The following is a 288,358-nucleotide window of genomic DNA, read 5'->3' as shown; positions in this document are numbered from 1 at the left end:
GATAAGCTGCACAAAATGAATCGCAGAATCACAAAACTGGATGAGATCATATGTATTTATCATCCAAATCGTGTTACTGTTTGTTTTGACTTTTTAATTCTTTTTCTTATTTTTTAGCCCAAGGAAGACTATTCCTAAGTACTTCTGCTAATCCAGTGAATTGCAAGAAATATCTTCTACTGATTTTGAAAACATATGTATCACTTGATTACTTAGGGATGCAGAATGAAGTCAGGGCACCAGACCCTATTCCTTACGCTGCTATCACTGAGAGTGTGGCTCAACTCCAGCTTCTTCAGAAGTCAGGCTCTTAGGCTTTGAAATGGGATCACTTGGGTTGCGGGTGAATTTCCCGCCAAAATATAAGATGGCGCGTTAAAATGCCTATATCTTTTGAAGTATGGGTTCGATTGAAATAAAATATTTGGTAATACGCAGTTACAATCGGCCCGAGTTTACACGTTTCCCGCACTCCACCGCAAATCTATATGAACCGAGTTTAAGACGGCTCCCGCGGAGTACGCGCAATTCACGCGAGCCGACTTAACTCGTTTCCCGCAACCCAAGTGGGATGATTGCATAGGCTGATCTCTAAAATCACGTATATTTCTAAAACTTTATGCTTTTATGTACCCACTGAAGTTTAAATAAGTACAATTCAAACTTTGAAAGGTATATATTTTCAAGAGTATATTTTAAAGAAAAACGCAGAAGAGTTAGATATATGTGGTAAAGTTGTTCTGTTATCAAGTTTTAAGACATATCAATAACATTTCTTTGTCCACTACAGCAGGACAGTAGCAACATTTGCCTGATAACATTGCTCCAAATAAAAATTACAAACTGACCAACCCATTCGTTACGTTTCAAATAATTGTCCCAATGAGAATAACTTGATAGCTTCTTTTATCACTTCACAAGATTTATTCCAACTGCCATAATGACCCTCAGTTTCCATTAATAAACTTACATAAAAAGCAGTAACAGTTAAAGCTTAGGAAAGACTTATTCTTTGGAACAATTTAAACATATTTAGATAAATATTTAAAGTTTCCATTCTCTTTTCTGTAAATATTCCAAGATTATTCCAAACTATGAGCTGCAAATTACTGTCCAGAGGGAGAACAGTTTGATAACTTAATAAAAGAAATACAGTAGTTCCCCCTACCCATGGGGGATACAGTCTCAAGACCCCCAATGGATGCCCGAAACTGTGGATTGTGCTGAGCCCTATGTATACAATATTTTTCCCTATGCGTATGTACTTATGATAAAGTTTAATTGATAAAGTAGATATAGTAAGTGCTTAACAATAGCAATAATGAAATAAAAAATACAACAATATACTATAATAACAGTTATGTGAATGTGTGGTCTCTCTCTCTCAAAATATCTTACTGTACTATATTTACCCTTCTTGTGATGATGGGAGATGATACAGTGCCTATGTGATGAGATGAAGTGAGGTGAATGACAGGCATTGTGGCGTACGTAGTTTAGGCCACAGTAACGATTACTTGAACACAAGCACTGTGATATAATAGTCAATCTAATAACCAAGAGGGCTACACTAAGTGACTAGCAGCAGGTGGTGAGTACACTGAACAAAAGGGATGGTTCATGTTCTGGGCAGAATGGAGTGGGATGGTGCAGAATTCCATCATGCTACCCAGAATGGCACAAATTTAAAACATATAAAGTTTTTCTGGACTTTTCCATTTAGTATTTTTGGCATACGACTAACCACAGGTAACTGAAACCTCAAAGAGCAAAATCGTGGATAAGGTAAGACCACTGTATTAGATCATAGAAGAGGTTACTATCATTATGAAAAACATAAGCATACAGCCCAGTACTTGCTAATAAAAATCACTGATATGATTCAATTACCAAGCACACCTTTTGTTATGCGATTAGCACATGATTTAGCTTAAATTAATACAGCTTTAAGAGGGAAAAATGACAATATGTCAGGCACAAATAATTCTTTACACTTTCCATATTCTTTATACTTTTTATTATAGTACAGTTAGTTATTACATTTGTGCAATAAAAAAGATAATAAAAGCTCTACCTCTATATTTGCTTTTTAAAATCTTCATATCACCTTGGTTGTAGAGGACATTTTATGAATTGGACCCCAAAGGCAAGATAAGTAAAAGCAAAAATAAATGAATGGGGCTATAGCAAACTACAAAGTTTCTGCACAGCAAAAGAAACTGACAACAAAACAAAAAGGCTACCAACCGAATGGGAGATGATATTTGCAAACAACAGCTCTGACAAGGGGTTAATATACAAAATATATAAAGAATTCATACAACTCAACACTAAACAAACAAACAATTCAATTTACAAAGTTGGCAGAGGACCCGAACAGACACCTCTCCCAAGAAGACATACAAATTGCTAATAGATATATGGAAAGATGCTCAACTGCACTAGCTATTATGGAAATGCAAACCATAACTAAAATGAGATACTACCTCACACATGTCAAAATGGCTATTAACAACAATACAGGTAATAACAGTGTTGGAGAGGTTGTGGACAAAAAGGAACCATCATTCACTGCTGGTGGGAATGTAAACTGGTACAGCCACTATGGAAAACATTATGGAAGTTCCTAAAAAAATGAAGAACAGAGTTGCCATATGACCCAGCAATCTCTCTTCTGAGTATCTACCGGAAAAAACTCTAAAACATTTATTTGAAAGATATATGCACCTCTATGTTCATTGCAGCATTATTCACAGTGGCCAAGACATGGAGACAACCAGTGTCCTTTGATAGGTGATTGGATAAAGAAGTGGCACATATATAGTATGGAATACTACTCAGCCATCAGAAAAAAATGAAGTACTGCCATTTGCCACAACATGGATGGACCTTGAGAATATCATGCTAAGTGCAATAAGTCAGTTAAAGCTAAGAACCATAAGACTTCACTCATATGTGGGATATAGAACTGAAACTCATAGACACAGACAACAGTATGGTGGTTACCAGAGGGGAAGGGGGTGAAGAGGGAGTAAAGGGTAAAGGGGACCAAATATATGGTGAAGGAAGATGAAAGTGTGTTCATTGATTATTTGGATGATAGTACATCCAACTTGCTAGAGCTCCTGAAAATTAACACAAAACCTTATTGGTGAAACACACCATATAATCTGATACCAATATTTATATTAAACAAAATGAACAACTAAATCTTTCCAAATCAATTTTGCTTTACTGATACAGGAAAAAAAAACAACAACTTTATACTTCATGCTCAATTACAAAATTAGCTATTTGAAGGACAAAATATGTTACAAACATAGAAACATTACAAAATACTGTTTACACAACTGGAATAAATCATCAGGCATTCCCGCAAATGTTGAGATGTAATTTACTCAAGGTGATTGGACAAATACCTTTTGTTATTCGGTCATTCGGAATTATAAAATCTGAGATGAATCTGACAAAGGCAAATAAATATTTTTTACACAGCAATCCTGCTATAGTAGTATATATTGAGGGGGACCAAAGTTTTGCCACCCCAAAATGTGCCTTTTGTGATATAAATTTTTAGCTGGCTTTTAAGAAACGAAGGACTCAGAAAGAACATTTGACCCTCTCCCTTTACCTGCCTACAGGAATTCAGATAGAAAAATGTGCTTAGAGCACCACCTTAGCATCATAATATACACTAAAAGTGTCAGGGAGAAATGTAGCAAAGCCTGTTAGACTTCTCTCTACGACCCACTGTTCCTGGGTGGCCCAACAAGAATTTGTTTTGCACGTGTTTGTTTGCTCTTTTCGTCTACCTGTAAATTGCCTACGTTTTCTTTGGAATCCCAGACTCCTGATCTCTTCTCCTTGGTCCAAAGGGCTGGATAAACCTCAACTGCCCAATGTGTCTTCAGGTTTCCTAGCTCGTGCTACCTCCAAATGCATATCAGCATGAATTCTGGAGATTTTCTCCTGTTGCTCTGCCTCATGTTAACTTATTAGCCCAGTGAGAAGAACTTAGAAGGTAGGAGCAAAATCTTTTTTTTTTTTCTCCTTCACTATAGATCCTTATAGCCACACAGACATTCCATGTTCATAATTTTTGCCTGCTTGGTGTGAAGTGTGGCCTGCGTGCACTTTGAGTGCTCAGAAGAAATCCACCATATTCTGGAAGCTCTTCAGCTCCGAGTGACCTTTAAGTTTCACATGGCAGTAGCAGATTCCTGAATGTCCTAAGAAAAGGCAAGCCTGCATTGCTTTTTTTCGTCTAGTGGATAAAGTTGCTGTTCAGTATTATCATATTTTCCATTCCTAATCTGAAGAGGGAGGATCTCTACAACGTAGTTTCCCACTCAGGATTAACGTCACCTGGGGAGAGGAAGCCTAGCAGCCCCTCACCTTGTGGAAAGGCTGGGTTGCAACGGTGATGGAGGGAGAAGAGCCAATTCCGCCCACAGCACTACCTGTGGCTCCAAAGAAGGGGGTGGGGGGAGACAAGCGAAGGTTGGGATGATACAAGGGCCTTCTTTGTCCGAACCATATTTGGGGAAGTGTTTCAGAATGTGTGAATCCCCTCGCTCTAGTGAGAAGGGGGAATCGCGGGGACCTCTCCCCTCCCTCCTTTCCTCCCTCCTCCCTCCTCCCTCCATCCGGCCCAACGCGCGCAGCCCTCACGCCGGACGGGGGGAGGGAGGGAGGAGAGGAAGGCAGCTGGTCCCCAGGGTCCCCTCCAGCAGCTCCCGATCGCTGCTGCAAGGCCTGGACCATGCCCGCGGCCTCGGGGCACCGACCCGGAGGAGCGCCCGCTGCCCTCCCAGCCGCCCGGAGGGGCTCCGGCCCCGGCCCCGGCCCCGGACTCACCGCTCTCCACCTCGCTGCCTTTCTTGGCGGTCGCCGCGTTCCCCATGCCTGGGGTGAGGGGAAGAAGGGGTCAGGAGGGGAATGGGGGCTGGGGCCGCCCCGCCGCTCCACGGGCAGAGGCGACTCCCACTTCTGCACGGGTCAGAGCGGCGAGCGCTCCTGGCGCGGATGCCCTGAGCACCGGCGGGAAGTCGGGGCCGGTTCCGAGCGCGGGGACCCAGCGAACTCCTCTGCCCGGGCGACGGCAGCGGGAGCGGCGGCGGAGGCCCGGCTGCCACGAGCAGACACTCCCCCTTCCCCGCCCCGCCCTCCCTGCGCGCCTCCGGGCAGCCGCGCGCCCCGGCGGTCCCGGCCCCTCTCCTTTCCGCGGACGGGCGCGCGCCCCGGATGTGACGCACCCGCCCGGGACGCGGCTGCCCGGCCGAGGGGGGTCGGTCCCGCGGAGGTGCACCCGGGTGGCCGGGACTGGCTGGCTCGCGGCCCGCCGAGGCCGGATGTCGTCGTCCGGGCTGGTGTCCCTTCGAGCCGGGCGTCTCCCGTGCCCTGAAGCGGGGCCTGGGAAGCCGCGCAGGGGCTGGGGTTGCTTTGTGTCCCGCATCGCCGGGGCCTGTCACTCCAAGGCCGCCTTCTAGCCGCAGCCCCTGCCGGCGAGAACCGCACTGTCGGGTAGGAGATGCTTGCGAGGGGGCCTCCCTGGTTCTCGCCTCTGGGTCCTTAGGACTGATGGCTTCAGCCGCGGAAACAATCGTGGTTTGGCGCCTCTAGCCTCGCAGATGCAGGTATTTGCTGAGCCCACGTGGTCCTCCGAGTTCTTGGGCATCAGCACAAGCCCTTTGGTGTTTCCAGTGAAGTTTTCACTCCCCGGTTTCGCGGGTCGCTGTCAGACATCCCAGGCGGAGACCAAGGAAAACATTACTGTTTGTGCAGAATGCCTCTTGATGTGCGGCGCGGTCTGCAGCAGCTTTCTGTGTAGATGTCAAAATAAATGCATTTCCAAGTGTAGCTGTGTTTTTATTAATATACACTAGTGCACCAGTGCTCGGATTCATGCACTGGAAAATAATTAGAAGAAATACTTTAATTTTTCTGTAATGGAACTATCAGAGCTGCCACTGGCCGCCCTCTGCGGGGTGATTGGTGGGGGCAATCGTCCCGTTCGCTCTGGCCTTGGCCTTGGCCTGGAGCCACCCGCTCACCTGCTCACCTGTTGCATCATCCGGGGTCCCAGTCTTATCAGGGCCCATCGGAGCCAGCAGCACCTCCATTGCTGCCCGCTGCCAGCACCAGGTCCCCAACGCTTGCCATGTTCCATGCCCCCGGTTGTCAGCGCATGTCATAGCAAGCAAGGAACTCCCAGTTGAGGGGACAATTTACATATTAGGCTTTTATTATATAGGAGCTTAGAGCACTGAAATTTGTGAATAGCTTTACTTAATGGGTGATTTATGTGGCACTATAGTACTTTTTGTTGCATGTTTCTTTGAACTTGGCCCTGTGAGCATTTATTTCATACTTAGTATAGAAAGACTATACTAAGGCAGTAGGTGTTTAGTGGATACCTGTTGATTTGAAAGTAAGCCAGGAATTTTCTCAGCATTTTTTAAAAAATATTTTCATTACTGACAAAAACGCAGTGGTAACTGCTATTTGTTATTACCGAGTCTGTTAAATCAATTTAACAGACATATCACATATACTGTATTTTAAGTACTATACAAATGGCAACTCACTGTATCCTCAAGAGCCCTATGAGATGTGTTGCTTTACTATCATGATTTTCCTTGTGAGCAAACTGAGGCACAGAGAAGTTGAGCAACTTAGCCTAAGTTACATAGCTATTTGGTGGGAGCAGGATTTGAACCTAAGTAGTTGGGCCAAAATCTGACCTTTTATTTATTATGTTGATCAGGAATCTATTGATGATGTAAATTGCTTTCTCTCCATTTGAAATCCCACTGACTTGAAAAGATACATGCACAATGACTTTACTACTTGGGGAAATTTATTACATCTTTTCTAGGTTTCCATTAAACACAAGTAACATAAAATTAATAGAACAAAGGATTTAGACAGGATGTTTTAACATTTTGTCAGCATGCAACAATGTTGCAACAGTATCATATCTTTTCCATCACATTTAGTTTTGTGTTATTGATGTGACATTTTTTCCTACATGCATATACCCAAAAGACAACTTTTTGATATACTTTATTCTGGATAGTATCTTTCTGGACTCCTGTAATTCTCATACTGGCCTCATTGGGGTGAGTTTTAAAATGTATGCCTTTATAGAAACCAGATCTATACTAATAAAAGGGTAATATGCTAATTAGACAGGGTCAACCAGCCACCTTCCAGACATCTGACTTCCTTCTGGACAAAGCTATGGTGGAAGGGGCTGAAGCAGAGAGGGCAGTTGGGGGTGAGATCAGGCCGGCAGGGGAGGGCAGTTGGGGACAACCAGGCAGCAGGGGAGGGCAGTTGGGGGCAATATCAGGCCGGCAGGGGAGGGCAGTTGGGGACAACCAGGAAGCAGAGGAGGGCAATTGGGGGCAAAATCAAGCTGGCAGGGGAGGGCCGTTGGAGGCAAGATCAGGCTGGCAGGGAAGGGCAGTTGAGGGCGGGATCAGACCAGCAGGCAGAGAGGTTAGGGGCAATCAGGCAAGCAGAGGGGTTGGGGCAATCAGGCAGGCATGCAGAGGTAGTTAGGGTTGATCAGACAGGCAGGCAAGTGAGTGGTTAGGAGCCAGCGGTCCCAGTTGCGAGAGGGATGTCCAACTGCCAGTTCAGGGCCTAAACCTGCAGTCGGACATCCCCCACGGGGGTCCCCAATTGGAGAAGGTGCAGGCTGGGCTGAGGGAACACCCACCTGCATGAATTTCGTGCATCGAGCCACTAGTTTAATAATAAAACAGTGAGCAATGCATAATTTGTCCTTTAACATAATTTTGAATTCTAGACCTCTAATAAGAAGGCCATCTGTTTAGTAAATCATTAATTTGCAAAGGAGACAGTTGACAGTGACTACAGAGTTAGATACATCATAACTACATCCTGAAAAATTAATAAGCAAAAAATTCAGATTTACAGAATGTCTCCCTTTCTCTCTCAATTTAACATTATCATTTATTTAAAAAGAAAATTAATTGTTAGAAAAAAATTATGAACAATTGGAAATATTTTTTCCTTATACTATTATTTGTTTCCTATATTAGCTTGCTCTAATCAAGTAAAATTATACTTTAACAGTATAGTTTCATATACAGTTTTTAATTAGTTAACTTTCACAATAATTTAATTGTAGTTATGTACAAGTTGCATTTTCTTTATTAGAAAAGAGTGCTCTGAGAATTGTTTGTGTAGTATATAAAATACTATGTTTCAATAATTTACTTATTTATTTATTTATTTATTTTTACATTCTAGAAGGGGCAGAAATTTCATTAACTGTCTAGTTCTTGAATGATTGGAGACCTGAGCTAGTTTGGGGAAATGCTATTCTTTGCCATGAATGACTTGGCTATAACCTAGACAAGTATAGCTCATTTCCCTAGGAAAGCATACACAGTAATAAGAGAGTCATACAAAGGAAAGACTTTGAGTCCCCTTTCATATAATATTTTACCTAAGAACATTCAGCACTATGTAGCAGGGAAAATTGTACCAGTGGTAGTTACTTTGGACATAATATCCTTATATTTCCTAATACTTTACAAAAGCATTTTCACGTGCCATTTTTAAAATGTGATCTCCACAGTAACCCTACATAAGCAAAACATATTAGTCCCATTTTACAAATGAGTAAAACAAAAGTTTAAAGAATAATGAGGCCAAGGTCATTCAAATAGTAAGTGGCAGAGCATTATATTATACTAGAGGCCCAGTGCACGAATTTGTGCATGGGTGAGGTGCCGTGGGATGTTGGTCGGCCAGCCCCACCCCCTATTGGGGTGGGAGGGTCAGGTGTGGAGTTGGCCTGGGGGGGCAAGGACCACGGGGGGACTTGGCCTGCTGCCCTGCCTTCAATCAGGGTGGGAGAGGCCAATCAGGGGCAGGGCTGGCTGGGGGGAGGGGCTGTGGGAGGTTGGCCAGCCGGCCCCACCCCGTGATCGGGCAGTATCACTGGCCGCATTGGGTGTCATTGCAACTGGTTGTTCCAGTCATTATGACATTCTGGTCTCTGGCTTTTTATATATCTACTAGAGGCCCGGTGCACAAAAATTTGTGCACTTGGCGGGGGGTGGGGGGTGGTTCCCTCAGCCCATCCTGTGCCCTCTCGAAGTCTGGGACCCCTCGGGAGATAATGACCTGCTGGCTTAGGCCTGCTCCCAGGTGGCAGAAGGCAGGCCCAATCCCTAGGTGCAGCCCCTGGTTGGGCTCAGAGCAGGGCTGATTGGGGAGTTGGGGCGCTGCCCCCTGTCATGCACAGAGCAGGGCGGATCGGGAGGTTGCAATGCCACCCCTAGTCAAGCTCAGGGTAGAGCCGATTGGGGGGTTGGGGCACTGCCCTCTGTCACACTCAAGGCAGGGTCCATAGGGAAGTTGTGGCGCCACCCCCTGTCATGCACAGAGCAGGGCCCATCAGGGGGGTTGGGGCTCCGTACCCTGTCACACACAGAGCAGGGCCGATAGGGGAGTTGGAGCACTGCCCCCTGTCACACACAGAGCAGGGTGGATCAGGGGGTTGGGGAGCTCCCCCCTATCAGGCACAGAGCAGGGCTGATCAGGGGGTTGGGGCGCCTTCCCTTGTCACGAACAGAGCAGGGCAGATAGGGAGATTGTGGCCCTGGCCCCTGTCACACACAGAGCCGCAGGGCGATCATGGGGTTTGGGCGCTGCCCCCTGTCACGCTGATCCCGGTGCCGGGAGGCCTCGCGGCTCTGCTGATACAGTGCCGGGAGGCATATTACCCTTTTACTATATAGAATAGAGGCCTGGTGCATGGGTGGGGGCTGGCTGGTTTGCCCTGAAGGGTGTCCCAGATCAGGGTGGGGCCCCGCTTGGGTGCCTGGCCAGCCTGGGTGAGGGGCTGAGGGCCGTTTTCAGGCTGGCGGGTGACTGAAGCTCCCAACCTCTCTTTTTTTCTTTTTTTTTTTTATTCTGGGATTTATTTACCGTCTATGGCTGTCACTGGAGCTGAGAGCTGGCTTTAGCTCTGAGGCTCGGCTCCAGCTCTGAGACCTCGGTTGCTGAAAGCAGGTTTCTGGGCTTTGTTTTCCTTCTGTATTTGAAACTTTGTTGCAACTCCAGCTCTGAGATCCCGGCTGACTGAAAGCAGGTTTCTGGGTTTTGTTTAGCTTCTATATTTGCAACATAGTTTCTTAGAGTGCAAGCTCAGAGGCCGGCAGCAGCAGGCGGAGAACCTTGGCTTCCTCCTTCGCTGGAGCAAGCAAGCCTCCTGTTCGCTTCAGTTGCCTGGCTGCCGGCTGCCATCTTGGTTGGCAGTTAATTTGCATATCTTGTTGTTTAGCCAATGGGAAGGGTAGCGAAGTTATGGTTAATTACCATGTGTATCTATTACTAGATAGGATAGATGCCATTACTGTGTGAAACAAATGTAATCCCAATCCTCATGCAGGTAGATTTTATACCCCTGTTTTGCAGATAAGAAAACCAAGGCTTAGGAACAAAGAACCTAAGGAGCAAGAATGTAGAAAAAAGTTAGTAAATTATTATTCTTATTTCTTTTGCAGTTTTTACTTATATTATCAACTTGATTCCAAGACCTTTTAAAGTAAAGCACCCTCAAAAGCCCTCTGTATATCAGCAATACTTGTTTTTCCTATACAATCATCAGACAGAGAAGCCGAAATTGATCCCTGTTGAAAAATATGATCAAGTTATTTTGTTTTTATGTTGTATTTACATCAAATAAGTGCAAGTGAGAATTTATTTAACCATTATAAGATTATGTTTATTTTTGAATAACTAGTAACCCACATAGTCTAATATGTCATTATTGTCCAGTATCATATGTCCTAGACCAAATGATACCACATTCAAAAATAGGCAGAAGACAAAAAAATTCTTCCACAATGAAGAAGCAATTTCATAGTTAATAAATTATAAATATGATTGCTAATTGTTCAAATCATTCTAGTGCAGTATAAAGTTTTCTTGTTGGGTATAATTCTAATCCCTTTGTTCAGTAACAAATTTATTATCTGAAGTTCAGTGTTCATATTTTTGGGTATTCCTTTGTGGATGAGGAGACTAAAATAGGTTAGAGTGGTTAAGTGACCTGCTCAAAATAAAAAAAAATTACCTTGTATCAGAGTGTAATTGTAGATTATGTCTTGCATAGGGAATTGAAAATATTAATAAAAATATATAAAACACTAGTGGCCCGGAGCATGAAACTCGTGCACACTAAAAGGGAATTAATTAGAGGAAATATTTTAATATTGCTATTTGCCCTTTTTCTATAATAGAAGTGTCAGAGATGAAAGAAAATCAGTAAAATGTATATGAAAATCTTCCTCCTATCAGAGTCTGGGGCGTGCTGCAGGACCCAGAGTCAAGTCCCTGCCTACCTGCATGCACCTTGATATCACGCGAGACCCAGACCCTGCCAAACCCACCTCTGTCAAGACCTGTAGGGCAGGGGGAACAGCCTTAGGTCCCCCATCAAGCCCCGCCGGGGCGGAGGGCACGGCCTCATGTCCCCCAGCCTGGCCTCAGGTCCCCCAGCTCTGGCATGAGAGCGCAAGGGTGTGCCGACCATTTGCATATTAGCTCTTTATTATATAGGATGGGCAATGAACAAAACCACCAACTTTTTTTCTTTCCTAATATGTAATATACTCTATGAGAAAACATGTATGTCTATTTGGATATTCTGATTTTATTAGTGTATTTTATCAAAACTGTGGCTAAATTTTTGCTATTTCAGTCTTGTGTTGTATATTCTTTGACAGTATCTGTAAATTAAAAATATCCAAATTTACAAAACATTTCCTTCTTTATGAAACCACCAAACTGATGTGCCAAGCTTTCATGAAATCTCTGCTTTTATAATTGAGGCCCATCTCTGACCAAGGTGAATCTGGCCCACTGAATTAAAATTATATTCATATTATCTACACTAATAAAAGAGAAACATGGTAATTAGCGTACGACTGCTACCCTTTCCATTGGCTAATCAGCATATCCTTATGCAAATTAACTGTCAGCAAAGATGGCGGCCGGCAGCCATGCACTGAAGCGAACAGGGAGGCTTGCTTGCTCCAGTGATGGCGGACTCCAATGTTCCCCGCCTGACTTGCCGGCCTCTCAGCTGCAACTCTAAGCAACTATGTTGCAAATATAGAAGCTAAACAAAACCCTAGAAACCGGCTTTCAGTCAGCCGGGCTTCAGCCAGCCGGACCACAACATTGTATCAAATACAGAAGGTAAAGGCCAGAAACCTGCTTTCAGCAGCGAGGCCTCAGAGCTAAAGCTGGCCCAGAATAAAAAAAGAAAAAAGAAAAAAAGGAGCGGTTGGGAGCTTCAGTCACCCGCCAGCCTGAAAACAGCCCTCAGCCCCTCACCCAGACTGGCCAGGCACCCCAGTGGGGAACCCCACCCTGATCCAGGACACCCTTCAGGGCAAACCAGCCGGCCCCCACCCGTGCACCAGGCCTCTATCCTATATAGTAAAAGGGTAATATGCCTCCCGGCACTGAGATCAGCGTGACTGTGGGCAGTGCCCAAACCCCCTGATTGGCCCTGTGGCTCTGTGTGTGACGGGGCGGTGCCCCAACTCCCCTATCGGCCCTACTCTGTGAGTGACAGGGGTGAGCTCCTCAACCCCCTGATGGGCCCTGCTCTGTGCGTAACAGGGGTGAGCTCCCCAACCCTCTGATTGGCTCTGTTCTATGAGTGACTGCGGGAAGCACCCCAACCCCCTGATTGGCCCTGCTCTGTGCGTCACAGGGGGTGGTGCTGCAACCTCCCCATCGACCCTGCCTTGAGTGTGACAGGGGGCGGTGCCCCAACCCCCCAATCGGCCCTACCCTGAGCGTGACTGAGGGTGGCATCGCAACCTCCTGATCCACCCTGCTCTGTGCATGACAGGGGGCAGCGCCTCAACTCCCCAATCGGCCCTGCTCTGAGCCCGACCAGGGGCTGCACATAGGGATTGGGCGTGCCCTCTGCCACCCAGGAGCAGGCCTAAGCCAGCAGGTCGTTATCTCCCGAGGGGTCCCAGACTGCGAGAGGGCACAGGCCAGGCTTCGGGACCCCCCCTACCCCCCGAGTGCACAAATTTTTGTGCACCGGGCCTCTAGTCTATATATATAAAAGGCTAATATGCTAAGTGTCTGACTGTCTGACTGGTCACTGTGACGTGCACTAACCACCAGGGGGCAGACGCTCAATGCAGGAGCTGCCATGATGCACATTGAGAAACGGCACCATAGACCTGGTGCCCACAAACCAACACTTGGCTTCCCCCAAGTGGGACACAGGCCCTGCCACCACCCCAGGGCAACAGCCCATCCAATCACAGCCAACGCTGCCGAGACCCCATGGCGCAAAATGCGGCCCACAGCCCAGCCCAGCCTGGAAATGGTCGCTGTGGGCACCCAGTATTGATGTCATGTAGCAACGCCCAGCTTCCTCTCCCTAACAACGACTAACCTCCTTGCAGTTTCTGCAGCCCAGGAACACAACTTGCTTTATAGCCAGGTGCAAACACTTCACACTTTAACCAAATGTCTGTTAAGCATTTTCCCGTGCCTCATCTCATTTGATCCTCACATAAGTTCTGGAGTAGGTAGATAGGAGACTCGGTGGAATCCTATTTTCTTTTCATTAGCCAGAAAATGGAGATTTAAAAAGCTTAGAAACTTGACCCGGCTGAAAAGAAGAAAGAAATGGTGGTCCTTGAAAATGACCTCAGGTTTTCTCACTGCACACAATATAGTCAAACACTGTTGCAGTTAAATATTGTTCTCCCTGCATGATCTACAATAATAATCTGCTTTGTGTTGATATTTACTGCTATGTTGCTGACAATTACCTGAAAGAGAAGTTGGGGTGTTTCACTGGGCTGGAAAAAGTATAGCTAAATCAGAAAGCAGGCCTAGTTAAGCAAGTTTATTCTATACATTAAAAGGCTAAGTTGACTTGCACATGTGTGATACATATAAATCTCTTGCTGGCACCAATAGCATGCGTGTGTTTCAATCTGTCATTGTCTATTGTGAATTTGGTTGACACTTCTATTACAAAGAAAGGGCGAATAGTGATATTAAAATATTTCTTCTAATTAATTTCCTTTCAATGTGCACAAATCCATGCACTGGGCCACTAGTTGATAATGACAAATCATAGTGGTGTGTGATGAAGCTGAAATGGTTCGAGCTTTGTGGTTAGAAATAGCTGGGTTTATGTTATGATATTGCCACTATCTGTGACCTTCACATAAATTACCTAATTTTCTTTTGCCCTAATTTTCCAAAATGTGAAGTTATATGTATTAAATTGAATCATCTATGTAAAGTACCCAGGATAACTTGTTATATAATAAGCACTAAATAAATGTAACCCTGTATTCCACCCCTCCCCCCCAATAATATTCTATGCTCCTGCATTTATGTTTCAACAACAATCATTTAACAAATATGATTCCAATAAATGTAATGAGTTCCTACTATATGCAAAGCATGATGGGAGTACAAAGATGAATAACTCTGTCCTCTGCCCTCAAGAAGTTGTTGTGTAAGGCAAGAGGGATATGTAAGTGTGTAATCCTATAAAATAAAACTAACCTTATAGTATAGTGTAAATATATACAAACCACTAAGGAAGCATCAAGGGAGTGCTGTTGAATCATCAGCCACAGAGAATTTAGTATTGATTTGCTGTTAAGCAGATGGGGAAGAGCATTGAGAACTAAAAATAGCATGACAGTTCTCCCTAGATCATACCAGTTCAGATTGTCAGCTTAAGAAACGTTCAAACCTATAGAGGATTTGTGAGTTTATTTGACCAAATCTGATGACAATTGCCAGGAAGCAAAATCTCAGCGGACTGAGAAAATCCACCAGTTAACAGTCTGCAATTAACTCAGTAACAGTGAGGGGATTCGTGGCCTCCACTCTGGTGCAGGACCTTTGCTTTGAGGAGTCTGGCAAAAGGAAATTACCTTGATAGTCTAAAGGTATATTATATGAGATGCAAAAAGACAATAGACAGGCTCAATTAAGGTAAAGATTGACTTTTGTCAGGGAAGATTCTAGCTTATGACATGACTACTCACCATAAACTGCTTTTAGTTAAAAAGTTTTAATTTCATCCTCTGCTGTTATTTTAGGTCTCTGAGCTTGTCAGACCATCGTGTAGGCCTCCCCTGAGCTTGGCAGGTTTAGTATGTGACGCCTTTTTGTCCACAAGATGATATGGAAGGATTTTGTAGGAGTTGCAACATTCCACTGGGATGTAAGCTATTTTGTCATTCCTGTGTCTACTGTATCCAGAGTGATGCCTGGAAAAATGTGGGTGCTCAATAAGTATCTGTTGAATGAATGACTAAGTAAATGAATGGTAGTTTCAGACTAGATCATGCTCACTTAGAGAAACCTTACGTGCCATTTAAAAAATGTAGGCTGTGTTCACTATGCAATAGAAAACCATTGAAGCTATTTAAAGAAAGGAGTAATACCATCCCACATTTTATTAGTAAGCCAACTTTGATACCAGTGTGATGGATAGATTGGATGCATGTGAGACATTTGACTATAAGATCAATAGGATTTAGTAATTATGAGGGTTCTTTAGCATAATACAAGTGATAGAAGCCCAATTTAAACTAAATTGAAAAAATAAGCAGGATCTATTGGGTTAAAGAACTGGAAAGACTTATGGAACCTGATAGTTTGCATTTTCAGCATTCTAATTCTTTCTTTTTCTTGAGTTTTAATACTCCTTTTCTCAATATTTGATAAATGTTAAATTTTCTTTATTCCCGCACACTATCAGTTATATGTATAATAATAGGAAAATAATGTTCTATGAATTTTTCCTATGATATGAGTTGTGGCTCTCAAAAATAAATGAAATAAATTAATCATGCGCTGTTAAAAAAAAAAAAAAGAACTGGCAAGTCTAGATTGAACATGACATTAGACTTAGATGGACCCAAGAGTTTAAGGCAATGTATCTCCACCTATCCACCCTCATTCTGTTTATACATGGACTATGTTGTGCTAAACAGGCTCTTTCCATATGGGAGATTTACATCCTTCCAGCTTAGCAACTTAAAAAACAATGTTTTCTCTTTCCAAACATTTATATGTTATAAATATATTATACATATTGGTTTCATATGGGTCACATGACCATTCCTGTGGAAGTAGGGTACCGTGCTGGACATGGAATAAGATAAGTACAATTTTCTAGAAGGAATTGTCCTATAGAATAGACAGAATAGATACTTAATACAGTGAAAATAAGAAAGACTTAAAGCTCTCAATCAATTCTTCATTCTGCATGACTGGATAACAAAGGTTAGAAATGAAGGAGAGAAAACTTGTTTGTTTTTCATTAATGGAAGATGTGTGACTTGGTATCTTACAGGATTTGAGTTATTTGAGTTGGTAGTTTAACATCTATATAAGGATGAAGAATAGCAGGCAAATGGAGAGTTAGTTGTGAATACAGTGCACAAATGAGAGTCAAAGCCATAGCTCTGAGTGGAATCTCACAAAGATAAAATGTAAAGAAAAAAGGCAGCTAACAATGGGCAGTTATGGAACAAAAGAAAGGAGTCCTAAAAGTAGCCTGGAGTCCTCAGACAAGTTGAAAAAGAACCAGGAAATACAGTCACAGATGCCAAGAAAGAAAGAAAGAGGGGTATCAGTTTTATTAACTGCCTGCTAGAAATTGACTCTAAATACTGTAAGCAACACAGAAATCTACTGACAGAATATACAGATGCTTGTAGAAAGGAAAAGAGTGCAAAAAACTAGGTTTGGGACACTCAGGAACTATGCAGCTCCAAAGAGTCAAAATAGTGATTGCTGCATGATATTTTCCCTGGAAAGAGCCAATGGAACAACAAGAAAACATATACCGTTTTCAGTCTTGTGCCTTTTCCCACAATTCTGTTTCTAAGGAGAGGATTTAATTGGCCTTGGCTTTTGCTTCTTACCCAGAACAAGGCAACTGATTAGCAATCTCATGAGACTCCTCAATAGGGAAGCAGAAATTTTCCAGTTACACAAAAAGTTGGAATAGAAGTTGAACTCTCAGCAAGATAACATTTATCACTACAGAGCATTTATTTTACAGAATTAGTAAAGGCAGGTAATTTTCCACCATGGAGCTGTAATAGACTACCTTTTCTCCCCTCTAAAAAATGTGGTAGACTTATCATAAAATCACAGATATTTTGGAGGGGAGTTAAATGTGCCAGACATATTTACCTGATATGGTAGACAGAATAATGAGTTTAGCAAGGTTGCATGATACCAGGTCACATTTATAATCACTTGTATTTTCATATTTTAGTAATAAACAATTGGAAATTGAAATTTTAAAAACACAATTTACAATAGCATAAAATACATGAAATACTTATGAATAAGTCTGACAAAAGATATGCATGACCTATAAAGCATTGCTGCAAGAAGTTAAAGAAGAACTAAATAAATGGAGATACATACCATGTTCATGGATCAGAATACTCACTTTTGTTAAGAAGTCAATTCTTCCAAAATTATCTATAGAGTCAATGCAATTCCAAGCAAACTTATGCAAGTTTTTTATAAAATTAACAAGCTGATTCTAAAATTCATATGAAAACACAAAGATCTTGAAATAGCTAAAACAACTTTGAAAAGAAGAACCAAGTTGGGAGACTTTACCTGACTTAAAGATTTGTTATAACACTACAGGATGTTAGGGTTCTCCAGAGAAACAAAACTGTAAGCTTGAGAAACCAGGAAAGCTGGTGGTAGAATTTAATCTGAGTCTGAAGGCCTGAGAACCAATGGAGCCAATGTGTTACAAGTCCCAGAACTCCAAGGCCTGAGAACCAGGAGCTCTGTCACCTGAGGCCAGGAGAAAATGGATATCCCAACTGAAGAAAAGAGAATTCACCCTTCTTCCACTTTTTTGCTTTATTCGGACCTTAACAGATTGGGTGAGAGTGAGTGGATATTCTTTACTCAGTCAATTGCCTCAAATGCTAATCTCTTCTAGAAACACCCTAATAGACACACCCAGAAATAACATTTTACCAGCTATCTGGGCATCCCTTAGCCCAGTAAAGTTGGAGCATAAAATTAATAATCACATACAGTAATCAACATAATGTGCTGTTGGTATAAATATAGACAAGTAGATCAATGAAACAGAAGAGAAAATCCAGAAAGAGAACTATAGAAATATTTTCAATTGATTCTTAACAAAGGCACAAAAAGGTTAAGTTATATACTCAGTGGAGAAAGGTAGTCATTAAACAATTGGTTCCACAATTAGGTATCCATATTTAAAAGTAACTTTGATCCCTGTGTCACACTACATAGAAAAATTAGCTCAAAATGTATCATATACATAAATGTAAAACCTGCAACTATAAGATTTTTTCTAGTTAGATTTCATTATTAGTTTCTAGTATTATTACATTGTTGTCAAAGTACAGTCTCTATATTATTTCACTCTTTCAATTTATTTAGAGGAGTTTATGGCCAGTTATGGTCAAATTTTGTTTATGCCACAATTCTGCATGAAAAGAACTCGTCCACTAATAAGTAGGAAAACAGTTCCATGACAATGTCTCCTACTGGCAGCCCTGAGCTATTGAGCTCCCTCATTCATGGGGATTCCCCACTGCCTTACTGAGTAAAGTATCCTCTGTGCTCTCCCAGGAAATAAAGTCAAGTGGGGTTCTCCGGCATCACAATAAGTATCTATCAAAATTCACATTCCTGGAGCCAGCTGAGCTTTCCTTTATACTATTCCAGTGCATTTCTAGTATTCCAGTCTCATTGATGCAGGCATCGTTATGCCCAGGCTTCAGAATGCCATCTCAAACCATATTAGGACTGACCCTAGAAGTCATTGCCAGAATGTTGAATCACAAAGCATGGGAGAACGTTGCCTCTATCCAGTCATATTTTCCCATCTCCGTTACTACCAATCTACTCCCACAGGTGTTCCCCTAGTTCCTGCAAGTACTTTTTAGCCAGGACCCAAACTTCCTTTTGTGTATACCGTACAGCCAATTCCTGTTATTTGAGACTAGAGGCCCGGTGCACAGATTCCCTTGGCCTGGCCTGCACCTTCTTGCAATCTGGGACCCCTCGGGGGATGTCGGATAGCTGGTTTCGGCCTGATCCTTGCAGGCCCAATCCAGACAGGAGGGAGCCTGATCCTGTGCATTGAGTGTCTGTCCCCTGGTGGTCAGTGCACATCATGGTGACTGGTCATTTGGTTGTTCAGTCACTTAGGCTTTTATATATATAAACAGTTATGTTCTATACAGTCACTGAGCCATTATTCTTAGTTTAAATACAAGGTTAGATTTCTGGTTGCCTTGGTTCACAACATTTTCCTTAACTGACCAATACATAACCTTGTTTTATATGTGTTGCTATTAATAACACCATATATATATATGGTTGATTCATTAATGTTGTATAACTCATGACTGAATGAAGCTAATCTAACACACATATTTTCTCCATAAGGCACATCATATTTTTCTTTCACTTTAGAAACAATAGACAGCATTTCAGAACTACCTTTGTAGGCTATTTTAAGTAGCAAAATCACCAACAAGAAATCAGAAATTGTGAAAAAAAAATGGCATTATATAGACTGGAAAAAGGACATTTGTTTAAAGTGTAAGAGCTGAAACAAGGTAGAGTGTGGCCTTGTTCATCATCTGAGTATCTGCCACAAGCAGCTCAATTTTTTTTGCAATGAATATGACCACAAATGACCACAAAGATGCTGTATTAATTTGGGGGTTACAAATAAATTTTAGTAAGTAGGTAGATTTGCAAATCTGTAGTCCATGAATAACATGATCAACTGTACTTCCTTAAGCTGGGATTACATTTCCCTGTTCAATTCAATGAGGAGTGGAGAAGGCAGATCTTGAAGATGATAAGCATTATCTTTGAGGCATATGTCTCAAGTGGGTTCTTGAAAGATTTTTAGCTAAGGAGATATTACTCTCTTCTCACAAGGGGCAGGGCTGTTCTGCTATTCCGACTATTCTGGTGATTAGTCTCAGGCTTGCCTATGGGTCTTAGGATTCTGCCTGTTAAGGCCATCTTTGACATTGAAGTCCTGGAAAGGCTGGGCATTCCATCTTTATCATATCACTGACACTCTTACAAAAAGATCTTGAGTCTAATATTCATATACCCTACAAGAGATTAGGATCACCTTAAACAATACTATTGGGTTGCAAAAATATAGATTAATAGTTAGATAACTTGAGCTTGTCTTTTTCTTCTTCGAGGCTTCTAAAAGTTAACAACAGCCAGTATCGACACAATCCTTATAATTTCCATTGTTCCCATACCTTTTGAATACCATAGCTATCCTATAATCCAATGTTTATCTTTCATCTTCACCTATCCCAATCCTAATTCATCACACACAGATAAGAGAGAACAGCCAGCAAAATTCTAAAATAAAAAGCAATAACTTTCTTTATCAGATGTTAAAATATATTTTAAACCAAGGTGGAGTGATGTCCCTCTTGCTCCTCCCCCCTTTCAAACACAACAACAAATATTTTGGCATCCATCCACAAATAGAAATGCCACCTGGCCAGTGTGGCTCAGTGATTGCAGGTCAACCCATGAACCAAGAGGTCCGGTTTGATTCTCAGTCAGAGGATATACCTGGTGTAGGGAATGCAGGAGGCAGCCAATCTATGTCTCTCTCATTGATGTTTCTATCTTTCTCTCTCTCCCTTCCTCTCTCTCTCAAATCAATAAAAAATATTTTTAAAAAAATGCCTTTGTGGAAACTCTGTGACCCAGCAGCACTCACCAAATGACCCAGGAAAAGTCTTGCCTGTTTGTGCATCAGGTAATAGGCAGACAGACCTTAGTTAGTCCTGGTTGTGGACACTGCAGTGACCCACGAACCAGCTCTAGCTGTACTTGATCTCACTCAGTTTCGGAGTCCCTGTATACAATTAACTTAGACAATCACTCATGGATAAGAGACCCTTTGCTGAAGTCCTGGTTTCCAGAGAAGAGGACCTAACATTCCACTGAAGCAAGCAAGCAAGGAAGCAAACAAACAAACAAAACTATGAGTTTGAACACATTGGAATGGGCAAGAGGAACAGCTTGACATTATCTGGGTCACTTCTCCTCCAATGCAGCACAGGTTAGGACCAAGAGAGATTGTCCTTGGCCCATTATTTCCTCTGTGGAGGATAAAGAGAGCAGGTAAATGAACACCCAACTTCCTCAGCTATATGGATGGTGACAATGAGGCTCATTTTTTTCTTGCTCCATCCAGAGTACTAAGAGGAAATCTCCACGAGTGGGGAGTGGGAAGTGACTGGGAATGTGGCATGTAGGACTTTTAGGGGGCATTAAACAGACAGAGATCCTACTAACCGCTTGGTGGACTCCATCAAGCAGCCTGCCAGTGAACTGCTGGGAAAGTCCACCTGTGGATCGCCCCAATTGGCCCATGGGCAACTCTAGCACCTCGTGTGCTTCACCTACACACACCCACTCTGTGGCCAGCACTTTGCAATGTGCTGCCGAAAGTGACACAACCTGAGTGAAGATTCACTCACACAACAGGAGCCTTAGAAGATGGCTAGTGGACATATATAGAAAGCATGCGCAACTCTGCAGGACAGAGAGAGACCACACACTTGTGCTGTAGCATCACATTTGGGAAAACAAAAGAGAGGCTGTCAGCACTTAGCCTGGTGCATTGTGGGATAGAGAGAGGGCATACAACCTTAAGAATTCTGCCACAAGAGGGAGCAAGAGTGGGTCCATAGAAAGTCTCAGAATCTAGCAGGGCTCATGGGAGGTATTTTTGCCTTGAAGGCAGTTAGTAAAGACTAGAGGAGATGACTGCTACTTCAAATGCAGAGACAGCCACACAAAACTCCAATGAATGTGAAACATTAAGAAAACATGATACCATCAAAGGATCACAATAATGTTCTAGTAACCAAAGATATGGAGATCTACGATTTATCCAATAAAGAATTCAAAATAGCTCTTTAAAGGAACCTCAATTAGCTACAAGAAAATGCAATAATAAAATTTCACAAAATTGGGGAAACAATATATGAACAAAAGAAGAAGTTTAATAGTATATATTATACAAAAGAACCAAACAGAAATTCTGGAGCTGAAGAGGTCAATGAATGAAATGACAAAATGCAATAGAGAGCAACAACAGTAGACTTGACTAAGCAGAGGAAAGAATTGGTCAGATTGAACACAGGAGCTTAGAATTATCTGGTCAGGAGAGCAAAGAAAAACATTAAAAAAAAACACTACAAGATCTATAAGATACCATTAAAAGAACCAATTTGTGAATCATTTGAATTCCAAAAGGAGCAGAGAAAAAGGGGACAAAAAGCTTATTTAAAGAAAGAATGGCTGAGCACTTCTGAAATCTGATAAAAGATTTGTATAGCCAAGTTCATAAAGTTTATAGGTCACCAAGTAAACCAACATAAAGAAGTCCTCTCCAAGTCACATTATACTAAAACTGTCAAAATAAAAAACAAAGAAAGAATCTTAAAAACACAATGAAATGAGAGGGAGAGAGAGAGAGAGAGAGAGAGAGCGAGCCCAACCAGTGTGACTCAGTGGCTGAGTATTGACCCATGAAGCAGGAGGTCACTGTTCGATTCCCCATCAGGTCATATGCCCAGATTTAGGGCTTGATTCTCAGTCGGGGATGTACAGGAGGTGGCTGATCGATGATTCTCTATCATCATTGATGTTTCTGTCTCTTTCTCCCTCTCCCTTTCTTAAACCAATAAGAATATATATTTTTAAAAAGAGCTTGTATTTACAAGGCAATCCCATAAGATCATCAGCGGATTTCTCAGTAGAAACCTTACATACCAGAAGAGGGTGGGATGATATATTTAAAGTGCTGAAAGAAAGAAATTGCCAACCAAGTACACTTTACCTCACAAAGCTGTCCTTCAGAAATAAAGGAGAGATAAAGACTTTCCCAGACAAACAAAAGCTGAGTGAATTCACTACTACTAGACCTACCTTACATGAAATACTAAAAGGAGTTTTTCAAGCTGAAATGAAAGGATACTAAGTACACATGAAAATAAAAGACACACTGGTAAAAATAAGTGTATAGTCAAATTCAAAATACTTCAATACCATAATAAGGTAGTGTGTTAACTCTAATATCTAGTGGATTCCTGAAACCACTAAACCCTATATATACATACATATTTTTTCATACATACATACCTATGATGTATTAAACTATGATATAGTTTAACTTATAAATCAGGCACAATAACAGATTAACAAGAATAACTAATAATAAAATAGAACAATTATAACAATGTACTGTAATAAAAGGTATGTGAATGTGGTCTCTCTTTCTCTTCCAAAATATCTTATTGTACTGTGCTCACCTTTTCACTTAGAGGAAGCACTTTATGGCTTCTCTTTGTCATATCTAAATTGCCAGCATCACTACTCTTGCATTTCAGCAGCCATTAGTAAGTAAAATAAAGATTACTTAAACAGAAGCACTGTGATACTGTGACAGTAAAGGGATGACTCATTTCCCAGGTGGGATGGTTATTTCATCACATTACTCAGAACAGCATGCAATTTAAAACTTACAAATTGTTTATTTCTGGAATTTTCCATTTAATATTTTTGAACAACAATTAACAGTGAGTTACTGAAAATGCAGAAGGTGAAACCATGGATAAGGGAGAACTACAGCTAGAATGTTAGTGGATATCATATCAAGAAATAATTTGTCATAATAAGAAAATTGGTAATTCAATTAAGTACAAAGTTTACCTTACATTCCAGAAAGATTGATTACGTGACCTTTCCTTATGGTCTAAATCAATGGCTAGACCAAATTCTTATTTATTTACATTAGCTCAGAATTTAAATCACTTTTCTCAAAAATGTCTCCTTGTTCTTGAGCCAGGTCACTATAGTAAAGACAAGAAATTTCTAAGCATATTACTTCACTCATTACTTAATTACCTCTAGTCTTTTCTCACTAGTTATGAAATAAACTCCAAACTCCATGGTCTTCTGTGTAGCTGCACAGAAATGTTAGTCTTGCCCAGCCAGTGTGGTTGAGCACCTATGTATGAATCAGGAGGCACATGCCCGGATTGCAGGTTCAATCATCAATGTGGGGTGTGAAGGAGGCAGCCGATCAATGATTCTCTCTCATCATTGATGTTTCTATCTCTCTCTCCCTTTCCCTTCCTCTCTGAAATCAATAAAAATATATTTTAAAAAAGAAATGTTAGTCTTTTGTGCTGCACAGACAAGAAGATTCAAGAATGGTGTTTTGAAATGGCTGGTGGACATAATTAGGAAAGAGGGGTTGGAAGAGCCCTGCAGTGGGGAGAGCAACCAAATTAAAGATTCATAAGCAGAATTATCTTTCAATGGAGTGCAAAACATGGGCAGAACACAGAAGAAAGTGAGTTGGATGGGGTTAAATTCTAGAGGGCCTTTAGGGCTTTTATTAGGAATTAAAATTGGATTGAATTGATCATTTGGAGACCATTGTATAGCATCTGAAAGGGGAAATGTGATAACAAGTCATTTTTAGGAATATGATTCATACTATAATGTGCAGGTTAGGTTGGCACTGAGGCTGTACTATCTTTTTAAGGCTTCCAATTTAGTAAAGTAAATCGGAAACACAGAAACATTTGTAGTTGATTTAATTGCATATCGCTATTTCTTTTGAATAATACTGCAGTTCTGATAAAAATGAGAAACCTCATTTATATGGTCTCAGTGAGAGAACACACAGAATATGAAAGTGAAAAATCAAAATAATGTGTTTCTAGACCCAGGCCTTTGTGTCTTTTAAAAAAACTTTCTTTGAAGCTTAAAAATAAAAATAAAGTTTGATTTTTCACTCTTGGTGTGTGTGTGTGTGTGTGTGTGTGTGTGTGTGTTACTAGATTTTGAGGACAATTACAGGGGCAAGAAAATTTTTACTTTTTTGGCTTTAGTTAGCCTAGATATGGGTTAAAAGTAGAATAAAATGCATTTGAAGCTCTCATGGTGGTATTATACTAGATGACAACTTGCCTTTTTATAATGTTCTCAAAGGCTTAATATAATAATGAAAATAATTTCTGAATGGAAAGAAAATTGCTATATTCCCTGGGCTTAAGAACATCAAGAGTCCTCTTCGATTAAAGACATTAAATATTTACCAGGAAGAAGACCCAGAAGCAGAGTTTTGTGATTCCTTTTGGAACACTAAGTTAATTTCTGAATTTTAATGTTTTCTTTTTTTGGCTTTAAACAGAGTGAATAAGTAACTTACATAGTTTATCTTGCTCTTCTAAAACTATCAAAAGATTCCATTTTTACCTTCAAAGAATAAAATAGAAAAATCATCTCTGGGCTTCAAATAAGGGAATCTGAATAAATTCAAAATTCATTGTTAACTCTCCTTTCCCTCATCAGTAAAATAGGTGAAATTAGTGCCCACTTTATAATATTTCTGTGAAGAGCAAAATGGGAAAAACTATGCAGAGTACCTATCACAGCATATGATACAAAGTAAGTGCTAAATAACAATGTTAGTTACCTCTTGCCAGCATCGTTGCCACAACTTCTGTGTCAGTCAGGGTTCATTCAGAGAAGAAAAGCCACTCTGAGTTTCATAGAATAAGGAATTTATTATATGTGTTAGACCTCACACAAATGTAGAAACTACTCAAGAAGTCTATGCCAGACCGTGTGGCCTTTGCACCTGGTTTTGTGCCTAAAGCCACTCTACGTGAGCTGGCCAGGCAGCTGTAGAGAGCTGGATGAGAAACGGAGGAGGACAAAGTAGAACTTGCAATGATGAATGGAACCGATGAGAACAAACTGGGTTTCACGAGGACAACTGGAACCTCAATGGTGTGAGGGACCTGCTGGAGAAGTTGGTATTCTTTGCCCAGGATTTTCACATACACTTGGCCCAGGACACTAAGAAGAGATGTCGTGAGAGCTGGGGAAGCTGTGGACCCTGGTGGTATCCCACACCAACAAGGTAAACTACAATATTAGCGATTAGTCACATTGCCTGGTACCCTACACTGAACTTTAGAACACAAAAGAGGCAGCTTCTAAAATTTTTCCACCATGTAAATTTTGAGCAAATTTCTCTTGTGGCTACCATTAACTTGGAACTACAAGTTCCAAGGGGATTATAAGATTTTCCTTTTCTGGACATTTCATATAAAAGAAATCATACAATATGTGATCTTTTGCATCTGGCTTTTTAAAAGCAGCATAATGTTTTCCAGGATCATCCATGCTGTAATATACTACACACACACACACACACACACACACACACACACACACACAAACATACACACACACTGAGTGGCCAGATTATTATGACTGCCCAGATTATTATGACCACCCCATCAGTACTTCTTTGACACTTCCAAAAATACTGAATATTGAAAACTTCCTAAGCAAATACTCTCAAGGTTTTATTATTATTATTAGTAGTAGTAGTATTTGCATAACTAATTCACTTCATTGTACTGATGAGGTGGTCATAATAATCTGGCTGGTCATAATAATCTGGCCACTCAGTATATATATATACTGATAGTTCTTTCCTTTAGCTTTGCTTTTCTATCACAGTACACATTGGTATTATGAGTTATTATGAGTTGCTCTGGGTGATCTCCTGAAGTCCAGATATATTCTTGCTTACCCAATTGTATAGTAATAACACAATGTCCCCTTGATAGGCTCAGTCACCCCAGTAATACATTAATTCTCTTTGTTGATTCACTTGCATAACAAACCATGAGCAGGCAGATAGTAATCTCAACTTCTAGTTTAATGGGACTATTGCTGTGTCCACTGTTGGAAATATGCCACCCTTGGGAACTAAACTCTAGGGCAGCAGAACCCAAAGTCATGGACAAAGGAAGCAATAATTTTTATAAAGGATTACAAAGGGAAGTGCCTGCATAAAAAGGGAACATATGTAACCCTATATACACTTGTCAAAATATCCTCCATATTTCAAGCCACTAGAAAAGGTTAACTAAAGCTCTGCAATTAAAGAAACATGACTATATATGTAGCCAGGTTGCTTAGTCTGTTTGCATGTCATTGTCAACCCTCATCAATCCACCTGGTGGGGTTGTGATAGCCACTCAGGTCCAGGAACACTGAACTGATTGGAAATGACTGTTCCCTTTGCATAATAACATAGAGTCATAAAGTAAGCAAAGATATTTAAATTTTTTGTGTTACTTATGATTTTTGCATTTTCATGTTTAAAATATTACATTAAGATATGATTTCTTGAGTACTAAGTTTTCGACACTGCATTAAATTTTGCACCTGAGATGAGTGCTTCACTCATCTCATCCTAATCCTGGCCCTGATTAGATGTAATATTGGGAGGAAACATTCCTGTTGGACCCAGTTAATTCCAAAACCTGTAAATTCTTAAAAACGAGAGAAAGCATCATGTATTGGTCACAGATTTAGAACATGCATTGTATCCTATAGAACATTACCCCAGCCTTGCAAGATGTCATCTAGCAGATGCTTTCAAGTGAGCCTTCAAAAGGCTATCCCACCATTCTATTCAGCCAGCTACTTCAGGATGATGCAGTATATGGGAAGACCAGTGAATTCCATACAGCTGATTACACACTTCATTTGCTGTAAAATGAACTCCTTAGTGAGAAGCAATGTAGTGTGGAATATGAGGATGGTGAATTATGCATTCTTTGAATTCATAGATGGTGGCTTTGGCAGAAGCATGTAGGCAGAGGAGGCAAATCTACATCCAGAGGATGTGTCCATTACAGTGAAAATAAAGTACCCCGTCTTCTACGACATAAATAGGCAATATAATCAACTAGGAGGTTCTCTGATCCCCCTGAGGAATGGTCTCATATGGGGGCTCAGGGTTAGTCTCTGCTGTTTGTAAGTTCCTTAGCCAGATCAGCCTTGGTGATTTAGAAGTCTTTGTTGTTATGCAAGTATATAACCTCATTCCTGCTGCCTTGGACAGTGTGTCATAATTAAATTGGGCAAGTCTGAGGTGGCTAGGGAAAGAGGTTGACTGATGGCCAATGAATTGGTCATCATGTCCACTTGATTAATAAAAGCTTTTCTGCTAAGCTTGTTCTTTGATGAGTACTTCCCTGGGACGTAAATATCTTCACTTTCAGAGATACAGCTCTTCTCCAGATCTCCTTATCACCAGTTTTCCAATTATGTTCTTATCAATTCTATGACCATCCAGTCAATTCATTAGCCACTGTCAATGATTTATACTGAAAGTATTCCAGGAAAAATGAACAAGCTACTAGAAAAAGTTAACTAAAGGTACACTGGTTAAAGTTCTGTGTACTGGAAGGCATCTTCTTCAAGGCCACCTCAGAGTGGGACTATAGTGTGACAGTAGTCCACTATTATCTACTTTTGTGTAGTATCAGTATATCATGCAGAACCAGATGTAAGTAAAACTCTTTTTCTCCTAAGTCAATAGACTATGGAACACCCCATAAGAGGAAGGAGGAACTGCAGCAGCAATAAGAGCCATGGATATATGGGTTACTTGCTAATGCGACTTATACATTAAAGTCCTTCTCAAGGTCAGTCTCATATATCACTTCTATTTTATAACAGTGCTATTGTGTGTGCCCAACATTATGACTTGGTGGATTAGACAACACTCAGTTCATGATAGGCAGCTGAAGTTGCATGTCACTTTATGGTTTCTGATAAGTTAGTATTCCATCTCTACTAGGGCTCAGTAACAAACCAGATGTGGTTTCTTGGAGGAAGTACACTTAAATGCTGAGAGTGGCAAGAGATTTGCTCCAAATCTTAAAGGTCATTTATAGATACCTGTCAAAACTCTATTCAGCATCCCTGCCTGCTGCATACACTTTAAGCACCATCACATCTGCTGGACCATATAACCCAAATGTCAGAGCAGCTTGCATGGCAGCCTGACCCATTCCAGAGCCTTCAATTCCTCTGCACTCCACTCAAAACTGGCAACTTTCCAATTATGCTAGGTCAGAATAGCATACGAAAATGAGTATATGTATTACCTTCAAAATTCAAAGAAGCCCATTCATTGTAATTTGTTTTCTTAGTAGTGAGGGGGCCTGATACAACTCATTCTTTATCTTAGAAGGAATAGCTTAATATGCCCCAGAACATTGAAACCTTAGAAATTCACTGAACTGTCAGGTCTTTGATTTTTTTATGAATTTATATTCCACCACCTGACATTCATTCATTTTACCAAAATGTCTACAAGAATGGTGCCATGATGCCATCAATGAACTGGACCATGGTAATGTCCTATGCAATGCAGAGGCAATTCAGTTCCTGGGGGCCAAATGTGGGTCTGAGCTGAAGAGTAGGAGAATAAAGAGATATTGTTGGCCCTAGTAGCTGAAAAGAAACTGTTTCTGATAGTTTTGCTGATAGGTTTAGAGAATAAAAGCCTATGCTGGATCAACAACCTGCATACAAAGTATGAGGTATGTTGATTTGTATGAGCAACAAAATTAAAATAAAGTTGACCTCTGATTCAATTTAGAATACTGCACTGCCATTCTCTAAGGTACATCTGACTTCAGCAGTTTTAATTTTCAGTTCAATGGAATTCTTGTCATGTCTCCTGGTGGAAGCATCTCTCCCTTTGGAATTAAGACCTCTAGGCCAGTAGAACATAAGGTCATGGGAACAGGAAGAAAAATTGTACTAAGGTAATAGTGAGTGGTGCCACTCCCATTCCCAGCCCTTGATTTATGGATGTGTAAATTTTAGCTGTAGGAGAAACAGTACCATATATTGGGTGCTAATTCAGAGCATATACAGCTTTGCAGAGAACCTTGTCCCAGCCCTATAAGCTATTGCCACTGAGCTGGTGCCATAACTGAATTTTCCAAAGGCCATTCCACTGTTCTGTCAAACCAGTGGCTTCAGAGGTGGGATCATGGTACACCAGTGAATTCCATGAGCATGGGCTCACTGCTGCACTTCTTTGGCTGTGACATGAGTTCCTAGATCAGAAACAACACTATGTGGAGTACCATGCTGATGGGTAAGGTTTTGCATAAGTCCACAGATGGTAATTTTAGCAACTCAGCAGTGTTGAGGGCAAGGAAGGAGTTTAGCCAGAGTGTAAGTGTCTATTCCTGTAAGAACAAAATGCTGTCCTTCCCATGATGGAAGTGGTCCAATGTAATCAACCCGCCACCAGGCCGCTAGCTGACTGATCACCCTGGGAAATGGTGCCATATTGGGAGCTCAGTGTTAGTCTCTGCTGCTGATAGATCCAGCAGTAGTTGTATCTAGGTGAGCCTTAATGAGTGGAAGTCTGGGTTGCTAAGTCCATGCATTACCATCATCCCTGCCACCATGGCCACTTCGTCCGTGAGCCCATTGGGTGATGACAAGGGTGGCTGGGGAAAGAGGCTGAGTGATAGCTACAGAATGAGTCATCCTATTCACTTGATTATTAAAATCCTTCTCTGTTGATGGCATTCTGTGGTCAGCATTCACGTGGGACACAAATAAACAACTACCTTCATGGTTTATGCCCATTCAGAGAGGTCTATAGATGTAGATAGATACCTCTTCCCCAAATTTCCTTGTCACCAATTTTCCATGTCCCTGCCAGTGGTTCTCAACCTTCCTAATGCCGAGACCCTTTAATACAGTTCCTCATGTTGTGGTGACCCCCAACCATAAAATTATTTTCGTTGCTACTTCATAACTGTAATTTTGCCACTGTTATGAATTGTAATGTAGATATCTGATATGCAGGATGTATTCTCAGGGGTCTCTACCCACAGGTTGAGAACCGCTGATTCAGCCAAACCACTAGCCAGAGCACATGAGTTGGTATGTGATCCCATGTCTGGTCATTTCTCCTAAGCAAAGTGAACAACCAAGTGCACTGCCCAAAGTTCTGCTCACTGGGAGGATTTTCCTTCACCACTGTCCTTCCTCTCTGAAATCAATAAAAATGTATTTAAAAAACATATCCCAGTGATTACATCCTAGGGCTGGAGAGTTTATAAACCCCTGAAGTAGGACAGTGAAAGTGTACTGCTAGTCTTGGCAGCTGAAAACAAACAGCTCCTGGTGGGCCTTATTGACAGGGATGGAGAAAAAGGCATTTTCCTGATCAATAGCTGCATGTCAGGTACCAGGGGATGTGTTAATTTGCTTACACATCTATTGCAGTGGCTGTAATTGGAATCATCACCTGGTTAAGTTTATAATAATCCACTGTCATTCTCCAAGATCCAGGTGTTTCTTCACAGGCCAACTAGGCAAGTTGAATGGGAGTGTGGTGGGAATTACCACCCCTGCATCATTTAACTCCTTCATCTTTGCAGTAATCTCTGTAATCCCTCCAAGAATCTGATACTATTGCTTTTGGTTTACTATTCTAGACAGAAGAAATTCTAGTAGCTTCTATTTGGCCTTCTCCATCATAATAGCCCACATTTCACAGCTCAGGAAACCAAAGTGTTATAATTCTTGACCTGACAAGATTTAGTGTTTTTCTCTGCTGAGCATAAATGGAGCAGTGTGGTCATAAGCAAGTTAAGTTCAGTTACAAAGAAAGAAAGGTGGTTATAGTGCTGCTTGTCTGTATTATGAATATAAATTTCACACCGCTGTACATGGAAACCTCTGGCATGTATCAAGCATTCTATAAATGTTTAAAATTATTAACTCCCTCTGTAAATTTCCATGGTTCTCTACCCAGAAGTCTTCTTCCAAAATTCTAGGTTTTTGCCCCTCTCTTTTCTCCCAGTGGTCTCTCCTGATTCAGGAGTTTTTCAGTGGTGCTATAGTTTCTGATACTGGTTACTTGCCTTTTAAAGCACACCTTTGGCCCTTGCTGCTACCGTTTGCTACTACCTAGATATATTAGTCATCTCAGGTTGCCATAACAAAAAATACCAGAAACTTGGTGGATTAAACAACAGAAATGCATCTTCTCACAGTCTGCAGGCTAGAAGTCCAAGATCAAGATTCCTGCCAATGTGGTTTCTGGTGGAGACCCTCTGTGGCATATAGTAAGCACATATGCACTTGGCTATAATGTATAGTTGTAAAATGCAGGGAATAAAAATTTAAATTTAACACTATTCTTATGAGGATATTTATAGACATAATAACTGAACAACTATGATGAATTGTGGTTAGTGATTTATTAGAAGTATCTAAAAAGGGAGAAGTAAATGTGTAGGGACACTGGGGAATGCTATAAAACTAGATGATTTTTCTTAGCTAGAATTGAGGAGGGAGGGTACTTCTTTAAGTGGAACACATTGATGAAGATTATTTAGACAGAGACGTGCTGAGAGTTAGCTAACACCACTGAAGTGGTTATTTGATGTAATGCAAAAATTCTCATCTATACCCAGGATCACACTCTTATTTATATACTAGAGGCCTGGTGCACAAATTCATGCACGGGTGGGGTCTGGCTGGCCTGCCCCTATCGGGGCCAGGCTGGATTAGGGGGGAGGGGCCGCAGGAGGTTGTTTGGCCTGTTCAGCCCCCGATCTGGCCAATTGCCTGGCTGCAGTGTGCGTCATAGCGACCAGTTGTTGCAGTCATTCTGGCCGTTCCCATCGCTTGGCTGTTATGTATACTAGTATAGATACAACTCAGGTTTTTTATTTTGTTTATTTCTATTTTCTTTTTTTACACATAAATTTTACTTAACACAGACAAGCTGGTCTCCCATAATGCTATGTAGCTGGCAAAAAATGTTTGGTTTGAATGAATAGAAATGCAGAAACAGGGAGATGGTAGCCTCTCTCTCCTCTGCACCAATATCAAAAGGTGCTTTGATTACTGTAGTCTGTACAAGGGATAACAATAACTATAGTGCTTTCAGATGAGAGCAAATACTGTAGTGATGAGAAAATGCAATTAATTAAACAACAAATTAATTTTCTCACAGTTTCAGAGGCTAGAAGTCTGAGATCAGGTGTCACAGGGTTGGCTACTTCCGAGGCCTCGCTCCTTGCTTTGTTGATGGCTGCCTCCCCCTGTTTCTTCACATGGCCTTCTCTGTGTGTCAGTGACGAGGCATTTAAATCACAAGCTATAATCCCAAAATAAGTAGCCTAGAGAAGAGCAGACAAAGGAGAGGAGAGAGAAGCATATGGCCACAGAGTAGAACTAAAACCACTGGCTATACAAAGCTAATGAAAAACACTAAATGTAAGGAAGAATTTTCTGTCACCAGTGCTATAGGCTGCCTAGAAAAGGAGTGAGTTTCTTTTTTTTTTTCATATATTTTATTGATTTTTTACAGAGAGGAAGGGAGAGGGATAGAGAGTTAGAAACATCAATGAGAGAGAAACATTGACCAGCTGCCTCTTGCACACCTCCTACTGGGGATGTGCCTACAACCAAGGTACATGCCCTTGACCGCAATCGAACCTGGAACCTTTCAATCCGCAGGCCAACGCTCTATCCACCAAGCCAAACCGATTTGGCAGGAGTGAGTTTCTAACCTCCAGAGTTGTTCAAGTAGAAGGTTGTCATGGATGTCATATAGAATATTCAAGTGCTATATAGGGAATCAGGCCAGTGACATTAGGATCCCTTGAGAACCAGGGACTTTCGGGAGTCAGTGTCCCACTTTGAATTTGGAAGATATGGACTAAGAGGCCATTATGGTGCATAGAAGCCAACCAAAGATGCTTCAGGGACCATGGATGAGAATGTGTCAATAATCCACATGGTGGAGTATAGAGCAGGGAAATATCAGAGTCCCTTTATGTCAGTCCACTTCTGCTAGATGTGCTGAAGTTATGAACAATCCAAAAATCTTGGTGCCTTGCCACAACAAACTGCTTCTTTCTTACTCTCATTATGTTAACTGAATGACTAAACTTCTGGATAACGTCCTCTTATCTTGAAGTTCAGGCTGAAAAAGATTATCTGTATCTAGACATTGCTGGAATTGTGGAACCTCGTGAAGGTTTTTAAAACTTCGGCTTTCGGTTGGCATCACCATTTCCACTCCACTTCACTGGCCACAGCAAGACATTGAAAGGGCTGGAAGGAAGGCCCTGAAAGGTAGGAAATATTTTGACTATATTTAAACATACTACATCAAGTCTTGTAGTCATGGTTTGAAATTTATCAGTTCCACACAGTGAAATAAATGACATCTAGGGAGTAAGAAAAACCTTTTCATTTAGCATTTATTTTAGAAGTGCATTTTCCTACCAAAAGATAGAATAATCTAAAAACCTGATACCTACCTCACTGGAGAAAGAGAAAATAGAACTCCCAGCCACTCATAGCAGGTATATTTGCAGAGGTGCAAGAAAAAGGCATATTCATATATTTCATCATTGCCTGTGAAGAAGCACGTAGGGATATAAATATCCATGGCTCCCTAAATATAGTTGATAAAGACTTTGTGTTTCAAAAGTAAGATTTTGGATAATTAACAAAAGAGATAAAGAATTCTCTGAAAGTCCATGACCAGAACTGTTTCGATGATGGGAGATATGACCCTGATTCATGTGGGGACTGTGAAGCTGGGTATAGAGGAACTGGTTTTGGAACTGGACCAGAGCAAAAGAGGTAATATGAGGAAATATTTCCAAGGTTCTTTCATTGAAACTAAGAGTATATCAAACTAATAGTCTGAACTTACTTTGAAGGCTATGGAGAGCTAATGAAGACTTTTAAGCAGGGAAGAGACAGGGCTATACTAGTACTTGTACAATTAAAACAAAATCGCTCAGGTAATAGCTTGGATGGATTGGAAATGGGACAAAATTTGAGGCAAGACTATCAGAATTAGAGTAATGTTGGCTAGAAGTGAAAGGCCCTGAAACTAGGGGAGGAGCAGTAGTAACAGAGAGCTAAGAACAAATGGAAAACTGTTGTAGAGATAAGAAGAATAGGACTTGGTGACTGATTGGATGAGAAGTCTGAATGAGGACTCCAAAGATTGCCAAATTTTGAGCTTGGTGCAGCTGGGCTAGTATTATGACATAGTTTAGAAATGCATATTTAAGTACTAGTTGCTACATTCTAGATTTGTGACCTTGAACAAGTTATTTTATCTCGAGCTTCCATTTCTTTGTGCATAAAATTGAGCTGATAATAATACTCCCATAAGAACTACTGTGAGAAGTTACACACTGTTACCTGTGCCAACTTCAAAGACCCTCTAAGGCACTTTAGAGACTTGGGGACACATTAAGACAGATCCGTCTGCCGTCGAGACTGCTGTTTTATTAATATTGTGTTGCAGGAATGCACAAGCCACATGGAAAGCAGAGCATGAATGTCTCCAGTCTTGCTCCTAAATGGATTACTTAAAAATGCTTATTAGACGAGAAAGTTAAAAACCTTTTCTTTCATCTCACCACTGCGTCAATTCAGGTTTACTTCACATATGTTAGTCTTGGATGATTTTTCTTCTCCCCTCCTTATTAGATGTCTTTGAACATGAGCTTTCACCCAACGCAGGCTCAGTAGATGAATTACTCAGAATTAGTATAAATCTTACACATCAATTAGGGAGGAATGATAACACATTTTGGGATTAAGTGATTTGCTTAATTAGAAAAAAAAATTGCATGGAAGGTAGGCAGTCAAATTTTTAAATTTTGCATCAACTATAACGGTAAACCCCAATACATTAGTGGGGAATCAAGCATTGATATCAGTCTACCGACTATCCCCAGGGATCCCACAATTAGTGATGTAGTTCTGAGTAGCACCAGAAATTTCTTCCTTTGCAGGCTAGCAAGCAATCTGTAGTTTTTCTGAGATATCCAAGATGGGGCTTCATAAACCTTACCTGGGCTCTTGCTCCCATTCTTTCACACCAGGTAGGAGGTGGGAAGGAACAAGGAGCAAGACCTTTCTTGGGGAGTTCCAACATATATCCCAGAGCCCAGGATGATGATTTTGGACCAGCCAACCCCCACTTGTCTCGGGATGATGCGGACTTGATTGATATACTTTGAGTGCAATTATAAACCTACTAGAGGCCTGATGCATGAAGATTCGTGCAAAAATAGGCCTTCCTTCCCCTGGTTGCCAGCACCGCCTTCTCTCCGGCCTGGAGCCACCTTTCCGCCTTTGCTCTGGCCTGGAGCTGCCTTCCCCCTTCGCATGCTGCCCAGAGGCCCGGAGCGGCCAGGGCAGGGCGGAATGCTTGTGTCATCACCATGGCGACGACGCAAGCATCCCAGCCGCCACCATCTTTGTTGCATCAATTTGTATATTCCCTCCTTATTGGCTGTGGGTGCTGCCATCTTTGTCGCAAAGTGATGGTCAATTTGCATATTCCATCTTTATTAGATAGGATGGTAAGTCATAACATGCTTAATTTCAGACAGTGATCAAAAGAATATGAGTTAGTAAAACAGAACAAACTTAAGAAGGATTGACAAAAACAATCCCATAAAGGCAAGAGAAAGCTCTTTTGGCTCAGCTACAACTAGGTAAGAGAAGGTTGTATTTCACCCAAGTCAACCAACAGTGCACTCTCCCAGCTGCTCCCATACTTCTGCAGGCAGACATTCTGGTTTGTAAGACAATGAGGTGTCTGCAGCTGAATTTCCATCCTTTTTCATAAGACTTCTAGTCTCCTTGCCACTTATTCTTTATTACTCTGAATCAGGCTCAGTTGCCTAAACTGTGTTTCTATAAACTGTGGCTTATATAGTGTAATAGGATATGATAGGATGGAATATCATAAGACAAGATAATAATACTCATACAGCAGAAGATGATTATGTTTGGGAGGAGCTATGATCCTCTCCAGAATTACTATCTTAACATTTGAAATGACAAACTGGTCCACATCACCTAGACCAGAATCTATACTAATTAGGAATTGACAATAGTTAACATTTTTAATTGAATTTATTAGGGGTGACATTGGTTAATAAAATTATATAGGTTTCATGTATATGATTCTATAATACATAATCTGTATATTGTATTGTATATTGACCACCTCAAGTCAAGTCTCCATTCAACACCATTTATTCCCACCTTAACTCTCTTCTGCCTCCCCCATCCCTCTTTTCCTCTGGTAATCACCATACTGTTGTCTGTCTATTAGGATTTTTTCTTAGTCCCATCACCTTTTTCACCCAGCACCCCCAACCCTCTCCCTTCTGACAGCTGTCAGTCTGTTCTCTGTATCTATGAATCTGTTTTTATTTTGTTTGTTAGTTTTGTTCATTCTGGCTTATTTCACTTAGCACAATACTCGCCAGGTCCATCCATGCCTATCCCAAAAGGTAAGATTTCCTTCTCTTTTACCTCCAAGTAATAATCCATTGTGTAAATATACCACATCTTTTTTATCCTCTCATTTACTGATGGGCATTTGGGCTGCTTCCAAATCTTGGCTATTGTAAATAATGCTGCAATAAACATAGGGGTGCATATATTCTTTTGAATTAGTGTTTTGGAGTTCTCCAGATATATTACCAGAAGTGGAATCACTAGGTCATAAGGCATTTTTATTTTTAATTTTCTGAGGTAACTCCATACTGTTTTCCACAGTGGTTGCACCAATCTGCATTCCCACCAGCAGAGTACAGGGGTTCCCTTTTCTCCACATCACTGCCAGCACTTATTTGTTGATTTATTAATGATAGCCATTCTTTCAGTATATCTTCTTTGCAGAGATGTTTATTCAGGTCCTTTGCCCATTTTTTTTTTTATTGGATTGTCCGTTTGTTTTTGGTGTTGAGGTGTATAAGTTCTTTATACATTTTAGATATTAACCCCTTATCAGATGTGTCATTGGTGAATATATTCTCCCATAGAGTGAATTGTCTTTTAATTTTGCTGATGGTTTCCTCTGCTGTGCAAAATCTTTTTAGTTTGATGTAGTCCCTTTTGTTTATTTTTTCTTTTGCCTGAGGAGATATCCCAGAAATAATATTGCTATGAGAAATGTCTATTTTATTGCCGATGTTTTCTTCTAGGACTTTATGGTTTCAAGTCTAACATTTTAAAGACGTTAATCCATTTTGAATTTATTCTTGTGTACGGTGCAAGAAGGTGGTCTAGTTTCAGTATTTTGCACATACTTGTCTAATTTCCCCCATACCATTTATGGAATAGACTATCTTTACCACATTGTATGTTCTTGCCTCCTTTGTCAAATATTAACTGAACATAAAGGCATGGTTTTATTTCTGTTCTCTCTATTCTGTTCCATTGGTCTATAGCTCTGTTTTTATGCCAGCACCATGCTGTTTTGAAGATAGTTACCATTTCTACACATCACTCTCTTCATTATCATAAAATAAGTAGGTAATTGCAATATAAATTTTCTTAGTGTTTTGCGGATTACCTTGGTAGCATTCTCCCCACGGAAAATCTCAGTAACTTGTCAGAGAACTCTTTAAATTAAAATAATAACGAATATACATTTTTTATAAAGAGTGTTAATAAAAGAAAAAGTAATGTGGTGATGAATTTATTCTTTTTTCTGCTCTGTTTGAACAATAGCATCCCCTCCTTATGTACTTTCAGCCAATCTCTTTCTGAAATGCTAAATGATATTGACATTGGTATTAGTTTTAATATTGCTATTTTTGATCTGTCAAGTTATAAAGTTTGCAACCAAAATCACCTCTAAAACAGTGCAATTTGATGATTCTGATGCTTGGCATGTCATTTCACACGTCAGAGCATGCATGGCATGGCAAGAACACTCAGAGAAATCCTCCATCTGTTGGAGACGCACCACTTGGCTTCGGTGAACCTGAAATGAAAGAGACAGACAAAGGCCCTGAAAGGACCATGAGTGTGACCCTCAGACACAGAAGTCAGTTCTTCTGGGGACTTAGAGCATCTTCTCTCATGATCTTGGTGCAAAGCACTCCAGTGAATGATGCCAGAACAAGCACATGAAAAAATGAATTGCCTGTAAATCCTGTCAGAAGAAACCCACTCACAAAAAATAAATATTCAAACTTCCTGTCATCTCATCTCACCTCATCTCATCTCATCTCATCTCATCTCATCTCATCTCACAAGAGATGAGCAAAGGGTAAATCTCACTATATTCCTTTTCCGGAAGGATAAATCATTAATTTCCCCATTAATGACTTCAATAAAAGGATGTTAAAGGAGCAATTGAATACGAATCAACTTGCATTAATTTGAGATAGACACAGGATGGGTAAAGATTAATTGTTCAGAATTAGAAAAGGAACTTGGAACATACAGAACTGGAGCAAGATCTGAATCATTTCAAGACCTAAATTATGCCCTCAAGCATGTCAAACTCACAGCCAGCTGGCTGCATGCTTCATTTGGCTCAGTGGATAGAGTTTGGCCCATGGGCTGAAGGGTCCTAGGTTCAATTCTGGTCAAGGGTACATATCTCAATTGAATTAGTCAGAATGAGTAGGAACTTCTTTATTTTTATTATTAAAAATTATGTTTTTATTGATTTCAGCGAAAGGAAGGGAGAGGGAGAGCAAGAGATAGAAATATCAATGATGAGAGAGAATCATCAATCGGCTGCTTCCTGTATGCCCCCTACTGGGGATCAAGCTTGCAACCCAGGCATGTGCCCTGACCAGGAATCAAATTGTGACCTCCTGGTGCATAGGTCAATGTTCAACCACTGAGCCACACTGGCTGGGCTGAATAAGGATTTAACTTCTCTCTTTCTTTCATATCCATAATCAATCCATAAGCTAATCCTTCTGGACAGCTCTGTGCAGCTTTTGCCACTCATTTTTTTTTTTTTTTCTGTTGCAAGTATGGGAGCTTGAAGGTTGTTTAAATGTTAAATGGTTAAATGTTGTTTCAGTCAGAGTTCATAGTCCTTTTGACAATATAATTCCTCACTAATACAGATGGGGCTCTTGATCTATTTCTCTGCTGAACAGGTTTTACATGTTCTCCATCTTTTACATTTGATCTTTCAATATGTTATTATAATTATTTTAAAGATTGTGTCTGATAGTTGCATCATCTGGGTAATCTCTGACTCTATTTCTGTTGATTGTTTTGTCTCCTCTCAGAAGGTTGTTTTTTTCTTGCTTTTTAGTCTTATAATTTTTTATTGACTGCTGGACATCATATATAGAACAGCAGAGGCTAAGATAAATTGTATTTATCCCTGGATATGGGAACACCTCTTCTTCTGTCTGACCATTAGTGTGGAGTTGAGTTGATATAATCAGGAGGTGAGCTGGATTTGGGTTTGTTTTGGCTTTTGTTGCCTTCGGTGCATCACAGACTTCAAATGTTTTAGAAGTTGGACTACTACTCCTTGTGCTTGGGATCAAGGCTTCTCTCATTGTTTCTGCTCCCCCCTCAGCTTTCAGTTTCTGCCCATAATCTTTCCCCTCCCCCAACAGTAGAATGCTGGTGTGGGGTAATTCTCTGCTGTCCTATTCTAGCCTCATTCTTTGGCAGCCCTATACAGCTGATCCTTGGAGGAGAAGCTTGTCTACATACCCTGCCAGTGGCAACCAAACTCTCTCTTGTATCTGGGGTTGGCAGCAGAATAATAATTGGTAAGATTCAAGATCTAATATGGTTTTTTTTGCCTCTCCTCCAGAAAGTCCTCCTCCTTCCTTAGTAAATGCAATCTGTCTTTGCCTGTACCCTGTATGCAAGAGGGTTTGCTGCCCTTTCTCACAGTGATTTAAGGCTTTTGCTTCATAGGAGAGAAGAAAACAGGGAACAAGGACTACTTAACTATCTTGTTAAGGTACCTTGACTGGCAGGAATGAATTCCAGCTGTCCTAGGTTCTCAAGATTCAAAGGCTTGGGAGAATTTCTTTTCCTTTTTTTAAAAATTCTCACCTGAGGATATTTTCCCCCATTGATTTCTAGAGAGAGTGGAAGGGGGGAGGAGGAGGAGGAGGAGGAGGAGGAGGAGGAGGAGGAGGAGGAGGAGGAGGAGGAGGAGGAGGAGGAGGAGGAGGAGGAGGAGAGAAACATCCATATGAGTGAGAGAGAGAGATATTGATTGGTTACCTCTTGCAGTGCCCCTACCAGGTCTGGGGAACCTGTAACTGAGGTACATGACTTTGGGAATTGAACCCTAGAGCCCTTCTGTCTGCAGGCTGATGTTCTAATCACTGAGCAAACTGGCCAGGACATTGGGAGAATTTCTGATTGTTCAGTGCACTCCTTATGCCTATCTCTTGATTTTTGAAAACCAAGGTGATACAAATGGAAATTTGTATAAATAGGTTATATAAGTGGAAGATAGGCATGCACCAAAATAGGTGTAATATCACTGGAATAGGATAAATGTATTCTGAGCAGGCAATCTCTACCTCCCCCCCCCCCCCAATTTACCATAGATGTTGCTGATTTACTGATTTTAATTTGTCATAATCAAGATTTCATTCAGTTGTTTGTTCGACAAATATTTATTGGTTATTTGTCATATGCAAGGCAATGCTTCTGTTGTAATTATGGGCAAATAACCACAAAAAATGCTCTATGAATGAAATTATTAATTTTTGTGAGATATTTGACTCTTTTTGCTTTTTTCCTTGTTCTCAGTTGTATTTTTCAATATCTAGATAATAATGAGCTTGTAAAAATGCTAATAAATTTTGTTTTGGCAGTAAGTTATATAGAAGAGTAGACAGTAATACCAGGGAACCTATTTTTACACACTGAAAATGCAAAATCATCATGTGGATTATTACATCACACTTCAAGGAAAATCAGTAGAATAGCTTTTGGAAAATAAATATCTGTCTAGTATCAAAAACACTTAAAATCTTTGTGTAATTAGATTAATTTTAATAACTATTTTCTGTATTCTGAGAATATTATGAGATTTATTCATCTTGGCAGTGACTTAAGGCAAAAGGGCAAGATCAGAGGCAGTACAGAAATACATTTGCTAGAATTATTTATCGTGAGTCAGATTTTTATTCCTGTACTTCTAAGGAAATTACTCTTCTTGAAATCTGAACGTAGGCCAAAAGGTTTGCAAATTTAATTTTGCATTTTTTGCTTGGCAAATGTAATGGATTTTCCTGAGGAATTGGCTTGGAAGTAAAATTTTTATGTCTGTGATACTTGGGTCCACAAATGGGATGAAATATACTAGCTTCTCTTCCTTAATGAAGAGGTGGAGTGGAGCAGTACAAATGGGAACTTAGAAACCAGAAAGACCTAGATTTAGACAAACTTGGATATTAGCCCCACTTTGGCAAGTTCTAGCCTTGTAACACTGGGGAAGTTATTTAATTACTTTAAAATGTCAGTTTCTTCATATAAGATGAGAATAATGTGGTTTCTTCATAGGGTTCAAATAACAATTAGATAAAGTAAATGAAGTACTTAGTATAGTGCATTTCACCTACTGGAAGGTCAATATAAAAATAACTATCATTATTTGATCTCTTACCATAACAATCTACTGGCTCTTTTCCTCTCTGGATGATTTCGGTTCAATTGTTTACAATTTTTTTGGAGGTAAACTTGATATACTGAAATCCTGTTATTAAAACATAGATTTATCATAATTACCAACCAGTATTGTTATAATATCTCTTAAAATAAACAGATGTGCCTAGCCAGTTTGTCTCAGTGGTTGAGCATTGGCCCGAGGACTGAAGGGTCATGGGTTAGAGTCTGGTCAAGGGTCAAGGGCAGGTACCTTGGTTGCAGGTTCCCATCCTTAGCCTCAGTCAGGGCGTGTACAGGAGGCAACCAATTGATGTGTCTCTCTCACATACATGTTTCCCCTCTGTCTCTTCCCCTCCCTTCCACTCTTTCTAAAAGTCACGGAAAAATATCCTGGGGTGAGGATTAACAACAACAACAAAAAAATGGGTTGAATTGGATAAGAAGGACCATGTTCCTTCTTCAAAACATATAACTTCTGTATGGGAACCTTGCACAATAATTACGATCACTCTCTTTGCTTGAGGTCTTGACAGTTTCTAGTCCCTCAAATCCAATTATAAAATCATAGAGCCATAATCGGTAGGACAGATATTTGAGGATTTTTATTTTTTAATCTGCTTTGTGGATGATTACTTTAAATTATTCCTTCCCTAAATGAAAGTGGGATAAAATTATTGGTCATAAGTTAGATGAACTGGACTTTAGTTCTTATACCAGTCTTTGACTTCTTATGTGACTCTGGCAAATGGTTCTGTGACTCAGTTTCCTTTTCTGTCAAACTTTGATTATAAAATTGTGTTTCCTTAAACTCAGAAGCTATGGGGTAAAAATGGAGACACAGTAACTAACAATTAGTGTTCCTTCTTTCTTTCTCCATCTCTACTAGAATCTTTCCCCATCTTTGAGTGAGGTACTTTGGGTTCCATTTAACATGTTCCTCCGTTATTTCAAGGAGAGAAATGGGACTGGTGAAGAGTTGTCTGAGAACTTGGGCTGCCCAGTAATCATAGCACATTTGCCATTTTCCTTCCTCTTTGCTTGAGCTTCCAAGAAATCAGAGGCGGTTGCTGCCTCTGGTGCCACTTCTCTCTAGTTTGTTGCTATTGCTGATGCCTGTGAGAAGTTACTGACCTCAAAAATGGGTCTGGATGAAATTAGGAAAATAAACAAGCAGCAAAACCCCAAAATTAAACCTTTCTTTGTCAAGAAGATCCCAAATATTGCGGTTCTGTGCTTTCAATGTCTTCCTGAGTTTACAGTAAAACAGGTGTTAGTTTTTCTTGCGTCTCTACCTTCCCAGGACTCGAACCTGAGAGCTGGGCTGGAGGACAATATGAGCAAAAGATATCATGCTGCACTCAAATTCTGGCACAGACGCATAGTTTTGGAAACAAGCTTGTGTGCCCAACAGTTTTGTTTTTTTGCCTTGGGATTTCTTTTTTACCAGGAAACTCCTCAGTCCATCATTCAGATAGATTTCTGGCGGACATTAGTCTTCCAGAGAAGCCCTAATTGAGCTTCAAAGCACTAGGACTACTTAGGCCCAGACAGGAACCCTACCTTCATTGTCCTTTATGGATCCTTTTTATAACATGAAGATAGGTGTTAATACATGCAACAGTAGCTAACACAGACAGTCTGGCTCTACACAGGTGGAGCCTGTAAAATGGAGAGATGACTCAGACCAGATGCCCACTTCTCCTTTCCCACCATCTCAGTGCCATGGAAGAACTCCAGAACGATGATCCAGTTCCAGGGAAAATGAGGGATGATCTTGAATTGACTGAGATTAAATCTTTAACACCTGATGAAGTGGAGACTTAAATAGAAGTTAATTTGAATTATAGAAAAACACAGTTAGGCCTAAAGGAGATTCTGGTCATATGGTGACTGAACACAACTCCCTTTTCCTTTATCTTCAGCTCCGGGCTATCTGCCTCTCTAAAGCCTAATGGTTGTTGGTGCCCATGAGCAGCTGGGTAGAAGTGAGGTTCCAGGCTTTGTTGGGGTTCTAGCAGAGGGAAATTAGTTTGATGTTTTTTCCCTTATGGGATGGGCAAAGAACATCATCAGTGAACTAGTGATGACTGAAAGCAGTGGATATTGGGAAATGCTGGGAGGTCAGAGATTTGTGTTCTAGAGTCTAGAATCTAGACAGAAGACAATGTTGGTTTAGATCTTCTCACCCTCACATCTTCATGAAAGAGCTGTGAAGAAAGACTGGATCTCCCTGTTCCTCAGGCTGTGGGAGTACCAGGAGATCTGAGGGCAAAGGGGTTTCCTTCAAGACAGCAACAGGGTCTGCTATAAATTACATGCTCTAAAGGTAGAGATAGCTTCATCTTTTATGGTCTGTGAGATTCCTGTCATTTAGCATCTGAACTGCAAGGAATTGATATAGGAAAACGATCCATCCAATGGAGAAGAGAAAAGCAGTCAACAGAACAAACATACCATTGATCAAGTGCTACTGCACTTGAAGTAGTGACATCTGGAATTAGCATTCAAGACCAGCATTAAAAATTCTTTTTGAAATTGAAATCATGGTTTCTGGAAAAAAATTCAGAAGTAGAATTGAAGGAGAAGATAGTCTGTATTGAAATCTGAATCAGTGGTCTAAAAAATCAGTGCTGAGAAATATCTCAAAGCGTAAAGAGAAAAAGGTGAACCTCAAAAGAAAATGAAAGTCAGGTCCAAGGGACCTAATTTGAATGAAATTTCAAAGAGAGAGAAAAGAACAAATGGAAGTCAGGCAATTTATATATATAAAAGCCTAAGCAACCATTACAACCAGTCGACCAAACGACTGGTCCACTGGTCACTATGACATGCACTGACCACCAGGGGGCAGACACTCAATGCAGGAGCTGCCCCTGGTGGTCAGTGTGCTCCCACAGCCAACCTCCCACAGCAGGCCAACCACCCACAATCCCTCCCCCCAGCTGGTGGCCCTGATCAGCCCTGATAGGAACTGGGTGATACGGCCCCGACTTGCCCCATTGCCAGCCAGGCCAAGGGACCCCACCCATGCACGAATTTGTGCACCAGATCTCTAGTAATTTATAAAATGAGAAAATGAAAAATTTATACTTTAAGACCTAAGTCTGATAAAACTACTGGATGCTAAGGATATAGGGGGGAAATCTCACAAGTTTCCAAGCAGTAATGAACAAATTATAAAGGAAAAAAGAATCAGATTTGTTTTAGACTTATTTTCAACAATGGAAGCTAGAAACAAGAATGAACTAGTAGCCATAGATTACTTCAGAATAGGACCACAACCAAATTATTCAGTACTTGGGCAATATATCATTCACCTCTCAGTATGAAAGATATTTGAAAATATACAAGAAAGAGTTTACTACTTATGTATTTTATCAGAGAAAAGTCCATGAGAAAAGGCTTTAACCAAGTAAGACTTAGACCAGACTAGAAATCTCAAGATGGAAAAAGATGGAGAAGTAAAATAGAAGGGTAGGAGAGAAAGAATGTTGAAATAGGAAAGTGTTTTAAAAGACTTATTCAAGTAAAAGAAGAAAAGAGGGAAATATAGGATTTTGGTAAGGAAAATAATATCTTGTTTTCTTATAGTAGTTCGGTAATAATATTTAATTATGAGAACAAAGGAAGGAAAGATAATCACTTATAAAAAGAAAAAAAATACCCAGTAGAACTTGCAAATAAACATGGGAAAAGGGTAATGAGTGAAACTTGATCAGATGGACAAGCATAAGAAAAAGGGGGAAACAACATGATAACTAAAAAATAAGATAGAAAGAATAAAGTAAGTATATCAGGTATTACACAAAACATGATGCAAATAAAAAACTATTAAAAAAGATTGTTAAATTTACTTTTTAAAAAAAGAGCAGTTTTAGACTCTTTGCAAAAATGCATATTTAAAATATACTAGTAGTAATAAAAGAGATTTGAAACTAAAAGAACTAAAAAACCCCCAACGAAACAAAACAAAGGAAATGCATAGAAAGATATCAAGAGAGACAAGATCAATAGCAAACAGCCCTGGCTCAGTTGGTTGGAGAATTGTTCCATACACCAATGGTTGGAGAGTTAGATTTCTTGTAGGTTTGAGCATACAAGAGGTGATTGACTGATGTTCCTCTCTCTCTCTCTAAAATCAACTTAAAAAAGATTAATAACAAACAATATGGAACACAAGATTAAAAGAACTAAATAGGATAAGAACAAACATTGTGAATTGGTTAAATTCACTGTTTTCAGCAAACAAAATAAGAATCTAAATACACAAACAAAATTTTTAAGACAAGAAGGGGACAAATTATTTCAATTAAAAAAAAAGAAAATGAAAGAACATGATAAAAGTACATTTTTTCAGTATATCTTCCAGAATTAAATAATTTAAAAGAACCCTGCAAAAAAAGCTATAGAGAGGACATAGAAGAAATAAATAATACAATTAATAAACTTGATTTAATATATTAATACTAGAGGCCCGATGCACGAAATTCATGCAAGAGTAGGCCTTCTTTCCCCTGGCTGCTGGCACTGGCTTACCTCTGACACCAGGACCCGGTCTTCCCTCTGGCTACTGGCAGGTATCTGGGACCCGGGCTTCCCTCACAGCTGCAGCTTCATCCAGAAGGTCATCCAGAAGGATGTCTGGTCTAATTAGCATATTATGCTTTTATTATTATAGATAATATTCCCTGAATAGTAATATTTTATTTCTAAAATAAGAGATATATGTATTTATTTACATTAATATCTCTATATATAAAAGCCTAAGGGACCGTCCAACCATCTGACTGTCTGATAACTATGACATGCAATGACCACCAGGGGGCAGATGCTCAATGCACAGGCATGAAAACATAAAACAGACTGATGAATCTCAGAGGGAAGGGGGTAGGGGAGAGGGTAGGAAGAGATGAACCAAAGATCTTATTTGCATACCAGAGGCCTGGCCTGTGGGGATTTGTGTACTGGTTGGGTCCCTTGGCCTGGCTGGCTGTGATTGAGCCAAAATTGGCTCTTTGGTATCCCCTGAGGGGTCTTGGATTGTGAGAGGGAATCTGTGCACCAGACCTCTAGTATTATATATAATAATATATATTTATATATATTTCCATACGACTTTTACAAAAATGAATTATGTTCTTTGCCAAAAAGGAAACCTTAACAAATTCAAAGAAGTAGAGAGCTTACAGATTACATTCTCTCACCATAATCCAATAAAGTTAATTGGAAATTAAGAAACACATGAGATAATTCTTGTGTGAAAGGGAAAATTACAGAAGTGTCTTAACCCTTTGGGGCTGTTATAACAAAATATCACAGATTGAGTAACTTATAAACAACAGAAATTTATTTCTCATAGATCTGGAGGCTAGAAGTCCTAGGTCAAGACACCAATATGGTCACCTCTGGTAAGGGTCCTCTTCCTGGTTCACAACAGGCCCTTCTCATTGTGTCCTTGCCTGGTGGAAGGAGCTAGGGACCTTTCTGGAGCCACTTTTATAAAGTCGCTAATCCCAGTAATGCCAGTTCTACCTCACAACCTAAGCACCTCCCAAAGGCTCCACATTCTAATACCATCATCTCTAGGAAGTTAGGATTTCAACATATGAATTTGGGGAGGAGGGGTGCACAAACAATCAGACCATAGCAAGGAGAAATATGGAAATACCCAGAAGCATTGGAAAAACAAACATTCTATACTAAAACAATGGGGAACAGCAAAATAACTCACAGGAAAATGTGGAAGCAGAAAGATAAAAATAAAGGAATTAAGTGTTTATCTTAATTTTAAAAAAATTAATTCAGTAAGAACAAAAACAAAACAAAAGAAACTTTGAAGGGGTAATTAATATTGATAAAAGTTGAAATTATTAAAATAGATGAAATAGCAGAAAAGAATAAATTCAAAGACTGATTCTTTAAAAAGACCAATAAAAATAGATAAATACCATGTGAGCCTGATTATGAAAAGAGAATGAAATAAAAATTAGATAAGATTAACATTGTAAAAGCAGGAAAAAGATTAAAAGAATTCCAAGTAAATACTAAAGATGACTCTGGAGAGTACATAAACTAATAAGACCTAGAAGAAATAAATACTTCCATAGCAAAACATACATTATCACAAATGGCCCAGAATTAGTGAAAACTTGAATAGACCAATTATTATAGAAGAGACTGGAGAAGTGATAAATGATTTCCTATTGAAAAAGCAGCAGGCAGATGGATTCACAGTTGAATTTTTAATCTAACCATTAAAGAACAGATAATTCCAATATTATTTAAACTACTGTGGGTCTTAGAAAAAGATAGAAAGCTCTTGAGTTAATTTTATGAAACCAGAATACTTCAAATACCAAAGCCAAAGAAGGAATTCAACAACAACAACAATTACAGATGCAGGCCAATTTCACCTATATCTATGAATGCCAAATGTTTACACAATGTATTAGAGGATACAATAGAGAAATGCATCAGAAGAGTAATACACTATGACAAAACAGGCTGTATTAGAGGAATGAAAGGGTAGTTCCTTTCCAGAAAGTCTATCTACATATTGATTACATTAAAAATTAAAGGGAAAACAACCTAACCATTATCAGTGGGGAAGGGGGAAAAGACATCAGATAAAGGTCAAGCAATTCATGCCAAGGAAAACTGGAAGCAAAATAGGAACAGCAGGAAATTACTTACAAAATAAAGAAGAGAGGGTAAGGGGAGGTAGAAGAGGGTGTAGGCAGGATAAATGGTGATGGAAGGAGACTTGATTTGGGGTGGTGAACACATAATACAATATACAGATGATGTATCAGAGAATTGTACACCTGAAACCTATATAATTTTTTTAAACCAGTGACACTCCAATAAATTTGATAAAAAGAAAGATTTTCTGAATTTAAAAAATATAGAAATGCCCACTCTCAACATTATCTTAAATGGCAAAAAATAGAACTTTCACTTAAAACCAGGAATCAGACAGGCGTCACTATAATCACTTGTATTGGAAAAAGAGATATGGTTCCTGCTTCTGGTGATATGTCATGGTTTTTTGTTTGTTTGTTTGTTTTTTAGAAAACCTAAGAGACTCTTGTGAAAAAACAAATAAGAGAATTTGGTGTGTTGGGTGAATACAAAATAATCTATAGAAATAACCAATCCCTCTCTATTCAGGCAAAAGCACCTAGAAAAGGAAATGGAAAGAATATACTGCATTGGGAAGACAAATACAATAAAATAATTTGGTATAAATTTATAAGAAAGATGAAGAACATATATGAACAAAACTATGAGAACATCCTTGGGAAATGCAAGACAAAAGTACAAACAAAGAGAAAAGTCTATTACCATTTGGGTGTAATGACTTAGTGTTGTAAATATGTGAATTTCCTAAAAATTAAGACGTAAGTTTGATGCTGTCCTAATTAGACTCTTAATGTCACTGCTTAAATGATGTTTAACAATCATCTTCAATTTAATATTCATCTCCCCCTACCCAGGCTCCCTCATTATGACAGGAAATCCTCAGCTGCACTCTCAGGTTCTCAGGAACAATCCCACTCATGCTCTATTGCTCCGAGTCAAGTTACTTTGAACCTGGGTTTGTCAGCAGTGTCCTTTATGAGATTACCAGAGGCCCAGTGCATAAAATTCATGCACGGGGGTGGAGGTGTCCCTCAGCCCAGCCTGCACCCTCTCCAATCTGGGACCCCTCGGGGGATGTCCAACTGCCGGTTTAGGTCCGATCTCACAATCCAGGACTGCTGGCTTTTAACCACTCGCCTACCTGCATGCCTGATTGCCCCTAACCACTCTTCCTGCCTGCCTGATAGCCCTTTAACCATTCCCCTGCCAGCATGATTGACACCTAACTGCTCTCGTGCCAGCATGATCATCCCCAACTATCCTCCCCTGCCAGCCCAATCGCCCCAACTGCCTTCCCCTGCAGGGCTGAGGGACTGGGGGACTCCGGCTGGATGAGGTGGGCCTGAGGGGACTGGGGACTGAGGCTGGATGAGGCTGGGCTGATGGGACTGGGGGACTCTGGCTGGATGAGGTGCGGCTGAGGGGACTGGGGGACTCCAGCTGGATGAGGCACATGGCACCTGCCGCCCCCCTGCAGAGCTGAGGTGACTGGGCGCCACCATCTTGTGGCTGTGGGTGCCATCATCTTGTGAGGGCATGATGGTCAATTAGCATATTCCCTCTTTCTTAGATAGGATAGGATGCCTTCATTAAGCATCCTTTCTGTATCAGTGGCAAGGCTGCACAGAAGACTATGGCAGACCCAGTGAGAGAATCCCCTGCTGTGTTATAGTCACCAGGGCCCAAAGTAGTATTTCTTAGACCCTAAATTCCACAGTCATTTGTGAAAATGATTCCTCAGTTTCTGCCCTAATTTCCATCCTCAGGGGGCTCAAAACCATTGGAAGTCTCTATGGGAGAGCAGGGGATGCAGGCTCCACACTAGCCCTTTATTGCTTTTGACAGTTTTTCACAGCTACTGGCACAAAATTTCCCTGTCCTTCACTCAAAAACATGCCCTCTAATAAAGTCAACTTATACACAGAGATGGCTGGAGATGTCACCAGTCTATCAGGGTTAGTTTCTAAATCTCAGCTTGGTCTCAGGTGGACCACCAAGACTTTATCCTCTTTTCTTACATCCCTGTCAACAGACAGAGAATACTAATCCCAACACCATCTTGTCTACCTATTCCAATTCTGTTCCTTTGTTGTCTCCTTTGAAAATGAGAATACTGTGCATGGAGGGACGAATCACACATTTCTGAGGCTGATGCCATTCTGGCGGAGAGTTACAGCTGCACGGCTTCCCTGGGAATTTAGTGCTCCGCTCTTCAACAACATGGAGCCCTGGGGATTTCTGTTGCACTGGTACTAAAGTGCAAACATTTATAATAAAAGTTAACATAATAACAATGGCACAACATAGGGTAACAATTTCATTTAATTTTATATTTTTCAAAAAGCTTCCCTTAAGTCATTAAGGCCCCATTACTTCTCTAAATTCTGGTAAGGCATATGATATTAGGTCCATTTAAAAACTCCGGAACTGGAAGAACAACAGTGTAAAGTATAATATCTAATATGGTAATATTAGTTTAAGTGTAAAGTGCAATGTACTGTAAATGATAGTGAAAATGATTAACAAAAAGGTAATGAGGAATTCCTCCTCACCCTCATGTGACCCTACCAGTGCATTTTTCACTTTGACCTTTGTAGGCTAGCTCTGAGTGAACTCCAGTCTCTTCCTTCTGATCCCTATTTCTGACCTAAGGGTGATGTTCACCTTAGATACTTAAGGGTCCCTGTCTGCACCGTGAAACCTAGTTTCCACAAAGGGAGAATAAACATTCAAGTGCCAATCATGGGCATGATCAGGCTTTTTGTATCAGGTTTTCTGGTGGAAAGGAACTAGTCAAAAATTCCAGATGGCAATGACTGCTCTGCCACTCAAACTGAGATGTAAACCCACAACAGCAAACGCCCTTAGCCTAGTTTCTCTATAAAAAATAGCGACAATATTATCAGTTCCACAGGAGTTTATAGAAGAATGAATAAAGGAATAAAACTGGAAATGCTCTCAGTGCAGTGTTTGGTGTATAGTAAGTGCTCAGTTTCTGTTAACATTATGTTAATTTACTCAAAAGAGGACAAAACCTTTATCCAGAGAAAAATGGCTTTTTAATGTGAAATTTTCTATGGTTTGGGAGAAACCATAGAAAATTTTCTTTGCTCCCTTAAGTTATATTTTATAGGTAGTTGCCAACACTGTTTTCTCCCCCCCCACCCCCCCCACCCCCCATCTATAACAAAAGCTATACATTTGTTTCCATCTGTATCCCGGTATGAGACGAACATGGACAGCCTGGGGCAGGGACCACAAAAGTGCTTTCACAAAAATCCAAGGGATGACAGTGCGGGGACTTGCCTCCAGTTCTATCCAGTTCATTTCCGATAAGGACATCGTTCCATCCCAATTCCCAAGACACTAATACTAAAATGGAGAACAAGGAACCTCAAATATTTTAAAATGTATTTACCCATCTTTTATAGATCTGTATGCTACAATGATTTCCTAAATCTCCATTTCTCCAAACGACTGTGGCTCAGCGTTTTCTGAGCAGTAACTCTGGGATTCACCCCTGTCCCTGACTTCCCAGGCTCTATCTACAAAGGATGGAGCCGCGCTGGCTTTTATTTCCTAACTTTCCAGCTGCCTGGGATAGCCTTGTATTCTTTGCTCCCCGAAGTGCTGGTATAAAAGACGCTAGGAGCCCCTTCAATGACTCCAGATGCTCTGTTTTGCTGTCAGATGAGCGCCCTGAACTGGAGCCACGGGCCCCGCGGATGCATCCTTGGCATCTCTCGGGAGGGCACCGCCCAGGGGCACCGCCCGGGCGCCCGGTTGCTAGGTCCTCTGTTTGCGGGGTTCTAGAGGAGTCCGAGCGGGACCACGGCAACCCAGGAGAGGGGTGCCTTCAGTAAACAGCCCGGAAAAGCAGCTGCTCCTCTGTGGGTCCCCAGGCCCCCAAGTCCTACCGGGGCCGGGGGTGCTGCGGCTTCGTCTCGTCCTGGGTTGCTCCCCACTGTCGCCGCCCCGACACGCCCCGGGTGCCAGCTCCGCTCCGCTAGTCGCGCACCCCCCGCCGCAGCCCGCGAATGGTCTGGCCCGTGGGCAGCCACCTCCCCCTTCGGTGGCGACAGCAGCTCCAGCTGCTGCGGGTCCAGCGCCGGGTCCGCGAGCCGAGCCGTGGCTGCCGCGGGCGGTGGGCGGGCGGAGGCGAGCACTGGACGACCAGCTCAGGTGGCGGCTGGGGCGGCCGCCCGCCGAAACCGGGACCGCAGAGGGACCGCCTGCCGGGGGGAGGCGAGGACCTGGGCTGGGCTTTCCGCACCCTGGTGAGTACCTGGTGTCCCGATCCTCCCCGACCCCTTCCGCGTACCCTGGACCCGGAGGTCTCGGTCCCCACCCGGGGAGGTCACTGCTCTGGGGACCCTGGCCCTCGCGGGAGCCGCAGAACAGGGCGCTGCTGCTGCGGGTGCTAATGATTCAGCACCATCGGTGCCCAGAGGTTCGGGCATAATGGGGGACGATGGGGTTGAGGTCAATTGCTGTTTCTAGGCTCCAGTTGAAAGACTGGGCGGGCAGGGTCGGGTGGGGTGAACCAGGAGGCTCCGGGCTGGCTTGTTCTGAAATTCCATCCTTTCCCCACACCCTGGCACAAACCTCCTTGCGTTTGCCCTGCAGACTTCAAAGTGTGTCAGATTAGTGTCTTTTTCACACAAGCGAGTGAAGTCTAGGGCCATTGTGAAGACCTGTTTCTCTGCTTCTTGCCCCCTTGGATGTCTAATTCATGCCATCATCCACTTCATTTTACAACACATTCCTTCCCCCCGGCCCCCCCCCCCCCCCCCCCCCCCCCCCCCGCTAATGTGTGAGAAAGATGCTGTACCTAATATCTAAATTGTCGCTGTATCTAAGTTATCTTGTATTCAGGGTGGTTTGATTGGCCCTGGCATCATAGGAGGAAAAAATTTAAAGCAGGAAATAATACTTTCAGAGTCTATGCATATATATATATATATATATATATATATATATATATATATATGGTCTCATTAAATCATCACAACAACCCAGAACCAAATGTGGAAAGTGAGGAGCAGGAAAGTTAGATTATGTGCTCAAGGTCACAGAACAGGAATTTGAATACAGATCTTTATGACTCTAAAGCCCATGTGCCTTTCACTGTATTAAGAAGTTGTTTATCCAAGTGTACCTATACTGTACGGTCTATCAAACAGAATTAATTTTCATAGGAGTGACCTCAAACAGTACCAACAACAACCTGTAAACTTCCTATATGTGGAATTATTGTTCTTTTATATGGGGTGGGGAACCTTTTTATCTGCCAAGGGCCATTTGGATATTTATAACGTCATTCTCCGGCCATACAAAATTATCAATTTAAAAGTTAGCCTGCTATATCTGGTCAAACATTTAATTAACTCACTCCTAATGTCTTGGCAGGGCCAGAAAAAATGATTTCTTGGGCCTTATACGGCCTATGGGCTGGATGTTCCCCACCCCTGTTTTATATGAAAGTAAGATATACTTTGAACTATGTTGGAAAAACCCCTATTTTCTTAGGGAGCATATGTCAAAAGGGAGTATGTGATATATTGGTGGACACTCAAGTGTTGGAGAAATCAATCAGGAAAGTAAAAAACAACAACTGAGTATCGTTTTCCTTTTTAAACTTTAGGAAAACATTTGCAGTAAGAACAATTATCTAGTTCTTAGGATGTGTGACTGAATTGTTTTTGTGTGGTGTGTTACCTCATTATAAGGTGACAGATAAACCCAGACTAATAATGTTCTTTGATTCATTACAGTTCTGTGATTTGGTATAACATGATAATTCCATTTTCTAGACCAAGAAACTGAAATATAGAGAAGATTCAAGGTCATAAATGGTGGGATCTGAACAAGCATTGAATTTTACAAAAAAACGTGTTGTAGCAAAATATAATTCTATATAGTGTAATTCATTTGTTTTTGCCTGCCCTTCAGCGTCAACAATTATATAGACCTTGTGCGTTCCTTCTACAAAAATAATGGTGGCTACGTTTTTCTGTGTCCCTTGCTTGGTCATTTGACTTGCTTTCATTTATGATTTATGTGTTTTCTCTTAATATATGCAACTCTGGTTAATGTCTCAGGAGGCAGGTTGCTATAGCACAAATGCTCATTATCTCTAAGTGCTGGAATAGTATTTAATGGCAGTGAGGAACATAGTCATCTTAGCTCATCATTTCTAAAGTATCGAACCATTTGTATTGGATAATTCTTTTTTAAAAAATATATTTTATTGACTTTTTACAGAGAGGAGGGGAGAGGGATAGAGAGTTAGAAACATCAATGAGAGAGAAACATCGATCAGCTGCCTCCTGCACACTACCCACTGGGTATGTGCCCGCAACCAAGGTACATGCCCTTGACCGGAATCGAACCTGGGACCCTTCAGTCCGCAGGCTGATGGCTCTATCCACTGAGCCAAACCAGTTAGGGCGGGGAATTCTTTTTTAACTTAATGGGGGATATTGATAGACTAAAGCCCACTGCCTAAATAAGGCCATAAAATGGAGTCATGAATTTACATTTGTTGTTCACACAAGACTATAAGAGAAGTAGGGTCTTGTGATGAGTCTTAAGTTTGATTTCTAGGAGGTCATTTCTTTTAGTTCTTTACATGGATGTAGACTGTGTCCTGAACCTTGGTGTGAAACATCTTGTAGTCCAATCTGGTTAATCCAAAGAGGGACAGCAGAATTGGTATGAATGAGTAAGCAAAAATAAGTGCTACTGCTATTTTTTTTTTTTAAGGAAGGTGTATGTCCTAGCGGTGGAAGGTCAGCAGGATCCGTTAAAATGGAAGCAACACATTTTATTTATATACCATTACTGAGAGTGTGAATTTAATACCAACTTGGCTTTAGAACTGCTCTCCTTATGTATTTATTTGTCAAATGACTACCTTCTGCAGACCATCTAAATTCTTGGCTTCAAGGAACTTAAGATCTAACTGGGAAGATATTTATTTACATACAAGTAATCAATAAAATAATTAGAATTGCCATAATACTAGAAAAAAGATGGTCAACAAACTTAAGTGCTATATCAACACCTTAAGAAGAAGGAGAAATAGTAGAGGCTGGGATCATCAGAGGTTCACAGAAGTCTCCATGGGTGGAAGTGAATTAAATAACTGAGAGATGGGAAGGATTTTGATAGTCAAAGAAAAAACCAGAGAAGAGGTTCAGCTGAGAAGTACACATATACTGTTTAGACCAGTGGTTCTCAACCTTCCTAATGCTGCGACCCTTTAATACAGTTCCTCATGTTGTGGTGACCCCCAACCATAAAATTATTTTCGTTGCTACTTCATAACTGTAATTTTGCTACTGTTATGAATCGTAATGTAAATATCTGATATGCAGGATATATTTTCATTGTTACAAATTGAACATAATTAAAGCATAGTGATTAATCACAAAAACTATGTAATTATATATGTGTTATCTGATGGTCTTAGGTGACCCCTATGAAAGGGTCTTTCGACCCCCAAAGGGGTCGCGACCCACAGGTTGAGAACCGCTGGTTTAGACACACTGTGATGAGTTATGAAGAACCTTGAATATCAGACAGTGAAATCTGCTCCTTATCTGGTCATCATAGGGCACTAGTGTATGTTTCTAAGCAGGCCAAATTTATCTTTGACTGGTTTTGCTCACATTCTCCATATTCCTTGCTCCAGGTGTCCTTCCAGAAAATGGTATATTTCCTGGAAACTGATAATAAAAGGATTAGTTTTCAATTAAACCAAGAAAAAGTTTTTTATGCAAGTAAAACTTTTCCAAGTAAGTTTGCCTTTTGAAAAGCTTCCCCTCTCTATTATAGAATTATGGACAATTTGGACATTTTAAGAATATACGTAGGAAAAAGATCACTATAATCTTACTAACTAAAGACAACCACTGTTTAATATTTTATGTGCGTTCCATGCATAATTTTGATTGGACAGTGAACATTTAAAATGCCTACATTATTTTCCATGAGGTCGATGTACCATAATTTTCTAATCTTTCCTCATGGTCACTACTAGTATATTATTGATAGTAATAAATGACATTGTGATGAGCACCTTTGTTGATAAGTTCTATATTTTCAAAATAGTTCTTAAGATAAAGTCTCAGAAATTAAAAAAAAGTCTGACTTCTTAATTTGCCTCTTTAAAAATTGAGATATAATGGACACATAACATTATGGTAGTTTAAGGTGTGAAACTGAGTGCGTCTAAAGTATGTCTGTAGCCACCTGTGTGCACAGTAGGTCAATGAGAACTGACACCGGAGAAAGAGTGACTGTCCTATATAATAAAAGCCTAATATGCTAAGTGTCCAACTGTTCGTTCTACCAGTTGCTATGATGTGCACTGACCACTAGGGGGGCAGATGTTCTGACCGGTAGGTTAGCTTGCTGCTGGGGTCCGGCCGATCGGGACTGGGTGAGTTGGGCTGGACATGCCCTGGACGAAGCCATGCACCAGGCCTCTAGTTTTATTATGAATGTTGCCACCCAGGAGAACAGGAAGCTAGTCCTCAAAAACCTGAACTCCTTGAAAGTTTACAGACAAGAGGTTTTATAGAGCAAAATTCATGAGTGATCCAGTGATTGTGAGGAATGGGTCCAGGGTTGAGAGCTATGTTGATTGGTCAGTTCTTATTAAAGCTTCCGCAATCTGATTTATTCAGCACCTGGTGGCATCCTATCCAGGTCTACCTGACTATGGCTAGACGGTTTCTAACAGAAAGAAAGTCTGTGACACATCTTGGGATTGCAAGTTAGTGACATCATTTTAAGAGCAGAAAGAAAAAAAATCTAGAGCTATTTCATGCTTAACAGGCTACATTCTTCTCTTATCTTAAGAGAGTATGCCTTCTAAAAATTTGCTATAAAGGCAGGCCCACAGGCCCTAGGACATGACTACATTCCAGTGCAGCTCTGGCTCTTAAAAGGGCACATTTAGTAATTTTCATTAAAAGCTAAATTCTAATATATCTAGTCTGTTATGATTTGCTGTCTGAGTCAGGCGTACAAAATAATTATTTGATATTTGTATACATTGTGAAATGATCACCACAATACGTCTAGTTAACATTTATCACCACACATAGTTGCAAAATAATTTTTTTTCTTATGATGTTTATTCAAGTTTTGAAACTCTACTGGATTCTGTATGTTCTCTTTGGAACATTTGCATATTAAGTATAGGGTATTTGCATATCCATAATAACTCGAAGTCTTCTCAATGGCTCCTCATATTACACTCTTTCAGGTCACCTCTTTTGACTAGAAAGACAGGTTAAATCCTGGGGACTTGGAAAAAGGCAGGCAGTTGGGGACACTGAGGGAAAAAGATGTAAATAAAGTTGGAGGACAGGTTTGGTGAGAGTGACCAAGAGTTTATAGCTAGAGAAGGGTCAAATGTGATAGACTATTTTTTGGTCCTATTGTTGTATTTGTGGACTTTAATGCCCCTTTCCTGAAATATCTATCTCTTTAAAACTTCAGCTTGTTCTATTCTTCCTCTGTCTCAGATTCCCATGTCTCTAGCTTTAGTATCCTGCCAATGCAAAGCCTATGCATTCACACTTGCACTCTAATTTGGAGAATGCACACAGGTGATTTCCCAGTTATCAGCTGTGAAGCCCTGGTTACAAGGTACAAGAGTGTGGTGGACAATGAAAACACCCCCAACGCCCACCCCTGGCCCTGCCCCTTCCCCATGCACATTGCCAGAGATGGCCTCTAAGAACAGCAGGCCAGTGGCTCAGTGGTTGAGTGTTGACCTATGAACCAGGAAGTCGAGGTTCGATTCCTGGTCAGGACACGTGTGCAGGTTGCTGGCTCAATCCCCAGTAGGGGACCTGCAAATGGCAGCCAATCAATGGTTCTCTCATCATTGATGTTTCTCTTTCTCTCCCCCTCTTCCTTCCTCTCTGAAATCAATAAAGATACATTAAAAAAAAAAAAGAACCGCAGTCCACCTGAGCTTCCTCCTGGTCCCACCCCCACCCTCCCTGAGGCCATTAACTGTGAGGCTAGGTAGAAGGGGAGCCAGGGGATATGAATGTGTCTTGAGGGCATAAGGAGAGAGCAGAGAGGCAGGTTCTTAAAATATTCTATCAGTCCTGGGAAAGCTTAAAGGGAGCAGTGAAAACAAGCATCACAGTATAAACCCAAAAAGAGATCCCCTTTCAGGTGATTTCTGGTAAAAGCAGGATATTGAGGTAAGTAGAGTATTTTGGGCAGAATTTGTCCTGGACTTAGTTGGGACTATTATTTAAAAGAGTTTGCTTAAGCTTATAGAAGTTGGTAAATCTATTTCTATTCCTTTCAGGCATTATCTGTGAGAGTTGAACTGGGCTTCGACAACAGTTTCCCCAGGGTTGAGTGAAAGTTAAAAACTTAAATTTAAATAGGCTTGCCTATTTATTCTCCACCACCCCTTACTTCCTACTTCCCATCTGACATTTCTTTGCTAACGTACTCATATAGCACATAAAACAGTTGGCAAAGCAAAGGTGTTGGGATTGTTTAGCCTCTGGGAATGTGAATGATAATATATTTTTCTCTTTTTTCTTTCATTTTTTATTTGCAAGCAGGTGGTTAGCCTATGTTTCTTTGACTCATTTGAAAGCTTAGAGGTAGGTGGTCATGTGGTCACTGGGTCTCTTTCAGGGCTTCCCTAAAGGTCTCTGCGAACTCCTTCCTTTTCAAATGGATGCTATCCTTGGTCCACTGGGTATGCCGAATTACCCACATTTTTTTATTTTTCTAAATTGGTTGTGGCACCCAAGCTTTCAAACTTCTTATTTTTGTTCCTCTGCTTATCTGTGTTAAATGAAACATTTTTTTTAAAAATATATTTTATTGATTTTCCACAGAGAGGAAGGGAGAGAGACAGAGAGCTAGAAACATCGATGAGAGAGAAACACCGATCAGCTGCCTCCTGCACATCCACCACTGGGGATGTGCCCGCAACCCAGGCACATGCCCTTGACCGGAATCGAACCTGGGACCCCTCAGTCCGCAGGCCGATGCTCCATCCACTGAGCCAAACCGGTTTCGGCTGAAACATTTTTTTGACCAAGGATTATTTTGAACATTTCTCTCTCTATTTTTGAAAGTCTGAACTGATGCCACAACTAATTAACAAGATGATGATTGCTTGCTTTTATAAAAATTCTCCTCTCTCCTCCATTAATGTATTTGCAGTCAAATAGATTTTTTTAAAAAGTAAATTGAGCATTTGTAGATTTGGAAGACGGATCAGCAGTAATTCAGGCAGCAGCTTCAAACTATTGCAACGTTCTCTATTGGCTTAGATTTTTAGAGCTGCTTACGTATACCACTCATTTAAGGTAGTACTATCTTCCTTTAGAATTAGGAAAATTTTCATGTGTAATTTTATCATCATTATTATTTAAAATCTATTTCTTCAAGGTCCTTAATAAATAAAATGTGTAAGGATGTGTGACATTCATAATGATTGCTAAAAAAACCAGGAGAATAATTTTAGGACACGTCTCAATTTATATTTAGAATCAGTCAGTCTGCAGTTACCCAACAAATAAGTGCTAGCTACTCTGTGGAGGGGAAATATAGGAATTGAAAACTTTCCATAATCAGCTTACTGTACATGAAACCAGATGGGGCATTTTCATTTAGCTTTAGGTTTGGTGACATCCAAGATTATAATATTTAATTACTTAGCATCTCTTAATCTAGAATCCTAAAGATTGGCAGATATGATTTCTACCCTCCATCTTAGCAGTGTGAAAAATGAAGCTGGAGGTGAGAGGGGAAAAAGAAAACAGGCAAGATTCACCTGAAGAATCACAGTAGGGTTAGAAATTGGTCTACAGCTGCACCTTTCAGAAACTAATTTTGATACTAGAAGCTAGTATTTACTATTATTTGTAAACAAGAAGATAACCTTTATTAGTTTGTTGGATAGTTTTGAAGGTTTTATTTCTTTAAGGGAATTTGAGAGAAAAATAGCTTGTTGAATTTATTGAATAATTTTTCCTAACCTCTGACACCTACTTTTAGTTCACATCTGCTTCCCCTTAGTCCACACAAACATTTCAACTCATTATTTTTGGAAAATCGAAACAAGGTATTTCTAGTACTTTTCTGCAAAAAACGAAAGGAAAGTAGACTCTTTAAATATTAAGGAAAGTTTGAAGGGAGGGATCAGTTCTTAAACTCAAGCAGACTATATTTATGTGGAAAAGCTTTTTCACTTGTCAAAAATCAGTGCCAAAGGAGCATTTTTGGTAGTAAAAAAGGTTTGCTGCTGCATATGTTAGGAGGGTTGTCATTTTGGAATAGGAGGCATTTTCTCTTTTTAAAAATTTATCTTGGGTACATATGTCAAGAGCTATTTTCATCCTTGACTAAGAATTAAAAATTAAATCTGTTCTTCATTAGATGTAATATGGCATATTTACTTCCATAATGTGCTTGAGAGTGTAATTGTGAATTTTGTTTTTAGAATCCATAAGGAACCAGAATAATAAATATAGCATGGAGTGAAGTTCCTAAACTGTAGCTTCCATTAGGAACAAAATTAATCACATACACTCAGAAATATCTATGAATATAGAGATTTAGATTCCCAAGTAAAATTACCTAATAAAAGTCCAGGAATTTTTCTGTCCTTGATATAACTATATATTCTGGTAATATGAAAATGATTATCATGTTTTATGGAAGAAAAACATGGTGACTTTTTCTTTCAAAGTTGTATAGAAATGTTGTGACTTATTTAATTATTTGGGTAATTTCTGGAATTTTGTAGGCATTCCACAAATGCAACTTTTCCTTCCAGTTAATATTTTGTAAGATTTTTTAATATATAATTTTTTGTGGCCATAAAGAAATATGACATGAAATTTATAATGTTAACCATTTTTAAGCGTAATATTAAATATATTCACATTGTTGTGAAACAGGCCTGTAGAACTTCCAGATTTTGCAAATCAGAAGCTTTTTATCTGTTAAACAATAACTCTCCCTTCCCCAACCCTCAAGTCCCTGGCATGACCATTCTGCTTTCTATCTCTATTAATTTGATTACTTTAGAGAGCTCATATAAATAGAATGATATAGTATTTGTCTTTGTGATCGTTTTTTTTTAAATTATATTTTTATTTATTTGAGAGAGAAAGGAAGAGGGAGAGAAAGATAGAAACATCAATAATGAGAGAGAATCATTGATAGGCTGCTTTCTGCACACCCCCCACTGAGAATCAAGCCTACAACCCGGGCATGTGCCCTTGACTGGAATTGAATCCAGGACCCTTCAGTCCACAGGCCGATGCTCTTATCCACTGAGCCAAATCAGCTAGTGTGTGACTTGTTTATTTCATTTCACTTAATGTCCTAATGGTTCATCCGTATTGTAGCATATAACATGATTTCATTCCTTTTTAAAGCTAAATAATATTGCATTGGGTGTATATAGCATATTTTGTTTTTCCATTCATCTGCTTATACATTTGGGTTGCTTCCACCTCTTCGCTATTGAGGATAGTGCACTCTGAACATAGGTGTGCAAATATCTCTCTGAGACCCTGCTTTCTATTCTTTTGGACATATATACCCCAAAGTGGGATTATTGGATGATATGGTAGTTGTATTTTTAATTATTTGGGAAACCTCCATACTGTTTTCCATAGTGATTGTATGTACCGTTTTACCATTTCACCAGCAATACTCAAGGGTTCCAATTTCTTTGGCCTCACCATCACTTACTGATTGATTGGTTGATTGATAGTTGCCATCCTGATAGATGTGAGGTGATATCTCATTGTGGTTTTGATGTGTATTTCTCTGATGATTGCTAATGCTGAGTATCTTTTCAAGCGCCTATTGGCTGTTTGTATATCATCTTTGGAGAAATGTCTATTCAAGTTCTTTGCCCATTTTTTCATCTGGTTATGTGATTTTTTTTGTTGAATTGTTGGCATTTTTTTATATATTCTGGATATTAACCCCTTATCAGATATATGATTTTCTTCCATTCCATATATTGCCTTTTCATTCTATTGTGTCCTTTGATATACAAAAAATGTTATTTTCCCATTTGTCTATTTTTGCATTTATTGCATATGTAGCATAATTTTTTAGCAGCTAATAAATGTATTCACAGAATTGTTTCAAGTTGTGTTCATTCTCTTTTTTTTTGTTCTTTTCAGTCCACAAGATTATTTTTGAGACTATCTATATATATAAAAGGCTAAGTTTCCATCCGTCCCGATTGGTTGCTATGACGCCCACTGATCACCAGGGGCAGATGCTCAAAGCAGGAGCTGCCATGATGCGCACTGGTCATTTAAAAATAAACGGCACCGTGGATCTGGCACCGACAAACCAACACTCAGCTTCCCCCAAGTGGGACACAGAACTTGCCACCACCTTGGAGTGACACCCACCAAATCGCAGCCAATGCTGCCAAGACCCCATGGCGCAAAATGCAGCCCACAGTCCAGCCCAGCCCAGAAACGGTCACTGTGGGCACTGGGTAATGATGTCACATAGCAACACTCAGCTTTCTCTGTAGAGACTAGCCTCTTTGGAGATTCTTCAGCCCAGGAACCGACTTGCTTTGCAGCCAGGTGCAAACATTTTATAGTTTAACCAAATGTTTGTGAAGCGTTTTCCTTTGCCTCATCTCATTTGATCTTCACAGAAGTCCTGGAGTAGGTAGATAGGAGAATAGGTAGAATCAGATTTTCTTTTCATTAGCGAGAAAATGGAGATTTAGAAAGTTTAGAAACTTGACCTGACTGAAAAGAAGAAATGCTGGAACTTGAAAATGACCAGCTTTTCTCACTGTGCAGAATATAGTCAAACACTGCTACAGTTAAATATTTTACCCTTTGTTCTCCCTGCGTGATCTACAATAATAATCTGCTTTGAGTTGATATTTACTACTGTGTTGCTGACAATTACCTGAAAGAGAAGTTGGGGTGCTTCACTGGGCTGGAAAAAGTTTAGCTAAATCAGAAAGTAGGTCTAATTAAGCAAATTTATCTATATACCAGAGTCCCAGTGCACGAAAATTAATGCACTGGAGAGGGGATCCCTCAGCCCGGCCTGCCCCCTTTCACAGTCTGGGAGCCCTCAGGAGATGTCCTAAAGATGGCTTAGGCCCGCTTCCCTAAGCCACAGTCTGGCCTCCCTCTTCAGGAGGCAACCGGGCCAATCAGTGGAAGGCTCCGCCCCCATCACCCTGCCACTGCTGCTGCTGCCGCTGCCGGCCACCACGGCTGCCTGCCCTCAGCCCTTGCAGGTGCCGTGCCATGGCTTTGTTTGGAAGGACGTCTGGAAGGATGTCAGCTGTCTGGTCTAATTAGCATATTATCCTTTTATTGTAATAGATATAAAAGGCTAAGTTGACTCGCACATGCATGATACATATAAAGCTCTTGCTGGCACCAATCACATGCGTGTGTTTCGATCTGTCATTGTCATTGTCGATTGTGAAGTTGGTTGACACTTCTATTATAGAGAAAGGGTGAGTAGCGATATTAAAATATTTCTTCTAATTTCCTTTCAATGTGTACAAATCTGTGCACCAGGACACTAGTGTAATTATAATGAACTAGAGGCCCAATGCACGAAATTCATGCAAGGAGCTAGGCCCTTATAACTGCGGCTGCCACAGCCCAGCCCTTGCAGCCCCAGCTGCCTCAACCCTTGCAGCCCCGGCTTCATCCGGAAGGTCGTCCAGATGGCTGTACTTCTGTTCAGTCTAATTAGCATATAACCTCTTTATTATATAGGATGCTGTAATTACTTTAACAAATTCAACTTAATTTTGATTGACTTATTTTTTTGGGCAAGGCCTATTTTTTAAAATTTTCACTGTAGAATTTTGTTACTATAATTTAACTTTGTGTTAATAGGGATTATTTTAAACCTACTTATCAATTTAGAGAGACTTAACTTCTTTGCTATGTTGATTCTTCCAATCTGTGAAGATGGTATATTTCTCCAGGTATTTAGGTCTTCCTTGATTTCTTTTATCATCATTTTTATAATTTTCATTATAGGTATCTTATATTTCATTTTCTTTTGAGCAACTGTAAATGATATTGCATTTTAAATTTATGTTTCCATTTCTTTGTTATCATTATATAGACGTACAATTAGTTTTTGTGTGTTGATGTTGTATCCTGAAACCTTACCGAACTCACATTTTGGATCAAAGATTATAGATACTTTTAGCTTTTCTAAAGTCTGTGTTTTTCTAAAAAACACAGACAATAATGTCATCTGAAAATTTTCTTTAATTTTTCTTGCCTTATAGCAATAGCTAGAACTTATAGTATTGTGCCAAACAAGAATGGTGAGAGTGGACATCCTTGCCTTGTTTACAGTCTTAGAAGAAGAAAATTATTCTGTGTTTTACTGTTAAGTATGATGCTAGCTGCAGGTTTTTTGTAGATATTCTTTGTTAGGTTGATGAGGTTTTCCCTCTCTTCCTACTGCACTGATACTTTTTATCTTGAATGGATGGCAAATTACATTAAATGCTTTTTATGCATTAGTTGATATGGTTAGGTGATTTTTTATTAGCACATTGTGCATTGATACATTTTTTAATAGGGAATCAGCCTTGCACACATGGAATAAATCCCATCTGATCATCCTATATAATAAAAGGCTAATATGCAAATTGACCAAACAGTGGAATGACCAGTTGCTATGATGCACACTGACCACCAGGGGGCAGATGTTCAACACAGAAGTTGCCCCCTGGTGGTCACTGTGCTCCCACAGGGGCAGCACTGCTCAGTCGGAAGCTGGACACATGGCTGGTGAGCGCAGCAGTGGTGGCGGGAGCCTCTCCCGCCTCCGTGGCAGCACTAAGGATGTCCTACTGACATCCACCAAGGGCTCCCGGACTGTGAGACCTGGCTGAGGGACACCCCTGAGTGCACGAATTTTGTGCACTGGGCCTCTAGTGTGTGTGTGTGTGTGTGTGTGTGTGTGTGTGTGTGTGTGTATGATCACATACATTGTTGCATTTAATTTGCTAAAGATTTTTGCATTTATATTCATGAGAGTTATTGGTTTTTAGTATCTTTTTTGTTATGTTTTTACATTTGGTTTTGGTTGTTAGAGTACTACTGGCATCATGTTGTTCCAAGAAACTATCATTGTTGAGTTTTGGTGTTGTATCAAATTCAGATATCTATAATTACCAGAGAAAGCTATCAAAATATTCATTTTTTACAACTACATATATCTGTGAGGCCAAATTTTAAAAATATACTTCAGTCAAAAATAATTTATCAGAATGAATGAAGAAGCAGATCTGAGAACCTTTCTAAGGCAAGATATTAAGGAAATTTGATAAAGTACAAAACAATGCCACTCATTCCTTTTTAAAAATATGTAGTTATTTTTAATAAAGTATGTTTTTGTTAACATAATGTTTTTATTATTTTTAATCTTTTAAAAGTATATTTTATTGATTTCACAGAGGAAGAGAGAGGGAGAGAGAGAGATAGAAACATCAATAACCAGAAAGAATCATGGATCAGCTGCCTCCTGCATGCCCCTCACTGAGAATGGAGCCCACAATCCAGGTATGTGCCCTTGACCTGAATCTACCTGGGACCCTTCAGTCCTCAGGGTGATGCTCTATCCACTGAGCCAAACCAGCTAGAGCTATTATTTTTATTTTAAAATGAACCAATAAGGATCTTAAATATTTATCAGTTTTAGATTCTAATAGGGTAAATATTGATAGGTATAACCCATAAAGCCAAAACTGAACAAAATTTAAAAACCACAAAGAGTTCTAACACCAAAAAGTTTGAGAATCACTACTAAGACAACCATGGCAAGGAGAAAAGTGACGTCAAAGGCAAGGGCATGTGCATCTCACACTTGACATTGGATTAACTAAGTTGCTCCATGTGCTCCTTTCCTTTCTCCAACAATACTTCCTCCATATTGGCTCACTGATATGTTCTTTCTGTCTTAGAATAAGTATGGTAAATATACCAATAGAACTTCACAATGTAATCTTTACCTAATAAAATCCCTCAAATTATTCCCATTCTAACAAATGCCATATATGGACATATAACTATATTTTAAGTTATAAATTATAATAAAAAGAATAACAATATTAACTCAGTGATGACTTATGCAAGGATGAAGTAATTTAGAATGTTTTATTAAGGTTTGACTCTAAGATAGTTCAAGAAATACTTGAATTACTGTCCTTTTATTTTGATTATTGTAAGTGGCTTTTCTTTTATACTTTTCCTCAGCACTTAGTAGTTTGTAATAGTATGAACGTGCAAATTGAGATGGAAAAGAATCTGATTATATCAGTGAGAAAAAAAGATGAAGTGAGATAGGGAAAACATTGACATTAACTTACAACCCCTACCTCCTGAAATTGTCTATCTTTATTAGAACTAGTCCCACATTCAATACTGAGTTTTCTATCTTCCAGGCAAAGAGGGAAACACAAAAAGCTTAATGATTAATGGAAAAGCTCATGAGAAAAAACAAACCAATTGCCTAAGAGGAACAAAGTTGTTCCTATATAGAATTCAGAGTGAAATTTCTGCTATTGTTTTTTTTAAAGTGGATTCCTTATAGCGTGATGCAAAATGTCCTCAACTTTGTTACTGTGAAATTCAACAGGATTTGTTGGGATAATTTTTATAATGTCCTTCAATATAGGCCTATGGTGTAGCTCTGTGTCTTTGGAGGAAATAACCTCTCAAGATCTGATTCTTTTCTTTCCTAACATAAGCAGAATATTTACCTTGAGAGCATTGAGATGTAGGTAAAGAACACACTATGTTCTCAATAAATAACTATTCATCTTCTTAAGTCAGTTCTGCAGGGTGGCTGTGACCAGCAATGTGGTGTGGCCCAGGTATACAGCTCTCTGATGAGCTTGGCTTAATCCAGGAATGGATGTTACAGTGTCTCAAAGAAGGAGGGTTCTACATACCTTTTCAATTCCTTCATACATATAGTTTTCTTACCTAAGATTTTAAGGGGCACTACATGGTTTTATTCCCTGAAAACAGAATATGGTCTCCTCTCTGTTTTGAGTGCTCACAAGAAAAAGAAGGGTCCAGATATTTCCTGTCCAAACTGTCAGTGCAATGTTCATGGTCTTAGGTTTGGAGTCAGTTGGGTACTTTTAATATGTGTTCAAATAATGATTGAATTAGAGTCAAGTTTATATCCTAGCCCCCATAACTGTTTTGAAATTATATGCAACTAATTTGATAATAACATAGCTAAATATCTTTCATATCAGAAATTTCTATTTTCATCTCTGCCAGATTAGAGTTTCCAGATTTAAATCAATGCTCATTTATTTATAATATATAAAAATAACATAGTATATTATTATAATTATTAGTCAATAATTACTAATATATAGTATTAAATGCTATAATAATAATATAACGATAATTCATGTTTACATCTCCTTCTCTAAATACCAAAACACCTTTTGCTTTATTGGAATGCCTTCTGGTATAATTTTGACTTAAACTGATTCTTTAAAAATGAGTTACAAAAATCAGTTATAAAGATATTTAAATATTAGATTTTTGTTGCTAATTTATTAGTCTTACTGTCATGGTTGAGATGAGTAGTTTACAACAGGAAAACTAGATGAATGTTTGATTTTTGGCCAAGAGTATTTCTTCTCTATAATATGTAAGGTCTTCAGTATGCCATTCTAGAGGGTGATTAAGAATCCTCCCTCCCTCCCTCCTTCCCTCCCTCCCTCCCTGCCTCCCTTTCTTCCTGCCTTCCTTCTTTTCTCCTTTCCTCCTTCCTTTATAAGATTACTAGGGGCCCAGTGCACGAATTCGTGCACCTTGAAAGGAATTGTGGCTGCAAGGCTGTGGTGGGCACAGGGGCGGGTCTCGGCCCATCCTCCATGCCCTGCCTGGCCCCTCCCACTGTGGCCCCAGACCCCTGTCTGCTGGCAGCCCTGCTCCTGCCACCGCTCCCATGCACTGACGGCGCTGGCCCCGTTCGCACCCGCTGACGGCGTGGAGTGATTGGGGTTGTCGCCAGCAGCGGGTGTGAGTGTGGCCGGCATCGTCAGCAGCTGTGAGTGGTGGCTGCTGCCCTGATCGCCCCTCAGGAGCAGTGGGAAGTGGAGAAACCCTGAGGGGTGATCAGGGCCGGTAGCTGCTGCTCGCACCCATTGATGGCACCGAGCGATTGGAGCCGGCGCTGGGTGTCGGCAGCAGGTGTGAACACCAGGTGGGACTGTGGTGCGTGGGAGCAAAAAATTTTCAGTAACCACCAGAGGCTCACCCCAATGACAGTGACCGGCACCCCACCTTGGTCTGGCACCCCCACTCACCTGCTCCACCATCCTGCCGCAGCTGATGCCCACCATGTCCCGCGCTCTGCTGCCTGCTGCCTATGCCCGCCATGTTTCTCACGCACCCCCTGGTGGTCAGCACACATCATAGCGACTGGTTGTTTGGTTGTTCGGTTGTTTGGTTGTTCCACTGTTCAGTCTATTTGCATATTAGCCTTTTATTATATAGAACTAGAGGCCCGGTGCACAAAAATTTGTGCACTCGGGGAGAGGAGGGGGTCCCCTAGCCCGGCCTGTGCCCTCTTACAGTCTGGGACCCTTCGGGAGGTAACGACCTGCTGGCTTAGGCCTGCTCCCGGGTGGCAGAGGGCAGGCCCAATCCCTAAGTGCAGCCCCTGGTCATGCTCAGAGCAGGGCCGATTGGGGAGTTGGGGCACCACCCCGTCATGCACAGAGCAGGGCGGATCGGGAGGTTGCAATGCCACCCTCAGTCACTTTCAGGGTAGACTGATTGGGGGGTTGGGGCACCGCCCCTTGTTACACTCAAGGCAGGGTCAATGGGGAGGTTGCGGCGCCACCCCCTGTCACGCACAGAGCAGGGCCAATCAGGGGGTTGGGACGCTGCCCCCTGTCACTCACAGAGCAGGGCCGATCAGCGGGTTGGGGCGCTGCTCCCTGTCACTCACAGAGCAGGGCTGATCAGGGGGTTGGGGCGCTGCCCCCTGTCACTCACAGAGCAGGGCCAATCAGGGGGTTGGGGCGCTGCTCCCTGTCACTCACAGAGCAGGGCCAATCAGGGGTTTGGGGCACTGCCCCCTGTCACACACAGATTAGGGAAGATCAGGGTGTTGGGGCACTGCACCCTGTCACACTCGGGGCAGGGCCAATGGGGAGGTTATGGCTCTACCCTGTCACACACAGAGCAAGGCCCGTGGAGGGGGGTTGGGGCGCCACCCTCTATCACCCACAGAGCAGGGCCGATCAGGGGGTTGGGGCACCACCACTGTCACACTCAGGGCAGGGCCGATGGAGAGGTTATGGCTCTACCCTGTCACACACAGAGCAGGGCCCGTGGGGGCAGGGGGTTGGGGCACCGCACCCTGTCACACACAGAGCAGGGCCGATCAGGGGGTTGGTGCGCTGCACCCTGTCAAACCCAGAGCCGCAGGGCAATCGGGGTATTGGGGAGCTCCCCCCTATCAGGCACAGAGCAGGGCTGATCAGGGGGTTTGGGCGCTGCCCCCTGTCACGCTGATCCCGGTGCAGGGAGGCATATTACCCTTTTACTATATAGGATAGAGGCCTGGTGCACGGGTGGGGGCCGGCTGGTTTGCCCTGAAGGGTGTCCCGGATCAGGGTGGGGGTCCCCACTGGGGTGCCTGGCCAGGCTGGGTGAGGGGCTGAGGGCTGTTTTCCGGCTGGCAGTTGACTAAAAGCTTCCAACCGCTCCTTGTTTTCTTTTTTTTTTTTTTTTATTCTGGGCCAGCTTTAGCTCTGAGGCCTCGCTGCTGAAAACATCAATACAATGTTGCGGTCCGGGGCTGACTGACAGCCAGTTTTGTTTAGCTTCTTATTTGCAACATAGTAATAGTTGCTTAGAGTTGCAGTTGAGAGTCCGGCAAGTGAGGCGGGGAACGTTGGAGCCTGCAGTTCCTGGAGGAAGCAAGCCTCCCTGCTCGCTTCAGTGCATGGCTGCCGGCCGCCATCTTGGCTGACAGTTAATTTGCATAAGGATACGCTGATTAGCCAATGGGAAGGGTAGCGGTCGTACGCCAATTACCATGTTTCTCTTTTATTAGTGAAATAATTTATCTGTCTCATTTGAGTTTTGGGTAGGGTTTAGGTTTAGGGTCCCTTTGTTAGGCTGTGTCCTCTAATTTGTGGGTTCTTGTTTGTGAGGAACCCGCTAAATGGACTGGGAAGAGGAGAAAGAAAAGCTTTTCTGGTTCATGTAGTCCCCTGGGCACAGTTGTAATTTGATCTCCCTTTCTGACTGGTGTCTGTAGCATTTTTATCCTGATGGTCTACTTAAGCAGCTGCCTCCAATGAATAGATGATAAATAGTAATAGATGATGGTTTATTATTTTAACTCTGTGAAGTTTAATTATGTATTTGGTAGGTAAGAGAGATGTTATATAAAATTAAATGGACTAAAATGAGGAAAATAGGAAATTCATTGTTTGGTTATAGGCTACCTGAGGGAGTTATATTCAGAGTACAAACTAAATATTTAGCATAGTATCGGTGAAATAATCATATAAATATTATTAATGGAATTAAGTGAATAAGGAAAACATTGCTGTAAACTTACCTAAATTGTCTGGTCTTGGGACCACAGAAAGTAAGACTGCAAATTGTTACTTGTACCATCCCCCATTGGCTCTTTTTCTGGCCTGAAAGAATCACATTTAAATTGAAATCCAAATGCAGCAAACTCTGAGCTTTGCCTATGTCCAGTCCTGCTGTCTGTGCTTGGAGAGGAAATACTTGGCTTATGACCAGTTCTTTACCCTCTTTGGACATCATCAGAACTGTAGATGCTGCAGCCTGTTTTTTCCAGAGATGAATCAGCGCTGCTGTCTGCCAGTCTGCTCCAGCACGGTTGGCTGTTGACTAATAGCTGGGCCCGTAGTGTTACGTGAAGCTGCACAAATTACAAGATCACAAAGTCATTTGATTTGAGCCAAAACTTGAAGCAAAAATATGGTATGTGATTTCCTTTTTCACATTTAAGATTGTGTAAGTTTGTAACTAGGAATATTAAAGCTTAACTTTGCAGAAAGACTGGCAAAGGCATGGATTCCTGAAATAGATTTTTTATGGAGCATGATCTCTGGAATACTTCCAGTTATAGTTCTCATTTTTAGCTGATTAAAACTTAAAATTGCTTTCTTTGAATTTTAAACTTATATAGTTTCCATACCAGCTGGTACTTAATATATATAGTGAATGAAATGTGTTAAATCTTTTAATTAGTCAGATCACTGTGATAATATTGCACTTTTGTCTGATCAGGGATATAAAATTAAAACCATACATTTGTTTATATACATATATATCTCTCTATATAATATATATTTTTAAAAGGCTTTTATGAATAATCAAATAGTCCCAATATTTCAATAAAGTTAAGAAATTGGAAAGTTATGATAAAATGCCTTATTTAGATGAACATAGATGATGAAAAGAGTTGGATGGTGTTAAGAAGTTAAGATCAAGCCATAGTAAATGGTTGTTTCTTTCCTTTTGATTGATGTTTTAGTAGAAATGCTTCCCCCCCTCCATTACCATTCATAAACTGGAAACAAAGCACAACTTATTTAGTGTATTTTATTTGGTAAGTGTTCAATAAATATGTTTAGTGAAAAGCAAATATGGAAACAGGAATTGAAAAAGTCAATTTAATATTAAAATAGATAAGAGAGTAGGTTGTTATAAACATTGTAAGCTAATCCAGTAGAGCTACTTTTAAACTTTGTCTTCCTTCTTCTTTGATGTAATCTTTGGCAGAGCAAGAGTATCGTCTAGACTAGCTGTGGATAAGCCAGATATTAAAGTGACTCTAGTGGTAATTTGTGATTATTCAGAAAAATGGAAGATGTGTTTCATTCTTAACTTATAATTTGTATCACCAAAGTCTCATGAGTAAAATAATGGAGAGCTGCTATACCTATTAAAAAATTATGCTGCACTGTGTATTAAGCTCTGTCTTGTTCCATTGCTCGGAGAGGCACTGTCCTTTCCCATGAAGAACTTTAAAAGAAGTGCTTTAAAAATGCAGTTAAGTGTGGTTGATGTAACACTGGTGATGCATCGAAGGACAGTTAATTCTGCCTAGGGACAGAAGGAAACAGGAGACAGATAAGCTGTGCTTGAATGGTGGGTAGAGAAGAAAAACATCCCAGGAGCAGAGGCAAACACAAATAAATATATGCAAATTAGAAAATGAATAACATTTTCAGGGCTGTCTTTGTAATCTCATACTTTTATCTCTAGCTAGAATATCTTTCAAACATATTTGGCTACTTTTCATGTTAGTTAATATGATTTACTTCACACACACACACACAATTAAGTTTCAAAACTCAGTACTTATAATTAACACTTTTATACTATATGCAATGCAGTCTGGCACTGTTATGTTTTCCTCTAGTCTATTGTAATTGTAAAAAAAAACATTTATTGAGTTGCACTAAATTGTTTTCATTCCTCTCTATGAGTTATGGTCTGTATTTAAAAATAAAACAAACAAACAAACAAACAAACCCTATACTAGAGCTCAGGATTCATAGGGAGGCCCCTTTCAAATCCAATGGGCATATTTGCAAAGGAACTAACACTGCTCTTTCTCAGCAGTGTTTCGAGACTGTAATAAACATACTGGTGGCTTTAGCATATTTGTAGTTCAGAAGGTAACATGGTATAGTACACAGGTTTTGAGAGTTGAGCAGACTCGTCTAAGTTGCTAAATCTCTCTGAATCTCAGTTTTCCCATCTGTAAAATGGAATTAATAAAACAATCTATTAGGACTAAATAACACATCTGTTTTAAGATGGCTCTCAAACTTGACTATACATTTAAAGCATAGGGGAGCTTAACAAATTTCTATACTCAGGCTGCTTCCCAGACCAATTAAATTGGCTGTTTGGGGCTGGGACCCAGGCATCAGTATTTTTTTTTTTTTTTTGTAACTTTATATTCCTTGAATAGCTACTCTCTGTATCTACCTGACTCCAGCCCCTGGCAACCACTATTCCTCTCTGTTTCTACTTGTTTGACTATTTTAGCTTCATTATAAAAAGGGTATCATGAGATATTTTACTTCTATGACTGGCTTATTTCACTTATCATAATGTCCTTCAGGTTCACCCATATTGTTACATATGGCAGGATTTCCTCTTTTAAAGCGGATTAGTATTCTATTGCATGTACACATCACAGTTTCCTCATCCATCAGTGGACATTTTGGTTGTTTATACATCTTGATTATTGTGAATAATGCTGCAAAGTATGTGGGAATGCAAATATCTCTTTGTAGTCCTGATTTCAATTATCCTATATAAAGAGGTAATATGCTAATTGACCATCATGCCCTCACAAGATGGCGGTGCCCACAGCCAAAAGATGGTGGCATCCAGTCCCCTCAGCCCCGCTGAAAGGGTGGCAGGCATGTGGCACAGCTGGGCCCGCCCCCAGGCATGTCTGGCTGCACTGCACACCTGCCACCGGAGTCCCCCAGTCCCCTCAGCCCCACTGGGGGTGGGGGGTGGCAGGAGTCCCCCAGTCTCCTCAGCCCTGCCGGCAGTGAATTTTCATGTGACCGTTACCTTTTAAAAAAATCCTTACCCAAGGATATGATTATTTCTTTTAGATCATCTGTTCTCAGGCAGCAGGCCTAAGCCAGCAGGTGGGTATCCCCCAAGGGCCCCAGACTGTGAGAAGGTGCAGGCTGGGCTGAGGGACCCCCCATGTGCATGAATTTTCATGCACTGAGCCTCTAGTATTGGATAAATATCCAGAAGTGGTATTGCTGGATCATGTGGTAGTTTTGTTTCAAATTTTTTCAGGAACCTCCATACTGTTTTTCACAGTGGCTATACCATTTTACATTCCCATCAATAGTGTGCAAGGGTTTCAGTTTCTTCTCATTCTTATAACACTTGTCAACTTTTGGTTTCAGCCATTCTCACAAGTGTGATGTGATACTGTGTTTTTTGTTTGTTTTGTTTTTTTATCTTTATTGTTGAAAGTATTACAGATTTACCCCTCTTCCCCCTCCTTACCCTCCCCCTCCCCCATTCCTGCCCTTGCCTCAGGCCTTCACCATCCTACTGTCTGTGTTCATGGCAATGCCTATATGCATATAAGTTATTTGGTTAATCTCTCCCCCCAACCCTGGCCCCCTTCCCTCTGAAATTCATCAGTCTGTTCCATGTTTCCATGCCTCTGGTTTTATTCATCATTTTATTGTGTTCGTTAGATTCCACATATAAGTGAGATCATGTGATATTTGTCTTTCTCTGATTGGCTTATATCACTTAGCATAATCATCTCTAGGTCCCTCCATGATGTCTCAAAGGGTAATAGAATAGATTCCTGTTTTTTACAATTGCATGTTCCATTATGTAAATGTGCCACACTTTTTTTTTTTGTCCATTCATCTACTGATGGGCACTTGGGCTGTTTCCAGATCTTAGCTATTGTAAATAACAATGCTATGAACATAGGGGTGCATCTGTTCTTTCTGATTGATGTTTCAGGTTTCTTAGGCTATATTGTGTCTTTGATTTGCGTTTCTCTGACAAATAGTGATTTTTGAGCACCTTTTCATATACCTTTTGGACATTTGCCTGTCTCTTTGGGAGAAATGTCTATTCAAGTCCCCCCATCCCCCCATTTTTAAATTGGTTTGTATGTTTTTTTGCTATGGAGTTGAAGGAGTTCTTATATATATTTGGGTATTAACTCCTTGCTAGATATATGGTTTGCAAATATTTTCTCCCACTCTGTAGGTTGTCTTTTTACTCCTGTTTCATTAGCTATGCAGAAGCTTTTTAGTTTGTCACAGTCTCACTTGTCTATCTTTGCTTTTGTTACCTTTGCTTTTTGTGCTCTTGGTGTCCTATCTAAGACATCGGTGCTGAGACCACTGTTATGGAACATTCCTCCTATGTTTTCTTCTAGGAGTTTTACAGTTTCAGGTTTTATGTTTAAGTCTTTAATCCATTTTGAGTTGATTTTTTTTTTTTATTTTATTTTTTTTTTATATTTTATTGCTTTTTTACAGAGAGGAAGGGAGAGAGATAGAGAGTTAGAAACATCGATGAGAGAGAAACATCGACCAGCCGCCTCCTGCACATCTCCTACTGGGGATGTGCCCGCAACCCAGGTATATGCCCTTGACCGGAATCGAACCCGGGACCTTTCAGTCTGCAGGCCGACGCTCTATCCACTGAGCCAAACCGGTTTTGGCAATTTTGAGTTGATTTTTTGCATGTGGTGTAAGATAAGGGTTCAATTTCATTCATTTACATGCAAATATCCAGTTTTCCCAACACCATTTGTTGAAGAGATTATCTTTTCCCCATTGCTTATTGACCATTTTTACACGGGTTTATTTCTGGGCTCTCTTATTGTTCCATTGGCTCATATGTCTATCCTTACACCAGAATTATACTGTTTTAATTACAATAACTTAGTAATATATTTTGAAACCACGAAGTGTGATTACTTCAGCTTTATTCTTTCTCAAAATTGTTTTGGCTTTTTGTAGTCCTTTGTAGTTCCATATGAATTTTAGGATTGCTTTTTCTATTTTTGTAAAAAATGCCTTTGGAATTTCTTTCAAATATGTTTTTATTGATTTTTTAGAGAGAGAGGAAGGGAGAGGGAGAGAGATATAGAAATATCCATCAGCTATCTCCTGCATGCCCCCTACTGTGGATTGAGCCTGCAACCTGGGCATGTACCCAGACTGGGAATCAAACCGTTGACTTTTTGGTGCATAGGATGACACTCAGTCCACTGAGCCATACCAGGTGGGCAGTGCCTTTGGGGTTTTGATAGGTGCATTGAATATATAAATCACTTTGGGTAGTATGGATAGTTTAACAATTTTAAGTATTCCAGTCTTCTTTCATTTCATCAAGGTTTAATATTTTTTAATGTGTAAGTCTCATATCTTAGTTACACTTATTCCTAGGTATTTTATAGGGATGTGCAAATTATTTTAATGGTCCTCTAGTGCAGACTATGTTGAAATGCTTGACTGTGAAGCCTGTAGCACAATGTGTGGAACTTGACAGGTATTTGATACATGTATGGTTCCCTTGATAAATACTATCAACACTAATATATAGTTAACTCTTCTGTGGTGGTTACTACGTTTTGGGCACTGTGCTAAGTACTTTTCACACCGTGTAGGCAATGCTATGCTTTTTAAAATTATTATTCTGTCAAACAATACAATTAAATGGCTGAGATAAAAAGGGAGAACACTGTTTACTAGAGAGGAAAATGGCTACTTTTATCATTAGGAATTCAGTTACCCATGTAATTATTTTAGTGAATCAGAGGATCTGGCTTTTATTGAACAGCCTCAAGAATATAGAGTAAAAACTTTAAAAATATTTTAGATTCTAGTTTAAACCTTACACCATGACTTACCTAGCAGGTGTAACAGATCAATTTGATAAAAACCGCAAACACATAACAATTCTAATTTTAGCAGAATTGTATTGATATTATGGGGTAGATTGTGACTAGTATGTATATTCCAGATACTACAAAGAGTGAGTATTAGCCTATGAATACTTCTTCCATATTATCATTACTGGACATCAAAATGTGTTAGGTTTAATGTCATGATGACAAGACTATTTTTATTAACAAGGTCAATATTTTTCTGTTAAATTAATTAGAAATGTTTAGTAGTCTGCTGGTTTGCTTTTTGATATTGTTTGATTTTGGTCTTAGAAAGCTTATATATTAATATTTGGTTTTAGGCAGCTTACTTATTAACTATTTTTCAATATGAGTTTTCTATAGTAACTGCTTTAAAAAAGAACATCTAAATGAAGATTTATTTCAATTTATAACTTATTAGTTTTTTGCATTTAGATAAGAATTTACTCATTTTTGTTACAATCTTTAGTTTGTTTCTTAGTTTCAATAAAATATTCTATAACGGTTACTGAGAAAGCATTATTATTTTTTTAATGGATATATGCGTTCCTTACACTTAGTACATATTTAAAACAAATACTTTTCCCATGTCAAGGAAGTGGATTTATGAATTGCTCACTCAACTTTGCTTAGATGAAATGCATGCTTATCTTACATTTTTCTTTGTGAATTTTTTCAACCTATTCAATTATTAAAACATTTGTAAGATACCTATATTTCTAAATTCAAATGAGTTAATAGAGGTAAGGCTCTTAGAATGGGTGCTGGTGGTTAGTAAACATTTAATACATGTTATCATTATCCACTCTCCAGTGACTTACAAAAACGCACGATGCAAAAGCTCCTTATGGTAGAGTCAGATATTTGCAAAAGAAGCAAAAGAATTTTGGGTTTTGTGGCTGGGTAAAAATTTGTATTCCTGCCTGTCAGTGCACCTGAAAATGAAATGCATGATATGCGAAGTGGCATCACATATCACATATTTAAAGTTGTAATTAGGTATTTAACTTTGAAGTATCTGGTTCTAGGAGGGGAAATTAGCTTTTTGGCGGTTTTACAGATAATTTAGTTTAAACATCTTTGCTCTTAAGGACATTAAGAAAAATTGAAGAATTGTAATCCTCAAGAATGCTTAACCCTTTACTTGTTAGTCTTTGTAGACTAACAGGATTACATTCACTCTGTGACAACAGAACAATTTTGAGAAGTATTAGTAGAGAATGGAGAAACATTTTCTGAATGTAGGTTTTGAATGAAGGATCGTTTCCAGAGCACTCCAGTCTGATAAAACCCAAGCTAGTTATAACCCACGGGATTGGATTCTAGAGTTTGTGACAAGTATCTAAGCCACTGATTCGAACCTTATGATTATTTGCCAGGTGGCCTCATTCCCTTGTCATCATTATCAAATTATCTCCTGTTACATTGTGGGACTATAAGAGTCTCTTGTGACTGAAAATTAAATCTAGAATGTATTACACATAGTTTTAGGAGAGCATTGTCAGAGACTATGTGATTCACTTAGATTAATGAGTAATCATATTTTGTAGAAGCTAATGAAATTGTACATTCCTGTGTGCCTGAAAAAACTAGCTTGATTTAATAGGCACAAAAAATTAACTTTCAACTGCTCCCTCCCATCTTCTTCCTTTTGTTTTTCTCCTTTACTTTATTTATTTCTTCTTTTAAAATTAACTGCATCTTTCTGAAAACTTTTCCATATAAATATGCTGCGCTAACTTTTTCTATTTTAGATTTCCTTTTATTAAAGGGCTTGAGATTTTAAAATGGTGCTAATGAAAAACAAGCCATGGCACTGTTGATCACTGGCATACAACTGTGTGGTTCAAGGTGCTGTGCTATGTCTTCCCATCAACTTTATTGGTTTTTGAAGAGAGGATAGTGCTCGTAGGGAGTTTACTGTAGAGATCAGCCATAGTAGGAGAGAATTGGTGAATCTGAATATTGACAGCAGTACGGGGGTGAATTTGAGGTTTGGCTGCACAGCGGCAGAGGGATCAAGTTTTTAAGAAAACAATGAAATTGATGATGGAACTAGATTCTAGCTTTAACTGGTACCTAGCATGGCCTTAGGCAAGTCAACTAACTTTTTAAATTTTAGCTTCCTCGTTTGTGAAATGAAAAAACAAATCTATTAAAATGACCTTATGGTACTATGAAGGGCAACATGATTTAGAGTGTTAATGCCAAAGTAAAACTGTTCTTTGCACCAGTAGGAGGATGCCAGTCTCACCACTTATGACAGTGTAGTGGGTCAGCTGGCTGGCAATCAGAAAGGACAACTGGACATGAACTAGAACCCACAGGAACAAACTGAGCCTATATCTGACTCTTGCCCCCTCCAGTCTTGGAAATGTGGGTGGCTTCCAGGAAGAGCTGGTGTTCTTTTTAAAAAAAATATATTTTATTGATTTTTTTACAGAGAGGAAGGGAGAGGGTTAGAGAGTGAGAAACATCGATGAGAGAGAAACGTTGATCAGCTGCCTCCTGCACACCCCCCACTAGGGATGTGCCCGCAACCAAGGTACATGCCCTTGACTGGAATCGAACCTGGGACCCTTGAGTCCGCAGGCCGACACTCTATCCACTGAGCCAAACTGGTCAGGGCGAGCTGGTGTTCTTTACCATGGGGATGCACATGTTTCTGGCCCAGGGAGGCTAGAAGTGCCAGGATTTGGAGAGGCTGAAGGTCATCCAGAAGGTCCTGGAGGAGCTTCAGGTTCAGATGCTGCCCTGTGCCTACAAGAGAGCCAGCAGAATAGCGTCAACATGTATACACTACATACAACTGTGTGGTTCAAGGTGCTGTGCTATGTCTTCCCATCAACTTTGTGCCTGATGCTCTAAAATGACCTTCAGAGCCTAATAGCTGTTTTAATTCTGCCTTCAAAATTGCATGCAGATTTCTCTTGTAGCTAGCTCTAACTTCAAACCATTCAAGGGAGGGATTTCTAGGAAATTTTGTTAGCTTAGCTAAATTGACTTGTGTCACAGGTCTTTTTTTAGCAAGGTTGTTTTTGACCACAAGTGGCCTTTTGGATTTCATCAGATGAGCATTTAAAAGCCATCAAAGGGGTTAAGCCAGCTAGAGTGAAGGGGGGAAGGCAATTGGGAGAGTAACATGAAAACATTTGTGATCAGATTTGCATTTCTGAATCTGCATTGTAGAAATTGGAGTGAGGGTGACTAAGGGTAGATATCAGTGTATTTATTAGGAGCTGAGAGTAGTGGTCCAAAGGAGAGCTTTGTGGTAGCTAGGCTATATGTGGAGGTGAAGGTGATGGAAACAAGTAGATGGGTTTCGGAGATATTAGAGGATAAAGGATATAGGCCTAGGGGCTGGAATTGCTAGTGGTTGAAGGAGATGAAGATGCCAAGATTTTGAGTTTGGTTTGGATATTTTGAGTTGTGGTTGCATTGAGAATATCCAGATGGAAATGTTCAGTAGCAGTGTGATGTTAATATGAGTCATTGCTATAGTAGTAGAAGCACCTGTAGTAGTTGTTAATAATATTATCATTGTCTTACTTTCTGGAGGCCTGAAACCATTTCTGATTTATTTATGGGTATTTAGTACATTGCTCATTCCCTGGCATAGACTAGGATTACTTTTTTAAAATATATTTTTATTGGTTTCATAGAGGAAGGGAGAAGAGATAGAAACATCGATGATGAGAGAGAATCATTGATCGGCTACCTTCTGCACGGCCCACACTAGGGATCGAGCCCACAACCCTGCATATGCCCTGACTGGAAATTGAACCTTGACTACTGAGCCATGCTGGCTAGGCTAGGATTAATTTTTCATATCTCTCTCTCTCTCTCTCTCTCTCTCCCTCTCTCTCTCTCTCGGTTGTCATAATCACACACTTTCCACTCTTTTCCCAGGGCTAACCTTTCTACTTCTGTTATTCCTATTTCCTTCTAGTTCCTAGAGGACCCTCATTCAGGGGTCATTAAACTTTTCTGTATAAGGTTAGATGGTTTTTATTGCAACTCTTCAGTCTTGCCTTTTTAAGACAAAAGCAGCCTGAGGTGAAACATAAACAAACAGGCAGTGGGCTGGATTTAGCCTGTGGGCTATAGGACCCTTGCGCCTAGTCCACTAGGTGTTCGACTTATTTTATTTTTAATCTACTGGCTCTCAAACATATTTGTTTTTTCTATCATATTCCCTCCCTGCCCACCCCCCAAAAAACTCCCTTTAGACCTTTCTCCCCTAAACTACATACCATCTTACTTTCCCATTACTTCTTTTTAAAAACTTTAATTAAATGTATGGGGTGATATTGGTTACTAAAACTATATAGGCTTCTAGTGTACAACTGTATAATACATCATCTGCATGTGTATTGATTGCATTGTGTATTTACCATCTGAAGTCAAACCTCCTATTACGTGTTATTTTATTTTTTTCCCGATTGAAGGTCATCTTTTACTACTTCTGTCTAGTAAACTCTTAGTAATCTGACTTTCCTGTTGCTGTCTCAAAAATAATTAGGGCTTCTACTCTTCTAAGTAAGATGACTACTTCTTGATCTTCTTTCTTTCTGATCTTTCTTTCTGTAGTATTTATATGGTTGTTTTATACGATACCCTTTGAAATACTATACCATGTTCTCCCTCTGACTTTTATGACTCATTCTCCTCCTATCTCTGATGGCTATATTTCACTACCTTTTAAAAAATTGCAGTAACACACAGAGACACACATACACTAATGTACATAACATAAGCAGTGTGCCTTAAGGGTACAACTTGATGGACTTTTAATCATGCATTCATTTGTGTAGCTATCACCCAGATCAAGATGTAGAATATTTCCAGCTTCCCAGAAGGTTCCCTCGTGACTCTTCTCAATCAAGTACTCCTGATTCTGCCAAGAGGTAGCCTTTATTATGACTTCTATAAATTTAGATTTAGTTTTTCCTGTTCTTGAACCTCATAAATGAAATAATGCAGACTATATGGGCATACTCTTTTGTGTCCAGCTTCCTCCACTCGTCATTATGCTGTGATAGTAATCCATGTTGTTGTGGTAGTTGTAGTTCATTCTTTTTTAAAAATTGCTGTGTAGTTTTCCATTGTATGACTATATCACAATTTATTGACTCTTAGTTGGTAATAGGGTTGTTTCTGGTTTGGGCTATTATTGCTAATGCTGTTATGAACATTCTTATACAGGTCTTTTGGTAGACCTGTGCCCTTATTGAAAATGTTGAAGTTCTCAGATAGAAAATACCACTAAGTTTGAAATGTCTAAAGGAAAAGCTTTGATTATATGGATCTGGCGCTTTCTGGAGAGTTAAGAACTAGAGGTAAATGGTCTAGACTCCCTTTTCCCATCATTCTTCTTCTTGTGTCTGCCTCCTACCTTTATTTTTAGGATTTCTAGGACTGTTTATGGATTTTGATAGGGCAGCGGGGACTGGAATGGAGAGTTTATTAATAGAGATAACAGAAGCGTCAAAACCTTAACAACAAGGACTTCACCAAGGCCTCTGTGCCAACACCTTGAAGGGAAGTCTGAACGGACTGTAAAACTGCAGGGTCCAGACAGAGCTTTGGAGGATGGGGTATAGAACCAAGAACCCAGCAAGCTCCAGCAAGTGAGGTGGAGTTGACACAAAATGAAAGGTTTCAGCAGCGCGGCACTGAGGGCATCCTGGAGATGTGAACCACATGTGACCATTCGCTATCAACTCTATTAAAGTCACTTAAAAACACACACACAATCCTACCAAACAACAGCCTAACCATAGAATACCTGCTATACAAATACAACAGATAAACAGTAAATAAACAATGAGCAACTGCCGTGTACTTGCTGTGTCAAATCAAATCTCCTGGTACCATCCATCCAAAACAGAATGTCATTTCTAAATCCTTCATATAGAAACTGGGTTCCAGGCCTTGTGAATAGTCAGTGCAGTTATTTTAACTGTTTTTTGTATGATAGCTGGGCCATAGTAGGTGATCTTGTTGGGTGAATTTAAATGCATGTCTGGAGTGGAGCCATCTTCAGCTTAGTGATAACTGAAATCTTGGAGACAGATAACATAATTTAGGAATGCGAGAGCTGCTGAGTAGATGCCCTCCGGGCCCTCCCCATATTCTTGGCATCTTATCCACTTCTTTGTGCTCTCCCTACTTCCAAATGCCTGCCAATATCTGCTTTTCTTTCCCCAACGGCTTTTGAGGACTCTCTGAAAGCCATGGGACTAGAAGTCCCTTGCCTTTCTAGACTTCTTCCCCCCTCCCCCACTCTCACCCCTACCCTCAGGAGGTCTGGAAGTGCCATGGAATTAATACCCAACCCATACCACAGCAGCCCTCAACCAATGATTGACCCTGGGTTGGTTAACTCTGAGCTGTTGTGTTTTATACTGGTTCCCAGAGTTTTCTAGTAGATTATGCTCCAGCTACCCAAAATGTAGCTGGCTTTATAACATAGCCTTTTATTGGCTGCCTTCCCTTCCCTGTTTCACTTCCCTGCTCCCCTATCTGTGTTCTCTGCATTTCCCCAAATAAATTACTTGCATTAGGGCTTGTTTCTGGGAATCCAAACTAAGACAGATCTCTTGGATAATACCTGCAAGTAAAAAGCATACAGGGGAAGAGAGGAAGACCTGTTTGTTTGTTTGTTTGTTTATTTTTTGATTAGCAATTATTTTAATTTTCAACTACTTCTTGAAATTTCTACTTGGATGTGCAGTTGATAATCTGAAACCTGACATGACCATTCTGAAATCAAAACTTAAAAAAGACTGTTCCTATATTGATTAGGAAAAGAAGATATTTAGGATTTTGTCTGTGTGCTTTCTTTCCATTCATATCTAAAGTGGAAACATTTTAAATGAATTCAGTATGTACTGTGTGTTCCTCATTTTCTGTGATTTGGGTGTGAATAACACTTTAACTTTTACTGTAACTTTACCACTAGCCGTTTTTATTTGATGATCTGAGTCTTGGCTTGAATTTCTGGAATCTGGGATTGGTTAGTTTACATGTTGATTTTACTCTAGAAGTGTTGCCCTCAGAGCTAGTTTAGTAAATATTCCCAGCGCCACAATAAACACAACATGTTGTAATTCACAATAAAACTCCTGTGTGTAATACTTAGAAATCAATCTCTTTCAGAAATAGCCAATTTTATAGATTATTTTAAGAGGTTTTATTAATATTGTATAGTGGAGTTTCTCCTCGTATATGTATGATTCATAATTGATGACTTTCATAGTTTTGCTTTAAAACATTATGAACTTTCAAAAAACAAATGCAGTGTGACATGCAAAGCAAATAGTTGGTGAATATAATGACCCCATGGAATTATATTTGTTTAGGTTTAATAAATTAAAGCAAGTCTTCTACAATTTTATCATTAATTTGTTCATCGTAAAAAAAATGATATGATTTAATTTACTACAAGTCATTCATGTCCTTGCTGAAATGATTATGTGTCTCCCACCGCAGTAAGTTCTTCAGAGTCAGTTTTAATGATCACCATCATTTGGCTGTACCATAATTTACTTCATATTTAGGTTGTTTTCAGTTACAGGTATAAATGGTGGTTTGATGTACATTCCTGTCCACAAATATGCCTCAACATTTTGAATGACTTTATTAGGATTGATTCCTAGAATTGGAGTTACCAAGTCAAGAGCATAAACATATTACATATTTTAGGCATTTGCTATACTTTCTGTGATCTCGGCCCTCCCTGGTTATTTGCCACCAAGTTTGCTATTCTTTTTGACAGTGAATACAGTTTGTTCCAAACAAGTTATTTCCCCCCCGGGCAGTAAAGCTGCTGCTTTTCATGCCTTGCCCAGCCCTGGCAGAACTACTGCACTGAAGAAGCTGGACGGTGGTGGTGTACGGGGATGGCTTCAGGCTACTCCCACTGCTCTTACGCCAAGTATAGCAGCTTTTTTTTGAATGAAAGCTTCTCCATTTCTTGTACGCCTTTGGTCATTTTCCAGAGTTCTGAAATAGTTGTTCTTGACAATTTTATGCAGTTTTATCATTTTTTTTAAAAGGAGAATTGCTGAACTCTTCACTATTTTGGAAATTCCGCTTTCTGGGTCCAGTTTTAATTGGAGTGTTGAAAGCTATATTTTGAGTGAGCCTTGAGTAGAAAACCTGTCCACATCATTAATGACTTACATTATACTTTTTTTTCTTTCCTGGGGCCAAAGATCTTATAATTTTAGAGCTAGAAGGAATCTTAGTTCCCCCCCTTTTTTTCCTTCAGGTTAACAATTGGAAACATTAGCGCCTTGTGCAGTTATTGCACAGATCTTTGGTGTTAAAATTGGATTTTGAAATGGCTCACTCATGTATCAGTCATTGCTTTGCCTCTCCCTGTGCAGCTGTAGGTCCTGATTCTGTTTCTCTGCAGTTTCAGGCCTTTGCCACTGAGCTAATCCAGCCCAGGTCAAAGACGGCATGAGGAGTCTCAGCCTTGCCCAAGAGTGAGGTCTGACATGTGTTGTGCTACCTTGAACTAGAAGCTCAGGGATGGGGCCTAGCAATCTTATTTAAGTCCTCCAGGAGATTCTGATGCACGTTCAAGTGTGAGAATGGCTGTCACCGAACAAAGGCTCAAAAATTTCAAATGGTTGACATTGCCATTAGTTCTGTACACTAGAAATTTGGATAGTCAGCCTGCTGCTATTTTTCATCACAGTTAAGATCACATTTATTGTGAGACACACCATTGTTTTATTTACTTGGGGGAAAGCCCTCTGCAATTTAACTATAAAATAATGCTTTGTTTTTCAAATACTGCAACTTTATTTTATGTATGTTGGAAGAGCCTTTAAAAGGTAATATTTAAAATATCACTTTATGCATACAAAAAAGGAAAATTTAAGTAAAATAGACTGATCAAGGCATTGCTTAAACGTCTTCACATTCAAAGACAGATACATCAGTCTCTCCTTCACTCAGAGTTCTCATTGTCCATGTTTTCCCATACAACATGATCATCTGTGTCATCAAGAGTTAGTGAAACAACATTTCTTTTTTTCTAAATCTTTATTGTTGAAAGTACTACATATGTCCCCTTTTTCCTCCCCTTGATCCCTTATAACCTGCCCTTGTCCCAGGGCCCCACCTTACCACCTTATCATCTGTGTCCATATGTGCATACACGTTCTTTGATTGATCACTTCCCACCCACCTCCGCCTTCCCTCTAAAGATAAAACTTTTCTTAATGAGTGTTTTATGATCATTTCTGGCTTTTTCTCTCAGCCTCTGATACTGATTCTGTAAACTTTGATGTTTATGCACAGACAATATAACTAAGTCAGGGCTGTCACCTGGCTGACAGTGATTATAAGATGCATCACAGTATATATATATATATATATATATATATATATATATATATATATATATTAGAGGCCCAGTGCACAAAAATTTGTGCACTTGCGGGGGGGGGTCCCCTCAGCTCGGCCTGTGCCCTCTCACAGTCTGGGACCCCTTGGGGGATGACCATCTGCTGGCTGAGGCCTGCTCCCCAGGGGATTGGGCCTAAGCTGGCAATCAGACATTCCTCTGGCAGCCCGGCAGCCCTAGGGGGATGTCCACTTGCCAGCGGGGAGCAGACCTAAGCTGCAGTCGGACATCCTTAGCGCTGTTGAGGAGGCAGGAGAGGCTCCCACTGCCACCGCTGTACTGGCAACCATCAGCCTGGCTTGTGGCTGAGCAGAGCTTCTTCATGTGGGAGCTCACTGACCACCAGAGGGCAGCTCCTGCATTGAGCATCTGCCCCCTGGTGGTCAGTGTGTGTCATAGTGACCAGTCCTTCCCAGTCGTTCTGCTGTTAGGGTCAGTTTGCATATTACCCTTTTACTATATAGGATAGAGGCCTGGTGCACGAGTGGGGGTCGGCTGGTTTGCCCTGAAGGGTGTCCCAGATCAGGGTGGGGGTCCCTCTTGGGTGCCTGGCCAGCCTGGATGAGGGGCTGATGGCTGTTTTCAGGCTGTCCTCACCCCCTTCAGGGTGGGGGTTCCCACTGGGGTGCCTGGCCAAACTGGATGAGGGGCTGAGGGCTGTTTTTAGGCTGCCCGCACCCGCTTCAGGGTGGGCATCCCCACTGGGGTGCCTGGCCAGCCTGGATGAGGGGCTGAGGGCTGTTTTCAGGCGGGCCAAGCCTGCAACTGAAGCTCCCAGTCTCTCCTTTTTTCCTTTTTCTTTTTTATTCTGGGATTTATTTACCTTCTGTAATTGAAACTTTGTTGCAGCTCCAGCTCTGAGGCCGGCTGGCTGAAAGCAGGTTTCTGGGGTTTGTTTAGCTTCTATAATTGAAATATAGTTGCATTTCAGAGCTGTTGCTTTCAGGCTCAGAGCCGGGAACCTTAGCTTCCTCCATTGCCGGGGCAACCAAGCCTCATGTTTGCTTCAGCTGTGTGGCTGCCGGCCCCCATCTTTGTTGGCAGTTAATTTCTATATCACCCTGATTAGCCAATGGGAAGCGTAGCGGAGGTATGGTTAATTACCATGTTTGTCTATTATTAGATAGGATATATATATATATATATATATATATATATTGTATAGAAACTTATATTCTAGTTGTTTAAGGAAGACACTCAAGTTACTATTTAATTGAATAATCAAATAACAGCAGAAAACAATAATGTAGGTAGAGACTATTTAAAATTGCACAGAGTGTATATTGTTGTAAGATTCACCTTTTCCCTATTCTTATTGTTTTTTTTAATATGTTTTTATTGATTATATATAGAGAGGAAGGCAAAGGGATAGAGAGAGAGAAACATTGATGAGAGAGACATTGATTGGCTGCCTCCTGCATGCCCTCCACTGGGTATCAAGTCCACAAGCCAGGCATGTGCCCTGATGGGGAATCAAACTGGGGACCTTTTGGTTCATGGGTCAACACTCAGCCACTCTGGCTGGGTTCCATGTTCTTAATGAAAGCAAACCTTTTTCTTTAATAGGTTGACTGGCAAGATACAAATGAAACTTTTTAAAAACAATCTGTTGGTGCAACTTCCATCAAATACCAGCAATGTGGTATTATCACCAAAGCTAGCCTAGGACAGAAATAGATGACAATTTTGCAGTACATGGATTAAAATTATTCTAAACACTGCACACTGTTTTCTAGTCAGGCTTGTGTATATGGATAATTTTGAATACTAGGTAGGATTAAAATATAGTAAATCCAAATCCCATGAGGCAAAACCAACAATCAGCTTTGTTGATTTAGTATACTCCTTAATTTGTAAAACTCAGATGCATTTGAATATATGGTTGCATATCATTTTTTTTCTACATATTTAAGGTTAACTTTCATTCGTGAATATAATTTGTAGTTGATGCAATCAGTATGCCAGTATGTTTTGGATGAATTGTTGTCTTTTAGGTGGTTTTGGATCTGCCAAGTCTCTTCTCTGAAATAAAAATATATAGGTTGAAGGCAAGACACATTTTTTTTTCTCAATGGAGCACCTGACAAAATGATGAGCATTAAAAATATTTTTTGCTTTTATTAGATATGTAATGAAATATTGAAGGGATTACAAAACTTTTAAACAGATTTGTGATACATATTTATAATATTTATTAACTCTGTGTGAAAAGAGAGGTCAAGAGAAGAAAGACAATTAAAAGCCCCTATTTGTATCACTTGAGAATACAGCATCTGTGGATCTCATATGACTGCGCACTGGGCAACTTCAGGCGCCAACTCTGTTCTGCATTCCAATATTGCTTGTCAGAATTAAAGACAAAAATAGTTCTTTTCTTCTGCATTGCTATAAAAGGACTGTCTCACAGCAAAGCATGTGGTGCCAGGTAGGCACAGTGTTTTTAAAGGTCTGGAATGACTTTTTGGGGGATGGTTCTTATTTTAAAATGAGCTAAACTTATTAAAATATAGTTAATTCGTTTTTTAAATAGTGGGCCAGTTAGATAAAGGCTATTCTCCCCCCCCAAAGTTGATCTTATAAATTCACTTTGCATCTAGTTTAATGATTTAGAAACAAAATAGCCTTATGATTCTTTTTTTCCCTGTTGAAGGTCTTATGGTCATACACTTAGCTTAGCTTAGCTGATGGAGGAATGCAGAGCATGATCCAAACTGAGCCTCTACATTTTCCTTTTTCCACATGGATTTTCTCATCTTTGACTGTATGACTCTCAGACTGTGGCTCAATTTTTACTAGGATTTAATTTAATTTAGAGAAATTTGAAAACTGTGACAAATTTACCTAGATTCTAGAAATTAATATAACTGACAATTTCTTATTTCAAGTTCAAAACCTCCTACAGAAATGTAACCTTCTGGTATGGTAGCTCAGAAGTTTAGTTTCCATATTCCAGGCTCTCTTTCAGGCTCTGTGTTTGAGATTGAAGGATTTGTAAACGAAAAGACATTTCAAAGTTGCTGCCTGGGAGTCAATAGACTGAGGGAGGCGACATGCAAGGAAGCCTCCTCACTTCACGTGACCTGTGGCCTTAAAATGCAATGACATTTTGAAGTAATTTTCTTTGCTTAAAAAAAAAATTGAAAATGGAACCCAAGTTCATTTTCATTTGTATTGGTTAGGAGCCTGGTTTAGGCAAAACAAAATAAAAAACCCAAACAAAACCCCGAAAACCAATTATTTGGTTTATGTTACTAATAGAGAATCTGTTATCTATCTTCCTGCCTCCTTCATGTTGACTCACCCTCAGACTGTGTAGAGGCAAGATGAGGACCAGCAATGCAGGTCTGTATCTGCAAATTCAGCTCAAAAGAGAACCTCTGTTCTCTAAGAGTCTGAATGGAGTTCTGGACTTGAGTCTCACTGGTTCTAGTTGGGTCCCAGGTTCATCCCTGAACCAATTCCATGGTCAAGTGGATGGGATTCTACCATCATCGGAGATGGAAGTTGTTTGCCCACCTTGGCACTGGGATCAGCATCAACCCCACCTGAAGTGTGTGGAGGGAGGGCAGGGAGTAGTGCCTCTCCAGAGGAAATTCAGGTTATTGTTCACAGAATCGAGTGAATGTGGCTCTGATAAAAACGGTAAATGTCCGAAGTCATCGTGCCAGTGACTTTGAACTTAAGCTGGCATATCTTTCTCAGAAACTAAAACAGTCAGTTCTATTGAGTAGCGTATCCATTGAAGGCACATTTAACTGATGGTAACAGAGACTCCAAATAACAGGGGCTTAACACTGCGGAGGCTTATTTTCTCTGGAGTTTGCAGTCCAGATGTAGCAGATGTAGCATCGCCACGACAAGACCAATGTCACTTCGAATTGCTGCGGCTCCCGCAATCACATTTGTGGTGTCTGCCAGTTGTCTACCTCGCTTTTAAGGTGTTTTACTAGGAAGTTCTGTTCAACAACTTTCACTTGTATACCATTGGCCATAACTTGGTAACATGGCCATATATACCTGTAAGGAGGTCTGGAAATGTAGATATGTAGATAGGCACGATGCTAGCTCTAATAATGAACCCATAGGTGTTTTATTAGTAAGGAAGAACTAGTGAATGACTATTAGGTATGTAACTAGTAGTCTTCAACATGTGTTAATTTATTAACTGATCTGAATGACATGGGAGGTTTACTTAACAACCCAATGAATTTATATATTTAAGATTTAAAACTCATTCTAGAAGTAGATGATAACATAAATAAGGAAACTAATATATACCCTAAAATTGATAACAAAGTGTGCATTAAATGAATATCAGACAAGGTCATCAATGGAAGAGTTAGAGATGATGCTGGTTTTTCCGTCTCTAGGAGATTTGGCTAAGTACAATGCCCTTTACCAAGGTAGGGACATGGAGGAGTGCCAGGTTTTCAGCAGAAGTCAGAGTTAAGTTTTGGACATTTAAAACTAGATATGCTGGCATCAGATGACACTCGGGTGATGTCATTTGTTCACCAGCTGCACATCTTGATATCTATTGTGCATTTTCTGGCAGAGAACAGAGAACTGGATATTTTAGAAATTCTCTGCTCTCTTCAGTTTCTCTCTTTCACCTGTGATCTAGGTTACTAGGAGTTATGGAGAGTTGGGTCCAAAGGACCTTAAATTCCAACTTTATTCCCTAGAACAAGAGAAGTCTTGTGTAGTCAAGCATAGATTGGGTGTGTTGAGGATGTGAGATTCAGCTGTCTTAGATTTGGCAGTTCTTTGTGGGGTGAAGGATTGAGGGGAGGTACATGGACCTACCAAAGAGAGTGATATATACCATAGTTAATTGAGAATTTGTTATACTATTCCTAAGCTACCGGAGATTTATATAGAACTGCAATATTATATTCTAGGAGACATTTACTCAAAGGGGCTTTTATCTCTACTTACTGATAAATACCAGGCATTTGGTGGCTACACTGAACTCACTTGTCTTTTATCACTTTAATAACTGAATTATAGCTATTGTTTGCTTTGAACTTTATTTAGTTCAACATTTATTAAGGGAACTTTTTGCCTTTTTCCATTATTCTAAATGCTGAAAACATAATTATTAATATGGGAAAATGTTTTCAAGGTATGATGTGATATCATTACCTATTTACTAATCTCTACTTTTTCATGTCATACGAGGCTGAATTCCAAAGAAAAGGCATTCCCCAGAGCTTAGTGAACATTTTGTAGGATGCTATAATTTAACCATAAACATTGAACAAATACTAATCAGGCTAAGATAGTTTGAAAAACAAATAAGCAGTACATTAGTGGGGACGACTGTTGTTTAAGGTCAATATTAATTGTTACTGCAATTAATAGAGTTCTGTTTATTTTTATATAATGTCATACTTGGCTCCCTGTCACATTTTTAGAAGTGGTTGATCAAGTGTGTGTGTGTGTGTGTGTGTGTGTGTGTGTGTGTGTTTGTGTTTCAAGGTCTAGAACACACTACAGATCTAACTTTTGAGAATATACCCCGTTTGAGAAAGGGAGACAAAAGTTTTTATGTTCAGAGTAAGTAGCTTCTCCAAAAGCCCTTTTAATTTGTACACACAATGAGTGGTGCTGCCCTTTTCTTGTTACGACAGTTGTTTGGATGATGTCACTTGTTCACAAGTCAGGCAGCTGGGCATTTTGAAACTCTATTGTCATTTTTTGGCAGAGAGCATAGAACTAGGAGCAGTCATGCTTTCTGAAGGACCTTTTTGTATTTAAAAGCATTTTTTTTATACAAGTAGAAGTTTTCTTTCTTTGCAGTCAATCACTAATTCTATTGTCTTATTTTCTGTATCTCCCCACCCCCCATCTATCCTTTTCTGCAAATGTAAAACTCTAATCATCTTACCCCCCCCAAATATCTCTACTTTCTTTAGCCTTCTTTTGATGAATGCTGCCACCTTCTACTCCAGGGTTGGGGAACCTTTTTTTCTGCCCCCAGCCATTTGGATATTTATCATTTGCAGGCCGTACAAAATTAACAACTTAAAAATTAGCCTGTTGTATTTGGTCAAACATTTAGTTAACTCACTCCCAATGTATGATCAGGGCCAGACCAAATGATTTCATGTGCCTTATGCAGCCTGGAGGCCCGACGTTCCCCACCCCTGTTCTGTCCAGTTCTCCTAAGGCGAAATCTGCAAGTCATCCGAGATTACTTTTTCTATCTTGATCAATAAGTTCTGGTGCTGTTCTGTAGTAGCAGCATTCCTTCTCCTACGTCTATTCCTTCTACCCACAATTAAACACTTACCACTTCTCCGGGACGTTTGCCAACACCCTCCTAGACTCCCTGTCTCCACGCCTGCCCCTCTCCCATGAGGCTGCGCAATAATTGCCGGTGTCATCTATCAAAAAGAAATTTGGATTACGTCACTCCTCTTTATGTCCTTCAGTGACCTCACATTGCCTATCACTTGGATTCGGCCTAAGTTTCTAACAGTGTGACTTAGAACATGATACTTCCAAGGAGACATACAATGGTTCAAGCAAAAGTATTCTGGCTATTTCTTTTCTACCTATTACAATATTTCAGAAGGCTAAAACATGATAAAGGTATATTTATACTTTATATTAAGAATTACATCTTCAGTATGTATAGAACATGGGTGGTTATTGGATTTGGCATTTATCATTCCCATGAATGTAGTTCTTTATATGTTTTTTTCCATATGTATTAATTCCTGAGCTCTATATCTCAATATATATAATAAAATTTATATTATTTAAAATTTTATGTAAATGATATACTATCATATATATGCCTCAGTACATTTTGATCTGATAGTGGGTGATTATCATATAGCTCTAGTTCATTTATTTTCACCACTGTGTGAGTGTACCATAATGTGTTCACCTTTCTATTGATGTTCATTTGCATTCTCTCTCCCCCATTTCTCAGCCACCCACAACCTTTTCAGATTAAGCTCCCATGCTCCTGGCCCAATACTTTGGAGAAGAGGGTATATTATTATTTGTGGCTGCTGTTAATTCTTACAGTTTTGGCAGATTGCATATTTTAAAAATGAATGTCTTGGTTGCTCAGCATTGGTAGCTGGTTTGGGCTCAAGCAAGGAGTACCACTGTCTTTCTAGATTAGCAAAACCTCACCTCACTTAGCAGGGCTGTCACCAGCAGTAACTGAAGCAAATTTCCTCTTTTCCAGCTGCTCAGAGCCCTCCCTGGCAAATGCTTTCTCCTCCTCTTGTTGCTTGGCCAGGTGATTTCTGTCATCCACATGGCTACGCTGCAGAAGACCCGTGAGGAAGGGATGGACGCCTGGAGTGGTGTCCCCCTCAGCCCTCCAGTCCAGTGGTCCTCAAACTTTAGCCTGCTTCATAACCACACACAGGCCTGGCCTCACTCCCGGATTCCTAATTCAGAAGATCTGGGATCGGGCCCAAGGATATTCATTTCTAATAAGTTTGCAGGTGATGCTGACGCTGCTATTCCTGGGGCCATACTTTGAGCATCACTGCTTTAGGCCAGCATTTTCCAACCTATTTTACTTTTTTTGACTCATGGGCCCTTTTAATATTAAGATGTCATTTCACATCACCCACATGAATTTTAAAATTGTTTTATAATTTGACATGTTATAAAGAAGGGCTTTAGATTTAAAAAATTGTATCAGCATAATATTAAACATTGTGGTGGTCTAGAACTTCAATACCAAAGTGTGATCTGTGGACCCAGAATACCTGGGAATTGGTAGGAATGTAGGCCTGAGAGTCTATGTAGACCTAATGAACCAGAATCTGAGGTTTATTAATATCCCCAGGTGATTAGTATGCATATTAAAGTTTAAGAAGCTGCTTGTATAGGGCTCACATTAAATCAAATCCTAGTAATATTCAAAACAAGAACACGTCAGATTTTAATGTTTAAAAAGTGGCACATGTTTTATTTACTTTCATGGAAGGAAAAGCATCATTTCTTTGAAAATAAAAAGAATATATCAAATTTGGTTTTGGTACCAAGTAGTGAAATTAATGATGCATTATAGAACAAAAATGGAAAAAAAATGTATTCATGTTTGGAACTATTATTAATTGTACATAAAATATCAACTGCCTTATTTTAATAATTTCCATGAAGTAATAGGTTTCTGATTGCTACTTGCAATAACCTCTCTGTAAATAACATATTATGTGTATGGAGAGTAGTTTACCTATAAAGTAAAAGCCTAATTGAATAAATTTTTGCTATATTTATTATTATGATGATTTTTTTGAAGTTGTAGTAGGAACATTTTCGTTTGACCTGTCGTTACCCTGTTCAGTTGATTTGCATATTAGCCTTTTATTATCTACTAGAGGCCCGGTGCACAAAAATTTGTGCACTCGGGGGGAGGGGGTCCCCCAGCCCGGCCTGTGCCCTCTCGCAGTCTGAGACCCCTCGGGAGATAACGACCTGCTGGCTTAGGCCTGCTCCTGGGTGGCAGAGGGCACGCCCAATCCCTAGGTGCAGCCCCTGGTCGGGCTCAGAGCAGGGCTGATTGGGGAGTTAGGGCGCCGCCCTGTCATGCACAGAGCAGGGCGGATCGGGAGGTTGCGATGCCACCCTCAGTCACACTCAGGGTAGGGCCAATTGGGGGGTTGGGGCACTGCCCCCTGTCACGCACAGAGCAGGGCTGATCAGGGGAGTTGGGGCACCGCCCCCTGTCACACACAGAGCAGGGCGGATCAGGGGGTTGGGGCGCTGCACCCTGTCACACTCAGGGCAGGGCCAATGGGGAGGTTATGGCTCTACCCTGTCACTCACAGAGCAGGGCCCATGGAGGGGGGTTGGGGCACCGCACCCTGTCACACGCAGAGCAGGGCCAATTAGGGGGTTGGTGCACTGCCCCCTGTCACGCACAGAGCAGGGCTGATCAGGGGAGTTGGGGCACCGCCCCCTGTCACACACAGAGCAGGGCGGATCAGGGGGTTGGGGCGCTGCACCCTGTCACACTCAGGGCAGGGCTAATGGGGAGGTTATGGCTCTACCCTGTCACTCACAGAGCAGGGCCCATGGAGGGGGGTTGGGGCACCGCACCCTGTCACACACAGAGCAGGGCCGATCAGGGGGTTGGTGCGCTGCACCCTGTCACACACAGAGCAGGGCCGATCAGGAGGTTGGTGCGCTGCACCCTGTCAAACACAGAGCCACCGGGCAATCAGGGGATTGGGGAGCTCCCCCCTGTCAAACACAGAGCAGGGCTGATCAGGGGGTTGGGGCGCCTTCCCCTGTCACGAACAGAGCAGGGCGGATAGGGAGGTTGTGGCCCCGCCCCCTGTCACACACAGAGCCGCAGGGCGATCAGGGGGTTTGGGCGCTGCCCCCTGTCATGCTAATCCCGGTGCCGGGAGGCATATTACCCTTTTACTATATAGGATAGAGGCCTGGTGCATGGGTGGGGGCTGGCTGGTTTGCCCTGAAAGGTGTCCTGGATCAGGGTGGGGGTCCCCACTGGGGTGCCTGGCCAGTCTGGGTGAGGGGCTGAGGGCTGTTTTCCGGAAGCGAGTGATTGAAGCTTCCAACCGCTCCTTGTTTTCTTTTTTTTTTTAATTCTGGGCCAGCTTTAGCTCTGAGGCCTAGCCGCTGAAAACATCGATACAATGTTGCTAAAGCCCGGCTGAATGAAAGCCGGTTTCTGGGGTTTTGTTTAGCTTCTTATTTGCAACATAGTACATAGTTGCTTAGAGTTGCAGCTGAGAGGCCGGCAAGTGAGGCGGGGAACTTTGGAGTCCGCAGTCACTGAAGCAAGCAAGCCTCCCTGCTCGCTTCAGTGCATGGCTGCCGGCCACCATCTTGGCTGACAGTTAATTTGCATATACTCACTGATTAGCCGATGAAAAGGGTAGCGGTTGTATGCTAATTACCATGTTTCTCTTTTATTAGTGTAGATATAATAAAAGCCTAAGTGACCGTTATGGTGGAACGACCAGCATGACTAGTTGCTATGATGTGCACTGACAACCAGGGGGCAGATGCTTGATGCAGGAGCTGCCCCCTGGTGGTTAGTGGGCTCCCACAGGGGGAGCACTGCTCAGCCAGAAGCCAGGCTCATAGCTGGCAAGCACAGCGGCGATGGCGGGAGCCTCTCCCAAGTTAAGCAGTGAAGGGTTCGGACTGCAAGAGCCCCGGACTGCTGGCTTAGGCTGATCCCCAGGACCTCTAGTCTTGTTATAAAAAGGAGAAAGGAAAGAGCTGTGGATGCTTCTACATGAGATAAATTGAACTGTGAAAGAGTGATTACATTTAATCTCCATTGCTTCAGGGAGGAATGGGTGGGTACATGTATAGGATATAAAGCTTAAGTGACCATTACGGAATGACCAGAACGACTGGAACAACTGGTCGCTATGATGCACACTGACCACCAGGGGGCAGATGCTCAATGCAGGAGCTGCCTCCAGCCTGCCAGCCAACCTCCCGGTCCCTCCCCCCAACTGGGCCCCAGGCTGGGACGGGGAACCAGGGGTGGGTGGTGGTAGATGCGGGCAGTGAGGGAAAGAGCAGAGGGAGGTGGGAAGGGGGTTGGGAGGTGGGGAACCACATGGTGGCTGCATGTGAGCAGCGAGGGAAGGAGGACGTGGGGAGGCGGGGAGGCGGGGAACCTGGTTGGCTCTGATTGCTGGCCAGGCCTAGGGACCCCACCAGTGCATGAATTTCGTGCACCAGGCCTCTAGTCCACTGTATAAAGCCAAGGGGTGGACTGAATACAGTACAGAATCTCAGCTATTTTTTTCCAGGCAGCGGAGAGTATAACACATGAGTACTAGAAAATAGTGTCTAGGGGTGGACAGCTAGGTTCAAATAGGGAGTAATCAAGATTGGAGTTTGTGGTGGTTGTTAGTGTTACTGGCTTTTTTTAAAAAAATGTGATTGGTCCTTTTATATGATTGCACTTTCTAACTCCTGTTGGCTGGGGTCATTTGTAACTGCTTCAGGCCATTGAATTAGGAGCAGAAATTTTGAGTGTCATGAGTTGCCTGTGTGAGGTCCTCCAAAACTTTTTCTTTACCTCTGGAACAGTGATTGGTCATTGTTAAGATGATGACTGCTCTGACAGCTTGGGTTCCTGTGTGACTGTACTATGTGGAGCACCTCTTCTAGTGTTCGGTTGTTATATAGCATGATCAAGAAGTAGCCCTTAGTTGTTTTAAGCTCCTGAGATTTGAGGGTTGTTTATTATTGCAGCAATATGCGATCTGTATTGACTAATACAGATTTTTTTTGCTGGGTTTTGAGAACGACAAAGCCATACATAGGATAGCATGTGTGGAAGTGTGTGTGTGGGGGGGTGAACTAGATTCCCCAAACCAAGGAGCCAGAAGCTTACCAAGGAGAGTCATTAGGAGTGTGAGCAAATCTAATGTCATTCTTGGGACACAGGTGGAGAGAGGGATTGAGATCTTCCTGCCTCCTCTTCCCATGCAGAGAACTGACACACTCACACAAGCACACACATACAATGTGGAGTATGTTTGGTCTACCCTTTGTCCGTGTGAAAACAGTAACTTAAAAATCAATGTAGAAAATAAAGACAGTGTATAGAAAACCAGGATTTAGGAAAAATAACTATGTTGGAGGGTTTAAAGACTTTTTTTAGTACCACAGAAAGTAATATGCTTCCAATCCTCTCTCCATCATACATGTTTACATTCACATGTTCTTACATCCCATGTGTACATAATCACATAATATTTTAATCAACCCTACTTGTGATAACAAGGCATTACCTATCTATATACAATATTTAAAACCCTCTTCTTCCTCTCCTCTCACACTCCTGATCTAACTAGTTCTTCCCACCCCTCCATCCCTGCAGTGCTTAGCATTTTCTTGATTTAGTTAATATGTTTTACTATTATTGTTTTCCTCTATTCTCACCGGAATGCAAATGCTAACAGAGAAAGGACATTTTTATCCATTTTGTTGACTGACAACAGAGCCTGATACATAATAGTGTTTGTGGAGTTGCATGCACCACCTTCGTGAAGGAGAAACAGGAACAAACAGGATACAGATCTGCCAGGTGTTCCAAGCGGAGATTCAATCTGAGGCAACGTTGTGACCTGACCACATTTAAACCACAGTTTGAGTCCCTCACTCTCATTCTGTATCTTATAAATAGCTCCAGTCAAGCAGATAAACTTCTTTGTGAAATCTTCCATATGTTGTGTGTAAAGACTGAATTTTGAAGGTAGTACACAAAGTGGGAAGGAACATGGGCTTTAGAAACAAACCACTTTATTGTTACCTATTCGGTGTGACTTGGGCAAGTTACTTAAACACGGAGTCTAAATTTTCCTTTCTGTAAAACTGGAATAAAATGTAGTGGGGCACCTATTGGGTGGACTTAATCCACAGTTATGTGAAAATGCTTAGCACATGGTAGGTACTGGTTTATACTAGTTCTCTTTACCCCCCCCCCCCCCCACCTCTCCATAGAAACAGCTTTCATTACATTTTTTATTTAATATTATTTAAAATATTTTCAACTTAGTCAATTTCCAATTGACTTTTTTGTGAGATTATTTTAGTAATCTATATACACAGAATTTCCCAAATATTTACAAAGAGCCCATACACAGCTTTCGCCAGGGTGTGGATTTCTTCAGATATGATGGAAAAAGCAGATTATCTGGATTTTAAGTGATGGGTAGAAATTTAATGGGAAGAACTGGGAAGAAGGGTAAAATTCCAGGATAAATGGATTGGAATTCTTTTGCTGCTACTGTTGTTGTTCAGTCTTGTGCATCTATTTTTTGCATGTTAGCACTTGAAGTTCTACAGTCAAGGTTACCATTTGCCTGAAATTTTGAATAATTGATTCCTTTTGGAAGTGGTTTCTTTATTTGCAAACTAAAATTGTTTCTTAGTCTTGAAGTTGATCTCTGTTGATCACCCAATTTTTCCCCCCAATTTGTTTAGTTGAACTAGACATGAAGATTTATATAGGCGATTTCAACTTATTTGACCTTTTTCTATTATTGATTTTTTTTTTTTTGAGAGGAAGGAAGAGGGATAGAGAGATAGAAACAATAATTAGAGAGAGACATTGATCAGCTGCCTCCTGCATGCCCCCTACTGGGGATAGAGCCTGCAGCCCAGGCATGTGCCCTGACTGGTGATTGAGCCAGGGACCTCTTGGTTCATGGTTTGATGCTCAACCACTGAGCTAATCTGGTTGGGCTTGACTTTTTTTTTTTTTTTGTAAATATAGTTACAACAGTTTTCTTTAGCTTTTAAAAATAATTTCATTTGTGTATATTATAATGAACTATTATTGCTTCAGTGCCATTATGTGCTTACCGCAGAGGTTGTCAACCTCGGCTGTACACTGGAATCATTTGGAGAGCTTTGAAAATACCGATGCCTGGGCTCGACCTGCATCTGAGGTTTGGCCTTGGAACCAGATTTTTAAAAGCTCCTCAGGTGATTCAACTCTGAAGCCAAGTGTAAGAAACCATTGGCTTAAAGGATTTCGGACGTAACTGAAACATGCTTTCCTCTGGGGAAAGTAGGTAGCCGTGGCTTATCTGAGTGGTGTGATCAATCTGCCTTCTCAATCTCTTACTTAGAATATGGTGAACTGATTAGAATTGGGGTGGTAGAATGAAGTCCTTGACTTTGTTAAGCACTTTTATTGTTAGTCACCAAACCATAAATGGAATTAAAGCATATGAATGGATAGAATACTTTTAAGGCCTTTAAATTCCTGTGTGGACAGGGATAGAATAATAGTTCTTGTTTTGAGCTCTATGCAAATTCAAGTCCTTTGGCTCATGGTTTAAGTCAGAAATGAACAAATACGTTTTTAGAACCTGTAATAAATACTAATTTATTGTTAGTACAGTTAGGCAAACATTTTTCTTAAACTCTTGTTGACTTTGTCACCTACTTTCAATGTAATAAGTACTCTGTTACCATAAGAAGGTCTTTGTTTACTCCAGTAACAAGATGTTGGACAAGGACTTGTAAACTCAAGTAGCTACCTCCCTGAGGTATCAGAGAGCTTCCAGAAGTAAATCAATCTGAACTTTAGAGTATTCCTAGCTTTTATTCTGAAAAGTAATCTAGCCTACTTCCAGCTTGGAATTTGGAGCTGAGGTCAGGTTAGGGATATTTACTGTAATTTCACTGTTTGGTTTGAAGTATTGTGAAGTTCCAGAACACACAATATTTGTAGTATGTACAGCAATAGGGCTGCAAATTTCTTTTACTTCTATGTGACTGACCATATTAGTATGGTGTCTGAATACAGTGGAACTTAGTGAATTGGTGAATAGGATAGTCAGAATTGTGTCCAAATCCTAGGTTTTCTATTTATTAGCTCTTACTTGATTTATTTAACTTATTTAGCTTTAGTTTCCATATCTGGAAAATTGGGAGAAATAATACCTAAGTTATTGAGTGTATATTATAATGAAATGTTTTAGATTTTTAATACAGTACCTGCCCAATGTTGGTCTGTAATAAATAATCTTTCTGTAGTTTTGAATTTGAATTATTCTAGAGAATTATTCTAGTAAAAGTGATACCTGAGAACAAATTAAGTTCTAAATTTTCTTTAATAATGAATCTTATGAACAATGACTATTTGGGGTGATGTATATAAATCATATTTTATGTAGAAAATTTCTGAATATTTCTGAATTTTTAATAAACCATGGAATCTCCTGATAAAGATATTAATACCTTTGTTTATCATGATAGGTTTTATACATTTTCATTATGCTTAGAGACATTTTACAAGAACTCATGATTCTTACAATATGAAGGGAGAAATTGGAAGGTGGATAGTATAGATTAGGCAGTATAATATAGTAAGGGCATAGATACCTAGATGCATATAGACACAATGAAAATGTAAGTGAAGCATAATATAGGTCACGTTAAAGTGTAGCCAAATTAAATGAATTCTTTCATTAAAAAATGGTTATTTTATTGCTTTGTGTGCCCAGATAAGATGATCATAGTAATGACTCCTCCTGTTTTCTGCCTTTCAAAATTGCTCTCATTTTTAAAGGCACAATTCAAATGTTGTCTATTTTATAAAGCTTACTTGCTCTCTTCCCCATCACATACCCCTTACAAAGGAATCACTTTTCTCTGCATTCTGTCAGCATGTGATTGCTGCCTGGCACTGTTTCATTGTAAACGCAGTTAAGTTTATGGCATTAGGTTGAAGGTTGCATGAGGTCCCACCAGCTTTGACATCAGAGAGATGTTAATTTTAATCTTCACTTGGTCACTTTCTTTGTAAGGATTTCGCCTTTCTGTGCTCAATTTTCTTACTGTCAGACAGACGGGGATAAAAGCTTCTACCTCATAGTGCTGTTGAAAGATTCAGTAGTGTCAGTGGCCTGAGATAGTAATTGTTCAGTAAATGGTAGTGAACATTGTTATTGTTGCCATAGTCTGTGTATGGCATGTTATTTATTGTATGTAAATATGATATGTGACTTAAATAAAACCTCCTTCTCTAGACTGCACTTTTTAGGACAGGGAACCATCACTTAGCATTTTACATAAGGTTTAATAAATTAACAAATACGTGTTGATTGAGTACATTAACTTTCACTTTTCTTGGATTTTAAAAATAGTATTGGTAGATAACACAAAATGTCATAAAAGTTGTTTTCTAAATGGCTTTGTTTTAAAATCCCTGCAGGTATCTTCTTTTCCCATAACTTCAGTGCCCTGAAACCCGAGTATTCCACCAAGATAATATGATAGGCACTTTCCGTGGTTTGGAGCCATATCCTACTTAGACGAATGCGGGCCTTCCAGAGGTCCTGAGAGCCTGGTACAGAGCACACACTGCTTGCTAGTTGGCGCGGCAATAATGCCATCGCTGCCTCAAGAAAGAGGTAAGCTGACTGATTTCATCACATCACAGAATACAGATTATAGATCATCACTGCTGGCTATTCATAACAATTAAAAATTGGGGATTCTTAAAGAACCAGAACTTAAAATTTTACATTTTTCGGGAGGGCATTTGTGTTCTCTGGTATGGAATTTTTATCATTTCAGTGATATTTGGTTGGTTTATGTTTCTCTTAAAGTTATTCAGGGGCCTTCTGCCTTGGATCTGAGTACAGAGCTGCCTTTTCAAAGCACACTGAAAAGGAGAGTCAGAAAGAAGAAAAAGAAGGGAACAATTACAGCCAATGTTGCTGGGACAAAGTTTGAAATTGGTAGGTCTTCTCAAAATCATGAGATTGTCATACCTGTTGGAAAGCCTAATTTGATGTTGAAAAAAAATGTAGAAATTCAGAGATACTCTTTTTTATGTAAGGATTTTTAAATGCTTTTTATAAAATTTTATTTTTTAATGAGATATTTATCATGTTGATAATAAAATAGAGCATCAGTGTAAATGAAAAATTTTGGTTATTAATTGAATGATTTTGATTAAACTCAATGTTAAAATCAAGCATAAAATGATAAGAACATTAAACAGATTAAAATGTTAAATAGAAGCCAAGACCGGTTTGGCTCAGTGGATAGAGCGTCGGCCTGCGGACTGGAGGGTCCCAGGTTCGATTCCGGTCGGGGGCATGTACCTTGGTTGCGGGCACATCCCCAGTGGGAGGTGTGCAGGGGGCAGCTGGTCGATGTTTCTCTCTCATCGATGTTTCTGACTCTCTGTCCCTCTCCCTTCCTCTCTGTAGAAAATCAATGAAAATGTATTTAAAAAAAAAAAAAAAGTTAAATAGAAATTGAACAGTTTAAAATTTGAGATTTTTATTAAACAACGAGAACCTGAGAAAGAATAGAGTAAAAACATTTCTCTCATTTTTAAATAAATCTTTTAAAGATACTGTTGCTTTTTATTAATGAAATTCCCGTATTTCTGTCTAAAAAGTATCTGCAGTGTAGAGAGCAGATAAGAATTAATTGCTTGAAATTAAGATACTTTTGCCCAGCACTGCAAAACTCATTATGAATAACAAGCACTCAAATAATATTCCTCTTTTCTTAGTTATTTTGCATTAAAAGAATTGAGGAAAATCATATGAACCTCAAGGATATTAAATTTTTTACCCTTTATTAATATTTGAGAATCTCGTTTTCATTTACATTAATTCATCAAAGCTCAGCAACAATCAGTGAAATATTTCAGTGGGATTGAGGTCCCCCAACACTCTGTTCCAACAGGTGTTCCTCAGAGGGAACCACGCTGAGCATGTTGGTGTGAGAGGATGAGATGTGACAGGTTCAGGGCTTATCTGCAGCGATTTTTCAGAAGGAAAAAACGAGAGTAAGGTGGCCTTCATAAAAATGATTGATAGCCCCACTGGTGTGGCTCAGTGGTTGAACGTTGACCTACGAAGCAAGACTTTGCGGTTGGATTTCGGGGTCAGGGCACATGCCCGGGTTGTGGGCTCGATCCCCAGTGTGGGGCGTGTAGGAGGCAGCTGATTGATGATTCTCTCTCATCATTGATGTTTCTCTCTCTCTCTCTCCCTCTCCCTTCTTCTCTGAAATCAATAAAAGTATATTTTTTAAAAGTGATAGCTGGGTGGTGTTAACTCATCCTCTCACTTTGAAGGTCCTCATGGGGTTTATAAGGAACCTTGATTTAAAGGAGAGTGTTTAAATGAAGTTCCCTCTCACTTTCCTAGGAAGTGTTCAGAGGGCTGACGTTGTGTTAGTGGTCTCTATACTGATTCTGGTTCCATTTCTCTCATCAAAGTCTTCCTAGTCATTTCTGAGAGGCGCACACAAAGCGTCTCATGTACTCAGGAACAGGTCTGCTCCTGAGCTGCTGATCTGACCTCATTGTCTTCTGCCTGTGAGCCAGTTAAAGGGGTCTCCCAGGCTATGTCGCTATTGCCCTGGCCCTCCTTATGGCCTCTAGGGGGCACAGCAGCTCCTGAGCCCCCAGGACGCCACAGCTGCCTGGTGGTCTATGGCAGATGAGAGAGGAACAGCCCTTTCCCTGACTTACATTGTCACCTGGCCTTCAGACAGCCTGAGTTTCTCCAGGCATCTCATGTCAAACAGCATCTTCAGCTCACAATCCCCTCCCCAACCTCATCCACCGAGTCACTGTCCTCTTTTATGCCTGTGTACTAGGCACTGTTGCATAAATAGTTCTTTCTTTTTCCTCAGCTGCGAAACAAACAAGAGTCCCCAGGATTTGAGACCAACAAGTGTTTGCTCATCAGTATCATACTTGAGCCAAATACATTCAGACAATTGATTGCTTTGTACCATTTCTCCTCATATTTGATACCAGTAAAAGTAAAACTTTTACAAATAAGTATTTTGCTTACCTGTATTGTAAGCAAGAAGGAACTTGAAATTTATTGGAAGAAAAATGTCAATATGTTAATTATAATATCTAAATTAGAGAAGAGTCCATAACTAGTTTGTACTAACAAACAAGCTTTCCTGAGCACAAATCTCTTTTTCCGGAAGATTAGAGGGTTTGCAGATAGGAGAGAGTCAGTTTCTGTATCTGTGCAGTGAATTCTGCTTTTTTATTTTGCATCCTGAGTCAACATGCTGACTTGGTTTTAATTGCTAAAAATAATGGGAACTAGGGGAGGTGGAAAGTAGGTCTAATGATCTAATGACCAGGGGCTATTTTTCCCTTTTGTACCCAGCCCAAGGTCATGAAAAAGCCAGGAAAATACTTTTTGCTGATAGAGGTGTTGTCTCAGCTGTGCATATGTTCTCCTTGTGCTGTGAATAATCACTGAACTCTTTAACAGTGTTGTGTCCCTGTTAAATCTCTGAGGATTTTGGGTGCAACCTAAAAACAGTCCTCAGTTACTGCTGAGTATAATTTGGCCCTAGATAGATTGATGTAACTCAAAACAAGGTTATGCTATAACTAATGGAGATTTTGCCAACAAAACACCTTGAGCTAAAATTTATACATATCAAAATATGTTTTTTCCATTGGATATATTTCAGAAGTATTTTAATTTTGGTTTAACTTAACCTTTTACTTGCAGTTCGTTTAGTAATAGATGAAATGGGATTTATGAAAACTTCAGACGAGGATGAAACGAGTAACCTGATATGGTGTGACGCCGCAGTTCAGCAGGAGAAGATTGCAGAGCTGCAAAACTACCAGGTGGGGAGTTAGTCATGGCCCATCAGTGGCCATTAGGAAAGTTACATACATTCCCTCATAGCTTTCTTTAGATAGGGTTCTTGCTATGTTGACAATCTCACCTGAATAGCCTGTTGTGTTGCTGTGCAGTACTGACTTTGCATGAAGTCTGCATCCTTTCAGATGTAACTTTTAACCTCTTTGCATCTTTAAGTAAGAATTGATAGAAGAAAACCTTTACTAAACTGGTGCTTTGCATTATGCTTAAAGATGAGTCCTGTGGAATGGCCTAGCGAGATCATGACGTGGCAGTTCCATGTCCGTTATATATCTGGCTTCATTCTTTTATTTTCAGGATGTGATACAAACATATTAAAAAAGTCAAATGCATGGAATTTTAGACAGTTCACATTTTATGCAGTTCTTCTTCCATTAGTATAGAGGGTAACACAGAATTTACTGCAGGGGAAAAAAAAATAAGTCCATTTTCACTAGTTTTTCTATAATGCTTATCTGTATGAATATAGTAAATTTAGAATGTAAAAGTTAATTACCAGTTTTTCAACACCAACAATTGTAACTTTAATGTCATTATAAACACCCTTTTTTGATTTCTTTAAAATTGTGCAATTTTTATTCTCTATATAATCAATTACTATAGATTCTTTAATTCATTATAGGTCATTTAACTTAAATATTTTACATTAATAATTGTCAGTTTATTAAAACATGAAAACTTAAAAGATGGTGGTAACTGTATGATAGTATAAATGACTATATTCATTAAGTCAATGAGGATATTAATATTTACCTTTTTATTTTCCAGAGGATCAACCATTTTCCAGGAATGGGGGAGATCTGTAGGAAAGATTTCTTAGCAAGAAATATGACCAAGTAATCTTCATTTTCTTATAATAGAATAAACCTGTTACAAATTTACATTTTGAATATTAGAGTGCTATCTTTTACAAAGGTACATTGATTTGAAATGATATTTTGATGGAAGAGAGAGAATTTTAGATCTAGGAGGGTCTGGAAAGTTCTCTGGTCCCATTCCTGCACTTTGCCGAGGAGGTAACTGAGGGTCAGAAATACCTTGCACAAAGTCAACACATAGTTGGTAGCAGAGCTAGAGCAGAATCTTGGGTTCTAGAATCTCAGGGTTCTTTTTACTGTTTATTCAATATGTTCTACTTATTTTCAGTTAAACCTTGCAGGATCTAATATGTTGTATTATGGTGTGTGTGCATCTGTGTATTCATATACTGGTTACTGAGCATCTAATATGTGCCAGGCACTGTAGTTGGTGCATGTGTGCACGCACATACACGTAGACCACATATACACAGGGTGGGGCAAACATAAGTTTACAGTTGTGAGTTTGTGAAACACCGTTCATTCTTGCATTGTTATTTATTGTATTTTTCCATATGAACAATTATAAACCTCAATTGTAACCTACTTTTGCCCCACACCGTACATGCCCACCCAGGGATATACATGCACATACATTCATTTCTGAGGCCACTGTTAGAGGAACAATATGCTTTCATGGGAAAAACAGTTCACAGGTACTCAAGTACTGAATGAATTGTAGAATTTTTATGCAGTTTATATCTCTACTGATTACATTATTTTAGCTTAAGGAACTTGAGTGATAAATTGAGAAAAATTTTTAAAAGATATCTTTCACAGAGAAAGGTTAGTAAAATTATGTGTAAAATTAACAAAATATCTGTTTGTATCCAAGTGAAAGTTTATACATCCATTTACTCAACAGATATTTTTGAATGTCTATCTTTCCCCCTAGAGACTGTTATCTGTGAGGTAAACAAGATAAATAAGGCCTAGTCCTTCCCTTGAACTCACATTTTAGTAAGAGAGGGAGACTGACACATACAGTACAGTTGTGTTAGAGGTAGAGTCAAAGTCTGGTGGTGACCAAGATAGGGGGAGAGATAATTTTTGAGCGGGCAGGGAAGGCTTTCAGGAGGAATGAAATTGAGATGGATATTGAAAAGTGTATAGGAATTAAATATTTATCTTGAATATTTGTGTGCTTTAATTTTTTCCAAGTATATATGTGAAAAAATGTTATTCATAAATACTACATGGTTAATTTAAAACTATATTATTCTAATCAAAGCTTTAACTTGATCTGATTTTATATCATTATTAAAAATATAATAAATAGCTTGGCTGCTGTTGCTCAGTGGTTGAGCATCAACTCATGAATGTTAAAGTCATGGTTCGATTCCCAGTGAGGGCACATGCCCAGATTGTGAGCTCTACATTCAGTGGGAGGGGTGTGTGTGTGCAGGAGGAAGCTGATCAATGATTCTCACCCATCATTGATGTTTCTCTCTCTCTCTCCCTCTCCTTCCCCCTATCTGAAATCAATAAATAATGTACCAAGATTATTTAGCTTGTTGGCTTATTCTGGGCTTGACACATGGAGTTGGTAATTATATCCTTTTTGCATAATAGAAACAACTTTCTTACAGGGTTCTCTTGAAAGAACACTTGAAATATGGTAACTGTATGACCCTCCAATTGTGGAGGCCAACTGGCTTATGTATTTAGGTCCTGCCTCTCTGCATACTATAAACTATGGTTTCATTTTAGTTTCTACTAATTTTATTTGGGGACAATATCTGCTACATTATTTGTTCACCTATTAAAAGACTTGCATATATTTATTAAAAAGACATTTTTGAAACAATAGATTTTCTTTAATATATAATATTTTAAAATAGTTCTCTTAATTTATTTGTATTGGGAATCATTATATACAAAATGGTTAACATTTGGGATTCATCAAAAGTAAACCTTTAGCTCTGTACGGTGTTTCACAGTGGTTAGAGCATCAGCCTATGCACCCAAGAGTTGTGGGTTTGATTCCCAGTCAAGGGCATGTACCTGGGTTGCAAGTTCAATCCATGGCCCTGTTGGGGTGCGTGCAGGAGGCAACCAATCAATGTGTTTCTCTCACATCAATGTTTCTCTCTCTCTACTTTCCTCCTTCCCCTCTTCTCTTCCTCCCTTCCACACTCTCTAAAAGTAAAATCAATGGAAAGAGTATCCTTAGGTGAGGATTAAAAACAACAAAAAAGTAAACATTTGATATTGAGTATTATCTTTAAGTTATGTATCAAATAGGCAGCCTGATCTGTAGCAAATACAAAAATACTAGGACACACACTGTGGCCATGAAACCACATGAATAAGCACATATAGTTCATATAAAAACACCCTCTACTGACTAAAGGCTTCACATAGTTTTCTCAGAAAAGGAATTAAACTCCAAAACCCAACAGAATAAAAGGCAATCAAAACTGCTCCCTATAGGTGACCCAGAGAACTCAAAATCATCTTTAAAGAAGCAATATAAGTGGCACCTGGCCAGGAGCCATTTCCTACTGCCAATCCCCATTCTTGAGGAATAGTTAGTGACTTTTTCCATGTTATCTTGCTTTATATGCCTTTATTACCTCTATTACATTGCATTTAATTAATATCCTATATGTAAATTTCTTAGAAAAGAAACCATATTAACTTATATCCTCAGTGCCTGGCACATAGTATGTACTCAAATATATGTTTGATTTACTAATAAGTAAATTAGTACGTAGGACAGAGAACTGTGTCTATTTTTCTTTACTGATGTATCACCAGTGTCTAGAATAGTGCCTAGCACATGGTAGATGCTTAATAGACATCTGCTGAATGAATCAATAGATGAATAGAGAGATTTAAATCCTTGTAGTAAATGTCAGGATCACAGGAAGAAAATTTAGAAAAGTTTGAATAGAAATTACTTTTTATACTATCTCTAATTAACAGAATGATCAAGTCCCGGCCTCTGGATTATACCTTTATTCCTCGAACATGGATCTTCCCTGCTGAATATACTCAATTTCAGAACTACATGAAAGAATTGAAGAAAAAAAGGAAGCAGAAAACTTTTATAGTAAAACCAGCTAATGGTGCAATGGGTCATGGGTAGGTATTTTTCACCTGTAAATTATATATATCTATATATATATAAGCCAAGTGACCAGAATGACCGGAAAAACTGGTTGCTATGATGCACACTGTGGCCAGCCAACCTCCCGTGGCCCCTGCCCCCAATCTTCCCCACCCCCCAATCAGGGGTAGGGGCAGTCGGCCAACCTCCTGGTCCCCTCCCCCCAGCCAGCAAGACCCCACCTGTGCACGAATTTGTGCACTGGGCCTCCAGTGTGTGTGTGTGTGTGTGTGTGTATGTAGTTGGAGTGTCAGAGAATAAATGTGAGTATTCACTCATGGTTGAGTACAAATATGAAAAATATGATAAAATAGGATTCTACCCATTGCTGTTTTTGGAACTAAATATTTAATGAGTCCTTTCATTCTATCCTACAGGCTTCAGTAATTAAATTTAAAAATCGAATAAACAGATTGGAAGACTTTAATAGGAGACAACCAAATAGGGAAAAAAGATATTTTCTATTTTTTAAACAAAATTTGCATTTATAATAATTTTAGAGTAATCTTGAATACCACAGAGCTAAATTGACTTGGAGAAAGAAGTGAGAAGGGAGTTACTCTTACATGTGTCTTCTTTGCTTTACAAATACATTTTTTCCTTTTATTCAATTTATTGGGGTGACACCGATTAACAAAATTATACAGGTCTCAGGTGCAAAATTCAACAGCTCATTATCTGTACACTGTATTGTGTGTTCACCACTTTAGGCTAAGTCCCTGTCCATCACCATTTATCCCCTCTATACCTTTCTCCATCTTTCCCAACTCTCCTCTCCCCTGCAATCACCACACTGTTATCCATGTCCATGAGTTTTTTCTCTTTTATGTTCAATCCCTCCACTCTTTCAGCCTCCCAAAACCCCCTTCCCAGCTGTCAGCCTGCTCTCCAGCTATGAGTCTGTCTCTGTTTTGCTCATTTTTATCTCTGTACCCATGGTGATTGGATTGAAAATAAGTAGAACACATTAAGCTAAAATACCAAAAAGTAGACATGCTAGCTGAGAATAGATTATATAACTTATATTTCTTTCCTTTTGATTTCTTATGTCAGTTTTCTGCAATGTACTTTTAAAAAATGTAACTGAGTCTGCTTTTAATAAAAACTCATGAGTCATTTTAATCTTTTGTTTTAAATGCTTTGGGGAAAAGGTTTTTGGAATTGTAGCTATTCAACACATTTCCCTTTAATTTTCAATCACAGTCTAATCAGACATTATTTTTAACTGTGGTTTACTAGTTCAAAAAGTAAACATGTAATATTAGTGGGAATTTTATGTTGATTGTTTAATGTAAAGTTGGTCCTCTATGTTAGTCTCAAAGAAAAAAATTTGGGGGTATAATTGAAGTTCACATTTTTTCTCAATTTTAATGTTAAAAATAATGTTAAAATTTATATATATATATTTAATGGTAAAACATTATACAGAAATATTAATCAGATTTGACAACAGTATAAAAAATAGCTGAAGAAGCACACTGTAATGCAGTGAGTAGGTAAAGGACACCTCTGCCATCTGTGGAGGATAACCATTTCCTTGCTGATCTATTGTTTGATTGTCCTCTCCATTGCTGAAAGTGGGGTGTTGAAGACTCCAGTTGTTATTGTTGAACTATCTATATCTTCTTTGAGTTCTATCAGTTTTTGCTTCATATATTTTGGAGCTCTGCTGGTAGGTGCATATATGTTTATGATTAGTATGTCTTCTTGATGCATTGCCTTTTAAAAAAATCACTGTGTACTGTTTTCTTTGTCTTTTGTAATAACGTTTATCTGAAAGTCTATTTTGGTTATTGTTTGCATGAAATATCTTTTCCATTTATTTACTTTCAACCTATTTGAGACTTTGAATCTAAAATGAATCTCTTGTAGACAAAATATAGTTGGACCATGTTTTTTTTTTAAATTCATTTTGCCAAATCTTGTTTTTTAATAAGAGAGTTAATCTATTTGTGCTTAAATCATTATTGATAAAGAAAGATTTACTTCTACCATTTTGCTATGTGTTTTCTATGTCTTATATATAATTTTCATTCCTTAATTCTTCCATTTCTGCCCTCTTGTATATTAAATAATTTTCTAGTGTGCCAATTAACTTTCCTTGTCATTTATTTAACTATATTTATTTTTAATTTTTTAATGGTTACTTTGGGATTACAATTAACATCTCAATTTATAGCAGTCTTGTTTAGATTAATATCATCTTTCTTTCAATAGTAAAAAACAACAACAACAAAACACAAAAAACCCTGATCCTATATAGCTCTGCTCCCTTTTATTGTCACAAAATACATCCTGCTCATTGTGTGTCCAATAACGTAGATTTGTAATTATTGTTTTATGCAGTTGTGTTTGAAATAATATAGGAAAAATGAGGAGTCACAAACTTAAACTATACTAAATAGTGACTTTTATATTTACCATGAATCACCTTTAGTGGTGATCTTTATTTCTTTGTGTGTATTTGAGTTACTGTCTAGTGTCCTTTTGTTTTGCCTGAAGGATTCGCTTTAGCATTTCTTGTAGGCCAGGTGTACGAGCAAAAAACTCCCTCAGCTTCTGTTTATCTGGGAGTGTCTTAATTTCTTCTTTAATTTTGAATAGTTTTGCCAGCTATAGAATTCTTGGTTAAAAGTTCTTTTTTTTCTTTTTCTGTCAGGTCTTTGAATATGTCATTTCACTGTATTTTGGCCTCCAATGTTTCTGATAAGAAATAAGCTTTTTATGTTATTGAGGATTCCTCAGATATGACGAGTAGCTTTAGTCTTTTAATTTTTACTTATTTCTTAGTAGCTACTTTCAAGACTTTTTGCCTTAGCTTTTGACAGTTTGATTATGTGTCTCAGTGTGAATTTCTTTGAGTTTGTCCTACTTGGAGTTCATTGATCTTCTTGGAATTAAGATATCTTCAGCTATTAATTCTTCAAATATTCTTCTTACCCCTCTTTCTCTCTCCTCTTTATTTGAGACTCCCAGAATATGTATGCTAATATTCTTGATGGTGAACTTTTAAGCTCTGATTTTTCTTCATTTTTTTTTTCTTTTTGTTCCTTAGACGAGTTAATCTTAACCGATCATCTTCAAGTTTTGCTTTTTTTTTTTGCATTCCTAAATTTTTTGTTTAACACCTTAAATGATTTTTTTTATTGTTTTTTATTGTACTTTTCAACTTCAGAATTTCTGTTTGAATTCTCTTCCTTACCCTTTAAAAATAATTTCTATCTCTATTGATATTCTCAAGTTGGTGAGATAGCATTTTCATGATTTCCTTTAACTCTTTGAATAAATTTAAAATAGTTGATTTCAACAGTTGATTGTTCAGTAAGCTCAATGTCTGGGTTTCCTCAGAGACTTTATATTAATTGATAATATTCCTGTGTATGTGTCATACTTTCTTTTTTCCTTTGCATGACTTATAATCTTTTTGTTAAAAATTTGACATTTTTAATACTCTAATGTAGAAACTCAGAAAATCAGCCTCTCCCCTCTTTGTAGGTTTGTTGTTGTTATTGTTCATGCTTGTTGTAGTTGCTGCTTATTTGCACAGTGGGTTTCTGAAATAATTTTGTAAAGTGTGTATTCTTTGTTGTGTGTGGCTACTCTAATTCTTGTTGTGTTAGGTCAGTGGTCAGCTGCTAATTGGACAGAGATTTTTCTTAAACATTTGGAAACCAGCCCCCCTCCAAAATATTTTGCCCAGTCTTTTCAGATGGATTATATGTGTGTTTAAGTTTGAGCAAGCCTTCTGTGTCCAACTAGGCAATTATATCTCTGCTCAGCCTTTACTTCTTACTTGTATAGAGCCCCCTGATTAGCCAGAGCTAAGAGCTTAGGATCTTAGGATCCTGAGCAGGCACCTACCTTTGGGCATGGACATGGCCTTCTGGAGTCCTAGAAATATGTCCGAGCTTTCAAAACCTTATTAATCAAAGATTCTCATTCCTCAGTCCTTCCCCCCAATCTTTTTAGTAGGTCTGTTGTTTCCTCCAATGGTTAGGCAGCAGGGACTAGTACATATGTCTTTAAATCTTCTCCATAATTGCCTCCCTAAGTAGCTGCCTCAGCCTGGGGAGAGTTCCCACTTAGGCAAGATAAAAGCAACCCCTTTGAGGTCCTCCAGGGAGCCACTACACAGGTTAAAAAAACAAGGCCACCAACAGAATATGACCTATTCTGCTCCCTCTAGAATCAGTATCAGTACTGGAAACATGGGCTGTTGTTCAAGCCCACTGGTGAGCTGAGGGTAAAGTGTTGGTACCAGAGTAAGTTAAAATGCCACAAAGCTGTTTTACATAGATTCAGCTGTGGTGATTTTTAAAAAATTTTATTTTTACTTATTTTTTGATTAAATGATCCCTGGTTGTTACAAGCTTTTGGTTAGTTTCCAGAATTCCAGAAAAGTTGATTCTGACAACTTTCTTATTTTTATTGTTTTTCAATTCACTGCTTTTGTGAAGGCACAGACTTTGGAGTTATCCATTCCTCCATATTCTTCTTGAGTATTAGCTATAACTTTGTAAACATCTTGACTCCATATAAAATTGTTCTTTTGATTCTTTTTCTAAACTTAGGATTTCTTTGATAAGAAATGGTGACAAACTTCCATCTCAGGATCATTTGATTGTTCAAGAATACATCGACAAGCCTTTCCTAATGGAAGGCTACAAGTTTGATTTACGAATTTACATTCTGGTAACATCATGTGACCCACTAAAAATATTTCTCTACCACGATGGACTTGTGCGAATGGGAACAGAGAAGTACATTCCACCTAATGAGTCCAATTTGGTAAGTGATACCAAACAGAAGCTATGATTTGATTCATAGATTCAACATGTACTTTTTAAAGAACCCATTGTGTCTAAAGATTATATGAATGAAAGCTCCTCCTCTCAGGTTCTTATAGTCTAGAACAGGGGTGGGGAACCTTTTTACTGCCAAGGGCCATTTGGATATTTATAACATCATTCATGGGACATACAAAATTATCAACTTAAAAATTAGCCTGCTATATTTAGTCAAGCACTTAATTAGCTCACCCCTAATGCCTTGGCAGGGCCAGACCAAATGATTTCACGAGCCCTTATACGGCCCGCGGGCTGGACGTTCCTCACCACTGATCTAGAACAACCATTTTCAACTGATGTGCTGCAAACATTTTTAAAACATTCAATACCTGACTGACTAATCAGGGGCACTGTCCTTTTTGCCCTTAGATTATCAGATGAAAAAATGACAACAGGCAGCACAACAATAGCTTGTCCAGTTGTGAATGAATCAAAATTATACTTATTTTTTTGTCAGATTGGCAAGAAACGATATTTTTGTTGTGCTGCAGAATCTTAGTAATTAGTTTATATGTGCCATGAGATGAGAACGGTTGAAATCGCTGGTCTAGAATGACTGCATGTATAAACAGGACTACTTCCGATCTGTAGACAGCTTTGGGAAAAATCGAATATAAAAAGGTGTCCGCTCCAGGAAGGCTAATCAGGAAAAGTCTTCCCCTCTGGGTGCTGCGGACACAAGGATGGATTTCTAAGCACATGTGTGTATGCAGTAGCCCTGGATAGAAATGATTTTTCTTTAACTATAAATAAAAAAGTAAGATGCCATTAGGAAGTATAGATAGAATGTTTATGTAGTTGAGTACAAAATGGCTAGTTTGTCTTCAGCTCCTCAAGGAGGAGGCTGTACTTGAACAGTGTTTATACCTTTGTATAAGAGGTTCGGTTTAAACATATAGAATGTGGGAGAAAGTATATGAAACAGGAAGCAAAAGATATCAGAAAATAGAGTAATTTATTTTTGTTGGACTAAAAGAGAAGATTGTAAATTTACATTGACCAAATGTGAAGAAGAGACATAAATGGTCTGTTTCAGTGTGATTTTTAAGTCTATTAAACTGTAATTTCTTATCATATTTTTTCATAAAGTAATAAACTATAACTTATAGTTTATATAAAACAAACTTTAATTTATTTTTTGTATGTATTGATTTATTATTAACTAAAAGTAAAAGTTTAGTTAACTAAAAAACCATTTTTTAGAATTGTTTCCCCTTTTGTCAAAGGTCTGGTTATTGTTTTCTTTCAATATTATGCACACAATTAACTCTATTAAAAATGGTCATGTTTCTGCCCTAGCTAGGGTTTGATTCCTGGTCAGGGCACATATAAGAATCAACCAATGAATGCATAAATAAGTGGAACAACAAATCGATCTCTTTCTCTCCCCCCTCCCTTTATCTCTCCCTTTCCTTTTCTCTCTCTCTCTCTCTCTCTCTCTCTCTCAAAAAAAAAAAAAAAGAATGGTTATATTTTCAAAATTCAATACTAAGGGCTGATCATAAATGTTACTATGTTCAATGAATTAAAAATTTTTGTAAACCTGGCAGAAGAAGAATAAGGGAACTGGTAGAGGGGCTCCTTAAATATTGTTTAATAAATGAAAAAATAAATTCTTAATTAGTGATGAGCACATATAATTCAAATGAGGAGTTCTGCATATTTGCTTCAAAGATTTTAAGACTGTAGACCTAAGTAATGGCAGTGAAAAAAATGTGACATGAATATACTTAGTTATTAACAAGCCAAAATACTAATCATGTTCATGAAGCATATATTCATTGTGATGCAACAATGTTACCTGAAGTCACCTCTAGGAGATGAATCATGAGGGTGGGATTTATAGACTTGATGAATGTTCATGGGAGATTGGTAAGGAGCCAATCTTTTTCAAGTTTATTTGAGAAAAACACTATCAGCAAACATAAGGATATAAAGAGGCAAAGACAAAACAGCTCTAATATGGAGCATCATAAATGTGCTGTTGATCATTCAGACACTACAGCACTGCATGGGGAGCAGCATTGTCTGCTGAGTGCACTCTGTCTTGTTAACAAGTTACAGTGGCCTCCGCATAAGAATGGGGCAGAGGCTGTGTTTGCTAGTCCTGTCTTTTGGTTTATGCTACTTACTTGAGCTTTCATTTTTTAATATTTCTTTGCAAAGACTTAGAATGTTCTCTCAGAAAATTCCTAAACACAAATTTGAGTAAAAACTGTAAGTGACCTCCCTAACCGGTTTGGCTCAGTGGATGGAGCATTATCCTGTGGACTGAAGGGTCCCGGGTTTGATTCTGGTCAGGGGCATGTACCTTGGTTGCGGGAACATCCCCAGTGGGAGGTGTGCAGGAGGCAGCTGATCAATGTTTCTCTCTCATCGATGTTTCTGGCTCTCTATCCCTCACCCTTCCTCTCTGTAAAAAATCAATAAAATTAAAAAAACACCCCCAAACTGTAAGTGACCAAAAAAGCGAACAAAAAAATGAACAAAAAAGCATTTTTCTTACTAAGCAATATACAATTTTACATTTTCATTTAATTACTCTATAGAATCTTATTATTTTAATGCTCTCTGTGGAAGATATAGATTACTACATTCATGTTAAGGGAAACGTGCCATTCCATTTAATTTGGAAATTATCGAAGTAATTGTGAAATTGTCAATCTGTATATTTTAAACTTTAAAATCATCTTTCACCTTTGGATGCTTTTCTTTTCTGTGAAATCTCACGGTTCTAGAGTCCCATAGGTGATACCTTTGGTTCTTACTTGTTACAGACCCAGTTATACATGCACCTGACAAACTACTCTGTGAACAAGCACAATGAGCGTTTTGAAAGGGACGAGACGGAAAACAAGGGCAGCAAACGCTCCATCAAATGGTTTACGGAATTCCTGCAAGCAAATCAACATGATGTTGCCAAGTTTTGGAGTGACATTTCAGTAAGAGAATACTATTCCACAATTATGACTGTCTTTCTTCAGATTAAATTAAAGGATCACCAAGAATTTTAAATAAAGCGCAGATTACATTAGATTGGGCAGATAAGGCATGTTTTCATGAAGGAAGTAGAATTTGGGATGGACCTTGATACATGAGTAGGGATGGGAGAGGGAATTCTAGGTGGAGGTGAAAACATAAGTAAAAGTGTGGAGAGGTATGAGAGTACTGTTACGTGGTCCAGGTTGGTACATTTGGTATTTGTGGGAGATGCGTGGGGACTTATGGCTGAAAAGATATGTAGAGGCTAAATTTTAGGTCTGAAAATCAAGGCTTAATGTCCAGGCTTAATCAAAGCTTAAGGGAGGAGAATAATAAGGTCAAGGACTATGAACTAAAAAGGTACATCTGAAAAAGGGTGTGGGATGGGTTAGAGTGAAGACCAAGAGTAGGTAGAAGAGGGCCCTTGGGAGAACTTTTAGTGAAAAGAAAGGCCTAAATTGAACACAATAAAGGGGTGGCAATGAGGTAAATATTGGGATTTATTGAATGTTCAGAATGGGAGAGAAGTACTCAGTGATTCTTCTAGTTTTAAGGAGTAATTATAGGGAGAATGGAGGTGGCATTATCTGAAATAGAGTAGGAAGGAATTTATTTTTGAGAAGATTTAGAACTTAGTTTTACAGATGAGGGGAAAAAGTTTTACTTATTTGTTTATTCACTCATTTATCTAGTAAACATTTATTGAACCCATAATATAAGCCTAACTTTGGCTGATAATTTGAAGATTTATAAGTTACACCTCCAGTTCTTGAAAAACATAGAGTTTGGCCGGAAAAACCAGCACAAAAATTGTTATTGAAATTCAGTGTAGCAAGCACAACAGAGGAGGCAGCAGTGGATTCTGTGGGAAGTGGAGGAAACCACATACAGTAGCTTTGGGTGGGTGGTGAGAGAGGACTTCTTGGAGGCATTGACTTCCGAACTAAGCTTTTAAAAGTCCGTGAGGCTATGATGATGAATTTTACTTTAGATGTGTTGAACCTGAAATGCTGTCTCAGGTAGAAAGATCAAGCAGTCAGGAATGTGTTTGTGGTACAATTGATATGTAACACCCTGGCAATGGATGAAATTCCAAAAGGTAAAGGTAAAGAGAAACAAGGAAACAGATAAGAGAAGATAACTTTGGTGAAACAGACCCTTTATTAATCCTAGCAGAAGTATTAAATAAAATGGTATTCCAAGTTAGAAGACTGTGCCTACTGAAAATAATGTGATTAAGGGCTATATAATTTGATTTGGCCTTTCTTTGGGGACAAATAATATATAATTTAAGTAAATCTGTAATGGCAATGGACATGAAAGTTCATAGGTAGTTGAACTTGGTTCAGTTGAGAAAATCAGAGAGAAAAATAAGCATCATTATATTTATCTTTGGTTGATTGTTGGTTGATGTTTGTTACTCCTTATATTTTATGTCACAGGACATAAATCCAAAGATTCTTAGATGTCAGACAAGTGAAAAAGAGTGACGTTTGAAAAGAATGAATTAGGGTGTGCTGGGAACTGTGCTAATTTGAAGAGCATAAGAAAGAGGTCTGAAGGACATAGATAACCACTCAGCACTATTCTATTGGTGCACATGATATTTTGGGCCCAGGGTGGTTCATCTCCTAATTTGTCAATAGAAGCTGTAAATCCCCAGATTTGTAAACATTGACAATCCATTCAAAAGTTTTAAAAATGTAGGACTCATGAAAAATGTTTGTCATCTGGATTTGGTTAGATGCCTACCAACTTGTTTACTTTCTATTATATCTTCCTGAGAAACTACATACCTCCAAACAAAAATTTGATTACAATAATTCTATGTTTTTTACTTATTTATTTTAGCAAGGCCAATTCTGTGGAAATTCCAAAAAATGTTCTAATGATAGATTTACTATCATAGTGGATTAGAAGACTCAGAGTTGAGAAATTTATGTTGGGGCAGTTGCTTTTTGATGGAAGATCATATGGTACATGATATTGCCTGGACGATTTAATGAGTAGGTTAGTTGATGATTAGCACAGTGAGACCAAGGACATGTTATATACTCTCCAATATTCTTTTTTCTTTACCAAATATTTCATGTCCATATGGGAATGTCTTTGTCAAAAGGTGGTACCTGTTGGGCTGCCTTGGTGAAGTATGTATAGAGAGAATCAGAGAAAAGTGAGTATCATGAGCTTATAAGTGGTACTTTTTCCACATGATTAAATTGGGAGAAGGTATAGAAGTAAGACTAATATTCATAGGTTAGGCAATTAACTTTTCTGTTATAGCCTAAAGTACAACTTTCAGATATGACCTAAACATGACCAATGTGAGTCTATTAAGGTCTGACACATTCATGATCTCTTCCATGAATGGCTAAATTTTGCATCACTTTTGCCTACCTTAGTTAGAATGTATATTAATAATCTATAAGTAATCAATTACTTAATAAATTAATAAATTTATATAATAATTTAAATAAATTAATAACTTATTAAATTATTAACTTTTCCAAGTACATTTCTTACATTTATCTTGTTAGATTGTCTGCATTTATTTAGTTATTTAAAATTTTGTCTTTATTCAGAATTACATATAATTTGTAAAGATCTCTCTGTTTAAGGTGAATCAACAAAATACTATATTGTAAAAAGAGAATGATAGGAGGAGATAGAAAAGGCAAATGTAGTAGATTTTTATCATAATGTTAATAGTTTACAAATTTTATGAATTTAACTTAGGAGGCTTTTTTAAATGATCTCTTTTTTGGGGGTAATTTTTTTAAAAAGTAACTGCCTATATCTAAAAACTAGCAATACCTTCCATGAAGCACAGAGATGTGTGTTTTTGTGCTTAACAAGAATGAATAGAAAATCAACAGAAAATCAGGCCATAGAGATTAAAAATGATTGTAATCATTTATAAAACCATTTTTACTGAATGCCTTTTTGTATATTTTGTGTACAAATCTACAAATCATATTTCAAAGCAATGATACTTGGAAAAGAATTGGTGAAATTTGATTTTTGCTTGATTATATCACTCCTGGTTTCACATATACTTGCAAGCTTGCCTTTATATTTCTAAAAATGTGTTGTTTTTTATGTAGAAAAAAACAGAGATCGGTAATCAGGGTCTATTAATTCCCCTCACTGTCTTGTTCTACACAGACACTTACTAGCCAAGGTTTTAACTTTTTTTGGTACTCTCCAGTTGTTTTAGTAATATCTCCAAAGATTTATATGGAGTGCTTTTTGTCTTTCATCTTTAAATTCTTTGGTGTTACCTTTAATTTGTTATTTTGAATAAAATTTTCTGAGAACAACCTCATGGCTTCTCTGACCCTTACTTCCAGATAGATAGCATCGGGGTTGAGATTCTGGGTATCAGTGAGGTTAATTTCTGCCTTCCATTTTTCTCCCATATGGTTAAATATTGCGCCCAGCAGGTAGTGGGATTTTGTGTCTGACCTGACATATGAGATGGACTTCTAGTGGAATAATAGAATAATTGTAACAGTAGGTGAGTTAAGTTGCTAACACTTAGTTCAGGTTCAATGTGCTCTGGTCGCTACACTGCGAGTTTCACGTGGAGTCTCATCTTGTCCCTTCGTCAGTCTTTTTGCAGCAGGTGTTACTACTATTGCCAGTTTACATTTGGCAGCAGTACCTGTAGAGAGGCAGTTCCAAAGGCAATATATTCTGAGCAAAAACCAGTGGGGCAGCTTTTCAACAATCCATAGCTTGTTCTCCAACTTCAGTTAAAACAACTTTTTGCTTTATTGGCATCAGTAACTCAGCCCCGTCATATTCTGTGTCCTCACAGAAAATGATGACAGCCAGCTCACCTAGTGGCAGTATTGCCTCGCTGCACGAAGAAACCCAGCTCTCTGGGATTCTCCCCTCGCTCTTTCCAGCCGATGTCCAAGTGGACATTCTATAATGTCGTTTGTGAATTAGTTTACTCATTTGTTCACAGATGTTTTTGAGCATCTCCTATATGTGAGGTACTATGGTAGGCACTGGAATGGGGTAGTAAATCAGACACACAAGGACCCTGCTCTAACAAAACAAGGAAAAGATCGGCTGGTTCCGTGCTGCAAAGTTATGCAGTAAGGGCTGATGGGTGGCGGTTTTGACCCCAGGGTCAGGGACGGCCTCTCTGGATATCAAGGATGCAGACATAGGCATAGGGGGAGAAGAGTGTCCCAAGAAGAGGGAACGGTTACTGAGATGATCCCAGAGGAGACAAGCATGGCGGGAGCTTAGCGGGTCCGGGAACAGTTGGATGGAGGGAAGTCAGGGCAGTGGCGGGGCTGGATGCCCCAGGGCTAGTTTGTAAGTCCAGGCCTTATCGCCACGTGTGTAAATGGGAACGAAATAAGGCATTTTCACCTTTTGAAAATCTGTCCTTGTAGGAGCTGGTGGTTAAGACTCTGATTGTGGCAGAGCCTCATGTCCTGCATGCCTATCGGATGTGCAGACCTGGGCAGCCTCCGGGCAGTGAAAGTGTCTGCTTCGAAGTCCTGGGATTTGATATTTTGTTGGACAGAAAGCTAAAGCCGTGGCTCCTGGAGGTAAGGCGTTTTTAAGAAGACATGTTATCACTGTGCATTAACACAAATGTTTTTAAATGTGTACTTGGCACCGTCGTCTCATTGACTGAGCAGAAAGAGGCCTGAATGGAGTGTGTGGGAGGAAGAGAATGAAAATTCATGGAACAGAACAGTTCTTAGAAGGATCAATATGTGTTTGATATTACTTTTCCCAAATTAGTGTCACATTTCTAGGCCAGGAATTTTGAATATATGTGTGGATCTACTTTTACTGATTTTTTATCTATTTCCTCCAATATTTTCTCAGCCTCAGGGCTCCTACCACTTCATGACATGTGGGTGCTGTCTTTCCTCTCTCTATGTGGGCGCCTGGGCCTCGGGACCACAGCCTCTCTGTCTCAGTGTGTCTCCCTTCACGCTCTCGAAGAGGGACACTCCAGTGGGTTCATTAACCCTGACACCCAGGTGGCTTGAATGTGCCTTTCTGGCCACATCACATGCCTGGGCCTCCCCTCAAGTCCAGCCCCTCAGCTGCGTGCCTTTGGATTTGCTGCCCGTCCCTGCTATGGGCAGCGTTGTCATTCCTTTTATTTACAAAAGGTCACTTAACATCTGGAAAATACAGAGTAATATACAGGAAAAAGTAAAAATGATCTCTTTTAAAGATTTTTTTGTACCTTTCCTTCCAGTCTTAATTAATTTATAATATATCCAGAAGAAACCTTAGGTCGCAGAGTGTATGGTCACAAAGTACCGTATGTAGGAAACTTTATCAAGAAAACAGCACATTTCCAAACACTTAGTGCTTACAAGATTAGTTATATTTTTGAGGAATATATTCCTATAGAAGATATCAGCAGCAATTACCTTTCATTTTAAGTTGGATTATCTCTCTTTTTTATTAATGATTTAGAAGTTTGCAATTACATCTTTAATATCAAGGCTTGCAAAAGTAAATTGAATGAGTGATAGGTGAGATCAAAACATTCAAAATACATTCTTCGGGAAGAATACTTTTCCAAACCACAGGGCCGATGGTTTCCTGTGTGTATTGAATGTACTATGAGTAAATAATATGTATATTTCCAATTACAGTTTGTCAGGTGTTCACATTTTGCTCCTGCTCGGGCCCTAGAAATAAGATGGATATGAGGAATGTTGCTTATCCTTTAGCTCCCTCCATTGGATATCAAAGCACTTGGCTGCACCACGTCTAGTGTGCTGAGACCTGACGTTGTCTAGGGTTATTGTTTTGTCTGCAGTCACCCTTTCCTGCTCTCAGCTGTATTTTTTTCTACCCCTGATACTTGTCTTTTATCCTTGCTGGGTGGGGAAGAAGTGAAGGCACATGCAGGAGGTAGAACTGCAAGAAGAGCAGGGACGAATGACTTTACAGACATTTACAGTTTTTAAAAGCAGTGGCCTAATTGGAACTTAGCTGGGTAAACCAGAATTGACTGAATGGTTGAATTCTGTCTTGTTTTGTTTTTAAGGCTCAAAATACAGTTGTTTGCATTAATGTTTCTTCTACTTTATTTTGTCCTTCATTTTCAGGAAAATAAGAACCATTACAAAATTCCACAATAACCAATGGCTAAATACTATTGTTTGCATTAACATAGTTTCATTTTCTATTCATTTTTTTCATCATTTCTGGATCAATCAGAACCATTAAAAAACTCGAAGAAAAAAACACACAACTAAAAGCTGTGGAGAATGAACATTTAATTATATTAAAACAGTGAAAAGAACCTTATGTAATGATTTTGTTTCTTTGTATTTTCAGCTGCAATGGTAGTGGTTCTAATACGAGGTTAAAAACCTTTTGGCGCCATCCAGTGGAGCAATGGAGAAGGTGCTTCTGAGAATGCGATAACTTTTAGTTCACTGGAATAATTTCCAGTAATGATTTGTAGAGGCAAATTGCAGAAATTTTCAAGCAGAGAAAACATTTTTAGGGAAAATCATGGAATTTGGAAGGATATGAATACTCATACTTTAAGTATCCTTGAATTAATTTCTCTTTTTAAAAAATATTTTTAATTGATTTTAAAGAAGAAGGGAGAGGGAGAGAGAGAGAAAAATATCAATGTTTCGGCTGCCTCCTGCACGCCCCACACTGGGGATCGAGCCTGTAACCCAGGCATGTGCCCTGATGGGAATTAAACCGTGACTTCCTGGTTCATAGGTCGATGCTCAACCTCTGAGTCATGCCAAGAGGGCCTTGAATTAATTTCAATAAGTCATTGTGCCAGGTGGTAGAGATACAAGAAGAATAAGACAAAACACTTGCGGGGACTCAGATGAGTGTTTTATGGTAATGGTTGTAGGTATAAGTAGGAAGCAGGGTGCCAGCACAAACAATAAACTGACTAACCTCTCTGTGTTCATGTGTGTATTTGAGAGTTAAAACAATCTTTGCAGAAGAGGGAGCACCTGAGCAAGGTATTTAGAAGGTGGGATAGGGGTTGGGGTTTGGAGAAATGGGGGTGGGGTAGGGAGAAGTTACTGGACAGAGGGAAGAGCACTAATTTAGGAGCACAGAATCTATTCTGGATACTTTTATATGTGCATGAAATGATTGTGTTTGTTTTGATAATACAGCTGTCATTTGGACAGTTAATAAATAATACTAATTTAATTTGCTTTCTAATAATTTTCATTTTTGCATCCTTTTACAAGCTGCTGAGTTTTAAGCCTATAACATTGGCTAGGTTTTGTCTGTTTTAGAATTTAGGCAGTGAAAACTGGAGAAGCCATCAACATTAAAGAGTGGAATTTTGGCTGTATGAAACCCAATTTTCAGAGTTTCTTCTGTGAGCCATTGTGGTTCTCATATTTTTTTGTACCACTCTCATAAAATTTTTAAAAATCCAAGACATTAATTGAAAAAAAGGTGTTTTTTTTTTAAACTTTTTCATGTATTAGTTTAAAAATTGGTTACATTTCTTCATCAACCAGTTTCTTTTATGTGATAGCAGGAGGAAGACTTTGAAATAGATATGAGAGAGGGGTTTGAGATTGTATTGTCCCAGATTACCATTCTGCAGAAGGGATATGCCTGGCAGAATTCCAGACTGCAGTTTTAGAATGGAGCACCTAAGAGATTCTATACAGATAACATTTCAGTGAACCAATTAATAATCGTCAGTTCCTAAATATTTGGTTAATTTTATAATTTGTTACTTACATGTAATAGCAGAACTATCATTGTATTACAAATTCTAGAGATTTGAGTCACTATGGAATGGTTGAAACATTTTTCATTATAAAGACATTATCCTTTCTCTGCACTTTTAAGAGATAACACTTGAACAACACTTGAGTAAATGGATGTTCTTGCAATTACCAACCTACTCCCTTCCCTAAGAGCACAGCACACAGGTGGGAATATGTTAATCACCTTCTGAATCAGAAATTATCAAAGGAAAAATACAGTTTGGCATATATAATAATAAAAGCATAATATGCTAATTAGACCGGACATCCTTCCAGATGTCCTTCTGGACGACCTTCTGGACGAAGCTGGGGCTGCGAGGGAAGCCCAGGTCCCAAGTGCCTACTGGCACCGAGAGGGAAGCCTGGGTCCCAAGTGCCAGAGGGAAGCCGGTGCCGGCAGCCAGGGAAAGGAAGGCCTACTCTTGAACGAATTTTGTGCATTGGGCCTCTGGTATTTCTATAAAAAGACTATCATGCATCTGTCAAAATGTTGACATGGAAGATTTTCATGATACATTGTTAAAAGGAAAACTTGGATTGTAAAATAGTTAATTAAATATAGACAGTTATTGGGAAGGTAAAATGAATATTATAAATATGCATAGCAAATATCTGGGATACCATTTATTAAATGATTAACAATACACTAGATAGTCAGGCTACAGGTGATCTTTCTGTCTTTTATTTAGCTTCTATTTACTAATTTTTCTGCAGTGATCCCATACTACATTCCTAATTAGAGGCATTTGTACTTCTGAATGATTTCTTAAGTTTAATGTGTTTTTTTGTTCAGCTGCCAATTGTAAAATGCATGTCATCAACTACCTTATCTTTTGTGGTGATGAATTCGTATCAGACAGCCCTTGTCTATGACCCGTAGCATATGTTTTTAGATAGCCTGTGGGGTTATCTGGTGGTCATGAAGCTAAGCTACAGTTGTGAACACAGCAGTGTTTAATTTTCTTAAACACCTGCTGTTCCAGTTACATTTTCATAACAAAATAACAACAAAAACAAAACTCCAGCTGCCGAAGTGGTAGTATATTGTCTAATGGATTTCTGGGTACATAGAGTTATTTTTTGCTGTTTGTCTAATGAAATCCTGGCAATGATGTCGGAAATGACATCACAACCACACATGGCTCATTTATTCCCATGAGTCCTTGTATACTTAGAAAGTTCATGGAGGTTAGTCTGCAGTTGCCCTTAATGGTATCTTCTGAGTAATATGTAGTCAGTGTCTTTGGAAATGAAAATTGATGAATCTTGTCTGATTCAAGTAGGAAGAAGCAAAATTTATTTTTTAGTTAGCAATGGAAGGATGAGTCACTTTTACTTCTCTGAAGTTAAAACTCAGAGTGCTTGGGGTAATTTGGTTGAAGAGAGTAGAAAAGAGGGGGAGGGCAGATATGCTGACCGAAGATCCTGAGCCAAGACAGCAGGGGGAAAGGGGGTGGCGATAATCAATTCCTTATGCCCTGGCTTAGGGTGATGGGGAAGGGAGGCTTGGCAATAGTAACCGGTCCATTGCCAAGCAGAGCTTTGAGGTTTATTGTAGAGTCCTTCTACTGGTTGGGGATCCCACATTAGATTAACAAATATGTATTGAATACAGGACATCCCAATATATACACACACTTTAAATAATTATAAAGGCAGTGTTTATTAAAATTCACTTCATTTTCAAAATTGAGCTATCAGCTTTTAAAGTGTGTATACAATTTTTGGGGAACACCTTGTATTTTTTGGCCTACCCACATTTGCTTACTCTCATTGTTTTCTTTGTAAATTTTAGATCAACAGAGCTCCGAGCTTTGGGACTGATCAGAAAATAGACTATGATGTAAAAAGGGGAGTGCTGCTAAATGCACTGAAGCTCCTCAACATCAGGTAAAGTATTTCCTCCATTTTTTGGAAAATTTTTGCCACATCTGACATAGAACATTCATTTGTACATGGAATTGGCTTGAATTTTTTTGTGTTTTATATTTTGAATTACTCAATTCCATTTATTTTCTTCGAATGTCTTTTCCTCTCCTCTAACACACAGTTTTTCCTTCTCCTCATTTAAGGCTCTGAACCTACAGTAAAAAATATGGTTAAGTTAGAGTATTGCTATACTTATCCTATATAATAAAAGCCCAATATGCAAATTGACCAAACAGTGGAATGACCAGTTGCTATGATGTGCACTGATCACCAGGGGGCAGACGCTCAACTCAGGAGCTGCCCCCTGGTGGTCAGTGCACTCACTAAGGAGCAGCTAAGGAGCAGCAAGCCAAGCAGTAAGGAGCAGCGAGCAGGCAGGCAGTAAGAAGCGAGGGGTCCTGGACTGTGAGAGGGATGTCCACCGAGGCATCCCGAACTGCGAGAGGGCGCAGGCCGTGCTGAGGGAATGCCCCCCGCCCCCCCCCACACACAAAATTTTGTGCACCGGACCTCTAGTTTAGTGATATAGAATATGAGGTTGAATTGGAGATTGCCTTAGGAAACTTTCTAGATTATCTCGTCACCTTAGAAGAAACTAAAACAGAGAGGTCATTCAGAAAGTAAAAAATCTCAAACATGAAATTTCTGCCTTTCTCTCTAGAGGTCTTCTCAATATATCTTGTTACCTGGGTAAACAGAAAAGAGAGGCAGTTGTTAAGTGAGGCTTAACCTTCCCATTGAAAAGCATCAGTGCGATCCCCCCCCCTTTTTTTTAAGGATGAATAATACTCTGTTTTATTATACACCATATTTTCATTATGCATTCATCCACTGGTGGGCATTTAGGTTGCTTTTGTCTTGGCTATTGTGACTAATGCTGCAATATATACAGGAGTGCAGATATTTATATGAATTCTAATTTCAACTCCTTTGGATATATACCCAGAAGAAGGGTTGCTGATTGCAGTTTATATGATCATGGATGTCAAATATTCGTAACACTATTATATGGGAAAGCTTTTGGCTCATAATGAAATAAATATTTTAGAAGTTTAACTGAACTTCTCAAAGAAGTAATGAAATGTTTGCAATTATAAGTGTGGAAACAGCATTTAGAGTGTTGGGTTAAAGGACCTCTAAGGTTTTTTGATCTTAGAGATTTTATGATTTCAATTGATTCCACTTGTCATTTAAAGAGCTCTAAAGAAGCTGTGGGATGTTTCCATGCCATTTGTTTATGTTAAATGTTTCCAAGCATTTAGCAGATGCCTGATTGAAAAGTACCTTTCGTGGAAAGCATCATTAGAAAAAGAGATAAACATATAAATTTGTTCAAAAATGTTCATATGATTCCTTTTGCCAGATTAAAGAATGATTTGCCTAAATTCTACTGATATCTCAATTATGTTAAAAGAAATGAAAAGAAAAAATAAATTTTTATTTATTTAGCTTACACAGTGTATCATTATTTTGGATTACTTAAGCAATATGCCTATACTTTTTTTTTTTTTGCATTTACTATTACTGTATAAGTAGGCCTTGAATTTTCTTTTTCTTTCTGGCATGTCTTTTGACTTGCCACCCATGGGTGTTTTCGGTCTTCTTAAAAGTGAGATATATACATTGAAACAGTGAGACATTTCTAGGCTTAAAACGAAGGGAGAATTGGACTTCATCTTTCTTAATTTTCTTAGTGTTGTTCCACTAAGAGAATTAGCACAATTCATACCATTTAGAGCTTATGCTAATGAAGCTTAGGTTGCAGCTGTGCCTTTTCTCTCAGCCAGATGGAGGGCTCCATGGGCATATGTGTTAGACTTGTATTTCACTGTGGCAAGGTATGTGATGGGCACATCATGGAAACATAAGCAGGAGCTGAGAACACTAGGAAAATTCTTGCCTATTTATTAAATATTATTGGATTAATTTTTATATGGAGTATTTTACTTTTGGATAGAATAAATTGTTCTGTGATTCCCTATTTATATTTATTTTAATCAGACTATCACGATGATCTTTTTTATTGTGTTATGTTTCTGCTCAAGAACCTAATTGGATTTCTATTGCCAACACTTAATCTAAGTTCCTTTCATAATATAACTTAATCTTAGCTTTTTCATCTTACTTCCTATTTCTCTCCAACCAAAACTGTTTTAGTTAGGCTGATTATCACATTACTAGAGGCCTGGTGCATGACATTTGTGCACTTGGCTGGAAGGGGTCCCTCAGCCCGGCCTGCTCCCTCTCGCAGTCTGGGACCCCTCGGGGGATGTCCGCTGAGGGGTCTTTAGCGCTGCCTTGTATGCGGGAGAGGCTGCCACCACTGCTGCTGTGCTCACCAGCCGCATGGCTTCTAGCTGTGTGGTGCTCCCCTTATGGGAGTGCACTGACCACCAGGGGGCAGTTCCGGCATTGAGCGCCTGCCCCTAGTGGTCAGTGCGTGTCATAGCAACCGGTCATTCCGTCGTTCGGTTGATTTGCATATTAGGGTTTTATTATATAGGGTTTTTCTCACATGTGTAGCCTATTCTCATTGATGATTTATTCTGTTCTGAATGCCTTTCCTTACTGCCTATGACTCAAATTCTATCTTTTATTATGGTGTATTAGCACAAGTTAATCTTTTGTTTCTTTGAACTTCAGGAGGAATTAGAGTCTACATAGAACAGGTCTTATTGCTTTGTTTACTCTTTTATCCTCTGTGCTCTTTTACTTGGGCATGGCAGATTTTTACTTTCAATTTGATATAAGCTCCTTGAAGTCAAGGAGCATATACTTTGCTATTCTACACAATTCTTTTAATATATATATATATATATATATATATAATTTATTTCAGCTAGGAACAGAGAGGGGGAGAGAGATAGAAACATCAATGATGAGAGAGAATCATTGATTGGCTGCCTCCTGCACACCCCACACTGGGGATCAGGCCATAACCCCGGCATGTGCCCTGACTGGGCATTGAACCGTGACCTCCGGGTTCATAGGTTGATGCTCAGCCACTGAGCCCATGCCTGCCAGAACACAATTCTTAGTATGATGCTTTACTTATAGTATGGCTCCATGTGTACCCCAAAATTCATAGTGTAAATGTATACTTTCAGTCTCAAGAGAATCGAAAAGCGTGTACTGGTATATAGCTCAGAGTATATATCACAGCCCCTGAGAATACCGAACCTCATATTGAGGGGTCAGAATTGATCCCCTTTGTACTTGGATGGCACAATGTAATTTAAGTTCAGATTCAGATAATTTTCTGAAACATTTGGCGTGGGGTCTTCAGAGACAAGAGGGTACAAAAGGGGCTATATGCAGAACAAGAGAAAGAATAATAAGTAAAGGTAAAAATTAAATAGTAATAAGTTAAAAAGGTGCTTTTTCAGAAATAAAAGGAAAAGGCAATCTTGTATAGCGGGTATGCTGGTGTGTTGATAAGAAGAATCATTTTTCCTCCATAACTATTGTAATAGAATCATTAAAATTGAGTCTACAAAAGATAGTTATAGTCTCATGAGTTCTGTGAGTCTGAAATACTGTACTGTTTATTAGTTTAGTTCAGATTAGACTAGGTTACATTAGATTATCTGACCCTTAGTTATGACATGACTAGTTCACAGGCTACATGTATATGGTGTATGCAGCAATTCATGCTACCCTGCCCTTGAAAATTGATTCTCACTGGCCTCTTTGACACTCTATTTTCTGAATTCACTTAACTTTGAGCATTTATCTGTCTTCTATTATTTCACTTCCCCCTACTTTTCATTTTTTCACTACATTCTTGCCTCAGCCCTCTTTTCCTCTGTGTCAGTCTCATTCATTTTTGTGGCATCTTTTGTGAGTCAGACACTGGAGTCCCAGGTCTACACCTGTATTGAGGTACAGATTAGGGCTCCTCTCGACAGCTCTGTCCACTCTTGGGCTTTGGTCTTGCATTTGAAGATCTCTGCTGAGCATTTACACTTGATGTTTCTGTTCTAATAGGGGCTCAGTTAATTTGTAATGAGTGAGTGAACTAGTAAGTAAGGATGTAAATGAATGAATGGGTGAGTGATCTGATGACACTTTAAATTCAATATGACCAGAAGTTGAATTATCTTCTCCTTTCTTGCTGGGTTTCTCTCTTTTCTTCTGCTAATAATGTCAATTACCTCCAATCCACAAAAGAAAAACCTTTTCATATATTTAATGTACATTCTTAGCTTATATTGTACTAGAAGATGGAGATAGAAAAATGAGTAAAATTTTCTCTCCTTAAGTGGCTCAGTTATTAAAAGGGAAACCATATGCTCATAGAAAAGTACTTACAATGATAATCACTCAAACCTAGTTTTGTGTCTTGCTTTGCTTTGCTAGTTAATTGTAAAACCATCCATATAAATGTTCAGGCTTCAAAGCTGGGAGTTATCATTAGTTCCTTCCTTTATTATGAATCAACTGAATCCTGTACAATGTATGACTACCATTTAATTTTGTAATCTCACTAAGTTTAATGACTTCTCATTTCTCTCCTGGATTATTTTACTGGCTTTCTTCCTTCTTCCAGTGCTAACCCCCACATCATCTTCCAGCCTCCACTCTGTTGCTCTGCAGATCATTTGACAAGCGTTAAAACTACTTACTGCAGTAGGGACTAGGAATTCAGTGTGTCCCGTGATTCCTGGGTTTCTGGCTTGGACAACTTGTTTGACAATACAGTATTGATTTAGATAAAAATTTTAGGTGAGAAACAGATTTAGAGGAGTGATGGGGGAAGGTAGAGAGAGATAGTTCAGTTTTAAACATGCTAATTTTGAGGTTCTCTGTGACCCCAGGCAGAATTGTTAACTGGGAAATCTGATATACAGTGCCCCGGGAGATAGAGACGTCTATTTGACAGCCATGTACAGATTGCTGTCTAATGGATGAAAGCACATAGAGTGTACATTTTGAGAAGTAAAGGGGGGCTTGGCAGAGTCCTGAGGAATGCCAACATTAAAAAAATGTCTTTAGAGAGAGAGGGAGGGAGAGGGAGAGAGATAGACACATCAATGAAAGAGAAACATCAATGCCTCCTGCTGGGGATCCAGCCCACAATCATGGGCATGTGTCCTGACCGGAAATAGAACCGGTGACCTCTTGGTGCATGAGTTGACACTCAACCACTGAGCCACAGCAGGCCGATGAGGAATGCCAACATTTGAAAAGATATTTATAAACTCTGATATTCTGATCACGTTGTTTCTACTCTATCAGATGAGGTTTAAACATTGCATCAAAGCAGTTTTGATCTTTAGATTGTATACAAAACAGTGTTTGATCTGGTCTTTGCATCTCTCATCAAGATGATCACTTTTTGTTCTTTTCCTCTGCCTTGGAATTAATTTTTCTAAGAACGCATGTGTGGTGCTATTCCACATGTTCATGGTTTTTGCACATATCCTCATTTAAATGTACATTTATCTTTGTTCCTCTGGTGAATACCAACTCATTAAATTTTTTGGGGGGGTGGGTAAAATATACTTAACATAAAAATTACTATCTTAACCATTTTTAAGTGTGCAGTTCAGTGGCATTAAGTACGCGCACAGTGTGGTGCAACCATCACCAACATCCATCTCCAGGACTTTTTCGTTGTGCAAAACTGAAAGTCTGTACTCAAACAGGTACTCTCCATGGATTGCACCTGCTACGTGGGAGGGAAGAGAGAGGAACGAGATTCAGAGGAAAGCAGTCTCCCAACAGGACTTTTTCTATAGAAATCAGACAGCTGTAACTAAATTTGCATGATTGGGCAAAAATGAGAAGGACTATGCAGAAGTCTTCAAAGAAATAGTGATTGTTAGGCTAGGATTTCAGTCAGAATTGAAAATAAACTAAGGAGTGGTTAGTGTAAATGAGGGAATACTTAAATATAAATGGAATTGTTGAAGGAAGAGAAAAGATCCAATATTCATTAAGGACCTATTATTAATACCACAAGTTGATCTTTATAAGAACTGTAGGAGGGAAACATTATTGTTAGTATTTAATAGATGGGGAAATAGACTCAGCAGGTAATTAACCTGAGATTGTACAGCTAGTACATCGTTATACTGTTTTCATTTTATTTTGTTACCTTCAGAGCTTCTATTTACAATAGGGAGACCTTTATTTGATGCTGATTAGATGAATATAACGTATGTAAATATGTAATTTAATAAACCTTGATTCCTATTGTCACTGTGTCTCCTTTTCTGCTCCTTCTCCTCACTGGGATAAAATCAGAATTGGAATTCTAGAATAGGATCTTGTGTTTTATGTTTTAGGACCAGCGATAAAAGAAGAAACTTGGCCAAACAAAAAGCTGAGGCTCAAAGGAGGCTTTATGGTCAGAATTCAATCAAAAGGCTCTTGCCAGGTTCCTCAGACTGGGAGCAGCAGAGGCATCAGCTGGAGAGGCGGAAAGAGGAGTTGGTATGACTATTTTAACACACCCATGTTTTGAATTGCATAATTCATTTGCCAGGTTTTATTTGTCAAATTTTTGTATTTCTAGAAAGAGAGACTTGTTCAAGTGCGAAAGCAGGTCTCTAAAGAACAACATGAAAATCGACATATGGGGAATTATAGGTAAGCGTGCTTCCTTTTTATACAGATTGTACAAGTGAAGTGTCAAAAACAATGAGTGTACATTTTTTAACGTTTTAGGCTTGTTTTAAGCACTGTTCATTTTACTTTGAGATAGTGCTTTTGTTTGATATTTTTCTAGAATGACAAGGTAGACAGCAGGTAGATGGTTCAGACTTGGGAGACTCCTGCTAGCCAGCCTCGAGGGTGGTTAAATCTGATATTATCTTTTAAATCAGATATTATCCTGTGACCTTATCTATAATATAAAGCCTAGCAACTGAATGGCGGATGACCAGAATGACTGGTCGACCAGTTGTTCAACGCAGGAGCTGCCCCCTGGTGGTCAGTGTGCTCCCACAGCGGGAGCAGCTGCTCAGAGGGCGGGTCCACAGCCACTTGGCTGACTGGGATGAACTGCACTCCCACAGCAGGCCCCAGTGCACAAATCTGTGCACCGAACCTCTAGTTTGGTTATAATGTGGTGTTTTGAGAAAGGTATCAGTCTTGTATTCTTTCTGCCAACTCCAAGGGGGTGACTATATTTTGTTTTAAACTCTAATGTATCAGGGACTAGGCAAATAATGAAGATGTTTGAAGGAGGCAGGTATGAGACAATAGAAAGGGTGTGGACGCTGCTAAATAAAACCCCTTCCATGGTATCAGCTTTGACAGGATAAAAGGAAACTCCCTAAGCTCCTTGTGTTCTTAAAGAGACTGTCCTTCCTCCCAAGCTTTGACATGGCCTCAGCAGAATTAGGAGAATTGGGGGCCATACATCATAGTAGGCCATTCTTCCCTAGCCTTAACACCATCAGCAGGAGTGGTGACATCACATTTCCTGTCACCCTACCTTTACCAAATTCTCTCCACTATCCCAAGAGATCATCAGGTTAATCTCTGCATTCTTCAGTAACCACACTAAATCCAGCACTCCCAAGTTATCCCTCATCACCTAAACATTCCCCCATGATGTTTTGGATTTCTTCAGTATACCCAACTGCAATGATTTCAACTACTACCTCCAACTAAACCCTTATACTGTATCATCTGGAGTTGCATTGTTTAAGATAATTCTCTAGATAAACTTTAATTTGTGTGCATGACAATGCACATTTATGGATTTTTCATAACTGTATTCATCTTTATTTGTGGCACCCAGTAAAGGCAGAATAGGAGGTTAAGGATGAGCTATGTAGTTAACATTAACTCTTACACTATAATAGCTTCTTTTTTAAAAAAAATTGAATTTACTGGGAGTGACACTGGTTTACAAAATTATACAGGTTTCAAGTGTGCAACTCAACAAAACATCATCTGCACACTTTATCATGCACCCGTCGCCCCAAGCAGTCTCTTTTCATCCCTATTTCTCCCTCTTTGCCCACCTCCACCTAGCCCTACCCCCTTTCCCTCTGGCTATCACCACACTGTTTTCTGTGTGTATGTGTTATGTATATATTTTTGTTTTTTGCCAATCCTTTTACCTTCTTTCACCCAGCTACCCAACCCCCCACCCCTGACCATTGTCAGTCTGTTTTTTTAAACACGTTGGTTTATCTGATTTTATTGTAGACGAATTTATCCTCCTGATGATAAAACTCTACTTGAAAAGTATGAAAATTTGTTGGCTGCTGCCTTTCAGACCTTTCTTTCAGGAAGAGCAGCTTCATTCCAGCGTGAGCTGAACAATCCTTTGAAAAGGATGAAGGTAAAGGGATACGTGTTTATAAAGAGAAAAAAGAATTATGCCAAATAATATGCTTTTAAAAACAACCTACCTCAGTCCCACATATAGAAACATTTTACGTTGAAGATGCACTTGCTTCCATTTTCACAGTTGGTAACATTTCATAACCAACCAGGTGGTTTCAAAAATAAGAAGTTGTCTAACAGGACAAATTATGCAGTAGAGAATGTTGATATTATATGTTGCAATACTGATCTATTGTAATAAACATGTGTTATAACAACTGTGTATATGTACCTGAATTAAAAAATCCATTGTATTTACCAAGCGGTTTGTAATGTTCTCATTATTTGTATCGTATCTAACATTATTCAGTATTTTTCCCTGATGCTGCCTAGACCTGATAAAGGAGAAGTAATAAATACACATGCAAATCCCCAAACATTCCCCCACTCCCCACTTAGTAATCTGTTTACCTTACTGACGGTCTATCAGTTATCTATTGAAGCATAATAAACCATTTCATTTATTTGCTCATTATTCTGCACACTTGGCTGGGCTCACTTGAGTAGTTCTTTCTGCTTGTCTTGCTTGGAGTGAATAAAGTATGATTCACTGCATTTATCTGAAAGGATATGCAAGATGGCTTCACTGACATGTCTAGAGCCTCAGGTGAGAGAGCTGGAACATCTGGGGAGCTGACTGGGTGTCTCTTTTTCTCTGCATGGTCTCTCAGCAGGGTAGCCAGATCCCTCACTGTGGTAGTCTGAGGTTCCAAAAGGGAGAATTTAAAGACAGGCCCAGTGTGTAAGTGCTAATCAAGCCTCGCTTGCATGACATTTACTAATGTTCCATTGGGCAACTAACTTTATATGGACCTATTAATACTGTTTGGACTTTATATTACTTGACATATCCCTACAGTAATATATTCCCCATATCATGGATACACTGTTGTATTGAGTAATTACAAAATCATGATAAATATGATCTTTTCACTCAGATTCCACAACAGAAAGTTTCAAAGCCATTTTCAAGCTGGCTAGACCTAAGAGATAGAAGCAGAAGGAACATTGTATAGCCCAAGTGTTATTTTCCTCCAAATTTCCCTCTTTTGAGGTATGCAAATGTTTTAACATTAGAATTATGTTCTGTGGCCTTTTTGTTTTTATTTTTAAATATATTTGTATTGATTTCAGAGAGGAAGGAGGGGGAGAGAGAGATGGAAACATCAATGATGAGAGAGAATCATCGATTGGCTGCCTCCTGCATACCCTACACTGGGATTGAGCCTGCAACCTGGAGATGTGTCCTGACCAGGAATCAAACTGTGACCTCTTGGTTCATAGGTCAATGTTCAACCACTGAGCCAAGCCAGCCTGACCTTTTTTTTTTTTTAACCCAGTATGAGACCTTTCTTCATTTTTCTTCACCTGTTCTATAATGTTATTTCCCTCTCCTGTGGCTAAATAATCTTTTCCTTTTTCTCATTACACTGATCCTCCATCCTTATTTTTTCTAGTAGAAAACCTAGGGGTACAGATACATCTAGATTCAAATTCTAGTTCCCCACATGTTAATTTTATAACCTTAGGCTAAACTATTTGATCAATGGTTCCTTGTCACCAAAATAGTAGTATTAAAACTACTTGTCAGGTTGGTTATGAAAATAAAATTGAGGTTAACTAAAATAGTCTATTAAAGTACTTGACACTTAAGAAATAGGCTTCAAACCTTAATTCCCTATTTCTATTCCTCAAAATGTAGTTTAAATGTCACCACTTAGCCCTGTTCCCTGGGCCTGTGAGCCTATTCTTATGCAAATTTTACACTTTTTTTTTTTACTATTGTTTCTTTTTAGTAAGTGTTGAGATTAGGTAGTGCATGCCCTCAATTTGTTCTTTTTCAAACTCTTTTGGGCTTCTAGGTCCTTTTACATTTTCATATACATTTTAGAATCATCTTGAGAATATTTTTTAACAGGCTGCTGGGATTTTAATTGGGACTGTGAGGAAACCGTAAAACAATTTCTCGGGAATTAACAATACTGAGTCTCTGATCCATTAATATGGCATATCTCCATTTATTTGAGTCTTTTATTACTCAGTTCTGTTTGTTGTTTTTGCTATATAGTTTTTGCACATCTTTCATTAAATTTATTAAGTATTTGTTTTTGTTTTTTGCTCCTATTGCCAATAAATAGTTTTTCATTTATTTTTCACTTTTTGGTTTGTTGCCTGGATATAACTATCTGATTATTTTTACATATTGCTCTTTTACATAGCAATTTGTATATATTATATTTTTATTAAATTCTGATTTTTATTTTGGTTATTTAGAAGTTTGTTGATTAATTTCCATACATTAAAATTTTGTAGTTTTATTTTTTCAGGAATTTCTGGTACAGTTGATCGGTGTTAGAAAAGCATTTCAGCTTGTAAAATGAATTGAGACTTGCTTTATGTCTTAATACAGTACATATTTTAGCAAATGTACCAAGTCTACTTGGTAATGTGTATACTGCAGGTGTTGGTTGTAGAGATTTATAGATGTCATTTAAGTAAATTTGGCTATTAATGTTGTTTAAATACTCTATATCCTTTTATATATTTCTTTGGCCTATGTAGTGTAGCAATTGCTGAGAGAGATTTGTGGATTTAGTTCTGTCAATTTTTGTTTCAGATTCTTTGAAGTTATGAAGATGTCTTCCTAATTCACCTTTCCTATTTTATCATTATTATGCAGTGTTTATCTTTCTTTTGGGTAACATTCTTTGTCTTAAATTTTACTTTGTGTGATTAATAGTTTATTTCTTGTGGTTACTGTTTAAATGGCATATCTTTTCTATCCAGCCACTTTTACTAGTAACTCATGTTAAAAGTAACAATATTTACAATACCTCTGGTAAATAGCATAAAGTTAAGTCATACTTGTTTTTAAATCTTGTCTGACTATGTGTCTTTAAATAATTTTACAAAATTATTGGTATAGTTGGGTTTATGTCTGCCTTTTGCTCTTTTTTTCCCTTCTATTTATACCATCTGTTTAGTATTTCTTTTTTGCTTTTCTTTATTCTTGGAAAAGTTAATTTTTAAATTATTTTATCGTCATTATTGGCTTTTAGTTATAGTTGCAGCATAATATGGGGTTTTGAAAAGAAATTACAATATGCATCCTTAAATCATAAAGTCTACCTTGAATTAGTATTTTATCACTTCACAAGAATCCTAGCGGTTTAATTTTATTTGGTGCCTCTCTCTAGACTTTGTGCTGTTATCACATATATTACTTTTACATATGTTAAAGTCTTTAAAATACCTTGTTATTATTTTCAAAGCTCTAATTGGTCTTTAATAGTTTTCTAAATACCACTTCATATTTACCTACATATTTATCCTTTCTTGTGTTCTTCATTTCATGCTTCTGACATGATCATTTCTCCTAGTTTGAAGAAACTTTCTCTAGTATTTCATATTCATTTTAGTATGAATTCCCTCAGTTTTTTTTTTAAAAAACTGAAATTGTCTTTTACTTTCATCTTTATTTCAAACTAGTGGCTCGGTGCACAAATTTGTACACATTGAAAGTGAATTAATTAGAAGAAATATTTTAATATTGCTATTTACCTGCCCCCTGATCGCCATTCCCTCCCTCTGCCTGCTGGCATCTGCCTTGGCTGGCCTGGCACTGCCCACTCCCTAACCCTGCCCTCTGCTGACTGGTCGTTCTGCTCTTCAGTCAATTTGCATATTACCCTTTTATTATATAGGATAGTTTAACTGAGCATAGAATTTTATCTTGGCAGGCTTTTTTTTTTCTTTCAGCACTTTTAAAGATGTTATTTCTTTGTCTTCTCATTTCTATTCAGAATTCAGCCATTATTTTTTTTTTTATTTTCCTCTGAATATAATATGTCTTTTGTCTTGACTGCTTTTTCTTGTATTTTCAGCATTTTGTCTTTGATGTGTCTATGTGTGAGTTCCTTTGTATTTACCCTGCTTGTGGTCTTGTCAACTTCTTGAAGATGGGTTTTAATGTCTTTCATTGGTTTTATTAACTGCCATTTAAAATTGTTTTCTGAATTTTATTTTGGTTATTTAGAAGTTTGTTGCCTAATTTCCATACATTTAAATTTGCTTTCATTATTTCATCAGATATTTTTGCAGCCTTTTGTATATTGTCTCTTTTATGGGACTCTAGTTTCACATATTAATTAGATCATTGGACAGCATCCCATTTATCTTTGATGCCCCATTCTGTTTTACTTCTCTCTCTCTCTTTCACTTTGAATAATTTTCATTGACATATACTTGCTGTGTGTAGACTGCCCTTGAGCCTACCCAATCACTTCTTAATTTTAGATTATATTAGTCAATTCAAGAATATCTATTTGGTATTTTAAAATTTCATTTCTCTGGTAAAATTTTGCATCCTTCATTCATTTTGTTCTCCTTTTCATTGTTTCCTGTAACATGTATATAATAATTTTTGAAAAATCTTTGTTAATTTTAGTATCTGGATTATTTATTGACCTGCTTTTATTGACATCCTTTATTTTGATTATAGGTCACATTTTTTAATTGTTATTTTGTATGTCCTATAATTTTTATTTGTTTGATAGATGCTTATAAAAGAATCATAAAGTTGAACTGATATTTTCTCCAAAAGAAGGCAAATATTTCTTAGTACAGAGTGTTAGAGTGAGGGGCTAATTACTTCAAGCCAAAGAAAAGTTAAAGAAAAGCAAAAGTCAGCAAGTGGCACTACATCAAAATTAAAAGCTTCAATATAGCAAAAGAAACAAACAAACAAAAAATGTAACCTACAGAATGAGAGAATATTTTTGCAAACTATATTGAGGATAAGGAGTTATTAGCCAAATATATAAAGAATTCATATAACTCAATAACAAAAAAACCCATCAGATTAAAAAATGGGCAGAAGAACCCAATAGACATTTTTCCAAAGAAGACATCCAAATGGCCAACAGAGATACGAAAGATGCTCCACATCACTAATCATCAAGGAAATATAAATCAAAACTACAGTGATATATCACTTTACACCTGTTCGAATGGTTATTATTAAAAAAAGACAGAGTTAACAAGCATTGGAAGGATGTGGGAAAAGGAATGCTTGCACACTCATGGTAGGAGTATAAATTGGTTTAGCAGCTGTGGAAAACAACCTAAGTGCCTGTTAGTGGATTAGTGGATATAGATGATGTGGTGTAGACTACAATGAACTATTCTTCTGTGATGAGAAGGAAGAAAACCCTGCCATTTGAGGCAACCTGGATGGACCTTGAGGACATTATGCTAAGTGATATATGTCAGACAGAGAGATGAACACTGTATGATATCCCTTACATGTGAAATTTTTAAAAATCCAATTAAAAACAGTAAAATTGTGGTTATCACAGGCTGGGTGGTGGGGTGGGAGAAAGGTGTATATAGACAATTATATTTTACTATAATAGTTAAACTTGCTAAGAGATTAGATTTAATTATTCTAACCACACACAATGGCAGTATTACAATATATAAATGTATCATAACCAATATGTTGTAAACCCTAATTTTATACAATGTTATATGTCAAACATGTTTTAATTAAAATTAAAAGGTTGCCCTAACCAGTTTGGCTCAGTGGGTAGAGCACTGGCCTGTGGACTGAAGGGTCCCTGGTTCGATTCTGGTCAAGGGCACATGCCTGGTTGCGGGCTTGATCCCTAGTAGGGGGCATGCAGGAGGTAGCAATCTTCTCTCATCATTGATGTTTCTATCTCTTTCTCTCCTTTCCTCTCTGAAATATAAATAAATAAATAAATAATCCTTTGGGATTTTTGTCATAGCAGAATCTCTCTGTCTGTTCTGGGCCTGATCTTTGTTGATCTGTGTCCAGATATGCAAATGACCACAATGTACAAAGAGGTCACTAATCTCTTCAAACCTAGGAAGAACTTTTCCCTCTCTGGTATTTAGTTCCTTTATACTACTTTTTAATCCACAGCTTTCCAAAGTCTTAAAAATATGATTATTTAGTTTATCTGTCATTCTCTAGCTTTTACGATGAAAGTATTGCCTATTTACATTCTTTCTCCTAAACAGAGGTCGAACTCCATACATTTCACTTTAATGATCTTGTGCTTTGGAATTCATTGTAGGATTATTATTTAATCAAACTGTATAGCAAGAATGTTTTGGTATTTTAATCGCTAAACTTTCTTTGGTATGAAGAGTAACTTATAAATTTCCATTGCACAGTGAGATTTCTAGTTTCTTCAGAAACCTTTTTTTAAAGGAGGTACTGAAATATAAATCATATAAGTAAAGATGTGATATTTTTGTAGGTTGAATAAATAGTTCAAAGAAGCATCAATTATTCTTTCAATATAGCTATTATGCTCCCATTGCTCTGGTTTGCTCAGTATTCACTTGGGTGTTATGTTTTTATAACTTTTCCCTTTGACTTCAAGATGATTTTAGAAGAGGATTAGAGAAGGTATTAAGCCTATAAAATGAAAACATTTTATAAAGTTCTAAAGATACTATTGTTCAATAATTGAAGTTTTGAAAATTCCATTTAATTGTGCCCATTGAACAAATACTAACATTAGATTACTAACTACTAGGCCAGTCATCAGTTTTCTGTCTGAAATTGTAATATTGTTTTGCAATAATCAATATAGAAATGATTGATAAGATTGTGGTCTGGAAAATTAGAGTGATTTTTAGAAAACTTAAAGTGTCTAATAGGCTATTTTATTATTGTAATCAGATTTTAATAGTGTTCTAAAACATAAAAATACATTTGTTTATAATCTATAATAATAAAAGCATAATATGCAAATCTATTGAACAACCAAACAGCAGAACGACCATCCGGATGACACGCACTGGATGACACGCACTGGTGCCAGGCCAGCCAAGGCGGGTGCTATGTGATTGGTCAAGGGGCCCCGCCATCACCCCATGATTGTCCTGTAGAGGGAGGTCTGGGCCACCCACTGTGTGGCGATTGATGGGAGGCTCTGTGGAACCAGGGAACCAGGGGTGTGTGAGGGCGGATGTGTGCAGTGCCAGGCGAGGGCCCCAACAGCCGGGGCCGGGGCTGGGGCTGGGAGGCAGCCAGGGCTGTGAAGGCCTATCGTTGCACGAATTTCGTGCATCAGGCCTCTAGTAATATATAATAGATTTTCAGCAATGTATTATTTATATTGTCAGATTTTAGTGAACGACATTTTTTAAAGAGTTTTTCATGGCCTTTATTATTCATTTGATCTGAGTAGTCTTCATTAAATAGTTTTAGGAACTGTGTTGTACATTATTTTATGGAGATTAATAAATTTAGAAAAATTCTAGAATCTATTGGTGATCATAGTTTTAATTAATATCTTTTTAAGGAGGAAGAAATTTTGGATCTTCTGGAACAATGTGAAATCGATGACGAAAAGTTGATGGGCAAAACTTCCATGCCTCGAGGACCAAAGGTACAGTACTCCTATCTTTCTTAGTATCAAAGTAGATGAGACTAAGTACAGTTGTTTCCCCTTTGTATTTGTCACTAGAGTAATGACTGACGCCACTTTCAAGGAACTGCATGGACCATGTGTGCAGTACAGAGAGAGTTGGTTATCTCACACATAGAAGTTCTATTTTGTTTTGTTTTGTTAGTTTTCCTCTTTTTGGATTCTTTTTGTAATACTAGTGAAATCCTGATGAGTCAGGACCAAGAGGGACCTAGAACTAATAGCCTTGTTTTATACTCAGTATTAATTTTTCTTCATTTCTCTAGACATATAATTACCAGAGACGTATAGTGATATAGAGAAGGCAAATCGTGACTCTAGAAAACCTTATCACAAGCCCCATATTTTGCTGACTTAGCAACATTGAAATTGTGTTAATTGACATAGGCAGCTTCTAGGAATAAAGAGAAAGCAGTCATGCGTAGAAAAATGAGCAGGTGTTTGCTTTACCTTTATCTGCACTGTGGTGATGACATGAATATGGTCTTTGGTTATATGTCAAAAAGTTCTTGCTAATAGAGCAGGGAAGAGATGAATTTGTTAAGTGTTGGGAACTTTTTCATTGTGCTCTTATTACTTTACGTTTCAGCAATACTAAGCTATGTCCTTACACTCATCTTTCTCTGTTGTCCTTTCATGCTTTTTCTATGCCTCTGTGCTTGACTGATTAGAGCCCCCCTTCCTAATCCAGCTGAATCGGTGCTACCTTTGTAGAATCCTCTTCACTCCCCTAATTAGACTTAGCTCTTCCTTCCCCTCCTCCTGCTGTATCACAAATAATGCTTCTGTAGAGCAGTTGTGACAAATAATTACTTGCATCTTTGCCTTAATGAAAGGTTGTAAGTTCCTTGAGGATAGGATGTTTTTATCTTTGCATCTCTCACACTGAGCACAGCATCTGGAACTTGGTACGTTCTCAAATACTACTAGTTAGGCCCTGGCTGGTGTAGCACCAAAAGATTGCCGGTATGATTCCCTGTCAGAGCACATGCTAGAGTTTGATTCCCGGTCAGGGCACATGCCCGAGTTGCAGCTCCATCTCCAGTAGGGGGCATGCAGGAGGCAGCTGATCATGTTCCGAGCTCACATCATTGTTTCTCTCTCCCTCTTCCTCTCTCTAAAATTCAATAAAAATATTTTTAAACCCCCACTATTAGTTACATTTGTTGAATGTGTCTGTAAGGACCTCAGTGGCGGAATGAGCAGATAGGCGAACCAAAAACCAGATTGTGGCAAATACTGTAATAAAGCGAGTGGAAAGTGTTACAGTGAGAGAAGAAAGGGATTGGTAGACTATGGATGGCTTCATAAATGCCATTTGAACTGGGTCTTTAAAAATGAGTAATGCTGTAAACATTTAAGATGGGTGAAGAATGTTTGGGTTAAAGGGAACATTCAAGGCAATGACATGGAGTTGTGACATTGCCTAGCTTGTTAGAGAAATATGAAGAATTTGGTATGACTCCAATGGAAGATTCTTGGAGAGTACAATGGTACGTGATGAACCTGGTGAAAGATACGGATCTGGTGAAGACTGGAGGTCTTGGATGTCAGGCGCTGCTCTTCTGAATTATATTCTCTCTATTGAGGCATTGTGGAAGATGCCATTGCCAATGCCTTTGGAACAATTATATTTATAGCGTATCTGTAAAAGTGAATACCTTAATGAGTCATTGCTTCACTTTGGAAAACACTGGGAAGTTTCTGAGCTTTGTATATTAATTATTGCAATTCACTTATGACCCACTTAAAAATAAAATTGGACATAAAAGTAAGTACTATGGTTTGTGCGATAACTCAATACCAGTTTGCAAATAATTCCATTTTGCAGTTAAGGCATTGTTTAGCGCAGTGATTCCCAAAGTGGGCGCTACCGCCCCCTGGTGGGCGCTGCAGCGATCCAGGGGGAGGCGGTGATGGCCACAGGTGCATTTGGGGGCATATATCTTTCTGTTTAATTGCTATTAAAATTTTTTAAAAAATTAATTTCCAGGGGGCGCTGAGTAATATTTTTTTCTGGAAAGGGAGCGGTAGGCCAAATAAGTTTGGGAACCACTGGTTTAGCGTTTATGCCACTATGACGTCTTATTAGTTATTGCTTGAACAGTGTGTTGGTCAAAATGCACATATGACACAGCTTTTAGTTTCCTCTTGTGATTCTTTAAAAGGTCAAATAGCTCACTATGTAGTCAAGCTCCCTTACAAAACCTGAAATCTGTTTGCCTCCACGAAGGAAGGCACTGTCAGTGAGACTGATTGTGCCACTGTTTCTTCTGGGTCTGCTAGACTTCCGAAGAAACGCCCTTCCTCCAGAATTCTTATTCCCCAAGGCGGTCAAGATATTTGGTGATTGTATTACTGGTAAATGACTGGTTTTTATGCATAGCACAATGAACATTGCTAGTGCTCAGTAAATATTGGACTATCAAAAGGAGAACATACTTTTAAACACAAGTTGGTACCGTCGTATATTAAATTACTTTCCTCTGGTGATTTTTCATCCTTTGCAAAGCCAATAACTGTAAGAAGATCATACTCTGGCTTACTGTGTATTCCGGGCACTTCATGCAATGCTCTTCCTTTCTGTACCTTTCATCTCACATGTTACATGAGAGGAGATGCCTTATTCCAGTGAAATCCCATGGTAGCCAAGGATTTCATTATTTATGTATGCTGACGTCAAACATTTGTGTTTGAACAGAGAACAAGAAACTTATATACAACTATGGGAACTTTCCCCAGCAGGAATAAGAGGCATATGGTATGTGTGATAAATAGTCTCTTAACATGACTGAGTTCCCAAACTGTCTTGACCTTGTTGGTTCATACTCTTTGTGAAGTAAAACTGTCCCACTTCCCTGATCTCATTCTTTCAGCGGCACTGGAAACATGATGGGGAGGTTTGAAGACAAGAGATTCTAACGGAGATATTGGAACACAGTAGTCTGGCATTTTGAATCTTTACAGTTTTACCCTCTGCATGGCACCAATCCTCCAAAAATTTATGATGTATTGATTTACATTATATCACTTTTGTTTTTCTTAAATGTAGCACAGGCAGTAAAAAGCAATGTGGTCCCATTATGGCCAGACCCTTTGTGTCATAGTTAGGAATCTTTTGAGAAAGAACCTAAGTTGTTCATAACCAATTTGGAAAGTGGACAATTAACTACAATTTTTTATTTGTAAAAATGTCCATAACAAGTTAGATATATGAGAAATACCTTAGTCCTTTTGCACATTATCTGAGTGAATTGGTTCATTGGCTTCTGTTTTAGATGTGACCTTTGTGGACGTATAGTGGTTTATCTTACTTTACTTTCTGTGGTTTATTTGGCCTCTGCTTTCCTTTTCTTTTTGTCTCTCTGCCCCTCTTGTCCTTCCTCTCTCCTCCTCCTCTCTTTCTCACAAGCATGTGCACACATATCCACAAACACATACACACACTTTGATTGAATGACTGAACATTAATGATACAACAGAGGTACATACCTGAGTCTTGATGAGTAATGGGTAACCTCTCTGTATGGAATGAAGAAAATTTGATTATGTTTCTAATTTTTATAATTTTATCTGTTTGTGATAACCTTGTCTTTTTTTAAATCATGGAGAAAAAGCATTTTCCTCATTGTGACTGAACTATGTTATTTAAGGAAGAATATTTGGCAGAAATAGAAAAATTAGTGAATTGCATTGGAGGCTAATAACAGCACTGTAGCAGTAGCACTTTGGAGGATTTTCAGGTGTCAGTGAGAAGCAACATGCATAGTGGGAAATTAAAAATAGTAATTAATCATGTTAATGTGCCTTCTTAAGAAACGTTCTGACAGTAACACCTTTTCTGTGTTTTAGCCTCTCTTTTCCATGCCTGAGAGTACAGAGGTGATGAGAAGACAGAAGTACTACAGCAGTGATAGCAGTTACGATAGTAGTGACAGCTCTTCAGAATCAGATGAAAATGAAGAGTACCAAAGTAAAAGAAGAGAAAAGCAAGTTACTTATGATCTTAAACAGCCCAACCACTGCAAAATATTCCAAACATCCAGTAAGTTAATTTCTTCTAATTTAGTGATTATCTGAAGAATTATGGAATTGAATTACAAAACTCAATAAAAGGATCTTGGGCCAAATGGATGCTTGTCCTGTGTGAGGAGACCTGAATTCTCTCCCACGCCCTTCCCTAACCAGACGTGGGTGCATCCCACAATCCCCTTCAGGGTCTGCAAGTAGAAGATGAAAGTTTAGTTGACCTAAGAATCTTTATAGTCCATTCTTCTATATTTCATAGTTTTTGTTAAGCCCTAGACATCTGCATGGGTTTATAAAATGTGATGCGTGACTGATCTGCTGATTGCCTTCTCTCTTAAGCCAATATATTCTTTCACACCCTTTCTTGCTTTTTCTACCTCCCTGCCACCCCTTTTGTTGTGTATCCTTGCCTACTTTTTAAAATATATATCTCTCTAGGTATTTGACTTGGATGTATCTGTGAGCCACACAATTGTGCAATAGTTTTTGTTTCCTCTCGTTTTCATCATGGGTAAGCGCTAAAGCTGGAGCTTTTGGTAGACTGGGGGAGTGAACAACCAGCTTCTCGGTCTCCTTCCCTTTTAGTTTTAGTCTTCTTTCTTCCTTTATTTCTTTTTACATTTTCTCTTCCATTCTCCTGTCTTTTATTGTTTTTTTGATCCCCAATGTCCACTATTGTGTCCATAATTCTTCTTTCATCCCCAAATGTCCAGTGTAGCATCCCTGTTTGCCCCGGCTCCCTTAGGTATCCCTTCCTGACACTGCAGGGCTTATTCTTATCTCTTGTTTCTCTCTTTGCCTTGACCTTCATTATCCCAGGACTTCATTAAAGGGACTGCTTCGATCATGCAATAAACACAATGTAAGCCTTTGTTCATCTCCGACAATGGTTTAATGTGTTCGCTTCCCTGATAATAGAATTTTGCCTTCAACACTTATGGCAAAATGCATGAGGAATGCATAACTAATAGATGAAGATCTTAATGGTCTTTCATTTGCTTCTAAGTTATTTCATAAAGATACCTGCTAATGTTCCTGTCTTTGAAGGTTTATATTTTTGGAGGGGAAATAATGTTGTATTATGTTCCATTGCATTTGTTTATTTATTTTCTCAATTAAGGCATCTTTATGGAGCACCTGTTCCAGAGTTTATAGTTATTTTATCAGTTTCTTCCTTTTTTTTTAAAGCTCTCTTAAGTACTTTCAGTATGTCTCTGTGTATGACTCTGTTCCTCTCAGAAGCTGGCCTTGTTTTGCCCAGATTTCACCCATTTCTAACCCCTCTTGGCTAATGTGTGCATCCCTCATAGCAATGAATTAGCAGAGAAAAGGGTAGGATTAAGAAAAATTATTCAGGTTCTCATAGCTTTGAGATTGTTCTTTGTTCTTAGACCAATAGGTTAATAAATCGATATTGGACAAATAATGCACTAAAATCTTTTTAAGTGTGAATTCTCCTTTTAAAATTAATTTAATTCAATTGCATATCTTTTAACTAAGTATTAGATTTTATTTTTATAGTCATTGGAAATTGCAATAAGGGTTTCTCTTTGTTTTATATTTTCTCTTACCCTAAGTAATATAGCCACAGACCCTTCTTGAGTTTTCTGTCCAAAGTGATGCTGATGAACAAGGACAAAGTCCAGATTATTTGTAACACTTTCTGTTGCAGATGGTTAACTTAGGAAACTCAAACCTGTTATAGTTTTGAAATATATATTTTGGGTTGATATAAGTTAGTCATATACAAAACTATATTAAATATTTTTTTCACATAATTTATTTAAATTATAACCATTTTTTTGTTAACCGACCTAAATGGCATTGGCATATCTAGCTACTTAGTTACTGTGTCTGAATTTTCAGTGTATGCATGGGAAAAATGGGAATCTTTGGCCATTCAAGAGAAAGGATAGTTTCCTTCTACATCTATGGTCAGATTATACATGTCCAAACCTCTGCCTCAACCCGCGTGGCTAGAGAGAATAAGAGACCTGAGTAGGGGTGATGGGAGATTAAGAAAAAGTAAGAAAGACACAGAGCCATTATACAAGTAAAGCTGGGACCAGCTGGGACACTGTTCTCAGATGGAGAGACAGCTACTCAGAGCTAGTGCAGCACATTTATTATATACAGCATGATACCATGAAGTTTTACTAGAGTTTAAGAAAAAGGAAATTATGTTAAATCATGCTTAAAGATTAAGCTGCATTCTTCATTTTTGTGGCTTCTCATAATTGTCAGACCTGGATGAATCTGGATAATAGCATCCACCCCTGGCGCCTGAGCTAAAGGTCAGGACTGACAACATTCCTCACCTTTGGCAAGGTATGTTTCCAGGGAATGGCTGTGTGGACACAGCAGGATTCAGCTGACAACTTTTGCTCAGGTGCTCTCCCAGGCGTGCTCCTCACAAACCACCATGTGAAGCCTTACAGGAGAGCAGGGCCCAGGTGCAGGTTGAAGAACATGCATTGGATACTTTCTTAGTAGAAGATTGATCTGGGGTATGTTCCCCACACAGCCCTTCTCTAGCAGCACTGTCCTTTCAAAATGGTGTGACTTTTTAAAAAATATATATTTTATTGATTTTTTTACAGAGAGGAAGGGAGAGAGATAGAGAGCCAGAAACATCGATGAGAGAGAAACATCGACCAGCTGCCTCCTGCACATCTCCCACTGGAGATGTGCCGGCAACCCAGGTACATGCCCTTGACCGGAATCGAACCCGAGACCCTTCAGTCCGCAGGCCGATGCTCTATCCACTGAGCCAAACCAGTTTCGGCAATGGTGTGACTTTTAAACTTAGATGGAAGTTACTAGTTTAAAGAAATGGAGGTGGTGAAAGTGTTTTTTTTTTTTTAAACATCTTTTATAGCTTGAATGAATATACTTCTTTTTACTCTTTTGAACCAAATGAGGAGTATTAGGCTTCATATCTATTCAAAAAATCATTTATAAATACACCCTTAAATATAAGGTTTATATATCCACTGCCTTTTAAAAGGTTTACATTTTTTCAACAGCTAATGAAGAGAAATATTTGGCTATCCAACTTGCCTTTATGTGAGTTTTATTAAATTATTTAACCAATAAAGATTCCTAAACAAAAGAGAATATAATATAGCACAGAAGGTATATAAAATGTATGAACTAAAAAAAGATATAAATGTTGATAATATTGAGTGATATTGTATTTTCCTATGTCAGGAATCAAATTTACCTGGAATAGTGGATTCTCTCTTTTAAATTTCCTCAATGTATAATGGGGAAGATATTCTATGGTTTTCCTACTTGTTTGTTCTGATTACAACCCTTTAGTTCCATATACTTTTTTTCATAATCTATTGCTATGGTAAATTAATCTATTTTTAAAAAATTCTTCTCACATGTGAATAAGAAGACTGTCTAGCATCACTCTTGTAATAATTATATATTTAAATTCCATTAAGATAATCTTTATATTTTTCTTTTGTGGTTTTTTTTTCCTCATGGGCCCAAAATTCTATAACTCTCTAGACTCCTGTCCATTCCTTCCTATAAATATTACCGTAAAATATTTTTCTTATAACCTACATACAGATTCTAATGATTGACCAATCTAATCCAAGGGTAAAGGATAGTAATTTCATGGTCTCATAGGAAGAGTGAGACACTGGCATTAGGTCAAGATTTAAACCTGAGCTTGGCACACTCTATTGTTGTGTGACCTTGAGAAAGTTCTTTTCCTGACCCTCCTAGTGACAGGGATTCCTGCTTCAGAGGGTTTCTGTGAGGATTAGAAAAAAAGTGTATGTAACACAATGCCTGGCTTATAAAAGGTTAGTTTTCCTTTCCATAAATGTTAGTTTACCTTTTTTCTGGTTCTTCTATGTCATATTTTGAGAACAGAAAATTAAGGGTACTATTTAAATATTCTCATGATAGCCATTCTACATACATGACATGTGTTCTGCACCAAGTTCACCATTTAAACTGAAGAATTATGCTTTGACATTTATCACCATGCCACTACCCTGTGGTCTAATTATTAGTTTCTATGGTGGGAAATTCTATTAATTACTCCTCTTCTCCATCATTGATAGGTTCCATAAGGCGTTCATTCAGTTGCCCTCGGTCTATCTCTTCTCAATCACCTTGTAGTGCAGACATCCGCCCTCTTTCTGCTCAACAAATGATGTCAGCATCCCGGACAACTTCATCGTGTCGGTCACATTCCTTAAACCGTGCTTCCTCCTACGTGAGGCATCTGCGTCATAGTAATGATGCCAACTCTAATTTTCAGGTACAGGTAAGTCGTCTACTTTGCTCCTTTTGAGATTACAGGAAGCATTGTTCTGAGATTTAGGTGGCAAAGGGATAAGTTGGGAGGAGGATAGATTGAACCTCATCATTCAGTTCATGGTATCATGGAGTTTGGATTGCTTAATCTCTCTTAGCCTATCACTTAGTATGAACTCTTATAAGGCAGACCAGAATATCACAGAACTTTAGAATGAACACTGTGAATAGCATTTTATTTTCCACTTGCTTATCTACTTATATAAAAACCCTGGGTGGTGTTCATCACGACCACCAGAACCACAACCAAATGGAAGGAAGTCAGTCCTGCAAGGGTAGTCTTGGCAACATCTGTGCCCTCCCATGAGCTGTTTCCTGGAGCTATTTCCTGTAAGGGAAGGGTTTGAGGCAGGAACCCGCCCTGGGAGCATGGAGGCATATCTTTAGAAAGTGTGCTGTGCCAGCATGGCCAAGGGTGAACCTCATTAGGGGCAGCTGAAAGGCTTAGAAAAGACAGACAAGAGAATGAAAGCCAGGTCTCTGTGGGATGCTGCTTCTCTGAGAGATAGCGACCATGCCCACAGCCATGCCATTATTTTATAGCAGATGCTACGAGGCAAAGTAAGGGCGTGAGCAAGATGTTTACAACATTCTCCTGGGTTTCAATCCTACTAAACTACATGCACCTGAACTCTATCAAGCCTACATCACTGAGGCATGTGGGGCCACGTGTTCAGACCATAGGTTCAAGCTTACAACTACAGCTGTTGGCTATAATTGTGCTGGGAGGGCCCTGCCCTCCGAGCTGGGACTTGCACGTGGCAATGAGAGGACTGTGCCCTCTCATTAGTCCAAGGCTTGAACCTGTCCAAAACATTGTAGCGGCTCCCCATAATAAAGTTTTAATTCTGTTTCTTTGTTACTAATGTTGTGGCCCCACCCCATAACAAGGAAACAATTTCCAGAGGATGAGGCCCAGGAGTCAGGATTTTATTTTATTTTATTTTTTAAAATATATTTTTATTGATTTTTCACAGAGAGGAAGGGAGAGAGATAGAGAGTTACATAGAGAGTTAGAAACATCGATGAGAGAGAAACATCAACCAGCTGCCTCCTGGACATCTCCTACTGGGGATGTGCCCGCAACCCAGGTACATGCCCTTGATCGGAATCGAACCTGGGACCTCCCAGTCTGCAGGCCGACGCTCCATCCACTGAGCCAAACCGGTCTCGGCGGGAGTCAGGATTTTAAAAAGATTCCCAGGTGATTCTAATGTGCAGCCAAGGTTGAGAACCACTGCTATAGATAATATTAAAAATATATCTAAACGTGCAATTCTTTGTCCAAAAAATGAGCATGTTCAAAAATTAAATGAAAAAAATTTGGATATACTCGATGGAGATTTTCACACATAATTGAGTGATAATTCCATTGATTCCACAGATGATGCTGAAAAGAAAAATTTTGCCATCAAATTTCTTAATAGTATTACTCCTTTGGGAATGCCCTGTCATAAATTAAAATTGAAAGTGGGTGCAATTATCATGCTATTGAGAAGTCTCAATAGTAAATGGGGTCTTTGTAATGGTACCAGATTTATTATCAAAAGATTATGACCTAACATTATTGAAGCTGAAGTATTAACAGGATCTGCAGAGGGAGAGGCTATTCTGATTCCAAGAATTAATTTGTCCCCATCTGACACTGGCCTCTCATTTAAATTGATTTGACGACGGTTTCCCATGATGCCAGCATTTGTGATGACTATTAATAAATCACAAGGGCAAACTCTAGACAAAGTAGGCATATTCCTACCTGGACTTGTTTTTGCACATGGTCAGTTATATGTTGCTTTCTCTCCAGTTTGAAGAGCATGTGATGTTACAGTTAAAGTTCTAAGTACTTCATCACAAGGGAAATTAGTCAAGCACTCTGAAAGTGTTTTCACTCTTAATGTGGTGTACAGGGAGATATTAGAATAAATTTAATCACTTTATCAGTCATTGTTTGCATCACTGTTGTTTTCGTCATTTTTATATCATGCCTCTGTTGTTATATCCTTTTGTTACTGTTTATTTATTAATAAATTTATATATTATTTTCATATACATTTTACTAATTTCCTTTCATCTCTCACACTTCTATTATAGAGAAAGGGCAAATAGCAATATTAAAATATCTCTGCTAATTAATTCCCTTTTTAAAAAAATATATTTTATTGATTTTTTATAGAGAGGAAGGGAGAAGGATAGAGAGTTAGAAACATCGATGAGAGAGAAACATCAATTAGCTGCCTCCTGCACACTCCCCACTGGGGATGTGCCCACAACCAAGGTACATGCCCTTGACCGGAATCGAACCTGGGACTCTTGAGTCTGCAGGATGATGCTCTATCCACTGAGCCAAACTGGTTAGGGCAGTTAATTCCCTTTTAATGTGCACAAATTTTGTGCACTGGGCTACTAGTGTAGTTGATAATTTTGTTGAAAATCATCTGAGGAAATATATGATTTTATAGTGTATTATGCAGTATATTTGAAAATTTGGAGAAATATGTTGTGTGGAAAAATTTTTAATGGGACTGTTGATTAATAGGTGAAAAAATAAACCATTGATAAATTATCCTTAGAGTACTGAAATACAACATTGTTTATGTTTTCTGTATATTAAATTAACATATATTATTCCTTCCTTAGCATGAGTCCCAGAGAGTCAGTATTGAATAAGTCAGTGAATTTATTTGGCTATCAGACTTGTAGATGCTGAAATAGATAATGCCAAGTACGTTCACAAAAACCAGACATTTATTTAATTTGTTTGTTTACTGTGGATGATGTTTCTAAATGGAAGAATCTGGAAAATATAAGTGAATGAGTTTCACTTGTTAACAATGAATGATTTTTTTCTTTTTTCCTAATTAAGAATCGCCAAAGGTATATGTAGTAAGTGAAACTTTTGACCAGGAAGTCCTTTTTAACTATTCATATTTATATTTTAGTATTTTGAGATAAATAAAATGCAACTGTGTGGAAGTATAAAAGATATTATTGGGAAATCATACCCACTTAATCCTAAGAATTTAATTCTAAGAATAAATGTAAAAAATTTTTCTTTTGCCTTTTTTATTGTTTTGATTTTTTTAATTAAAAGTGCATTGTTTTCACCTAGAAATATCTTTTAGACTAGAGTGGCACAATGAAATAAGACCCCCTCCAAATATCTGTATTCTTTCAAATTTAAGAGTGAGTCTTTGCGGCAACCAAGAACAAAAGAACAAGAAGAGGATCTAACAAGTCAGACCTTACTTGTTCTCCAGGACATGAAGATCCGTTTTCCAGGGAAATCAGATGCAGAAACACAACTACTGGTAGAAGATGTGAGTATTTAACATGTATAAAATTCCAAGGAGCTCATTCCTTTTATTCATCTTAGGATATTAACATTTATTTACCCATGGAGGCATTCTCAATGACATAGTAAACTTAACTGATGTTCTCTTCAACCTCCTCAAGCTGCAGAAAATACAGTGGTTATTTGAATTATTATGATTCATGAGCAGTGAGATTACCTTTATAATTAGTAATGCAAAATACCTTTTAGTGTATTGTCCCATTTTAATGATGCAATCAAGTGAAAATGATTCATGTTATTCAATTATTGCTCTTAATAATGAAAGAACTATCAAGTTAAAGTTGCTTCTATAAAGATTTAGAAAGATCTAATATCGAATTGATATGTAATTAAAAAAGTGGGCTTTGGGCATGAAATATCGAGAATGTGACACCCTGAATGATTTTGGTCAAATTTTGAAATGGCTTATGCTCTGTTTTTCTTGTTACACACACATTTGCACCACCCAGTGGAATATTCTAAAATGGCAGAGTCCTAAAATTCACATTAAATTCAATGACTTTTCCTAATTAGAAAGGTCCAAGTTATTTAAATATTTTTGGTGAAAGAACATTTCTTAATTTAAGTTCTGTCTCTTTATTCAAACATTCTTTTCAAATTGCTGTTGGTAGATTCCTTAGTAATAGAACTTTGTTTTCTGGTTTCCCTAACATTATTATCTTTCCAGTGGAGAGGACACCATCTAGTGGCCAGTTGTAGGATAAAAACCAGAGCTTGCACTTGGTCTTTTTTCACTTTTTGGCATTGCTTTTGTCTAAAGCAACTATCTAGAAACAAATAATAAAAAATGACTTTATTTGTTTAAAAAATCAGTCATGAATATTTCTATTTTGAAATCATGACATAGTTGTAACCAAAACCCCCAAATATTTTGCATTGTGTTGTTATATATTTTTAAAAAAGTAAAAATAGCACCTTGCCTGCAAATGAGCTGTTATTTGTCCCAAAAAGGGAAAAGAAACACAAATTGATATTATTTGTAAGTCACTATGCTAAATATGGTTTTATTTATATGTTATCTTATTTAATCAAGTTCTTTTCTAAGTATAGCCAATGACTTTGTACCAGACATTTTGCTTCTATTTCTTAGCTGTATTAGTGAGATGCTACCGTTTTGAATCACGTAGAAGAAAAATTAAAAATCAGAGAGTAGAACTAATATTTGTGGCTAATGTGATTGTTTTATCAAAAAACATGGGCTTACATAATTAATAACTAATAATTAGATCATTAGATTATTAGTCATTAGATTATTTACTATATGTTCACTATATGCAGCAAATATTTTAATCTGTTTGTAACAGTATATATTACTAGAATATATATTCAGAAATTTTGCAGATTTGACAAAAACAAAGGGATAATATAATCCTAATTATGTATGGGCTATCTTCTAATGTATTATTCAATATTCTGTTATTATGGGTGATATGGTAAATACAGGTTTTGAAATTAAAATGGAAAATCTACATTTTGGGCTTCTTTCCAAACCTAATATGCCCTAAAGACATTTTACTTCCACTGATTAGAGACTGTGTGCTTTTTACAGCAAGAAGCAAAACAATCTGGATTCAGATGGCTTCTTAACCTTTGTTAGAAATCCTTGCACATGTCTTTTTTATTAAAGTAGACATTCTTCATTGCAAGTAATATCATAGTGCTTTCATTTCACAAATTCAGTACTAAATACAGTTTCAACCCATTTATTTACTTTTTACTTGTTACTTTTGAGGAAAATTCTAGATTAAATTTCTTGATGTTTCTCCCCCATGACAGATCCTTGAAAACTGGAAGTTTCATAAAACAAAAGTGGCTTCATATTGGCTCATAAAATTGGACTCTGTAAAACAACGAAAAGTGAGTAATGATTCAAAACAAGAATGCCCTTTTAGATCGTCTTAAACTAGAATGATTAGGCCACATTCATAGTCAAACTATATACATATTTATTTGTTTACTCATTTCTTCAACAAATATGAAATGCATACCTGCTATGTTATAGGCAATGCCCTAGATTCTGAGGATAAAAAAGTGAATTAAAAAAACCTATGGTCTCAAAGAGCTTACAAACTTGAGTAGAACAGGTTCAAGAGTAAAAAAGATAGAGAGGAAGGAAACAGCTAGTACTGGCATTCTTTGCAAGCAATTTTGCTGTTGAAGGGAAAAGAGATGGGGGTTAATGACAAGTTTCCTTTAAAATTGAAGAGATTTAGCCCTGGCCGGCGTAGCTCAGTTGGTTGAGTGTTATTCTTTGCACCACAGGGTCACAGGTTTGTTTCTCATCAGGGCACATACCTAGGTTGTGGGTTTCATCCCTGGGGCTCAGGCAGGAGGCAACTGATTGATGTTTCTCTCTCTCTCTCTCTCTCATCTCTCTCTCTCTTTCATCCTCTCTCTCTCTCTCTCTCTTCCCCTATATCTAAAAAAGAAATCAATAAGCATGTACTTGGGTGAGGACTAATAATAATAAGATGAAGAGATTTACAGTTTGTGTGCTGATGAGAATGATCTAGAAGAGAGGAAAGAGAGGTGACAGAAAGTCCTTAAGTAAGTAATTGCGGGAGGTTTGTCCTAACAGGAGCATTAATTCTAATTATCTAATAGGAGGGAAGGCAGAGGCCATGGCATGTTGTGAGAAGATGTGAGGGCTTTAGAGATTTGAGCAGGCAGGGGAAGGTATGTAACAGTTATCTTGGAGAGTAGGAGACGGGTGTGGCCAGCAGTCTGAGGGGCCCATCAAATGCATTGCAACATTATTTTGGGGGAGAGATACAGTTTTATTAGCTTTAGTGATGATGTTGTATTCCTTTAGTAATGCAAGCTATTATTTCCCCTTTCTAAGATTTATTGCAATAAGCTGAAAGTTGACACTAATTAAGTGATTACCTAACTTACGTACTCTCATCCGAGTAAACTGAACTCATTATATTAACACATTCAACAAATACTTGCTTGGTGTTCTGGCATGTGCCAAATATTGTGCTACTGTTGAGGAGGGTGTGACAAAGCTGGTAACAGAGGTAGATTGCAAAACACATTACAAACCCTGAATAGATTATTGCCAAATCACTGACTATGGCCTTGCTTGATTAAAATAAAGACCTTTTATTAGAATAAGTGTCCTGAGTTTTCTCAAGTCCATGTACTTTTTGTAATCTAGAAGTTAGAATAGTGTAGGTAAGTTGCTGATTAAAATAAAACAATCTAGAAACAGATTAAAGAATTTATAAGATATTAACACATGATAAATGTGACATTTCAAATCAGTGGAGAAAAGATAATTGTTCCCCTAAATGATACGGAAACAATTGAGTACCTATTTATAAGAAAATTAAGTTGTAGCCTTATCTCTTACCATATACAAAAATGAATTTCAGGTTACAATTTTATGTGTAAAAAAGAAAGTATTAAAAGTTTAAAAGAAAACATAGAAGGATCTCTCTATATAAAAGCCTAAGTGACCATTACGACTGAATGACAGGAACAACCAGAGTGACTGGTCGCTATGACATGCACTGACCACCAGAGACAGATGCTCAATGCAGGAGCTGTCCCCTGATGGTCTGTGTGCTCCCACATTGGGAGCGCTGCTCAGTTGACAGACCCGTCCTGGTGGCCTACCAGCCCAGCTACAGCTACTCACTCCCTCAGTAGTCCTGCAGGTCCAATCTCTGGAGAATGGGCCAGGCACCGATGGACCAGTGGTGCTGGCAGTATCCCGACAGCACCGCCGGCCTCCTGGAAGTCAGCCTCAGGCACTGTGTCTACTTCCTCTCCCTAGACGCTCTGCAAGGAAGAAAGGATATAAAAGTGGCTGCCAGGTGGCTCCCGACAACTGGTGCAAATGTCAGTGGGATGGATCTGGATCCTGGGCAGGCGAGGGCGTCCCACCGCCTGCCCGGAAGGCCGAAACATAAAAGAAAACATAGAAGGATCTCTCTATATAAAAGCCTAAGTGACCATTATTGCCAAATCACTGACTATGGCCTTGATTTGGCCCCCTACCCCCTACCCCCTGGGGACCCCACCTGTGCATGAATTCGTGGACTGGGTCTTTAGTATATTTATAATCTTAGAATGGGAAACAATGTGTTAAGAAAGACCTAAAACTCAAAAATATTAAAAAAGTTTGACCTATTTGGTTACATAAAAACTTACCAATGGCAAAAAACTCCTTAAACCAAGCTGAAAGGCAGAAGCAGTGAGGGAGATGGGGGTATTTGCAGCACATAAAACACAAGCACCAATAAACCAACACCTCCTATGAATCAACCAGCAAAATAATCTATTCTATAAATATTAATAAATAAAATGGCAAGTGTAAAAAGGCTATGAAAAGACAATTTATGGATCTTTAAATGGCCAATTCATGTATAAATAGATCCTTGGCCTCACTAATGATGAAGGAAAAGCAAGTAAAAACCATCATATTGGCAAAAATTAATAAGACAGATGATATCCAGTCAAGGAAATAATGTGAATAAAAGGGCCTTTATCACACAATTAGAGGGAGAATACATTGGTACAACCCTTTAAAAAGATAATTTGCACAACCTATTAAAATGATAGGTGTCCATAACCTAATGACTCAGCAAAACCACTTGCCGAACTCTATCCTACAAAATAATTGCTGAGTGAGAGACTTTGAATAGGCAGAAAGAGCCGTTAGCCTGCAATGTAGGTCTGACACCTGGGAGTGAAAGGCAAAAGGGTGGAGTATGAAGACCCTTAGACTTTAGTGAAGTTCTGAGAAAGCCCTGGCCAGCTCATGGGGAGCCCAGAACAAAGATTGCTTTTCTGGGGATCAAACTGGGCAGAAGTAGTCCCTCTCTGGTAATCAACCCTGTTGGATCCTCGGCCAGGAGCAGTCTGGGGAGAGCATAAGCGTGGCTTGAGTGTTGCAGTGATGCTGAATGGAGACACTGTCAGCTAACTTCACTCTTGGAAACAAGTTAATTCAAATGGCATGTCTCCATGGCTGCCACAAAGGCTGGGTGGGGTGTGATTTAAGTCGACAAACATTTATTGGTTGCCAATTTTGTGCATGAACGATAGTACTGGGGATTTGCCGAGTTGTTTCTTCATTTATTTATTTGCATATTCAACCATGCATTGAACAAGAGTAATTGAAGGACTACCACGTCCTGAGCACCATGCTAGGTGTGGAATGCACAAGATTCGTAAAAGTCTCTTCATTCCATTTAGAGACCGTTGTTGAAATATGTGTCTCACTGTTTCTGTTCCAGGATCTGAGCTTTTGCTGGTTGCTCATTAGAATGTTGTAAAACTCTTAGATAAGCATGCCATACACATGAGCTCTTCCACATGCCTTATTTCAAAGTCTCCTTAATGGGTGTAAGATGTAAAGGTCAAGGATGTAGGGATTAAATACTGAAAACACTCCTCACCAGGTGAAAATGGAAACAGCTAATCTTACTAAATGCCATGTTGTGGTAATTTCACACTTGCATAATTTAGCTTTCTGCCAATAACGCAGTTGCTTTATATAGTTTGTAAGGAATATATGAAGTATGAAAATATTGCAGTGTTGTGTTTTGTGAAAAATGCCAAATTTGCTGAAAAGTTTCGTTTTTAGGCATAAACTAAGATTGGAGGATGAAGAGAGATAAGTACTGATGTTAACATGGTTCTGTATTTGCATTTATTTTAGGTTTCTAAGAGATCTTTGTTTATCAAGTACTTTTTTCTCTAAATAACCATTTTTCTTTAATATCTACTGTAGTTGCTTCTGCATGCATTTTGATGTTATTATTTTCCATCTCTTTTTTATTTGGGCAAACATAGATGCTATACAGAGCTGTTGGTTTTGCATCAGCAAAGATGCCTTTACCCTATGGCCATGGCTGTTGAATGCATTCTTTATACAGCATGTAGTAATGTTAATGTTACTTCTAATCCTCCTCACCTCATGCCATTATTTTAATTTAGGACCAACTGTTCAGCCATATGGAGCAATTTGTCATTCAATATCTGTATGTTCTTATAAAAATATGAATTTGTCTCTATGCTTTATGCCTTCAAATGTGCTGTATTTCGTATGGAAAAGACACATCTTTTCATTTTATTAATTCTTTCATTGACTGAATCTTCCATTTACTTTTTCCCTTGGAGAACTTAATGTCGGACTGGAATGTTTTTAAAAGTCACAATGTCCGAAACAGATGCCCATGTTCTGTATGTTTGCTTCACTTGAATCCACAGGTAACACAAAGGGCACCTTGCTGATCATTTGTTTTTGTGTTTCAAAAATTTTTTATTTTCCATCCACTTTCTTTTAACGCCAAAGCACCCAGAGGTCTAAAAGAGCATTACAAAAAGAACCTACACTGATTTACCTCACCCTGCCGGCCTTTCTAAACTTAGTTAGTGGGTGTTTTACTAACGGGGCAGACATTGTCTTCCCATCTGTATGATCTTTTAAACAAACTAGTCCTTACACCAAGGCCCCGATGGAGGGAGTGCCTAGGCAGCCTTGTTTATACACAGCGATCCCACCCATCTTCCCAAGTATTACTTAACTGGAGGTGATTTTGAATCTTAGAAGAGACCATTTGATTCTCTCCTAGGGTAGTATTCCATTGTGTAAATGTACCACAGCTTTTGTATCCACTCATCGACTGATGGGCACTAGAGCTGCTTCCAAATCTTGGCTATTGTAAATAGCACTGCAATGAACATAGGGGTGGATATACTTTTGAATCAGTGTTTTGGATTTCGTTGGATAAATTCCTAGAAGTGGAACTACTGGGTCATAAGGCAGGTCCATTTTTAATTTTTTTTAACCCAAAACATTTTAATAATTATAAAGTGTGCAGAATGTTTACAGAAGCTGGTTTAAGCATTTCCCTTCAGTTAAAACTAAGGCACCAGGAGTGAGCCCCGAGAGCTGGCCAGCCCCTCGGGCGCCTGGGAAGGGGCCTGGGACTCAGCAGATGATCTTCAGGCTCGGCTTGTCCTCTACAGCCCACAGGAGGTCCTCTGTCTCCTCCCTCCAGTAGATGTCGTACAGGGCCAGCTTCTCCAGGGGGCAGCTGGGCTGCTGGGCTGCTGGGCGCTCTCCGCCAGCTTCATGGCGCCCACCTCGCTCATGCAGTTGTTGCTGAGGTCCAGCTCGAGCAGGCTGTGGTTGGCCAGCAGGAGGCCGGCCAGGCTAGTGCAGCCCTGGTCGGTCACCTCGCAGTCCCCCAGCGAGAGCATCCGCAGAGTCTTGCCCGGCTGGCCCAGGCCCTGGCACAGCACCGCCATGCCCGCGTCCCCCAGCTGCGTGTTGCTCATCTGCAGCTCCTGGAGGCTCCAGTTCTGGGCCAGCATCGCACTGACGTGCGGGCAGCAGACGGCCGTGAGGCTGCAGGACTTCATCCACAAGGATTCCAGCTGGCAGCTGGGCTCCTGCAGGCTCTCACACAGCAGCCGTCTGCCCCTGTCTCCCACCTCGTTGCCAGCCACACTGAGCTCCTTCAGGCCCTCCTTGGCTCTGAGCATCCCGCAGAGGTCCTTGCAGACACTGGCCATGAAGTCACACTCCCAGAGCCACAGGGTCTTGAGCCTGGAGCTGGGGCTCAGCAGCCCAGGGCACAGCTCCACGATGCCTGGGTTCCCCAGCTGCAGCTCGCTCAGTGAGGCCTTGGCGGCCACGATGCCACACAGGTCCTGACAGTTGGCCGCGGTGAGGCCACAGCCCTCCAGCCTGAGTGACTCCAGTGGGCAGGTGGAGTTGGCCAGGCCCTGGCACAGCATCCGGGCACCAGCCTCGCCGATGTCATTGTTGCTCACCCCCAGCTCCTTCAACTCCCGCTTGGCCCTGAGCACCGAGGCCAAGGCCCTTGCAGCTGGCGGCCGTCAGGTTGCTGTACTCCAGCTGCAGCCTCTCGATGTGGCACTGGGGGTCCAGGAGCCCCTTGCAGAGCAGTTGCAGGCCCGCGTCCCTCAGCTGGTTGTAGCTGAGGTCCAGCTCCTGGAGGGAGGGCAGGGAGCGCAGCACGTTGGACAGGGTCCCACAGCCCACCGCCACAGGTTGCAGTTCTGGAGGCTGAGCTTCTGGATCTTGCAGGTGGGCTGCAGGCCCTGGAGCACCAGGTGTGTGCCGGCATCGCCCAGCTCGTTGGAGGAAAGGCTGAGCTCGGTCAGGGCGGGGTTGTCCCAGAGCGCGGAGCTCACGTCCTTGCAGCGCCCCTCCGTGATGCCACAGTCTACCAGCCTGACCACCTGGTACTGCTGCATGAGAGGCAGGAGCTCTGTCCACCGGGCATTGCTCAGCTGCTGGTAGTGGAGGTCGAGACTCATGGTGAGAGGCAAGTGTGCTCTGGTGCCGCCGGTGCCGCCTCAGACTCTACCAGCTGTTTCCGGGTGGGACCGGGGATAAAGGCAGGGCCATTTTTAATTTTTTGAGGAAACTCCATATTGCTTTCAACAGTGGCTGCACCAGTCTGCATTCCCACCAGCAGTGCACGAGGGTTTTCTTTGCTCCACATCCTCGCCAACACTTGTTGTTTATTGATTTATTGGTGATAGCTATTCTGACAGGTGTGAGGTGGTATTTCCTTGTGGTTTTCATTTTCATTTTTCTGATGATTAGTGATGTTGAGCATCTTTTCATGTGCCTACTGGCCGTTTGTATGTCCTCTTTGGAGAAGTGTCTCTTCAGGTCCTTTGCCCATTTTTTAAATTGGATTGTTTGTTTTTTTGGTGTTGAGTTGTATAAGTTCATTATAAATTTTGAATATTAACTCCTTATCAGCTGTATCTCTGGAGAATATGTTCTCCCTTTCAGTGGATTGTCTTTTCAAAGGATTTGTCTGTGCAAAATCTTTTTTATTTTAATGTAGTCCCATTTGTTTACTTTTTATTTTGCTTCCCTTGCCCGAGGTGATAGATCAGAAAAAAATATTGCTATGAGAGATGTACTGCCTCTGTTTCCTTCTGGGATATTTATGGTTTGTAGTCTTAACATTTAAGTCCTTAATCCATTTTGAGTTTATTCTTAGGTATGGTGTAAGAAGGTGGCCTGTTTCCATTTTTTTTTTTTTTTTGCACTTATCTGTCAATTTTTCGAACCTATTTATTGAATAGACTTTGTTTACCCCATTATGTTTTTGGCTCCTTTGTCAAATATTAATTGACCATAAAGACATGAATTGATTTATGGGCTCTCTATTCTGTTCCATTACTCTGTATGTCTGTTTTTCCAGTAGCATGCTGTTTTGATTACTATAGCCTTGTAGTATAGTTTGGTATTAGGTAGCATGATTCCTGCAACTTTGTTCTTTCTCAAGGTTGCTGTGGCTATTCAGAGTATGTTGTGGTTTTATATAAATTTTTAGAATATTTGTTCTAGATTGCTTTGGGTAGTACGGACTTTTTAATGGTGTTAACTCTTCCTACCCATTAACATGATATATGCTTCCACTTATTTGTATCTTCTTCAATTTTTTTCTTCAGGGCCTTATAATTTTCTTAGTACAGATCCCTTGGTTAAATTTATTCTTAGTATTTTTTTGAAGCAATTGTGAATGGGATTCTTTTCTTAGTTTTCCTTTCTGATAGTTCATTGGTAGTGTATTAAAATGCAACAGATTTCTGGATATTTAATTTGTATCCTGCTGCTTTACTGTGTTCATTGATCAGTTCTAGTAATTTTTTTGGTGAAATCTTCAGGGTTCTCTATATTCTGTATTATGTCATCTGCAAATAATGACAGTTTTACTTCTTTTCCAACTTGGATGCCTTTTATTTCTTCTTCTTGTCTGATTGTTATGGCTAGGTCTACTAGTACTAAGTTGAATAAAAGTGATAAAAGTGGGCATCCCTGTCTTGTTCCTGATCTTAAGGAAAACACTTTTAGTTTTTGCCCAGTGAGTGTGATGTTGGCTGTGATTACATGTATCGCCTTGATTACATTGAGGTATGTTCCCTCTATTCCCACTTTGCTGAGAGTTTTTATCATAAAAGTGTGCTGAATTTTATCATACGCTTTTCCTTCATCTATTGATATGATGGTGTGGTTTTTATCTTTCAATTTGTTTATGTGGTGTATCACGTTTATTGACTTGTGAATATTGTACCAACCTTGCATCCCTGGAATAAATCCCACTTGATTATGATGTATGTTCTTTTTGATATATTGCTGGATCCAGTTTGCTAATATTTTGTTGAGGATTTTAGCATCTATCTTTATCAGGGATATTAGCCTATAATTTTCTTTCTTTGTAGTGTCTTTGTCTGGTTTTGGAATTAGGCCAATGTTGGCCTCATAAAAGGAGCTTGGGAGTCTTCCCTCCACTTGGATTTCTTGAAATAGTTTGAAAAGAATAGGTGTTAGTTCTTCTTCGAATGTTTGGTAAAATTAACTAGTGAAGCCATCCAGTCAAGGACTTTTGTTTGTTGGGAGTTTTTTAATTACTGCTTTAATTTCACTATTGTAATCTGTCTGTCCTCTGTCCAGATTCTCTGATTCCTCCTGAGTCAGTTTTGGAAGATTGTAGGTTTCTAGGAATTTATCTATTTGGTCCAGACTGTCCAATTTGTTGTCATATAATTGTGATGATATTTTTTTACAAACCTTTGCATTTCTTTGGTGTCCGTTGTTACTTCTCCCCTTTCATTTCTGATTTTATTTATTTGGGTCCTCTCACTTTTTTTCTTGATGAGTCTGGTTAAAGGTTTGCGAATCTTGTTTATCTTTTCAAAGAACCAGATTTTGATTTCACTAAACTTTTGTATTGTTTTTTTAGACTTTATCTTGTTTATTTCTGCTCTGATCTTTATTATTTCCTTCCTTCTTTTTCAAGTTCCTCTAAGTGAAAAGTTAGATTATTTATTTAAGATTTTTCTTGTTTATTGAGATAGGACTGTTATGCTATGAATTTCCCTCTTAGGACCACTTTCACTGTATCACATAGATTTTGGGTTGTTGTGTTCTCATTTGTATTTGTTTCATGGTATCTTTTGATTTTCCCCTTGATATGATTGCTAACCTATTCATTGTTTAGTAACATGTTGTTTAGCCTCCATGTATTGTATTTCTTCAGATTTTTTTCTTGTGATTGATTTCTAGTTTCATACCATTATGGTTAGAGACGATGCTTGATGTGATTTAATCTTCTTAAATTTATTGAGACCTATTTTTGTGTCCTAATATGTGGTCTATCCTAGAAAATGTTCCATGTGCATTTGAAAAGAATGTATATCTGCTGCTTTTGGGTGAAAGGCTCTGAATATATCAATTAAATCTATCTGATCAAGTGTGTCATTTAAGGCCACCAATTCCTTATTGATTTTCTGTCTGGAAGATCTATTCATTGATGTCAATGGCATATTGTAATTGCTTACTGTGACTGTATTACTGTCAATCTCTCCCTTTATGTCCATCAAGATTTGCTTTACATAGTTAGGTGTTCCTATGTTGGGTGTATAAATGTTTACAAGGGTTATGTTCTCTTGTTGGATTAAATTTAATCTTCTTAACTACAGTGGTCTGGCTTGCCATCTGTGTCATATACTGAAATTTCATGAATGCATTGATGTATTTGTGGACGTTTTATTTATTTATTTATTTTGGTCTTTTTAAAAAAATTGTGGACTTTTTAACCTGTGCTTTTGTTCAGTTATGAGTGATTGTGTGTGTAATCATTAAATATTTCACAAGATTCCATATGTTGAAAGCATTTTTCCATATTACATTTATTTTCCAAATAAAATTAAAATAAATAAATAAATATTTATTTTTATCTTTGACTTTGAAACACACACAAATATACCAGATTTTGCAATATTTTGTGGTTTTTTCCCCCATTAGGTTTTGGACATTGTAAAAACAAATATTCGCACAATTCTTCCACGCATCTGGAAGGTGACTGATGTCGATGAACTACATTTATATCGGATTTTTAACCGGGTTTTTAATCGCTTACTCTGGAGTCATGGCCAAGGACTATGGAACTGTTTCTGTGATTCAGGGTAAGTTTTAAGTTATTTTTTATTGTTGTCATTTAAAATAGTTTATGGTTAGTTATAAAATTAGGTTAATAAAAAGATTGAATTTCTTTTTTTAGATAGAAATTTTTTAGATAGAGAGATAGAAATATCAATGATGAGAGAGAACATTGATTGGCTGCCTATTGCATGCTCCCTACTGGGGATTGTGTCCACAACCTAGACATATGCCTTGACTGGGAATCAAACTATGACCTCTTGGTCCATAGGTTGACACTCAACCACTGAGCCATACTAGCTGGGAAAAGATTGAATTTCTTTTTTTGTTTGTTGTTTGTTTTATTGCTTAAAATATTACAAAGAGTAGTACATATGTCTCCTTTTTTTCCCCACTTGACCTTCCCCTGGTCACCCCTAACCTCCACTGTCTTGTGTCTATTGCATGCATACAAGTCCTTTGGTTGATCTCTTACCCCCGCCCCGCCCCAACCCTCCACGGTCTTCCCGTTGTAGTTTGACAGTCTCTTTGATGCTGTCCTGCCTCTGTATCTATTTTTATTCCTTAGTTTATAATGGTCTTTATTATCCATAAATGAGTGAGGTCATGTGGTATTTTTCTTTCATTGACTAGCTTATTTCACTTAGCATTATGCTCTCCAGTTCCATCCATACTGTTGCAAATGGTAAGAATTCCTTCTTTTTTACAGCAGCATAGTATTCCGTCATGTAGATGTACCACAGTTTTCTAATCCATTCATCTACTGATGGGCACTTAGTCTGTTTCCAATCTTAGCTATGGTAAATTGTGCTGCTATGAACATAGGGATGCATATATCCTTTCTGATTGGTGTTTCTGGTTTCTTGGGATATATTCCTAGCAGTGGGATCACTGGGTCAAATGGGAGTTCCATTTTTAACTTTTTGAGGAAACTTCATACTGTATTCCATAGTGGCTGCACCAGTCTGAATTCCCACCCGCAGTGCACAAGTGTTCCTTTTTCTCCACATCCTCTCCAGCACTTGTCGTTTGTTGATTTGTTGATGATAGCCATTCTGACAGGTATGAGATGGTACCTCATTGTTGTTTTGATTTGCATCTCTCAGATGATTAGTGACTTTGAGCATGTTTTCATATGTCTCTTGGCTTTCTGAATGTCCTCTTTTGAAAAGTGTCTATTTAGGTCCTTTGTCCATTTTTTGATTGGATTGTTTATCGTCCCTTTGTTAAGTTGTATGAGTTCTCTGTAAATGTTGGAGATTAAACCCTTATCGGTGATAACATTGGCAAATATGTTCTCCCATGCAGTGGGCTTTTTTTTTTTGTTTTATTGATGGTTTCTTTTGCTGCGCAGAAGCTTTTTATTTTTATGCTTTCCCATCTTACATTTAAGTCCTTTATTCATTTTGAGTTTATTTTTGTGTATGGTATAAGTTGGTGGTCTAGTTTCATTTTTTTGCATGCCCAATTTTCCCAACACCATTTATTGAAGAGACTGTCTTGACTCCATTGTATGTGCTTGCCTCCTTTGTTAAATATTAATTGAGCATATTGTTTCTGGTCGATTTCTGGGTTCTCTATTCTATTCCATTGATCTATATGTCTGTTCTTGAGCCAGTACCAGGCAGTGTTGAGAACAGTGGCTTTGTAATACAGCTTGATATCTGGTATTGAGATCCCACCTACTTTGTTCTTCTTTCTCAGGATCACTGCAGCTATTCGGGGTCTTTTTTTATTCCAGATGAATTTTTGGAGAGTTCCTTCTAGGTCTGTGAAATATGCTGTTGGTATTTTAATGGGGAGTGCATTGAATTTATAGATTGCTTTGGGTAGCATGGACATTTTAATGATGTTGATTCTACCAATCCATGAACATGGTATGTTCTTCCATCTGTTTATGTCTTCCTCTATCTCTTTTTTTCAACGTCCTGTAGTTTTCTGAGTAGAGGTCTTTTACCTCTTTAGTTAAGTTTATTCCTAGGTATCTTAATTTTTTTGGTGTGATGGTAAATGGGATTGCTTTTTTAGTCTCTCTTTCTGTAAGTTCACTATTGGTGTATAGAAATGCCATAGATTTCTTGGCATTAATTTTGTATCCTGCTACATTGCCGAATTCATTTATCAAGTCTAATAGTTTTTTGATGGAGTCTTTAGGGTTTTTTATGTACAATATCATGTCATCTGCCAATAAGGACAGTTTTACTTCTTCTTTTACAATTTGGATACCTTTTATTTCTTCTTCTTCTTGTCTAATCGCAATGGCTAATACTTCGAGTACTATGTCGAACAGGAGTGGTGAGAGTGGGCATTCCTGTCTTGTTCCTGTTCTTAGGGGAAATGGTTTTAGTTTTTGCCCATTGAATATGATGTTGGCTGTGGGTTTGTCATATATAGCTTTTATTATGTTGAGGTATGATCCTTCTATTCCCACCTTGCTGAGAGTTTTTATCAAAAATGGGTGTTGGATTTTGTCAAATGCTTTTTCTGCATCAATGATATGACTATAGTGGGGCCTTGACTTACGAGTGTCACGACTAACGAGTTTTTTGAGATACCAGCTGTCTCTCGGCTGATTTTCTGCATTGAATTGACAGAGTAATTTGAGTTAATGAGCTCCTTAACGAGCTCCTTAACGAGCTCGGTTTCAGAACGAATTAAACTCATAAGTCAAGGCCCCACTGTATGTGGTTTTTATCTCTCAATTTGTTTATGTGATTTATCATGTTTATTGAATTACGGATATTGTACCATCCTTGCATCCCTGGGGTAAATCCTACTTGGTCATGGTGTATGATATTTCTGATGTACTGCTGGATCCAATTTGCTAGGATTTTGTTGAGGATTTTGGCATCTATGTTCATGGGGGATATTGGCCTTTAATTCTCTTTCATTGTGTTGTCTTTATCTGGTTTTGGTATTAGGGTGATGCTGGCTTCATAGAATGATCTTGGAAGTATTTCTTCCTCTTGAATTTTTTTCGGAATAGTCTGAGGAGGATAGATTTTAGTTCTTCCTTGAATGTTTGGTAAAACTCCCCTGTGAAGCTGCCTGTCCCCGGGCTTTTGTTTGCTGGAAGCTTTTTGATTACTGCTTCATTTTCTTCCATAGTTATTGGCTTATTGAGATTTTTAGATTCTTCCTGATTGAATTTTGGAAGGTTGTATTTTTCTAGGACTATATATCCATTTCCTCCAGGTTTGTTGGAATAAAGTTGTTCATAGTATTTTTTAACAATCCTTTGTATTTCTGTGGGGTCTGTTGTTATTTCTCCTCTTTCATTTCTGATTTTGTTCATTTGGGCCCTCTCTCTTTGCTTTTTGGTGAGCCTGGCTAGAGGTTCATCAATCTTGTTTATCCTTTCAAAGAACCAGCTCTTGGTTTTGTTGATCTTTTGTATTGTTTTTTTGTTTGTTTGTTTCTATGTCCTTTATCTCAGCTCTTATCTTTATTATTTCCTTGCTTCTGCTTACACTGGGCTTTTCTTGTTGCTCTCTTTCTAACTCTTTGAGTTGTAGGGTTAGGTAATTTATTACCATTGTTTCTTGTTTTTTGCAGTAGGCTTGTAGTGCTATGAACTTCCCTTTCAAGACTGCTTTTGCTGTGTCCCATAGGTTTTGGATTGTTCTGTTTTCATTGTCATTTGTTGCCATGATGTTTTTTACTTCTTCTTTGATCTCTCTGATAACCCAGTCATTGTTTAATAGCATGCTATTTAGTCTCCATGTGTTTGATTTTTTTGGGTTGTTTTTATTGTAGTTGATTTCCAGTTGTATGCCATTGTGACCTGAGAAGATGCTTGATATGATTTTGATCTTTTTGAATTTGAAGAGACTTTGCCTGTGACCCAATATATGGTCTATTTTTGAGAATAAACCATGTGCACTTGAGAAGAATGTATATTCTGTGGCTTTGGGGTGAAATGTTCTGAAAATGTCAATTAATTCCATCTGATCTAGTGAGTCATTTAGGATTGATATTTCTTTGCTGATTTTTTGTTTAGAGGATTTGTCCAATGGTGATAGTGGGGTATTAAAGTCCCCTACTATGATTTTATTGCTGTCAATCTATCCCTAGATATCCTCCAGAAGTTCTTTTTTATGTATTTGGGTGCTTCTGTATTGGGTGCATATATGTTTACCAGAGATATTTCTTCTTGTTGGATTGCTCCCTTTAGTATTAAGAAGTGGCCTTCCTTATCTCTTTTTATGTCCTTCACTTTGAGATCTAATTTGTCAGATATAAATATTGCTACCCCAGCTTTTTTTTTCATTTCCATTTGTCGGAAAAACCTTTTTCCAACCCTTAACCATCCGTGTGTGTGCGTCTTTTTTTCTGAGGTGGGTTTCCTGTAGACAGCATATATATGGGTCATGTTTTCTTATCCACTCAGTTACCCTATATCTTTTGATTGGGGCATTTAATCCATTTACACTTAAAGTTATTATTGAAAGGTATTTGTTTGTCACCATTTTTATTCTTTACGCTTGTGTTCCTTCTTTGTTTCCTCTTTTTTCTTTTTACAGCAGACCCTTTAGCATTTCTTGCATTGCTAGTTTGGTGGTAATAAACTCCCTTAGTCCTCTTTTGTCTGTGAAGCTCCTGATTTCACCCTCATTTTTTATTAATAGCCTTGTTGGGTACTGTATTCCTGGATTCAGACCCTTGCTTTGCATGACTTTGTATATTTCATTCCATTCCCTTCTGGCCTGATGTGTTTCTGTTGAGAAATCAGTCACTAGTCTGATGGGGGATCCTTTGTAGGTAACTTTCTGTCTCTCTCTGGCTGCTTTTAAGATTCTTACTTTGTCGTTGGTCTTTGCCAGTTTAATTATAATGTGCCTTGGCATCGGTCTTTTGGGGTTCATTTTGTTTGGGACTCTGAGCTTCTTGGATTTTTGTGAGTTTTTTCTTCCCTATATCAAGGAAGTTTTCTGTCATTATTTCTTCAAACAGGTTTTCTATTCTTTGCTCAGTTTCCTCTCCTTCTGGCACCCCTATTATGCAGATGTTGTTTCCTTTCGTGTTGTCCCAAAGTTCTCTTAGGCTCTCCTACTACTTTTTAATTTTTTTTCTAGAAGCTGCTCTGCTTGGATATTTTTTCCTACCTTGTCTTCTAGCTCAGAGATGTGGTCCTCTGCTTCTTCTAGTCTACTGTTGATGCTTTCTATTGAGTTCTTTATAGCAGTGATGTCATTTTTCATTTCTTCTTGGTTCTTCATTTCCTCTTGGTTCTTACACATATTGTTGAATTTGTCTTCCATTCTTATCATCCACCTTATGAGCATTTCTCTGAATTCTTTCCCTGACAGGTTGCTTGCCTCCATTTCATTTACTTCCTTTTCTGGTGATGCCTGTTTTTCTTTCATATGCGGGCTGTTTCTTTGTCTCCCCATGATCTCTCTTCCCCGGGTGTCTGGTTATGTTGTTCTCTCTCTACTGCATTGATTTAAAGGCACAAAATACAATACAACATGGCACAAAGCACAAGGCACTGAACACAAATATATTCATGATATTAATAACCCCAAATAAAGGTGACCACCAGAGGAAAGAGAATTTGGGGATAAGAAAAAAGAAGAAAAGAAAAAGAGAAAAAAAAAGGAGTGCAAAAATGAAATTGGGAAAAGGAAAAAAAGTAAGAGAGAAAAGAAAGAGAATTAAATAGAAGAGGGGAAAAACTACTTATATGGGGAGAAAAACTCCAATAGAACAGCCACTAATCCCAACAAATGTCAGCAACAGATACCTAGAGATGAATGCAAACCATAAACAACAACTAATATCAAGTGAGGCAAGGGAAAACAGAAGCAAAAAATAACCAGAAACAAAACAAAAAGAAAAAGTGAAACAATCTCACAAACAAGCATAAAAAAACCAATATAATCAACAATCAAGCAAATAACAACAAAACGACAGAGAGAAAAAAATGGATAGTGAAGAAAGAGAAGAGAGGTGTGTATGGACTTAGAGCAGGGGATTGGAAATTAGATATATAAGTAGGGTGAAATTTTAACAGGGGGTAAAAAGAAGGAATAGGGAAAATTTAAAGCAGGAATAGGGTAAGGAAAACAGGACAACAAAAGGGGAAAAGTGAGGAAGAGAGTGTTGGCATAAAGGTAAAGTTGAGATAGAGTAAAATGATGCTAAAGGAAAGTTGAAAATAGAATGTAAAACAATAATACCAAAATAAAATAAAGAGAAAATAAAATGACACTTAAAAAAAAGGTAAAATAGTAGTAGTAATAATACTGATTAAAAATAAAAATGTAATAATTAAAAAGGTAAAATCAAGTGAGGAAAAAAAGAAAGAAAAAAAATTTAGTTTCTTAAGTAAAAGGTAAAAAAAAATAAAAATGTGCAGAGTAGTGAAGGTCATTCGCTTCCTCTCCTCTTCTGTTTGGCACACCTTTGTCCTGTCAGGTATTCAGGAGAGTATTGAAGTTCCCTGCGATACACTACTCCTCTGTGTTGTAAACCACAGTCCTGATTTCAAAACAGGCAGTATTTCTTTGTTTCCCAGACTGCCTTTATTTGTGTTTACAGAGACTCAATTTGTGATTCAACTGCCGTGTTTCTGGATTGACCTCTGGGGCTATAAGTCCTCTCTAGCCAGTATTTAGGTTTTGTTTTCCCTATTGCACTTAATACAGGTTTGGGAGCTGGTTCCTTGATCGTTACTCCCCACTCTGATTCCCAGGTTCCACAAAAACAACTTTCCCCTGCAGTCTCTGTGAGAGTCCCCAATTGGGCGATCCTATGTATTGGGTTTAGTAATCAAAAGCAAGGATTTAAAGAGAGAGAAAAAAAAGGCTAGAGTAAGTGCGCGAGCTTGCAACCTCCACCGTCCAGCTCTTCGCAAATTCTTCCAATGTCTCTTGCGCACATCCTCTCTCCTCTGGCACTAACCAGCTAGCACACTGGCAAAATCTGAGGATGCCTTTTTGCACCCAGTCCAGCTATGGGCTGATTTTTATAGTTCCCTTTTGCCAGCAGCCCTAGGGATCCCCTTCCACACTCGCGGATCACGCTGGCCACAATGGCCTCGGACTTTGTGGGGCGCAGACTTCCCCTGCGCGTTCCTCTCTCCAACCTGGATTACAAACCACAGCTTTATCTAGGTGAAATCTAACCTTTTGGTGAGGAGGAGAGGGCTTGTCTGAGTCCACATATTCGCGCTGCTTGAGATCCAGTGTTCCTGGATTCGTAGCTGGTCCCTGGGTTCAGTGGTTGCAGGGTCCTTGGATGTATATGTTTCCGATAACAGCCACTCAAGATGACGCGGTCTCCGGGGCAGAGCTGGCCGCTTTGGGAGAGATTTCAGCAGCAATGGAGGCTGCCTGGTTAGGGGAGTCCGATCCAGCAGTCTCCAACAGTCCCCTGGGAGTATAGCTATTGCTCACCCACAAATTTACACTCTTGGTACGTCCACACGCTCTCCTTTCATTCTCTCACTCACACACTATCTTGCAGTCTGCCTTCCCGTCAGCAGCCATCTTTTCTCTCTGAATTTCTTTAATAATCTCTTAAAATAGGAATTTTTATTACTTATAATTTTTAGTATTCAACTATAATTTATAACAGTTAAACTGACTTATTTGAGATGATTAATATGACAACACCACCTAACTAATCTGGATCCAGGATTCAGGGAAGAGAAGTAGTCTTAATGAAAATCTCAATATCTGTAAGGTTCTTCTACTGTTGCCTCTATGTAGCAAACTTCGAAAATCATGGCTCTATTTCTGCTCCTCTTCAGAATTTCAGTCCTGCCATATTTGTTATGACTCATTATCATTTTAGCCTTGTGATGATATCTAAAACCAAACATTTCATATCACTCTTTTATTAATAAATGACTTCCCTTTTGGACCTCTCTTAATTCTATCATATGCTCCCAAAAGTGCAGGTTAAATATCTCAGGAACTCCTGCATCTTCCTTTTCCTTCACTGTCTTTATTCAATCATCTGCTAAATCCTATTAGTTTTTCTGTCACATTCCCACTATGGCTACTCTAGATTGTTTTTCATTGTTCTTAACAATTATCAAGTACTTTCTACTGTGTTAAATACTTTTGGAGATACAAAGTTGAATCTAACATGGATTTGGTCCTCAAGAAACTTTTTAAAAATGGTAATAGCTAACACCATACAACTTACTACGTGCCAGGCACTGTTCTAAACACTTTACATGTATTGAGTGATTAAATCCTCATAACTTGACTTTGAAGCAGATTCTTTGATTATCTCTTTTATAAACAAGGAAACTGAGTCACAGTTAGTTGATAAGGACCTAGTAAACTGGGATTCAAACTCAGGGAGTCTGGCCCCAGAGTTCATGCTCTTAACCAGTAATCTCTGCTGTCTGTAATAGACAAAATAAGAGATATACAAAAGTAATTATTAGAAAAGAGAAAGAGATAAAGGATTTCAGAGAAGAGGAGCCTTTTGGTAGAAGGTGGAATTAATAAATTTCTAGGCATTTTTTTTTCTCCAATGTTTTGTCTCTTCTTTTTTTTTAAATACATTTTATTGATTTTTTACAGAGAGGAAGGGAGAGAGATAGAGAGTTAGAAACATCAATCAGCTGCCTCCCGCACACCTCCTACTGGGGATGTGCCCGCAACCCAGGTACATGCCCTTGACCGGAATCGAACCCGGGACCCTTCAGTCCGCAGGCCGATGCTCTATCCACTGAGCCAAACCGGTTTCGGCTGTTTTGTCTCTTTTATCCATCTTGATCTCAGGGTCATTTCTTAAAATCTGTAGTGATTTCCCTCATTTATCATTAAAGTCTAGACTTCTTCTCTAGAGATTCAAGACTCTCTAATATGCTGCTTCTTTCTTATTTCTCCAGTGTTCTCTCTCGTTACTCTCCTACTTGAACTCTGTTGTAGAAAAACAAACTCACTATTTTTCAAATATCTTAAAAATGTGTCCTTTTCTTCTTTCTAGCTGTTGGTATCATTGAGTATCTGACTGGGATGCTTTCTATAACTCTGTTTCTCCAGTTCCTACATAATTTAAACCCTATGTAAACACTCAGACTATATACTTCCTTTGTAAAACTTTAACTATTGTAGTTTGAAATGATCTCTGAATGTCCTCCATTTAAATATTCTAGTCATCTATTACTGAATTATTTATAGCATTTACAGACTTATTCTCACCACCATAATTATCCTCAACTGCCATTCACCAACATGGAGAATGCATAAGGTGCTCTGCAATCTGAGAATAATCATAGCTATACATTATTTCTACAGAGACTTAAGTGAGACATTGGAACTGTACATTATAGCTCCTTCAAAGTTCTGTCAATGTGAATTCATAATTGGAATTTTTGTTTGTTTGTTGATCCATTGTTTGGAATGCCACATATGAATCCAAGCTACTCTCCACCATGGAAGGCAGTGAGACAGTCTGCTACTGATATTGGAGTTGAAAGCTTTAAGTCCATGACATAATATCCAATGCCAGACACTAAAGATGCTCATAAAGTGGTGGTTCTTTGCTACTAGAGCTTCTTTTCCCTGAACTATTTTGGTAATACACTCTAACTTAACTCAGAATTCTTTTCTCTTGTTTCAGGCACAGTATTATTCCCAGTTTTCTCTGGTGGCATATATTACTGCTAGAAATGATAATGAGATGAACATTTACTGAAGGCTTACTAAATGCCTAATATTGTTTTACATATTAAATATTCTTATAATCACCACAGCAATATTTTGAATAAGATATTATTATTGTACAGATAAGGAGATTGAAGCATAAAGAGAATATATAACTTGTCCAAGTTCTCATAGTAACTAGATGAGCCTGGACTTAAATCCAAGTTGTCTGAGTCAAGCACTCAAGCTCTAAACTCTGTGCTTCATTAACTTCCCTCAAAGTAGCACTGCCAGTGGTTGCCAAGCACCAGGGCAGGTGGAGTGGGAGTAGCTTTGAATCCATTTCTTTATAAACTTGGTGGTTTATAGAGGTGAGTTTAATACTAGATTTAATTGTGCAGCTTTACAAATGAGTTTCTTAGGCTTCCTCAATTTTATGAAACCACGTGGTGGGGTGTGTGTCTGATTTTCATTTTCGACCCAGAATAGTTCTACTTATCTTTAGATCATGTCTAGTCAACATATACTCCTTTAACTTTGGCCTAACAGCCTACTAGTCAGGGTAACACTGTACTCTTAGTTCAGTTCTGAAGGAAAGATTTTAATAAAGCGTGCAGCTATCTTTCACAGTTAGGTGTAAAATGTTGGAAAAATATCCTAATAACTGTGTCAACTTGATTACTGCCTCCATCTGTCAACACCTTAATAATGAAATAATAAATAAAGCATTCCTTTTCCACATCCAGAAATATTAAAGAATATGGTGGGTCTTTGTGGGGGGGTCTCTCTAGAATTGGCCTAGAGGTTTTACTGATTCATCAAATAGAGAACATACTCATCCCTCTCTCTTGTTCTAGCAGGCTGCTGCAGCCCATGCTTAGTGACTTTTTTTTCCCACATGCAACGCCTGGGAATGTTATATTGCTCCACATTCTGCATGTGTTCTCTCCAAGGAGAAAGCTCTTGGAATAGCTCACCATGTTTTACTGGGATAGTGGAAGTTTAGGTTTTGTTGAGACTCCAACAAGGCCTGAGTACTTAGGAAGGCTGGCCAATTGAAGTAACATTTCAGGTGAGATTTGCAGGAAGAGGAAGAAAGGAGCTTGCCGGGTAGAGCAAAGAGGGGAATGCAGGGGCTAGTCTGGTTAACGCTTTGTTTGGAAAAGCTCTCTCTCTTCTCAAAACCCTGATATGTAAACGTCAAAAAAGAGAGTCTGGTTTGGATCTGTTAGCCAAAGGCATTTTCCTGTGGAAGTTTTTCTTGGAGAAGCTTCCCTTTTAGCATCTTAAGGCAAGAAGAAATTGTAAGGAATATTCTAAGGTAGTCTACTTCTAGGTTGAGTTATATGACTCACTTGAAAATGTACCCATAACATGTAGACTCTTAAAGTTATATGACTCTTACTATTCTCTTATCACTTTCATCTCGATGTGTTGTTGGTAGTACTTTTTAGCTCATTACTCTTTCTGTTGCTGATTATCTAATTGGTATAGTTCAGATTTTTTTTTTACCTTCCCTTTTCCCTTTTTGTACTTAACTATGGGCCACTCATTCATCCATCAGAGAAGGTAGAAGTCAATTTCACTTTTTAAATAACTGCTTTATTAAATATTTTGATGAGAAAGGACATGAAAATTATTGCATTACTGGATTATAGGAAATTTTTTCCACTCTCTGACTCTCATTAATAACCCCCCTTTGTTGCCAGAGATGTTCAGTATTCTGTATATTATTGATATATTACTAACAAAAGTCATTTTATTTCGTATTTCTCCGAGGGTGAGGGTGTGCCAGAAAGAACTTTTTAACCATTTAATTTTTCTTTTTAAACTCATGAATTTTGGGTCTCCCATTTCCTTGGAATTTAGATTCAGAAAGCAGGTAGATAAAACCCTGGGTTACTGGTATTTTTGTTTATTTCTACAACTTTCACCTTCTTAAAAATTTTGTGTTGGCATTGAAAGCTGAGATCCTGCAGTGTTATAGGAGCATTTCACATTTCCTCAGCGCTGCCAGGAGGTGGGTAGGAGGTGGGGCCTCAGTTTGAAGGATTGGTTTCCTTTGTGCAGAAGGGGCACCATTAGCCTAGTACCAAATGAAGCATGTCTGTTCATTTTCTCTTTTTCTTTATGAGGGGTTTGGGCGTGCTGACACTTAAATATAAACAATAGAGTAGAATGTGGTCTTTGGCCAGTGGGGGTGAACATACACACCAAAAAATAGGTAAAGGACCTTGATTCATATGTTTATTTTAAATATTTAAGGAAGCATGAGAGAATGAGAAGCCAAAGCTGCTCATATTATAACTAACGTATTATTCAGAATGTTACATCAAATTAGAATGTTATAGAAGAAGCTCTTTTTAACTTTCTTCCATTTTATTTGTTCTTACCTTGCCTATATATACTCCAAGTCAGGAAGAGAAAAATTACTCTGATGTGAGTGACCTAATAGTGAATCTAATCAACTTGCTCCAAAAGATCAACATATAAGTATATCCAAATGGACAGGGACATTGGTGGGGGAGGTTGACTTTTGTAGAAATAACCAGAATCCCAATGGAGAGGAAAGTGCTAGGCAGACTGTGAGAACACAGGATACTTTCTGTGTGTATTTATATTTACATGCAATTCTTATTTCTCTGGGCTCAGACATGTAGGGCCTGCTAGATTGACTTATTAATTATAAATATACTAGAGGCCCAGGGAGTGAAATTGTGTGGCCCCGCCCACCTGCATGTACATCACTGTGCCTGCCCTGCCGTTCCCCACCTGCCTGCCACCCCGCCCACCCGCCAACTGCCAGCCTTGCTGTGATTGGAGCCTGTGGGCCACAGGGGAGGGACCGGGAGGTGCTCCATGCACTTCATGGTGCCCGGTCGTTTTGGTCATGATGCCTCTTGGCCTTATATTATTATGATTCCCTAATTATATGATGTTGTCCAATATTTTCAAATCAAATTAGGTAAATTGGATATATATGTATATACACATAAACATACATAAACATATCTAGTTTTTCATATATTTATTAATAAATTAAATTTTATTTTTAGAGTTAATTTAACTAGCCTATTAGCATCTTATTGTTGAGTCTGGAACATCTCAGAACATGGCAGAAAATTTATTTTCTCTAATCTACTCATTTGTAAGAAATCCTGCCATTCACTGATGACATGCTGCTTTTTTGTGACCACATTTCTCCTGAAAAACAATAACAAAAAACACACAGTAACCTTTCTAATAAAAAATACCTTTCTGAGTTTCTAAAGCATTTTTAAACATTCCAAAGATAATCAAATATCCATAGAAGATTGAAAATGGAGTCTTTGAATTTCCCATTGGGAAATACATTTTTTCAGAAAAATATTTTCCTAAACATATTTTTCCCTTTTGAAAATCTACTCTTTTCTCTCTCAGATGGTTAAGTGAAGTAGTTTATGTAAAATGAGACGTGAACCATTAACCAGTCTCAAACTGAACTTTGCCCTTGAGTCTTGGAAAGAGTTTCATTTATACTAAGGAAAAAAGTTCTCTCTCTTTTTCTTCCTCCCTGGTGGTGGTGATGGTGGTGGTGGGGTGATGAATGATGAGGTATATTCTTATTTGGGCCATGGCAGTAAACTTAGAAATTATAAGTACACACACACACACACACACACACACACACACACACACACACTTGAAGTTTACCAAGAATGTGAGCACTCACTACTGCCTGCTTTGGTATAAGCTGAGTGAGCTAAAGGAGCAAGGTTCCCTACCTTTGGAATTGCAGTATGGCAGTACTTGTTGGGATAACATTACTTCTAACGTACAGAAAGTGTACTCTAGGAATATCATGGACATAATTACATCTGAAAGTGTTTTGATTAGCTTAAGCAATTAACCTAAATTCTCCGACTGCAAAGAAGTCACAAATATCTTTTTAACTCTTTTTGTGGAATTATTATTAACTAAAGGCCCAGTGTGTGGATTTGTGCATGGATGGGGTCCCTCAGCCTGTCCTGCACCCTCTCCCAATCTGGGACCCTCGGGGGATGTAGCCGTGCCAAAGTGGCAGGCGGCTAGGGAGGAGCCCCAGCCAGGGCCGGGTGCAGCTCTCCTGCGGCTCATCCGGGCCCAGCTGTGCCTGTCACCGCCACCTGTGAGCCCAGCTTCGGGCTGAGCAGCGCTCCTGCTGTGGAAGCGCACCGACCACCAGGGGGCAGCTCCTGCGTTGAGCATCTGCCCCCTGGTAGTCAGTGTGCATCATAACGACCAGTCAACTAGTCATTATGGTCATTTGGTCGTAATGGTAGCTTAGGCATATATCTATATCTATATCTATATCTATAGCTATATCTATATCTATAACTATATCTATATATCTATATCTATAACTATATCTATATCTATATCTATATCTATATCTATATCTATCTATATGTAAATATAGCTTCCTAGAAAACCTAAATTCCTGGAATATCTAATTTTTGAGAAATTAGCTCAGTATTTTACAAACACTTGACTTGTAGAGTAACTCAAGTTTTTAGGTAGTGTTGGAAAACCATCCTTTTACTTACCCATTGTTGGCAATAATAAAGTCTTAAAAGACACAAAGTCTATGGATTCCATATTGCTTTTTAATATCATGATTAATTTACAAATATATATGTATTTTATACCTTTCAACTGTCTGCAGTCACTTCACATGTGTGAGTTTCTATTGTTTCTTATTGCTTTGTTGCTAGGTAAGTGACATAGCTGGTTGCCATTTTTAGCAGCGTCATGAGGTCATGTCTGTTTCCATGCCAACAGATCCTCTTGGGAGAGTATTTTCAGTAAAAGCCCGGAGGTGGTGACTTCTTTGCAGCTCCAGTGTTGCCAGCGCCTAGTTGAACTATGTAAACAGTGCCTGCTTCTGGTTTACAAATATTCAACGGAGACAAGAGGATCATTCTCAGGCATTGGCACTGACTGGGGTAATTCCAGGTACTTGTATATGTTTCATAGACTCTATACGTTTTATACAAAGTAAAGTCACAAGGCAGTTTGAAATTGAAAGTCTTTTTGTTTATATGGCTAGGGAAAAAGCTAAAGACTGAAAATTCATGCACACTCTAGTCTACAACATACTTTTAATTTGCACAATCTTTACCTTTAAAGGACCAAACAAACCTAAAGGGGTTAGAAATAAACTACATGGAAATGATATTATTTGGTTTACATGGCTTTGCTTTCAAAAGCTAAGTAAGAACAAGGAAAAATGCTAATAAAATGAACTCCCCCTCCAATAGGGATACTTTACCATTTAAACTTAAGCCTAACAGTTGAGAAATGCCTTTAGTTTTTAGTTTAATTTTTACTGTCCAGTATGCCTCTACTACTCCCTTCATCACAAAAATAAATAAATAAATAAATAAGTGGGACTTCTAGGAATATATCCTAAGAAACCCAAAACACCAATCAGAAAGAATATATGCACCACTATGTTCATAGCAGCACAATTTTACAATAGCTAAGATCTGGAAACAGACCAAGTGCCCATCGGTAGATGGGTGGATAAAAAAACTGTGGTACAGCCCTAACTGGTTTGGCTCAGTGGATAGAGTGTCGGCCTGAGGACTCAAGGGTCCCAGGTTCAATTCCAGTCAAGGGCATGTACCTTGGTTACGTGCACATCCCCAGTAGGGAGTGTGCAGAAGACAGCTGGTCGATGTTTCTCTCTCGTCATTGTTTCTAACTCTCTATCCCTTTCCCTTCCTCTCTGTAAAAAAAAAAATCAATAAAATATATTTTTTAAAAAAAGCTGTGGTACATTTTATACCATGAATACTATGTAGCAATAAAAAGGAAGAATCTCTAACCATTTGAGACAGTATGGAGGGACCTGGAGAGTATCATGCTAAGTGAAATAAGTCAGTCAGAGAAATACAAGTATCATATGATTTCACTACATGTGGAATCTAATTAACAAAATAAACTGATGAATGGAGTGGATTTAGAGACATGGAAGCATGGCACAGAGTGCAGAATCTCAAAGGGAAGGCAGGGGAGGGTGAGTGGGGGGGAGGTAATCAACCAGAAACCTTATATGATTATATATAACCCATGGACGCAGACAGTGGGGTGGTGAGGACTTGGGGTAAGAGACAGGGTTGGGCTGGAGGGGGTCTATGGGGGAAAAGGGGACATATGTGATATTCAACACTAAAGATTTAAAAAATAAATAAAAGCTGCAGAAAAAACACACAAAAAAACAGAAAAGCATACAAATCAGTGGGATATATGTTTGGTAAGTCCTATTTAAAACTTGAATTTTTATAAATATTATCCTGTTAAAATAGGTAGTTTCCAAAAGCATAAAAATAATATTGTTATTAAGCTGCAAAACACACAGAGTAAATAAGAAATACATTTTTGCACCACAAGACAATCATAGTTCCCATTAGAATTAAAGAAGAATATGACTTTATTTTTAGTACTAGAGACCCGGTACACGGATTCTTGCACCAGTGGGGTCCCTCAGCCTGGCCTTCGGGATTGAGCTGAAACCAGCTCTCTGACATCCCCTGAGGGGTTCCGGGTTGTGAGAGGGTGCAGGCCAGGCTGAGGAGGCTGGGGAGGAACGCAGGAGGTTGGCCAGTCAGGGAGGGACTACGGGAGGGCTCCAGGGCATGTCTGGCCCATCTTGTTCAGTCCCGATTGGTGGGACCCCAGTAGCAAGCTAACCTACCAGTCGGAGTGTCTTCCCCCTGATGGTCAGTGCACATCAGAGTGAGCGGTTGAGTGGCCTTAGGGTATCATTAACATATTACACTTTGATTGGTTGAACGGCTGACCAGACGACTGGGAACTTAGCATATAAGGCTTTTATTATATAGGATATGTAAGTTGTAATCCTATTCAGGATAGAAAAGAGTAAACTAAGTGATTTTTTAATTGATTTTTAGAGAGAGAGGAAGGGGGAGAGAGAGAGAGGTGAGAGCAATATCAATTGGCTGTCTCTTGCACACCCCTTACCAGGGATGGAGCCTACAACCCAGGTATGGGCCCTGAGTGGGAATTGAACTGGCAACCCTTCAGTGCACAGAACGATGCCCAACTAACTGAGCCACACCGGTCAGGGCTATATTTGCCTTATTTAATCTATAAAATTAAAAGAGAAGAAAATAGAGCTAACATAATTAAGGTTTATGACTATGTTTTTCTTGACCACAGATCTGTAGGATATTTCTGAATAATCTTTAAAGAGTATGTGACACCCATTCTATGGAAGAGTGGCCTTCAGCCTTCGTCTCAGTAAAGCAATAATTGAATAGACACATCAAGAGAAAGCCATTTCTCAGAGTTGGACTCATAACTAACCAGACAGAACTGATATATAAATCCACAATGCTCTTATATGGCAGAGGTGGGACTTGAAACTAGGACTTCCCTCTAAAAATCAAAGTTAAAACTACAGGACAATGCATGCCCACTAGGATGGCTATTATAAAAAATGCAAAATTGTAAGTGTTGGTGAGGATATTGAGAAGTTAGAACCCTGATGCATTGCTGGTTCACAATGGTGTGGCAGCTATGGAAAATAATTATGCATTCCTAAAAAAGTTAACTATAGAATTACCATGTGCCCTAGCAATTCTACTCCTAAGTATATACCTCAAGGAATTGAAAACAAGGACTTAAACAGATATTCATAGCAACATTATTCATAATAGCCAAAAGGTGAAACAAGCCAAGTGCCCATCAATAGATGAATGGATAAATGAAATGTAGTAGGTACATACAATGGAATATTATTCAGCCTTTATAAGAAGGAATGGAATTCTGATACATGCTACAATTGGGATGAACCTCGAAAGCATGCTAAGTAAGGTAAGCCATAAAGGAACAAATATAGTGTGATTCTACCTATATGATATATGTAGACAAATTCATAGAGACAGAAAGCAGAGGAGATGTTACCAGAACCTGGAAGGAAGAGGAAATGGGGATTTTGTGTTTAATGGGTACAGTTTCTGTTTGGGATAATGAAAAAGTTCTGAACTGAATAGTAGTGATGATTACACAACCATTGTGAATGCGCTTAATGCACTGAATTGTAGACTTAGTAAAAATAGTGTTTCATCTTATATATGTTTTACCACATTAAAACACTTAAACAAAAAACGCAGGGTAAATATTGTGATGAACTTTACCTTGTGTTCCCAAACCAGGAAGCTGAGTTTATTCTGGGGGTATCATGGATCCTGGTCTTATTCCAGGAAAATATCAGAAAGGTGGTGTAGTTTAAATATTCAAGGCTACCAGTCTTAAAATGCTTCATGTTCTTGCCCTGACCAGGTGCTCAGTTGGTTAGAGCACCATCCTCATACACCAAGGTTGCGGGTTTGATCTCTGGTCAGGGCACACACAAGAAGCAACCAATGAATGCAATAATTTGGAACAACAAATTATTGTTTATATCTCCCTCCTTTCCTTTCTCTCTCTAAAATCAATTTTTAAAAAAGAAGAAATGCTTTGTGTTCTAGAGATTGTCCGTGGTCAGCAATAAGTTGGTACATGACAGACTGACCAATTCTACATCAAGGAAGAATTAGATAAATGTATATTTTATGTCTACATGCTGGATTGGTGAAGGTGTGCAGACATAGCCTCAGAGATGAGTTAGGTTATGTATGTGAAGCAAGTAGGGTAGCATAAGGTATTTCTCCTTGGTACAAATTAGCTACAAGTTAGTTATTTTTGTACATCAAGAATACATTAGAATAAAAATAAAGCTATAAACCTTTCATATTTTTGCTGCGTTAACACTGACTTTTTAGATATAATCTATAAATCTACTTCATAGCATTATTCTTTCTTTTAAAAAATAAATTTTATTATTTAACTTCATTACAAAGAATATTTAAATATAATCTTTGATGTTCGGTTAGCATGGGATCTCCCAAGAGATATTAATGGTGATATTAAGGCAAATAATCCAGTGTTTCCCTGTAATGCTTTAAAATATTCCACAGCATTTGCTTTAGGGAAGCAAAGTTTCTTCCAGTGTGATTTCATATGCCTTTTTGAGTTCATACTGAACCTCTTTTTTTCTTAAAAAGTTTATTTTAGCTTCTTTTTGTTTCAGTTAAAAAGCTTAGTACGACTGGTGTGGCTCAGTGGTTGAGCGTTGACCTATGAGCCAGGAGATCACGATTCGATTCCCTATGAGGGCACATGCCTGGGTTGCAGCTCAATCACCAATAGGGGGTGTGCAGGAGGCAACTCATCAATGATTCTCTCTCATCGTTGATGTTTATATCTCTACCTTTCCCTTCCTCTCTGAAATCAATAAAAAAATATTTTTTAAAAAAGTTTAGGTTTGTGGATGTGTAATAGTTTTCTATTTTCTAGATTATATTTCATATTTCTGGGGAAAAAAGAGCATAATCATTGTAGTCATTAGATTTAAAATTGGGATTCCTAGAGAGAAATCACAATATAATATAGTTGCTAGGAACACTGATTCTAGAGCTCGCCCACATGGATTTTAATCCTGGCTACACCACTTACTAGCTGTGTGACTGTGGGCAAGCCATTTGACCCCTGAGTGCTTTAGTATATTATCTATAAAATAGGAACTACAATAATATCTACTATATAGAATTGTGATGAGAACTGGGTTAACATTGTAAAACAATTTTGATAGTACTGGGCACATAGAAAACGCTATTTCAGTATTAAATAGTGTTAAATAAAATAGTATAAGTTAGTTGTAACCAGGATTTTGTATTTTTGTTTTTCATCTGTGAAATGGAGAGATCTTTAACTCAAAAGGATATGTGAATGTTATTGTAATGTCAATATTACCTATTACTTGGAAATTCTTCAAAAGAAGGTTGGTAGAAGTTACTGTTTACTCTGATAATTATCAATGTAATCAGAATGCATTTTGAATAGAAGATAAAATAACTCTCAACTAATACATATAGTAGATTTTGATCAAACACTTTTTTCACCTTTGTCTTAGATAGAAAGTTTACCTTTTTCATGAAAGAAAATATCAGATTAATCATTGTGACTTCACTAGCTCTTGACATAATAATTAATCCATATAAATTACCCATGTGATATTAAGAAAATAATTTGTATAATCTGTGATGTGAGAAATCAGTTGTTTTATTATTTATCACCCATTGTGCAATTTTGATTTAATTTGGTATGTTGTATATTATTTTACTGCTCTATTCACTTAATGATTTGAGCAATTATTTATAGTTTTTGATATTAGGTAGTAGATTTAGGGGATATTATTAGATAATTCATACAAAAATAATGTTTGTGAATATTATGGAGAATTCTTCCATTTTAATCTATAATAATAAAAGTGTAATATGCTAATTAGACCGGACAGCCGAACAACCTTCCGGACAAAGCTGGGGCTGCAAGGGCTGAGCTCCTTGCATGAATTTTGTGCATTGGGCCTCTAGTGCAGTGTTCTCAACCTTCTGGCCCTTTAAATACAGTTCATGTTGTAACCCAACCATAAAATTATTTTCATTGCTACTTCATAACTGTAATGTTGCTACTGTTATGAATCATAATGTAAATATCTGATATGCAGGAGGGTCTTAGGCGATCCCTGTGAAAGGGTCATTCGACTGCCAAAGGGGTCACGACCCACAGGTTGAGAACCACTGCTCTAGTGAGTTTATATTCTTCTATAAAATTCATATCACACAGCTATGAATGTAATTTTCCATTGATATACAGGTATAGTGGTTACCAACATTATTTAATATAGAATAGGTAATTGATAGTACTCTTAGCCCTCAATTTCTTTATATATCTATGGAAGTTTTAGACTGTTGCTGGAAGGTTCTAATGTCAAGTGAAGAAAATAAAATAAATGATTGGATGCTCTACCATTGTTTATTTTCTCAAGACCACTGCTAATTAAAAATCTATGGCTACTTTTGCTCTTAAAAATTCCTCATAGATGTCTTTGTCCAGAATTTATAGCAAGGGTGGGGAAACATTTTTCTGCCAATGGTCATTTGGATATTTATAACATCATTCTTGGACCAGACAAAATTATCAACTTAAAAATTAGCTGGCAATATTTGGTCAAACATTTCACTAACTCTCCTCTAATGCCTTGGCAGGGCCAGACCAAATGATTTTGTGGGCCTTACATGGCCCACAGGCCGGATGTTCCCCAACCCCGCTTTATAACATGTCCTTCTCATCACCAGGACTTACACTTTCAGTAGTGATGTTGATTTGCATTTGCTCATGTGGATTTCCTAGTTCATTTCTCTCCAGACATATAGATTGAGCTGGCCTAATGCTAATCAGAGTTTCTCCAGAGAAAAACATATTATACAGGTGCATACTCTTATTTGTAATTCCTAATCCCAAGTCTCTAAAAACAAACAAAAAAGTAACCTATTTATTGGCAAATCTGAGCTGAAATGGCATGAAATTATTTGTAGTATTCCTTTGATTTATTGTGAATATTTACACATTTCATAGTGGCTTGTTTACAGGATGCTGCCACAAAGCTCTGTTGGAGATGGTATACAGGGTGGGGCAAAAGTAGCTTTAGAGTTGTGAGTATGTGAAACACAATTTATTCCTGTATTATTATTAATTATTGTATTATTTTCCATATGAACAACTGTAAAACTACTTTTGCCACACCCTGTATATAGTATCTACACTAATAAAAGACAAACATGGTAATTGACCGTACCTTCGCTACATTTCCCATTGGCTAATCAGGGCGATATACAAATTAACTGGCAACAAAGATGGCGGTTCATTTGCATACGTAGGCGCAATGCTAAGAAGTGAAAAGGGAAGGATGGAAGAAGCCGTCTGCTGCTGACGGTGATCGGAAACCCAGGTGGCAGCCAAGAGCCGGGTGGCAGGGCAAAGGCGGCCCTGAGGGCCGCCTTTGCCCTGCCCCCTGGCCTGTGATTGGAGAACTGGGCCGCCTTTGGCCGCCCCTTGGCCAGTGATCAGAGAAGCCGGGCAGGGCAGGGAAGAGGTGGATGCCAGTAGCTGCCTCTTCCCTGCCCCGCCCAGCTTCTTCAATGATCGGTGATTGGTGATTGGAGAAGACCCAGAAGCCGGGCTGTGTTGCTGCCCGGGGACCCGATCTGGTCCCCAGGCGGCAACGCTGCCTGGCCCCAGAAGGCTAGAAGCCGGGCAGCTTCGCCGCCTGGGGACCCGATCTGGCCCTGCATCGGGAAGCAGGAGGCAGCTCTTCACCTGGAGGCTTAAGGCCAAGGTGGGAGGCACCATTTTCTATATGGAAAGGCAGGGGGGGTGGCTAAGCACAAGGTGGCGCCATGTTTGCATATGGAGAGAAGAGGAGGGTGTGGCTCAGAGTGGGGCGGTCCCACGTAGGGAGAGGCGGGGGTGTGGCTCAGAGCAGGGGGCGCTACGTCCCGAGAGACTGGTGCTGAGGCCGGGTGTTCACCTCAGGATGTGAGCTGCGGTAAAGGAGCATGAGGTGCAGGAGGTGCAGCTTCAGGCAAGTGAAGGAAAAGGGCAGGTCGCCCAGCCACGATGTCGTTCCAAGCTACCTGGCCCAGGTTTTCAAATGTAAATATTACTTCAGATGTTGTAGCTGCACATAGTTTATTCCCTTCCCCTCATCTTGGCTGTTAAAGTCATGCCCACCCTCTGGGCAGCCAGGCACAGAGGAGGTTTGGTTCTGGGCTCACCCCTTAGATTTTAAGCAGCTGCTACACTTGGTCGATAGGAAGAGTGAGACTTTAGCCCTGAAAAGATGGAAGGCTTGGGGCAGATGGTTCCCTCGAGGGTTCAGCCCGCTTTCAGGCCGTAGGCACAGGGAACGTCCAGGACAGCCCCAGGAGCAGGCGTCCATCTGAGCTCGGACGAGGCCGTTTTGCAGCCTCCCCTTCCTCTGTCCCAGGTGGTGGGGGCTGTGACTGTCTCGAGGCTGCACCCTGGAAGCCATTCTCCCCTCAGCCTGTAGCTGTAAAACAGCGCATACGAAGAGAATCTTTTTTTGTGCCTCATGTTAAAAAGTTTTAAAAAAAAAAGGTGCGTGTCTCCTCACAGTGTTCATTTGTAAAAAAAAAAATGCTCTTAAGACCCCAGGCAGCAAGGCAGCCCGGCCCCAAAGAAAATATATGCACAACCCATGGACACAGACAACAGTGTGGTGATGGCCAGAGAGAAGTGGGGGGCAAGAGCTGGGTAGAGGGGGCAAAAGGGGGTAAATAGGGACATCCTATATAATAATAATAAAAGGGTAATATGCACATTGACTGAACAGCAGAATGGCAGGTTGCTATGATGCACACTGGCCACCAGGGGGCAGACACAAAATGCAGGAGCAGCCCCCTGGTGGTCAGTGCACTTCCATATGGGGAATGCCACTCAGCCAGAACCTGGATCATGGCTGGCCAGTACAGTGGTGGTGGCAGGAGCCTCTCCCACCTCCGTAGCAGCACTAAGAATGTCCAACTATCAGTTTAGACCTGATCCCTTGGGGGCCTAAGCCTTTAGTTGGACATCCCCCGAGGGCTCCCTGGCTGCCAGAAGGATGTCTGACTGCAAGCTTAGGCCCACTCCACCAGGGAGTGGGCCTAAGTCAACAGGCAGATATCCCCCAAGGGGTCCTGTATTGTGAATGGGCGCAGGCCAGGCTGAGGGACCCCCTCCCCGAGTGCACAAATTTTTGTGCACTGGGCCTCTAGTATACACTATATTGTCCTAAAATTCTGCAAAATTCATGTATTCTGAAATACATTTGGCTGCAAAGGTTGCATGTGATTTGTAATGATTATTTTTGATATTCTGTAATTGTAAACACTTTGCAGTTAGAAATATAAGATTTATAATCTAGTTATGAATGTTAATCTTAAATTTTTAGTTATAGATTACCTATAGTCATAATACATCAATGAAATATTATTAAATTATAATCAACCAGAGGCCCAGTGCACAAAAATTTGTGTACTCGGGCGGGGGGTGGGGGGGTGGGGTTCCATTAGCCCAGCCTATGCCCTCTCGCAGTCTGGGACCCCTCGGGGGATGACCACGTGCAGGCTTAGGCCCGCTCCCAAGGGGGTTGGGCATAAGATGGCAGTCAGAAATCCCTCTGGCAGACTGGAAGCCCTGAGGGATGTCCACTTGCCAGCGGGAAGCAGGCCTAAGCTGCAGTCGGACATCCTTAATGCTGCTTAGGAGGTGGGAGAGGCTCCCACTACCACCGCTGTACTGGCAGATGTCAGCCTAGCTTGTGGCTTAGCAGAGCTCCCCCTGTGGGAGTGCACTGACCACCAGGGGGCAGCTCCTGCATTGAGTGTCTGCCCCCTGGTGGTCAGTGTGTGTCATAGTGACCAGTCATTCCCAGTCGTTCAGCTGTTAGGGTCAACTTGCATATTACCCTTTTATTATATAGGATAGAGACCTGGTGCATGGTTGGGGTCCGGCTGGTTTGCCCTGAAGGATGTCCCGGATCAGGGTGTGGGTGCTGCAGGGATGCCTGGCCAGCCTGGGTGAGGGGCTGACGGGTGTTTGCAGGCTTGCCACACCCCCTTCAGTGTGGGGGTCCCCACTGGGGTGCCTGGCTAGCCTGCGTGAGGGGCTGAGGGCCATTTTCAGGCTGGCCACACCCCCTTCAGGGAGGGGAGTCCTGCTGTGGTGCCTGGCCAGTCTGGTTGAGGGGTTGATGGCTGTTTTCAGGCTGGCCAAGCCCCCCTGCAGGGACCCTCACACCATGGGAGTGTGGCCAGCCTCGGTGAGGGGCTGAAGACTGTTTGTAGGCTTGCTACAGCCCCTTCAGGATGGGGTTCCCCACTGGGGTGCCTGGCCAGCCTGGGTGAGGGTCTGAGGGCCGTTTTCAGGCTTGCCACACCCCCTTCAGGGTGGGAGGTCCCTGCTGGGGTGCCTGGCCAGCCTGGGAGAGGGGCTGATGGCTGTTTTCAGGCTGGCCAGGCCCCCCGGCCACCCAAGCTCCCAGTGGAGGCTGGCTGGAAGCAGGTATCTGGGATTTATTTAGCTTCTATAATTGAAACTTTGTGCCCTTCAGCGAAGGCCATAGCTGGCCAGGGCAGGCGGGAAGCTTGGCTTCCTCCATCACTGGGGCAACCAAGCCTCCTGCTTGCTCCAGCTCCATGGCTTCCGGCCGCCATCTTGGTTGGGCTAATTTGAATATAGTCACTCTCATTGGCTGGTGGGCGTGGCTTGGGGCATAGCAGAGGTGCAGTCAATTTGCATGTTTCTCTTTTATTAGATTAGATGGTTCCAATATCCTTGAAACAAATAATTTTTGGTATTATGGCTAGCAAGATTCTCATATAACATTTTCTTTTTTTTTTAAATCCTCACCTGAGGATATTTTTCCATCGATTTTTAGAGAGTAGAAGAGAAAGGGAAAGACCAAGAGAAATATTGATGTGAGAGAAACACATTGATTGGTTGCCTCTTGCACAAACCCTGACCAGGGCTATGGCCAGGGAGGAGCCTGTAACCGAGGTATGTGCCCTTGACCAGAATCAAACCCATGACCTTTCAGTCCACAGGCCAATGCTCTATACACTGAGCCAAACCGGATATGGTTCATATCACATGTTTTTAAGAAATAGTTGACTGGCTCCACACATTATTTACAAAGATTAAGAATGAATTTCAAATTAACATGAGCCACATACATAGTTTTCTCGCATGTGAGTGCATGGCTCTTTATGGGATGTCTTGGGATGCTAAGATCATATGTTGCTGCTATATTCAGCCTTTTGGGTGAAGCTTTATGACTCTCTCCCCATGTCTCCTCTTCAATATGGGAGAATAAATCTTTTTATGTGGAATGCATAGTTTTTATAGTATAATTTCTCATGTAGGATATATAAATTAAGAGCCACCTAACACGTCAGTGAGAGATGTTAATACTAATTTGCTTGTAGAAGTCTAATTTTTAACTATTATTTTTAGGTATTTACTACCAGGATGTACACAATTCTTCATGAGATCACCAGTCTACAACTTGAAATACTGTTCACCTGGAATGACTCGCTCCAATGTTTTGTTTACATCCAGATATGGCCATTTGTGAAACAGAAGGGAAATTTCCATGGGTTATGCATTATAGCAATTCATTGCCCCCCTAATGTAAACATGCAAAGAAAGCAACCGTTAAGTGCTGTTTTATGTATATATGACATATATATGTGTGAAATATATGCACACATCTCTCAAATAATATATTTATTATATAAAAGAATTAGAACACTTGGATAGAAGACTTAACCTTTCTGTAAATGTAATAAACCATGTTAATATTGTTTACACAATATGTGAATGTCTAGAATTTGCTAGGTTTATAATTAATACCTTCCTACTAGAAATGGTATTTTTGCTGCAGAGAATATGAAACAGAACTGATCTTGGAGATCTCACTACAGTGTTAAATTATTTTCTAGATAACATGTCTTTAACTTGAATAAGCTCTAGTAGTGTAATACCTTATTCTTTTACATATATAGTAGCCATATAAAATGAAAAAAAATTAGAAGCCTGGTATTGCTTTGATGATAGGATTAAGTATAAAATGGGTTTATCATGACTATAGCACACTGTAAAATACTATAAAAATTCCAACTTGATTCTTCAACATTTTGATTCCTCTATGTGAAAATTTAGCTACTTATGATAATGTAAATTTTCAGTAAGGATCTAGTGAGACCATTTAAATGAAAGACAATCCAGTGGATTAAGAAAAACAAAACATAAACTAGCTTTTATTTTGACTTTTTATCAGGAGTTACTAGTACATAAAGGAATAGAAAATGATGATGATGACAAAAATCTTTTCAGATAATTTCTGTTATACCACTCATTTTTATTTGGAACATATATCTCCAATGTGTATACACAGTCAAAAACATTTTCTTCTGTTCTTCAGCAGTAGAAGAGTTGACCTTTGAAACTCATTTCAATGTTAATGTGTCACTTATTTTATACGTCTTTCAATGTTGAGACCAAATTACATTGCAAAGTCTAATACAGTTTCACACTGCACCATAGAAAATAATCTAAAATGTTGCAAATGGAGGATTTTGATTACTGGATATTAGTTGTGGTGTACCCTTAAGGATTTTTAAAAATCAAAATAAAGTATGAAGTTTCTTCTAGTTCAAAGTTATCCTACCTAATAAAGAGGTGATATGCAAATTGACCATCACTCCAATACACAAGATGGCCACCCCATGTGGTCAAAGATGGCTGGCAGGGGAGGGCAGTGTGAACAATCAGGCCAGCAAAGGAGGGCATTTGGGAGGGACCAGGCCTGCAGGGGAGGGCAGTTGGGGGGAACCAGGCAATCGGGCTGGCAGGAGAGCAGTTAGGCATTGATCAGGCTGGCAGGGGAGTGGTTAGGGGGTGATCAGGCTGGCAGGCAGAAGCAGTTAGGGGCAATCGGGCAGACAGGCGAGCGGTTGGGAGCCAGCAGTCCTGGATTGTGAGAAGGATGTCTGACTGCCCGTTTAGGCCCGATCCCACTGGAATCAGGCCTAAACAGGCAGTCAGACATCCCTTGAGGGGTCCCAGATTGGAAAGGGTGCAGGCTGGGCTGAGGGACAAACCCCTCCCTGTACACGAATTTTGTGCATCAGGCCTCTAGTTATGCATAAGTTTCATAGCAGCTTCCGTTTCTTGCTTAGAGTTTCAAAAACAATGAGTGAGCTTTCAGTTTTCCATGAAAATATAAACACTGTCATTGACATGTAAATCCTTAGAAATTGCAATATTCCCCTTTTAGAAGTTTGTTTAAACTTCTCCCCAAAGTTTTATTTTCTCACAGACTAATTATTTACAAAATTCATGAGTGTTTTACCTTTTTTTTATTATCCTAAAAGCTAATTCCAGTAAATCAAGAAATGGCCCAAAGCAGAAGGACAACTGAGAGAGGCAAACTAGCCTGTTTTAATTCACAAGCTGGATAATTGGCAACCCCAAGGTGTAAGTTAGATATACTTTGCTTTTAAAGCCATATTTTATGACTGGGTTAGACTAAAGTAGTCTGTTCTTGGAATTATTGCTAGCTACTTCATTACTTATGACTACCTAACATCCATATTCCAATAGATACTTTTTCTTGCTAGATGTATCCCAAAGAATAATTTTTTAATTATCTTTATGTAAAAAGAGAATAAAGATGTCAGGATGAAGGAAATTACTGTGTAACCTAAAGTGTTTATGACTCAATTTTGTAAGTTCTTAAACATGTGTTACAGATTTCTTAGAATAAATAATGCAAAAAATAGGGATATTACAAAATCATTATAAGAATAATCACCAAGTAGCTGTTTTCAAGGAGTATTTTTAGTCATTTCTCTTTTAAATTCATGATGTGTCAATGAATGAGACACAATTTCAGGTGTCTGGTATATAATATCAACACAGTTTGTTGGCCACTCACTTGCATTGGTTTAAATAAAAATTGTTAATTTGCTAGAGCGAGTGCTTTGGAACTTTTGTCCTCAGTTGCACAGGAGTGCAATTTTTATTTAAGACAAAAAAAGAATGTCCAACATGGAGATGTACCCTCTCCCCCTAGGAAACACACACACACTTAGAATTTTTAAAACTAAGAGTAAATTTAATACATGAAATGATCCAACTAACTGATGAACACATTTCATTTCGATAACTACTTAAGTCCTTTTTTGAGCACTAGAATTTCATTGCCCACATTTACCTATTTATATTGATCTAGTTTGATATAATGAAGTTGTGAAAAAAGCCATGCACTCATTATTTATATATACCACCTGGTATGCAGTGGTCTATGATCACTGTCCTTTTTATTCCCTTTTGCGAAACTAAGAAGATATGGTAATGAGCCACGGAAGTCTCTAGAGGCCATATAAATGTTTTAGAGGTAAAACATATTTTATAGTGGTTATTATAATTTTTTGTTAATGGGGTTAAACATATCAGTATAAATGATAGTATGGGTCTGACGCTCTCTCCTAGGAGAGAAAAATCCAGAAGCTATTCAATTTTACCAAGAGTTTCTATTAGTGAATTTTATTTACTTATGATGAAAGCATATTGTTATTTTGTTATTAAGAAAATATCCATGATTGTTCTGTAAATCTAGGGTTGGAATGCTTTCCAGAAATGTATATGATTGGAATGATTTCCAGAATTGTATAAAAAGCAATCATTTTATTTTAAATCATTTATATTTTAAATCAGTTTTATATTCAGATTAGTTTTCATTTGTATACTCCAGCATTGTAGATTAGTTGCCATTTGCAATCTGTTGGAGGAAATCATTATGATTATTTTTACTAGTAAAACAAATTTTATTTTACTAGCATTTATTTATTTACCTTGTATGTATAAAAATGAAGTTATAACAGAATCAAATACGGTAATGGCAGCAGTAGCCTCAGATTATAACATGGCTGAATAACACTGGTTAAAAGATGCAAAGATCTTTACACATTTTTGTAGATTTAAATACACAAGCGTTTCTATTAATTCCTCTTCCCTAAAACTAAAGTGAACCAAACTCAAGTGACCCCAACCTTCTGTATAGCTAGATGACAGTGGGTTCCAGACATTAAGAAAAATATTTCATCCTCATTTGTTTTAATTTGAAAAGTGCATGATTATAGAATTTTGTTATCCCAATGGAAATTTCAGATGCTTTCATGTAAATTAACCCAAATGTTTTCTTCTTTAGCCTGTCAAAGCCATTTTGTTTAAAAATTCTCTTGAAATCTAAACATACACATTACATGACCTTTTAAAAAGTACCAAAAATTAATAGTTGCATAAATGGTATTATTTCTAGTTTTCCGTAAAGCAGTGATTCATTCAAAATGTATATTCTTTAAAATATAATAGTAGATACTTTGAGAAGAATGACAAAATACTTTTCTGTTCTATTCCCTACTGCTGCTTTACATTTTGAATCTTAGTTAATTTGATTATAAGGGTTAAACAATAAAAAGTGTGACCACAATTAATGTATTTCTTTGACTTGAAAATTTGCTTTCCTCTTTAAATTGAGAGTTTACATTTTTCAATAACTGAATTAGTTATCTACATATTTGGGGCTAATATTACTTTTGAATAGATTTAAAATTTAGAAATATATGATCAATATTTTATTCCTTATATTGTCCTCCTTCCCTCCCTCCCTCCTTTCCTTTATTTCCTTTTCTTTTTTTTCTTAAACTTTAAGTTCTCTTTAAGGTTTTGAGGTATGGATAAAGTCAAGAAAAGAAAAATCCTCAGTGACAATAAAAGATAATGTGTCACTGGATCTTGTTCAGTTTGCTGAGATTTTTAGGAATCAGGTTGAAGTCTCTAGGCCTAAAAAGCATTAATTGTCTGGACCCATGTGAACCAAGGTTATTAGCTATAGTCTTGAAACCAAAAATTGCTATATTAAAACTTATTTCACACTTTGAGATTGCTATCGTGTGTGTGTGTGCGTGTGTGTGTGTGTGTGTGTGTTTGCTTTGTCATAAATGAGTATATGGCATATTGAAGGAAACTATTCAGGTAACACATTCTGCATCAACTGGGCTGTATTATCCAATAATTGCAAAATAAATCTTTAATTTCCCCCACCAACTAACTCTAAATCTGCTGGTAAAGTCATCATTCAATAGACCAATATTTTCTAAATTAGTAAGAAAACTTACCTTACAAAAGTAATCAGATAATGCTGATATTTCTCTTTCAAAGGCTAACGACAGGACAGTTCTTGGTCTTGAGTTGGTCAGTTCATATAGGAACTAATGCACTTTCTACAGCATCGAATATTCATAGCTTTGCTGAAGATTCTGGGCTTGAAGATTAACTTGAAAGCTATCCATTTGCTACCATGAATCATGGCTCAAATTATCCTCATGTGCTTTACTACCTGTATATAAATGCAAATGCTGTTACAGAAAATATGCTTGAAATGTCTACACAATGTGCAATTAGTGTGGCCTTGCCATGCTTCAGCATGTGCTATCTGTATGGTGAACTTATTTCAATTACTCAGATATGTTACCATAATAAAAAATGTTTAACCTAAGAAAGCTATGTCATCAAATGGTTATTTCTGTTTTACACACACACACACACACACACACACACACACACACACTTTTTAGAAGTAAAAGGCTCTCAATGAAGCATTCAAGATGATGGAATGCATTTTCACAGTAATTTTCTTCTGCTGTACAGACAGCAATAGCACTATGGGGATAGCTTTACCTGCTATTAAAGTCAGGTCGAGTAAACAAAATTGGTATCAATTCCTTACTTTGCTGGAAGATACACGTTTCTAAAATTTAGAAATGACACTTTTATATCTTTCTAGTATCATTGATTACAAAAGTATTACTAATCTGAATAGATTTATGTCAGCATCTCAGCTATCAAGTTCATTTTGGGATGAATTTGTAATTTTAATTTTGTTAAAACATCATATAAGAATCATATCCTAATCTTATTGCTATTTATACCATTGCTCTTTAAGATGCTTATATATGAAGAAATTAGAATATTTTTACTTTAAAGAAAGAAAGCACTTTGCATAAAAATTCTATCATGGTAGGAACTTTAAAGCATGTATTTTTAAAACTGTTGCTATTTTTATACAGTAAAAATATTGTATGAAAGATCAAAGTTGAATTTGTGATTTTTCAGTGACATATAAAGGTGAGGCCAATGTGAGCGTATCTGTTTATTTTACTAATTAATTTGTAATTTAAAACATATATAAAATTTTGTTCATTAAATGACTGAAAATCTTTAAACTATAAAATAAATCATCCCAAAATAATTCAAGTGTTAGAAAATTTTATGTAGTGCCTTAAAACAAAATTAATATTTAGCTTTTTTGTAGAAATATCATAGATCTTTAATTTGGAGAGTTGTTTTTTGTGTGTGCATGTGTTAATCCTCACTGGAGGATATTTTTTCCATTGATTCTTGAGAGTGTGGAAGGAAAAGAGAGAGAGAGCAGAGAAAGAAAGAAACATCAATGTGAGAGGGCCACATCAATTGGTTGCCTCCCACAGACACCCTGACCAGGGAGGGGAACCTGCAACCCAGATATGTGCCCTTGACCAGGAATTAACTTTTGATCCTTTGGTGGGCAGGCTGACGCTCTAACCATTGAGAAACGCCAGCCAGGGCTGGAGAGAGCTATCTCTTAATGATTATTCATGTATATGTAGAATACTAGTGGCCCAGTGCACAAAATTTGTGCATGGGGGTGTGTGTCCCTCAGCCCAGCCTGCACCCTCTCCAATCTGGGACCTCTCGGGAGATGTCCAACTGCCAGATTAAGCCTTATCCCTGGATCGGGTCTAAACTGGCAGTTGGACATCCCTCTTACAATCTGGGACCACTGGCTCCTAACTACTCACCTGCCTGCCTGCCTGATCTCCCCCAACTGCCCCCCCCTGCCAGCCTGCCCCCCCTCAACTGCCCCCCCCCCCCCCAGCTGGCCTGCTTATCCCTAACTACCTCCCCTTCCGGTCTGCTCACCCCCAACTGCCCCCCCCCACTAGCCTGATCGCCATCAATTGCCCTCCCCTGCCAGCCTTATTGCCCTTAACCGCCTCTGCCTCGGCCCCACCACCATGGCTTTGTCCGGAAGGTCTCCCAGAAGGTCTCCCGGTCTAATTAGTATATTACCCTTTTATTAGTATAGATGGTGACAACAGTGCCCATCCCCATGGTCAGGTAAATTTTGAAAACATTGGGTGTAAAGTTAAAATGTGTTTCTCTATTTTCTGTATCTCAGAGTCTTTAGTATTTTAAGATGTAAAGGACTAGAATGTGCATCAGTTCCTAAACTGATTTTGCTCTTTATTGAAATGCATCTTCCAGGGCTAGTCTTTCATTGACCAAACTTTGGAAAATGCCAAACTAACACCAATTCACTCACTGATAAAGTGATCAAGGCATTTCTTCAGTCATTTATTTACACACTGGTGGTATAATTATAAACAATGACAAATCCAGTGCAAGAATTTACTTGCCTTGTAATTGAGAATTTGGTCATTTCCAGAGGAATATTTGAACCAGGGTTTCAACAGGGAATGGCTTGACCCAGGAGGGAGGACTATAGATAAATAACCTTAATGGTACAAATGAGTTACATTAGACATTTGCAACATAGCTGTGGTGTGCAAAATAATGTAAAGCATGTAAGAGTGTGGTCAGAATGTGGTCCTAGCCTTTATGAAAGTATATTAATGATTTATTAGGTCTAACATGATAAAAAGCTATCTTTAATTAAAGTCTAACATCATCTATCAGCATATGATAAAAACTTTGTATACACACAAGATATCTAGAAGCACTTGTTGGCCATTTGAAAGTGTCTTCTCATACAAACAAAAAAGCCTGTTACTCTCTGAAAAATCCTTCAAAGCTGGAATTTATTAAAAATTTGTTGTATTTTTTGTGAGAGACAAAATTTATTAAGTCAAACTTTTCTTGTATCTAAATTTTTCTTAAGCAATGTTAGATACAGAAGAAAGAAGTTTCATCATACTAAGTTCTGTTTTGTTCCAAGTGAAATATTGCCAAATAAATCCCCCTTTTTAAAAATATACTAATCAGTATATTTAGGCAGTTATTTACTAAACGAGAGGCCTGTGTACGAAATTCATGCATAAAGGGTGTGTGTCCCTCAGCCCAGCCTTCAGGGATTGGGCCTAACCCAGCAGTTGGACATCCCTCTCACAATCCAGGACTGCTGGTTCCTAATCACTCACTTGCCTGTCTGCCTGATTGCCCCTAACCACTCTGCCTGCCAGCCTGATAGCCCCCTAACCACTCCCCTGCTGGACTGATTGACTCCTAACTGCTCCCCTGCTGGAATGATCATTCCCAACTGTTCTTCCCTGCCAGCCCAATTGCCCCCAGCTGCCTTCCCCTGTGGAGCTGAGGGAACTGGGGGACTCCGGCTGGATGAGGTGGACCTGAGGGGACTAAGGGACTGAGACTGGATGAGGCAGGGCTGAGGGAACAAGGTGACTTCAGCTGGATGAGGCGCATGGTGCCTGCTGCCTCCTGGCAGGGCTGAGGGGACTGAGGGACTCCGGCTGGATGAAGTGGGGCTGAGGGGACTGGGCGCTGCCATCTTGTGGCTGTGGGCACTGCCATCTTGTGAGGGTGTGGTGGTCAATTAGCATATTCCCTCTTTATTAGATAGGATGGTACTATAGTGGCCTAAACAAAACTATTGCATCTGGTTATAAAAAATACTGAAATTTTGGCTTAGAAAGCAGTATCTTTACTGTTGTACAGAAATGATATCATTTTGATAACTTTATAGCAAGGCAGCCTTTAATATTTTACGTAGTAATATAACATGGTTAGAATAAGCAAATTCCATATCTTGTACTGAGAACCAGATGAGCAAGTGGAGATAAACCCTTTAAACTAAATTGACAACGTCATGATGTAAACTTTCAAGGTTAACAACAAAACCATATAAGTGTAGACAAGGTCTGTTCTATGATGCTGTTGCTGGTGTTAAAATAAAATAACTTTTAAAAGGTCAAGAAACATAATAGAATTTACTTTTTAAACCTACAGTATGCTGTTAGCAGTAAATGAATGAATACATCTGCATGTTTGTAATATATATGATTCACAGGAAAATATATGACATAGTGCAAATGAAAAATCTAGAATATGTAAACCTTAATACAATCTAAGAAAATACCATTTCAGCATATTGCCTCAATTTCATTAAAATGATGAAAATGTGAATGCAGAAAATTACTTAGTCCTTAGGCTGAAAATAGGTAAATCATCAATACCTAATATCATTTTAGCTCAAATTGGTGTTTGCTCAGTAAATGTTCTACATCATAATGGGAAAAGTACAAAGGAAAACTCAAATTTGAGGAAGAAATTGTAGGTGGTTTTTTTTAAATAAGCAAATTTAGCTAATTACATTATGTTTTTAACTCTTCCTAAACTGAAGCAATAGACTTGTTGCTATTAACATTTACTATAAATACAGAATAAGTAGTTTCCTCAGAAATGAGCTTGATTATATATTTTAGCCTTAGGTCTCTGAGCCAATGAGTTCTTCTATTGGCTTTCTAATTTTTTTCCTGACCATTTCTAAGTTTCTACATTGATCTCATTCATTGCACTTTTCCCACATTGCCTATTTTGATTGTGTTAATGAAAACATTGAGTTCTTATCATAGATTTATAGAAAGAGCAAAGGCAGATTCTACTTTTGCATTATTATTTACACTTTTGGACTAACATTGTATTTTATGGTTTTAGGCTGATAGTCATGGTGTCCTATTTCTCTGAGAAGCAGGTGATTAGCAGGTTACGACTTCTCTAAGTTCTGTGGCTACTCAGAATCTCGTATACATGTATACCTTAGTTAACCACGAGAAACCGACTTCCAGACTAAAAATGTCTTAATATTGATCTTGCTTCTTTCTAGATATGGTTAAAATTCCCACAGCAGTTTGTAGACCTGACCGAGGTACTTCATTATTATATGGGAATTAAATATTTGTTTTTAAAGACTCCATAGTACACAACACTTTGCCAAGTAATCCCAAGGCTTTGGGTAAATAAAATAAAGCTTTGTACAAAGATTGAGTCTCTATTATTTTCCTTAACTTGTTACCTTTCATTTACTTTACTGTTTACTTTTCTTATGTAATAGAAAATACTGTGTAATAGGAAGCAGAGGATGTGAATTCTGCTATGCTCTACCTGGGAGGGATAGGGTGTTCGTTTCCTAAAAATAAATAGCAACATTGTCTACATGAGAGTTTTGTTGTGAGGAAAATAGGAATCACTAGTCTCTGTAGTAAAGCATTGTCATTTCCTCACACATAAAGATATTTCATGGATGACCAGAAGACTCTACTTTGAGATTCTAAGTCTGGTGGGTATCATTGGGTTTCAGGTTCTGTAAAATTGGGACTAAGAAAACTTGTTACAGGTGTTCATCTCTTTCAATAAAAGCCTTCTGTGTACCCACTAAAATCAGTCTCAAGATCATGAAGTTAAAATTTATTCACACAGCCAGGAATTTTAGATAAAAATCAAACAACATGCCTACATCTTGTTATTCCCAATAAAGATGATGGTTAAAAGAATGGCCTCTGATGCCATATTACCTGGGTTTCAATCCCCTGGGGAAAGTGACTCTGAGACTCAGATTCCTGCATGTTGTAATGGAATTCATTGGGGTAGCCTATATGAAGTTCTGAGCCTGAGAAGTGCCTCCCAATAAATGTTTATTATTCTAATTTTTATTTCCACACAATGCCTTTCTCTACCAACCCCACAGAAACACAACTCTGTTGATACATTTTAAGATTAAGCACTTCCAAGCCGATATGGTGTTCTGAGCATGCTCCAGGTTCTTCCATCACACATTTACTGGCCTTGCTATCTCTCTCATTCCACTTGTAATGTCATTTCTGGACAAGGGGTCAATGTAGTGGTTGGATTCCAAAAAAGTTCTTGAATATACATTGAATAGAAAGGGCAATGGAACAGTCTGTAAGGAACAATCCTTTAGGTACTTGTTCTTAGGAAATGCCAAATATAAACATCATGGAATTGCCATGCACATGCCTTTTCTGAAACCAGAAGGTGTAGGGAAAAATTCTAATAAATGCAATCTTTTAATTGGCTATTCCTGGTTTTGCTCAACAGATCTTGATGAATATTGGTAGCCACCACAAACCACACAAGGCCTGCCAAGGACTGCTAAATTGTGTTCTGGGGTATAAAAAGCTCATGTTGTAGGCAGAGAGATACATAAACGCTACTAGGTAATACTAATGCAGAAAAGTGGTGCAATGGAATGGCAAGAAGATTATGGGAGTATAGTAGAAATCATGAGTATCCTGTGTAGAAATACTGGGGAGAGTTGTCACAAGAGAGCAGTTGAGTTGGGTCTTGATATGTGGGCAAGATTTCCACAGCAAAAAAGAGCATTCCAGACACAGGGCATATCAGAGGTGAGAGGGCCGGACCTAGGAAACAGAGAAGCTCAGCATGGCTCACCGTGGGTTTGGAGGTTGAGTGGATGAAGAGGTAGGTTAGTGTCAAATTGCCAAATCCTTAGATGCCATGCTTAAGAGTTTGGATTTTACCTTTTACACTGTGGAATCAATTAACATTTTTAATATCAGGTAATGAGGAGATGGGATCTGCATTTTGTGGAGTTGGTTGTGTTGGCTCTATGGAAAGGGAAGGGCTTGGGAGTGGTTGGTGGCCATAAAGTATTCAGTGAAACCAGGCAACCAATGGATCTGGGCTGCCTGTTATTGCTTGAGCCAATTAAGCAGAGAAAGAGTTGAATCATATATAAGCATTTATTCCAATAATATCAGCAGTATGGAAGAGAAGCAGGTCATCCATGACAATCTGCTTTGCAAACCTCCTTTCGACCCCCCCATAGGCCAGCTGTTTATATGGGGTAGAAGGACAAAAATTACATGTGAAGGAAGGAATTATAGGCATAGGGAAGTAGGCAAGGTATAATAGTTGCAGATTACAGGCAATGTGGGCTGGGGTTGCAAAAGGTGGGCAAAGGGCAGGCACCTCTGGGACCAAATTGTTTCAGTAACAAGATTGTTAATCTTTCCATAGTTGTAGGGAGTTCTCGGAAAAGGAGGATGGACTGCATTTTGATGTTAACTCCTATGTCTTGGGGTGTACAACTCTCAGGTTACAATGTGTTTTTGCTGTTCAGAATGGAACAATCATAGTTAACAAAGCATGGTTAATATTTTATACTATAGGCCTGGTGCACGAAATTCATGCACTCAGGGGGATCCCTCAACCTGGCCTACACCCTCTCCTAGTCCAGGAAGCCAGCAGTCAGACATCCTTAGCACTGAGAGGCTCCCGCCACCGCCACTGTGCTCGCCAGCTGTGAGCCTGGCTTCTGGCTGAGCAGCGCTCCCCACCAGGGGGCAGCTCCTGCATTGAGTATCTTCCCCCTGGTGATCACTGCGCATCATAGGGACCGGTCATTCCACCATCTGGCTCAAACTGGCTCTCCGACATCCCCCAAGGGGTCCCGGATTTCGAGAGAGCACAGGCCAGGCCAAGGGACAGTGCACAATTGGGGCTGAGGAGGGATGCAGGAGGTTGGCCAGCGGGGGAGGGACCGCGGGAGGGCTCCAGGGCATGTCTGGCCAGTCTTGCTCAGTCTCAATTGGCTGGACCCCAGCAGCAAGCTAACCTACAGGTTGAAGCATCTGTCCCCTGGTGGTCAGTGCATATCATAGCAAGCTGTTGAGCAGCCTTAGCATATCGTTAGTATATTATGCTTTGATTGGTTGAACAGCCAACTGTACGGCCAGACACTTAGCATATTAGGCTTTTATTTTATGGGATAACTATAGCTAGTCCCTGCTATTCTATTTCTGCCCCTAACATTAGGACACTGTGACTGGAGTGCAGGCAGGTTAGGATGGGGCCTACATTTAGGTGGGGTGCAGACAATTCAGATTCAAGAGACATATCTGAGGGAGAACCCTTCAGACTTTTTGACCTATTTTTTATGAGGAATGAAGGAGATAATTTGAGATTCTCTGAAATTTTTTTCATTGTCATGAAAAATGTTATTTAGTATAGAAATGTGTTTTCTGTACTTGCTTTGCTATAGCATGAACTTTCATGTTGACAAACATGTACTGGGTACTGGCTCTGTAAGAACTATGCTAGATACCAGAGAGACCCATTATATTAATAGAATAACATCCTCATTTTTGATGAGCTCAATTCTAACACAGGATAATATCATCTAAACAAATAATTATAATGAAATGTACTAAGGATATATAACAGAGGTATACGTAAGTAATTCTACAAAATGTTCTATTACTGTTAGCATGGAACACCTCTATATAATGTGAGGGCCTACCTCTGGAATGGTCCTTATGGGCTTCAGGTATAAGGGATAATTTGCTCTACAGAAAGCAGAATTGCATGTTTAATATTGTAGACTATAAATAGGAGCATAGAGAAGATAGAGGCAAAAAAAAAAAAAGTTCAAGATAAATGTTCTCTTCAGGAAGAACTCCTGGATTGTCATTTAATCCAAATCTTGAGAGGTGTGCAATGTAGTTGTTAAGATCCTGGACTCAGGAGCTAAGCTATTGGTCTTTGAATCCCAGGTTCATCTCTTCTCACTGGTCTGACCTTGGATAAATTCCTTGCTATCTTTTTCCCACTTCCCTTATCTATAAAATGGAGATAATAATGATAGTAGTGATAGGATGAATATGAAGATTGATTTGTGCATTTCTGTAGCTGTCAATGAGATGAAGTCTCATTTTCATTCCCTAAAATAGAGAAACTTCAAAATCATTGTATCGGAGGTCAAGTTCTTATTCTATTAAATAAATACCCTTTTGACTTAGTATTGTTTTTAAAATAATATTTTTATGTGGTTTTGCAATAGGTTCTGATTGTATGTTGTATTTAAAAGTGATTCTCATATACAACTTAAAGACTTGTAACATTGAAAATTGCATTCTCATTGATTGTTTTTTGCAGTGTGATAATTCTTTCTGTTACTGATATAATGATCTTTCTGTCCTGTCAATAATATTAGAAACAATCTTACATCACCAGATATCTTTCTATTCTGAGGTTTTAATGATGAAGAGACACAGCTCTTGCTGCTTTAATAATTATCTCTCCTCGAACATCTATTCATTTAAAATGTACTTTTGTTATTAGTTTTCATAATGAGGAAAGGCATGGAAAGGTGAATTTAAAAGGTTCATTTTTTTGCGCTTGATGTCTGGTACTGTTTATCAATTGCTCAGCTGTGTTGTCACTGTCAGTGACATTGTTGGAGCTATTCAACTGAACTATCACTCAATTAGTCTCTTTCCACTATTTATATGTGATCATTAATTAATTCATTAATGTTATATCCTTTTCAATAAAATAGTACCTTGAGATATAACATCTTCAATGGGTCCTGGGGGCATAGGCAGAACTGGAATAATAATCAATCAAACTTTCCCTTGATAATCTTCCCCACACATTGTACCTAATGCAAACGCAAGCTACCAGATCATGTATTATGAGTTCATTTCAGTGCCTTTGACATATGTGAGCTTGACAAACTGTGACACTTCAGAAGTTAAATTTTCATGTCTTCTGGATGGGCGGTCCTGCTCTAAGGTTTCAGACTCCATAAAGATTGTTTCCTGGGGTTATTTCTCTAAACTTATGAAAGGAAAAGCTCAGAAAAGTCCCTGAGTCTTGGCATCCAAAGGTGAGTGTAATCCAATGAACACAAGCAGGGCTTGACCAATGAAACATCCTTTTCAAGTCTTTGTCAGATGTTTGCTTATATCTTTTATGTCTTCATTCATGCCACTAAGCATCTCACTTTACTCAGTCTCATATTTAAAATACAAAGCAAAATATTCTTTCATTTTGATTGAGTGTGGTATTCTAATGAGTTAAAAATTTCCCAAAGATTTACTGAGCTCTATTTGACAACTGTAGAGAACTGGTTAAAACTATGACTGGAGTGCCTCTCTGAAAAGACTCTTGATTTGGCGAGAGGAAATGAGGAAGTGGTAATTGTGAATAGTTTTCATTCTACTATAAAATACTATATGCTTGATTTGTAAGTGGATTAAATAGATGGGGATGATGCCCCTTTGTTTCAAGACACTACACTAAATTTAGTAGTATTTTTACTTATAAAAGTTTAGTATGTAATGACTTCTCTTGAGTTCTTTATTCAGTATATTTATCACAATTTTTAGTGGTGTGCTGGTAAATATTTAGCAACCAGTCCCCCAAACACACACACACACACACACACACACAAAAACAACAACAACACACACACCCTGATTTATATTGCTTGCCAATTTATGAAAGTGTAAATACTCCCACCATAACAGATTTCAACTATCAAAATTATGTCACTGAATCAGGAGCTGGGAAAGTTAGGTGCCCAGTCAACTCTTGCAAGTTGGTACTAGTTAGCTCCAGCAAACTCCTGGTCCTGATTTTAAAATTTGTAATCACACATGTTTTTGTTTTCATGTTTGGACTTCTGCGACCACTTATGTCTACTCAGTAAATGTTCTTTTCAGATGGATCATAATTTGTTTCTGCAAATATGTAAATGGAGAGAGTACTTAGGAGACTGCAAATATTTTTACCTTCTTTCAGTGAATCAGGTTTCAAAACTGAATTTCTTAGTACCCTCCTAATCCTTCTCTTTGGTACTTTGTTTATTACAAGATGAAATTTCCTGGGAGTCTATAAATGAAAACATTTGAATGTGTGCTCTAACTGGCTTTTAATTCGCATCAATTTAGAAACTCAGAATTATTTAAAGCAGTTCTGGCTGTTCTAAGGTTAGCAATTAGCATTTTAATTTGTGCAAATGGCACTGGAAATGCTGTATCAAAATACTTTCTTTTAACAAATAAAACCTTTAAAAAAGTTTTAAAAATCAGTAGCAATCAGTTTGAACAGTACTATGTTTTCACCAAGAGAGAGCAACCTAAGCACACTTTATAGAAGTACATTTACGTGGCCATTTTATATTGAAAGTGGTAGCAACGTGTTCATGCTTTATTTAGGGACCTATTACTTTACCTGCCTCTGAACCTGATGAAGAAAGTGCAGTGATTAGTGAGGGTTATGGCAGTTGATGCAATCTATAGAGATAATATTTTTGTCTTCAGATATTTCCTATACACTGTATGTTTCTCCATTATGATTTCACTTACCATCCATGTTCATGAGTCTCTGCATAAACATTATTTTTCCTGTCAGAAATGGCTTTCAACAGGATACATTTTTCTCCATCTGGTATTATGGGGTTAAGTAAAACTGCAAGGATCTTAAATGTGTGAGTAGTAGAATTTTAATTTTTCTATTGTTTAAAAATAATCAAGGTGCATAATATGCACCTTTAAGATAACGTGTGTCTGGAAATTTTCTTTTGGAAGATTCTAGTACTATTAAATGTGATAGAAACTTTGAAAATAAACAACTGATAACCATAAAATGGAAGTGTGAAGATTTCACCAATAAATTTTGAACTTTTAAAGAATTAATTATGATTAACTTTAATTAGAAACTTTGCTAGATTTTATAGCTTAATGTCTTGCCTTAATGATTTTAGGGACATTATTTCTTTCAAGGTTCTCATACTTCAGTAAAACATAGTGTCTTTAGTTTGCAGTAACTAAATATTAAACTTATATTGCTTCCATATAACAGCAGGAGTACCTGCAAAACATATCAGTTAAAACTCAATAAGGCCAAATCTTTAAAATGCCAGTGACAAATGATTTATTATACTTCTTAAACTCATGTTTTATGGATCTTTAGATACTTGTCAATCTCTGGGGGAGCATTTACCAGGGCGAGAAAAGAAAAAAAAAAAGATCATGGATACAAATAAATGTATTAATTCTGTGTTTTTAGGAAAGTTATTTTTATATGATTTTAAATTTAGTAAAATTCAGAAAAAAATCATCTAAAGCATTATTTTAAAAATTATTTTTAGAAGTCTTTACAGAAAGAAGTTTGTGGATTAAAAAATTTCTGTGTAAATATTTGTATGGTTTCTGTAGCTTGTTGTTAGGAATGTTGACAGGCATGTGTTAGGAATGTTAACGCCACAAGGAGGCGTTGCTCTGTGTCACTGTACCCTTGAGGTCTGATTCTACTCTTGTCCTAGTTTTTAGAAAACAGTAATTATATTTAAAACCCTGGGTCTAATTCTATACTTGATAGAGTCACCTCAGAATATAGCAACTAGCTACCTAATTTATTTAAAAAAACACACCACACATCCCTAGATCAGGTATGTGTACTTATAAATGCAAAATTAAAAAAAATGCATCTTAGAAATTATTCTACACATTTTAAAATATTTCACTTTAAGGTTTTGTTGGTTTTGTTGGTTTTGTTTTGTTTACACAGAAAGCTCCCCTAAAGAATTTAAACTGTAAATGAAATGAATTAAATCTTGACTTATAGTCTTCAAAGACCCACCAATCAATCAATTGATCGAACAATCGAACAGGTATTTGCTGAGCACATACTGTGATCTAAGTACTCCTGTGAGCACTAGAGATCAAGGGGTAAAACATCTCTGCCAGTGTAAGAACATCCCACTGAAGCTCTAAGGTTCTGGAATTGTACAAGGCGGTGTGTGTAAGGAACACAGAAAGGCCAGTATGGCTGAACTCTAATGAGTCAGGGAGTGTGACACACACATCTGGATTTTAGGTTTTGTATAAAGACACTAGAAGGTTTTAAGAAGAGGAGTGATGTGCAGTCATGCCTTTTAAGAAAGATAATTCCTACTCCTAAGTGGGAAATAGATTGTAGGATGGCAAGAATGAGTATAATAAGGTCATCTAGAAGGCTACTAATATTGTCCAAGTAAGAGATGATGATTGTAGCTTTGATTCCAGTGGGAAAGAAAATGAAGGTAGACATTTAGAATATATGTGGAAGGTAGGACAGATGAGACTTGTTGGTGTTGGGGATCAGTAAAGGGGAAGAACCAAGGATTTTTTAGATTTTTTTTTTTACTTGACAGTCTGAGTGTAAGATGGTGCCATTTTATTGACATGGGGAGGAATAGGTTATGAAGGGGAATACAGAATTCAGGTTTGGACATGTTGAACTTGATATCGGATCGTTATATATTAAAAATCATCTTCATATTCAAATGAGAGAAGTGAGGCACCGAGAGGTGAAGCACTAGCCAAGATCACTTAGCCTAATGTAGCCCGTGAAGCTGGTTTTAGAATCCAGGAAGCCTGGCTCCAGATTCTACACGTTTAGCCGCTCCTCTGTCAATTTGACCGGTAGGGTTGAAGCTACTTAAAACAGTTTTGAAGGGATGAGTTCAGTTTGGAAGAGAAGATAGAGAGTAGAAAGGCACACAGTCATACCTGGGTACTCTGGCATTAGAGCTGGTGAAGGAGGTGAGAAGGTAGCAAGGCAGTCGCTTAGTAAAAGACTGAAAAAGAGCAGCCACTGAGATCAGAGGAAAACCAGGAGGGTCATAGGAGGCAAGAGGAGAAATGATTTGAAGGAGTTGAAAGCTGCAGAGATGCTGAGCAAGATGAGAGGAGACTGACCTTCACGGGACAGTTTCAGTGGAGTGGTGGGGAAGGAAGCCAGTTTAAATCAGGTTGAACATATCGTGGCAGCACAAATACTGACAGGGGATTCAGAAGGCACCCCATGTTTTTACGTGTGTGCAATATGGACAGTGAATTGCATTCTGTTCTGAGGCAGTTGTGTGGACTCCGGAGTCAGACCTGAGTATTAATTTTAACTCTAATACTAGTGTTGTCATGGGAAGCCTTTTTATAACCTCTCAGAGCCTGTTTGCTTCTCTATAAGCATTTGCTTCACCCGATTCTCAGAGGAAGCTCTGCTGCTTACCTCCTTGCCCTTCCTTTCGTAAAATGTTATTTTCCTTATGATATCTTTCAGAATCTCCACCTGTCCCCAACATCCTTATGAATAATTGTCTCAGTCCTTTATGCTAAGGTTTACATATATTTCTAAAGTTGCATTAAAACTTTTTTTTGTGATTACTCACATTTTCCTCCTATTAAATTGTGTGCTAATGAATGAAAACTAGTTTCCTGTCTTTTCATTTTTGTGTGTCTAAATGACTATCAGATTAGGAAACACAGAATATGTATTCCAAAAATGTCGACGGAATGTGATTACTTTAGTCCCCCTGTGTGAGGTGAGCACGAAGTGAGTCAGGACTATTGTGGGGGTGAGGGGTAAGGAGAGGGCAGGGAACATTTGAGCCACACAGATGTTCTAGGTAGCAGTGCAATCAACGTTCAGTTTAAAGTCCAAATGCAGACATGTGACAAAGAGCTTTAAAACTTCTCCCATCACAGGACGTAGACAGAAGGCAGCTGTCAGAACAAAGGACGGAAGGTCTCCACAGAGAGAGCTCAGACATGTGTGCAGCGGCAGAGAGACAGGGCAGGGTAGGAATCTACAGCCCTGGCCGGGACTTCATAGAGCTGATTGGAGGGAGGCAAAGTTTCAGAAGAAGTCAGTTGATAATGTGTTCATTCAGTACTTTGAGTTAAGACTAAGGCTAAGATAATAATAAAGAGTTCCAGAATCAGAATGAATAAAGTGAATAATCTGGCTGATTTTAGTTTATTGAAGTTTCACAAAATAGGGTACCCCTAACGGACTTGTAAAACTTGGTTTCATTGTACTGGGGAGTTAACTATTAGAGGCATGAAATAAAGTCAAATGGAGATTGAGCCAGGCTTATTCCAGATGTTATTGTCTAGGTACATAGATTTTTTTTTCTTCATGCTAGTAATGTGTCCATTTCCTGATTTCCTTGAAGGGTATTTTTTTTTATTGCTCTCAAATTAAATAGCTTTATCCCTGCCTATGTACTATGATATAAAAGAAATCGGGTCAAGCTTAATGAAAATCATAGTGAGACTTTTGCTATCAGACAATGAAAATAAATATAATCATCCCTCTATTATTTATGTTTTTTTTTATTTATTATCATTGTACTAGAGACCTGGTGCACAAAATTTGTGCACTCAGGGGGTCCCTCAGCCTGGCCTGTGCCCTCTCACAGTCCAGGAGCCCTTGGGGGATGTCCGACTGCTGGTTTAGGCCCAGTGGGCAGTCTGACATCCTTAGTGCTGCCAAGGAGGCAGGAGAGGCTCCCGCCACTGCCGCTGTGCTCGCCAGCCATAAGCCTGGCTCAGGGCTTCTGGCTGAGCGGTGCTCCCACTGTGGGAGTGCACTGACCACTAGGGGGCAGCTCCTGTGTTGAGTGTCTGCCCCCTGGTGGTCAGTGCACATCATAGCAACCAGTTGCTCCACCATTCAGTTGATTTACATATTAACCTTTTATTATATCGGATTTCTTAGGGACCTATTTTGGAACAAAAATCTAAGCATATATCTCATATTCATATCTATATATAGATATAGATGAAAACCTCAAAATTATACATAATATATAATATATATATAGTCTAAGCTATATATGTGAAATCTAAGGACCTATATCTCTATCTATCTATCTATCTATCTATCTATCTATCTATCTATCTAAATCTCAGAAGCTACAGGATTTGTTTTTCTGTCAAGTTCTATTGACATATAAAGGAATAAAATCACATAAGGGCTACATAAGTAATAAAGAAAAAAAATAAGTGTGTATAAAAATAAGATTTAAGATCAGGGAACACAAAAATCTAGGAAATACAATGAATAAAATGTACTTTCACTTAACTCAATCAGGAAGAGAAAGGAGTATGAAGAAATTTGAAGTGGAGAGAGGGACAGAATCAGAAAAAGAAATAGACCTCTGGTACTCATATGAAGAGCTACAAAGAGAAGGAGGGAGAATAAGATTTCCCCTCAAACACAGCAACACAACTATGAATGCAAAGTTTAACATGCACACCCCATTTGTCAGTTAAACAGAATAGCAAAAAAGAGAACACCATATAAATACACTAAATAAAGGAGATTATGAACTCCCTAAAGGCAAGGCTTGTTTCTCATTTATCTTTGTGTCTTCAGCTCCTAGCACGCCAATGTTGGTTCTTAGTAAATGTTTGTTAAAATGTTGAAAAAACAGAGAAAACAAGTTTTTATTGAGTACTATCTCTTCTTTTATTCTACAAAGGTCTTGACAACTATAGGCATGAATAGAATATATCAACTATAGTCACTCCTCAAGGACTGTAAGTGATTAACTGAATATTGAAGGTTTTCCACCTATGCTTTAGCCTATTGATATGGACAGCAATGCAAGAAAGGAGTTGTGACTTGGAATTGTCAAGGTCAGCATTGATAGCTTCTGCAATAATCAATACAAATACATTTCAGAAAACCTGGAAAACCTCTCTAAAGTTGAATGAAATACTTGCCTACGAATATCTAGAGAAGTGAAGAATGCACAATGATATTTTCTATGATCTGGTCAATTTTAGGTATTTAAATTTGAAAACTGAATGTTTCCAAATTCAATACATAGGGTCCCTAAATTCTTTTGTGGATTTAACTTTGGAATTCTTCATAGCCTACCATTTCTACATATTTTCCTTTTTCTTGTTTTTGTTTTGTTTTGATTTTTTGATAAGGCCAGGAACCTATTTGATATAACCTAGTTTCTAGTAAAGAATAAAGTAAGCGCACCCACTTTTCCAGATGTTCAAGTTGAGAAAGGGGGTTTGATAGACGGTATGGCTAACTTGTGATAAATGGGCTGTAAAATTATTTTGGCTTATTCTGCCTTTCCAAAATTGTCATGTTTTATTTTTGCTATTAGTATGATTTTTATCCTAGGTAAGCTGTACTAAAGAGAAATAACATATGCGTGGTGTTTTGGCATGGGGACTGGTAAGGGTATTGGGTGAGGTGAATCACTCAGTACAAGCCAAGTATCTGGAGTCTGGTGGCTTTTCCTTCCACAATGATACCACCCCAACACTCCAGGGCACTGTGTGGGGGATTTGCAAGTGTCTTGAGCTGCCAGAGGGTCAGTTAGAAGGAGTGGATTGTCCTTCCAGTGGAAAGAATGATTTAGATGAGGTTGAATTGTAAGCACGATCACCAGGTGATGAGTAGTCTTCAGTGGCTAGTACATTCCCCCTGGATAGTAATAGAACACCTGATGGAATTTCTCAGCACAAGAGATGTGCAGTGATCCATTGGAAGCACTTAGAATGCCCATGGAACAATGTGATGGTTCTTTATGCCTCCATGGTACTAGTAACAAGTGGCCTATGCTCTGGCAAAGGCTGGGCAATTTCTGGGTGCACTATGTTCTTCCTCCAGACTCAGATCCCCAACCTGGGCCTCACTGACCTCTCTCCTAGCCAGATTCTCCTTCATTATCATCTTCCCTCTCCCAGCCCTTGGAATCTTTATCTCCCCTGGAGTGCAGTAGCCCGGCTCTCTTGTGCTCATTCTAATTAGTGTTTATGGCATAAACTTTATGTCCTGAGCTCCTCCAGGGCTTTGCCTTTTTTATTCCTTGTCCAATTCCTAAAATCATGCATTTAAAATTTTAAAATGTCTTTCTTTCTTGCAAAATAACCTGGTTCTTGCAAGGAAAAGTGTTAGCTTTCACACTCTGTCTCTGCTATCCGTTTCACAAATCTACTTTGAAAATAAGAAACTGAGCATGGACTGCTTGTTTCTTTTCTCTCTCTTTTTATTTATCATAACCAGGGTGATCTCCCAGAGACAAAGAAGGCTATTTATTATTGAGTGATGGGTTCATCAATATTTTGGGGGGCTATGGAGCCACCTGTGTAGGAAGAAGGAGCGGCATTAAGGCAAGCTTCTGCTCCCATCACTTGGTGTCATGCAAATATGAATTTTCTATACAGCAAGTGCTGGTAGTAGTCAGGCTCTAGGCACTTTGGTGAAACCCCAGTGTGTGTGTGTGTGTGTGTGTGTGTATGTGTGTGTGTGTGTGTATGTGTTTGTATGTGTATCATACGAAGTTAAGTGGAGAGTGCCAACATCGGTGAGATAGGGGGCTCTGAGATACACACCAATAGACCCTGCAGGAAAGCTAACCTGTGAACATACAGATGACATGTAAATAATCAGGAACAGCCAGTACAGCACTACAAGCAGCACCACCTAAGTGAGAATATTTGTCCCTTTCGCTCCACACTCCTTCTATTGCATTGACTCTAGAAAAGCCAGGGGCAGGTGGTGAAGAAGAGAGAGGGAGAGAGAACAGACCATACTCAGCTTTTCCTCTACAGGAGCCCAGAGACAGATTGAGCCTGAGCCTGTGTTGGGGGAGGGAAAAAGAGCTTTGGATGGGATGTGAGAATAAAGTTTCAAATTTAACAGAACCTTTTACTCTCTGCAAGTGAGTCATAATTACTGACATAAGACTGAATCTTTTGGTTGTTGTTGAAAATGACTGGAAAGTTATAAATGCTGCCTGAAATGCCATGAAGGTATGAGGAAAGGGGAATCTGACATGCCGAAAGGCAGTCGTAGGAGGAAAATACAGCTGCTTCCTGTTTGTAGTCATTACACTCAGCCCTTTCAGTACACTGGGTACATATCTATTGATCCTCATGTAGTCAAACAGTGACTAATAGCAACCCACACTGCATCTCAACAGCTTAAGAGTTATATGACGAGAATCGCAGGCAGAGTATGGAAAGGTTCAGGTTTCCCAATCTACAGAGAGCGATGACTGAGCTGATCCGTATGTCTACTGCATCTATGCCAGGAACCCAGAACTCTCCCTTTCCTTCTCCTCAAGCTCCAGGCCAAATTTTTCAACATCCCCCTTCTAATCTCTCTCTCTCATTCTCTGTTTCCAAATTTTTTGTGGCAAGATCATCATCACCATCATGTAGGCTTGAACTTGTCTTTGACACCTCTCTTAGCTTTCCCATTCCCATTCAAAAGCCAACAAACCAATGAATCTATCTCTGCAACAACTCTCAAAACACCCTTGGTTTAAGCTTTTGTTACTTCTCATTAAGCCATTTATTAATTTATTCTCACATGTGGAGGGCTCAATGCTAAGGATAAAGCACACAGTTAGGTAAGAAATGCTTCTTGTTCTCTGGGCCCTTCTGGTTTGGAGAGTGACAAACTTTCAAGCCGTTGTAATGCAACGTGATGAGTGAGACAGCAGAGATAGTGGTTAAGGTGCTCAGAAAGTCTGGTGAAGGGAACAGCTAATTTTTTAGCAAAATGGAGACCTGCCAGGGGAAGAACATTTGAGCGGATGCTTTAAGAATGAAACACAGAGAAGTGAAAATCGAGGTAGGGGGAGTCAGCCAGCAGGAAACCACTGGCAAGGGGAGACCATTTGCAAAGGCAGAGAGACAAGAGAACTACTAGTAGTTCCTTACAGCTGGAGCTACGGAGTGAGGCGGGAATTTGTAGGAGATGGGGCTCAAAAGAGACCTTTTAGCATTTCAGGTTATTTCTGTAAAATAAATTCATAGGCACAAAATGCTGAATGTTATATTTCTGCTGGGAGAGGCAAGGAACACAGAACATTCCAACAGATGCCTTAGGAATTGCTGGCAGGGCTTGGTGCGCATTTGTGCTGGAAGCAGATAGAGCAGGAGAGGTAGGTTAGGCCAGCTTCTCCTAACCTAGTATATCATGTCCTTTTACAATGGGCAATATGGGACCATAAATGGTTTTGAAGTTGGGCAATGAGGAGCATACATGCCTTTTAGAAACATGATTCTAGCAGCAATGAGGAGGTGAGGCAGGCCACTATTGCAATCCTCTAGATGCGAGGTCACTTGGACCTCGAGTAGGACAGTGGGAGTGAGTATGAAATGAAGACACAAGATGAATGAGAGATGAGTGAAAATAGCCAATGGCTCCACTAGCCTCTGGCTAACTTTCTGAAGCAACTGTGGGGAATTCTAGCTATTTAGATTCAAAGGCTGTATCCCAGAGTGCCTGTGCGAATCTCCTAAGCCAGATGATTAAACACATTGGTGAGCCATGGCGCTGATGGGCTTGCCTATGCCTCTCTCCTACTTCCTTGTAGCCATTTAGGCTGCCTATGCCTCTCTCCTACTTCCTTGTAGCTATTTAGGAACAAAGAACTCCTACCACCTACCATCAGTGCTTCTTAGCCTTTGTACATGTGCCCGGACCTTCTCCTATAATGCTTCATTTCCTACTTCCCTGTTTGCCAGTTCCTGATGTCCTTGGAGGAGGACCACTTCATTGAAATGATGTAAAACTTTCCCACATTCCTCCTCATTCCTCACAGGAAGGACCCTGTCCTGCCTCCTCCAAAGAATGAGATGATAATTTCATCCAGTGCTGGATCTTCTCTCAAAATTCCAGAATAATTTACCTGTAACTCATGTGTGGAACCATCACCTCTACCCTGGAATATAGTTATATGGAAATATCTCTTCTTGCTTCTATCAGGCTGTGGACTTCTTAGAAAAGAGATGATTATCTGGCATTTAGAAGGTGCCCAGTAGATAACAAATAAGTGAATATTGGTAATCTTTGCCAACTTATGATTAAAGAATAGTATGTTTTTTCTCTTTTAATGGAGGGAAGATACAAGAACTTTAAAAAGTACAAAAATAGTCTTTTGATTAAGTCTTCCTGTTTGATCAGTATATTTGCACAATTTTGCACAACTGAGGAAGATATTTTCTGACAATAAGGTCTAAATATATCAGTATTATTCATTCCTTTATTTTAAACTAGTAGTCCTGCGCATGAATCCGTGTGCCAGTAGCGTGCCAATAGCTCGCCAGTAGCTCGCTGCCACACTCCAGTAGCTCTCTGCCAGCTGCCCCGCCCCCCTGTAGCTCCCCCTGCCCCCCTCGGCCCCCCATAGCTTGCTGCCCTGCTCCTCCTGTAGATTTCCACTGCCCATTTATAGCTCGATGCCCCACCCTCCTGCTGATCCGTGATCTGGTCGTTACATGGTTGGTCATTATGCTTCACGGCATAATGACCATTTCCATATTACATCTTTATTATATAGGACAGGGATTCATTCTTTCAAAAGATATCTTTAATCTTTCAATAGTAAAATTCACAGAAATGAGTTTCCTAATTCTGTTCTAAATAGGAGGGGAAATTTCAGAAAAAGAAATGTTATCAGGTAACAGCACCCCTTATTTCTGTGTCCTGTGAAGCTCTCCGGGGAGCCCATGTTAGATAGCATGGCTATTTATCAAGTGGGCACCCTGGCCCCCATACTAAGTTGTTTGCTTAGGTTTTAATGGAGTGCTAAATTATTTCTAACAAGTTACAAGCAATATGGATGGAAGAACATGTAGTATTTCATTTTGCCTCATTATGCTTTAGATTTGGGATCTCTAGTTTTGTAAATGATAGCTACGATATATCAGTCCATCTTTACACATGCTCATGCTTGAATGCATCCCGCGTCTCCTCCCAGATGGAACAGTGTCAATCATGATGTACAGCTGTTGTTAAGCTACATCCTGTGTCTATAGAAAATAATCCACAAGTATTTGTTATGGAATAATGTATAAGATTGCAGGAAAACACAGGAGAATTGGTCTTGGCTTTTAAAATAAGCAAACAAACAAACAAACATGTTTTTGGGTAAAAGGAGGTAGGAGGTACCCCCTTTTCTCAAGGCTCCAAGTTTCTCTTATAGCTTCTGCTACCCCCTGGGTGACCGGGGTGTTTACCTTCATCTTCCTGTACCTCATTTCTTTATTTGTAAATAATTCTTTGAGTTGACATCATTTTGTGAGGAGGAACAAGTAAAAATGCTTTGAAAGGGCTTTGCAAGGCTCAAGCACTCTGTAAATGCTTAATGATAATAATATACAGTAGGGCATTTTCTCTTGAAAACAGCAGGAGCATTTCCTTACATAATGACCTGACAGATGGGTTATGGTGTCTAATCCCCTTAAACCCCCAAAGCTCTTTGATAGTAGATGTTGTAAAAGGCCAGATTAGAGCACATGCTGCTCTTTTATTGAGCCCTTTCTTTGGGTATCTATGCCATATTCAATTGCTTCCATCTCTAAGTGCATTACATGTTAACCTACTACCTGCAGGAACAATTAGGAGCAAAAAATAAGGACTAAAGGACAGTGCACTCCAGTAGGACAAACTAGTTAACGCTCGTTGTCCCCAATATTAAAATCCACTTTGGCCTTTACATGTGGTTTTCATCGAAGGTTCCTGCCCTCCTAATTCCTTGCTATTAATCTCAAGCTGTGGGTATTTGTCGATGTTGCTCACAGGCTGTGTGTGTGTGTGTGTGTGTGTGTGTGTGTGTGTGTGTGTGACAGTCCTGTATGTGGAGAGAAGGGAGCTTTAGTGATATTAATTCTAAACCAGTGAGGCTTAGAGAAATCACAGGCAATTTAGGGTATTTGTAACATTTGTGGAAGAGTTGGAGCTTTCAATTAGTTCAAAATGAGGAAAGGATGATTAGCAGTTATTGTACTGTAACCTTAATTCAGCTCTTGAACCTGGATTGGACCAAGTCATTTTGACATTCCCTCTTTATGCTGTGCTTGTCTTTTGAGAATAGTTATTAAAGTTATCAGTTTCTAAAACCTTTTGTCACAATCCCTTAACCCAAATGCATCATCCTTTCTTAGTTGCAAAGTTTGCTTTCTTTGCCTGCTGGAAGAAGTATAAATTGTTGTGAAATCAGCCATGATGTGTAATCTGTGTTATAAAGAAAAAGGAACTGCAGCCAATAGTAGGGTTTTTCCCCTCTCTGGTCCTTTTGTTTTGACAACTGAGTATATGCCAGCACTGCAATAAACATTTTAAGTGTATTATCTCTTTTAATTTGTGGTGTTTAAAGAAACTGGATTGTTTCAAAGGTTTGTTCAAAGACCTTTCTGAAGACCCCTTCCACTTATATGCTGAATCCTTCTCATTCTACCTTCTTGAGCACCCCATTTAATACATTTGTGTCCTCTTCTCTGTATTTTCATATACTCCCTTTTATTTTTATGAATAATGGTACAAATATGTTGAAATATCACCTGACTTTAAAAAAAAACAACCTTACCTTGACCTCACCTTCCCCTTATGCACCATTTTTCTGAATCATTTTATAGCAGAACTTTCCCAAAGAGTTATCCTTACTTTCTATCTCCACTTAGCTATTTAAGAAAATAAATCTCAATTAGGTCAACATTATTATTCAAATCTTCAATATTCTGACAGATATTTTTATCTAGTTGCTTCATCACTTACTGAGATAACTATTTTAAAAGAATGAATTATGAACATGGATTTGTCTATCTTTTTAGTATGGTTAGTATTTGCTTTATGTATTTTGAAGATTCTTATATATGCATCAAAGACAATATCAATAGAGTAAAAAGGCAACCAATGTAATGGGATAAACTATCTGAAACTAAGATATCTAATAAGGAATTAATATTCAGAATATATAAAGAATTTATACATCTCATCAACATAAAAACAAACAACCCAATTTTAAAATGGGCAAAATAATTGAATAAACATTTCTCCAAAAAAGATACACAGATGGACAATGAGCACATGAAAAGATGTTCAATATCACTAATCTTTAGAGAAAAGTAAATCAAATCTCTATAATGTACTATGTCACACCCATGGAGTTAGTTATTATTAACAAAATAAAACAGAAAATAACAAGTGTAGATGAGAAGGTGGAGAAATCACAACACTTGCATATTGCTAGTGGGAATGTATCATGATGCAGCTACTATGAAAAACAGTATGGCTGTTGCTCAAAAAATTAAACATAGATTTACCATATAATCCAGTAATTTTACTTCTGGGTATGTACCCAAAAGAATTGAAAGCAAGGAATTGAAAAGGTATTTGTATATTCATGTTCATAGCAACATTACTCACAATAGCTAAAAATTGAAAACAACCTAAATACTCATTAACAGATGAATGAATAAAAAATATGGTATATATATAAAATTAAATACACCTTACTTACCTTTAAAAAGGAATACAATTCTGACACATGCTACAATATGAATAAACCTTGAAGACATTTTGCTAAGTGAAATAAACCAGACACAAAAGGACAAATATTTCATCATCCCACTTAATGTGGTACCTAGCATAGTCAATTCCGTAGAGAGAGAAATTCAATGGTGGTTGGTAGGGAGTTGAGCCAGGGGGAAATGGGAAATTATTTTTTAACTAGAGGCCTGGTGCATGAATTCATGCCCCAGTGGTGTCCCTTGGCCTGGCCTCTGGCATTGGGCCTAAACCAGCTCTACGACTTTCCCCGAAGGGTCACAGATTGCGAGAGGGTGCAGGCCAGGCTGAAGGACCCCACTGGTGCACGATTGGGGCCCAGGAAGAGACATGGAAGGTTGGCCAGTCTGGGAGGGACTGTAGGAGGGCTCCAAGGCATGTCTGGCCCATTGCTCAATCCTGACTGGCCGGACCCCAGCAGCAAACTAACCTACTGGTCAGAGTGTCTGCCCCCTGATGGTCAGTGCACATCATAGCTAGTGGTTGAGTGGCCTTAGCATATCATTAGCATATTACACTTTGATTGGTTGACTAGACGCTTAGCATATTAGGCTTTTATTATGTAGGATGTGTTTAGACTTTTAGTTTGGAAGATAAAAGAGTTCTGGAGATGGGTGGTTGTCATGGTTGCAAAATAATGTTAATGTACTTCATGCCATTGAACTGTACACCTGCAAGTGGTTAAATGGTGCATTTTATGTTATACATCTTTTACCACAATAAAAAATTTCTAATGGCTTTCTAATGAGTTAACCCTTTTAATATTATAAAACGTCCCTTTCTGCATCTTGTAATACTCCTTGTCTTAAAGTCTCTATGTCTAACATTAATATAGCCATACTAGGTTTCTGATGGTTAGTGATTATATGATATATATCTTGACAATCTATTACTTCCAATCTTTCTGAAGCTTATATTTAAAGATTTGTGTAGACAGCTGTTTCTTATATATAGTGTATAATTGAGTCTTGCTTTTTAAACCAAACTGACAAGTTCTGCTTTTTAATTGGTTTAGACCTTATGTATTTAATGACTTATTGATATGGTTGGTTTACATTTTCTACTTTGCTATTTGTTTCCTACTTTCCCCATCTGTGTATTTGTTCTCTTTTTTTCCTGTATTCCTTTTCTGTTTTATAGTGTTCCATTATTTCACTCACCACCCATTTCACTCATTCTACTTCACCCACTGTAGTGAACAAGCCAAACACAGTCCTTCCTCAAGGTTTTGCCTTTATTATTCCCTCTGTCTATTAAATTTCCCCCCAAGATATTCTTATAACTCACTCCCTCACTTCCTCTCTGCTCTACCATGACCTTGAGAGGCCTTCATTCATCACCCTTATTCATTATCCCTCTGACCTTGCCTTATTTTTTATTAGCACATTTCACCAGCTGACATTATATTTATACATGTTTACTGGTTTTCTTTCTCCTCAGACTAGAATGTATGCTCCAAAAATAAGCCTTTTGTCCTTTGTTTTGTTCATGAATGAATCATTAGCACTTAGAATATGACCTAGCAAACAGAAGGCTCCCAGAAACAGTTTTGGAATGAATTAAAAAGACATGCTCAAAAAATTAAAACAAGGACATATAGTCACAGTGCTTAAAAGAGAGTGTATGGACCTATAATAATAGTTGTCAGCCAGGTTAAAACAAAATATTGAGTTTTAATTTAATTGTTAAGGACTGATGGTATGATATTGAAAGAAAAGAGAAAACCCTAAGAACTCCTCAATTGTTTTTGTTTGTTTCTGTGTTATCTGTCAAGGGAACTGATCTGCAAACTAAATATGATAGAACAGAAATTACACAGGGAAGATAAAATCAAGGAGACAAAGAGATTTTAGGAAAACCCAGGTATCCTAAATGATGATGAGTCCCCTGGAACAGATAGCTTGTACTCTATATGCCATTGTTTCCATAGTGTTGGAACATGCTAGGAAACCAGAGACTGGCTGAATGGGAGCTAAGGAAACTAAGCAGAATATATAAGAACTTACAGAGCAGTTACTACTATCCATGGTGAAGCCAAACAAACATCCAAGTTCTCTAAATATAAGAGAAGGCAGCACATTTTAATTGTAGCCAACACTCTGTTGATGCAAGAAGGTACTCTGAGGTGGCAGACCAGGGCATGGCAACAGTACATAACTGGTAGGTCATATTGCTGTTTAAAGTCAGTAGCAGAAATATCAGAAGCTGAATCCAGTCTTTGGCTGACAATAAGGAAGAGTTCAGTACCCCAAGTCTAATGATTAGTGCCGGGCCTCCATTTTAGTTAGAAATTGAATACAAGGAAAGTCAGGAGTAGTTTAAGCTTTATAGCCCAACACATGCAGTTGGTGTTAGATTAAGGGACTAGAGGTCAGAGCTCTTCAATACTCGGTATTCAGGGCATAGAGTTTATTTATTGTAGGATCACAAAGGGTGAGAGCTACAGAGACAATTCACTGGTTGGGAGAGATAGGACTCTGATGTTATCAACTCAGTGCCAATTCAAGACTAATACTATCTGTAACTGGATGTTATTTCTGGCACATCTGGGCAGAGAACTTCCTAAGAAATTGTGGAAGAATAAGAAGACTAGAAACAGATGGATGCCATTTTGATTTTTCAAAAACGGGAAAGGGTTTGCTAAACACAGAGCATGTTCCCTGTCCAGACTGCCCAGCTCGAAGACCATCTTAATAGTCTGACGTCTGACCGACCTCTGGAACTATTTTGGCTCCTTTCTGTACCTAAGACTGGACTCTCTAGTCTTCCAATTATTTGTCCTTCTAATAAATTATTTTATTTATCACATTAGCCAAAGTTATTTTATTGCTTTTATACAAAGAGCCCTAAATGACACAAGACTGATATATAAAACCTAAAAATTTAATCTATTAACTTACATAAATGCTGGACATATGAAGTCTTTTCCTATAGGAAAGTTCCATAAGAAATTAGGATATCAGAATATTTCTTGATGAGCATAGAATCATAAAAGTTATGTTTGATTAAGATATTTAATTATATAATCTTATGGTTGCACTATTTTCCTTAATATAGCTAGATGCGTCAAAATTACTACATGTATGTTGGCCTGGCAGGGCATCCCCTCATTGGCTGCACATTCCTTCTGTGACTCTTCTTTTTCTTTGCTTTGAAAGGACAGATCCACTTTGAATATGCTAATTCTGTCGATTAGATTAATGTCAATTGTATGTTATTCATGCCTCAAATCCCAACCATTTAAGTAAACTTTGTATTCACTCCTCTGCTTTGACAAGGGTAACTTTATTTCCATCTTTGAGAACTACCAGAGAATCCTTGACTCCTCTTTTTATTTCACCTCTATACCTTAACTTCCAAGGTCACCTAAGATCAGGGATTTTTGACTCAATTTTGGCATGAAATGGCAAACTATAACCTCACTATTTCAGCGCCTTTCACTACCACATGATCCTTAAAGTTAGCCAATAGCAGAAGATTTTGTTAATGGAGGCAGGACTTTTTTGGGGTACATCCAGTTGGCATTTGACTTTTAACTGAAGAATATTCAGGACAAAATTAAATGTTGGTGAAGACAATGATAAGAAAAGCCACAGACTAGGAAAATATTTTCAAGAGACACATCTGATAAAGGACTGTAATTCAGAATATACAAATAACTCTTAAAAGTTGACAATTAGAAAACAAGCAACTCGATTAAAACATGGGCCAAAGACTTTAAAAGACACTTCACCAAAGAAGCTATACATATTGCCAATAAGCATATGAAAAGATGGTCCATACCACATGTCATCAGAGAAATGCAAATTAAAACAAGATACTACTACACACCTATTAGAATGCCCCAAATCTGGAACACTGACACCACCAAATGGAAGGACTTGGCGCAACACGAACTGAACTTTCATTAATTGCTGAGAGGAATGCAAAATGGTTCAGCACTTTAGAACAGTTCGGCAGAATTATAAAACTAAATATCCTCTTACCATATGACCCAGCAATCACTCTCTTTGGTATTTACCCGATGATGAAAACTTATGTCCACACACAAAAACCTGTACGTGGGTATTTACAGCAGCTTTATTCATAATTGCCCAAACTTGGAAGCAACCAAGATGTCCTCCAGTAGGTGAATGGATAAATAAACTGTTCCATCTAGACAATGGAATATTACTCAGTGTAAAAAGAAGAAAGCTTCAAGCATGAAAAGACATGGGTGGAACTTAAATGCCAATCTAAAATTTCAAAAGTAAAAAAAGCCAATCTGAAAGGCTACATACTGTGTGATCCCAAATGTATGACATTCTGAAAATGCAATGCTATGGAGACAGTGGAAAGATCAGTGGTTGACTGAGGTTGGGCTGGGGAGAGGGATGATTAGGTGGAGCACAGAGGATTCTTAGGGCAGTATCTGTGTAATACTATAATAGTGGATACATGTCATTATACACAGGGTATGGCAAAAGTAGGCTTACCATTGTGAGTACACAGAACAGTTCATTCTTGTATTATTAATTTTTGTATTATGAACCTACTTTTTAAAAACATATTTTATTGATTTTTTACAGAGAGGAAGTGAGGAGAATAGAGAGTTAGAAACATTAATGAGAGAGAAACATCAATTCAGCTGCCTCCTGCACACTCCCTACTGGGGATGTGCCCGCAACCAAGGTACATGCCCTTGACCGGAATCAAACCAGGGACCCTTTAGTCCACAGGCTGACGCTCTATCCACTGAGCCAAACCGGTTAGGGCATGAACCTACTTTTTGCCCCACCCTGTATTTGCTCAAACTCATAAGATGTACAACACCCTACACCAGAAGTTCTCAACCTGTGGGTCGTGACCCCTTTGGTGGTCGAACGACCCTTTCACAGGGGTCGCCTAAGACCATCAGAAAACACATATATAATTACATATTGTTTTTGTGATTAATCACTATGCTTTAATTATGTTCAATTTGTAACAATGAAAATACATCCTGCATATCAGATATTTACTTTAAGATTCATAACAGTAGCAAAATTACAGTTATGAAGTAGCAATGAAAATAATTTTATGGTTGGGGGTCACCACAACATGAGGAACTGTATTAAAGGGTCGTTGCATTAGGAAGGTGGAGAACCACTGCCCTACACCAAATTAAATGAGGGGAGATCTCAGAGAGGTTTTTAATCTGTAAGGCTGACTGAAAAATGGGGAGACTGACCTCTTCTCTACTAGTGGACGTCTGTGTGTGAAGTGGACTTGCTGATTGGGTAAAAGAAAAAGGAATGGGTGAAAGATGGCAATGAAGTATTCCCATGAAGAGAGGGAATGGGTATATTGCCTACAGTCACACCACTGTAATTTTCTCTGAGTTTCTTTTAACCCTTGGGACTCTGTTAGAGCCAGTTGGATTTGGGTCATCTGACCAGGACACTGACCAAGTGCTGGATGTTGTAACACCAGCAGCAGAGACCTGAGGGTGGGGGAGGGAATCGGGCCAGGGGCAGATAAAGAAAGAATGTTGGAAGAAATCCAGAGAGCAGAGAGCATCTCTCTTATAAGAAAGTGTGGAGCTAGGACCAAGCCTTGAGTGTTCTGATTCTTCAGTATACCACCTGTACTTGCTTTCTTTGGGATTTTTATCTGCAACCGTAACAAGATCACAATAACGGTGAAAAGCAACAATCTCTGCACCTAACAGTGAAATCACTGGAACCCTAGTTCCCCCCAATTCTTCCTATCAATTAAAGAAGTATCCTTGTTTTGTCAAGTCCTTTACACAGCTGCTCTCCATATGTCTCACCTTGCTAATTTTGCTCTGACACTCTCAGCAAAGGCCCTGATGCTCAGAGATATCTGTGGTATTAACTTTTGCTATTTTTGTGTGGCTTAGTTCCAGTTGTTCTTCAGTCTTGCTTCAGTGGTCTCCACATGGAAATGGGGAAATATTCTCTTCTTCTCTATCTTGTTTTGTTCCTTTCTCACCTCTAGTGGCTTGACTCTTCCAAATGATTAAATATTTATTACAATCATTTTCTTTTGAAGGTAATATGAGTGTCACCAAACTGAACTCAAAGTCATTCATCCTCTGAGACTGCCCACTCACCCCCAACCATGTTCGGGGTAAGTGCTGGCTTCCACCTTCTCTTCTTAGGATGGTGTGTTTCCCCCATTAGACCATCAGCATCATCTTCTTCTTTCCTTTATAGTGTCTACCTGGGTGCTCTGCTTGGAGTCTCTTGAAAGCCATTCCTGGACATTTCAGAATCTTAGCCTTGGTAGTCATGTGTTAGTCTCAGTATGTCTAAGGCTTTCCCTACTCCTTCAGTCTTATTGCAAATATAACTCAAAGGACAAAATCATTGGATTTTGCAGCATACATTCAGTTTAAAACTTGGGTTTGATACCCAAATAATTCTTTGGTGACACTAATGAGGACCAAGAACTGAAGAAGGCAGGGGGAAGGGTGTTCATAGCATTAAAAAAATTCCCTCTGTTTATTTTATCTGATGAATCATGCCTTCATAATCCAGCTTTACCATGGTGGTCAATCCCAATGCCTTGCTTTCAAACTGCTTTGAAGAGTGCCGCTAGCTACAGGTGATGGCTACTGACCATTCATGTTATTTTGCATTATGATAAATATGTACAGAATTTAATAAGAGGGAAAGGGCCACGTAAATTTTTTTGACAAGAATAGGGAAATGGAGCACTTAACAGGATTTGTTTCCAAGCTGTTATTTGGGAGATTGCAATAAACTTTCTAAGTACTCTAATTTTTGAGCCCTAAGTGTGCCTTAGCTAGTTTTAATAATAATAGTTACTATTTTTTAGCCTGGATAAATAGGAATGTACGGAAAGACTCTCCCAGTTGCTGGGTGTGATGAAGTCTTTCTCTAAGGTTCATGGAAGGTTATGCCATGAAATCTGTGAAAGATGTTTTCACACTAATTATACGAGTTAAATTATAAGTTCTTGCAGCTTTTAAAGACAATGACAGTATTTTTAGGATTTAACCATTTTGAGATCAAAGTCCACATGCTGGATCATTTTAATTTGGGCAGATATTTTAGTGCTTAGCAAACAAAGATGCACTCCTCAACTGTACATTTCAGTTTCCTGTCATAGAAACCCCAAGAGTATATCTGCCAAAAATGGAATATTAGAGTAATTGGGGCTTTGTGATGGTATCTGACCCAGAAGGACCTAGACACCCCTGGTAGGTATGGCTTGTCCTTTGGAAGACTTCCAGGCATAGAGTTTCCATGACCTTCTTCAGTTATGCTCATCATCTCAATGTCCCCTGCATTTGAGGGCTTACTTTCCCAATTTAATTTTTTCCTTCTTAGTGAAGGACACAGCTTTTATTCAGTTGGTCCATATCTGTAAAAAAAACTTATTTATTCATGATAGCCTTATCCCTCCATTACTCTGATTATAAAAAGAAATCTTCATTCCCTTACTTAAAATACTCCTTAATTAATAAAAAATGAAATTAATCGAAAAATAAATTACATATATTTTTAGTAAAAATTGATACTTACTGAAACCATAGGGAACACATTGTTTTAAATGTCATTTAAAAAAATGTCATTTGCCAGTAAACAAAGTTTCAAGTCTCTTTATCATTAAAATTTACTGAGCAGAGCAGTTTTCTTACAAGGAGACTCTCTTCTCGGACTTAGGTAGGTGGATGTAAGCCATGTGGTGGTTTTTGAGGAACCTGTCTTCCTAAGGTGGCCTCAGACATCTTATTTACCTTTATTTATTTTTAAATATATTTTTATTGATTTTAGAGAGGAAGGGAGATGGAGAGAGAGAGAGGGAGAAACATCAATGATGAGAGAGAATCATTGATCAGTTGCCTCCTGCTCACCCTCTACTAGGGATTGAGTCCACAACCCAGGCATGTTCCCTGTCCAGGAATCGAACTGTGACCTCCTGGTTCATAGGTCGACACTCAACTACTGAGCCATGCCAGCTGGGCTAACCTCAGACATCTTAGATGACACTGATCCATACAACCATCCCCAGGTTCCCAAGTTTACCTAACAATACACAAAGCATGACCATGATCATTTCATTAATGCTTTGAACTGCTCAATCCCAATGTGTGGGGCTAAATTTAAATCACAGTGGAGTACTGAATGACTAATTAGGAGAAAAGTAAAATCATGCCTAAGTTTCCAAACATCACCAATTTTTGATAATTTTGTCATTACTTCATATTTGGATGAAGTTTTTAAAAGTTGAATTTTGGTTTTCAATAACTAGATGTTCACAGCTGTGCAAGCTGGCTTTTCTCATGTTTTTCAATTGATGACCATTCCATGAGAAGAATGTTATTTCATATCTAGAGACATTTTAATAAAATCCTCAGCATTCATGTCCTGTCTTCAAATGTTTAACAGATGACAGTGTTTCATTCTTGATTCTTAAAGAGAAAACTTGCTTTAAGCAGTATGAAAAACACAAACTTAATGTAAAAACTATAATGTATGTTTCTTGGCCAGAGGCTAAACAGAGAAAAATTGCTATCATGTAAATGGTGGACTCCTGTCCTTTTATCGAACTTTTATGAACTTTCTTATATCTAACAAAGCAGTGAAAGCTACAGTATAACTTATTGAGTGGTTCTTATGTGTTGATCATGCTGCTAAGCTCTTTATGATACTTTACAACCCTGAGAGATAGTTATTACCTTCCCTGCTTACAGCTCTAGTGAATAACTGAACTTCGAGGATATGTGATTTGTCCAAGGTCATTCATTTAATAAGTAGCTGAGCTAAGACTTGAACCCAAGCTATCAGACTCCAAAAGTCATACTTTTAAGCCATCTGATGGCACTTCATTTTCCACTAGAAAACCATATCAGTTATTCACTCCTTGAGGTCTTTCAAATCTCAAAGCTTTTCCATTTTAAAACCACAAAGTCATGTGCAAGCAGTTTTAAAGGATGTTGAGCTCAGCCATCCTGAATGTCAAGACCTTGTCTTCCCTGGGAGATTTACTCTGGTCACCAGTACTGCAGAGACATACATTAGTTGCAGCAATTATATTTCTCCATTAAAAGAACTCATAGAACAATACCTTATTCTAAAGCTCTATTTTCTTTTTTAATTGCTTGGAAGGAGACTGACTTTTCCACTTATTAAAAAAAATGTTAGGCCTTTACCTAATTTACGTGGAATTGCCCAGGCTATCTCAGGGTGACCTTTGTTCACTAATTTCATTTCTCTTATCCCATAAGGACTGCTCCTTGATTGAACAACTTGAATGGGCATGATGAATATGGGCACTTCATAGCACTCAAATCTGTTAGATGACTTGTGGACAGGGGTGCTTTGAATATGTTGCCTGCCTAAAATTTTTCACCATTTCTCTCTTTCTTTTCATATTTGAATTTTTTGGTCACTAAAAAGCACTGAAGTCCTATGATTCACACCAAATGTAACTTGGGACTAGAACCATCTTTAGCTTATCATATGTATGCTTTGGTACCCAGAAAGTTCTGGCTCTTTATAATTAGTGTAATCAAAACAAAAATAGATCATGAGCTGTTATTTTATAATATGCATTTGTCCTATTACTAGAGACTGTAGATTAGAAACATCTCTCATGACTTATAAAATTTTAGAACTTCAAAATCCAGTATATTATACAATCAGGATTACCTATAATTTAAATTAGTATTCATTTTTTGAAATTTAAATCCCCTAATTTTTCCTAAATCTTGAAGTTCAATTTATAAATATTACTGTTATTGTTGTTAATAATGTAAATTTAGAAATAACAGTCATTACTTTGAGAAGGAATTAAGTATTTGATCAATTTAGCAAACTAATTTCTCATTAAGCAATCAGTCTCATTTACAGACTTGGGCATTTTAAACTGCACCTATAAATGTAATATATTCTGTTTTCTTTTTAAGCACTTTAGGTACTTGACCAGGTAAGTTTTTGTCTCTAATGAGCAAAATTATCTTGAGAATTTAAAGAAGTCATTTCAAAGATTGAAAAAGATGGCGGCTGGCAGGACGGAGGTGAGGGATAGGAAGTGAGTGAGTGAGAGGATGAAAAGGGAGTGTGTGGTGTGTGTGTGAGTGAGTGAGGGACCGTTAAATCCGGCAAGAGCAGCAGAGGCTGGCAGACCAGGGACAGGGAGAGACTACCACCGCTGCGGACACTCCCCAGACTGCGGGACTCAGGCACGGAGCCGACGCCATCCTCAAGGGGAGAGCAGCCTCTTCTAGGAACTCATCAGCACCACCACCCAGACAGGCCTGGGAGACTGCCCGAGACCCAGGAGCCACTCCAGCCAAAATCCTGCTGCCCACCCGCAGACTCGCAGACCCTGGGATCTCCACCTCCAAAGGAGCATCGTGCCGGCAGCAGTAAGTGCCTCCCCCTCCACAGCGGCAGACCTCCGACATCGCATTTGCACATCTCCAGGTCTCCAGCGCACAGGTCTCCGAGGCACACCACTCTATAGACTTCTCTTCGGAGTCACTGTGAGCCCCAGCTGGGTGTGATTTTGTGCAGACACAGGCGCACTGCCCCCCAGTAGAAATTCTGAATTCCTACTGCCTGAATAACTGCCCACACACACTCAGCTGCGCAACTGAAGCACCAGGGGCCTTCAGCGCCAGGGCTCCTCAGAGTGCATCAGAGCTCAGCACCTGGCTGCTTATTCCCCCTGAGCCCATCTATCCACAGGGCACTTTGGGAAGCCACAGTGAGCCTCCGCTGGGTCTGATCTTGGACAAATAGGAACGCACTCCCCTGAGCAGTAGAAATTCTGAATTCACCCATCCTGGATACCTGCCCAAAGATGCCTCGATTAAGCGTGCCAGGACCCTTCAGAGTGCTTCAGTGCGCCTGCACTAGCAAACTCACTGTGAGTGCTCCTGTGTGCCACCACCATCTGGAATGCGCCTATCCACCACAGGTGCATCAGCAAAAACTGAGTTTCCCCACACCACAGCTGCAGAACTCTGGACACTACAGTTGCATGCTTTTCCAGCATGCTGGTCTCCCAAGACCACCGCTCCACAGGCATCCCTGGGGCCCCACTGTGAGCCCCGCTGGACACACACTTAAACAAACAGGGGTGCACTGCTGGGCTGTAGAAACACTGAATTCCCTCTTCTGGGATACCTGCAATCCAGTGGCTTCAGTGCCAGGGCCCTTCAGAGTGTGTCAGTACACCCTGCTGGCAAACACAACACAGGTGCCCCTGTGAACTGCCGCTGGGATCTCGTGTATCCAGCCACTGAGGCAGCAGCAAAAGTTGAGTCTGCCTACCCCACAACTTCAGAACTCTGGACAGCACAGTCATGCCTTTCCAGAATGCAGGCCTCCTGAGCCCCACCACCCCAGCAGATGGTTCCTGGGTGCCACTGTGAGTCCCCGCTAGGCATGCGTGATTTCAACCAAGGGCACAAGACAGCAAAAATTGGGACATCCCCTCCATGGCTGCTGACTTCTAGACACCTCAGTTGCGCCTTTCCAGCTCGCAGGTCTACATCAAGAGAACCTATAGTTCAAGTAGGGAGCTATACTAGACTACCAAGCCCAGGAGACCTGAGCGGTCACACCAGTAGCACCGTACCCAAAAGAAACTGGCTAGCAAAGCAATCGGAGCTACAATTAAAACATTATAGCAAAACATGGGAAGACAAAAAAACAATCCACAAAGGAAAGAAAAAGAGAAATCTCCAGAAAGGGAGTTAAATGAAATTGAGGTTACTAACTCATCAGAGAAAGAATTCAGAGTAATGGTTATAAGGATGCTCAAATGGCTGGATGACAAGTACATACAACTCAATGAGAATTATAAGGAGCTGAATGAGAATGTCACCAACATGAAAAGGAACCAAGAGAAAATGAAGAACAACATAGCTGCAATAAAGAACACAATGGAAGGCTTAAACAGCAGACTATAAGAGGCTGAGGACCACATCAGCGAATTAGAAGACAGGGTAGGAAAAAACACACAAACACAGGAGCAACTGGAAAAAAAACTTAAAAACAAGAGAAGAGCCTAAGGGAGCTTTGAGACAATGCAAAATGAAATAACATTCGCTTAATAGGGGTACCAGAAGGACAGGAGGAGAAGCAAGGATAGAAAACCTGTTTGAAGAAATAATGACAGAAAACTTGCCTCATACTGGCAAGAAAAAAAGTACACAGTCCAAGAAGCACATGGAGTGCCAAACAAGATGAACCCCAAAAGACCAACACCAAGATACATCATAATTAAATTGACAAACACCAATGACAAAGTAAGAATCTTAAAGGCTGCCAGAGAGAGAGACAGAAAGTTACCTACAACGGATCTCCTATTAGAATATCAGCTGACTTCTCAACAGAAACATACCAGGCAAGAAGAGAATGGAATGAAATATACAAAAGTGATGCAAAACAAGGGAATGAATCCAGAATCCAAGAATACTATACCCAGCAAGGCTATCATTCAAAATTGAAGGTAGAATCAGGAGCTTCACAGACAAAAAGGGCTAAGAGAGTTTATTGCCACCAAGTCAGCAATGCAAGAAATGCTAAAGGGACTGCTGTAAAAAGAAGAAACAGAAAGACAAGAAGAAACACAAACATTAAGAATAAAAATGACCACAAACAAGTACTTTTCAATAATAACATTAAATGTAAATTGACTAAATGCTCCAATCAAAAGACACAGGGTAGCTGAATGGATAAGAAAAGATGACACATATATTTGCTGTCTGCAAGAGACCCACCTCAGAACAAAGGATTCACACAGACTGAGAGTGAAGGGATAAAAAAAAAAAATTCAGGCAAATGGAAATGAAAAAAAGCTGGGGTTGTGATACTTATATCTGACAAAATAGACCTCAAAGTAAAGGCCATAGCAAGAGATAAGGAAGACCACTACATAATACTAAAGGGAGCAATTCAACAAGAAGATATAGCTCTGGTAAACATATATGCACCCAATACAGGAACACCCAAATACATAAAACAACTTCTGGAAGATATCAAGGGAGAGATCAATAGCAATACAGTCATAGTAGGGAACTTTAATACCCCACTGACACCACTGGAAAAATCCTCTAAACAAAAAATCAGCAAAGAAACAGCAATCCTAAATGACTCACTAGATAAGATGGACTTAATTGACATCTTCAGAATATTTCACCCCAAAGCTACAGAATGTGCATTCTTTTCAAGTGCACATGGGACATTTTCAAAGACAGACCATATCATATATTAGGACACAGGCAAAGCTTCTTCAAATTCAAGAGAATAGAAATCATAACAAGCATCTTCTCAGATCACAATGGCATAAAACTAGGAATCAATTACAATAAAAACATTGAAAAAAAATATCAAACACTTGGAGGCTAAATAGCATGCTACTAAGCAATGACTGGGTTACCAGAGAGATCAAAGAAGAAATAAAAAGCATCCTGGAAACAAATGACAATGAAAACACAACAATCCAAAATCTATGGGAAACAATGAAAGAAGTCCTGAGTGGGAAGTTCATAGCTCTATAGGCCTACCTCAAAAAAACAAGAAAAACTAGTAATAAATGATCTAACCCTACAACTCAAAGAATTAGAAAGAGAGCAACAAGAAAAGCCCACAGTATCCAGAAAGAAGGAAATAATAAATATCAGAGCAGAAATAAACAACATAGAGACCAAAAAAATATATATATATACAAAAGATCAATGAAACCAAGAGCTGGTTCTGTGAAAGGATTAACAAGATTGATGAACCTCTCGCCAGGTTCACCAAGAAACAAAGAGAAAGAACCCAAATAAACAAAATCATAAATGAAAGAGGTGAAGTAACAATTGACCCTACTGATATACAAAGGATTGTCAAAAAATACTATGAACAACTCTACTCCAACAAATTGGACAACCTTGATGAAATGGACACATTTCTAGAAAAATTCAAGCTTCCAAAATTCAATCAGAAAGAATCAAAAAACCTGAATAGGCCAATAACTACTGATGAAATTGAAACAGTAATCAAAAAGCTTCCAGCAAGCAAAAGCCCTGGACCAGATGGCTTCACAGGGGAGTTTTACCGAACATTCAAAGAAGAACTAAAGCCAATCCTTCTCAGACTATTCCAAAAACTTCAAGAGTAAGGCACACTTCCAAGGTCTTTCTATGAAGCCAGCATTACCCTAATCCCAAAATCAGATAAAGACACCACAAAGAAAGAGAATTACAGGCCAATATCCATGATGAACATAGGTGCTAAAATCCTCAACAAAATTCTAGCAAACTGGATCCAGCACTACATTAGAAAGACATACACCATGACCAAGTGGGATTTATTCCAGGAATGCAAGGCTGGTACAATATCTGCAAATCAATAAACGAGATACATCATATAAACAAGTTGAGAGACAAAAATCACATAATCATATTGATTGATGCAGAAAAGGCATTTGACAAAGTCCAACACCCTTTCTTGATAAAAACTCTCAGCAAAGTGGGAATAGAGGGATCATACCTCAACATAATAAAAGCCTTATATGACAAACCTACAGCCAACATCATACTCAATGGGCAAAAACTAAAACCATTTCCCTTAAGAATAAGAACAAGGCAGAGATGCCCACTCTTACCACTCCTGTTCGACATAGTACTGGAAGTGCTAGCCAAAGCGATCAGACAAGAAGAAATAAAAGGCATCCAAATTAGAAAAGAAGTAAAATTGTCATTATTCGCAGATGACATGATACTGTACTTAGAAAACCCTAAACACTCCATCAAAAAATTATTAGACCTAATAAATGAATTTGACAATGTAGCAGGATACAAAATTAATACCAAGAAATCTATGGCATTTTTATACGCCAATAGTGAACTTATAGAATGAGAAATTAAAAAAACAATCCAATTTACCATTGCACCAAAAAAATTAATATACCCAGGAATAAACTTAACTAAGGAGCTAAAAGACCTGTACTCAGAAAACTACAGTACACTAAAGAAGAGATAGAGGAAGACATAAACAGATGGAAGAACATACCGTGTTCATGGATTGATAGAATCAACATCATCAAAATGTCCATAATACCCAAAGCAATCTATAGATTCAATGCACTCCCCATTAAAATACCAACAGCATATTTCACAGATCTAGAAAGAACTCTCCAAAAATTTATCTGGAATAAAAAAAAAACCCAAATAGCTGCTGCAATCCTGAGAAAGAAGAACAAAGTAGGAGGGATCTCAATACCAGATATCAAGCTGTATTACAAAGCCACTGTTCTCAACACTGCCTGGTACTGGCACAAGAACAGACATGTAGATCAATGGAATAGAACAGAGAACACAGAAATCAACCCAAACCACTATGCTCAGTTAATATTTTACAAAGGATGCAAGAACATACAATGGAGTCAAGACAGTTTCTTCAATAAATGGTGCTGGAAATTTGGTCAGACACATGCAAAAAAAATGAAACTAGACCACCAACTTACACCATACACAAAAATAAACTCAAAATGGATAAAGGACTTAAACATAAGATGGAAAACCATAAAAATATTAGAGGAATCCACAGGTAGCAAAATCTCAGAGATATGCCGAAGAAATTTCTTCACTGACACAGCTCCTAGGGCAATAGAAACTAAAGGGAAAATAAACAAATGGAACTATATCAAAATAAAAAGCTTCTGCACAGCAAAAGAAGCCATCAACAAAACAACAAGAAAACCCACTGCATGGGCAAACATATTTGCCAATGATATCTCTGATAAAGGTTTAATCTCCAACATTTACAGGTAACTCATACAACTTAACAAAAGGAAGATAAACAACCCAATCAAAAAATGTGCAATGGACCTAAATAGACACTTTTTGAAAGAGGACATACATAAGACTGAGAGACATATGAAAATATGCTCAAAGTCACTAATCATCTGAGAGATGCAAATCAAAATGACAATGAGGTACCATCTCACACCTGTCAGAATGGCTATCATCAACAAATCTACAAATGACAAATGCTGGCGAGGATGTGGAGAAAAAGGAACCCTCATTCATTGCCAGTGGGAATGCAGACTGATGCAGCCACTGTGAAGAACAGTATGGAGTTTCCTCAAAAAACTAAAAATGGAACTTCCATTTGACCCAGTGATCCCACTTCTAGGAATATATCCCAAGAAACCAGAAACACCAATCAGAAAGGATATATGCATCCCTATGTTCATAGCAGCACAATTTACAATAGCCAAGATTTGGAATCAGCCTATGTGCCCATCAGCAGATGAATGGATTAAAAAACTTTGGCACATCTACACAATGGAATACTATACTGCTGTAAAAAGAAAGGAACTCCTACCATTTGCAACAGCATGGGTGGAATTGGAGAGCATTATGCTAAGTGAAATAAGTCAGTCAGAGAAAGATAAGTATCACATGCTCTCACTCATTTGTGGATTATAATGAACAACATAAACCGATGAACAAAAACAGATGTAGAGACAGAGAAGCATTGATCAGATGCTCAAAACTCAGAGGGAAGATAGGGGAGGGTGGGGATGAGGGGGAGAGATCAACCAAAGGACTTGTATGCATTCATATAATCATAATCAATGGATATGGACAACAGAGGTGAGGGTGAGGGCAGGATTGGGGGAATGAGAGGATATTGGGGGGATAAGGACACATTTGTAATATCTTAATCAATAAAGGGAAAATAAATTAAAAAAAGAAGTCACTTCAGCCTAATAAATTATTAAACCTATAGACATAGTAAATCTATTTCTCATAAACATTCTAATTCTGTTTACAAAGTTGATAAGAAATCTTGCACCTTCAACTTGAAATCACAAGTTAATTACAAGTTTAAAATTGAAATCACAAGGCCAATCTGTCCATTTAGGTAATTTGCCAATTCCAAGTCATTACAAAATCTTTAAATACTGAATAGACAGATTGTCCCAAATATTAAACATCTATTTTTTGAATTTGACACAAAAGTATTGATACTTTATCATCTTTGTCATTAATATTAACCCATCTGGATTTAGAAAGACAATGACTAAGGGAATAGTGGTGTTTTATTTTTTTTTAAATCTGAGGCTTTTCATGTTTAGAGTTATTCTTTCTATCTCAAATATGGACACCTGGAGTCCTTTTTAGTTTCATATCAACTACTATGATGAGGTTTGTTTTGCAACCCTTATCCCCTAGGTTCAAGATATATTTTTGTCTAATTGCTTTGGCTGATTTGGTTCAGTGCCAATCTATATCCAGCTCAAGCAGAATATCACTAACTGCCAAGACTTTGCTCTTTATTTTCTAAATTTCCTGATTAAATTCTGGATCCTTTTCATGTTTTTTTCTACCTCTCTGGGTCACAACACACGGATATTTTAATGACATCTTATTGAAATTTGCATATTTCTCATACTTACCTGATTCTACACATAACCATAAAGATAATAACAAATGCATTTTTGGGAAAATACAAATTGGAAATTAATTTTAGTAAATTCTTGATTAAAGATGAGTGGAGATTACAAAAGACCCCTTTAATCTTTCTGTGTCTTGATTAATAAATTTGTTTTTTCTTTTCAATTAGTTTGTGAGTCAAATTTTTTTTTAAAAATAGATCTTTTCCAGGACACTTTTTCAGATATGCCAAAAGTGCAAGCACAAAGAAAAAGTAGATAAAGTAGACTCCATAAAAATAAAAAACTTTTGTGAATCAGAGGATACCACCAAGAAACTGAAAATACAACCTACAGAACAGAAGAAAATACTTGCAAATCATCCTATCTAATAATAGAGAAACATGGTAATTAGCTGTACCTCCGCTACCCTTCCCATTGGCTAATCAGGGTGATATGCAAATTAACTGCCAACCAAGATGGCGGCTGGCAGCCAGGCAGCTTAAAGTGAAGAGGAGGCTTGCTTGCTTCAGTGACGGAGGAAGCCAACTTTCCCCGCCTGCCGCTGCCAGCCTCTGAGCTTGCAGTTTGAAACATTGTTACAAATATAGAAGCTAAACAAAACCCCAGAAACCTGCTTTCAGCCAGCCAGGATCTCAGAGCTGGAGTTGAAACAGTGTTTCGATTATAGAACCCAAACAAACCAGATACCTGCTTTCAGCAGCCGAGGCCTCAGAGCTGGAGCCAAGCCTCAGAGCTAAAGCTAGCCCAGAATTTAAAAAAAAGAAAAAAAGGACAGGTTGGGAGCTTCAGTCACCTGCCAGCCTGAAAACAGCCCTCAGTCCCTCACCCAGACTGGCCAGGCACCCCATTGGAGACCCCCACCCTGAAGGGGGTGTGACCAGATGCAAACAGCCATCAGCCCCTCACCCAGGCTGGCCAGGCACCCCAGTGGGGATCCCCACCCTGATCCAGGACACCCTTCAGGGCAAACCAGCCGGCCCCCACCCGTGCACCAAGCCTCTATCCTATATAGTAAAAGGGTAATATGCCTCCCAGCACCAGGATCAGCGGAGCTGCGAGGCCTCCCGGCACTGGGATCAGAGTGACAGGGGGCAGCAACCAAACCCCGTGATCGCCCTGCGGCTCTGTGTGTGACAGGGGGCGGGGCCACAACCTCCCTATCTGCCCTGCTCTGTTTGTGCCAGGGGAAGGCGCCCCAACCCCCTGATCAGCCCTGCTCTGTGCCTGATAGGGGAGAGCTCCCCAACTCCCGGATTGCCCTGCGGCTCTGTGTGTGACAGGGTGCAGCACCCTAACCCCCTGATTGGCCCTGCTCTGTGTGTGACAGGGTGCAGCGCCCCAACCCCTCCCACGGGCCCTGCTCTGTGTGTGACAGGGTAGAGCCATAACCTCCCTATTGGCCCTGCCCTGAGTGTGACAGTGGCGGCGCCCCAACCCCCTGATCGGCCCTGCTCTGTGGGTGATAGAAGGCAGTGCCCCACCCCCTGATGGGCCCTGCTCTGTGTGTGACAGGGGGCAGAGCCCCAACTCCCCTATGGGCCCTACTCTGTCCATGACAGGGAGGAGCTTCTCAACCCCCTGATGGGTCCTGCTCTGTGTGTGACAGGGGGGAGCTCCCCAACTCCCTGATCGAACCTGCTCTGTGTGTGACAGGGTAGGGAGCCCCAACTCCCCTGATGGGCCCTGCTCTGTGCCTGACAGGGGGTGGCGCCACAACCTCCCCATCGGCCCTGCCTTGAGTGTGACAGAGGATGGTGCCCCAACCCCCCATCGGCTCTACCCTGAGTGTGACTAGGGGTGGCATCGCAACCTCCCAATCCGCCCTGCTCTGTGTATGACAGGGGGTGGCGCCCCAACTTTCCAACCGGCCCTGCTCTGATCCCGACCAGGGGCTGCACCTAGGGATTGGGCCTGCCCTCTGCCACCCGAGAGCAGGCCTAAGCCAGCAGGTCATTATCTTCTGAGGGGTCCGATACTGTGAGAGGGCACAGGCCATGCTGAGCACCCCCCCCCCCCCCGCGAGTGCACAAATTTTTGTGCACTGGGCCTCTAGTCCTATCTAATAAAAGAGTAATATGCAAATTGACCATCACTCCAACACACAAGATGGCCACCCCCATGTGGTCAAAGATGGCCACCACAAGATGGTCAGAAGGGGAGGGCAGTTGGGGGAGACCAGGCCAGCAGGGGTGGGCAGCAAGAGAGGGCCAGGCCAGCAGGGGAGGGGTTGGGGGGACCAGGCCAGTAGGGGAGGGCAGTTGGGGGGGACCAGGCCAGCAGGGGAGGGCAGTTCGGGGTAATTGGGCCAGCAGGGGGAGGGCAGTTGGGGGGGGACCGGGCCAGTAGGGGAGGGCAGTTGGGGGGGACCAGGCCAGCAGGGGAGGGCAGTTGGGGGTAATTGGGCCAGCAGGGGGAGGGCAGTTGGGGGGGACCAGGCCATCAGGGGAGGGCAGTTGGGGGCAATTGGGCCAGCAGGGGAGCAGTTAGGTGTCGATCAGGCTGGCAGGGGAGTGGTTAGGGACAATCAGGCAGGCAGGCAGGCGAGCAACTGGGAGCCAGCAGTCCTGAATTGTGAAAGGGATGTCTGACTGCCCATTTAGGCCCAATCCCACACCGGGCAGTCGGACATCCCTAAATGGGCAGTAGGACATCCCTCGAGGGGTCCCAGATTGAAGAAGGTGCAGGCTGGGCTGAGGGACATACCTTCCCTGACCCCCCCCCCCCCCCCCCCCCCCCGTGCACAAACGTCATGCACCTGGCCTCTAGTCTATAATAATAAAAGCATAATATGCAAATCTACCAAATGACCAAAGAGCAGAACCACCATCCCGATGACCTTCTGGACAACCACGCTATGACACCCACTGGCACCAGGCCAGCCAAAGCAGGTGTGATGCGATTAGTCGGGCGTCCCGCCATTGCCCCATGATTGCCCTGCAGAGGGAGGCCCAGGCCACTGGCCTGCAGGATGATCGATCAATCGGGGGGGCTCCACAGTTGCTCCAAATAGGGAGGCCAAGGCCACCGTCTGGTAGGCTGTGGCGGGTGGGCAGGGCCTCCCTGTGCATCGAATGCATAATTGCCCTGCAGAGGCAGGCCCAGGACACTGGCCGGCAGGGCAACCAATCGGGGGCTCCCTGATCACTCCAAAGAGGGAGGCCCAAGCTACTCCACAGCAGCACTATAGTGGGTGGGCGGGGCCTCCCTCTGCAGGGGTGATCCATCGCAGAGCCCCAGCTGGGTAGAAAGGGCCTACCTCTTTAGGGTGATTGATTTCAGGGCTCCCAGGCTGTGAGAGGGCACAGGCAGGACTGAGGGACACTCCCCCCCTAGTGCACAAATTTCATGCACTGGGCCTCTAGTATATCTGATAAGGGTTTAGTATCTGGAATATTAGAACTTCTTATAACTTCACATCAAAAAGACAAAACCCAATTAAAAGTGGGCAAAGGAGTTGAATAGACATTTCTACAAAGATGATATACAAATGTCCAAAAAGCACATGAAAAGACACTCCACATCATTAACATTAGGGAAATGCAAATCAAAACCATAATGAGTTACAACTTCACACCCACTAGAATGGCTACAATTTAAAAAAACAACATGGAAAATACAAATATTGACAAGGATGTAGAAAAATTTGAATACTTGTATTTTGACAGTGGGAATGTAAAATGGTGCAGTCACTGTGGAAAACAGTTTGGAAGTTCCTTATAAAGATAGATATAGAATTTAAAAAATAGATATTCTCCAAGAGGCTTTGTCAGATATGCCAATAGTGTAAGCATGAAGAAAAATTAGATAGAGTAGATGAACAATTCCACCTCTGGATCTATACCGAAAATAAAAAAAGAAAACAGATATTCAAACAAAAACTTGTACATGAATGTTTATGGCAGCACTATTCACAATCACCAAAAGATGGAAAGAACATCAAAGGCCATCTACTGATGAATGGATAAACAAAATGTGGTAAATCCATATAATGGAGTATCATCCTTCTATCTATCTATCTAAAAGCCTAATATGCTTGGTGACCCTCTGACCATTTGACCATTTGACCAGTGGCTATGATGCGCACTGACCACCAGGAGGAAGATGTTCCGATTGGTAGGTTAGCTTACTGCTGGGGTCTGGCTGATTGGGACTGGGCAAGTTGGGCCAGACATGCCCTGGAGCCCTCCCACAGTCCCTCCCCAGCCCTGATCATGCACCAGTGGGGCCCCTCAGCCTGGCCTGCACCCTCTCACAATCCAGGACCCCTCAGGGATGTTGGAGAGCTGGTTTTGACCTGATCTCTGCAGGCTAGGCTGAGGAATCCCACTGGTGCATGAATCCATGCACCAGGCCTCTAGTTTATTCATAAAAGGAATAGATTACTGACCCATGCTACAACATGGGTGAACTTTGAAAACATTATTCCAAGTCAAAGAAGCAGACACAGAGGTCACATGTGGTATAATCTCTCTATATAAAACCCTAATATGAAAATAGACCAAATGGCGGAACAACTGAGCAACTGAACAACCGGTTGCTATGATGTGCGCTGACCACGAGGGGGCTTGTGTGGAACATAGCAGGCTTTGGCAGTAGGCGGCAGAGCATGGAACATGGTGGGCCTTGGCTGCGGCGGGATGGTGGAGCAGGTGACTGGGGACACCAGACCAAGGCGGGGCACTGGTCACTGTCATCTGGGCGAGCCTCTGGTGGTTACTGAAAATTCTTTACTCCAGTGCACCACAGTCCCACCTGGCGCTCACACCTGCTGCCGGCGCCGGCCCCGCTCTCATCCGCTGCTGGTGCCTGGTGCCAAACCCGATGGCTTGGCTCCATCAGCGGATGCGAGTGGAGGCTGCTGGCTCTGATTGCCCCTCAGGGCTTCTCCACCTCCCCCTGCTCCTGGGGGGCATTCAGGGCCGGCAGCTGCCTCTCACACCTGCTGCCGGCACTGGCTCTGCTCGTACACTCTGCTGGTGCCCGATCACCTCTGAAGGCTTTTCCACCTCCCCCTGCTCCTGAGGGGCAATCAGGGCAGCAGCCACCACTTGCACCCGCTGATGGCGCCAGCCCCGCTTGTACCCATTGCTGGCACTGGCCCCAATCGCTCCGTGCCATCAGTGGGTGCGAGCGGGGCAGGTGCCATCAGTCCTGAGTAATGTGTCTTGATGCTTAGTAAATTTTATATTAAAGATTAGAGGAAGTTGGCTGCTTGGTAGCTCAAATGACACACAAAAAAAATCATATTCAATGTCATCATTGTAAATCATCTCATTTATTAAAGGAAGTCAGGCCCCTGCATGTAAGTGGAATGGCAGTTGTAATGCAATCAGACCCTGCCGGCTGACCAGCATGCAGCATTGCCCAGTTGCTGCTGTGATTCTCTGCTAAGTTGGCTATGAACTCCCACCAGCCTGTTAAGAATCCTTAGGACACTGGATAAAACTGCTCAAGTGAAGTAATAATTTCTTTGTTTTAAAAGAAAACCCCTTTGTAAACAAACATGAAAATGATCACAAGCTGAAAAAAATGTTCAAACAGTGATAGAAAGTGTATTACAAATACATAGTATGGACAGAACTTGAGGCCACGCATGACAATTTGAAGGTCTGAAATTGAAATTTCTCACTAATAAATTCTTTACCCTGTGAGAAAGGGCAGCCTCAAATGGAAGAGCTGACTAACCCCTGGAGCTTGTTCCGACACTGATAGCAAACTCAATCTTCCTAGGCCAGGCAGAGGTCGAGCCCAAAATGAATCCTCTTTCTTTCTGCCTGTGAATTCGAGCTACTCCCCTGCCTCTCTGAGCTACTCTCTCTGAATCGTAAGTGGGGTACCTGAGGGTGGGTAGGAAAGAAACATGCCTCCCTTGTGTTGGTGACCTGAGCTCACAAAAGAAAGAAACTATCTCAATTTCCAACCATAGAAAGGAAATACTCTAGTACAAACAGCATCCTTATAACAGGTCCATACAATACAAGCCAAACCCTGACATATAGCTGTGGACCACAAAACTGCTCGAAGAACAGTTCTTTTTTGTCCAAACAAGCACTATAAAGGTGGTTAATAAATCGCCCTAAGTAACTCCAACTGATGTGCCTTGAATTTGAACTGAGCAATCCAGGTCTGTGTGCAATTTACAATCTTTATTATTTTTCTCTCACATAACTTGAGTAGAAGCAGATTAACCACTAGGAATCATGGTTAGTCCTGCTACTTATTTATTCAGATGGTTTGTGTTCCCTAAACATTTGCTTTACCTGCCTACCCCTTAGGTTCCTTGGTTATGCCTTTCTTCACATGCCCTCCAGCAAGGTTTGTTTAGGAAAAGTTGTAAATAAGTGAGATATTGATTGCCAGGGGGATATTGCAAACCAACAGACAGTTCCTGCAGGGACTGGCAGGGAGCATAATGAGCCACAGTTGTTGGCTGGGATCTAAGGGAAAGGGACTCATTTGAACAGGACTTCAGCTCCCACTTGCAGGAGTACTAGGCTGCCATGCCTGTTTCCCCACTGTGTGCTTTTTTGGCTAAAAGGGGAAAATATGAGAAATGGAACCAATTTCCTCTAGGTCTCCCAACTCAGGAAATGTCTGTGAAAGCAGAAATCCTTACCCTGTGATCAATCAACAACCACTTAATTAGTGCATCTGTTCAATTCAATTCAGGTGTTTGTTGAGTGCCCATTACGTGCAAAGCAGTGATAGAAGCTATATAAATCTGTATATATAAAAGCCTAAGCAACCGTCCGACCGGTTGACTGTCTGACCGGTAGCTATGACACGCAATGACCACCAGGGAGCATACACTCTGACCTGTAGCTATGATGCGCACTGACCACCAGGGGGCAGATGCTCAATGCAGGAGCTGCTGAGCTGCAGTGACTTGGCAGCTGTGGTTCTCAGGTGACACACCTGGAACCAGAGAGGAGGGAGCCAGATTCCGGGGTGCGTCACCCAAGAACTGCCCTCTTGCAATCCAGAACCCCTCAGGGGATGTCGGAGAGCTGGTTTCAGCCCGATCCCTGCAGGCTAGGCCGAGGGACACCACCGGTGCACGAATCCGTGCACTGGGCCTTTAGTATAAAAATAAAAGAGTCTTGACCTCCCAAAGTTCGTAAGGTCACATTGATATTCAGTGTATTCATGCAAGGCATATTGTGATGAGTGTCCTAACACAATACAATTTTTTTTCAAAAGAATTTTTGGAACTTGAAAAATTATTCTACTATTTCTCTGGAAGAATCAACAAGAGAAAATGGCTATCAAAATGTAGGAAAAGAAGAGTACAGGAGGTACAAGCCCATAAGACATGATCACATTCTATAAAGCAACAGTAATCAACTCAGTTAACAAGATTAACTGAGTGCAAGATTAAACAAAGTAATCAACTCAGTTAACTGGTGCAAGATTAAACAAAGTTAGACTAATAGCTGATCCTAGAAATGTCATGTAGTAGAGTAGTTAACAAGCATGGGGTTGAATTCTCATTCTGCTACCTCTTGGTCATATGAACTAAATTCAATTTCATTAAATAAATATGAAAGGAGCAAGGAAATACAGTCAAAGTAAGACATTTCTGGCTAACTTATTTGGGTGGACCACATGGAAGAGGGGGTTTGTTAGTAGGACCTCACGGATTGGTTTTTGGCTGATCCACATGGGCATTCCAAGGTGGAAAGGGTGAGTAAAAAGGTGGGTAAGATGGACACAGGATGTGGAAGGAGTGATGAGGGGGTGGGGAGGATGGAATCCAGGGTGCATGTGATAAGGAGGGTTATGAGGAGTATATCTAGCCATGGGGCATATTCTGGAGGAGATTTCAAAGAGTGATACAGCAGGTCCTGGAATAACATTGTTTCTTTCAGCTTCATTTTGTTATCAAAACATTGGTGAGATGCCTAGGAACTTAACTCTTATTTATATCAATTAGCCTACAGTAAAATTGGTTTTGTTATACATCATTTCTCTTAAAGGAGCAGAACCTATTGATGACGTTAAGTGAGGAATTGCTGTATACATATATCTCTGCTCTGGAAGAGTACCCTACCATTTACATAATTTGTGAGGACTTCTTTAAGAAAAAGAGTAAAAAATTATGAATGTAAAATTACATATATAAATAATACAATTATTTAGAATGAGAAACAAAATCTCACCAAATTATTAGAGCCTTGAAGAGGTCTCTATTCTCTGAGATCTCTAAGCAATTTGCCAGAAATGCATAGAAATGCTCATGATTGTAACCTGGCTTCATTCCTTCTCCAAAACACTACGACTCCCAGCATGCCCTTCACTCCCAGGAGCCTGTCCCCATAAAGGACCCTGAAGTTTAAACCTCTGTGACTTTACAGTAAACCCACCTGTTCAGAAGTCTCCCTTTTGCTGATTCTTTTTCAGTAAAATGTTTGAGCATGTACTCTGGCTGGTCAGGGGAATGGGGTGCCATGATTAGTCTTCTTTAGGTCAGCATCTTCACCTCACCCTGCAGCACAGTTAGAGAAACAACAGTTCCATAAAAGAGTGTGAGTGCATGGAAGTTTGTGCTACCCAAATAGTATGTAAGGAAATATCTAGTGTAAGGTTCTAAGAGGAGACTGGAAATGGGGGGAGCCTTTAGGTAGGAGGCCCAGCGAGGAGACTGTAGCTCAAGTCTGAAACGATAATGTTTAGGACAAGGCTGGTAGGACCAGGGGAATCGGAATGAAGGATCGGCCGTGAGGACTGTCATGAAGAAGGGATTAAGAAAACTTGGACCTCACAGCTTTCACCACCATTAGTATCCAGAACAGTTCAACAAATAGCCAAATGCCAGCAGCTCTTCCAGGATAGATCCAGCGGTTTGAGTGGGTTTTGTTTCATACCCACTCAGTGCCCTCAAAGTGAACCATGGATGCTAGCCGTGACTTGTCTCCAACCCCATATGCATATGCCCACTCCCCAATCCCCAGGGTAGAGATTCTTTCCTTCTCTTTCTTTCAACGGGATCACCACACATAATGTCCCTGAATACTGAGGTCACAGAAAAGCAGTGCCTTGATTACTCAAAATGATCTCCTAGGACAATCCCAGCCTCTCTTCACAATGGCAACATTATTATTTCTTGAATAGCAGCCTCTGGCCTCCTTCTAAGTAACAGTCAGGTCAGCTTCCGTATGTGATGGCTCCCACGCAGGCCATAAAGCTTTGATATACTTAAACTAGCCTTTCCCCAAAAGTTTGCAGTAAACAACTGGCCTATAAAGCTTTCCAAGAGGCGAGAAAACACCCGCCCTGTTGCTATAATTATTATTTCTCGCCTCATGATGCCCCATGAGGAGTATAGTTAAAAAGCAGAGATACCACCTTCCTCTTTTTCTCCATCTGTTTATTCTGCACCGTAAATTGCCAGCTCTGCCTTTGACGCAGGAGTAAAACACTGCTGTGCCTTCTAATCTGTAGCTCTTGAGAGTGCAGCAAAGCATATACCCTTTACCTCCAAGATAATCAAGAATTTACTTCCCACAGACTACATTTCATCTTTTTCCCCTCTCACATGGCTGTTGGTGTTTGGAGTAGTTTCTAGTTGTTTGAGAATGTGCTTGCATCAACAAAATCCGCAATTTATTTTTGCACACAGTGTAAAGGCAGAGAAATGGAAATTCTGGTGGGGTTAATGGGAAACCTACCTGTGGCAGACTTGTTCTCCTGGCCTGTGACACTATCATTCAGGGTATGTTTAATTAGTCAACATATTCATAACAATAGGTGGCATGACCCTAAATGTGGAAGGCCAAGTGGCTAGGATTCTAGCACCATTTGTAAACCTCAACCTTCTCAGCTCAGAAAAATAGAATTTTTTCTCATTACTTGAGAGCCAGTTTGGCGATATCAATGAAGCAATTGTGCCTCTAAATAACATTAAGTGGGCAAGCTTCTTCCCCCTCAGAGGAATTTAGGAAATGGAATAATGGATTATGGTGTGAGTAGTTATGCACTCAGCGATTGTTGAGAGGCTAATGAATTCACACAGGTGCAACCATCAGTTCAGTTTTACTTAACAAATACTTATTTAGATTTTCAGCCTCTGTACCAGATACCACTTTATGGGCTGAGTACCCAAAGCTGAATAAAATCTGGTCTTATTCTTCTTTTAGTGCAGATTCTGTTGGAGGAGGAAAAAATGTTCATAGGTTATTGTAATGCAGTGTTGTAAACTGAGTGATAGCAAAGTGTGTTGCTCAGGGTAGCATGGCTCAGGGGGACCTGACCTAGCCTGTAGCAGGTAGGGAGGAAGTCAGGCAGAGTTTCCTGGGGGAGGGGCTACTCAAACTGAGTCTTTGAAAGGCAGTAGGAGGTAGGGGAACAAGGAAGACAAAGGTGGCAAGAAACAGCATGGAGTGTGGGGGTGACAAGGAGCAGCTTGAATTTGTAGTAAATAAAAAACAAGATAGGGAGTGGAGAGATGAGGGTAGAAGAGTAGGCAGAGACCAATCCTGGAGATGCTTGTACTCCATCCTGAAGAGAAGGAGCTTGATCCTATAGGTGGTGGTGGTGGTGGTGGGGGGGATGGAGGATTAAAAGTCCTAAAGTGAGTAACTAGTATGGTTTATCAGGCTGGGAGGCATGGATTTGAGAAAGGCAAGACTGGAAGCAGAGGACACGAGATGCTGCACTCTTCCTGATGAGGACCTGGGGAAGGACAGCAGGAGAGAGGAGAGAGGGAATGGCGGAAGTAGGGAATGTTCTGGAGTTGAAGCTCAGGGGACAGTCCTGGCTGACGATGGAGACATGGGAATCATTACCAAGGAGGCTATGGTGAAAGCCAGATTAAGCATCATTAGCATGTTCACGTGGGATGTGAGCAGTAAGAAGAATAGAAGCTAAGTTCAGTCCTCTGGGGGATACAGCCTCTTTGAGTGAACAGAGGGAGAGAATGTCAATGAAGGAGACTGGGTAGAGAGGAAAAATGAGAATCAGCAAAGTGTGGTGTGACAGAAGCCAGGTGAGCAGAGTTGGAGACCTTTAGCAATGATGCTGAATCTTCACATCTGGCAGGTGCTGCTGAAGCTAGAATTCATTAATTAATTCAACAAATATTTACCGAGTACCAATTATGTATCATGTACCTGATAACATACAGCCTTTTTAACATATAAATTTCCCAAGATCGACTTGCAAAAGACTAGCAAAATGCGAGAGACAAAAAAAAAAAAAAAAAAGGTTTGTCAGAGTGCATTCTGTCAAGTATTTCTCTGCTTTTTTGTTTTGGTACCGTTGTTGTTTGCAGCTTTTTTCCACTTCTAACTTCAAGATTTTTTTATACAGTACAAAAAAGACAAAGACTTCCATCTGAGCATGGCATTCAGAAGGGCAGTGGCAGAGCTGTTGACTGCTGGTGAAATAAACACAATAGAATGAGAAAAGCAGTCGTTCTTTTCATTCCTTAAAGTAAGCAAGCCAGACCGAGTGGGAAGAGACTGAGAGCTCCTCACTATTCAGCAGCAAAGATTGCTCTTCCTTCGAGAGTTCTCCTCTCTCTGTGCTTCTAGTTTCCATAATGGGCAGCGCAAATGTGTCATGTTCTTTCCACACTGTCATGTGCAAACACCTACCAAGTCCACAGTGTGAGAGACTGTACACAAAACCCAACTAACTTAGGCCACTCTTCATGTTAGACTAGCTTTTAAAATCATCTAATATGGCAGGAAAGACCTGGGCTACAGCTAGATAGTAAGGGATGTTTTATGATCTATATAATTGTGTTTTCTCCTGTGGCATGTACAAGCCACATCTTAAACTGAAAAAAAAATGCAAATCTGTTGATCCATAAGACCAATCATTTAGTCTCATTTAGTCAACAGATGTTTGCCGAGCAACCTGTTAGGCTCCACATTGGGAGCTGGGGTAAGAAAGATGGATTAGCTTTAGACACAGCCTTTGAATGATTCATAGTCTGGGAAGATAACTCATATATGTCAGAGTTCTTTGTGAACTCTTAAGTTCTTTCCCTTGACCTCCTGGCACTTTAGATGTCGCACATCCCAGTACGCAGATAAGAGCAAGGAGAGACGACTCCCACAAAACGCCCAACATCTGCTGTAGGTGGTTGTTGGTCTCTGCCATTGCATCCTTGTTTGGCAGCTGATTTCAGCTCCCTTCAGATTCCCGTCTCTCCCACAGTCTCTGGCTCTGCCCTCGGAGTTGGAGGGCCATAAAATGGCCACAGATGACTTCCTCTGCTTCTGTCTTGGCCTCGCAGGACCCTGCACTGGGAGACATGAGTGGGAAGACTCATATTTCTTTATAAACATTAACATCCGTGATTGTGCATCAAATCCTAATATAATTACTGTGTTTGAGCACTTGTAATTTCATGATGACCAGTATCTTATTAATTAGTAAAAGAGATGTTTAATGCACTATTCCCAGCAATATGCCCTATTCTTCTTCTAGCTAAGTGTTTATGTGCATGGATTTGTTTTTATGATTAAAAATCTTATAATTACATTCTCTTCATGCTCTCAAAATACCATTTGGCTTAAAGAACTGATGTTTTCTCTGGTAACTTCCACATGGCATCTGCTCAAACTACCCTTCAAACTACTGCATTAATTTGCTAAATGTTTATCTCTTTGTACTTGCCTCGTGGAAAGCCATCGTTGCTAGTTCCCTTTTCCCTAAATTAGCAAAAACTCAGCCTGTTCCATCTGGCAATATCATAGCTTTCCACTTGGCAATATGGTGCCGTGGTTATGAGCACGGGCTTTCAAGGCTGTCAAGTATGAGTCTGAATCCCAGTTGTAGAACTTTCTAGACATGTGATCTTGAACAATTTACTTCAACTCTCTGGGCTAGGTTTCTTATCTGTAAAATGGGTAAACGAATGTTAACCATCTTATAGACTTATTGCAAGGAGAGTAGCACAGTGTCTGGTCCAGAATAAATGCTTAAGAAAATCTTCTTTTTCCTGTTACTGTTTGAATTTTCTTGGCATAGTGGGAAGCACACAGGCATCAACATCAGATAGAGTTGTTCAAACTATGTCACAGGGCAAGTCAGTTGCATTTCTGAATCTCAGTTTACTCATCTGTTAAATGGAAATAGTGATACCTTCGAGTGCTAATGTGCTATTACAAAGACTAATTACAATAAAATATGTTTTAAAAATCTGTCATGGTGCCTGGTCTGACCAAGTTATAAATATTGTTTAGCAAACCTTGTCATGGGCTCTGTCATGATATGATTCCACAACTACAGCACCCTTCCTATAATCAATCTTGCTCACTCTACAAGTATATTTAGTACCATACAAAGTTTTTTGTGTTTTAAAAAATATATATTTTATTGATTTCAGAGAGGAAGGAAGAGGGAGAGAGAGAAACATCAATGATGAGAGAGAATCATCAATTGGCTGCCTCTTGAGCACCCACGTCCCTTATTGGGGATTGAGCCTACAACCAGGGTATGTGCCCTAACTGGGAATTGAATCATGAATTTCTGGTTCATAGGTTGATGCTCAACCACTGCACCACATCGGTTGGACAATAGAAGAATTTAGTACATGTAAAAAATATGTACTAAATATGTAAATATGTACCAGTCACCTGGACTGGTGTTATATGCTGCTTACAAATCATGAAACCCTTTTATTCTTTTTCTCTTTAAAAAAATTAAATTTATTGGGGTTACATTGGTTAGTAAAATTACATTTGTTTAAGATGTGCAATTCTATAGTACATCATCTGTATATTGTATTGTGTGTTCACCACCCCAAGTCATGTCTCTTTCTATCACCATTTATCCCCCCTTTACCCTCTCCTGCCTCCCCCCATCCCCATTTCCCTCTGGTAATCACCATACTGTTGTCTGTATGTGAGGTTTTTGTTTGTTTGTTTGCTTGCTTTATCCCTTCACCTTTAAGTTACATGTATAGGTATTTTAATAGAGAATATTTTCTCTCTAAGTACCCTCTAGTGTACGCTATGTCATTTGTCTACCTTGAAGCACTGCTGGGCATGTGCCGATGCATGTGTGTGCTTCCAGTGGTTCTCAACTTTCCTAATGCCGCGACCCTTTAATACAGTTCCTCATGTTGAGGTGACCCCCAACCATAAAATTATTTTCGTCGCTACTTCATAACTGTAATTTTGCTACTGTTATGAATCATAATGTAAATATCTGATATGCAGGATGTATTTTCAGGGGTCGCAACCCACAGGTTGAGAACCGCTGAATTTGTTGTACATCTACTATGTCTTAGGCAGTGAGGTATTTGGGATAATCAATGAACAAACTAAACAAAGTTGTCTCTCCTTATGAAGCTCATATTCCAGTGGGGGAAGACAGACAATCAACAATACATAATCATAAATGTAAATGATATAGAATGTTAGTGGTTATACTAATAGTTTTTATGGAGGAAAGAAAGAGTAAAGAGAATGAAGGGGAACAGGAGTCTGGGGTGGAGTTGCACTTTTAAATAGGCTATTTACAAGTTATCTAACTTTTCAGATAAAAGTAACTCAGAAACAATTTGAAGACTATTACATTCTTTCTAACTTAGTACAACATCAATATTTCTGACTTGATTACCTCATCTTTCCATAGACCGTGTTCTGCCTTTGTCTCACTGGGGTGTAATTATATCACTCTTGCCTCCTTTTTGTCCCTTTATCCCTAGCCCTTGTTCTCTGTAATTGAAAGTCCCACGTTGCCACAGAATGATATTGCAAAACTCTACTCCTCCTTGGCAGAGCCATCATGGCCCTGCAATGCTCCTCCAGCCTTCTCTGTGCCCTATCCCTCTTTGGAGTATTCCACCCACTCTGAGCTTCCTGCACTTTACATCTCCTTGCCTTTGTCATCATTCCCACCAGATATACCCTTTCACGTATGATATGCTTATTAGAAATCACACTCATCTTTCGTGTCCCAGTTACAATGCTGTCTTCTTCCAAGTGCAGTTAATTTTTCCACTCACTCCTCCATAGCCTATGCCCCAGATGCTACATGGTTAGAGGACTGGATGAGCGGCCTCTCTTGCAATTGTCAATTCTTTACCTACTGAAAATGGTTCTTATTTACCATGAAATCTCAGCACTACTTGGCCAACAAGAGACAACTCTGCTTAGTTGAATTAACCTAATTGGGCAACTTACTCTCAAATGGTTTGAGTTCTGTGGACTGTATGCACAACTTTCATACAAATTTGAGTTTATTAAAAAAAAAAGTTAGGGGAGAAAAGCACCTATGGAGAGGCCTAAACATGCTATCAGCTAACACATTAGTGGTCCATTGAGAACACAGCTCTGGAAAATACACCACCAGGGAGTCTGCCTACCATGGCTCTACATGCACACCTGGGGCTGGGGTTCTAGGAGCATGAAGTCCAGGTCTGACTTTGCCTTTTTGCCATGGAATGTCTTTAGAGAAAGCACCTACTTTCTCTGGATGGCTATCTCCTCATCAGTAAAAGGCAAGGTTGATGTACCTCCCTCCCAGCTCTAAAATTCCATACGGTGATTTCATCATTTAATATGTTAGAGCTCCTGCCAGCTCTGTGGTGGTCCTTGGTGCAAAGTTCTCAGCTCTGCATATCTGGTGCCCCAGGGAAGTCTCTGACTAATGTGGGGCTGCCTAGTTTGGCAGTCTGGTCAGCTTGGCCTGACTGAAATCTCCTCCGGCACGAGGATTAGTGTCTCTGACACGTAGAGCCCGGGGGAGGGAGCACACCCTGGCCTAACAACACAGTGATGGCCTTCGAGAAAAATCCATGCTCTCCCTGGCCTATATAATTCCAGCAGCGTGACTGGAGGCTCAATTGAGTACTGACCACAGCGATTGTTTCCTTGGAGGGCCTCCAAATGTTAATTCTGGAGATGATGTTGGAGCCAGATGGGCAACACCAGTCCATGATGAGGTCCTCGTCTCTCCACACCCAGCCCCATCTTAGTTTCAGAACACAAGAGGAGATTTAGCAACCTCCATACGCATACATGCCAACCACACATAGAAAACAGTTATTCTAGTTGACACTTTGCCAGTGGAAATTAATATGCTGTAGTGTGTTGAGAATGCTCTCTACTTAATAATAACCAGACTTCAGAGAATGAGAACAAGATGCAAGACTACTGAGAAATGAAGGGCAATAATCTGTATGTCCTATTTTTTTCCTATAGTATAAATTTTTAGGTTCCAAAGGCAGTAGATTTTCTATATAATTTAACTGGGGACTTTTCTGTCAGGTATTTGTTATTAAGAATCAGTGATGTGTCAGGAGGACTTGGTTGCTTCAGAAAGAATACCAGCAGGATTTAGGAATTTCTTTGCCAAATTACCCTAGTGCCTGGCACATAACTGATGCTCAATAAACATTCATTGAATGAAAATATGAAAGAATATATTCACCTGTGAGGATGGTATTTATGGAGGCAGACTGGGCAGCAAATCATATTTTTAAAACATTTTGCAATTTGGGTTCTCTGTAGAATTCCAAACCAGTTAGAGACTTAATAAAAATTAGTTAAAACTAATGATAAATGTTTTCTGAACGCAACAGAGGCTCAACCTGAGCTTTTTTTCTTTTCCTTTTTTTTTTTTTTGCTAGCTAGAATTCTGTTTCCCTTTTTGTTTTTTCAGCCTTAAGTAAAACTTAACTAAAACTTTGGGGATACTTCCTCCCCCACACTCCACTGTTCCAACCCTACAGGTAAAGCCACCATAAACCAGAATGATGCTCCCTTATATGAGCAGGAGATTTCTCTGGTGCTGCTCAATCGTGCCACAGGGATGATGGCTTGCTTATAGAGCTTGTGTAATGAATAGCCCAAGATTTATTTTCACATTTATTTAGGACAGTCTTCTCGCTGTCACTGTGCCAACACCATCAGCACAACTAGACATTGCATGAAAAATCACAAGCTTTGGAGGGGGAAAAAGCCCAGCGTAAATGCCTGCTCTGTCACTCATCAGTTACATGACCTTGGGATGGTTATTAAACATATTTGAGTCTCCTTTTCCTCACAGTGTTGCTGTTCCACTTGAACAGGATCACATCTGTACAGAGGCAGGCCTGCAGTGGTAATTTCTAGGGGCCCACTTTGCCTCCCATCACCTGGGCTTTCTTGTTTTTTGCCTGCCCTCCCTCTCCCCCTTCTCTCCTGATTAACCTGAGGCAAACAAATGCTCACTAGCTCACCTACTGTTGGTCTATTCCTGTGATGCTGTTACTTGGTCAGCATCTCCTTGTCCATCTCATTGGGAAGGTGAGGGTTTGGGATGCTTGGAGATGCCCTAGGGTGCCTTCTGACAGAAGTCTGACTTTGTACCATGGTGGCTTCAATAAAAACGTATAATTTTAAGTTCACATTCATGATTTAAGTTCACATTTCTGGTCAATTCATATAGCTCATCTTAAGATTTTCCATGGGGGCAAGTTTGAATTACATTGCCTCAGTTTTTGGGGTCAAGATACTAGAAACTGCTATAATTGACCTTCAGTACCATGGTCACCTCTAAACCAGAGAGTGGCTGTCACCTAACATTAGTAGCATGAGGTATTATGGTCTATTTTTGACACAGCATCCAGATGATTCTTTATAACATGACAGAAAATACATAGCACTCTCCTGTTCAGTGCCTTCCAGTGGCTTCCCATGTTACCTAGAGTAACAGTCAGGGTCTCACATCCCACGGGCGAGGACGTCGGGAAATCCATGAGACCTAGTTTGCCTACTCTGCCATCTCATCTCTTTGTCTCTCCCTTACTTACTGTGTCCCAAGCCCTTGGGCCTCTTCGCTGTGTCCCACCATGCAGAAGTAAGGGTCCCTCAGAACTTTCCCGCCTGTTCCCATGCCTGGATGCTCATTTTATATAGCTATGTTATTCCAGTCTCTGTTCAAGTGCCACCTGTTCAGGGAGGTCTTTTCTGAGTACCTCATCTAAATTAGAGCCTGTGACCACCACATTCTGTCTCTTGACCAGATTTATTTTCTGTATACACAAACACATTTATATTTTTAAAGCCTGTCCCTCCCTCTAGAACATAGACTCTCTAGAATGTAGGAACTTCATTTCAGTCCCTGCAGTACCTGCAGAGTCCAGAATAGTGGGCCTACAGCAAGCCCAGAGAAGTTTCTCAGTAAATGGTTGGTGAGGAAATGAAGAAATAGATTGACTGAGGGCTAGCCCTGAGGCTGTTCTGTGGTTTGGAAAGAAAGGGGCTGTGAAACCACTTTTTTGCTAAAGACATCGAGATGCTTTGTCTCCGTAATAAGAACAAGAACAACAGCGGTATAATAGCTTCAAGTTATTGAACATCAGGATGCCTGGCTGAGTGGGAATCTGTGAGTTGTTTGTGATCATTCATGAGTTTATCATTTTATCACTTTGGTCTGTGAAAATAGTTCATTATAAGGTTATTGCAAAGAAAGTGTGCAGATTTTAACTAGATTGAGGTAGTGCATCATGAAACTTATACTCTCATCTATTGGTTATACAGCACAGGTGTTGTGTCACAAGAGGTCCTCTTACAAGGTTAGAGCTTTCCCTAAAAGATCCCTCAGCACTCTGGCCTGACACCCCCACTCCATTTCCTGCCAAACAAATCTAGACAAACATCTGAGAACATAAGTTTGAGATTCCAAAACTTGGATGCTAATATGCGACAATTCTGGTTCAAATGAATACGGCCTTGGATAAGTTACTTAAAGTCTCAGTTTCCTCATTCCTTCAATGAGGAATAATTAAGTAATTACATCATAGGTATGTACTATTTGAGAAGTAAATGAATAATACATAACGTGATTAGCATAAAGTCAATAATCATTAACATTAAAAAAGGGGGGACCCTAAGAATTTGGAACTTAAGAATTGCAGTTCTTCCTCCCCCCCCCAAAAATGCTATTTTCTAATATGGGACAGAGAAATACTTTTCTGGAGGATATATATTTCACATTACACCAGTCTGCAAAGGTTCATACAAATGTGCCCATATGTAAATTTAAAATGCTGGCAGATTGCTGCTACTTTACAAAAGGCATTTTGAATATCAGTTCTAATTGTCCTCATAGCTTTCACTGTGATCAACTACACAACTTCACACTTTCAGGCCTCAACCTAAGGTAGAGTGAGTGAACCTTTAGAATTGTTTTGTTTTGTCCACACTCCTCCTTTTTTTAGTACAGCTTGCACCAATTGCCTTCCAGAACTCCCTTGTGAATGGGGTAAGAGGAGTAGTTCCAGGAACAGGCCTACAGAATGACTGGCTTGTCTGTACATGGGGTCAGATGCGAGAGAGTTCCACTGGGGGTAGAGTCAGACCGGGGCCTTTTTGTGTCACTCAAAGGAAGATGTTAAGAGCTCACATCTGTCTTTTAAACTACAGCCAATTCTCTTAAAGCACATGCAAAAGCACACATTACAGACCTCAGCTGGGTAGTAGGGCAATTTTATTAGAGTTCCTTTTGTTGAGTATCAGCTTTTATTTAGAGGAAGAAAAATATATTATTTCAGATGATGACCTCCCCTCCTCCCTCCAACACACACTTGCACATGTGAAGCTGGGGGAAATGCAAAGAGACCCCCCTCCCCCCAAAAAAAGTAATATAATCCAAGGACATATCCCTGAAATGATCTTGGGTTAACTTTTGGAGGCAAAAAATGCCCAATAACAGCTCTTTGTCTCTCCAGGGTAAAATGTATAGTCATGTAGAAAATGTCAGTGCAGAGAACTGCAGAAGCCCAGGTGTGTATGTGTGTGTGGTGGGAGGTGGGGCAGGGGCAACAGGATAAGGGGGAGAAGTAGGAACAGTTATTACTCCAACAGAAATCATTTTCTCTGTCTTGCATATCCTCCCACTTACCATAAAGTAGACTTTTCCAAATTACACATCAGCTGTTTGCAGTGTCTGGGACAGAACAGAATGCCTGGGCTGTGATTTTTCCCCCCCAAGCAGGAAACTAAGAAATGAGTCATAAAACATTAATACTGCCTTAAAATAACTTAGGGTAGGGTAATCTCAAGATGAACTCGAGTTGAGCGGCAGAGGAAAACTGCACCTCCAGAGGAAAAATTTCATTAAAGAGGACTTGCCCTTTCCCACAGGGAGTTCTGGGGCTGACTTCTTGAAGCTGGTAGGGCTGTGTCATGCTGAGTGGGAATCCTGGCTGCTTCTCACATCTGTGGCACACTCCCCTTCTCAGAAACAGAAATAACTGCAGAAGTGAACCAAATTCTCTATTTTAAACAAAGGGATTCTAACACACCAGCGAGCACATTACACGTGTTTTGAAGTTTCCACAAGTTCGAGTAAATTCAGGATGGCACTAATTCGGATATGTGGTAACACGTGATAGGCTGAGATGTAGAGTAGTGGCTAAGAGCACAGGTTCAGGAGTCAGACAGATCTAGGTCAGAATCCTAGCTTTGCCTCTTATTAGCTGTGACCTTGAATAATTTATTTACTTTCCCTCAGTCTGTTTTCTCATCTGTAGAACTGGGACAATAATATCTAATTATAAAGTAGTTTTGAGGGTTAAACAAGATGATGAATGCACAGGAGGCCATGACTGAAAAATAAAATCACGTTGCCTTTCATATTTACATGACCCTGAACCTTCATGTTACTGGTTCTAGGAAGTCCGTTTTTCCACTGGATCCCCCTTCTTTGAATTATTTCTGGGAATAGCAGAGAAAAGACTTATACATTCTACCAATTAACCCTAGTAGTTGTCATTCCTCTGAAAGATTTCTGTTCCAGGTACCTCCTGTAACCTCATGTCATTGTATAACTCACTCCTCTGGACTAGAACTAGTTAGAATGAAGCCACAGCTCACCCATGTAGTTAGTGCCTTTGTGTGAACCAGCATAGGATGCCTCCACCAGACAGGGACACAGCTTCATGAGCAGATGATACCTTTGGATGGGGTGGAAGACAATGTCCTCTTTATTCAAGTGGACTCAGCCCAATATCAGGATCCAGGGTTTGCAGAGGGGACCTTAGGCTGTATTTCAGCCATTCCTCAGCCAGAAGCTTTTGGGCAGTAAAAAAACAATACAACCATGAGCGACAGCCTTGGGCAGTGTCTGACTACATCTAATAGAAAGTCCCAAAGCAACACTGGCTTCAGTAACATAAAAAGTCTATTTTCTGCTCATGTAAAAGGAAGTAGGCCTTCCAGGTTTGGTCTTACCACTTCATAGTGACATTAGAGAGCTAATTCTTTTTTTTTTCCTGCTCTATTATCCTAAGTAGATGGCTTTCATGGACAAGGCCTTGTAATGGTCCTTGATAGCTCCAGAGCTTACGCCGACCTATCCAAGTTCTAAGCAGCAGGAAGGGGGGAGGGATGGAGATGGGCATGCCCTGTGCATAAAAGGATTTTTTGCTTAAATCTTATTCACCAAAAAGTGATCAAATGACCATATCTGCCTGCAAAAGAAACTGAGGCATGTTATATTTTTAGCTGGGCACTGGGTAATATGGTGATTTTATTATTGAGGAAGAGGGGAAAATGGATGTTGGGTTTAAGCGATTGACACTTTCTCATAAGGCTTTTTCCACTCCCAGTTTTAGTTTGTTCTAAATCTGAGTCCAGGCACTTTCTTACCATTACCAACATTACCAACCCCTTCCCCCAGCTCAAAACTGCTAAGACTCAACTTTAATAAAATTTAATTGAATGCAAGGAAGAATAAAAAAAAATATTGCAGGAACTGAAGGCAATTAAGCTCATGGGTTCTAGAGTTAGATTGTCTGGGTCCAAACACTGGTTAATTTCTTAGCTGTAAAACCTTGGGCAGCTTTTACCTTAACCTTTCTGGGCTTCTGATTTTCTCATTTGCAAAATAATAGGGTTGTTATGAGTATTAAATGAGATAGTGTGCATGTAGCCCATTTAGTGCCGAGTGGAGGTATTCTTACAAATTAGCACTTTACAGAGGGTGAGAGCAGATGGGCTATGACATATCTCTTACCATAGTTTCTGGACAATTGCAAGATTTTCCGCCCATCCTTCCATTCTGTGGTGATGTTAATGAAGTCTTTCCTAATGTCCAAGGACCCACTGATCCCTAACTGCTTGCTGATCTTTACCCTTGGTTTGCTCCACTGTATCCTTGAATAGCCCCAAAACTTGCATTTGAACAGCTAGTATAATTCTCCTTCTTTGTGGCAAATGAACACTTCACTTGGCTTACCTTTTCAGCCATTATCATCACAACTATTTGCCAGAAATAAGTGGCAGAAAGAGAAGCCACAGAGCAGCAAAGATTACAGAATGCATTCAACTCTGAGAATGTGTGCAGCATCCAACGCCTGTGTTCCTTGGCCACAAGTGATCAGTATGACGTGCTCCGCCAGCTCTCAGATAGTATCCACGTGGCAGTATGGGGACTATATTAGATGGCCATATATAGATGCCCACCTTCTTAATTGTTTCATTTTGAGGGAAATGTTTTTAGAGACCAACAGAAATATAATGACTCAGTATGGTGGACAGTCATGTTAAATGGGTTAGAAGTATATATGAATATCACACCACTTAACTGAAAGTCCTCAATAAATGTTCAGTGAAGAAATAAAAATGATGATTTACACTACTGAGAACAGAGATCACTTCTGGGGCTTATAGACTCTGACCCCCATTGGAAGGTCTTTAATTTGCTCCCCACAGACTCCCAGGCAGCAGAAGCCTCACTGCTCCTCAAAATCTCTAGATCTCACAGTGACCCTCACTTTTAACCCTCCTATAGGTCTCAGTACTCAGCATGTGAGACTGGTGGGAGCCCACCCCTCCCCAGTCCAAGGCCTGCTATTTCCTATCTGAGTATAGCTGAAAGAGGAAACTTTCATTTCCTTCAGGGGAAACTCCCATCCTCCCGCCTCCCACAGCATTATGGTCTGACCTCCATTGTCCGGACAAGACAATCATGAAAGTTGAGAGTATGTTGCTCAAAAAAGTAGGTTTTGTTCTAATGTAAGTAATTCCAAATCAAGTAATGTGTGGGCTCTAAAAGCCAGTCTAAATTCATATTTTGGAAACACATTTTTCTACATCTGCAAAGGTATAGTATAATTAAAGCTTGTTCTAGTTTATATTGTAGTAACAAAGAAAACACTTAATATCTTAGTCTATATCTTCATCATAAAAATTTAAAGTGACATCACATCCCCCCCCCCCCCCAAAAAAAGCTATGTATAGGAACTTGTTTAGCATTAATAATAGTAATTTTTCCTGACAATAATCTCAACCTCCTGTCCTGAAAAAAAATGTCCCACGGGTCTCTATCTGGAGAAATGAAAAACTGTCAACCACTCCCAAATTGCATTTCTGTTGTTTAAAAAGAAAATAAAAATTCCTTTCACTGGAGACCTTACTATATATCTGTAGATCTTGCCAATGATTAGCATATGATATGGTACAACACTATTTATTGTTTCTATCTGCTTCTTTCTAAAAAAATACTTTTCATGACTGAATAAGAGGCTGATGTAAAATAAAGTTACAATATTATAAAATCAAGATCATGTAAAGGAAAAGACCTATGTTAATTGCAGAAGACAGTGCATTACTGTGAGTTTCCTTGTAGCCAGGACAAAGAAAGAAAACATGTCAAGCTTTATAACTCAGAGGTTGACTAAGCACATTCATTCTTCAAGGGAGTAATTTTTTTTCATGGCAGTGCATTCTAAAAGATATTTCCCAAATGGAATCTTCTATCAAATGCACTAAGAGATATGATATGCAGTGTCCTTGAAAACAGAGTTATAAAATCTATACTAATAGGTTTCATGTGACTATTTCTTGTAAGAACAGAGGAAAGCTAAAGGCACAGGGATTTTGTGCAACTTAAGACAATGATTAAGGGTAGCTAGGCTGATGTGGAGGTCTGCCTCTGGAAGTAGATGAGACACTTGTGCTTTAAGGCTTACTCCCTGAATATTCCTTTCTCTCAGTTGTACAGCAGGCATTTGAGGATGAACTGTCTGTCTAGTGACTATTATTTTAAGAGAATGTCATAAAGACCAAAGAAGTAGTTGATAGAGTTGAATTTGACCTTTGGAAGTGTCTTTAGAAAAAGTTTGCTATAGGCAATATTTTTTCTGATATATCTCCTCAGGCAAGGGGAAGCAAAAGAAAGAATAAAAAAAATGGGACAACATCAAGCTAGAAAGTTTTTGCACAGCAAAGTTAACCATCAGTAAAATGAGAATACAACCTACTCAATGTGAGAAGATATTTGCTAATGATACATCTGATAATGGTTTAACATCCAAATTTTATAAAGAACTCATACAACTCAACATAAAACCCTCCAAACAATCCAATTAAAAAATGGGCAAGGTATCTTAATGTTTTTGGTGTGATGGTAAATGGGATTGCTTTTTTAGTCTCTCTTTCTGTAAGTTCACTATTGGTGTATAGAAATGCCATAGATTCCTTGGTGTTAATTTTGTATCCTGCTACATTGCCAAATTCATTTATTAAGTCCAATAGTTTTTTGATGGAGTCTTTAGAGTTTTTTATGTACAATATCATGTCATCTGCGAATAAGGACAGTTTTACTTCTTCTTTTCCAATTTGGATGCCTTTTATTTCTTTTTCTTGTCTAATCGCAATGGCTAATACTTCCAGTACTATGTCGAACAGAAGTGGTGAGAGTGGGCATCCCTGTCTTGTTCCTGTTCTTAGGAGAAATGGTTTTAGTTTTTGCCCATTGAGTATGATGTTGGCTGTGGGTTTGTCATATATGGCTTTTATTATGTTGAAGTATGGTCCTTCTATTCCCACCTTGCTGAGAGTTTTTATCAAAAATGGGTATTGGATTTTGTCAAATGCTTTTTCTGCATCAATTGATATGACTATAAGATACCTAGGAATAAACTCAACTGAAGAGGTAAAAGACCTCTACTCAGAAAACTACAGGATGTTGAAAAAAGAAAAAGAGGAAGACATAAACAGATAGAAGAACATACCATGTTCATGGATTGGTAGAATCAACATCATTAAAATGTCCATACTACCCAAAGCAATCTATAACACCCATGCACTGCTGGTGGGAATGCAGACTGTTGCAGCCACTATGGAAGACAGTATGGAGTTTCCAAAAGTTAAAAATGGAACTCCCATTTGACCCAGTGATCCCACTGCTAGGAATAAATCCCAAGAAACCAGAAACACCAATCAGAAAGGATATATGCATCCCTATGTTCATAGCAGCACAACTTACCATAGCTAAGATCTGGAAACAGCCTAAGTGCCCATCAGCAGATCAATGGATAAGAAAACTGTGGTACATCTACACAATGGAATACTATGCTGCTGTAAAAAAGAAGGAATTCTTACCATTTGCAGCAGCATAGATGGAACTGGAGAGCATTATGCTAAGTGAAATAAGCCAGGCAATGAAAGAAAAATACCACATGATCTCACTCATTTATGGATAATAAAGACCATTATAAACTGGCGAACAAAAATAGATACAGAGACAAGAGCAGCATTGAACAGACTGTCAAACTACATCAGGAAGGCCGGGGAGGGTTGGGGGGTGGGTAAGAGATCAACCAAAGGACTTGTATGCATGCATATAAGCATAACCAATGGTCACAAGACACTGGTGGGTAGGGGAGGCCGGGGGAAGGTCAAGGGGAGAACAAAAAAAGGAGACATATTTAATACTCTTTGTAATACTGTAAGCAATAAAACAAAATTTAAAAAAATAAAAATAAAAAATGGGCAAGAGACCTGAATAGACACTTTTCCAAACAGGACATACAGATAGCCATTAAACATGAAGAGATGCTCAACACCACTAATTGTCCGAGAAATGCAAATTCAAACCACAATGAGATACCACCTTACATCTGTCAATATGGTTATCAACAATCTATAATAATAAAAGCATAATATGCTAATTAGACCGGACAGTCTAATGACCTTCTGGACAAAGCCGGAGCTGCAAGGGCTGAGCCCCTTGCATGAATTTCGTGCATTGGGCCTCTAGAAAATCAATAAACAACAAGTGTTAGCAAGGATGTAGAGAAAAGGGAACCACTGTGCACTGTTGGTGGGAATATGGATTGGAGCAGCCACTATGGAAAGCAGTATGGAGGTTCCTCAAAAAATTAAAAATGAAAGTGCCTTATGACCTAGCTATTCCTCTTCTGGATATACTGGTATATTAAAAGAAACTCTAAACTTTAATTCAAAAGAATATATGCACCCCTTTGTTCATTGCAGACCATAGTCAAGATATGGAAGCAACCAAAGTGCCCATCGGTAGTCGAATGGATAAAGATGTGGTACATAAATGAAATGGAATATTACTTAGCCACAAAAAAAGAATGAAATCTTACCATTTGCAACAGTTTGGATGGACATAGAGGATATTACACTAAGTGAAATAAGTCAGTCAAAGAAAGACAAATGCCATATGATTTCACTTATGTGTGAAATCTAAAGAACTGAACAAACAAACAAAATTGAAACAGACTCATAGATACAAAGAATAGACTAGTGGTTTCCAGATGGGGATGGGTGGGAGAGTGGGGGACTTAGTGAAAAAGGTGAAGGGATTTAGAAGCACAAATTGGTAGTTACAAAATAGTCACAGGGATGTAAAGTACAGCATAGGGAATGTAGTCAATAGTATTGTAATAACTATGCATGGTGCCAGGTGGGCATTAGCAAATAGTGGAGAACACTTTGTAAAGCATGTGATTGTCTCACCACTATGCTGTACACCTGAAACTGTATAATTATACAAACATAATATTGAATGTAAACTGTAATTAAAAAATAATAAAAATTTTAAAGTTTGCTGAGTGCATTGAAATACAGAGATAGTGTTTATGACTCCTTAACACAAATTTATCTTTTAAATTTATTTTATTATAAAAATATAATACAAAAATTGTTTAATAAAAACAAATTACTCACATTCCTGTCATCATAATATGATTACTGTGATGATTTTAAATTATAGCCCATAAATTTTTTGATAATCCTCCTTTCAATAAGTGGAAGCTAATTTCCGTCCCCCTATGTGAGGGCTGGACATAGCACCTGGATTGAAACAAATGGAATGTGGGGGCAGTGAAAATGTGGGACTTCCAAGTCTAGGTCACAGCACCTGGCTTCCTACTTGCTCTGTATCACTTGCTCTGGAGGAAGACCACTGTCATTTTATAGAAACACTCAGGAAGCCCGTTGAAGAGGCCCACATGGTAAGGATTGGCTGTTTCCTGCCAATTGATGACAAGGAGCTGAGGCCTCCTGCCACTAGCCATGTGAGTGAGCCGATCCTTTAGCCCCAGTCAAGCTTTCAGATGACTGCAGCGCTAGCTCAGAACTTTACTGGGACCTCATGAGAGACCCTGGCCCAAACTAACTGGCCAAGTGACTCCCAAATTCCTGACCTGCAGAAAACTGCAGATCATAAGTGCTTGTTGCTTTAACCTGCGAAGTTTTGGGCTAATTTAGCTACACAGCAATGGGTAACTAGTACAATCACCATGAATATCCTTTTGGTTTATTTACTTCCATTTTCTCCCTCTGCTGCAGAGAAGCTTCTGCTCTGTAGGTTCAAAGTGTACATGAACTTGTCTCCTATGTTTTTTACTTCGTCTTCGAGAGGCAGTTGAGAATGTAAACTATACAGCCAACTTACCTGGGTTTGAATACTGCCTCCTCTCTTTTATGTGATTTTGGGTATATCAATTTCTTTGTGCCTAATTTTTCTCATATGTAAATTGAACATGATGACAGTATAATTGTGAGAATTAAGAGAGTTAATATGCATAAAAGGATTAAAAGAGTGGTGTGTAGTAAGCACTATAGAAGAGTAAATAATTACCACAATCATATAATCATTAACAATTATTTTACCACCATTTAAAAATTTTTGGTAAAAACATACATATTATAAAACTTACTATTTTTACCATTTTTATGCATATAGTTCAGTGGTATTAAGTGCATTGTTTGTCCATCATGACTATTCATCTGCAGAATTCTTTTCATTTTGTAAAACTAAATAAAACTCTGTACCCACTAAACAATAATCCCCAATTCCCTCCTACTTTTTGTCTCTATGATTTTGATTACTCTAAGTACATTATGTAAGTGGACTTATACAATATTTGTGTTTTTGTGACTGGCTTATTTCACTTGGCACAATGTCCTCAAGGTTCATCCATGTTGTAGCATATGTCAATATTTGCATAATTTTAAGGCTAAATGATTCCATTGTGTGTGTGTGTATATATATATATATATATCACATTTAATTTTATTGATTTATTGTTGGACACTAAGGTTACTTCCATGTTTTAGCTATTGTGAATAATGCTGCTACAAATGTAGGTGTACAAATATCTTTTTGAGATCCTGCTTTGAATTCCTTTGATTATATACCCAGAAGTGGAGCTGCTGGATCATATAATTTTTATGTTTATTTTTATTTTTTCAGAAACTGTCATACCGTATTTCACAGCAGATGTACCATTTTGCATTCCCACCAGTAGTGCACAAGGGTTCCAGTTTCTCCCTATCCTTACCAACCCTTGTTATTTCTCTTTGTTTGCTTGTTGGTTTTATTATAGTCATTCCAGTGGGTATGAGGTGGTATCTCATTGTAATTTTGATTTGGATTTCCCTAATGATTAGCGATGTTAAGCACCTTTTCATGTGCTCATTGGCCATTTGTATATCTTCTTTGGAGAAATTCAAGTCCTTTGCCCAATTTTGAATAGGGTTATTTGGGGTGTTTTTGTTTGTTTGTTTGTTTGTTTGTTTTTGATTGTTGTTGTTCCTGTTGTTGGATTTTATGAGTGTCCTGTATATTCTGGATATTAATGCCTTACCAGATATATGATTTGCAAATATTTTGTCCATTTGGTGGGCTACCTTCTTTACTCTATTAAAGTCTTTTGATGCACACATATTTTTAATTTTTATGGAGTTCAATTTTCTATTTTTTCTTTTGTTTCCTTGGCCTTCGGTCATATCCAAAAAAAGACCCCCGTTATCAAATCTGATGTCCCGAAGCTTTTGCCCTGTATTTTCTCCTAAAAGTTTCATGGTTTTAGGTCTTACATTTAGGCCAAGGTTCATTTTGAGTTAATTTTTGTATAAATGGTGTTATGATGTAAGGGTCCATCTTCATTCTTTTGCATAAGAATATGTAGTTTTTTGGCACCATTTGTTTAACAGACTGTCTTTTCCCCATTGAATGGTCTTGGCACCCTTGTTGAAAATCACTTGACCATATTTGTGAGAGCACATTTCTGAACCCTGCTGTATTCCATTAGTCTATATGTCTGTCTTTATGCTGGTACCACACTCTTTTGATAGTTCTATCTTTGTAGTAAGTTTTGGAATCAGAAAGTGTGAATCCTCTAGCTTTGTTCTTTTTCAAGATTATTGTGGCTATTTTTGGATAGTCCTTTGAGATTCCATATGAACTTTAGGATAATTTTTTTTCTATTTCTACAAAAACATTATTGGGATTTTGACAGAGATTATATTGAATCTAGAGATTGTTTTTAGTAGTATATACATCTTAACAATATTTTCTCCCAACCCATGAATGTGGGATATCTTTTCATTAATTTATATATTTAATTTCTTTCAGAAATATATTTTTTTAAATATATTTTATTGATTTTTTACAGAGAAGAAGGGAGAGAGATAGAGAGTTAGAAACATCGATGAGAGAGAAACATCGATCAGCTGCCTCCTGCACATCTCCTACTGGGGATGTGCCCGCAACCCCAGGTACATGCCCTTGACTGGAATCGAACCTGGGACCCTTCAGTCCGCAGGCCGATGCTCTATCCACTGAGCCAAACCGGTTTCGGCTTTTCAGAAATATTTTATAGTTTTCATTATACAAGTCTTTCACTTCTTGGTTAAGTCAATTTCTAAGTACTTTATTTTTTTGATGCTATTGTAAATGGAATTGTTTTCTTTTCAGATTGTTTATTGTTAGTATATAGAAATACAATTGATTTTTGTGTGTCAACTATGATTTAGTTTATTAGTTCTAAGAGGATGTTTTGTTCAATATTTACAGTTTCCTATATAAAAGAGCACATCATCTTTGAAAAGATCATTTTACTTATTTTTTCCTATTTGTATGCCTTTTAGTTTTATTTTTTTCTTGCCTGATTGCTCTGGCTAGGACTTCCCATACTATTTTGAATAGAAGTGGTCCATCTAGTTAAAGTTTAGTCAATTGGTTGGTCTTTTTAATGAAGAAACTTTGGGGTTTGTTGATTTTCTCTGTTATTTTCTAATCTCTATTTTATTTATCTCTGTTCTAATCTTTACTATTTCCTCCCTTCCACTGGCTTTGGGTTTAGTGTGTTCTTTTTCTAATTCTTTAGGTTGTAAAGTAAGTTGATTTGAGATCTTTCTTGTCTTTTTGGTGTCTCTTTTTGAATCTTTGTGGTAGCAGGCTGGCATGTAGTGTGAGTATGGGCAACTCTTAGTGGAGTCTTAGGCATTAATTTCAGTTGAGTTTTGTTTTATCAAAATTCACAACTGTATCAAGGCCCAGACAGAAGGGATTGCAGTCCCAGACACTTAAGAATCAAGATACCTGAGTGTAAGGTTTGAGGCTACTACTTAACAGCTGTTTGACCTTGATCAAGGTTAAGGCTCATTATCTTCAATTATAAATTTGTGCGATAACAATTCTCACTTTATGAGGGGTGTAGTGCAGATACAATGAGACAGCTTTTGTCAAAGTACAAAGTAAAAATATTAACAGAGTTATTATTTACTGTGAGCTTTCTAGAGGTAGGGAACTGTGCCTTTTTCTCCTTCTAGTGAATAAACTCTATAGTAGCTATGACTGTGCTTAAGTTACATATAGGGGCCATGTATCTCTACCATCTAGCACATAATGGGCACTCAACAAATGTCAATTGAATGAATGAGCTCATTCCTCTTAACTTAAATGGTGACTTGCATGACCCTTGGCAAGTCATTCACCATCTGGATCCCTCCACTCTGCCTGTCATAGTGCTGCTCCTTCAACAGGAATTTCTTCAGGGGTCAGTTCTTCACAGGCAGAGCCACGGCAGCACTGATGTTTGACATTATCACTGGAGAGGCCCTAGGACTTCACTAGACGCTATCCCACTGGGATGACGGAGAAGAAGTAGAAGAAAAACAAGCAAAAGAAGTAGCCTTAGCTTGTCTCAGCGTTTCTTCATCTGCTTCTTGTCATCATCATCATTCCTGCTTCACACACACACACACACACACACACACACCCCTCCCTCCCCAATAGCCATCTGCTCTCTTCCAGAAAGACACACATGCACTTCCCAAGTATCATTTTAGGGCTGGAGTCCAAAGTCTTCTCTTATCTGAAATTCACTCTGCACTTGCCACTTGGCAGAGCTTGCAAATAACTCAGTGGGTGTTTTTATAGTCAGCACTAAAAAAAAAAAATAGCCACACCACTAATAAAATTTTCCTTATTGTTGTAACTATTGGCAAAGGCAAGTGTCTAGGGAGATTGGCTGCCTAAAAAGCTTCATTATGCTGCAAGAATATTTTTGATAGAATTTCAGCAGCTCCTCACTGACTGTCAACTTCGCTATGTGGCTTTCTAAAGTCATTCCTACCCCTCCCTAATTGGCCCTCAAACCTGAGAAAACACTGAGGTCAGTTGTTGGGAATCTGAATCTTTCCAAGTAATTAGCAGGTACCATTACCAGGTAGCAGGCAGTGTTTGCTTGTAATCCGTCAATAATGGCTGCAGTGGGGGTGATTGTCATCTTGAGTGGCCTTGCAACCATGTCTAATTTAAAGTGTCAATAGAGTTTACTTCTATCTTCTATTCCTACTGCCAGGTTGTGAGTTTCCCCTTGAGAATCCAAGCTCAAAGTCAGACAGATATTTGGAACATGTGAATTTTAAGGAAAAAAAAAGTTACCCAGAAACTGAAAATATGTAAAAGCATTTAGGCATCATTCCTCTATCACATGATTTGGTCAGATTAGATCAGCCTATATATTCAAGACAGATACACAGAATTGGACATTCAGATTTTACAAAGCTGCAAAGTTCCACTTTGCCAACTGGATTGGGGGTAATAGGTGGTATAAATGAGGGTCTTTTAAGACTCACTAATGCTTGCTACCACTGCTAGGCTTCTTGCTTTTCACTTACATCTTTTCTTTTTTAATTCATCACTGAACTGTTTTCTAGTTCAAAATAGATAGATTTGCCAAAACAATAAAGCCCATGGTGCGTGTTGAATATGCCTTGATTTGCACATTTTTTCATTAGCAGCATCTGGTCTTGGCTGACAAAGTTTTGTGACTGCTCTTGGTATCAGTCTTGGGTAGAGCTGCTGTGAAGTCTAACTGACTGCTTCGTTCTCATAAATACCTTCCCTCTTTGAAGTTCCCTTGATTGAAGAAAATCATTCCTTGTTTTATATTTAAAGACAGAGACCCATTTTCTTCCTTTCATTCCTTCTTTTCTTTTTTCCCCTTTTCTTCTGATTCACATATAGAACCAAGATGTTGGGTTCCAGAAGCACATATGCTAGTTCACAGATGGCTTTTAGGAATACGTTTGTTCTTGCCATTTGAGTCATTTAGGTAATATGCTTTATTTTCCAATACAGGATAAGAAACATTCTGAAGAGACATCTTCAGGTACAGCAATCAATGTGGTTTGGTAATGGTAGTGAATGAGACACAAATTTTACTATGAAGTTTTTTTTTGACTTGCTTTCTTGAAAAATTTATTGAAAGTTGAATTTTAAAATGCTGCTGATACAACAGCTGGTATCCAGCATTTGTTTTGAATTTGTATCTAATCAAGATAAATAGATATTCTTTAAAAGTAAAAGAAAAACTGGTATGGGGAAAAAAGAGTAATGTGCTTGCAGCCAATACGTTCTGTTAACATATTTTAGCTTTAAATATATTAATCACATCTTTATCAGGGAGGAAACATAAGAGCCTACAGAGAAAAGTGTTTTCAAATGGCATTGTCCTAGGCATTCAGTATCTATTTGGCTTAAGTAGGTCATCATACAAGAAGAGACCAAACCTGAGACAGCAAACCCACTGGAAACTTACCTCTATAACATCCAGGTGATTAAAAATCTTGTCCCCTCATCCCCTTTTTTAGACAGCCATCAAGAAATACATGGTGATCCCTGTAACTTTTGGTATCAAGAACAGAACATGTGCCCTGGCTCAGTAGTTCAGTTGGTTAGAGCATCGTCCCCATGTACCAAAGTTGTGGGTTTGATTCCTGGTCAGGGAACATATAAGAATCAACCAATAAATGCATAAATAAGTGGAACAACAAATTGCTGTCTCTCTCTCTCTCTCTCTCTCTCTCTCTCTCTCTCTCTCTCTCTCCCCCTTCCTCTATTTCTCTAAGAAGCAATAAATTAAAATAAAGTAATTTGTGCCATGCCAGCACAGGCAAGGGTTAGGTGAGCCAGATTGGGGGAGGGATGGCGGGGGGGTGGGGCGGGCGCAAAGGATTAAAGAAAAGACAGACAAAGAGAATAGAGCTGGGGCTCGGTGGATCTTCTGTCCCCCGATGAGGCCACAGAGAAGGATCCAGCCAGCAAGCTGAGGCTTTATTTTATAGTCAGAGGAAAACAAGGTAGTGGTCAACATAGTTACCATGTTCTTGTGAGTTTTACTTGTTTTGGCAGCACTTGCTGCACCTCCCACAGCCCATTAGCTACCCAGGAAGGATCTAGGGAGCCTATAAGGTCAAGCTTAATTATTCTAAGAGAGCTCTGCCCTCAAAGCTGGGACTTGTTTGTGGCTCTGCCACAGGTCAGTCCGAGGCTTAACTCTAGAGCCGCTCCCTATAGTAATTGATAAATTTAAAAAAAAAGAACAGAACAGGTGTTACAAGCCTATCCATAATATAACCAAGCTTCATTGCCCCACTCTCACGGGGGTTTCTGATACATTCTGATGTAACCTGACAGATGTGTCACAACATCTAAGCCCTTTAAACACTCAAAGCCCTTGGACAGTGGATGTTGTCAAAGAGCAGATTGGAAAACCTGCTGTTCTTGTACTGTGTCTATATTGCCTCCAAACCCCTGCTTTCTGCAAAGTACGAGGGGGAGAGGCAAGATGTAAATCTAGGCTTTTAAATAGTAATAGGGAAACAGGAGCTAGATGGTGTTTCCCTGCTGCTGAGACAATAAAACTATAAAGAGGTGAAACGAAATGAGCTTGCCTTTCCCCAATTTAAACCCCAAAGCTCTGCCATTTTTAGAAGAAGGCCTCCTTCAGAGGAATGGCTCAGCAGTGACATGCTTGCACACCTGTGTTAAGGAAGGGCCTTCTGGATTAGAGCCTGGGAGGGCCAGAGAATTAAAGTGGGGATATTCTCAGAGTGAAAGAAATAAGAGCAGCCCCAGAAAGATCTTCCCACACCCATCCGTGTTTCGGAGCTTTGGTCCACATTTCTGGATTGGATAAACCCATGCTGGGACTGGGGCCCGCTGCCAGATTCCACGGAGGCCAGGAGGTGCGCAGTGACACCCTCGGAACTGCACGCAGTTGTGAGGTCTGCTTCTCAGACGTTTGGATGGCTGCCACGAGGCAGGGAGGGAGGAAATTGGGCCGGTTTGCATTCTGTTACAGACCAGGCTTTTGGATGACAGGATTCTTTCCAATCAAAATGCCATGGATTACTCCCTGCTGTGAGCTAATAGGGTGCTAATTAGCATATTTCATTTATTTACTTAACTGGGATGGAAACCATTGGGCACGTGGCCCACTTAGAATGGTTTCCCAGGGAAGCCATGAACTGCTCTAAGCGCTACCTCCTCCAATGATGGAAACCAGTCCACAGAAGCACATGCAGGTCCCTCCCAGGCCCCTCCACCCGCTTCTCTCCTTCACACCCGCTCTCCTCCAATAGCACACACTAGGGTTGGAGTCGAATCTGGTCTCACTTCAATAAGAATTTGAAACGAGAAATGAAATTGCACAGATATTTCCAATAGTTCATCTCCATGGACGCTTTTTGGCAACAGCATGGACCCTCTTGACTTTCTGCTTCACCTGTAATAATGACTCTTGGGTATCAGGGGAAGCAGAGGCGCCTCCTGATCTCTTTATCACTCTCTCTCTCTTTCAGATGCAGCGCCAGACTCACACAACGAGTGTCGATGGTTGCTGGGTTCCAGGGCCCTCTCTGGACTATTACTTGGGGAATCTTAAAACACCTGTTTGCCATGGTTTCCTCCTTACTTAGGGAATAACTCACTTTATAATCCTCACGCTACACTAAAGTACTTTTCAGTTCTTTGGAGTTTCACGTCTGCTAATCTCCCCAATGGCATATTTTCAGTTTGTTCAGGGGTAAACTATTAACAACATACAATGAAAACAAAGCAGCCCAAACCCACCGAGCAAAGAGAAGTGGATTCCAATATCAAACTGTTCAGGGGGTGGAAGGCTCACTGTGCTAAGCAGTAACACCAAAGGGCTGAGAAACAGGTGGTGCTACAAGGAACTCTGCCTGAGTGGGCAAAGTTGCTCAATAGCAACCTCACACAGTAGGAGTATTTCTCAATCACTTGGTAAAATGTGGTGTTTCTGCATAAACCTTTGTTTACCAAGGATTCTGTTAATGGTGCCATGATCTGCCCATTTGTCTGAGCCTAGAAAACCTTAAAGTCATCACAAATGTTTCCTCTTACCCTAACTGACCACCGAGCCTCTTCACTTTTACTTCCTGATTGCTGCTCAGCCATGTCTTTTCTGCATTTCCATTGTCACTGCCTAGTTCAGGTTTAGGTTACCTGTCACTCAGACACTTGCTTGGCGGACTGGAGTGTCCGATTCACCAGAGTTTGTTAGACATTCAGAATGCAGTGACTCCCTCAGCCCCAGGACAAATTGGCATTTTAACGAACTCCCCCTTGTGATCTGTCTGTACATTAAAGATTGATTGCCTGGCTGGCATGGGTCAGTAACCAGCGTCGACCTATGAACCAGGAGGTCATGGTGAGATTCCCTCAGGGCACATGCCCGGGTTGGGGGCTGGATCCCCAGTGTGGGCATGCAGGAGGCAGCAGATCTGTGGTTCTCTGTCATCATTGATGTTTCTATCTCTATCTCTTTCTCCCCCTTCCCCTTCTTCTCTGACATAAATAAAAATATTTTTAAAAAAGATTGAGGATCACTGAGCTAGACTACCACAAGCTGCCATCCAGTGTACTTCTGCCATCCGTTTCCTCTGTCAACAGGCTCCACACACCTTTCTTTAAGGCTCATAGATCTGATTATGTCACTCTTCTACTTAAAATTTGTCCAGATCTCTCCGTTATCTACTGGATAAAATTGTGCAGCAGATATGATATTTTCAGTTTATCACATCAGTTAGCCCAGAGCTATAACTTTATATTTGTGTATAGAACATAGTTTCTATGTCAGGTTTCTTATACTATTTAATGGTAAAACCTTTTTCTAGTTAATTCTAGGAGACCCAGTCACTTCATGTTTTTCAGTCATTTTACATTGAAGTTCAGTCAACCCTAATTTGCCATTCTATACTTTCCACCTCATTTTCCTGCCATCAGAATTCCTAGGGACTTGCATAGTTTTAAGGGCATCACCTGGAAGGCAATTGGCCATTATTGGTGTCTGTCCCTGTTGGAGCACGTTGTCCGGCACAGTCATTTCTCCATGCTGGTGTGCACCAAGCAGCTAGATCCCCATCTTTCCAGACTGTCCCTCATGTTATGCTCTTTGCTGCTTTCTCCTGTGGCATTTCTTTGTGACAACCAGGGCATCATATCTGGGCCAGCTGCATTTCTCTTTTTTTTTTCAGTTAATTTATGAACCCATCTTGGGGGATAGAAAGACTTTACTGCTTTGGGTTGCTGAGAGAGATACAGCGGGGCTACCCAAATCCCCTGCAACCCAGACACTCCCACAGCTATCTATGTTATCCCCCAGCATCTGTGTCTAGGCTCCTGAGGTTTTTTATCTGCTTTTTAGCTCCTCTTTTCAGTCATTCAGCCACCCAAAATTTTGCACGGCACCTACTGGAGCCGTTATCAATGGAAGTCAATGGAAATAACAGACTTCTCTGTATCTTCAGTCTTTTTACATAACATACCCTTCACCTGTCACCTAAATTGTGTATAGACTCACAATCTAATCTAATAATAGACAAACATGGTTATTGACCATACATTTGCTATGCTTCCCATTGGCTAATCAGGGCGATATGCAAATTAACTGCCAACAAAGATGGTGGTTAAATTGCATACGTAGGCACAATGATGGGAGGCGAAAGGGGAAAGTCAGTGATTGGAAACCCAGGCAGCAGGCAAGAGCCAGGTGGCAGGGCAAAAGCATCCCTGGGGGCTGCCTTTGCCCGCCCCCCAGCCGGTGATCGGAGAAGCTGGAGGGGGGCAGGGAAGAGGCAGGTGCCGGCGTTCGCCTCTTCCCTGCCCCTCCCCTGGTCGTGGATCAGCGACCGGAGAAGCCAGAGGGGGGGCAGGGAAGAGGTGGGTAGCTGCGGCCAGTGTTCGGAGAAGTACCTGTATTTTTAATAATTTCTTGACATGGTAAAAGAATTTTACATTATGATCCAAGGGTGGTGGGGTGAGGAGAAGGAGCAGCAGAAAAATCCAACAAACAGAAAGGGAAACAGAAATGCATGGTGGAAGGGATTTGAAGGGTGGGTAGGGCATTGCCCAACTACAATGTAATTGGTTTGTTACTGAGTACTATTCATGGGAAGACAGCATCCTGACTCCTTCTCTATACAGCATATTAGGAGTAAAAATGATGCATCCAGGTGGAAATATGATTAGGGGTTGGAAGACAGACAGGGAAAGAAGAAGTCAGAAATAGACACTGAGAGAGTCACTGGCTAGCTGGCTGCAAATACTGACTCTCCAGTAGTGATAGAATAAAAAAGTGGGGGATATCTCTGGAAGATTCAAGAGATAGGGGGCAACTCTTCTATGGTTTTGACTTGCCCAGCAGATTTCCACATACACACGTGTACACACCTATGTTTGGATGCACACACATATACACATAACTGACTGCCCTCCCTGGAAACACAGAAGAAGAAGAAGCCCCCAGAAGAAGAAGCCGCCCACCTTTGGTCCAGGCGCCAGTACCTGCAGCTGGCTACAGCCCAGGAGACAGACAAGCTACCCACCCGAGGTCCTAGGCTACCCACTCGGAGAAGCTGCCAGCCCTGTGGTCCAGGGCGCCAGCGCCTGTGGCCAGGGAAATAGGTTCCCTCTTCTCCTACTGCAGTCATTACTTCAATATTCCCCTTCTGAATTTCTCTCTTGTGCTGCAACCCAACTCCACTTTTCATAGGAAGGATACGGAACAGAGAGAGCAGTGTTAAAAGGTTACATTTTTAAGCCGGTAAGGTTGGTACTTGAACATATAAATGGAAAACTAGAGTCCTTAAGGTAGCAAAGGCTACAAAGGACAGGGACAGCACATGACCTATTATATCCAGCAATCCATATGAGGACTGAGAACTTTGCAATGATGACAATTATTGAAGATATGAATCAACTAAAATAGTTGACAGGGACAATTCTTCCATCTTTTAAAATATCTACATCAAATCTGTTTAAATAGATTTTCATCTGCATGATATAACACATTCTGACAAGGCCACCACCACCACCAATGTGGTCAGTGTTGTCCCGATAAATGTTTAATAACTGAGGGACCGCCCCCCCCCCCCCGCAAGTGCACAAATTTTTATGCACTGGCCTACTAGTAAATAAATAAATGAATAATGACATTCTATCGTATACTTATAGATGCTTTGTGCATTGCAAAGCTCTTTAAAATTCTCCCCCTCCCTCAACTCACTCAATTCACATAGAACCCTGTGAGGTAGGAAAGGTAGATGTCCCAGGATAGCATCCCCAGATGAAAAAACCTTATTTCAGAGATGTTAAATACCTTTCCTGGAATCATCTGAGGCCTACAGATGGAAAAATAACCTTGAGGACTTCTGACTCTGGACTTACCAATATTTCTTGCAATATCCCATATAGAAAACTAATTTCTAGTTCTCCCACTCAACTCACCTGGTTTTTATGCTGATCACTTAGATTCTCTGCATCCCTGCCAATCACATTGTAAAATGCTTATGAGAATGATACACTCTGCCAGGTAATTGTGATGGGCTTTGAGCCCCCTGGGAGAAAAGAAAACTGTAGGTAGCATTTCCATTTCTCAATTTCTCATATTTTGTCCAGAAACTTTCTCCTACTTTATTTTTACACATCTTATTTCACCTCTTGGATATTAGGCTATCTGTTGGGCAAGGACTCTTTCCACACCTTTTTTACATCTTTGTAGCAATTAGTGCTATATGGGGTAGACAGTTGGTATCTAATGAATGCATATGAAATGAGTAAGTAAATAGAATCCAACCTCTGTATTTGCTGAACCATATGAAAGGCTCTATCTCTCTGTGAAGTTTGTGATATGTCTTGTTGCTTTATTCAAAAGTGTCTTAAATTTAATATCACACGCTGTTTCTTAATTTAAACCACCAGTACTCAACTTCAGAGTTCCAGCTGTATCTTGCCAGAGGTAACATCAAGTGTTCTTGTTGAGGGCACCAGCCTTCCAAATGAAAGAGCTGAAAAATGTCATGTATTAAGCAACCATTTATTTTTCTCTCATTCCAGAATTTCTTAGTTCAGTTGTTAACACATAACTTAATCAATGAATTTTTACGTATTCACTGATTAATTTAAACTCTTCTCAGATGCTTCTTTTGGAAATCTTAGCTAATTTCTCAAGTCCTGATTGGAAATTAGCATCTCCATAAAGCCTAAGACTTTTTGGTTGGTCTCAAATGTATGTGATTCTTTTTTTAAAGACAATCAGACATATTCTAGCATTTAGATGCCTTTTCTATTTTCCTGATAAGATTTGAAGTTCTTTTAAGAGCATAAAGAGTATGTTGCTTCCTTTTATGGCCTTAACTATTTAATTTTTGTTAACTGAAATAATAAAACATTCTAGTTTTATTTTTTAACATGAGAAAGATTATTTCTTCCTGGAAATATAGTGGAAACTATCAATTAATACTTTAATATTATAGTCTATTTTTCCTCCTAAGATTACATACTAATAACTTGGCCCTCCAAAAACATCAGTGGGTATGCCATTTGCAAGACAATCATAGGAAGAATGGAAAGAAGGGTCTCTGATATTTTTCCTTGGTGCCAGACTGCTCTGGGCTTATGTGATAAAGAGAATTTGTGATTCTCTAAAGTTGTTGTTCACATACTAATACAATTATTTACATGCCATTCATTGCCAAGCCTTGGCTCATAGATGTATCCATGTCTACTATCTATTCTGCTCCTCTGAGTGTCCACCTGCTTTCCACTGGAAAAATAGCTATGGACCTTATGAACTAAGAGGTAGTTTGATTGAAGCCCCAAATCAAGATAATGTTTTTGTTGTTTTCACAGAGAAAAAGAAACCATTTAAACTAGACAACATCAGTTGGAAATTACATTACCCAGTTAACACACACACACAAAAATTGATTGGGACCACATTTTCAATATTAGGGAACACACTGAATAACAGGTGAAACTATCTTATATATATTATAGAAATAAGATCGGACATATTAGGGAAAATATAAGCCAAAATTGTGTAGCTGTTGAGATAAATGGACTGGCATTTCCTGATTTACCAAGAGTTAAGACCTAATAAGAAATGATATGAAAGTAGTAGTCCAATTCCTGGATCTGGCTTTCTGGGCTACATTCTTACCAAAGACCCAAATATTACAGCTGGTCAAAACATCTCTGTGTATCTTGTTATGGACTGAATGCATGTGTTCCCCCAAAATCATATATTAAAACCCTACCCCTACTCCCTGAAAATACGACGATATTAGGAGGTGGGGTCTTTTGGAGGTAAATTTGGTTTAGATGAAGTTATGTGGATGGAGATTGGGATTAGTACCGGCTTCCCCTCTCTGTTCTCTGCTTTGTGAGCAATGAAACGGTGGCCATCTGCAACCCGGAAGATGGCCCTCACCAGAACTTGACCATGTTGGCACCCTGATCTCAGACTTCTAGCCTATGCAAAATAAATTTCTTTTGTTTAAATGCTGCCCAGCCCATTGTCCTTTGTTCTAGCAGCCTGAATGAACCAAGACACTAGTACTTCATTCCTCAGAACCCTCGTTTTTAAGTAGAATATGATAAGCAGCCTCTGAGGGGAATGTTCAAGGAAAAAAGCAACTGTATCTGGAAAACCAAAAACATTGACAAAAACCACATATATCTCTCCCCCAGCTTCTTTCTGAGGCTTATTTGTGTGTACTGTTTAAAGAAAGCCAAACTATCTCTTAGCAAACATCTTACCCAGGAACATCTTTCTATTAAAGGATGATCCCATTTCTTAGCTTACCCAAAGATTTCCTAAAGGTCATGCTGAGGATGTTTATTTCCTACTGCATGGAATGTACAAGGAAAGGAAGGGGGTCATAAGGTTGTAAGTTATAGTTGCTGTTGAAAGGAGCGTTGTGGTTTGAGATGAGCAGTGAGTTATATAAGCCAAAGATGTGGCCAGGTTTGCTGACTGCAGGAATTGGGCTGTGCAGTTATTCTTCAAGGATCCAATGTATAGTAATGGATTGTTAGTCTGAGGATGGTGAGTGGTACCTGGGTAAATCAAAACTTGGAAAAACGTAAAGTCCCCTTAAGAGCCTGAAGACCTTCCAGAATCAGCAGTTGAATTTCTTATAGCATGACAGTTCACAGAAGCCGAAAATGTCTTCATTGTATAGGGGAGGCAGTGAGAGGTTGGTGGAGATAAAGTCTCTCTCATATTCTTGTCTCCAAAATAGGGCTCTTACCCACTATTTTGGGTACTTGGTACTTGTGAAATAGAAAAGTAAATGTGCTCAGAAATGATAACCGCTCCCCACCCCAACCCCGCCCAGGATTCCAGGACCATCTTCCCTGCCACAGTCTTACAGAGTGCAATGGGATACGCTAAGAGACAATATGAGATTGTTAGGGGTCAGATGTCCAAAAGAATACCAACTCAATTGGAAATGGAGGTCCTTGGTTCTGAACTTCCCCAGGCCCACCTCACCAAATTGGAGAGTGCATGACATTGGGGTAAAAAAAAATAAGGTCTTCCTTTCCTAAGATGCATCAGGGGCCTTTGGGCCAAACCAGAAAACATAAAATTAGAGAAAATTGTACAAAACAGTGGAGAGTAAGTAGCTAGAAGATAAAGACTCATAAACCCTGGAGTGAGCTGGTGTTTTGGCTGCCCTGAGGTCACTTACTCCACAGCTAATCATATCTGGGGCAGAATTCTCCCCAGACCTTTGGATGGACAGATTATATCCCATAACTCCACCTTAGCATTTTCAAGTGCTCACATCTTAGAATTGACTTAATGCTCACATCTTTGACTTGACTTAGAGGTGGTGGCATCTGGTAGCTGATAAATGCTCAGGCTCATAAAGTATCAACTAGGCACTGCATGTTGGCATAATATTAGGCCATGTCTCCTTGGTTTGATTGACCATTTGAGATGATGTTCAGTGAGATGATGTTCTGGATGGTGGTAAACCTAAAAGAGTAACTTTACTCATCACCAGATACAGATGAGGCTGTAGGTGTCGCGGGTGTCTCATTTTGTATAGACTATATCTTTTTCTGTTTGGAGCATCTGGATCATTGAGAGCTGATAGTGTTCTCATACAGGTAACATTCACATGGATAACGGTTTTTTTCTGGCAGAAGTAAAACAACCCATTCTTTAGAAAAGATCTGGGATCTTGATAGGGTGAATAGAAAACTTAATGACCTCCTACTCTGAGTTGGTGTCCATATAATTGTGGAATACCTTATATTTAGATTTGGAAAGGGACAAGGACATAAGTAAATTTCATATTATTTGTATAATCATATTTGCAATATGTGGCCAACTCCTCAAGTTTATTGCTTAGGAAACCTACCTAAGAATTTGTGGGAATTGGCATTAGAGCCAAAGGAATTCAGAGCTCAGTAGGAGAGGTAGCCAATGCTGGCAGCAGAGAGCTGAGATCAAGGAAAAGCTTGGGTTTGCCAGAATATGGGTCATGGAACTCTGAACAATAAAGGCCTGGAACCTAAGGGGTATATGGGCAGCAGGTAATGGAAAGCACCAGTTTCTTTCCATGCCCATCTTGGTGGCTGTGGTTTCTGGGATTACTGATATCTCAGGAGAGAAGCAAGGGTCTTAGGGCAGAGTAGAAAGCTAGTAAAAGGGCCTAGAAATTGGTCTCTACACCTCCTCAAGCCCCTCCAACTATGATTACTCATCTCTGATGCAACACTAGTCACCTGGCCACTCTGCATCACACTACCTCTTCCGGTGGATTCTGGCAGGGCTAGAGCTGGCAGCTTTCTATGTGGGTGGGCGGCACTTCACTGGAGAGGTCATCCCTGGGTGATGGGGGCCTTTCCATTGCAGTAAAGGGATAGCTGAAGGCACATCTCAGCCTTAGGCATTAATAGTTTTGGGTCTGAGTAACTAGCAGAGGTTTTGTTGTCTTTAGGTCATGGTGGTTGTCAGGTTTGGGTAGCCTGATCTGCTAGTTCCTAAAGGTCTTGATATCAAAGATTGGGGTTTCTACATATGTTATTTTACTAGACTATTGGGAAAGTGAAGGAGAAGGCTCCTCAGAGAGGTTGGCAACATTCCCATTCCCTTTGGGTCCTGCCAGTATTTCATGGGCTATCTCTTGCCAGGCAGGTCACAAAATATATTGCTCAGTACTGCAATATGTCAACGGTCTGTGACCAGAGAAAAGTTTCATCCCTCTATCTTCTGTCTCCTGCCTCATGAAAGGACCAGTATTCCATTGACTGCTAAACACACACACACACACACACACACACACACACACACTGCATGAATTGCATTCAAACCTGGAATTTAGTGCAAGCATACCTTGTTTTATTGTGACTCACTTTATTGCATTTCAAAGATACTGTTTTTTTTTTTCTTTTCTTTTTTTTACAAATTTAAGGTAAGATAGCCTCCCCACCCCCCAGCAAAAAGGTAATGACTTCTCTGAAGGCTCAGATGATGGTTAACATTTTTTAGCACTAGAGCAGTGGTCGGCAAACTCATTAGTCAACAGAGCCAAATATCAACAGTACAATGATTGAAATTTCTCTTGAGAGCCAAATTTTTTAAACTTAAACTATATAGGTAGGTACATTGTTATTAACTTAATTAGGGTACTCCTAAGGCTTAGGAAGAGCCACACTCAAGGGGCCAAAGAGCCGCATGTGGCTCGTGAGCCGCAGTTTGCTGACCACGGCACTAGAGTATTATTTACTTAAGATATATACATTGTTGATTTTAGACATAACATTATTACATACTTAATAGTCTACAGTATAGTGTAAACATAACTTTTGGAAGCACTGATAAACCAAAAAATTTGTGTGACTTGCATTATTCGGATATTCTCTTTATTTTCTTGGTCTGGAACCGAATATGCAATATCTCTGAGGTATGCCTATGTCAAAATGGCTAAAAAGTTAAGGGCAATTACAGCCTCAAGTAACTTAAAGGTTAATAAATAGGATGTGTTTTAAATAGGGTTGTATACAATGCATCAAACATTTCACCAAACACCTGGTTTTGTTGTTGTTTTCCTTACTTACAGTGTTGGCTTTAGGCCAAGGCTGGCAGACTAAAACTGACTTTGGACAGATTCTGAGGCAATATACTTTTCTCCTATATCCAGCAGGGAGTAAAAATACTTTTCCTTTCCCAGAAGCCCTAGAAACCTTCTTCTGTTGTCTCATTGGCCTATATGGGTTAGGGGCCCATCATTGACTCAACCATTGTAGCCTGGAAGATGAGTTTCACTGATAGGATTAAGTTACTCAGGACTTGTTATAAGTATTTAAACTACTAATTATTTTTGTTATTTTAAAATAAAATAAATAGGTACTTAAACATCACTTTTAGAATAGTCAGATTATTCTGAGTTGGAATACAAAAGAAATCTTAGTTTTTTATTAATTGCATGAAACACTAGGTAAAGCATAAAAGACTTGGCAGTTGGTCAAATTACATAGTAAAAAATGTATTGTGGATGAAGTTGGTTGAAACCACATTCTTTGAAGATTTTGAAAAATACTTTATCTTCCAATAAATGCCTGGTCTGCCAGATATGACCTATGTGAAGTTCCCCTTTGATACAGGAGGATGCAACAGATAGTCTCAAAGTCCTCCTGTCTCTGTACCAGGAAAATGCATAAGAGATATTCTACATTCTTCCTACCACAAAGCAAATTTTAATGTCACACACTCAAAACATAGTGTCTTAGTCTTACAGTTTCTATAACAAAATATTATAGATTCAGTAGCTTGCAAACAACAGAAATTTATTTCTCACAATTCTGGGAAGTCTAAGATTATGGCACCAGCTTGGTCATGTTTTGGTGAAGATCTTCTTGGTTCATAACCAGTGGCTTCTTGCTATGTCCTCACCTGGTGGAAGTGGTTAGGGATCCCTCTGGAGCCTCTTTTATAAGACACCAACCCCATTTATGGGTTCTCCACCCTTATGATCTAAGGTTAAATCCTCCACCTGGTAATACCATTACCTTCAGGAGTTAAGATTTCAACATACGAATTTTGAGGGGACACATTCAGACCATAGCACATAACTTTTCTCCTATCAAATGATGTGATATTACAGAAAAAGCAGGGTATGAGAATCCAGAAGGAACTGGCTTCTGATCTTTGCTTTGCTATATATAAGCTGGTTACTTTGGTTAAATCATTTCACCACTCAGCCTGTTTCATTACCTGTAAAATGTAGATAATAATACTTACCTTCTTTCTACCTCATCGAGTTGGATGAGGGTCAAATAAAATATACCTGAAAGTGCTCTCTAAGGTGTGAAGGGATTTCTGAATGTAAAGTATTCTTCTTATTATGATTACTATTATTTTACTAATAATTTGCACAAAATAAATTTATGGTCTTGGCCAAGTATTTAGCATCTTTCACTCTTATTTTTTGTTCTTATAAAATGAGTGGTTGAATCAGATGATCTCTAATATTTCTTCCTATTAATCTTTGAAGTCCTTTAATTTTATTATTTATTCATGCTATCGAATAATGCTTGCCCGCTGGAGTTAGAGAGCATGGATTTCCAATGGTCAGCTTTGACCAGAAATTCTGAGAGTCAATTAAAGTTGTATCTTTGATGCAGTTTTGTGGAATTTTAATGATGGTAATTATAATCAACTTAGAGTATTTGTTCAGTGGCCTGAGTTAGTTTGTGTTCTACATGCAGCCTTGGCTGTATATAAGTTTGCAGGTTAGCTTGTGGACACAGTTGTTGAGGAAGAACGTATACAACTCAGAGAACTGAAGAGTTAGCCAAGGACATCCAATTTAGTGGCAATTTCAGGAACAGAAGTAACATATCTTGGTCTTCGTGGGGCAGAATTTGTACTTAATATATTTTTAGTTCTAAAGGAATAACTGAATTAGTGAGAAAATGGCCTCTAAAGCTAATAAGGAAGAGTTGCTTTTGATCGTGGGAGATTTTGAACTATCTAGATGGAGAGGAAATGAAAGAACAGATCAGAGAATTAAGACCTTGAAACAGTGAACTCTAAGAATTGTGAACTAAAGCAATGGTATTTCAGAATACCATTCTATATGTTCATTCTATACAGAGCTTTTATCTGTTTATATTTTCAGACAATAAATATGAATTTATTTGGTAGAGATGATGATGACGGTGATAATATAGGGTACATTCATTACAGTAATCCCCCCTTATCATGTTTTGCTTTCCATGGTTTTAGTTACCCAAAGTCAAGTGTGGACCAAAAATATTAAATGAAAAGTTTCAGAAAAAACAATTCATAAATGTTATTTATTTAGTTTTTTAAATTAAATCTTTATTGTTCAGATTATTACTTTTGTTCCTCTTTTTTCCCCCCATAACTCCCCTCCTCTCAGTTCCCGCCCCACTCTCCACCCTCACTCCCCACCCACTGTCCTCATCCATAGGTGCACGATTTTTGTCCAGTCTCTTCCCGCATCTCCCACACCCCTTCCCCCCCCCCCCCCAAGAATAGTCAGTCCATTCCCTTTCTATGTCCCTGGTTCTATTGTAATCACCAGTTCATTCTGTACATCATATTATTTATTCACTTGATTCTTAGATTCACTTGTTGATAGATGCATGTTTGTTGTTCATAATTTGTATCTTTACCTTTTTCTTCTTCCTCCTCTTCTTAAAGGATACCTTTCAGCATTTCGTATAATACTGGTTTGGTGGTGATGAACTCCTTTAGCTTTTCCTTATCTGTGAAGCTCTTTATCTGACCTTCAATTCTGAATGATAGCTTTGCTGGATAAAGTAATCTTGGTTGTAGGTTCTTGGTATTCATCACTTTGAATATTTCTTGCCATTCCCTTCTGGCCTGCATAGTTTCTGTTGAGAAATCAGCTGACAGTCATATGGGTATTCCCTTGTAAGTAATTGAGTCTCTTTCTCTTGCTGCTTTTAAGATTCTCTCTTTGTCTTTTGCTCTTGGCATTTTAATTTTGATGTGTCTTGGTGTGGTCCTCTTTGGATTCCTTTTGTTTGGGGTTCTCTGTGCTTCTTGGACCTGTAAGTCCATTTCTTTCACCAGGTGGGGGAAGTTTTCTGTCATTATTTCTTCAAATAGGCTTTCAATATCTTGCTGTCTCTCATCTTCTGGCACCCCTATAATTCTGATATTTGTACTCTTGAAGCTGTCCCAGAGGCTCCTTACACTATCTTCGTATTTTCAGATTTTTTTTCATTTTGCTTTTCCGGTTGGGTGTTTTCTGCTTCTTCGCATTTCAAATCTTTGACTTGATTCTTGTGCTCCTCTGGTCTGCTGTTGGGTGTCTGTATAATATTCTTTATTTCAGTCAGTGTAAGCTTAATTTCTAGTTGGTTCTTTATCACAACATCTAGGGTCTCATTAGATTTCTTGAGACTCTCATCAAGTTTATCGGCAGTTTCCAGCAAGTTATTGAAAGCCCTTAAAAGTGCGTTTTTTAGCTCTATATCCTCCATTTCTGTCATGTTTTTTTGTCTCCGCATTTTTTATGCTTTCTTGGTGCACCCCCTTGTGGTCTTTGTGCGCAGTCTTGTTGTAGTTAAGCCTTGATTGTTGTCGGCAATACTAGGGGTGAATTGACCTCCAGGCTAACTGGCTATGAGAGTCAGCTGTGTCTGCAGTGGGAGAGCTTCTGTGCTGAATCTCTAGGGCAGTGCTAATCTAGCCTTTGCCTGAGGCTACCCGGCAAATGCCTCTGTGCAGGGCTTGGGTGGGCCGGGTCCCTGGGGATCTATAGGGCAGGTGGAGTGAGCAGTTATGGCTGCTCTCAGTTCCGTCCCCAGCGGCTCTGCAACTGCTGCAAACCTCGGAGAGAAAGCTGCACTGCCTTCCCGCTTCTCCCGTTTGAGTCTGGGTCTCTAGAGACTCGCCCGGATCTGGAGCTCAGAGTCTGAAACTCCCTACTGATTGAAAACAACAACCGTGCCCTCCGCCGCTGGCCCACTCCACATGCACTCCGCACCTTAGTATTTCACTTCAGCACTGCGCCTCCTCTGAGTCTCGTATGGTTTCCTCTTTCCTCCTAGTTGTAGAACTTCCACTCAGCCAGCCTTCCTGTGGTTCTGGATGATGCCTGTTCCGTCTTTTAGTTGTATTTTTGAAGTGGTTGTAAAGGCAGCAAACTCCGGCATTAACCTATGTCGCCATCTTGAATTCATAAATTTTAAATTGCACACTGTTCTGAGTAGGATGAGGAAATCTTGTGTCTTCCAGCTCCATCCTGCCCAGGGCATGAAGCATCTCTTTGTCTAGTGTGTACACAGGCTTGTATGCTGCCCCCTTCCTTAGTCACTTAGTAGCCCTCTTGGTTATGAGATAGAATGTTGAGGTATCACAGTGCTTGTGTTCAAGTAATTCTTATTTTACTTAATAATTGCCCAAAGAGAATGATGCTGTCAATTCCAATAGGCCAAAGAGAAGCCATGAAATGCTTCTTTTAAAAGGTGAAAGTTCATGACTTAATAAAGAAAGAAAAAATTGTATGCTGAGGTTGTTAAGACCTGTGGTAAGAATAAAGCATCTATCTATGAAATTGTGAACAAGAAAAAAGAAATTCATGAAAAGCATTACATTTGTTGTGGAGACATGAACAGAAAATGTGTTCCAACTGATGGCAACATATTACACCAGAACCTACATGGAGACTTCAGTCAGGGATCCCCAGAAGGAGCAATCACATTCACATACCTTTTATTACAGTACATTGTTATATAACTGTTCTATTTTATTATTATTGTTAATCTCTTTCTGTGCCTAATTTATAAATTAATCTTTATCATCCTATATAATAAAGAGGTAATATGCAAATTGACCATCACACCCTTGCACAAGATGGCCACCCCCATGTGGGCACAAGATGGCCCGCAGGGAAG

General features: G+C 39.4%; 2 protein-coding genes and 1 pseudogene across 5 annotated transcripts in view; 1 reads left to right on the top strand and 2 right to left on the bottom strand.

Annotated features, from left to right (window-relative positions):
* The window catches only part of PRKACB (protein kinase cAMP-activated catalytic subunit beta), a 110,905-nt gene extending 105,800 nt beyond the window's left edge, over nucleotides 1-5,105 (bottom strand). Inside the window, exon 1 of the mRNA XM_070405468.1 lies at nucleotides 4,858-5,105. Within this exon, the coding sequence (XP_070261569.1) occupies nucleotides 4,858-4,903 (46 nt within the window). The 5' untranslated portion in view covers nucleotides 4,904-5,105. The remainder of the gene's footprint in view (nucleotides 1-4,857) is intronic.
* Nucleotides 5,106-53,234: 48,129 nt separating this feature from the next.
* On the top strand, nucleotides 53,235-195,298 carry TTLL7 (tubulin tyrosine ligase like 7). 4 transcript variants are annotated; one of them, XM_070405461.1, is made up of 21 exons: nucleotides 53,235-53,399; nucleotides 102,783-102,981; nucleotides 103,180-103,311; nucleotides 106,084-106,205; nucleotides 107,011-107,078; nucleotides 110,028-110,186; nucleotides 114,783-114,999; nucleotides 117,836-118,000; nucleotides 122,453-122,611; nucleotides 127,605-127,699; nucleotides 134,029-134,176; nucleotides 134,259-134,332; nucleotides 135,905-136,040; nucleotides 143,425-143,511; nucleotides 147,403-147,595; nucleotides 151,665-151,870; nucleotides 155,103-155,237; nucleotides 157,049-157,129; nucleotides 167,088-167,248; nucleotides 181,634-181,807; nucleotides 192,779-195,298. In XM_070405461.1, exons 2-21 carry the CDS (start codon nucleotides 102,957-102,959, stop codon nucleotides 192,897-192,899), a joined length of 2,658 nt encoding a protein of 885 aa, XP_070261562.1. In that variant the 5' UTR covers nucleotides 53,235-53,399; nucleotides 102,783-102,956; the 3' UTR covers nucleotides 192,900-195,298. The 4 variants fall into 4 exon arrangements, with proteins under 4 accessions (XP_070261562.1, XP_070261563.1, XP_070261564.1 ...); XM_070405462.1 differs by lacking the exon at nucleotides 53,235-53,399 and adding an exon at nucleotides 72,081-72,173; XM_070405463.1 differs by lacking the exon at nucleotides 53,235-53,399 and adding an exon at nucleotides 82,494-82,559.
* LOC139004389 (ribonuclease inhibitor pseudogene) lies at nucleotides 162,219-163,609 on the bottom strand (annotated as a pseudogene).
* Nucleotides 195,299-288,358: the final 93,060 nt, after the last annotated feature.

This window comes from Myotis yumanensis, unplaced genomic scaffold (genome assembly GCF_028538775.1).
Source record: "Myotis yumanensis isolate MYYU_CA2020_CCGP unplaced genomic scaffold, mMyoYum1.0.hap1 SCAF_2, whole genome shotgun sequence".
In the NCBI taxonomy this organism is placed as follows: domain Eukaryota; kingdom Metazoa; phylum Chordata; class Mammalia; order Chiroptera; family Vespertilionidae; genus Myotis; species Myotis yumanensis.
This window is presented reverse-complemented; position numbering and strand designations above follow the sequence as displayed.

Excerpts from the sequence above, each read along its gene's own strand:
- TTLL7 (XM_070405461.1), top strand. The coding sequence starts at position 102,957 with ATGCCATCGCTGCCTCAAGAAAGAG. Across the intron at positions 143,512-147,402 it reads CCATGCCTCGAGGACCAAAG|CCTCTCTTTTCCATGCCTGA; the intron begins GTACAGTACTCC and ends TCTGTGTTTTAG. Across the intron at positions 181,808-192,778 it reads ACTGACTGGGGTAATTCCAG|GTATTTACTACCAGGATGTA; the intron begins GTACTTGTATAT and ends TATTATTTTTAG.